This window comes from Leuciscus leuciscus (assembly GCF_965113295.1).
Source record: "Leuciscus leuciscus genome assembly, chromosome: 19".
NCBI lineage: Eukaryota > Metazoa > Chordata > Actinopteri > Cypriniformes > Leuciscidae > Leuciscus > Leuciscus leuciscus.
The window spans coordinates 5,147,015-5,435,372 of record NC_138743.1 but is presented as its reverse complement, the minus strand read 5'-3'; the positions used below and the strand labels follow the sequence as shown (position 1 = coordinate 5,435,372).

Genomic DNA, 288,358 nt, shown 5'->3' with positions numbered 1-288,358 from the left:
GTGTGTTTGCTGTCAGGAACAGCATGGCAGCGTGTCGTAGAGCATGTTGGAATGGCGTGTGAGGACATGTTGGTGAAGAAGGCAGCTGGAGGAGAAACCTGTGCGTGTGTGTGTGTGTGTGTGTGGCCCTGACTCGCTGGAGGATGAACCTGTGTGTGTGTGTGGCTCTGACTCGCTGGCACCTTCAGCCACAGGAATCCCCTCATGTGAACAACTCATTATTCACTTTTGTCCTGTCTTTGTTCTCTGTGGCTGAAGCTGTCAAACTTGTCATTGCCAGTGGAGCGCTGTTATTCCTCTGGGATTCTCTCTCTCTCTCTCTCTCTCTCTCTCTCTCTCTCTCTTCTCTCTCTCTCTCTCTCTCTCTCTTCTCTCTCTCTCTCTCTCTCTCTGTGTTGGAAATGAAATCACAGCCATGTGAAATGGATTCGCTGTCGTCCGTTCCTGGTTCACTGAAGGAGATGCTCGTACTCCAGTAATTTTTAATCAGCACAAAAGCCTGTGAGAGGTTATATTCAGATGATGCTTTGCAAATGCTTTGTGTTTCTTCCGCTTCTTCATTTTGTGTGACTAACATCAGATTTGTGGTTGCTAGCAGCATTTATTCATTTTGGTTGACGTTAGTTTATACACGTACATTTAATAATTAAAATAAATTAAAATAAATTATTTTATTCAAGCAAGATGCATTTAATTGTATCAAAAGTGACAAAGAAAGAAATCCTATTTAAAATTAAAGCTGCTCTTGTGAACTTTTTATTCATCAAATAATCCACAGTAAAAGCAGCACATCAATAATAATAATAATAATAAATGTTTCTTGAGCAGCAAATCATCATATTAGAGTGATTTCTGAAAGGGTCATGTGACACTGAAGACTGGAGTAATGATGCTGAAAATTCAGCTTTGATCACAGGAATATATTGCATTTTAAAATATATTCACATAGAAAACGGTTATTTTAAATTGAAATAATATTTCACAGTATTATTATTTTACTGTATTTTTGATTAAATAAATGCAGCATTGGTGAGCACGAGACTTCTTTCAAAAACAAAACTTTGAATATATGTTTATTGATTAGCATTGACCTTAGCATTACATTTAGTTTGTCATCTATAGTATTTTAAAGTATTTGGAGAAAAAAATTGGTCTTCATTGCTAGTTCATGATACCTAATGCATTAACTAATGTTAACAAATGATGTCAAGGAGGCTCAGATTTTGTCAGTGATCATATTTTTTACATGCATTAGCAAAGATGGTTTTGGGCTGAAGAATTGAATATATAATCTTCTAATCTGGTGAATGCTGCTTATCTGTTGTGGTATAAATCAATAACTCTGTGTTTCCAGCCTTTTTATTTTGACCTTATCTGTCTTCTGTCTCCTCTCTTCACAGGCGGTTCTGTTCTGTGACTATCACTGAGACCCTGAGTGCTTTTTTCTCCTGGTTTGATGGAATTGTCTTGTCTTTCTTCTAGCGAGAGCTTCAGCACAGCTGATCGCAGAGGTCTCCACACACTCCTGTTCTGGGAGAAAGTTGGAGGAGCTTCATCTGAGGTCATCACACATCTGAGGTCACACTGAAGGTCTTTCTTCATCCACGACTGATATTCAAAAGCCTTTTTCTGTGTGTCAAAATGAATGACTGTTTTCATATAGGTTTCCTGAGCACTTTCCCCATGGCCCAATCTCACACCATTGGTTGAGGTAATGTTACTATGGTTTGGCTGCTATTTATTTATTTAATTAATTAATTTGGTTACACTTTATTTTAAGGTGGCGTAGTTACATACTTAGATGAGTAATATTCATTAATTTTCTTAATATAGAGTTAGGTTTAGGGTTAGTAACTTGTAATTATGCAAAATTCACTGTTATTACTATAGTAAGTACATGTAGTAACATTTATTCACTGTAATATTCTGTAATTTTGATCCTTTGTTTCTGCATCTAATCACTTTTTTTTTTTAAATGTGGTATTTATTTATTCTTTCTTTTAATTCAATTTATTTTATTTAACGTTATTTATTATAATGTTCTGTCATGATCTATAATGTTCAATTGATGTTTTTTTCTCAGCATCTAATAACATTTTTAACAATTAAGCATTTTTATTTATTTATTTAAATAAACATTAATTGAACATTTTTATATATTTTTAAAAAAAAAATTTATTTATTTAACATTTATTTATTGTAAAGTTCTGTTGTGATCTATCATGTTTATTTTTTGTTACTTTTGAACAAATTAACAAATTAATAAATTAATAAATTAATTAATTATTATTATTATTATTATTATTACTTTTATTATTATTATTTTACTTAAGGTAAATATTACGTCCCTTTCTTTTTCCTTTCCTTCCTTCCTTCCTTCCTTCCTTCCTTCCTTCCTTCCTTCCTTCCTTCCTTCCTTCCTTCCTTCCTTCCTTCCTTCCTTCCTTCCTTCCTTCCTTCCTTCCTTCCTTCCTTCCTTCCTCCCTACCTCCTCCCTCTTTCTTTCTTTCTTTCTTTCTTTCTTTCTTTCCTTCTTTCCTTCCTTCCTTCCTTCTCCCTCCGTTCGTTCGTTCCTTCCTTCCTTCCTTCCTTCCTTCCTTCCTTCCTTCCTTCCTCTTTCTTTCTTTCTTTCTTTCTTTCTTTCTTTCTTTCTTTCTTTCTTTCTTTCTTTCTTTCTTTCTTTCTTTCTTTCTTTCTTTCTTTCTTCCTTCCTTCCTTCCTTCCTTCCTTCCTTCCTTCCTTCCTCCCTCCCTCCGTTCCTTCCTTCCTCCTCTTTCTTTCTTTCTTTCTTTCTTTCTTTCTTTCTTTCCTTCCTTCCTTCCTTCCTTCCTTCCTTCCTTCCTTCCTTCCTTCCTTCCTTCCTTCCTTCCTTCCTTCCTTCCTTCCTTCCTTCCTTCCTTCCTTCCTCCCACCCTCCATTCCTCCCTTCCTTCCTTCCTTCCTCCCTCTTTCTTTCTCTTTCTTTCCTTCCTTCCTCCCTCCCTCCCTCCCTCCGTTCCTTCCTCCCTCCCTCCATTCGTTCGTTACTTCCTTCCTCCACCCTCTTTCTTTCTTTCTTTCTTTCTTTCTTTCTTTCTTTCTTTCTTTCCTTCCTTCCTTCCTTCCTTCCTTCCTTCCTCCATTCCTCCCTTCCTTCCTTCCTTCCTTCCTTCCTTCCTTCCTTCCTTCCTTCCTTCCTTCCTCCCTCTTTCTTTCTCTTTCTTTCCTTCCTTCCTCCCTCCCTCCCTCCGTTCCTTCCTCCCTCCCTCCATTTGTTCGTTACTTCCTTCCTCCACCCTCTTTCTTTCTTTCTTTCTTTCTTTCTTTCTTTCTTTCTTTCTTTCTTTCTTTCTTTCTTTCTTTCTTTCTTTTTCTTTTTTTCCTTCCTTCCTTCCTCCACCCTCTTTCTTTCTTTCTTTCTTTCTTTCTTTCTTTCTTTTCTTTCTTTCTTTCTTTCTTTCTTTTTCTCTTTTCCTTCCTTCCTTCCTTCCTTCCTTCCTTCCTTCCTTCCTTCCTTCCTTCCTTCCTTCCTCCCTCCCTCTTTCTTTCTTTTTCTTTCTTTCCTTCCTCCTCTCTCCCTCTCTCCCTCCCTTCCTTCCTTCCTCCCTCCCTCCCTCCCTCCCTCCATTCCTTCCTTCCATCCATCATACATGGTCTCTCTGTCTTGACAAGCCAAAAGCGAATGTTTATTTTGAACCAGAACTGATTAATCATTAATAGGATGTGCATTATGCCTCTTTCCATAGTTCAAAGGCTCGTGAAACGACTGTGTGTGTGTGTGTGTGTGTGTGTGTGTGTGTGTGTGTTGAGCGTTCCTCACCTCTTGCACCTTAGCATGTTTACTCTGAGTGGAATTTGTTAGTCTCTGTCTCTCTCCCTGTCTCTCTCTCCACACGTGGCTGGGTAAAGAGGATTAAAGTGATGCAGCGCTGCATCTGTCTGTCCTCCAGCTTGCAGCTTTCAGTCCCCAAGCTTTGATGTGTTAAATGGCGCGTCTTCAGTGAGTGTGTGTGTGTGTGTGTGTGTGTCAACCTGAAAGGCAGGGGAGAGCAGAGAGGATGTAGAAATGCATGTGAAGAAATGAATCATGGGTCTAATGGAGCGCACAGCCTGTGTAAACCATTAAAGTTCCCTCAGCGTTTGACAAATGTAGAATATCATCAGCCTGGCAGATAGAAGGATTAGCCGTGTTTTTTTCCCGTTCGTTTGTGTTTCCATTTGAATTCATCAGCATTCAGGAGAGGTTCGTTTGCTCAATTAATCTTTCTGTATGTCTGTTTACTCATTCATTGGCTCTGTGGCGTCTTACTGCAACACAAAGCAACAGGCGTTCTGATCGCCGATAGCATTCAGCTCAAGCCGAGGCTGCTTAATTCGCACTTGTAATTTGTGTTCACAAATCGCCGTTGATCACGACCCTAGCGTATAAATCTACAGGTATTGTTATTAAAATGAGCGCTGTTCTCTCTGCTCTCATTGCAATGACAAGAAACAAAAGAAAGCAAACAAAAACTAAGGGAAACAAAAGGTCAAACAAAAGGTTGTGGGCTTATTCTTTTAACATTTCTATGTAATTATTGTCCAACGGCCGTGTCACTAAGTAGTCTACTGGGGAATTACAATGTTTTTGACATATACTAAAATATGCTTTGAAGTACCTCGGAATGCCATGTAAATATCGTGTTACATGAAGTTAAATTAGTAAGGTATCTCTCAAAGTATGGTATATTGATAGTACCTCATTATTTTTATGACTTTTGCCCAACAGATAAACACACAGATATACAACAAAAGAGGGTCTCAAGCCATAGTCTAGAATTATCAGAGAGATTTGGATCAGTAATAATCCACATCACCCTAACAACCACCCAACAATGGCCTAGAAACCATTTAGAACACATTAGCAACTGCCTAGCAACACCCTAAACACCACCCAGAATAACGTAGCGACAACACAGAACAGCATCCAGAAATCTGTAGAATCGCCCTATCAGAACACATTAACATCTACTTAACATCCAAGCAACACCCTAGAAACACCTTAGCGACCACCTAGCATCATCCAAACAACAACCCATAATGCCCTTGCAACAGCCAAACCACTCAGAACATCTTAGCATTTGCTTAGCAACTGCCCAGAAAAGAGTAGCCTGACTACGTCAGACTTCCTACTTCCGCTAATTTCATTTCGCTCCTGTAGTCAGTCTGAGATAGCAGCCTATCTTTCAGTTTTCCACCGGCCTGAAAACAGCCGGGCCAATCAACGAACAGAGGGCGGGCTGAGAGGCGTGACGTAGACGCTGATTGTACCGTGGATGCGTAGATTTACTTCACATAATCTGCAAAAGTCATTCACAGCCATGTTCACTCCGGTATTTCGCTCGATGGTTTAGTTTTTGCATCATACATGCGTTTACAGTGGAAGTTAGATGCGGCTGAGCATGCGCATAACACACGGCATAACCAAACGTTATGTGATTGGCTTACGGGTAACCAATGATTTTAAACTTCAGACAAGCGCCCCCCCCGCGAGAGAGAAAACACTTCTCTATTATGCTATTCCAGACTCTGTATACGAAGCAAAGTGAAGTAGCAGAGTCTGGTATTACCAGGCTAAGAAAAGAGACCACTCAGAATGACTTAGAAACTGCCTAGCAACCAGTTAAAGCACCTTAGCAACACCCTAGCAACCTACCAGAAATTCAGAGGAATGCCCAATCAGAAAACTCTTGCAGCCACTCAGAACCCCTTCGCAAACCCTTTTGCAAACCGCCCAGTAAACAATAGTAATGCCTTAGAAACCACTCAGAATACCTTGGTAACTCTTTAGTAGTACCCTAGCAACACCAAAGTAACCACTCAGAATTATTAGCGATGGATTTAACGAATGCTGGGGAAATTATTAGTCAGATTTCACCAGTGGGTTTTTAACGGCAAGCTTTTCTTCTGAAAATGTAAAAATGTAGTGTTTTAGGTTTTGTTGTTCCTGTAAAGGCCCCATTGTTATACAGTATACTTGGCATAAATAGACCTGAAGAAACCACAGAGGCCCCTTAAACATTCGACCCGGCCCTCCTCGCAAGGTTTCAGCTCCTCAACCGGGTTTAAACAACATTGTTTCTGGGCCTGTAAAGAATACATAGTGTCTGCCCTGGGGTGAAAAGGCTGGGCGGCAGGCAGATCAGGGAGGGGGCCGAGTCTTTATTAACCCTACAGTGGCCAGCTAATGTGATTGAAGAGGTGCCACCTGGCTGTGTGTGTGTGTGTGTGTGTGTGTACAGTCAGCTGCCGTAGATTGGGGAGGACCAGGTGCTGAGATTCGGCTCTCCTAATTGTTGCCATGTAACAGCGCGCTTGACTGCACAGTGAGGCTTGGGGCGAGAGGATTAGAGCAAAGAAAGACGCTGTTGCTGACACAGAAGTCCATTTTCTTTCTTTCTTTCAAGATCCCCCGCCCCACCCCCTATCCTCCACAATCCCGGCACTCCTCCCAAGAAAGACCTAGGGATGAGGGCGGACAGACAGAGGGAGAGAACCCGGCCGTATTGTTTAATACACTGGAGGTGGAGACCTGGAGTGGATTTTGAGAAAGCGAGATATTGGCTCCATCTGTTTACGAGCTTGATGACTCTGAAACTCATCGGAGACTGAGACACTCCTACAACCTCATTAAAATACAGTCGACTGTAAATCTCTGAACCTCGAGACGAATGAAAAAACGCTCAATTGGAGATATTGATGGGTTACTCTTGCTCCAAAAAGTCTGGAATAAAAACTTGAATATTTCAATATGAACTCAAACATTTCTCATTAAGTTCTCTCAAAACCAGATTATTATATACAAAATGTATAGCTTTATATACACTTAACTTATTACTGCATTTCAAGAATTGTCTCATTTGTGTTTTCATTTCTCCTAAATCATTTTTGTAGAAACTCTGAGGCAAATTTGATACTCATGAACAATATAAAATAACATTTAACTCTTTCCCCACCAGTGTTTTTTTTTAAAACTTGGCAGTCGCCGCCTGCATTTTTGATAATTTTCACAAAATGTTCGTGGCCCCAGGAATATTTCATTGTATGACTATCTGAACATGCAATGTGTCAAAATAAAGAACAAAGCCTCTGCTTTAAAACAACAACAACAAAATGTTTTATTCTAGCTTCATGCATTCTTTTTTCATAAATACTTGAATGTGGGTAAGTTTAAAAAAAACGCAAATTTTTTTTTTTTGCACTCAGAAATCGCATTTCTTTTATATTGACTACAACGTGCATAGGCAAAGCTTTTATCTTGTTTTTTTTGCTTCTTCTTCACCTGTGTTTTGATCAGAGATTCTGTACTCTTTCAGAATATGCGTAATAGCACCCTCTACTGTATAACAGTGGAAACACGGAAAGTCGGAAAATTCCGTCAATGGCAGGGAAGCATTGTCTCATAAGTGACTCAAAAATTCTGTCAATGGCGGGGAAAGAGTTAATAGCACTTTTTTTTTTTTTTTTACCCCAACCAACATAAGTTATATAATGCATTTTTTGTGTGTGTTGTATTGTGAATGCACTTAAAGGCCATCTGCATCCATGTGTGTAAGTGGTGTGAACACCATACTCAGTGCTGTAATGTCTGCGGTCCTCTGGAGATCTCTGTCTAAAGCTGAATGTGAGAATGACAACCCCTGTCTCAGCAAACACGCAGCGCTTTTACTAGTTAGCCCACCCTTTCCCCCCCTGGCCTCGGGAGACTCCGTCAAAGCCCGTGGAGAGACGCGAGTCAACCTCTCCTCTGTCCTTTCAAGCTCGTTACAACTTGTGTTTAATGCAACGCTGCTCTTAGAACCGTTCGTCTAATTGTTCGCCATTGTGTTTAACCCATCTGAGCCTCTGACAGCACTCAACAATTGGAAACGCAGTCGCAGGGTAGCAGTTGTCAGCGCGAGCGTGCTAATTTGAATATGCAGCGAACGGGGGGCTTTCAGAGCGAGACAGAGAGGGAGGCCATATTGAGAGCCGCCATCTGTGTCCGTGTCGCTCCGTGCGGCCAAAGCAGGGACATCCCATATGTCACAAGAAGCCCCGCTGGGGATAGCACTCTTGTTGCTGTTTGTTGTTGTTATTTATTTACAAAAGGCCCTAGGAATGAAAAAATCGAGCTGGGTTTACGGTGCCAGGTCCGAAGGGGCGATAATCTGGCATAGTTAGGTCCATCTAACGAGCAGACTCCATGTCAATTGGCCTCTGTGTGTGTGTGTGTTTACCATCTGCAAGATGGTATGCGCACATCTGCTGAATCACTGTGGTCCATTGGGCGTTGGGCCGACGTGGGACCATGTGGTGCGGTGGCAGAGACGGTCCCCTGAGCTTTCAGCGACAGGCCTGGCCTACTGACATCACAGACACACCTCTTCATCCACTGACATCATGGGTAGGCACTCAACTAGAAATAAAGGTGACAAGTTAGCCTCAGGCTGATTTCACACTAGAGATTTTGAAGTCAGAGTTCGGTTTGTCTGGTTGGTGTGCAAGCTGTTTTACAAACTCAAATGCACATCACCCTTTGAGCTGTATCAGGAGCAGGTTTTCCTCCACCTTTTCAGTCTTATCTATCACATGTTTCCTTGGTTCTGGGGGACAACCATAGAGAAACTAGACCTAAAAATAAATATTAAGACATTATATAGGCTACTATTAAGGGATAGTTCATACAAATTCTGACATCATTGAATCACAGTCATGTTGAACACAAAAGATGTCTGTTTTATTGTTTTGGTCCATATACTGAACTTCAATGGGATCCAATGTTTTGTGACTTTTCCGAAAAAGAAAAGGTCATGCAGGTTTGGATCTACATAAATCAGTGGTGTCCAATCCTGCTCCTGACTTGACCTGAATAATGACACAATTGTCTTTTTAGAGCTGCGTTACAGCAGAATTTGCATCATTCATTCTATTATTACGTTTATTACTGTGAAGCACCTTTGAAACAATCTATATTGCATAAAGTGACTCGACTCCTGGAGGGCCTCAAGCCGAGTTTCCATTACCCTTAAAATTGCGAATTGGAAACATGTCGATTTCGCAAAAAACCTCCCATATATCGCAAAAAAGTTTTTGCGCTCCCATGAGGTGTTTTTTCAGGCAGTTCAAAAAGAAATATTCCGCAAAACTGCAATGGAAACAGTTTTTGCGCATTTACAGGTCACCTGACTTAGATGGCGCCGTATGTTTGAACAGAAGACGAGACAGAGTTCTTTATCAAACTCATAAAAGATAACAGAATTATGGGAATACTGGATTCTAAACCACAAAGAAATGCCACTATCAAGACCTTTAAGCAGATAAGAGGGAGAAACACCTCATATGTGCCGCTCCCAAGTATAAGGGTCTTTCCTTGCCATTAATGCTTGGATAACAAGCCTACGTCTCCTTTGATTAAAAATAATGGCTAGTGTGGTGGCTGCGTTATTCGTAAACCTACCAAATCCGTCGCCATGATTTTTGGAATGACTTATCGCTAGAGGATTTTTTTTTTTTTTTTTTGCAAAACAGCTTTTTATCGACAAAAAAAATAATAGTTTTGTTTAAATCTGTAATGGAAACGCGGCCACTGTCCTGCAGACTTCAGCTCCATCCCCAATTAACCACACCTGAACCTGCTAATCAAGGTCTTCAGGCATACTGGAAGCTTCCAGGCAGGTGTGTTGAATCAAGTCAGAGCTAAACTCTGTAGGACAGTGGCCCTTGAATACCCCTGGCTGACATAAATAATGAGAGAATTTTCACTTTGGTCACTTAAACTATCCCTTTAAGTTGTACTCTTGGTTTTACAGGTTTAAACAATACCAAAATCTTACCTGGAACCTGCTTAAGTACCTCCTGGTTAGGAATCACTGGTCAAAGGTTGGATTAATGTGGACTCTTGAAATGGTATGCAAGACATTTGTGTTTTAGTACAATGCATTTGTTGCATCTATTTCAGGATGCTTGTTTTGATAGTTAAACCAAGAGACAAAACCATGGGATTCTGTTGTCTTCCCCCTCTGAGTTGTTACCTAGTTACAGTGGTAAATAGCTGCTGCTGGTGCTCAACAATGGCACTCACACACCTTGATGACACAAGGGTACCGTGATGACCAAATAATATAGTGGAGAAAAACACCTGTAGTGACCTAAAATGGTGGAATTGGTCCCGAGATTCAGACCAAGCATCTCCACCATAACCACCTCTTTTTCCTCACTTCTTTTCCACATTGCGGAGTGAACATTCTGGGAAATTGACTCAGCCCTTACTGTAAGAGAATGCCCCATAGGCTCAATTAACCTGCCAGCACAGCGCTCTCTTCCCCCTGTGTTAATTAGATGGCTCCAGTGCCTGCCAGAACAGCGCTGAGACGTCGCTGCGCAAGAACTGGGCCGCGGGACACTCCCCTCCCACAGATGCCCACTGAGGTCATCTCTAAAGCAGGAATGGTAACTAACTCCTGATTCCAGCTCAATTCCGGATGCACCCCATTTCAAGGTAATGAGACAAAGACAAAACCTTCCTAGACTGTAGACATCCCACGCTCTCAGAAAAAAATGGTTCAAAAGGTACTAATATGCACACTTTCGATAGTAATATGTACCTTTGAGGAACTAATATGCACTCTTTATTGACATTTATGCATTTGGCAGACGCTTTTATCCAAAGCGACTTACATTGCATTTCAAGGTTCACATTTACATTCTTATCTTGCTTTCCCTGAGAATTGAACCCATGACCTTGGTGTTGCAAGCGCCAACGCTCTACTGTTTGAGCTACAGGAAAGCTATTTATGGGGTAAATAAGGTACAAAGGTGTTTTCTAAGAGTGCACTGGAATTCCTATGGGTCTTCTGCAACTTTTTGGACAAACACGGTAACACTTTCTCCTCGTCATTCATGAGAGAGAAAATGAGTCATACAGTTTTGAGGTGTCATGTTTTAAGGTACATGCACAAAACATCTTTCCCTGACTAATGCGGTGTCCATGTCAGATTTATTTAGCCCAAATGTGATTACTCACGAGTGTAATTACTTTAACAGCATTCATTTTCCTCGACACACTCACCCTCGTGCTGACGCATAGTGGACTTCTTCCTGAAAAAAAGAAAACGCTTGCTGCATAATCAAGCTGTGCCTGTTGGTGCTGGCCGTAAACTGATCTATACCGGCCCTTAAATGCATATTAAAATGTAATTAGTGCGCTTATTTTGAGTAATGGAGATGAGATTGGATTAGCAGGCTCTGATTCCTTCCTCATCATGACAGCGGACGCATTTTCTTGTCCGCTTTTAGCACCTTGTTAAGAAGCGGGAGCTGATGAGGTTAATTGGAGTCTTTCAGCGTGGCTTTAATGACTCGAAGGGGCAAATCTCGCGACTGGCAGAACGCGTGGCACGTCCGCACAGACCCAATTCTCATAGGCTTGGATCTTGTGATTGGCTGAATGTCAACAAGGCAATTATCCGCAGGGATTCAGGTCGACCCAGTTGAGGAGCGCCAAGGAAGGGCATCTTGATCCGTAGAGGTTAATTAGCTGACCTCATCCAATGGAGGATAACTTGTGAAGGTAGCCGCCGTTTTTTCCATGTGCTGGGATGTTGTACTCCTTTTCTCTGAGCCCTGACCTTCCTTGCTAAAATTGTGTCTGTTTTTTGTTAATAGCTGCGTCTTTGTATTCTGAATGCTGTCCCTCTTAAACTATCACGCATCTATAATAGATTTGTAGGGTCTTCTGTCTTGGGCTTGTGCCTTGCGTCTGGTCAACACACCCACTCTAGACCACATTGAATGTCAGAGTAGACCGTTGCTGACCCTTCATGACCCTCACTAACGTTAAGTCATCCATCTCCAAAAGGACAAACAATATGAAGTGAACAATGAATTCAAAGGGCTTTCCTTCACTTAAATATGTTCAATAGTAATGGTAAATGGATGCATTGATTTACGCTGTCCATGGTACTTTGAAACGTTACATGCATGCTTAGTATATTTCACTCAAAGAACTAATGATGAAACTAATGTTTGGATTTAGGTACTGGTCTGTGTAAGATAATTAATTTTGTTTAGTCCTTAGCCTTAAGCCTTAGTCCTTAATGTTCTTTTCACAAAATTAGCAATTACGCATTTTGAGAGAGCTGGTTTGGTTTTTGTTCTAAGCAAATTAGAGATGAAATTGCTAAATTGCTTGTAGCTAATATTGCTTGTAATTCATTTTTGTGCTTTACTTCAGTACCTGAAGTCGATACCCAAGTTTACATGATGTGTTGATATTCAGGTAGCCAGATGTAAACATGTCAACAGTTTAACAAACCATTGCTCTGCCATGACAATAGTTGACCTAAAGGATAAAACTGACTAATGGCCACTATAGCGCCCCTTGTGACCATGCTGAGCATTTTACAACACATTTCAGATGCTTTAAAGTCACACTGAAATGCACAGCTTTATTTAGTGTGTTGACATAATATCCACTGAAATAGGAAGACAGGGCGGGGCATATTGAGTAGCCCCTCCCCCTTTTAATATAGCCAATAGCGTTTAGTTTATATCACAGCTCGACCAGAGCCGTTGAGCTCGGTAAAGCCGCAGTTTCCTCCTAATCTCCTCCATATCACTTTAAAATAAAGTTCAAATTCAAATGGGACCGATACGTTTTGTGGTCTGTGCTGACTCGCACATATGATCCGCTCTGTGTTATTGTGTCTCTGGACCGGTGCAGACTGTGCGCGTTACGGCGGTTCGCGTGACACTAACGTGAAACTAGACTTTATTCGCCCCAATGGAAAGCATATTTACACTGTCTGAATCATTCCCTATCCCCTATATAGTGCACTATGGGCCCTTCACCATGAAGAAAATAGTAAATGTGTGAATAAGTGACCAATTTCACCTGCAGTCTTTTTATAGTGTAAGGGGCGGAGCTTCAGATTCTAGAGCATTTGATTGGACAGAAAATCTGATGAGATCCATATTGGTGGAAGTGATAGACTATAAGTTTTGAACGCTTATCTTCTAAATGCGAATTTTGTCATTGTTTTAGAGCACTCTAGCTTATAGATAACAGTAAGGCTAACATATTCATACTAAAAGCCATTTTGATTTCATGGGGACTTTAATGTTTGGTGATAACATAGTAATTGTATCAGATATTACTTTGATTAAAAGCTAAGTTACTGAATGATTACCATATTCATAAACTATTGCATTTGAAAGGTTCTAAAACAAAATTTGTTTTCTTTCTCAAGCACAATATAATTGAATCAGATGTTACACAAATTCGCTAAAACCGAGGCACTTAATCAACAATGAACTTCCATATAGCTTTGATGCTTTCAATCTGTTGCACCACAAGTCATTAATACATTGACTAAATGCATAAATAAATATATAAAACTCAAAACAAAGACACAATCAGCAAATGAGCATTGCTTTTTGTTTGTGAGTGTGAGAGCCCTTTCAGCTGTCCTCACATTGTATTCTGTGCTGAATACCACGGTACTCAGGAAATGACCCTTTATGACATGGTCCTTGTTGCTATGGCAGCGTGGATAGTGATACACTTCCCATTCCCAACAGAACGCAACATATTTTTAATGAAATTGCTTTAGGTGGGAGGTCCGTCGTGAACCTTTGGTCTGCTGTCTTCAATGGATGGCAGCTATTCTGTTCTCCCCCAGCTAATAAAGAAGAAAGGTTTGTGTGGAAATGTGTTCAGGACACACCGCTGAGTCTGTCTGTGCATGTCTGCAGGAAAGACAGGTCACAAGTGAGATCTCTTTACAATTTCTGTTATTTATCCTAGTTGGCGAGCAAATGGAAACATTCGGAGACTGTTGATGTGTCTCGGACAGGGTTTCAGACTTGTCTCAAACTGCTCGGGTTTGCCAAGATACCAACGTCTAAAATAATGTTCTTTATTTGTCACGAACACGTGATGCAAGTGAAATGTTTTGGTTACACTTTATTTGGTGACACTTTATTTTACAGTGTCACTGTGACATATTTTACATGTGGTTGGTGTAGTAATAGCTATAAATGATGCATAATTACATGCAACTAACCCTAAACAAAACCAAACCCTAATCCTAACCCTATAGTAAATACATGTACTTCTTCAATATTACTCAGTACTTAAATGTATAGTATAGTTAAATGTATTTGTTACAGTGTAACAAAAACACCTTAAGGTGACATACATTTTACTTAAGTCAAGTCAAGTCAAGTCACCTTCATTTATATAGCGCTTTTAACAATATGGATTGTTTCAAAGCAGCTTCACATTGATAATAGGAAATTAAAGTAACAGAGATTGTTTTGGCTTTACGTACTAAGTGATATTAATTAACTACATGTACTAACGGTTAAGGTTTGTTTAAGGGTTAGTATGCATAATATTATGCATAATACTCTATATGTAGTAATGTGTAACTTTAAAAATAAATGGTTACACTTTATTTTACAATGTCCTTGTTACATTATGTTACATGCACTTACCATAGAAATAACAGTAAATGATGCATAATTACATGCAACTAACCCTCAACCAAACCCTAATCCTACCCTAACCCTATAGTAAGCACATGTAGTTGCTTAATATTACTCAATACTTAAATATACAATTACACTGTAACAATGACACCTTAAAATAAAGGGTTACACTTTATTTTAAGGTGTCATTGTTACAGTGTAATTATATATTTAAGTACTGAGTAATATTAATTAACTACATGCACTTACTATTGGGTTAGGGTTTGGTTGAGGGTTGCATGCAATTATGCGTAATTTACTGCTATTACTATGGTAAATATGTATCAAGGACACTGTAAAATAAAGTTTAACCAAATAAACCAATGTTTTTTTTCTCTTAGTTCTTTGTCCCACAGTGCAATTACATACAGAACCAACAAGGAATTATGGACTATCTAAGAGCAGTCTCTGAGCTGTAAAATATGAATGAAAAATGCATGGCAAGTTTTAGGCTGGTTTGTGTTTTTGAACAGGATGCATGTGTTTTTAATGATGCTGGAATTCTGACGTGTGTGTGTGTGTGTGTGTGTCTCCTCTGACAGCGTCCTCAGGTGCATGGTGTTGCGCTCTTGAATCGGGCTCTTTCAGCGATTTGTCACGGTTCTGTTGGGCCCTGCTGCGACGGCACGTGCCAGATCTCCACCACAGCGCTCTGCTCCCTGTGTGCCAGACGGCCCAGCACTGCTGTCACCCGGGCACCGGCTCCAGCCCTGCCAACGCAAGCACACACAACCCCTACCCAGAATAGATGCAGGCACAGGGGCCAGACAGAAACCCCCACAGGACACACACACACACACACACGCACGCTGTACCCTGCAGCTCTGCAGACTGTTCATTTGCTCGAGTCGGGATGAGACAAGGTCAGATTCAGACACAGCTTCCAACTTTATGGTTTCATCAATGTTCCATAATAATTAAAAGTCATAATTCTGATTCTAGATTGTGATTGGATGAGACTCTCTTAAAGCCATTGTAAAATTTACAAAGGCAAGGCAAGTAGCACATATAACACACAATGGTACAAACACTAATTCTATTGGCCTATTATTGCATGAAGGCATTGGGAACTATAAATAGTCTGCACGTAATGTCAGAACAGTGGTTTATTGTGATTATTATTAACAATGTAACTAGTATTTATTTATTGTTTAATCATATTTCGGTTGCTGCTATTTTCTAAGAGCATTGTGCCTATAAACCAGTGTTGTTGTTGTTGTGTCTAAAACTGAAACCATTAAAAAACATTTTTGGTCATTAAAATAAAGTGAAAATAAAATAAAAAATAGATATTAGATTTAAAAAACGTATTTATTTCAGTAAGACAACGTTTCTTATTTTCTCGTAACTGAAACTAAAACTGAAATAAAATAAAGTTAAATAGAAATAAAAAGAAATTACTTAAATGTGAACTAAATTAAGATTAAAAAAATCTATAATAGTATATATAAATAATACTACAATAATGTTCAAAACACACAGCCTCTTGCATTTTAAAACAATTTAAGCATTTAAAAAAAAAAAAGTGTTTTAAAGCAGTTTCAATATTTCCTTATTTTTCTCTTTCTTTCTTTCTTTCTTGTACAGTAAATGAGTAATGAATTCTTTGTTGCTGGTGAAGAGGAGGGGTGACGGGTGGGTGTTTGTTTCCATGCATTCATTAAACAGCAGCTGAAACTCAACTGGAGAAAAGAACACACACACACACACACACACACACACACACACACACACACACACACACACACACACACACACACACACACACACACACACACACACACACACACACACACACACACACACACACACACACACACACACACACACACACACACACACACACACACACACACACACGCGTTTACAGAGGTATGTAAATGAGGAAATACCAAACACTTCTCAGCCAACAATCCTAAACCCCAAAGTTTACAAAGGCAAGAAAAAGCATGATATGCTTTTATTTATGAATAATAAAGACCTCTGAGGATTTATCAACATTTTATCCTCAAGCTAGTGGAAATATGTCTCACTTTCCTCTATATTTTTGTGTTTTTTCACCAAGATGCATTTCAGCCTCGGTTGCATGTTCAACCAAACCAAACCGAACACATGAAACACACACAGGTTGATGTCATAGATCACATAGTCTGATGTAATCTCTCCAAGCACTTTGGGGAGAGACCTCATCTGTGTGTGTGTGTGTGTGTGTGTGTGTGTGTGTGCAGTCTGACAGTGACTGGAGGAGGCGGGAGCTCCAGGTTCATCTGCATAATTATGGTTTCGCTTCCTGAAACACAGGCCACGCCCACCGGCGACCTTTCATCAACCCGAATACTGAACAGCTCAGAAACACACAGCAGTGAGTGAGTGTGTGTGTGTGTGTGTGTGTGTGTGTGTGTGTGTGTGTGTGTGTGTGTTGATGCTTGTAGATTCTTCTGAGATTGTTCTCAGTTCTAGGGTACATTAGTTTTATCTACTATTAGTATCATTTAATTTGTTAAATTTAACTTAAAGGTGGCTCAGAAGTGCTTCTGAAGTGGCAATTCAATGTCTTTACACAGACATAAACACATTTACACAGCAGTTTTAATAGTGTACTTTAGTACTATAGGGCCTGAGATGTATCAGAGCATGTTTTAGTCTGGCTTTTATGCAGCATTATGTCTTTACACAGAATTGTGAGCCGGCACAGAGCAGCCTTAAATCAATGCCTTACATCAGTTAACATGAACTAGCAATGAACAATACTTTAATTTCAACATTTACTAATACATTTTTGAATAATTTGTTGGCATTTGTTAACACAGTGAACTTTTTTTTTACTAATGTTAACAAAGAACAATAAACGCTTTAAAAAATATAGTGTTAATTGTAAGTTGACGTTAGCTATATGAGACCTCACTGTAAAGTGCTATCTAGTTTTGTTTGTCGCTTTCTGAAACTACACACTTTCACACTTGAAATGTGTGTCCTGTTGAAAGTGTCCGATGTGGTCGTTCTGGGCTCCTGCGGTCTGGTTTGGTGAATGCATCGGGACCGGCGTGCTGCCATGCGCTCTGATCAGTGAATAGATTTACAAGCATTAGGGTCGGGGTATTGTGTGCTGCTTGTGAACAGGAGGTCCCAGTCTTTTGTGTGGATCAGCTGTTCCCCCCCCACAGAAAGCTGTCTGCAAACCTCCTGCTGGACTGTGCCGAGGGTCCGGGGTCCCAAAACACAATAGACATGTGCCACGTTTAACTGACACTCCAAACCGGCCAACACTTAACACACACACACACACACACACACACACACACACACACACACACACACACACACACACACACACACACACACACACACACACACACACACACACGCACACACACACACACATATACATAAGGTCTGTTTATCCATCATCCATCCATCTCTCTATCTGTTTATCCATCCATCCCTCTATCTGTTCATCCATCCATCCCTCTATCTGTTTATCCATCCATCCATCTGTTTATCCATCCATCCATCCATCTGTTCGTCCATCCATCCCTCTATCTGTTCATCCATCCATCCCTCTATCTGTTCATCCATCCATCCCTCTATCTGTTCATCCATCCATCTGTTCATCCATCCATCCATCTGTTCATCCATCCATCCATCTGTTCATCCATCCCTCTATCTGTTCATCCATCCATCTGTTCATCCATCCATCTGTTCATCCATCCATCCATCTGTTCATCCATCCATCCATCTGTTCATCCATCCCTCTATCTGTTCATCCATCCATCTGTTCATCCATCCATCCATCTGTTCATCCATCCCTCCGTTCATCCATCCCTCTATCTGTTCATCCATCCATCTGTTCATCCATCCCTCTATCTGTTCATCCATCCATCCATCCATCTGTTCATCCATCCATCCATCTGTTCATCCATCCCTCTATCTGTTCATCCATCCCTCCATCTGTTCATCCATCCATCCATCTGTTCATCCATCCATCCATCCATCCATCCATCTGTTCATCCATCCCTCTATCTGTTCATCCATCCATCTGTTCATCCATCCATCTGTTCATCCATCCATCCATCCATCTGTTCATCCATCCATCCATCTGTTCATCCATCCCTCTATCTGTTCATCCATCCATCCATCTGTTCATCCATCCATCCATCCATCCATCTGTTCATCCATCCCTCTATCTGTTCATCCATCCATCCATCTGTTCATCCATCCATCCATCCATCCATCCATCCATCCATCCATCCATCCATCCATCCATCCATCCATTCATCCATCCATCCATCTGTTCATCCATCCATCCATCCATCCATCCATCCATCCGTTCATCCATCCATCCATCTGTTCATCAATCCCTCTATCTGTTCATCCATCCCTCTATCTGTTCATCCATCCATCCATCCATCTGTTCATCCATCCATCCATCCATCTGTTCATCCATCCATCCATCCATCTGTTCATCCATCCCTCTATCTGTTCATCCATCCATCCATCCATCTGTTCATCCATCCATCCATCTGTTCATCCATCTGTTCATCCATCCCTCTATCTGTTCATCCATCCCTCTATCTGTTCATCCATCCCTCCATCTGTTCATCCATCCATCCATCTGTTCATCCATCCATCCATCTGTTCATCCATCCATCCATCCATCCATCTGTTCATCCATCATCCCTCTATCTGTTCATCAATCCATCCCTCTATCTGTTCATCCATCATCCCTCTATCTGTTCATTCATCCATCCCTCTCTCTGTTCATCCATCCCTCTATCTGTTCATCTATCCATCCCTCTCTCTGTTCATCCATCCCTCTATCTGTTCATCCATCCATCCCTCTCTCTGTTCATCCATCCCTCTATCTGTTCATCCATCCATCCCTCTCTCTGTTCATCCATCCCTCTATCTGTTCATCCATCCATCCATCCATCCATCCATCCATCCATCCATCCGTCCTTCCGTCTGTCTGTTTATCCATCCCTCTATCTGTTCATCCATCCATCCCTCTATCTGTTCATCCATCCATCCGTCCTTCCGTCTGTCTGTTTATCCATCCCTCTATCTGTTCATCCATCCATCCATCCCTCTCTCTGTTCATCCATCCCTCTATCTGTTCATCCATCCATCCCTCTATCTGTTTATCCATCCATCCACATTTTTAAGAATCTCTGAGCTACAGCACTGTGAATTACACCTTTATCTGCATGTTGAATCGGATGGAAAGTTTAAATACCATGTCTAAAAAAGCCTTGATTCTCTTTCACAGCCACACCATGCGGTGTATTTTCACCCTACTGTAAGTTTTTGTTGCCTGTGTGTGTGTGTGTGTGTGTGTGTTAGTTCACAACAGCAACACCTGCCATACTGGAAAATGCCTTGAGGTTTGTGTGCTTTTACTGTGAGCCTGAAAGTGCAAGTGTTTACTTTCCTCTCCGTGTCTTTGTCTGAGCGCAGGCCAGATAAGAGCAGACCAGTGTTTACTTCTGAGGAGGAGAGAGGGAGGACAAACAGACGAGTGTGACCTGCAGCCGGCAGGTGTGACCTGCACAAGACACGCTTACACACACGACACCGCCTCAGATGAACAGACTCATTTCTTTTCATAATGACACATTGTTGTGACACACCAATCACAAACGCATGCATTGTAATGCTCTTTCATCTGAGGATGCTAATTGCTGATCTCAGTTATGTTTCATTGTCGTATCACTTTTGTACTTGTGGGCATAAAAAATAGACCGAAATGAGATATTTGTTGACACACAATAACAGTATCGAGCTGTAAAGTGAATGTGGAAAGCTGTTTGCTCTTGTTATTGTTCACAGGTTTGGGGTTTTGGAAAGAAGTCTCTTCTGCTCACCAAGGCTGCTTTTATTTGATCACATATACAGTAAATATTGTAATATTGTAAAAATATTATTACAATCTAAATAGTTGTTTTTTATTGTTATATATTTTAAAATGCAATTTATTCCTGTGATCAAAGCTGAATTTTCAGCATCATTACTCCAGTCTTCAGAGTCACACGATCCTTCAGAAAACATTCTAATATGATGATTTGATGCTCAAGAAACATTTTTTAATTATTATTATTATAATCAATGTTGAAAAACGTTGTGCTGCTTAATAGTTTTGTGGAAACTACTTTTTCGGGATTCTTTGATTAATAGAAAGTTCAAAAGAACAGCATTTATTTGAAATAGAAATATTTTATAACAAATATATTTACTGTCACTTTTGATCAATTTAATGCATCCTTGCTGAATAAAATTAATTTCTTTCAAAAAATAAAAAAAATTACTGACCCCAAACTTGTGGTACACATCCAAATGGAAAAAGAAAGATACTACCGTGGTGGTTGTTGGTATTTTATTGTTAGTGAAGGAAGTGTAATTAATCAGTCTCATTCTCTCTCCCAGCATGCACCAGCTCCCTGGATCCGGCCTCAGATGATGGATACCAGCTGAAATGTGTCCAGTTAAATCATTAGGACACACACTACAGGCCAGTCATTCAGAGAGGCAAGTAAAGTCAACATCCAGCCCTCTCAATGATGCTGAACTAACGCTGATTGATCACTGCCACACTCTGTGTGTGTGTGTGTGTGTGTGTGTGTGTGATCGGTTTCAGCTGTAAATCATACCAGCTTGTTGTTTGCTGTATCTTCAGATGCCTTTACCTTGTTTTGTTCTGGTTTGTAAATGTCGGCCTCAGTGTGTGTGTGTGTGTGTGAAAGGCTTTATCTGCTGTTATCTCCGCCGGCCCGCTCTGCAGCTGCTCTCCACCTGTCACTCACACAGGGAGTGGTGCTCGTGGTGCTCGTGGTCTGAGCTGTGTGTGTGTGTGTGTGTGTGTGTGCATGCGCATACATGCGCGTCTGTGAGTTCGTGATTACAGGGTCGCAGAGGGTTGCATTCTGTAATAAAATACACTGATGGAATGCATGCAAACATTAATTAATACTGAAGACGAGTATTGCATGTGTAATTTCAAGCAGTGATATGATTATATTTAATTTAAAGCAATTTTTTCAGCATTTTTCTAATTCTTGTGCATATGATTAATATGAGTTTTTGTATGAGTTCATGCTACTTAAGAGACTGCATTGAATATTTCTACTTAACTTTTGTATACATTTTTTGTGCTGATTATATTATATATATATATATATATATATATATATATGCTGTTTACACTAACAGGTTTTCTACAAGATGTAAATGTAAACGAGACATAGGCCTACTATATAATTAACATATTGAATAGTAGACGAGAACATTTATCATAAATATGAGGCCGGGTCGAGATGTCACTTGTGTATTATATGTGTACATATATTTTTGTTTTACGGTTTACATTTTATTGAAAGGCTATTAAATAACAGGCAGCACAATTAAACACATAGAGATTTGTTTTACACTCTAGATAGCATTTCATTTTTCAAACTAGAAAATTCTTCTCCAATCCGTGTCAATTAACAGCATGCTCCTGTTGTGACGACTTGCCCCAGTATAAGGCTCAACATGTGATCAATCACCATATCCTGCCCTGTAACAGTGGAAAAGTCAGTCATTGGGAAACAAAATGTGACAACTAGCCCCGGGCTCTCATATAACGTTATTTTTGTATGAGTTTCTGTCAGATCTGTAAGGCTCTATTTCTCATCTGTGAAGTGAGGAGGTTTGTGGCCGTGTGTGTGTGTGTGTGTGTGTGAAGACTCATGACCTTTGGGAGGCGTCTGCATAACAGCAGTGTGTCTGAGGTGCTGCATTGTGGGATTTGGTGTCTATGGTGAACTCTCTCTTCAGATCTGCTGAAAGTCCCCTGCATGCCGACACCAAGCAAGGCTATTTTCTGTTTTCATTACAGTATTTTCAAAGAATTTCAACCATAATTTCCCTTCTTCCAACCGACCAACCCAGAGACTCCCAGTGTAAATTCTTTTTTATATTTTCTCTGCATCCCCATTTATTAACTTTCATTAGTACATTAACATTATTACAGTGCATTATATAGTTTAACTGATCATTAATTAATTAAAATACTTAAATGTATCATTTTAATTATTCAATCAAAATATATATGCTAGTAATTTTTGGATAGTTTATTAACATAGAAATACTGTACCTGCTCACCGTTGAGTTTTTCACCATTTCTATTCACCTTTTAGCTTTTTAAAGTATCATTTAAAAAGTTCCATTTAGTCTCCGTATGATGTCACGAATTCTATTGAAATTAGAAAAATGTTTCAAATAGTTTTAGATGAAGAATTGCATCAATAACATCTTTAATATAACTATTTCCTGCCCTATACCAGTGGAAAAGTAAAACATCTGACCATTTTAATCACCTTTTAGCTTTTTAACTGGCTATTTAAAAAGTACAAATATTCCATTTGTTCTCCATATGATGTCATACATTCTATTGGAATTATATATTTTTTTAAAACTGTTTTCAAAAGTTATGATGCGGTTCATTGCTGATGATGGTTAATAATCAGTTGTGATGAGGATGTCATTAATCATGGACACACAGACTGTTTTAGGTTGATGTGTTTTATTAAGTGCAGACGTATCTTGGTACAGAATCCAGTTGGACACATTTCATTGTATAAGATGATGATGATGATGATGTATTTCTCTGTGTTCACAGTGTCTGGGTTTCCACATGACAACACGCACTGGAATGTCACATCAAAAGTGGATCCCATTTTGACTTTTTGGACTGTTTATTATTATTATTATTATTTTAAGCATTTTTGGACAAATAGCAACTGCAGAAACACACAAGCGCCGAACATGAAAAACGTAACAAATAAATTAATAAACGATTGTATCTAATGCAAGGTGAAGTTCAGACTTTCAGCAGACGAAGATCGATCTTTAGATCAATGAATGAAACATTTGGCTGTCGAGACAAATTTAAAAATCAATCACAAATGAATTAGGCAAGCAAATAATTTAAATAAAACATTTGAAATAAATAAATAATAATGATAAGATAAATAATCACAAACATTTACACACACAATAATAATAATAACAATATAAAAATTAATATCAGCAACTGCAATCACTCCAACATTTACATGATTAAGGCAGTTTTACAGCATGTCGAGATCTAACTCAAGGCATTTCTGGCTACACTAAAGGGAGAAACCCTTGTCAGTAGGTTGTGTTGAAAGCTACAGTCAAAGTCCACAGATTCACAAGCTCTATTAAAGCTAGAAACGATGGAAACGTATGTACAGCCTGTGAATTCAAGGCATGTTCTAGGATTCTTAGGTCTAAAAGCTAAAAGCACTTGTGCGGAGATCCTAGAAAAATAAGCAAACAGTCTAACCTGTTGTACCTCCTCCAGATAAACTACCTTACACTGTTCAAAATCAAGGTTCTGCATTGACATCGATGCTTCCATGGAGAACTTTAAAATGTTCTTCACACTAGGAAAAAAACTGGTTCCTTTTTTTCTTTCTTTTTTTCTTTTTTTCTGGAACCAAAAATGGTGGTTGCTGCGAAAACCTCCTTTCGGAACCTTTGTTTTTAAGAGTGTGGATTTGAAACCATCAGGATTCGCATCCAGGTGCTCATCCAGGAGGATTCTGTGGGTTAAGGCAGTGCTTCCAGACCCGTTTTGGACGTCTTCTTCCTCCTATAATCAAACAGTTGTGTCAGATCCTAAATGTGCACTGTTCTGGGACTGGGAAGCACTGGTTTAAGGCACAGCTTCAGCAGGCTGGACGCACCGGCATCTGAAGCAGGATGACCTGCCTGTTCTCCGACGGGTGGCATTTGTTGATGTGTCTCGTAAGTCCCGGTGAGCTGTAAAACATGGCGGGACAGTATTTGCACGGGTACACCTGCGCCGAGTGCTGCAGTCGGATGTGCCTCTCCTGGCTCATTCTGCTCGGGAAGTTTTCCCCGCACACCGGGCACAGGTGGCACTCGGACGCGCTGAGATTCAGAGGCGCTTGGCTTTGGGGTTTATCGCACGCTTCGTGAAGCGCCGTCACGTGCTTTTTCAGGTACGCTTGACGTTTGAACTTCTTCCCACAGTGCGGGCAATCATACAGACCGTCTTCCGATCCAGACTCGGAAAGTCCAGGACTAGGAGTGTCCCTGTCGCTGGAGGTCTCGTGCTCTTTTTCAGGCGCGGGCGTCTTATTGCTTTCCGGGTTCCCCGGTTTGGGTTTGTGCCAGCGCCGGTGCGAGGCCAGGTTTGCCGGGCAGCTGAAGAGCTTGTCGCATTCGGGGCATCTGTACTCGATCCGGACGATCCTGGAGCACTTGTGCTGGGCCAGAGAGAAGGGATCAGCGTACGCCTCTCTACACAGCTGACACACGAACTCTCCGAGCGGCTTGTCTCCTCCTGCGCACTGAGATCTGGGCTTCTGCTCCAGTGGACCTTCTTTAATCTTCAAGCCCAGCACTGGAGAAGTGGTCATCTCGTCCTCAAACTGCAGTTTCCGCATAGCTTTGGCTCTCTTGGACGCGGCTTTGCTTTTGCGCTCTGCGTCTGGTGCGGGTCTTTTCGTGGTTGTTGTGGTGCCGGTTCGGTTGCTGTTGCTGGTGCCGATTTTAAGATCCACGGGCGCGAACGGCGCGAGATCGGAGCTGTTGGGCGCCGCCGGGAAGGACTCCGCTGAAATAGGCGAGCCGAGATTGAAGCGCCTTTCCAAACATGCCCTCTCGTGCTCTCTGCTCACGGGTCGGGTCGGGCTGTACATGGATCGGTAGACTGTCTCGGGGTTCCCGAACTGCACCGGTGATACCGGGCGGCGCGCGCACAGCGCTTCCTGCTGCGCGGCTGGAAACGCGCCCTGCTCATCCTCATCCGAGCGGACGCGGTAGGAAACAGGTGTCGCTTTCTTATTTCTTTTGACTAAAAATCCTCTGGGCATCTTCGCCAGCTGAAAGGGCCTTCAGACGGGTTGAAATCAGAGGCACACCTGGTACTATATTTGGCCGCGTGCGGTGATCTTTCCATCACGGAGGCATAGCAGCAGTCTTTTTAAGCAGGAATGATGACATTGTTCTCGCCCCTCGCTGCCTCGTCCAATCAGAGGGAGCTGGAATCCCTATGGATTTGGAGATGGGAGGGTCTGCAGATTGCTCGGGCAGATGTACCTGAGGTTTATTATATTAGGATGCTTTAGGCACACGCTGGTTCCTCCTCTTTTCACGCTTTGATGCGTCCCGTCAATGCGCACGTGCCCTGCCTTTGTCAGCATCCTTTAGGGGCTCCTTCACTCTTAGAGCATCAGAATTTCAAATTAAAAAGGGGGAAATGGCAACAAAGAAGTCGTGCTATGTTCAATTTTTAATAGGCCCATACTCGCGTTTGCAAAGCAGCGCGGTTTAACAAAAATGTCTTGAAATCAGTTTGTGCGGCGAAAGGGCTGCAAGGTGCATGCGTAATTTGTCTCGAAACTAATTAAATGTATAAATCAGACGCCTGCAGGCTTAGGACATGTGCGACAGTTGAATGCGGGACGTATTAATCACTCTTTGCGCGCATACATAATTCATAAAAGAGGCTCCTCTCGTTTGCATCACAAAAGACACGCTTGCGCGAGCTGCCGGGACAGACGCACATCATCCTTCTGTTCAAACGGACTCATTCCGGTCTCAGACTCACCCGTGCCATCATCAGCAGCAGCATCATCATTGTGCTCGTGCATGTGATGATGTCATTCCAATGCAACGGTCTCGTAATAGCGGAATTTCGCGTAATCTCCGGCGTTATTGTAGCTCCAGACTAGCACATTTGTTGTATGTGATTTCATAACTCGTTGTGAGCGTTTTAGAGGAACATATTGCCTTTTTTAAATTTCCACATACAAGATCTTTTTGTGGGGCCAGATGGTTTACTTGCCTAACTTAGACAAGCACATTTGTTGCACTTGATGTCTGATGTGCAAACCTTTTATTTTATGTTACTATTTCACTTGATTTGCATTTTAGAGAAACCTGTGTAGTTTTTTTTATTGCCTTTTTACATTTTTTGTTGTTTCCGAATTCCAGACCCAGCTTTTAGAAAAACACATTTGTTGCATTTGAAATAGTTTTTGCATCTGAAATAGTTTCATTTTATTATAATTTTTTTAATATCTGATCTGGTTGCATTACTACCCATACATGAGCTATATGACGGTGGACTGTTGGATCATGCGCCTGTGATTTTCTGCCCCACATTCATTATCATACAGCTGCTGCTGCGCTCTCATTCTGCTGCTCTTATCTCTGCTGCCTTCAGATCTCCACTTAATATACAACCCTATACTGGATAGCACATACACAGAGTATTCAAACCAGCAAAGTCAGTTATTTTTAATGAATTGTCACTCAGTACACACCAAATATTTGCATTTGACAAAACCAGAAGCTTTATTTATTTGCTCAACTTCTTTGACCCCAACCCCCCACAATGTGCTTCCCCCCACCCCACAAACATATGGTGCAGCAAATGTAAAGAAATAAAGAAACAAAAGATAAAGTACTGAATAAATGCCCCTAAATGTAAAATGGATATTGATTAGAGCAGGCCCGGCCGTGCGTACATAGTCAGATGGTATCTGTTGTACCTCAGATAATCCAGAACACTCTTTCTCAGAGCAGAATAAGCCTCGCTTTTCTGAAACCCCTCGCTGAGACCCGTCAGCTGATCGGACTCTGCTTTATCGTCCACTATCTTCTGAAGAGCCTCTTGAATTGACACCGAACCACTCTCACCCTATCAGGACAAAACACAATACAAGTCTTGTTTTTAAAATATGCAAATCTTGTGTTCCTTCTAAAAAAACAAACATTTTTGGGTGACAAGTGAGATGTTCTTTAATTGTATCTTATAATCGCTTTATGCACCTTTAGAAGAACCTGTGTAGTTTTCCCCCCACATTTATTTCCACATTCAAGACCCAATTTTTTGCAAGATGGTTTGCCAGACGTGGACAAACACATTTTTTATTCTGCAGTTTGTTTTATTTTTTGCATCCGATCTGGTTGCATTTCTGCCCACCAGAGCTAAATGTATAAAATACATTGCATTAAAATGATCGGTGCATGACGTGTACATGTGCAACCATGTTACGTATTTGCATTACCGTGTTTATCTGACTTCAACAGATGTTTTGGAAAGAGGGTAAATGCTTTAAACACAGATAACATAGATGTAAAGCAAACCGACCTCTAGTTTGGCCGAGTCCATGATTTGGCGCACCTCCTGTTCAAAGTCAGCAAAGCGGTCGTGATAAAGAGCCAAGCACCAGTTCTCTTTAAAATAACTGGGGAAAGAGGAAATAAAAAAGTTACTTTTGGAACAAAGAGACTAGTTTGAGGTCAGTATGATTTTTGATTTGAAAGAAATTAATACTTTTATTCAACAAGGATGAATTAAATTTAAAGTGACAGTAAAGACCATGTAATGTCATGTTTGAAATGGTCTGGAGAAGATCTGTATAAAGATAATTGTTCCTTTTGCATTCCATGGAAAACTGCCGGCAGGTGTGGAACGACACGAGGGTGAGTAAATAATTACAGAACTTAAATTTTTGGGTGAACTGTCACTTTAATGTTCACAATGTTCATCTAACATCCTCCATATAGCAGCACAGTTGATCAATTATGTTCATGATCGTCTTTAAGATCGACCGTTCTCCGTAATGACATTGAGCGCCGACCGCATTCAGTCACGACAAAAGACCAGTGAAGAATCCCATTTTAATAAGTGTGATCAGCACTGATGGGTGGGTGGCTTAACTATTGTCTCCTGGTGGTGTGGTGAAGCGGATTGCACACCTGCATAAACAGATTACTAATGCAGGACAAAGGCTCTGGTGGTGAGGGGTCAGTGGTGGGAAAGTTTTGGAGCAGAGGTCACACTGTTGGAAATGAATCTTCATATAAAGTGTGACCAGATGAGGACAGATATGATTACGGGTTGGAGTGTCATAAATTATCCTGTGCATTAATTCAAGTTGTTAGATTTGCTGTTTCGGTATTGAAATGAACAATCAAAACTGGTTCTAGGGAGAATCTAACAAGAACATGTGTAGGCCAAATATCTCCACAAAAAAAGGGGGGAAAACTACACACACACACACACACACATATATATATAAAATAACTTATCAGTAAAACATCCAGATCTATTACAAATTTGTAATGCAACTTTATACAAAATATTGTCCCCTTTTGTTTTTAGGGTGAAATTGGACTCCTTGTGGATTCCTTGTTTTTCCAGCATGAATAAGGTGAGTATCATGTTAAATTGGTTTTAAGAATGTTTTTTCATTGTAGAATTTTGCTTCATTTGTAGATTTGAAATAAGTCTTTGATTTGAAAGCTGTACTTTGTAATTTAGGATCAGCCCTGATTTAGACTGTAACAGAAAAATGAATTTTTGTTGCAAGATTTATGTGACAAGGCTGGACCTGTACATGTCATGGACCAAACCCTCGTGGTAGCGTGAGCAGAGGTGATTCAGCAGCAGCTGGTGTTTCCTGTAGAGACACAGGAGGTTGGAGACAGGAAGTGCATTCTTCGAGAGGCATGTGATGCTCTCCACCACATCATCCTGGCTGAGATGCAGATGAAAGTAGTTCCCCGTTTCAGTGCGGCCCGTCACCATGTCACGACCCTGCAGGACAGATAATAAAGATGGATGTTTTTGCAACTCTAAGGCTATGTTCACACTTGTCATGTTTGGTTCGATTAAAGCGGACTCTGGTGCGATTGCTCTGTTAGTGCGGTTCATTTGAAGAAGTGTGAACACTGCCATCTGAACCCTGGTGCACCAAAGAAGCGAACCGAGACCGCTGTAAAGATGGTTCCAAACTAACTCTGGTGCGGTTTGACTGAAATATGAGCACTACAGACCAAAGACATGTAAACAAACCAAAAACGGGACACCATGTCACAAGATGCGATTCGGTACAGGCAACAGAACCGCGTCTCCTCGCAGCAGATTCCTGTCGCTGTTTTGACTCCTTTACACATTTTATAAGCTCTTCATGAATTCTCAGCTCCATCATATGTACACACAGCATTGTCTTTAAATTAGAATTTTTATATCTTTGGGTTCGGTGTTTAAAAAGACATTGTGAATGCTTAGTAAACCAGGCCTAAATGTATCATTTTCTTTTTTGGTCTGGACCAAAAGAATCAAGAGAACCGAACTACAAGTGTGAACACACCCATGTAATCTACTAGGATTGTTCTCTGATATGATGCAAAATAATATTTGATGTTGACCTGCAGAATTTAAACGTACTTTCTGAGCTGATGGAGCTTCGAGGCCTCTGGATGTCGGTTTTGCGACATGGAGATAATTGTAGCCGCCTGGTAATCTTCCCCCTGTGAATTCAGAGTATTTTGTACAAGTTATTCCTAATAACTCTTGTTTTTACAAACACAAAATTAATAGCATTTCCCCACCGAACACCACAAATATGATTATAAAGCAGTTTATCTCATATCAGACACTGTGTTTCTGTGTAACAGATGGTCCATTATGCTTTAATCACTTAGCCTGTGATTAGATTATGCAAATTAACTGTCAATAGTGTGGTGTCGGTCAGAATTAGATGAAATGGTGGGGAAACTGGGTGACACAACACATGCTAAACATCTTAAACTCCTGCTTGAATGTACAGGGCTTGTGATTCAGAAATTCAGAAGGAGAATAGTGACCTTGGATCTTGGCTTGAGTGTAGAGAGGAATGAGCTGTTCCTCATCAGACGGTGGGTCGGCGGGACGCTCCAGGGTCGGGTCACATAAGGGCAGGAGAACAGATGCCAAACTCTGCCCCACCTCTTTGGAATTAAAGCAGGAATCGCTCCATTGGTCAGCATGGTAACGGCGGGAGTATTTGGTCAAAGGGCCAGCGGCGTATATGGAGGGGTCGTTGGTATGAAAGGTGGTATCTACCACCAAACGGCCATCGAACACTAAACAGGCATCATTGACAGCCTTGAAGGCGTCGCGGTCGACAGTTTTACAAGAGAAGCTGAAGAACACCTGTAAAAAAATTAATGCAAGTGACAAACATGCAGCATTTAAAGTGTTTTCCACATCATGATGGACTAAACATCCCACAACCATTACACAAAGATTTGATGGACGCATGTCAACGGCTCATATCATGAAGAGCGCAAATGTCCTTGATCTTTTAAAATACTTTGAAGGTGTATGAAATCATTCTGTTCAAATCTAAATGTCCATTTTTGGGTGAAAGAATGTTTTAAAGGCACAGCAGGAAGATAAAGGAAATGTTTAATAAAAATAAATTTTGTCTTAAAACTAAAATATGTACATGTTTGGGGTCAGTCAGATTTTTTTATTTTTTAACTTTTATTCAGCAAGGATGCATTAAATTGATAAAAAATGACAGTAAAAACATTTATAATGTTACAGATTTCTATTTCAAATAAATGCTGTTTTTAATAACTTTAATTCATCCCGGTTTAATTTCATCCCGGTTTCCACGGAAATATGAAGCAGCAACATCAATAATAATAAGAAATGTTTCTTGAGCATCAAATCATCATATTAGAATGATTTCTGAAGGATCATGTGACACTGAAGACTGGAGTAATGATGCTGAAAATTCAACTTCTCACAGGAATAAATTACATTTGACAATATATTCAAATAGAAAACAATCACTTGAAATTGTAATAATATGTCACAATATTACTGTTTTTACTGTATTTTTTATCAAATAAATGCCTTTTGGTGAGCAGAAGAGACTTCTTTTAAAAACATTTTAAAGAAAAATCTTACTAACCCCAAACTTTTGAATGGTACTGTGTTTTTTGGCACCAAATCCTTTACTAACATTATAAGCATGTGTAATACGACTCTTTTATACATGTGAACTGATGTTTAAGAATGTTTTCTGTTCCTAACCGCACACTCCAGCTGTAGGGTCGGACCATCAGTGGTGAAGGACACCGATGTCACAGGATCTGTGTGTTGTCCATCGTTGAGTTGCTTCAACAGGCAGTCATGATGAACTTGGACTTCCTCCTTTTCCAGAGCCTGTTTCACCGCGTGATCCACTAAGCCATCATGGAAGCAGGAAGATGTGTCGTCTTTGGGAGGATGAACTACGTGAATCCGGCGGCCGCTGACACCGAGGCGCATGAGCGTCTCCACACAGGTGAACACGTCTATGGTGTTTCCATATACCACAGCATCACCTGCGGACAGACACGCGCAGGTCCGTTTGGTGGTGCTTCACTTACACACTTCGCATTTAATAAAGTGGCCTGATTTGACAACATAATTGTAAAAAGACACTAGACTTCCTCCACATCCACACCAAAGGTAATTCATCAAGTTACATTCCCTCCAATAGAAAGATGGTTTACTTAACAGTAAAATAAACTTAAGGCCATTTACTCTCCACAAGGGGGAAGGGGAAGCAATTTATTACGGACGTTTGGAGAGATAATATCAGTGGCTATGAAACAGAGAAGGGTCACTTAGCAACCTGGAGAAGGTCCCATTAGGTTTGAGGATAGGAAAGAAAGAAGGAAGAGAAGATGAAGGAAGTGATGTCCTTTCACTGCTGCATCTAAACAGTGTCAGAAACCCTCTTAGTGCTGGATTGATTTAATTGACATCTTTTGTGAAGGATGGCCTTTGATGTTAATGTTAGAGTCCTCAAGTATAAAAACTAATCAGTCGGAGCTCACATAACAAAATGACACAGAGCGCACATGCATGATCCTGTATAATGACAGATGGTTGGTTTGTGAAATCATTTTATACATGAGTATTAGTTTGGCTGTGTTTAAAATAAAGCATAATATTGCTGTTACCATTATCAGAATAAAACATTAATGTATACAAAATAATATTGAATTTGCATCAAAACAGTCACATGTGTGTGTGTGTGTGTGGCTTTGAACGTGGCACATCCAATTACATTTGAGAGCCAGAACTGTCTGTTTTATAAACGTGGCGTTGTCTTCTACACATCTCTCACACATGCAGTCCTGTAGCTTCTGTCTGCAATGCCATATTGATGCCAGTATATGTTAAATAGGATGTTGTAATGGTGGTCATTTACATATCATCTGTGTGGTGAATGAATGCAGCGCTCAATGCCCTGTCCATGGTGCTGAACCACAGCCACATCGCACAGCACTCAACCTCAGAGCACAGGGATGTTTTCAACCACAACAGGATTTCTGCCAAAACTATTGTCAGCTCATTTCTGTTGACAACTTATTCGGAGCCAGGCCCAGCGATGCCTCTCTGGTTGACCCAAATACAAATTCTCATGCTACTAAATTGATATCTTTCATATGCAGACGGTATAATTAGCATTCACTGATAATTGCGCTACTTCCCGGATTATTAAAGGATGCTGTAATTAGTAAATATAATAGGCTTAATCAGACAGATAGCGGTGGCTCATCTCGGCCTGTGGAGATTAATTCTTAGCTCACCCTGCTAATATTAATATTCCCCTGTAAATGGATGGAAGGAGATTAGATTTCACTCACGCTAATTAGCTACTTGTTATGCTCTGACAGTTGGATGCAGCTTTAAAATAACAGTGGCTTGGTGAATGAGATTATGCATGAGAGAGGTCTGCCATGTCACACTGATCTAGACTCGGCTCTAGAGAAGCTAATAAAATCTGTTTAAATTTGCAATAAATGCACCTGTCAGTTCCACGAAGTTGTCCATGAGCCACAGGTGGAGGTTTGAGCAGTCGTGCTGGTCGTTGAGGGTGAAGAGGTTAGACGGAACGGGCCACGTGGATCTGTGCCTGGGATGATGTCGGTTCAGACTGCTGGGGGTCTGGTCAATGACGTCCATACTGGTGAGACTGGGCATCTGAAGTGTCATTAGAAAAAATGAAATGAAATATATATATATATATATATATATATATATATATACACATCTATACAGGGCTTGACATGAACTTTTTTGCTCACCAGCCACTGTGGCTAGTGGTTTTCTAGAGTTACTAGCCAGTCAGCATTTGAACTGGCCATAATTTTGACATTGATACCATGGGGAAAAACTGCCATTTAGATATTTTTAATATAATACGGCATCAGGTATTTTAGGCTGCTGTCACTTTAAGAGAAGGCGCACGGATCCATTCTACTGTTACATATGCGTTTTCTTTCTCAATCTCAACTGTTTATGCTCACTTTAAACAATGACTGTGTTTGCGTGAATACTCGCCAAGATCTGCATTTTGTCATTATTTTGTGTGTTTGACAGATGAATCGTAATAAGCAATGAAAAAGAACTCAATATAGTACTGAGAGGTGGCTTTATGTTCACGCACTTTGGGTGTGAGCACAAAGTCTGCGGGAATGAGTAAAATTATGCACAATCCCACGCTGAAATTCAAGCCAAGTGAGGGTATGTGTGTCAACTCGCTGTCAGAGATATATAAACATAAATAATAAATAAATACTTATTGTATTTAAATGATTTACCTATATTTAAAAATTGATTTCAATTAATTAATTGATTATATATTTCCAGCTTCTCTCTGCAAATGTATTGTCAGACTCAAATACAGCAGCATCCACACAAGCTGATTTATCATGTACTAATTATTGTGCTCGGCATGGATAACAAATTAGCATTGCATTAATTTGCAAACACTGAGCTAAGCTGGCACATAATACATATTTCATAATTCATAGCAACATCTTGGTTCATTTGAATTGTTAATGTTGTGTCGCTTGTCTCTGACCTGATACTGCAGGCCGGTGCAGAGGATCAGATAGTCATAGTTCACTCTACCATTTGCCATCAGCTCCACGTGTTTGTCCTCGCGGTCGATGGCCTTCATCTTACCCGTCACCACACTGATCCAGGAGCGCAAAGACAGCTGGGCTTGATCCTGATCGCTGTAGCAGTGACTGTAGAGGAACAGATCCAGCATCCGTGAAAAGAGCAGTCTTCAAGAGCGGCCAGAAGGACATCAGGAAATCTTTCAGTGTAAGCGCTTTAGATTCTCAATGCTCAAGGTTAACTGACTCATTCACTGTTTCACGCTATAATTGAGATGCTGAGAATCAAGGTTTCATGTCTAAGCTCTTCCTCCAGAGCTCTGATACAGTGTGTCTTATCAGATGTTTGGATCGGTGGATTGGATTTGATGTGGCAGTCATGCAGAACCACTAACAGAAGTGATGATAAACAGCTCAGTTCCTGCTTTTCATCACGAGCACCAGGAAGTGAAACCACACTAATGTCAAATTTAAGGTAAGACCTCTTGGTCAGAATCTCCTGAGAGACCAAAGCATTTTTAAAGTAATACTTCACCCAATTTTATCTTGATTTATTCGTTCCAGCCAAGTATTATTTGTTCCTCTTTGAAGAAAAACATAAGATGTTCTGCCAAAAATGATGATTATGTTTTCCAGTAGAAATATCTAAACATTCTTTAGTCAAGATACACTTAAGAAGTCAAATGACATAGTCTTAAGTGTTGTTTTCTGGAAAAAAAAAAATGGTCAAAATTAAGTTTATACTTAAAGGGATACTTCACCTCTGGAAAGATGAATGTGTATTTAAAATAGGTCATTTATGTAGAAGAAATGTGAAATTATTTTTGAATTTGGAGCTTTCTAGACTGAGAAAAGCCAGAAAATGTATTTTTGGCTTATGTGGATGAAAGACAACAACTCCCAGAATGCACTTGCTTCGCTGCCCTAGGAGGCCACTCCCAAGCCGCGCCTACCAGTTAGAGAGCGCAGTTGAAAACAACAAGGCTACTAGTGAGACTCTGACGCATATGAATCACTCATCCGTCCATAAGGCTAGCTACCACCGGAGCTTGAAATTCATTTCACACAAAATGTCTAACGTTAGTTAGTTGGCGAACTCATTAATGAATTACTCCTCATTTGTATTTCTTTCGAAGTGGTGAATTATTGCATGGTTACGTTACCGGGATGTTCAGTCAGATGCGGTGCGAAACTAGGATGGTTCACAACACAAACGTCCGTGTCCTCGTGTGATTCAGAGATTTCGTCCAGGAGAAATTGGCATCGTTTAAATGCTTTGCAGCAGACGGACTCTATCTCTGTGTTCGTAGCGGTTCGTAGTTGCATAGTGAGATCACCGGCGCCACCAGTCCGCCCCCAGCTCGAGCCAGTCTGGGCTTCTCGTCCGCGACAGGCAGGTCTTCTGCCTCGGCTGCTCTTCGCTATGCGGCTTGTAAAGGTAGCCACAAACACCTGATTCGAGCATCAGACTTCCGAAATCCTCTTCTTCTACATCATATTGAGTAACGTTACCCTCCGCTATTGTCATATCTTCACAGCTTGCTCCACAGTGCCTGTTAGCTTAGCTTCCAAACAAGATGGAGGATATTGCTTTTAGTTTCAGAAAGTGAAGTCCCACCCACTGATCTGTAATAGGCCTGTAGCGTGAGCGGGTCCCGCCCCCTGGAATAATGAGGAGCTAGTGTTTGTAGTCTCTACACTTTTCAATGAAATGTGACTTCCTGCTTATTATGACGCAAAATGATGATTTTTACGTCATAATAAGCAGGAAGTAAAACACTTAAATCCTTATTTCTCCCATCTCAGGGAAAAATTAATGAAAAATCCACGTTTATTATAATATATGACTGGGTTTCTAACAATACAAAGCTTAATGCAAATGGGTGAAGTGTCCCTTTAAGACTGATTTTTTTCTTCTTGTTTTAGGCATAACATGTTTTACACTGTATAAAAGTGTCATGAAAGCAGTCCAAAACTATAAATCTCAAATCTCATTTGCAGTCATCATTTTCAAACTTTCTGCATTTTGATCATTCAACAAATTGTATAAATTTTTGCAATTTTCCACTGACTTCTTTATGGTACTTTTTTTTTTTTTTTTGGAGCTATGCAATTCTGCCTTCTAAACTGGTCTCCTAAGAAAATAATAATAATGTTTATTATAATTAATTGACTTTCTGGATTGCAATATTAAAATATAAGTCAATGTTTCAAGTTTGGACTTCAATGAGAGGCCAGAACAGCTTTAATGCTTTAGCACTTCACATCTGTATGATAGAATGGAAATAACGCATTTTCCCCCCTCTCTAGTGGAGTGGAAATATGCCGCTCGGAGTCTAAATGCCTCTCGTTTGTAATGCATCGCTCACCTTGTAGCCAGAAATCTCGTGTTATCATCAGAGCAGCGATCTGGAAGACCGTGAGTGGAGATGAGAGTGAGATTGTTGAATCGAAGATGAGGACTGGTCAAATACAAGCACGAGAGAGAAATGTGTTACAGTAGACAAGTGAGAATCAAACATCTTTTTTGATCAACTTTCTACATTTTGACATTATATAAACGAGTAACACAGATGCTCATACTCTTTCAGGTATAGAAAATGTGTCCGGCTATATTTGATTTGTGCTCTTTTGAAGAACAGACCCTGTGTAGAACAGATCTTGTCCATTTTGGATAATGAGGCTATTTTTGTCCAGTTTTTTGTTCTTTTTTTCGGTCCAGAAATGAATACCATTGAATGAAGAGAGGACAGTGACGACGTCTGAACAAAAGCATGCGGGGTGTGTGAGGTTATTCTGCAAACACTCGACGGACAGATGCTGAAATCCCTTAATTTCCAGCGCAGCGCTGGCCTGCATTAAAGCGCTTTCTTCTCCAACCATCACAGTAAAAGCCTTTCCTTTTGTTTTGTCTTTTTTCCCCCTCTTGTTTTGTTTCCTGTGTGTAGAGGTCTCCCCCCGTCACCCTCCTCCCGTCCCCTCAGGAGTGTAAAAAGGTCTCTTGTCATGTAAATGACCTGTTTTGTATGTGCAAGAAAGACATGATCTCTATCAGTGGCGGGAGAGGAAATCAGGGTAGCGTGTGTAGAAAGAGGAGTGTGTGAGGCCTGCGGACCGTCACGATTGATCAGACGGGAGACGCTGGACACACACCCGCAGGTCTGCGTTCTAGCACTCTAAGCCATGCAGACAGACAGAGCTGCTACTGTCATCTACAGATATCTGTCTTTTATTCACTTAACTCCTTCCTGCATGTTTGATTTTTTGCACAAACATTTATATGCAAATGTTTCAGAGAAATGGCCATTTTATAACAGCACCTCGAGCAAGTGTACAAAATAGGGTTTAAAACTTAAATGAAGTCAATTTATTTATTTTCAACAAAGGGATTAATTCTGTTATGCATTTTATTTTCTATTTATTTTCTATGGGGTTGAAATAAAATAGTTAATACAATTTGGGGCATGCCTAAAAATAATAAAAGAAATAAAACAATTAAGAATAAATTGATTTGTGTTTTATTAAATTGTTTAATTAATGTTTATTGCTAAAATAACATTAACATTTTAAAATATGTATCTAAATATGTATAACATTTAAAATATTTCAATACATAATCAATAACACATAATCAATAACATTAAAATAAAGTTTAAGACCATGTATACATTAAAATATTTAATTTGGGACATGTCTAAATACACTTAATAATAAATAGAAATACAGTACATTGATGTTAAATTAATGTTTATTGCTAAAATAACCTTAAAGTAATGTTAATTATTTTATTTAATCATTTAATGTTAATATTTTTTTTTTTTTTTTTTTTTTTTTTTACATTTACAAATATATGAAAATATTACTAACACAAATAAAATGAAAATTGCACATTTAGCCTAAATTATGTATTCAGTAGAAGTTAGCTAGTTTGGGACCAGATGTTGTAGTTATTGATAAACACAATTTAAAGAAACATTTGTTTGATCATACAATTTTTCATACAATAAGTGTTTTTGTTTTGTTTGTTTTAAGCTTGAAAAATGCAGTACACACTACCGTTTGTGAAAAATTGAGAAAATGTGATTATTTACTAACTTTTATTAATATTCTCTCAGTAATAAATTATAAAATTACTTGAAGAACAAAATTTTTCCATCTTTTATATTAGAAAAAAAGAAATCCAGAATGTGTGTCAATGTGAAATGTTAATCTTGTGTGTGTGTTTTCTCTCCACAGGCTGTTCTTGACCACCAGCTCACAGCGTTCTGGCCTTATCAGCAGCTGACAGGCCTCTATTGTGGCCAGTGTCTGACTGCTAAGTTTAGGGGCCAAGCAGGGGCCAAGCATCTTTATCGGTCCTCTATGGTCCCGCGTTTCACCCCATCCTCAGGGGTGATAAAGGACAAGTGAGCGAGCGTGAGGGGGGCCAACGGTTTTGGCTTGACAGATAAGCGCTGTCGGCCATGGCCTCCACATTCTCCATTAGTCAGGCGGCCTCTACAGGGGCTGACCGGCCATAAGTTTAGTGGACACTAACTGCCTCATTAGTCAAGTCATTAGCGACAGCAAACACCAATTGCAGCCTAGAGAACAGTGGCAGGGCTAATTAAAGGGCCAGCGCGTGACCTCCGCACACTGCCAGCTCTAGACAGCTGCGTGCCCACAGTGCCTGCCAAAGCAGCAGGAGTTAACACACACACACACACACACACAACCGCAGAGCGACCCCTGGTTGCCAGGCAGTTATCAGCTTTCAGGAAACAAGACCAGCCTTAAATCACAGCTTTGTTTGGTCAAGCGCTCTGCGAGAAGCTGCATTCGAACTCCTGACATCTCCTGATATCCTCTCGATAAAATTACATTCTCAAAAGTTAAACGTGTGTCTTGTGTACACTAATAGTTAGATTTTTTCTAAAAGAAATGAATACTTTTATTCTGCAAGGATGCATGAAATTGATCAAAAGTGACAGTAAAGACATTTCTAATGAGACAAAATATTTATAATTTTAAATAAATGATGTACTTTTGAACTTCCTATTAAATCCGTAAAGGCCGTATCCAGATCTGATGAAGGACCTGAGCCTGGACACGACCACAACGCAGTCCTGAAGTGTCAACTAGTCTCTCCCCTGTGAAGGCCTCCCTCCCTTCCCTTTACCTCTGTACAGATAAAACGTTGTCGGGATAATTCCGGTTCACGTGGCTACGCGGAAGCGATACAAATTCTGTATTATAAAATTTAAGGCCAGACAAGTAGTTTGTTGAGGGTTGGTTTGTAAAGAAGGACTAACACCTGCGCACATATATATTCAAACGCGCACCTATAGACTAAACATGTAATACGCATGTGCACGCCATCAGTGTTCTCACAGGTTCGTGTTTTTAAAGTTTGTGCAGAGAGAACTTAAGGGTGTCTTGTTAGCGGCCCCTAAGTTAATAACTAATGATCCTTGCGACGGAAGTGAATCAATCAAAACTAACTTTAGCTGGACAATAACTTTATCCTAGAGCTGCTGTAGAGCCAAGACGGTCTCTGTTACTTTAATTTCCTATTATCACTGTAAAGCTGCTTTGAAAAGGTGACTTGACTAAATCCTGAAAAAATGCATCAGTTTCCACAAAAATATAAAGCAGCACAACTGTTTTCAACCTTGATAATAAATGCTTCTTGAGCATCAGATCAGCATATTAGAATGATTCTGAAAGATCACGTGACACTGGAGTAATGATGCTGAAAATTCAGCTTTGATCACCGGAAGAAATTACATTTTACAATATATTCAAATAGAAAACAGTTCTTTTAAATTGTAATATTATTTCACAATGTTACTGTTTTTACTGTATTTAAATCACATAAATGCAGCCTTGGAAAGCAGAAGAGACTTCTTTCAATAAAAAAATTACAAATCTTAACAACCCCAAACTTTTGAATAGTAGTGTAGGCTACATCACATTTTCAAGAAAGACTTAACGGCACATTTGTTTTAAATTAACTCAAGATGTGGTAATTTACGTTTTTTTTCTAAAATGACATTTAAATATCTGTTTTCTCTCAATCTAGAATCTTTTTTTTTTTTTAGAATGTGGACCTGATATTTGAGTCAAATTTTTCCCTGTCTTTCCCCTCGGAACCAACACTTGGTTGGGAATCATCTTTTAATAAAGATAATCAATATTTTATTTGAAGAATCTATAAATGGCTGTTTTTCAAATTCAATGCATTGTCTTTCTTTAGAACACAAAGAGATCTCTGTCCAGAGGCAGAAGGATCCAGAATACAGGTATTAATTGGCGTGTGTTGGGCTGAGTGTTATTATATAAAGCCCTAAGCTCAGATTTCATGCAATCATTGTTTCGCTCAAATCCCTGAGGGTCACTCTCACTAATTATAACTGCACTTGAGACGATGTTCCCCCACCCCCCCCCTGGAAAAAAACCCTGTTTCAGACAGAAATGTCTTGCTGTGTCTTCAAAAAGAAATCATAAACGCTATTTCGGGCTTCTTTACCTGTGTCGACCATTTGATTGAAGTAGCGTTTCAAAAACGGCATGCTTACCTGAATGTCAGTGCTTCAAGAAAAGCTAAACCAGTGTCGGATGCTCCCACTACCACGATTCTGGCATTGATGGTGACCTTCGGCTCCATGGTGAGTTTTCTGTTTGTGTGGTACAGGGCAAAATGAGCCTGCGAGGAACAAATGAGAAAACAATATCTTTAGTGTCATCTAACCCATATTAATGCTCACCGGTGGTTAACTGGAACGGGTTTTTCAGTGGCTAATGCTGATATTGACACTTAGAGAGTGGGGCGGTCAATTACTAATATATATATATAAAGGACAATTCGATTTAATTACAGCAAATGGGATGTTAATTAATCATTTAATTCAGCAAGGATGCATTATATTGATCAAACGTGACAGTAAAGTTTGAAAATATATGTTCTTTTGAACTTTCTATTCAAAGAATCCTGAAAAATGTAGGTATCCCAGTTTCCACAAAAATATGAAGCAGCACAACTGTTTTCAACATGGATAATAATAAGCAGAAAATCATCATATTAGAATGATTTCTGAAGGATCATGTGACTCTGGAGTAATGATGCTGAAAATGCAGCTTTGATCACAGGAATAAATTACATTTTACAATATATTCACATAGAAAACAGTTCTTTTAAATTGTAATATTTCACATTCACAATATTACTGCTTTTACTGTATTTTAATCACATAAATGCAGCCTTGGTGAGCAGAAGAGACAAAAAATATAATGAAAACTACACATTTGTTTTCCTAACACACGGTTTATCATATTTGTGGTCATTTGAACTAGCAGCTCAACCGGGCCTTATTGTTGAACCCTGGATAATCTCATAAGCCTTTGCTTGTCAATGCAGCGAAATGGTCGTGTGTTGGATTTCAGGTGTATGTTTGTCCTCTAACCAGTGAGTTAACAGCTAACAGCTAATCTTACTTAGCGGCTAACAGTAATTGCAGTTTTCCTAAAAGCACTGCTGATGTCCTACACACAGACTAGTCCATTTGGAAGGGTTTCCCTGCATGACAATAGTTTAATCAGCGCGAGAGTGACAGTATGTTTCACTGAGCACTTATTGAGCTAGAAAGATACCAGCAAACAGGAAAAAGCATTGCATTAGCGAACACTATAACTCGTCTAAAATATTGAAATGTGCCGAGTTCCATTGAAAGAATGGAAACCCACTCTATAAAAAACAGTGCAGACCACTTCAATAGGCTCTGCACCTAATATGAAGCATTGAAATGGTCAATTCTTCGAGCAGATTTACAGAGAGGGACATGTTTGGCCGTCTCTGAATCAATTGAAAGCGAACAGCTGCCGTGTTCTCCTAATCATTCTCTCTCTGCTTCTCTAATTGGCCCTTGAGCATGAATAATTTGAGGGATTTGTTCTGTGGTACACCTTATCTGATTTAACATGAAAGAATAGAGACGCGGTGGACTCTGGGAAGGGAGAGGCCCAAATTGTCATTGTAATTTAAGGAAACGTAGCTGATTACACGGCCATCAATGATTGGCTCTTCAAAGTCATTCATTAATTGCTGTAATCAATGGCTGGGACTCAAGGAGGTTTAAATTCTGGACATGTTGGGCCACTTGAAGGCAGAAATCAGAAAACGCACAACAGGAAATCATGTGCACGAATATCACACGGGCGTCGTTTTCTGAAGTTTTGAATGTCATAAAGAATTTTACAAAAAATAAAATAAAAAAGTATTTATTAAAAAGTATTGTTACTGACCATGTCCATCCTTAATGACCACAGTGGACCATCTACTGATAACTTTGTGATGCTATCATGACAATATGGAGCAAAATCTCTGAGGAATGTTTCCATCACCTTGTTGAATCAATGACATGAAGAATTAAGGCAGTTCGGAAGGCAAAAGCGGGTCCAACCGGGTACTAGCAAGGTGTACCTAATAAAGTGGCCGGTGAGTGTGTGTGTGTATATATATATATTTATATATATATATATATATATATACCGTACTCTACCTTTAAAAATTTGGAGTTTTGTAATGTTTTTGAATGAAGTCTCTTCTGCTCACCAAGGCATGCATTTATTTGATCAAATTTTTTTATTGTGAAATATATTACAATTTAAAAGAACTGTTTTCTGTGTAATTGTATCTGTAGTGTAATTTATTCCTGTGATCAAAGCTGAATTTTCAGCATCATTACTCCAGTCTTCAGTGTCACATGATTCTTCAGAAATCCTTCTAATATTTTTTTATTTTTTTTGTGGAAATGTGATACATTTTTTAATAGAAAGTTCAAAAGAACAACATTTATTTGAAATCTTTGCTTATAATGTTAAAATCTTTACTGCAACTTTTGATGAATTAAATGTATTCTTACTGAATTAAAGTTTTTTTAAAGCTCTCACTAACCTAAACTTTTGAATACATATATTGATTTTGCTATCTGTTTTTGTTCTTTCTATTTTGTTCTTTTCTTTTTTATAATAATAATTTAAAAAAAGAGATTAAAGACTAACATTTGAAAATCACCCACTGATATCGATAGAATGCTCAGCATTCAAAATTTAAATGATGATATTTGATGATTCATCATATTCAAACAAGTAAAAGATGATGTCATTGTAATAGTTTACATACTGAATTGTGATGTGTCTTTCTCTCTTGTACATCTTTAACCCATATACTGTACAGCTGCTGTGAAGATGGCACAGAAGATGTGTGGTAAACAATACAGACTGTGAAAGTGTTTGAAAACGGCCCGTATTTTTGTGATTCTGTTCATTTCTTCAAAACTACAAAACTGTTCTTAGGTGGTGTTCATCTGCTCCTGATAATGATATGACAGTAACAGGATGTCAAGCCGGAGCTGACCCTGTCCTCTCTGCTCAGGTAAGGCCAGCACAGGTGCGTCCGTATCAAACACTGGTGGACGTGCAGGACTTCTATATGCAGACATAATGCCCTTCGTAACACAACACTCTATTGACCAAGACCGAACAGGTGCTTTAACTCTGATTAATTCATCTGAACCAGACGGAGGATTAACGCAGTCATTGCGCTCTTATCTGCAGGGCTGCCTGGACACCGGTGTTGCTGCGCTACCAAATGGAGCTTTCCAAAGTGGACTGAAGGGTGACAGCTTGTGTTTCTTGCTAATGCACTACACACACACACACACACACAAAACTGCATATGACACAGCAGCTCAGTTCCAAAATCTTGTCGTTATTAAATGTAAATCATTGTCGTATTTGTAATGTTTTTGAAAGAAGTCTCTTATGCTCAATAAGGCTGCATATAGCCTATTTGATAAAAAATACAGTCAAACTGTTTTGTATTTAAGTATATTTTAAAATTTAATTTATTTGCGATGGCAAAGCTGATATTTCAGGAGCCAGAACTATTTTTTAATAATAAATTGCTTTTATGATAAGCATTTCATTAATGTTGTCTACCATCTTGGATTGACTTCATAGCAGTGCATGCAGCGATTGGCTTTGTGAAGAATGAATAAGATGCAACTTTAGCATCTGACTGACTACAAGAAAATACCTTTTGCTCAGTTAATAACTGTTGTGTGACCTCTCAATAAGTAATAAGTGGGTCGTTCATCTTTTACCTGTGAAAGCTGTCCCCTCCCTCTATCTCATGCTGAGAGGAGATGCATGTGTATATGTGTGATCTGTGTCAGCAGAGAAAAAGTCTTTCTCCTTGTGTTACATAAATAAACGCAACGCATGAAACGCATAACCCACCTATACAAGCTCTTTTAGACTTGTTTGTGTTTCGCCAGTGGGATAGACAGCACCTCAAATGCTCTATTCATGCTCTACTGAGGTGTTTTATTGAAGAAAACTGTGAATTAATGTGGGCTGAATGTGCTTTTATAACGCCTCATGATTAATTTAGCTCATTTAGATTGTATTGATGAAGAAACATTGTGAGAAGTGAAATCCCCCTCTGGCTAGGGGTGTGTGGAATCTCACTCAGGAGTACACACACACACACACACACACACACACACACACACACACACACAAGCACGTCTACAGCAGATGTTGCTTGTTCTGATGATGGCTGGATAAGAACGCTGCTGCTTTACCTGTTAGAAACCAGCGTAAACATTCACCGCCATCTGCCACCATCCATCCATCTGTTTCTTTACAACTAGATGTTCAATAACCTCAGGCAACAACGGCCCTGTGGTCTGCTCATATGCGGCTAACGATTCTGATACACAAAACGCATAATGAGTGGAATAATGCAGACAGCTATAACATTAATTATTGATAAATGTAAGTGTGAGAAACAAAGATGTCATGCTGTCCCTTGACAGTTTAGGGATGGAGAGTTACAAGTGTGTCAAATTACAAGTGTGATCATGGCACATTCATTTACTGCACAGCACCCTCTTGTGGCACATCACTTCCTACTCAATGTGCATTGTTATTATTATTTGAAATATTGAGGGTTAGGGATTTAAACAAACCCCTAGCCTCTGTAAGTAGTACAGTTCAGCATGTAACTAGTCCAAAACTGGGGCCAGTTGCATAAACACAGCCACTATGTTAAGACTGTGTCTTAAAGAGGGCCTATTATGCTTTTTTCCATGTCTTTCTTTCTTGTGTAATGTTGCTGTTTGAGAATGAAAAAGTTCTGCAAAGTTCCAAAGCACAAAGTCCCTCCAGCGGGAGTTATTCTCTATATCAGTGTGACTGTTTCTGAACTCCCTGAAACGCCTCCATTGTAGTTTTGAGTTTCTTCCGGGAACGAACACGTCACAATATTCCTCATTTAAATAATTCATACGCAGAATAAAGGGGCGGGGCCTGGTTGAGTTAGTTCGTAGTGTATTGAAACTCAATTTATGTTGAGGGGTGGGACATTTCCCAAATGCGCTTGAAGCACTTGACCAATCACAACACACTGATCCAGTCGACCAATCAGAGCACAGTGTACTTTTCAGAAGGAGGGGCTTCATAGAGACAGGAACTAAACAGAGCGTTACTGACAGACTGGGAAGAGAGGAGCAGCAACAATGGAGAATATGGGGGAAATAATGTGTTTTTTTAACATTCAAGCATGAAAACCTAGTAGACCCCAAAAACAAAATCAAGACTTTGTAAAGGGGCATAATAGACTTTTGACCAGTCAGTCTTACTTTTCGGATACAAATTAGACCAATCTTTATGTAACTGACTTAAAAAAGTTATGACCAGTCTTAAAGACAAAAATTTGATGACTAACATGTCTATTCAATCTACCACTGTTTGTGCTACATATACATATACAAATACAACAGCCAAGCATTATGGTGGTGAGTTGCATGGAATAGTTTGAACTAGATGCTACACTCAAAAAAATGCTGGGTTGTTTCTGTAAACAAATTGTTGGGTTGATTGTGCTGGGTCAAAATGTTGGGTTGTTTGGGGTACTGTAAACACATTATTGGGTTGCTCATGCTGGGTCAAATGAGTTGTAAGGGGGTTATTCACAAATAAACAGCTGGTTGGGTTATTTTGACCCAGCAACTGGTTTATTCTTTGGAACTTTCTGGATCTTCACTTCAGACTCGAGCACGCCACTCGGAGCAGGCAGCGTTTTATGGTAAGTTAATATTAATGTTACCTATATTTTAAAAAAGTTGTGGTAACAGCAAGCTAATTTCACTGTTCAACATACAGTCTTTGATATGGAAGTGTGAGGGTAACGTATTTATTCTGTGAAACTTAAATAGCCACAGCTAGCCGGTTAGATTTTTTGACAAAATGCCGCATCGTTAAACCAGCTAGGCCTATATCAGCAGCCTTTTTGAAATATGCAGTTTAAATAGTAAATTCATCACGTAATTATCGTATTCATTGTGGACGTTGTGTACTTAAAAGCGAGGAAAGCGTTTTGAATGAAATCTGTAAGCGCAGTATGTTTTTAGTCCCTCACAGGGCTCGCACGTAAAATCTGCGGGAAATTAGTCTCGAGGCTAATGTAACGTTTGTGTGTGGAAAGTCTGCTGGCATATTGTAGAAATACTCGCAAGAAGAAGCGACTGGGGTAAGTTCCAATATAGTCTCCTCCTGCGTACGTGTGACTTCTGTAATGTCTCTGTCGGAACCAGGATTGTTCCGAAAAAAATTAACTGAGGAATAACATCACGCGCCGTCACATTCTGGTTAGTGTAACGGAATTATACCGCCTGGAATATTGTCAAATTGACAGGCGCCAGTTTTGAGAAGAAAATTATTAAGAATGATCGTCAATAGGCCTATTTAAAACTTAAAAGATGTAGACTTACATGATACCCTACCATGCATGTCATCTTTCATTTTATTGTGTAACATTATCTAAGCGTGGCGATCATCAGCGCTGCCAGTCAGGAGATTAACGAGCAGCTTTGCTGGTTTGTGAGTTTTAATGTTAAATACACTATCAACATTACAGTAATATTTTGACTTTTATTGCCTAAATGTTGACAATATTAGTCCAAAGTACTCTTTTATTACTATAATTCAGTTTGCAAATACTGAATTTAAATAGACATTTTGTTTGTTTGCCACATTTAGTCATATTTGATAATGTTTGCAATAAAAAAAATGGATACTTCCACAAAAAAAGCTTAACTTGCATGTTAGTTATATTGCAACACTCTAATTGATTGTGTGTAATCAACAGGTGGGGACCAACCATTGCTGCATATTCTGTGCCTCAAGGATGAGATGAGGGGGACATGTCAGACCTTTGCCATTGTTCCAGGCCACACCATCGAGACTGAGTTTCAAAGCTATTTTTTTTATTTTGATGTTAAATACACAAAGCAGTGTTTCCCCGCCTGGGAGTTTCTCCAGCATGCTTTGTATCAAATTAATGGAAAAGAGTCCTCTGTAAAATTTGAGGACAACAGTTGTTTTTTCAGGCCCACGTGATATTTAGTCGCATTTTAAATGTTTGTTGCTGTTCTTAATAAATCAACATATCTTAATAAATGAAATCGTAATCGTATAAGTTCAAATGAGTTGCTTAATGACTTTTAAAGGTGCATTGTGTAATATTTACGAGGATCTGTTGACAGAAATGCAATATCATATACATAACTATGTTTTCAGTGGTGTATAAAGACCTTACTTAATGAACATTATGTTTTTATTACAGAAGTATATACATTGTATAAATGTAATAATTGTATTCAAAAAATTATTAAAGACATGTATTAAATGTTTTTTTTTAAATAATTAAACGAGATTTAAATCAAATTTACAGTGGCCTCTCTGGTTTATTGTATTACAGAGACAATAATTATTTTACATTCGTAATATAACAAATATTTGTTACTAATTTTAAGGCAATGAGACACGAAATAACCCAGCATATAAGTAGGACTTAACCCAGCAAGAGGGTTAATTCCACCCACTGGTTGGGTCAAATGAATGACCCAGAAATATGGGTTAAATGGTAAAACCCAGCACTTGGGTCAAACCAACCCAGCACGTGTTCTGTCCAATAGTGACCCAGCGGTGTGGTTAAGGTTGGGTTATTTTTTAACCCAGCAGTTTTTAGAGTGTACCATTGTTTACATTGTTTCAGTATTTAATTGTCAAATTGTTTTAAATGCACAATTATGTTCATATTTCAGGAATCTGGTTTCGGTCTGACCTGTTGTTTGGTGATCTGCTGGGACGGCGCGTTGATACCCAGCTCTTCCAGCGGGTAGATTATCTGTCGTCTCGGGCTCACCGGCACCATGTAATTCAGCACTGTTGTCAGAGAGTGATAACTGACATTCTGAGAGCAAAGAAGGACAAATTAAGAAATGTTTGAGCAGATAACGTGATATGAAAAGGTTGCTGGTTTAAACTCTGAACCAGGAATAAAGACTTTTGATTGCAAACTTCTGAAACTCTAGAGCAAGGGTCCCAAAAGTTGTTTGTCAGATGAACCCCTTAGACATTAAATATTTACTTGAAGTACGCCCTGAGATTTTAAGTTATTATTTCAGAAATAAAATAAGGCATTTGTGGTTCTCTGATTTTGGTTAATGGTCACATGACATGCAAGTAAACAGATAAAATATTTAAGCGTTTTATTTTATTTTATTTTATTTTAAAATAGCACTGTTTTTATATAAGGTTTATTATTATTATTAGACATAAATGTATTATTGCTGCAAATCACAATTGTCCTGAGAAAAAAAAATCTATATTTGATCATTATAATAACAATTTTATTTGACACTACAAGTTACAACAATAATATATACTATAACATTCAAACCCTCAAACTTTTATTTTGGACGGAATACTGCTGATGCTGGAAATTATTAAGTCAAATTTTATATACAATTGTATTATTTAGTAGCTTTTCATCAACACACGAACTCCCATTTGGGAAACCTCTGCTCTAGAGGACACACATGTGAGATTACTGTGGTATTTTTTACAGGAGAAAAATCTTTTGCCCACCTTATGGCTGTAATGGGGTGGATGGAGGAGGTAATAGAGGCAGGACTTGTGTGCCAAGCGCAGCACCTCTTTTAAGATATATTTAGTGTGATGCTGGAAAACAGGGTTGAGGAGAAAGTGAGACAGTCGACCGTGTTCCTCTCGCTGCTGATGGCTAAAGTACATGAACCTCTCGACGTCAAAGGTGGCTCGGATGAACTCGATGTCCTGGGAGAACGAAACACACGGCAAACGATTGATGGTAAGAAACAGCAAACACCATGACACGTCATTAAATATTTACCTCTTCATCTCTGATGATTATCAAACCAATAACTCGCCCCTCGACCTGCGGCACAAATGCCCGGAGAGCAGTTCCATCCTGAGAATGAGAGACAATGCTCAGACATCACAAACACGGCTCTGTCCACGGACTGAGACAGTCTAGTGTGTGGTTGGTGGCAGACCTGGTCTTTTCGGCCCTGCAGGAACAGATCCAGATCTTCACTGATGGACTCCCGTTGGCTGAGACTCTCAGTCAAACTCTGGATTGCTGGGATATCTGATGACACTGCCACACGCACCTCCAATGTCCTGATGGACAGAAAAATATTAGTCTGACACATGAATCCAAACAGCATGCCTGTCAGTATTTTGTAGAATACTTATTTTGGTAGCAATTTACAATAAGGTTCCATTTACATTAGTTAATATGAACTAACAATGAAAAAGTCTTCTAAGCATTCATTCAGTAGTTAATGTTAATTTCAACATTTACTAATACATTAATAAAATCAAAAGTTGTATCTGTAAATATTATCTAATGGACCCGTGTTAACATGAACTAACAATAAACAGTTGTATTTTTATTAACTAACATTAATAGATATATTGCTCATGTATATATGTATATATATATATATATATATATATATATATATATAGTGCTCATTAACTAATGGGATCTTATTGTAAAGTCTTACCTTTATTTAGCATTATTTCTTTAAAAGTAATGAATTAATTTCTTAATGAATGTAGAAATGTTGCCCCGTGATTAAAAAACGATTTTGATATATGTTAGAATATGTTAGAACACACAGAATAATTGATTTATCTTCAGTAGATGATCTTTTGAATCTGGTTTTCAAGGCCACAGTATTGTTCTTTTAGTACATCATGGTTTCAACACTGCTTCATTTTACAATTCATCTCCAAGAAAAGGAACAATGGATGCCTCCTTTGGAGATTGCTTTAGATGATTGAGAGTGTGTGTACCTGAGCAGAGCCCAGCGGTGACACAGGTAGAGTTCCTGCGGGAAGATGCTGGTGTCACGAGGGGCGACTCTGATGAAGGACTGCAGCAGTGGGAAATCTGGAGACAGTTTAGGCACTGAGATCACACAGAAGTCCCGATCCTGTGGAACACATGAACACCATTACAATTAATATCAGATTTATTAGATTTATTATGTTACATGTGAGATGTAAAATATGTAAAGCACACATGGACACATGGTTGTGTAGAAAAGCAACTGGGTTTGACTTGGGTTTGAAGGGACTGTTCACTAACGTTCGAAAGTTTGTTCACTTTTTTTTATGTTTTTGAAAGAAGTCTATTCTGCTCACCAAGGCTGCATTTATTTCTATCAAAAATACAGTAAAAACAGTAATATTGTGAAATCTGAGAATTTAAAATAACTATTTTCTATTATAATATGTTAAAATGTAATTTATTCCTGTGATCAAAGCTGAATTTTCAGCATCATTACTCCAGTCTTCAGTGTCACATGATCCTCCAGAAATCATTATAATATGCTGATTTATAATAACATATCTTATTATTATCAATATTGAAAACAGTTGTGGTGCTTAATATTTTTGTGGAAACAGCATTCTTTCATAAATGAATAAAAAAGACATTTATTTTGAAAAATAAGTATTTTGTAACTTTATAAATGTCACTTTTGTCCAATATAATGCATTCTTGCTGAATAAAATAATTGTTTCTTGCAAAAAAAATCTCATTGACAAGATGTTGTCTTAAACCGGTATGACTTTTTCTTTCACAGTACTCAAAAGGAGATATTTTAAAGAATGTCACTCTGCTATTTTCCAGATACAACAAAAACTTAATATTCTTAATAATCTATGAACTACCTTTGGTACTTTTTGTAGAAAAAAAAAAAAGTCATAGAGCAGCTGGAGCAACATAAGGGGGAGTAAATGATGCCAATTTAAATCTTTGGCCGAATTAATGCTTCAGTGTATTGAGTATTTGGGTGATTCCTTTAATAAGCTGATTTATGTACTTACCGGAAACAGTTTAAACAGGTACGGCAAGAAATCGGCTGATCTTTGAGGAAAGAAGACGACAACAGAAATGATCATTTATGAGCATCATCTGTCCTGTAAGAGCAATGAAAAAGGCTGCCATGTTGGGCACTAGAAAGCGAGTGTGGCCTAGTTGGTCCCGCTGTCACTTTAAGCATTCTACTCATTAATTACATGTTCATGCTCTGTGGGTGGGACAGGCCTCCATATTCCACAACAGCTGGCCAATAAGGTGGCACACAGACCAGCTCAGCAGGAGCCAAATAACACTCAGACTGATTTTTACAACAGCTCTTCACTGAAAGCCACTGGAGCTCGGCCAGACAGTTTTCATTTAGCCAAATTTCATTTAACCAGTACAAATTCTACTGACTTTTGGTAGCTTACATACTTTAGAGGAGCTATATTTTTTTTTTACACTTTTATAGCTTTTTCCCATTAAAGGGATAGTTCACTTTGAAATTAAATTTTGGTATGTTTTAGCTTACCTCAAGGGCATCCAAGATGTAGGTGTCTTTTTTTCCGCTGTAGTTTCAATTTTGATATTTTTAGGTCAAATCGTTCTTGTCTGTCAGTCATATAATGCAGGTCTATGGTCACTGTCTCAAAGAGCATGCACAGAGTCCAAATTAAAATAATTCCCCGTCGTCCAAATTAAACAATTCCCCATCGTAAGTACACATTGATGGCCTAAGACACGAAACGAGCGGTTTGTGTGAGAAAACGAACAGTATTTATATCGTTTTTACCTCTTATACGCAGACATGTCCGAGTGATCTGATCTGACGTGTACGCAGACTGGTGCATAGATATATACACTAGATGTCGCCTTAAAGACATTCGTTCCAATGAACTGCCGTAACAAGGCGTCATCTAGTGTGTATATATCTATGCACCAGTCTGCGTACACGTCAGATCAGATCACTCGGACATGGCTGTGTATAAGAGGTAAAAACTATATAAATACTGTTCGTTTTCTCACACAAACCGCTCGTTTCGTGTCTTAGGCCATCAATGTGAACTTACGATGGGGAATTGTTTAATTTGGACGACGGGGAATTGTTTTAATTTGGACAATTTAATTTGGACAACTGGCTGGTGCATGCTCTTTGAGATAATGACCATAGACCTGCATTATATGACTGACAGACAAGAACGGTTTGACCTAAAAATATCAAAATTGAAACTACTGCGTAAAAAAAGACACCTACATCTTGGATGCCCTTGAGGTAAGCTAAAACATACCAAAAATTAATTTCAAAGTGAACTATCCCTTTAAAGTCATGGTTTCTTGCACCAAAAGCAGTCATAATAGAGTTTTTTCATGAAACCTGTTCACCCTCTCTGACACCTTGAATTAAACTGGCTGTTCTGGTTGTTGCTAGAATGTTCTGGCAGGCTTTACAATGTTTTGAGTGGTTTTACACTGTAAAAAATTATATCTAAAAGTTGTAAATGAAACAAAGATTATTAGAGTAGGTTTTACAAGAAAATAAAATTTGTAGCCTTCCTACTTCAAATTTTCAAGTTTAATTCAATGTGTTACCATTTCTTTGTCATTATTTGTGGAATTTACTAACATTTCCCCCCCTCTGTTCTAGTCTAAGACGTCCTTACCTCATTTCAAACTTCTTTTCCATGGTGAAGAGCTGGATGCAGAATGCATTAGGAGGCCCGTCTGGATTAGAGTCCACTGAGTCTTTAATGCTTGACTCAACATACTCTAGCTAGTTCGAAAAATCAATACAGAGACAAAAATAGGCATTTTACACGAGATACTTGACATGAACTACACTTGGAGTGGTTCCTAAATATGGTAACCATTATTAAAATGCAAAAGAAGTGAGAAATGTCTCAAAGATGATGTTTAGCTCTGACCTGAGATATACCAGTAGGCTCGTCTTTACTCTCTATTTCTGCCGTCAGTTCACCCTGTGAATTTCATTTGGATTAGTAAAGGAGCTGGAAATCCTACATAAATGATCCCTAATGAGCACCATTAAACATGCTGAACGTGTCTTTTGAAACTCACTTGCACAGGTTCTTTGGCTTCAGAAGATTCCTGGGCGTCAGTGACATGGTTTTCCTCCTCCAGTGGTTGCGGTTCTTCTGGTGGTTCCTCTTGATGTGCTGAATTTGTCTTTCTCAGTCCTTCAAATGCTCCAAGTTCAAAGCACTGATTGAGAAGCTTCAAATCCATTTGACCACTTACAGTGACAAAGCCTATGACAGCTCCTTCACTCTGTGTAAGAACACACACACACAAAAAAACAGTTTAATTTGAATGATATTGCATTTTTTGCATTACAGTAAAAATTACAGTTTTTTAATCATATGATAATCATTATTTGGGGTCATTATTTTTCTTAAAGAAACATATAATTCCTTTCTATTTATTTTTTATTTTTGGGGTGAAATATGACTTGGACATGCTCCTGGCAGATTTCATGAAATTCGCCCATATATAATTTAAAACTCTCATAAAAGACCTAGAAAAACAACACCTCTGTAATAATTTATGAATTTTCTCTGGAAAAAAATGTTTTTTGTAATCCTCCTGGGCAATGTAGTACAGTTGTCCTGCTGAATAGACGGGACATTCAGACAAAAGGCAAAACCGCTACAGATGTCTGGACACAATATGTTCAGTGTGAGTATGTCTTGGCAGGGCATGAGCTCTCATCTGCCATATGTTGCATGAACACATGTCAGCATGCGCCGCAGGGGAGAGAGTGGGGCGATCTGTCGCCCTGTCATTCCTGAGAAAACACCAACTAACACAATTTCTGCCCCACTTTTTTTTCAATATATAGATGCAAGAGGCATGCAAAATTCTCTAGTTGCTCTCCATTTTGTTGTCTAAGAGAAAAACCTGATAGATAAGTAAAAAAATATGTTTTTTTCATATGTGCACATAGGAAAAATGACCTTCTTCTTAAACCAAATGATCTGAGCTTTATTATCCACATTCATTGTTTAGCTCTAAAGATGCTATAAGCTCCCAATTGTAAAAAAACCCCAACAACAACCGTGACTAACTTCACAGACGACTGAATGGTTCTCCTCATCTTCAGCCTCGATGAGCTCAGACAGGAAGTACGGCCCGTGGGACTCCACCAGTGGCGCGATCTGCTCCGCAAATATGTGCATGATGTCATCGAGATCCTCTACTCTGGGGAATTTGAAGTTATTGCATCGGGAATTTAATTCATCGCTGTGCTGCAAATGTCCTGTATAAACTCTATATTGATAGAAACTGTGTGCAGCAGGACAGAAACAGTCTAGACATGGATTATGATCGGCTTTACACCAGATGAAATACACAAATGTCTGAGTGAATTTCACAGAAACATGGCTATGTCATATTTCACCCCAATTACAAGTGAAGAAAACTAGAGAAATTATATTTTGCACAGAGAAAATGAATATTTTAGGACCATCACGATTTCTTTCAATTGTGACATAATTTGTTATGTCAATTAAGCACATTTCCCCTATTATTGTACGGTTTATGGATGTTTTACTTTGTAGTTCTTTGTTATTTTAATTGTTCTTATTGATGATTCTCATTAGTTTTGCATTAATACAAATATTTGTCACTAATACAGAAAACATTAACAATTTTCAATTTAAATCAGCATAACAGTAGCATGATACTAAAATGCTTTACAATTAAAAAAGATTACATATATATATAAATATAAATTGCAATTAAATATTTTAACATTTATTATAAAAAAATACACAAAATATATATATAAATAAAATATTAAATAAAAAATTATTTTAAAAATGTGCTTAATTCTTATGAACAAAATGTCACAATGCAGTGAAATATGACCCAGCCATGTTCTTCTCCATTTCCATGAGATTCACCAGTCCATGAGTGAGTGAGAAGTGTTTGTAAACCTGGCTCCGCGGATGTGAAGTCGAGGGCAGTGACTGTGTCGATGACAGACGTAGGCCGAATACTGAACTTCCTCCTTAACAGGAGTCAGGGGTTCAAAGATTTTCTCCAGTGCTGCCTCTGATATGAAAAGCATGACAGAAACATGCCTTAACACGTTGAACAATGTTACTGTCAATGCCAGCAAACAAAACATATCCAAAGTGATATTAATTCTTACCAAGTGAGCCTCTGTAGGGAGTCAGAAGGCAGATGTATTCCAGCTCCACAATGGCATTGAAAACTGTTCTAGAAGTTGCATCGGAAGGAAATAAAAATCTTTGATCATGAAATTTGATATAACATGATTGAGTGGATACAGGAAGGCATTGCTATACAGTCAATACAATAAGTGCTGCCTAAGGTCATATTCACTCTAACCTAATAACAATAGAAAAATCTGTCTTGTTTTATTAAGTTAAATATAAACCAATGAGCAGACTGTGTGTATTCATGTAATAGGGCCGAACTGTAATTCTTATAGGTGAACTTCAAAAGGCCTGTTCACCTTTACAAAGGAGTTTGCTTTTACCTCACTATCTCTTTAGCGCCCCCTATGGAGAAACCAGGCTGAGCCACAAAAAGACGCAGGAAAAGAGTGTTCATGGGCTGGAACAAAGAGAAAGAAGATTATCAGGGGGCGTTCAAAAATATATGTTAAATATTAATGGACACCTTGGCATATTTGCTTTGCTTACAGTGAATTTCTGGCCATCTACATGATTCTGAAGTAAATTCTCCCAGCATGCCTGATCCACTAGCTCTTCAATGGGGTGATCTGAGAAAGATGCATGGGCGAGCACTTCACTCTTAGTGGTGCTCAGGGTCACGGGTAAATTTGCTTTCTCACTGCAATGAGAAATGAAAACAAAAATATTCTTTATAATGGTCCAATTTACACTTTAAATATGGCACAGAAGTGCTTCTGAACTGGCAATTCGGTGTCTTTACACAGACTGTGGCATAAATGCATTTACACAGCAATTTTAATAGTGTACTTTTGTACTACAAAAGCTGAGGTGTGTCATTTAGTCTGGCTTTTATGCAGAATTATGTCTTGTGAGCCGGCACAGAGCAGCCTTAAATCAGCAGTGTAAAGAAGCCTAAAGAAACAAGTCTGAGCAATAACCTACTTCTGATTTTGACTGTGACCTGAGAATGTTTATAACGTTTCCTGATTTTATATCATCTATGGGTAAATCTCACAATATCCATCTCAGAAAAGATCATATTTCATACCAAAATCATATAGCACATTTTACAATACAGATTGTTTCAAAGTAGCTTTACAGTAATAAACAGGAAAATAACAAACAATGATGCAAGCTTAATCAAATATAAGAACTATATATATATATATATAATTATTATAAAAAAATATATATAACAAAGCTCATAAAATTATTATAAAAACATATTAATAACAAAGTAAAAAAAAATTATATAAATGAAGAATTCAGATGCAAAGTGCCATCTGAAATTTTCATATAGAATGATCATTTTTATCAAGCTCGTATATTTAAGTTCAGTAATTTCACTTAAATGACAATTAATAGGTAATTTTCATTGCCATTTAAGTGAAATTACTGAACTTAAATATACGAGCTTGATAAAAATGGTCATTCTATAAGAAAATTTCAGATGGCAGTTTGCATCTGAACTCTTCATATATATATATATATATATATATATATATATATATATATATATATATATATATATATATATATATACATATACAGTATAATGTATGTGTGTGTGTGTGTATATATATATATATATATATATATATAGATGCTGTCAAATCGATGAAACACGATTAATCACATCTAAAAGATGTTTGTGTTTATATAATATAGGTGTGTGACATATATATATACGATATATACACACACAAGTTAAGTTCACACATGTTAAGTGTGTATGTATGTTTGTATGTATATAGAGGTTTCATTTTGATTTAGTTTTTTTTTACTTTTAACGAACTAATTTGAACTGACTGACTCTTAACACTTACAGAAGATGGATGACATTGAGTCTCCCAAACACAGCAACAGCTGCAGGCCTGATTAGAAGATCTATCTCTTCAGCATCTGACCATTCTGTCCTCCTCACAGTCACACTTTCAGCTTTACCAGTGGATGAAGTGATGGTGCTCATTTTAAATCTAATACAATAAACAAATATGATTACATACAGACACAAACTATGTTGTAACTGTAAAAAAAAATACAATATTTTATTATTTTATTTTCATGTCTACACGACCAGTCAAACGTTTAGACACACACTGAGTTGGATCAATTACGTATGTTTAGTTTGAGCTTCGTCACTCGTACACAATAAATAAGAAAAACAATGTTCATTCACTTAAACTGAAGAAAAGTATAATATAAAGACAATATAGACAGACCTTTCGTTTGAGGATACTAAAAACCAGTGTTTTAAAAGCAGTAAATTGCACGTAATATTTAATCTGGAGTTCGCTAACCGTTAGCAAGCGTCTGTAACCATGGTGACGAGAGCCTATGACGTAGCTGAGGTCAAAGTTTACAGCGCGCGTCACAACGGACGCGACTCGCGACACACGGAATTGAAACGTCGCTAATGCTTTAGCGGGTTATCGAAGTTTAAAAACTTACATAAACTCGTAAAGGTTCCTTATACCAAAGTGACAGGAGCGTGATAATCATGGCGTCCACCGCGGCGGGTAAACAGAGGATCCCGAAAGTGGCGAAGGTAACAAATAATGTTTGATGAGTTAGCATTAGCATTAAAACAACGTGAAGTTGTTGTGTTGTGTTCCTCTGTAAACAACTGCTATATTATATTTTGAGTTGTAATTAAACGTGTTAAACATTGTTTACATGTGTATTTATTGCACGTTGTGTGTTCAGGTGAAGAATAAAGCCCCTGCGGAGGTGCAAATCACCGCAGAGCAGCTGCTCAGAGAGGCGAAGGAGAGAGAACTAGAGCTGCTGCCTCCTCCACCCAAACAGAAGATCACAGACAAGGAAGAGCTCAACGACTATAAGCTGAGGAAGAGAAAGGTATGAGCGCCATATCTCTATGATCACGACATTATTTGCAAAAATACAACATGGTATCAAAATATAGTACCATGGTACTTGATGTATACCAGCTGTATGTTTACTATTAGCATGTACCATGATATTAGCACATCAGGATATTGGTCAAAATATGGTATTACCATAGAACATATCCTGTTGTTATGGTATGTGCCCCAAAAACATAATGTTAGCAAGGTACTTCCGATAAAACTTGTTTTTAAAGCATGTAAGATGGCAACACCATGACATTACCATGGTACATGCCCGGAAAACAAGGTGTTGCCATGGTATGTGCCCCAAAAAGCATAGCATTAGCAAGGTACATGGCATAAAACATGATATTGTTATGGTTCATGTTTTAAAAACATGACATTCCCATGGTACATGTCCAGAAAACATGGTTTTGTCATGGTGTGTGCCTCATAAACATCATATTAGCAAGGTGCATGCACCATGGCAATACTATGACATTACCATGGTACATGCACAGAAAACATGGTGTTTTCATAGATTGTGCCTGACATGACGTCCAGAAAAATATGGTATTACCATAGTGCATGTCCAAAACATGGTGTTACCTTATTAAATGTCCAGAAAACATTGTTTTGTCATGGTATATGCCTAAAAAAGCATAGCATTAGCAATGTGCATGCAATAAAACATATTATCGTAGTTCATGGTTTAAAAACTTGACCCATGGTACATGTCCAAAACATGGTATTGCCATATTACATGTCTAGAAAACATTTTGTAATGGCATATGCCTCAAAAAGCATAGCATTAGCAATGTACATGCAATAAAACATATTATAGTCATGGTTCATAGTTTAAAAACATGACTTTACCATGGAACATGTCCAGAAAAATATGGTATTACCAAAGTACGTGTCCAGAAACCATGGTTTTGTCAAAACCATCATAGTATATAAACCAAAGAAATCAAAAAAGTTTATTTTTTTCTCTCATCTCAGGCGTTTGAGGACAACATCAGGAAGAACAGAACTGTCATCAGCAACTGGATCAAGTACGCACAATGGGAGGAGAGTCTGCAAGAGGTCCAGAGGTGAGTTTCTGTTCAGCGCCTGCTGGTTGAATTGTGGACTGGAGTTGATTTCCTTAACTTTTTTCTTTTCGTTGTCTTCAGAGCTCGCTCCATCTACGAGCGTGCGCTCGATGTGGATCACCGCAATATCACACTGTGGCTGAAGTATGCAGAGATGGAGATGAAGAACCGGCAGGTGAACCACTCTCGCAACATCTGGGACCGAGCCATCACCATCCTGCCCCGTGTGAATCAGTTCTGGTACGCTTTCTCCTCATGATTATATTAGGGTTGTCACGGTACCAAAATTCCAGATTCTCAGCACTAATTTTGGTACCATAGCAAAAGCTGTCGGAACTATTTTCTTGAACTACTTGAAAATAAAAATGTTAAATTAAATGATTTTATTATTTATAATGCATGTAGCCTTGAAATGTTTATAAATAAACATTGTTTATAAAAAGATCAAGTGAAAAATTAGTAATAGAATGGACAAGAAACGCATACACATTTCTTAGAAAGTCTATTAGTTTGCATTTACACTCTAAGATTTAATGCACATATTTGTTTTGACGTACAGTATCAGATTGTTTTGTCCCGTCTGTAGCTGTGGTTATATCACTGTCAATCACTGCAGTTTTGGATTCAATCGCACATTTAAATACAGTTGAGTTGTTAATCCAGACCTTTGATGCTCTTCACAGAGCGCTTACACAGATACACACAGAAGTGTTTGAAAGTACAGAACATACCCGGTACTCAGAAATCCTGGAATCATCACATTTTTTAAATCTCAGTCGCGACTTATTAATATGGACAATAATGTATTCAGACAAAGATACTCTGTTTTTTCTTCTTGTGACTGGTATGTTTATGCATCAGGTACAAGTACACCTATATGGAGGAGATGCTGGGGAACGTTGCCGGCTGCAGGCAGGTGTTTGAGCGCTGGATGGAGTGGGAGCCGGAGGAACAGGCCTGGCATTCTTACATCAACTTTGAGCTGCGCTATAAGGAGGTGGACAAGGCCCGGAGCATCTATGAGAATTATATCCTTTCATTAATGATCTATTTTACTCTGAAATATTATGCCCAACTTTCATTACATTCACGTTAAGCAATATATATATATATATATATACTAAATAGTAAATCCCAGTGGCTTCTGGCTTGATTTATTTTCTTCCAAAATGTAACTATATTATCATCCAGCTCTGTATAAAGTTGGATATGTAAGTTTGTCCAGCTTTATCCACATACATACAGTAATCTCATGTAGTGCAAATATACACTATATTCTATATAACACACCTAAACTGTTTGATTGCTTGTATCGTTACCAGGTTTATACTAGATGTAGAATTGAGTCTTATGATATTTAGAGACTCGCTCATTCATATTTATTGAAAGGGGAAGAGAAGCTGGTTTGGGATTTGTGTAAGAATTTCTTGAGTGTAAAACATTTTAATAGAATGTAATTTTTTTATAAATGATATTAGACAACGTTTTTTATTCAGAAAATATATTAATAGACATTTTTAAAAAGGTTTCTCTTGGAATAATTTGAGAATTTCTATCATAATATTAAATTGAAAGATTCTATGTAATTGTTATTATTACTATTGTTGTTTTATATATGTATGTTTTTGTATATCGATTGTTTTTTTTAAAGACTAAATTGTTAAATTATTGTAAACAATGTATTGAAATGATATTGTAATCCAAATTGAAATACTGTTGATGTTGCCATGAATATAGCCATTGCTGCTGATATGGCGTTAAATCATAAATAAATAAGATTGCCCAGTTCTAATCTGCTAAATGCGACTGTAAGTCATGAAGATATTAAGATATTATAGACGATAACATGAAAAAGCTGCTTTGAAACAGTGCGTATTGTGAAAAGCGCTATACAAAAACATTTGACGACTTGAAACGTGTAAAAAAAGAAAAGAAAAATGCATTTAAATCATGTTTATTAAATAATTTCTCATTTGAGATTGAATGGCTGTTGGGTAAAAAATGTAGATACATTCCTTAACAGCAGAGCACTCGTGATGGTCCATCCTGAAGTGAAGAACTGGATTAAGTACGCTAACTTTGAAGATAAGCACGGCTACATCGCTCTCGGGAGGAAAGTGTTTGAGAGAGCCGTGGAGTTTTTTGGTGAGGATCACATCAGCGAGAGCCTCTACGTGGCTTTTGCCAGATTTGAGGAGAAGCAGAAAGAGGTATGACATCCTGTGTTCGTGTCATCCAATAAACTAGATGTTTCCTTTTCATGCGTGACCATTGGCTTTGTGTCTTTCAGTTCGAGAGAGTTCGCATCATCTATAAATACGCTTTGGACCGAATCCCCAAGCAACAGGCCCAGGAGCTGTTTAAGAACTACACCGTGTTTGAGAAGAGGTTTGGAGACAGGAGAGGAATCGAAGACGTGATCGTCAGCAAAAGGAGGTTTCAGTATGAAGAGGAAGTCAAGGTGGGTAAAGCATGGTTATATTTATTATTATTATATAATCACCTGATCAAGACTCACATTTGAAGTGAATATCCAAATGCCCTGAAGTTATATATATGCCTCAGACTCTCCAGACAACTTCAGATCATCTTTGAGGGTTTTCTGAATATTGTTAGAGTTTAATCTGTGGTGTTTCTGTCATTCTTTGAGGATGGGAAACTATTTGGTCTTTGCTAAACCAGTTTGTAGTTTTACACAAATGCAAAGCATCAGTTTCTTTCTTAATGACTCAGTGTTGCTTATTAACATAATTTCCTCCATTATAGGCCAGCCCACATAATTATGATGCTTGGTTTGATTACCTGCGCCTGGTGGAGAGTGACGCAGATGCGGACACAGTTAGAGAAGTGTATGAGAGAGCGATAGCCAACATACCCCCCATCCAAGAGAAGAGACACTGGAGACGCTACATCTACCTGTGGATTAACTACGCTCTCTATGAGGAGCTGGAGGTCAAGGTATGATAGACAGCTGAAGTATTCAGCATTCAGTCAAGTCTTGTAATTACACGAGGCAGAGTTTGATGTGATACGTTTTGTTTAGGACCCTGAGAGAACGAGGCAGGTGTACCAGGCATGTCTGGAGGTTATTCCACACAAAAAGGTAAACTTATCATCGTCTCAATGGTTAAAAACATTATTTACACAACCTCATGTCATTTGGGGTGAAATAATCATAATGTTGTATTCTGCAATTTGCAACCATGTCAAGAGCTGAAAAAATGACAGTGTTGTGCTTGACTGTATTATATTTTACATTATGCTGTAGCTACAATGTCTAAGTTGAATTCTTTTTTAAATAGCTTTCTAATTATACATGTTTTTTATTCTCAGTTTACATTTGCCAAGATTTGGCTCTTATATGGGCAGTTTGAAATCCGACAAAAGAACCTCCAGAATGCTAGACGAGGCCTGGTAAGTGTTTCATATATCGTAACCGATTTATATACTTTTACACTACTGTTCAAAAGTGAACTAAATATTTAAATGAATATTTTATTCAGCAAGTACGCATGAATTTATCAAAAGTGACATTTATAATATTAGAAAAGTTTTCTGTTTCAAATAAATGCTGTTCTTTTCATAGAATCCTGAAAAAATATTTATCATATTCCCCACAAAAGTTTTAAGCAGCACAACTGTTTTAAACATTGATAATAATCAGACATGTTTCTTGTGCAGCAAATCATCATATTAGAATGATTTCTGAAGGATCATGTGACACTGAAGAAATGATGCTGAAAATTCAGCTTTGATCACAGGAATAAATTACATTTTAAAGTATATTCACACGGAAAACATTAATTTTAAATAAAATAATATTATTTCACAATATTACTGTTTTTATTGTATTTTTGATCAAATAAATACAGCCTTGGCGAACAGAAGAGACTTCTTTCAAAAACAATAAAAAATTGTACCGATCCTTAAACTTCTGAACGGTAGTGAACATGACTTACGGGTAATTTCAATTGTCTGATGTCAGATGATCACATCCAGGTTTGTATTGGTGTTTCTAAGGCAAGCATCATGTTGAAAGACTTCATTCAAAAATGTTCTCCAAACTTTTTAATGGTTTAAGTTTATTATAAGGTAGTGTATATAACCTCTGACCTCTGTCCTATCAGGGCACATCCATTGGAAAATGTCCCAAAAACAAACTGTTTAAAGGCTACATTGAGCTGGAGCTGCAGTTGAGGGAGTTTGACCGCTGCAGGAAGCTCTACGAGAAGTACCTGGAGTTCAGTCCAGAGAACTGCACCACCTGGATCAAGTTTTCTGAGCTGGAGACAATCCTGGGAGACACGGAACGGGCCAGAGCTATATTTGAACTGGCCATTGGACAACCACGATTGGACATGCCAGAGGTCAGAACGTCAAGTCATGTTAAAGTTTAAAGCCATTTTCCCATTTAATTTTGATCAAAGTTTGATTCAGACCATGTTAAAATGTGAGTATATAATACCATCCATCAGGCTTTTGAGGAACGTTTATTTTTTCATGTCTCAATCAAAATTTTAATTATTGCAATATGTTTTGAAACTGCAGAGCTTCGATCATAAAACTAAGCATTTAAATATCATCTTACTAAGACGTATAATTGGGAAATATAGAGCGAAGACCGATATTTATGTGATTTTATGCAAGTAGTCTGTTATAAAGATCTCATTAATTTATAAGCTATCAGAATTGTATCTTTTTGGCCATATAAATATCAGCAAGTCCACCAAATTGCATATTCTCCAAATACTTCTTCAAATATATTCTTGCAAATACTCCATATTCTCACTATATCGGACTGTATGAGCCATAAAATCCTGATGTATCAAATAGGGTACTCAACATAAAACAAGTTTTTTACCTTTTATTTGTAGTATTTTTAAAGGTTCAATTAAAAAAATAAATCTGACTATTATTTCATTTGTCAGGCTTTACTGGGTTAAAGTGATTCTTAACTGTTTCTCCTCTGTATTGTTCATATCAGGTGCTGTGGAAGTCATACATCGACTTTGAGATCGAGCAAGAAGAATACGACAACACACGAGGACTGTACAAGAGACTGTTACAGCGGACTCAACATGTCAAAGTAAGCAATCAAAATTATGGCAACACAACATGCTCATTTAAAATAAATATCTGACTCATTTGATCCCAATCTCGTCGTATTATAGGTCTGGATCAGTTATGCCCAGTTTGAGATGTCGATTGACAGCGACGACCGCATTCAGCGATGCAGACAAATCTACGAGGAGGCCAATAAGAGTATGCAGGGCTGTGAGGAGAAGGAGGAACGTCTGATGCTCCTGGAGTCCTGGAGAGACTATGAGGAGGAGTTTGGATCGTTGGCCAACAAGGACAGAGTCCAGAAACTCCTGCCGGAGAAGGTGAAGAAGAGGAGGAAGATCACAGCGGAGGATGGGGTGAGAGTCTTTTCGTGTCTGTTTTGTGGGTGTTTTTTCTTGCGTCGACTAGTCATACCTAACACAATGTCATTGGTTTATTTAGTCGGATGCAGGTTGGGAAGAATATTACGACTACATCTTCCCAGAGGATGCTGCCAATCAGCCCAACCTCAAACTGCTGGCCATGGCCAAGATGTGGAAGAAACAGCAGCAGGTTGAGGAAGAGCAGGAGGAAGAGGAAGAAGAAGAAGAAGAAGAAGAACAGCAGGTTCCTCAAGGGAAGGAACCACAGGAGAGCTCAGAACCAGAAGAGGAGGAACCGGTGGCCCACAGAGAACAGAAGGAAAAGGAAAATGACGATGATGACGAGAGTAGCAGCAGCAGCAACAGCAGCGACAGCGAGAGTGATAGCAACCACGAAGACGACAAAGAGAAGAGCGAACAAACAAAGGCGGACGCAGAAAAACAGTGAACTGGTGAACTTTACATATTATTTGACTCTTTGTCTGTTTTCTTTTGTAACAAAATAAAGGTGCGAACCAAATATTCTTGTGCCGGTCATTATTTTCAATGTTCGCTTTAAAGTCATGAAATGAAAATTCACCCTATCTATTTTCTGAGTGCATATTATAGATCTTATTGTAAACAATTAATCCCTGCATGTTTAATTTTTAAATGTTTGACCTGTTTAATGTTTAATCGAAATGTCATAAATGGATCTTCCTGGGGGAAAAAGACGAACCATTTTTCTAATATCTGTTGCACTTGGACGTACATCACAATACGGAAGATCTGTCGCTACTTCCGTTTCATCGTGACTTTAAAAATGGCATCCTCGAGCTGATTCGCAATCTTGCTATCCATGATAATGTGAAAAGTATTTTGCTGTGGATCTACACTATAATTAATACAAGAAGAATGCAGAGGCAGAATCCTGCTTATTGAATTTATTTACTGCATTATGTACTGAAGCTGTGAATGGACACATTTACAGGATAAAGTTTATTATAATTTTTTTTAATGTCTAGTCTTCCCTTGTTTTAATTTGACTGCTTTTACAGTGTTACGGTGAAAATGAGAGAAATTTCAGTGGCAATCAGAGGTAAAAATAGTACATGACCCCGATTGTTAATGTTTCCAGTATGCTAATTAGGTGTCAACCTGAACAAAAGTTTAATAAGACAAATCAGTAAAGTTTTCACTTTAACATTTTTATTTCATGTAACTACATTTCCAATGTCCTTTAGTTTCAGCTTTATTAACCCAATAGAAAACAACAATTCAAAGAATCCATTCAAAGCAGTGACTCTCTGACATTTCACATCAATATTGTGACACAAAAAGCAAAATGTCGGTTTTCCCAGTTGGATGTTGATCATTTCAGAGAGCCACTTATTAGTGTTATTCAATATCTTCTGGTCGGACAGGATGCGGAAGCGGAATTATGGATTTCTTCTCTGTGTCTCTGGATAAAGCCTTCCTCATATCTGTCAAAATGAAAGAACAGTTAAAATCAGTATTTTACATAAACATGGGTTTAGCTTTGCAGTGATGCTACAATTCTCGGTGGGTTTTATTACATTAACCCACATTAAATATGTTTTTCCCCTGCCTTTTATTGTTTGCCAGGTGAAAAGTCTGATTGCTTAGTAAAGTTTACAAGCAGCACAAATGTTGCAAGACAGGTTATGCGTTGTCCTTGAGTTCAATATTTAAGGTCATGGGTTTATTCAAATCTCTAATCTTAAATATGACCAACAATAAACATGATGCTTGCCTTAGAAACACCAATAATGACCTGAATGTGATCATCTGACATCAGACAATTGAAATTACCCGTAAGTCATGTTCACTACAGTTCAGAAGTTTAGGGTCGGTAATTTGATCAAAAACACAGTAAAAAAGTACTATTGTGAAATATTATTATAATTTAAAATAAATGTTTGAATATATTTAAAAATCTAATTTATTGCTGTGATCAAAGCTGAATTTTCAGCATCATTACTCCAGACTTCCTTCAGCAATCATTCTAATATGCTCAATTATTATTATTATCAATTCTGAAAACAGTTGTGCTGCTTCTGTTGAAAACATGATACATTTTTTTATTATTATTTGACAAATAGAAAGTTCATTTATTTGAAATAGAATATTTTGTCACATTACAAACGTATTTACTGTCACTTTTGATCAATTGAATGCTTCCTTGCTGAATAAAAGTATTAATTTCTTTAAAGGGGTCATGAACTGGCTTTTTAAATTTTTTTATATTGTTGTCTGAGGTCAACTTTTGACGTTTGCTTGGTTTTTACATTCAAAAACATCAAAACGAATAAGTAATAGGCTTTTTTCTACCCTGGTTTTTATGGGCGTGCCGCATTGAAGACTTGGAAGTAAACGCCCACTGCTATGATTGGATGACAGTTTTGCATATTATAATGAGTTTCATGTAATGTGCGAATCAGTGGGCGGGGCTAAACAGGCAGTGTTGAAGTAGGCGTTGATCATCTTCTGCGGAGGCGGTGTTTGATACCCTTTGACCTCATAGATCCCCACTTTGAAAAACCTGTCGTTCGCTGTGCCTGGTGTCAATAAAAGCTTTTATTGGACTAACAAGGACTAACTATTTTATTGGACTAACTATTCTTATAGTATGATGACCTCTAATATGTCTAAAGCTCAAGCAAAATTTGATTTCTCAGTTCATCACCCCTTTAAAAACAACAACTTACTGACCCCAAACTTTTGAACAGTAGTGCAATTAGCAAGCAAGTGAACAGCTCACCATAAGCATCTTCGTCAGGTTCACCGTTACTGGCAGAGTAATACTCTATAACCGTTCTGTACACGCTGTAGCCGAGCTGTTTGTACATATTCACAGCAACTTGGTTGGAAACCCGCACAAAGAGATCCACAAAGAATCCGCCCTTCCTAAATAGAGGAGAACCACAAAATAACTCGTTTAAAACCAGGACACAGATTTATTGTTATGTTACAGCTAGTAAACAATATGATTTCAGTTTTTTACTATCCTTCCTGCTTTTTATCTTTACATGCATTATAGATGCTTTTGTACAGTTGGTTGTACCTTTCTGAGATCTCCTCTAACATCTCCATGAGTTTAGCAGCCAGACCCAGTCGCCTGAACTCTGGGGCCACAGAGAGAGCCGTGACGTGCCCGTGCCATTCCTCCCTGGCCACGGACCCTTCTGCCTTTCCCATGACTACAGGAGGACCATTGACACACAGGTTATATATACACACACACTCCAATCTGACCGGTAAAGGGATAGTTCACTCAAAAATGAAAATTCGGTCATTAATTACTCACTCTCATGTCGTTCCAAACCCGTAAGACTTTCGTTCATCTTCAGGAACGCATATGAAGATCTTTTTGATGAAATCTGAGAGCTTTCTGTCCCTCCATTGACAGCTACGCAACTACCACTTTGACTCTTCAAAAAGTTCATAAAGAGATCGTAAAACTAATTCATATGAATTAAGCGGTTTAGTCCAAATTTTCCAAAGAGACACGATAGTTTTATATGATGAACAGATCGAATTTATGCTTTTATTCTCATTTAAACATTGATCAGCGCACATAAACAGAAGCTGCTTGACGTGCGAGAACAAACCTCATTGGTTCTTGCTGAAGCTCAAACCTGCTGCGTGACAGAAAGCTCTCAGATTTCATCAAAAATATCTTAATTTGTGTTCTGAAGATTAACAAAAGTCTTGCTGGTTTGGAACGACATGAGGGTGAGTAATTACTAACAGAATTTTCATTTTTGGGTGAACTATCCCTTTAAAAGTAGACATGAAATCAAAATCGACACTAGTTGCGGGTCTTATTGTGAATGATTCATCAGTGCATGTTTTTCCAAAGAAAAAATGTTTGTCTTCATAATTTTAAATAAAAAAGAAATGATATGCTTTCCTTTTCAGATGACATCATCATTTTCAGTCCCTCATTCTGGTACGTAACATCCATAATTCACAATCTAATCTTGTTGCATATTTTGTTTCTCTTTCAGGAACAAGTCAGATTTAGAAAGAAAAATGGATAGCTTTACGTTGACTTGAGTTAGCCAAATTTCTGTCTGTTCCTCAATGCTTTCGATGTATAGAGAAGAGCAGCATGAGCGTTCTTCTAAACATGTCTCTTTTATATTCCACAGAAGAGAGAGGTTTGGAATGACATGTGAGTAAATAATGTCTGAATGTTCAGCCTTTACATGTTCTCTCAACTAAAATGTTCAACTAAAAACACATCTGACTCACTGTAGCCCATCAGTTCCCCTCCTGGAGCCTCTGCTACTATGAAATACTCCGGCCAGTGAGCCAAATATTGAAGATAGAAGGGAATTCCATACTGTACAATGAATGAAAGTTAAGAAGAAAAAAACAGAAAAAAAAGCTACTCTGTAAGAGTCATGACAGGCTGATTAATCAAACAATACTTGGTTATTTTGAGATAATCAGCTCGTAATTGTTTTAAAGGATACAGTTTCTGTCAAGGGGTCCAGATTACTGTGGGATACAAATACAATACAAATATTAAAATTGTAATATTAATAAGTAAAACTCGGATATCACTGCATGTTATACAACAGGAACATAACAATAATCAATAGAAATATAATATAATATAATACAATATAAATCAATAGCCTACTAACAGAAATTTCTGTAGCATGTTTTTGAACGTATTTCTTACAAATAATATGATACGTTTAAGAAACATTTTGAATATGAACTTAATGAACATTTAACAATAGTGCAATGAAGCTGCTTACTGGTAATACCATGGTATTGAATTGATGGTCTCATAGTATTAACTACCTTCACTACACGATGGTAAAACGCTACAGTACTTTTTTGAAATGGTAATTACCAGCGCTATTATATTATGTGTAATTAAATAACTCACATATTGTTGAATTTAAACAGATCATCGCACGTGAAAGCTCGTAATGTTGTCATTCTCCCGTGTGTGTGTGCAGGACGACGCTCCGACCTCTCACCTCTACGTCACACGCGTGACGTTCCATTGTGTTTTTAAACAGCGACATCTGTCGGCATGAGGGAAACATACACATGCAGTTTGTGTTCAATACAACGCTTTTATTTGATTTTACTCCATATTTCGTTTGCTCTGTTAGTTCTTCACTGGTAAAGAACAAAAAATCCATTGTTTTTACAAAATAAAATTGGCAGCTGTGGTTGCTCGAATAATTATGTAAAAAATACAGTAAAAATTATTACAAAAAATTACTACAGCCTGTAAATTCTACTATTTAAATAAGTAAATAAAATAAAATTTAAACCAACAGCCCTTTTCTGCTGAACAAGGCCAAGCTGCTACTAAGATCTGTTTTGTACTTTTTACAAGGTTAGATCTATTACAGTTTTTCTCTGCATATAGTACGGGAACTTACTGTTAACAAATTACTGGCATGTTTTTTTTTACAGTTAAAATTACAATATATATATATATATATATAATTTTTTATTATTATAATTTTTTATGTTTTTTTTTTTTTTCAGTGCTTTCAAACATGTTATGCAAGTCTTTGTATAGGTCCCTTCATTGTCCAGTGAATGGGCTGTTATTCCCTCAGGTGTGTAGGTGGAGTGATGAAGGATCAGGTGTTGGATCGCTCTATAAAAGGATCTGTTAGTCTTAGTTCAGTAAGTGCTTTCACTGGAGTGTCACACCTGCAAATGGAGTGGATTCAAGTCTTTGGAGTTCTGGAATGTTTACTATTCTGCAGTGGAACTCTAGTCACACCAAGGTTTGTCAAATGTCCAATTCTATTATAGTAACATGCTAGTCATTTAAAAGGTGATTAAAATGGTTAAAAACTGAAGAAAAAAATGCATTAGGCCTACTTAAAATTACCACAGAATAGAATAGAATTGCTTTTGATGTTGATGATTTAGGGATGAACTGATTTTTAGAAAATAATGATTTTTATAATGCTCAATATTCTTAATCTGTATCTTTTGTCTCTTGACAAGTTTCTGGATTTTTTTCATGCTTCGTTATTTTAATACACAGTGCCGTTCACAAGTTTGGGGTCGGTAAGATTTTTTTAAATATTTTTGAAACAAGTCTCTTATTCTAACCAAGGCTGTATTTATTTGATCAAAAATACAGTAAAAATAGTAATATTGTTAAATCAATTTAAAATAACTTTTCTATTTAAATACATTTTAGAAATGAAACAAGAAACATTTATTATCAGTGTTGAAAACTGCTTCATACTTTCGTGGAAACCATGATAATTTTTTTCAGGATTCTTTGATGAATATAGAAAGTTCAGAAGAACAGCATTAAAAAAATAATAATAAAAAAAACAGAAATCTTTTGCTGCATTATAAATGTCTTTACTTTTGATCAATTTAATGCATCCTTGCTGAATAAAAGTATTAATTTCTTAAAACAAATTGTACAGAACTCAAACTTTTAAACGGTATAGTGAAAGATAGAAAAGTATAGCTGTTTAGAGTTTAATGTTTCTAATGTTAAGTAAAAAAAAAAAAAAAAAAGTTCTGTTATTTGTTATCTACATCCAATTTCAGACAATTCATGCTAATATTCATAATTAAAAACTCTAATAATTGAGAGAAATATATATAATATGGAATATTATTACAAATATATGATGTATCTCTGTCATAATCCCATGAAAATAAGAATTTTTTTAGTTTCAGCCCAGCAAAGAATCCCTCATATCTCATATCCGTCTCGGAAGTTCTGCGCTGTGGCGTTCCCACCACAATATCAGTCAGCATTCTGTCAGATTATCCCATCAAAGTCACTGCTGAACTCATTCATGGAAACACCAGTGTGGCCAAAACACAGAGCACTGTTCCAGCAGGTAAAATTTACAAATATACTGTATATATATAACTTGTCTGAAGACACAATTATATAACAACATTATATTCAGATGTATTAATTTAGTCTGAACTCTTTAAATTTACATTGAAAATCGCATTGTCAAACTCAAAACCTTTTTAGAATGACCTATACAATGTACATATAGTATTATATAATATACAACTCCACCCTGTTCAAACAAGTATTCGTGTCTGTTCTGCTTTGATTTCAAAGGCTCTACCAGACTACTGTCTCTCCCGCCTGTGAGTATCAGAACTGTAGTTTCTATGATTGAATCTCCAAATAAAATAAATGAATTGATTTAAACCAGAAGCATCAGTAGCTGTTTGTCTGTGACCTACATACAGAGTATACTGTGTTATTTTCCCTCTTCAGGTCTTTTATGATGAATTGAGTTACTGGTATCCATATCAGCTGTACGTTAAGGGGTTTGTTGGAGCTGCTCAAGTGTTTTCAAACTCCACCGCGATGGTCTTCAGCCCCAAGTGCATGTCCATCTTTATCCAGACTGACAAGAACAATTACCAACCAGGGGAGACGGTAAAATTTCGGGTTGTATCAGTTACACCCGATGGAAAGCCGTACAAGGGCCAGATCAACATTTATATCAGGGTGGGTGTCTCAAGTGATTAGTGATGGTTATTTTAGCCCTATTCTGGCAGAATGTGAACAGATACATCAGCAGTGTCATCATAAGAGTAGTGATGGAAGAAACAAAGCTTTTTGAAACTTTGAAAACTTTGAACCAATTGTTTCTCAAAATGATGACACATGCTGATCAGAAAAAACTGCAAAGCAAAAACCCAGCTTAAACATGCACAAAAAAAAAAAAAAAAAAAAACTTTTACAATCTAATTGCAATTGTATTATTGAAGGTGTAATCTATTGAATGCAATTAACAAATCATCTAATTAGGGCCCGAGCACCGATGGTGTGAGGACCCTCTTGGAATTGCTCTGTTTATTATACCATTATGCTATCATTACAAAGTCTCTTCATAATATGATATTTATATTAAATTGTATAGTGTTTTGTTAGTTTTATAGAGTGCTTAATCTATAGAAGCAATCAAAGCAACACTATGTAAGTGCTGTGAATAGTCCCAGTTAGTTTAGCTAGCACAGAACACGTAGCATGGTGTTTTTTGTTTTTTAAATAGATGTGTAGAATAGTAAGTGTTAGTATTAATGGGTCAAGTGTTGAAAAATATATTGAAAATGGCTAAGGCAATGGCTGAGTTAGGCTAAACCTTCCACCAGCAGGGAACAGTCCATGTGAAGGTCTGAGAAAGTGATTTTGTGCCTCTTTGAGATGATGGTACCATAATGTGCCTTTCACTTGCAGAATGCAAGCTTCTGGAGGACACATAGGTCTGAAGTAGTAAGTTTAGGTATAGGGGTCCAAAGCTATGGGTTGTTCTATTTATGGGTTTCATCAGGTCCCTTTCCACAGGTGTATTAATCAAGCACAATGCAGTCTGCATTCATAATCTAGGTGCTTGATTTTATACACCTGTGGAAAGGGACCTGATGAAACCCATGAATAGGCAAACATCAGCGCCTTGAATTTGATGCGAGCGGCAATTGGCAACCAGTGCAAGTTTATGAAGAGAGGTGTGATAAGCGCTCTCTTCGGCTCCTTAAAGACCACTCTTGCTGAAGAGGTTTGACAGTGCATGCTGGATGGCCTGCAAAAGAGCATTACAATAGTCCAGTCTGGATAGAACAAGAGCTTGGACAAGGAGTTGGATAGGAAGGGCCTAATCTTCCTAATGTTGTTTAGCAAATTTGCAGGAATGGGCAGTTCTTGCAATGTGGTCTGTGAAGTTTAACTTTTCATTAATCACAACTCCAAGGTTTCTGGCTGTCCTGGATGGAGTTATGGTTGACAAATCTAGCTGAATGGAGAAGTTGTGATGAACTGTTTGGTTGGCTGAGACCACAAGCAGTTCTGTCTCGGTTCTCGGTTGAGTTAAAGGTGGTGGTCCTTCATCCAGCAAGAAATGTCTGTCAGGCAGGCTGAGATGCGAGTAGCTACTGTCAGATAATCTGGCTGGAATGAGAGGTAGAGTTGTGTGTCATCAGCTCAGCAGTGATAGGAAAAACCATGTTTCTGAATGTCAGATCCTAGTGATGGCATGTAGATGGAGAAGAGAAGTGGTCCCAGCACTGAGCCCTGAGGCACACCAGTAGCTAGATGTTACGGTGTTATTAAACCAGTTTCTTTCCAGCCACGGTCAGACTGATGACTGAGGATATGGCAGAAGGAACAAATATGTCCGTCTCATTTTTATAAGATGACAAGTGTTATCTCCTTTTATATAGAGATGTTAGAAAGGGTAGTTTATGCCTGTGATGTGTTTATGTGTCTGTCTCTGTTAAACAGAGAATGTTTTATTACAGTATTTTTTGTAAAATTGTACATTATGTATTATCTCAGGACAGTGCAATACTCCCTCCTATATGGAGGTAATCATCTTTATTGTGCTTGTTTGTTGTGGACCTATACTGTTCTTCGTTTACTGTACCTTCTCAAAGTCTATTTATTGTGTGTAGTTTTGTTAGGTTCTTCTTTTATGTTGACTTTTTAATGTTGACTCAATGAGCTTTAAAAGAAAAATTCCAATGTACGTGTACTAGCTGTACTGGTACAAATGGCAAATACAACTTCAACTTCAAGACTTGAACCATTGGAGTGCAGTTCCTGAGTTGCCCTTGATCAGGTGGTTAACTGTGTCAAAAGCAGCAGACTGATCTAGCAAGATGAGAACTGAGGATTTTGAAGGTGCTCCCGCCAGTCTCAGAGTTTTAATAACCATGAGTAGGGGCAGTCTCAGTTGAGTGTCCACTTTTGAAACCAGACTGATTGTTGTCCAGGATGTTCTGTGGAAGAAAGGCAGAGATTTGGTTGAACATGACTCATTCAAGTGTCTAAGCAATGTATGGAAAAGTGGATACCGGTCTGTAGTTTTCTAGATTTAGAGTGGGTTACTTAAGCAGTGGGGTTATCCAAACATGCTGAAATGCTGTGGGAAAGGTACCAGTGTGAAGAGAGGTGTTGATGATGTGAGTAAGTGCAGGTGCAACTGAAGAAGAAATGACTTGAACGAGATGAGTGGGGATAGGATCAAGCGGTCAGGTAGTAGGATTATTGGAAAGGACGAGTTTGGAGACTTCTGCCTCCGAGAGGGGAGATGGGGAGGGCAGGGGAGAATGTGTGTGTTTTAAGATGTTTTAAGATGCGTTTTCAAGTTTGAGGTATGGAAAATTGGCCGCTGATGGTTGTTGTTTTATTTATGAAGAATGTGGAAAGTTGTCAGCTGATGAAGGAGGGGGAGGAGAAAATCTAAGACGAGAAGAAAAGGTTTTTGAAAAACTTACGAGAGTCAAAATAATTGTATTTCTTTACTCTTCCCTTTTATTATACAAATGTAACATTAAATGTCTACAAATTTATAAAGTCAGGGCGATGATCTCTGTGAACCCATGAACCAGTGTAGCGGTGAACCATTGAAAATTCGAAACATTTCAAACCTGTTACGACGTCACAAACACTCTTTTACTAAAAATCATGTGACTTTGGCAATTTGATGCGTGCTCTGAATCACTGGTTTGAATCAAATGATTCGCAAAGGTTTCGAAGCATCACGGAGCAGTGTTTTGAATACACCCATCACTACGGTCTGGAGTACTGAGGGATGGATAGAACAAACCTTATTCCATTGTTTTTGTGTGTTTTTAATGTGAGCAGGATCCCAAGGGGAATATGATTCGACAGTGGCTGTCTGTGGACGGTGTTCTAGGTGTCATTTCAAAAGAGCTGAAACTCTCTCAGAACCCACCGCTTGGCCCATGGAAAATTGTAGCTGGAATCCACGTGAGTTGTGTGAAAACTTGAGTGGAAAGTCACCACCTGGTGAACGACAAAACAGCTGAAAAAATCCCACTGAATTACAATTAAGGAATGACCAGTGACCTTAACAACAACTTAAAGCCATATATAACCTTAGCAATTGCATCGCAACACACAACACTAAAAACACTAAGAGCACCTAAGCAACTGCTTAGCAACACTCTAAAAACCACTTGAAAAAGCATTGAATTGTCCTGTCAACCACCCACAACACCCTAGAATTGTTCAGCAAGTTTTGTGCAGACATTCATCGTGCACACCCAGAAAATGCAAAAAGCTTTATTTTGATTTAGAATTAAAGGATTAGGTCATACAAAAGTGAAAATTCTCCCATCATTTACTCTCCCTCAAGCCATCCTAGGTATATATGACTTTCTTCTCTCAGCCAAACACAATCGGAGTTATATTAAAAAATATCCTGTCTCTTCCAAGCTTTATAATGGGAGTGAATGGTACCTTAGAGTTTGAAGCCCCAAAAAGCACATGCATCCATTATAAAAGTAATCCATATGGCTCCAGGGGTTAATAAAGGCCTTCTGAAGCAAAGCGATGCGTTTTTGTAAGAAAAATATACATAAGTGAAGTTATTAAAGGTAATTTCGGAGGAGTACAGCCATCTAATATTCTAATAATTACCAAGGCATAAAAACCAGCCTCTTACCTCTTCCCGTTGTTAGTTCTTTCGGCATTCCTCCTCCTCCCCTTCTCCTCCTTTTTGTAATTTGTTTTGTCTTGTTATAAGGGGGCAATCGGATCTTGAGTAGAATATCCTCTCTGAGCCCCTCTGTAGCAGACAGCAAGCCAAATCTGTTTACCACTTATACACTAAGATTATATGGGCACATTAACTCATTAATTATAACTTTATAAACTGTAATCACTTCAGGTAACGTCGGTACGTGCGTTCACAATCGAGTCGAGTTGGAGTAGCGTAATCTTAGGTGAGAGTAGATACCTCTTGCGGTTCAAACAAATAGGGCTGGGCAACAAACTTCCTCTCCTCTGACATTTTTCTTTAAAAATCCTAATTTTAGACTTCTAATTCATGACTGGTGTTTTGTTTTGCTCTTTCCTCTGGGCTTCAGTGTTCATCAATACGTCATGCGTCGGGTCAGAGGTCACTCTTCCGCCGGAACTAGACTCGCATACGGCCGTTACAAGAAATCGGTCGTTATAGTTTATAAAGTTATAAATATGGATATATTTCTTACAAAAACGCATCGCATCGCTTCGCTTCAGAAGGCCTTTACTAACCCCTGGAGTCGTATGGATTACTTTTATGATGGATCATGGATGCGCTTTTTTGGGCTTCAAAATCTAAGGAACCATTCACTCCCATCGCTTGGAAGACCCAGGATATTGTTTTTATATAACTCTGATTGTGTTTGACTGAAAGAAGAATGGCACATAGGCCTACACCTAGGATGGCTTGAGGGTGAGTAAATAATGGGATAATTTTCATTTTTGGTTGAACTAACCCTTTAAGGTCTGTTCACACCAAGAACCATAACTACACTGAACAAAAGTATAAACGCAACACTTTTGTTTTTGCCCCCATTTTGAGTGGAACTCAAAGATCTAAGATTTTTTTCTATGTACACAAAAGGCCTATTTCTCTCAAATATTGTTCACAAATCTGTCTAAATCTGTGTTAGTGAGCACTTCTCCTTTGCTGAGATAATCCATCCACCTCACAGGTGTGGCATATCAAAATGCTGATTAGACAGCATGATTATTGCACAGGTGTGCCTTAGGCTGGCCACAATAAAAGGCCACTCTAAAATGTGCAGTTTTATCACACAGCACAATGCCACAGAAGTCGCAAGTTTTGAGAGAGCGTGCAATTGGCATGCTGACTGCAGGAATGTTCACTAGAACTATATCTTTATCGTTATCGTTATCTTTATCGCCTTTGGTGTGAACCGGCCTAGTGATTTAATTTAATGCTCTTTATTCTAACACTATTATTTTGGACATGCAGGATGTTGTACAGGAGAGATCGTTCATTGTGGACTACTATGGTGAGATTTCACATATGATACTTAGCGTTTATGATCAATGTTTTTATTCCCCCCAGATATTAATCTTAAATGTATGTTTACAGTGCTTCCTAGATTTGAGGTGAAGGTGAACGTCCCCTCCATCCTGCATTATGAAGACACACTGACAGGGACGGTCACAGCAAAGTGAGCGTTTGTCCTGAACAATACTTGTATTTTTCATTAGAAACACAAAAATAATACTTTTTCTTTTTTTCTCAGATATTTTTATGGGAAGCCCGTCAGTGGGCTGATGTCTGTGACATATATGCACATATTCAATGGCCTCGATAGACGTTATGAACACAATGAAATGGTGAGTAGCCCACAAACGCTTCAAATTCAAACGTGTGAATATTATACGATTGAATATTGAAGTTTATGTTTGTTTAACTGTTAATCTGACTTCTATTTCCGGTGTAGATTGACGGATCGGCTGATATCACATTTGATGCGTCATTGTACAAACTCTCTTCTGATTACACATATTCATATTATGATGGATATGGGACAGAATATATCGACATTACCGTGAACGTCACAGAGGGCGTTACAGGTATGTCCCGTGACCGTCCTGTTGATATGTATCCAGCTGTCAAATAACTTTAACCAATCTGCATGCATATTAATAAACAAATTAAGAGGTCCTTTCGTATTTGATTTGAGCTGTTTTTCATTTCTCTGCCTGTAGGTTTAACATGCAACAGCAGTGTGAGGGTTTCTATTGTGGATAATAAATATAATCTAGAGTTTCTGCAACATCCACAAATCATTAAACCCTCCATGACCTTCACTGCTCAGGTAAAGACAGAAGAAAAATCATTAGCATTACATTTCGGTCCATATTTTGAGTGAATTTGGTGAATTGTGTGAACATGTCCAGGACCAGTCTTGAAGAAACAATCTAGATGACTAACTTTTAAGACTAGTCTAAGCTTTCACCCTAAAAATCAGAGGAAAATAAGAATTTATACTGTACATAAAAAATAAAGCCTATTTTTCGAAACGTTAAGATTTATTGTATTGTAAAATCACAGTTTCATTACTGTGTAGATATGTTTTACTTATGCTTACTTATAATGATTTATTTATTAAAATTAGCATAAATTAAAGGCAGTACAAAAAACTACAATGATTCATAAATATCTATAATGATGTATAAATATATATATATATCTTTTTTTTTCATTAATGAAAGTATTTATGTAAGATATAAGTATTTTCACATTAATGACAGTATTTAAATAAATTATAATTATTTTCGCATTAATGGCAGTATTTAAATAATATATTTATATATTAAATATATATATATATATATATATATATATATATATATATATATATATATATATATAAATTTCATTATGTCAAATGAACAATAATGTCATTTATGCAAAAAAAATTAATTTGGTAAATTATCTTTGTGCAATATTTATTTATTTATTTAGTTAGAATTAGATAGTTAGTTAGTGAAATATGAGCCGGACATGACCAACAGGATTTATGAGATTCATTCTTTCAAGGTGAAGTTAACCAGCTATGACCAGCGGGCCCTGAGTGCTGAAGAACAGAGCAGAAGTGTCCAGCTGACGGTGACCCAGCACAAGTTCAGCCCCTGGACGTGGACGTGGAACGAGAATGGTGCCATGGTGCCTCGCATGATGAACAGCACAACGACGTCAAGCTTCTCTCCCATGTACGATATTCCAGTCCAAGATATCCAGCTTCCAGTTGCTGCTGATGGGGTGATGTCATTTCAGGTCCAGCTCTCTGACAGCATTGCCACACTGGATATAGAGGTGCGAACACTTCATCCATATTTTACATGGCCTTGATATGCTAGAAGTATGTAAATTGGGATGCAGCCAAGCACTAAGCAGTGCTTCCTCCTGATGTTGGTTTCAGGCCCGGTTTGAAGACACAGTCCAGCGTCTTCAGCTCTACAGGAGTTATTCTTCACCCAGTAGATCCTACATACAGCTTCACAGAGACAGCGAACCTCAGGTACTCAAGCTGTCTGTGTATATATCCAGCTGTTATGTTTGCTTTCACTGAGTTTGCACTGACAGGGTGACTTTTGCAGGTCGGACAGCCGCTGTTCTTGACTTTGGAGAGCAATTTTAACCTGACCAAATTCCACTACCTTGTAAGTATTTTCTATCAAGGGATAATCCATTTTATGTGGAAGCCCATTTCCACCACATAAGAAAGAAAGTGCTTTGGTAAATCTTAATTATGACATACTGTCTGTAAGTCAAATAATTATGACATACTAAATCATAATTTTGAGTTTTTGATGAAAAAAGAAGAAGATAAAAAGTCATAATTTTGACTTTTTGACAGAATTGCTTTGGTAAATTTGAAATTAAGACATAAAATGTCAAAAATCACAAAGTCTTTGTATGTCATGATGACAGAAAGGGGAAATTATGACAAAGTCCAAATTATGAAATACTAAATCATAATTATGAAATAAAATGTTGAAATGATGATTTCACAATTTTGATTTAATATGTCATAATTTCAACTTTTTTTGTCAAATTATTTAATTATATTAGTTGTTGCATATTTCAAATTATGCAGTTATAATTCATTACATTTGAAATATATTAACTTTAAATGTAATATTGAATAACACTATAATCAAGTACTTTCATGTGCTTTAGGATGTTAGTCAACACATCAAAATAAGTTTACTTAAAGCACAACAAAAGATTATTAAAACATGATTACCGATGTACTTTTTGAAAGTGTACGTCTTAAAGTGTGTTAAGAAACACATAGTCATGAAAGTGTCCGAAGTACACTAAAGTGACCTTTTATTTCAGTGATATTATACTATCTGCAAGTACGGTACACTTTTTAGATTTGAAGTACACTATAATACGATTAAGCACAATTCTTTTTCACACGGGTATCCTGTTAATGATATCTGCAGTAAGTCATCTGGGCATTTGTGAGAATGAGCCTGTGTTTGTGTAGGTGATGTCCCGCGGTCGGGTGGTGGATGCTGGAACGGTAAATTCCTCTTCCTTCAGTCTGAACACAGATCAGTCTTGGACTCCATTGGCTTGTGTGATGGTGTACTACACGCTTCCAGACGGAGAGATCGTCAATGATGCTCTACAAGTTTCTTTCACACAAGTCCTGAGAAACACAGTAAGAGTTCAGGACAACAGAAACATCACGGCATTACATAGTTAGGAAATACAACCTTAGAAAAGGTCAGGGTGGATATTCATAAATGTGATTTATTTTAATCTTCAATGAATTAAATAGTCATTGTTTTAAGCTACTACTGTAGGTTATCTTTCCTACCTATAATTTAATGCTGGTTAATGTTGATATAATCAAAATTACAGTAAGAAAATCAAATAACAAAAGATTTCTTTTTAAAGCGTTTCATGCTTAATTTCCAGATGGATTTTCTTGTTGAATATCCTGAAATATGTTGATTTTAAGACAAAAATGTAACGGCTGAGCTTGACAAAGTCAGTACTGATAAAGACTGCATTAGAAAGAAATGACGTCAGTACATTAAATATGATGTCAGAAAGATCAAACAATTATTATATGAGGGACAAAATACCATGATGGGGTTAAACAGAAAAAAAAATCAGCAATTCTGAAATTTCAGTCGAATTTATTTTACTCAAATTATATTTGATTAATTTATTGAATTACATGTAACCCATTAAATGCAATTGTGCAGAATGTGGACATGCAAATATACTATTTTGCATATTATTTAATATATTTATAACATTATGTATTATTTTCTGATATTTTGATGAAACATTTAACAATGAAATAAATTTGTGAAATAATTTGACTAAGTTGAGTACGCTTTTGCACGCTTTTAATTACAGAAATAATATACGTTCATATAATTAAGTGCAAACTGAATGTAATGTTTTTGGACACTTCATTTAATGTTAGTTGCAATTAAATGAAAATGAATTATAATTAAATGCAGTTATTTGAATATTTAATTATTCTTGTTGAATGTCCTTTTCCACTCTGAAATGTGTCACATTACAGAAGTAAAATGGGTTGTTATGTCATTAAAATCATGAATTTGACTTGATCTCAATTGCAGGTATCTCTGAGCTGGAGTCAGGATCGAGCCGGGCCAGCAGAATCTGTATCTCTCTCCGTTTCTGTGTCCGAGCCTGGATCTCTGGTGGGAATTCTGGTTGTGGACAAAGCAACAATGGACTCCAACAAAGACAATGGCATTACAGAGACAAAGGTAATATGGTCTAGTAGAGATTATAGATAATTTACGCTCACAGAATAACCTGAGACATCAACACTGGGGAAATATGGAGATCCATTGTTTTCCAACTCTCTCTCCTGATGTCTTGTCTTGTTCAGTGTATTGAGGTTTAAAGTGTGGGAAATCAACTTTGGGATTTCACACGATTGTTTGTTCCCACAAAGAGATCTCATGATAAGCAAAGCTGGTCATCCTATGTAACCAAATGCCAACACCACTCCCGAATTTCACTTGTTGACAAAAGGAAGAAACTGAGAGTAATTGTATTTATCAGAACTAGGTGAACGGGTTTGATAGTGCAGACACCATTGTGTAGTTCAGTTTGTTGTTCTGGATGTGATTTATAACAATAGCTGGTTTGTGATCAGCAAACACTGACTCCAGAGCAATTTGTCCTGATCTAAGATCAGCAAAATGAGCTTTTGTGTGTGTGTGTGTGTGTGTTTTGCAGGTGCTTGAAGAATTTCTGTCATATAGCGGAGAGATGACCCATACAGATTACAGCAGCATGAAAATGGGAGATCCGTATTCCATATTCATGGTAGATCAGACACATGAATGTCATATGATGTTTGATTGTTATCTCAGGAACAGAAATGTATCACTTATATTCCCACATGGTTTATGGACACTGTTTCATTCTGCAGATGTGCGGTGTCACGGTTCTGACAGATGCCAGGCTGAATCAGGAAAAGAGTCAGTTGTTCCCTGCATTTCGTAAGTCTTAAGACTAAACCTCCCCAAGCAACCCCTCAGAACACCCTAGCAACCACATAGTTACACCCTGGCAACCACCTAAAACACAGATTTGCACCACTCACATTTTCTTAAGGCAAGACATATTGATCTCAATATGCACTCAATCATTTCTTAAGTTTTTCCAAGACCAAATTATGCTATCTACATTAATATTCCAGCTCAATTGTTGCTCAAATGTAAGGGCACGAGCAGCAGAATATTGTACCAATTGCAGGTGATTAAGGAATTTAGCTGGTAGGCCACTTAACAAGGAGTTACAATAGCCCAGACTAGAGGTTATGAAAGCTTGGATAACAGTTTCAGTATCTTTATGGTTAAGTGAAGGACTTATGCGAACAATATTGTGAAGGTGCAGAAAACAAGATTTAACAAGCTGGCAGATATGGTTCAAAACATAATTTAGAATCAAACAGTTCTCCCAGATTGAAAAGACTGAACTGGGTTGGTTAGGAAAATAAATTAGTGTTTGAAAATTAGGTCCATGATGGTTAATGATCTGGCCGAATTAGTAGTGGACCAAGAACCGATCCTTGAGGCACACCACTTAAATATGTATTTTGGATGTTTTCTTTCCACTAGTCTGAAAGAAGACATGTTATTGAAGCAGAAAAGCTCAAAATTGACCAGTGCCTGAAAAAAAAACAATGGTTTCCCTGTAGTGTCTTCTGGTTCAATCATTTTCTCACTAATGCTCATGGGTTCCACAGCAGGGGAGGGACTCTATCTGAATCAGATGGCTGATGTGGGTTTTCGAAAAGACTTTCCTGAAACCTGGATCTGGCTGGATGCTAATATGAGGTACACGAGGAGAAATATGTCTGTCATTGAGCTGATTTTCACTAGGCTAATACCTAAATGTATTAAAAATACTTTCTGAGCTATGAACAAGCAACTTCTGATGTAATAACTTTGATTGTTTACACCAGCCATTCTCAAACTGTGGTCCGCGGACCACTAGTGGTCCGTGAGGGTACTGCAGGTGGTCCGTGGAAAGGCTAAATAAAATATAAAATAATATTTTTTTTACCTTCATTTTACCAGGAAATTCCCATAAAAAAGAAAAGTAAAAAGAATATGTAGGCCTATATTGATATAACATTTTAATTAAATTGTCAAGTTATTGTGTGATTACTAAAATAGCCTAGTGGTGTTCGGCCGTGACATTCAAGTTCAGTGCCGTTAGAACCACAACATTGGTTCGGTGGATAGCAACAGGTTCTCTGAAGAGAAAAGGGCAGAGGCAAATATGTTCTCATTATCACATCACACGCATAGCCTTTAATGGTGCGTTCACACCGGACGAAATTTCGCTTCAAACTTTTGTTTTTACGCGCGTCAATTTAGCTCTTGACGCGCGAATTGATACAAAGTGGTCAAGCGTATCACTAGACGCGGTAGGCGCGAATTTCACATAATCCCTTTTTGAATTTGACGCGCTATTCGCGTCCGGTGTGTGAACGCACAGTTAGGCATAGGCAGTTTATATGAAACGAAATGTTTATAAATGGAATGAATAAGGCCTGTTATTATTTAATTTCCAGTTAGTTTCTTGATCTCGCGTTTCTGAAATGTTTTGCAGATGTGCTGTTAAGTGGACAAACTTTTTGAGGACTTGTAAAACTCTGAAGATTAATAATAATAATCCCCTAAAATCGCCAAAGGTTTTGAAATGTTGACTATATTCCAGTGTGCTTTCATACTACATTGCTATGGAAATAAGCCTGTTGTTCAAATGAACCTGATTATGCCCTGGGCGCTTGAGTAGCCTAAATAAATAAATTAAATATGTGGCAGCCGTTGTGTGCAGTAAACTTTCCTTTAACAAGCCTGTGATGTGATGACCAGTTATAGTTTTAGTGCTAGTAAGCCTATTTAGAGGTGCAGATTAATTCAGGTAGGACTGTGTGTAGACATATTTTATTATGTGTATTATGAGGTGGTCCGCGAAAATTCTTGATTACAAATAGTGGTCCACACACTCAAAAAGTTTGAGAACCCCTGGTTTACACTATGCAATCACTTTGGAATGAAAAATCACAAATCTCTGAGATCTCTATATAGACAGCATTGAGACGGAATGGAGAGCAAATGGAGACTTTTGAAGACTGCAAATATTTTCCCTAAAAAAAAATAAAAGAGTGTAGGACTATCAGTCATCGTATAGAGTTTCAGAAGACACCTCAACAATGTCTCAAACTGTGCTCATATTTTCCAAGATACAAGAAAACGTTAGATATCACAATATGAATTTAATTGTTTCCCATCAAATTCTCAAAAGGTCTCTATTCACATTAATCTGCAAGCAACTGACTCATTTATGTCTGTTTTTATTTCTTACGTTGCAGTAATTCTGCCTCGGCTTCCTTCCCGGTGACCGTGCCGGACAGCTTGACCTCTTGGGTGGCCTTTGCCATCGTGATGTCAGAGAATCTGGGTTTGGGCATCAGCGCTCCTGCAGAGGTGAGGCATTGTGTACAGTTTACCTATCACTGAATATTAGTATGTATAACTGATTTTTAAAAAGGAGTTTGTTTCCCAGCTCACCGTGTTTAAAGATTTCTTCCTGTCACTGAATCTCCCGGCGTTCCTGATCCGTGGGGAACTGCTACTGCTGGAAGTCAATCTATTTAACTATAAGGATGAGGATTTAGAGGTGAGATTTGTGTTTGTAAACCCAGCTAACAGGGAATGTTCTCTCAAAGTTATGAACAAACAATCTTCCAGTAACATTAATAGAACAATCGTTCATAGTTATCTGGTCTAATGTTTTCAAAACGTTAACACAAAAATGTTATTTTATACATCGTTAATGGAACGTTTTTAGTTGAACAATCTTCTAACATTTTTTGAATATAACTACTTGTTTTAGAATGTTCAGGGAACAAAAAAAAAGTAACGTTTCCATAATTTTTGTCAAATTATAACATTCGTATAACCAATTTTTTTTTTTTTTTTTTTTTTTACATTCAGCGAACATTCATTAATAATGTTTTTACAACTTAATGAAAACTTTATCAAAATGTTGCTAGAACATATTTTTGTTAGCTTGGACTGTGCATTCAAGTATTTGCTCAGCATTATTATTATTGTTGCTCAAGTTATTTGAACCAACCTCACAAAATTAAACTCTGGCACACAGCTAAATGAAAGTAAAATAGTTTGTGAATACTGTTCTATTATGTTGACTTTAACACAGGTTACTGTAGGCTTGTTCTGTTGTAAGTTTGTTTGTTTGTTTTATTTGTATATGTCCCCGAAGGGCAATTGGTTTTACAGCAAGACAGCATACAAAAGGACAATTTACAATACATAAAAAATTTTCGTAAAAGTTAAATTACATTTAAAAATTTTAATTAACACGAAAATAAGTACACACACGAAGTACACACACGAAACCCAAACAACTACTTCCTTCCACCTACTCCCCCCATGACCGAATTTAACAGAGAAATGGAAGTAGGAATAAATGAATGTTTATACCTGTTACTTCTAATAGAGGGAAATCTCAACCGAGATCCTGAGGGTAGAAACTGAAACTCAGAATAGAGAGGATGTGAAGTAACCATTAAAATGGATCGGGCTTTTCTAACTACCTGCCGGTTGTACAGGTCGATAGGGTGACTCTGCTGAACTCCTAAGATCTTACTGCTAGTATTTACTATTTTCACCAAAGCAGTCTTTGCCTTCACACCAATAATTCCATACCAGCATAACATAGTAAATGTTAGAACCGACTCAATATAAGATTTGTAAAACAAAATCATCAAGGACCTATCAACTTTAAATTTGGACAGTCTCCGTAGACAGTACAGACGTTGCTGGCCCCTTTTACAAATCGTCTCCACATTTACATTAAAATTCAGCTTGTTGTCAATCACACACCCCAGATACTTATATGATTCCACAACATCAACCTCCTGCTCTTCGATAGTTGTTCTCTTAAAATCAATTTGATTACGCCTAAAGTCAATAAGCAAGTCTTTAGTTTTTAACACATTTATTTGCAGGAATGCGTCGTTGCACCACTGAACAAAATCATCTACCACAGGGCCATGGTCGCATTCACCAACACCAAGAAGGCTGACAATCGCGGAATCATCTGCAAATTTTACAATAAATCTATTGTCATGCCTGCTTCTGCAATCATCAGTGTATAGAATATACAGGAGTGGAGAAGGGACACATCCCTGAGGGGACCCTGTGGATGAAGACAATACCTCTGACAAGCAACCATTAACCCTTACTCTCTGAATGCGATCAGTTAGAAAGTCAAGGATCCAACCAACAATACTAAAATCAAAGCCAAAACTTAAAAGCTTCTCTACTAAAATATGAGGTTGTATCGTGTTAAAAGCGGATGAGAAATCAACAAATAAAATCCTAGCATGAGTCTTAATTCCCTCTAGATGCTTAAGTACCAAATTTAACAAAGTGGCCGTAGCATCCTCTACCCCACGCCTGGCCCTATAAGCAAACTGAAGAGGGTCAAGGGAATCTTCCACCTTTGTAAGAAGCTTTTTTTTAAGGAATCTTTCAAAACTCTTCGTAACTAATGAGGTCAAAGCAATTGGCCTAAAATCATTTAGTACTACTGGATGATTATTTTTCACCACTGGAATGACTGTGGAAGTTTTCCATAATCTCGGCACCTTCTGTTGAGTAAGGGACAGTTGAAAAATATAATAAAAAATAGGTCCCAATTGCTCTGCACAGGAAATAAGCAGCCGACCCTCAATATTATCAGGGCCTGCGCTTTTTCCTCTAATAAGTGAATTATAGTCTGCTGAAAACTGCTCTCTTCATGTCTTTTTCCGTCACAGGTGATGGTTGTTGTTGCAGAGAGTTTGGAGTTTGAATTTGTGTCACCAGACAATAGAGAATTTTCTATGAACAATGTGAGGAAAGTCACAGTGTTGAGTCAGAACATTACGACGCTCCTGTTCCCCATCAGAGTCACAGCGCTGGGAGAGATTCCCATCTCTGTCAAAGCCACGTCCATCTACTCTTCAGACTGGGTCTACAAGACTGTTCTTGTCAAGGTGATTCATGCCAGCATGATATAAAAAAATTATTTAGACATTATTTTCGTGACAGTTAAGCCCATTTTTGCCTCATAGGTTCATGACTATCTGGACATTCTTGAAACATTTGTGATGATTTTATATTTCTTGGAGCAAAGCAATATTTTTAATGCATTTAAGTTTTTATTTAAACAAATTGAAGACAGTAAAACTATTTAGTTTTGCATTTTGACATTATTTTCTTGACAATTAAGCAAATTTTCTCCTCATTTGGTTATGACTGTAATGACATTTTTAGATTTTTTCCTCAATATTTTGCTGATTCTATATTTATTACAGCAAAGCAATTTTTTTTAATAAAAAGTTGGTATTTTTAGTTTAAATAAATAAAGATAATACAACAATTTATTTTAGTATTTCAAAAAAAATGTTCATCATATGTTCATGACTGTAAAGCATCTGGACATGTTTTTCTCATTATTTTTGATGATTCTATATTTATTACAGCAAAGCAAAATGTTCAATGCATTCATATTAGTGCAACAATTAATTTCTGCATTATTAAAAAAAATCATGATAATAAAAATGAAAAAATGAAAAAAACATAATTTTTGATGATTCTATATTTAACGTACAACAAATACTATCATAGTGTGTAGCAGCTGGGAAAGTGGAAAATCCTAAACTCTTTTTGTGTTGAATGATTTCTCTCTAGCCAGAGGGACTGGAGCAGTCGTCAACTCAAACATTGTTTCTGGAGTTTCCCCTGAACCAGAACACGGTTTCTAGGACCATGGCCTTTAGTTTTCCTGCAGATGTGGTTTCTGACAGTCAGAGGGCCACTGTATCTGCTGTGGGTATGTGTCCTCACCCTGTGTTTCTATTGTAAGAGGTTTTCTGGCTGTTATCAGGCTTCTTTTGAGTGCAAACATCTTATCTGACCCTCTTCTATATGTGTCTATGTTGAAGGTGACGTTCTGGGCCCATCCATTGGAAATCTGGACTCTCTCATTGAGATGCCTTACGGTTGTGGTGAGCAGAACATGATCCATTTTGCGCCAAATATTTATGTTCTGGAGTATCTGAGAAATACCAAGCAAGCTGAGGAACAGACCAGGAGCAAGGCTATGAGCTACATGATGGAAGGTGAGTGTTGTGAAGTCTTATAGTCCTGAGAAACACAGCAGAAGTCCTTGAGTTAACACGTCTGTTCTGTTTGATTGCAGCGTATGAACGTGAGCTTTCCTACCAAAGGCTTGATGGCTCCTTCAGTGCTTTTGGAGACAGTGATTATTCTGGCAGCACATGGTATACATAAATAAATACAGCAGCTTAAACTGTACCCCAAAAACGTAGGGCCCTATGATACACCCGCCGCAATGCGGCACCAGGCGCGACGCAAGTATTTTTTGCTAGTTTCAGTCCAACGCAGTTATCTTTTTTACGTCCTGCGCCACGTTGTTTAAAGGTGCATTAAGCAACTTTTTCATGTTAAAAATACCCGTTTTCTAACCCATACATGCTTAAACAATTGCCTGATGGGCTGAATGAGCCCTTCTCTGATCACTGAGATTGTCTCTATAATCCTGTAAAGTAAAATAAATAAGAGGGATTCGGGCTGGAATTTTAGACTGGGCGTGACGTCATGCGCGTTCACGGCACGCTCACCTGGCTGTCTGGCAGGTTTGTGTATTCGCCGCTATTCTCCGTAGAAGATGGATTCTAAGAGACCGGCTTGTAGTTCATTTCAAACACCAACGCAAACTCCACGTAAGATAAAAAAAAAGAAAACTTTTGTCCGTGAGCGTGCACACTTCTGGCGGCAGTTTCGCTTGCCGCCAGAGGGGGCATAGTTCTGCAAAAACTCAGAGACTTGCGCAATGCACCTTTAAATAGCAAATGCATGGGCTGCTAGTCTGAAAACGAGGTGTGTTCAGGCGCATTGTTGGCGCGTTGCTATTTTTTGTTTGTTATTTAAAGGGTCCATTAGTAATGCCTATAGACGGGTCCACTCTGCTTATTACACACACAGGGATGCGCTGCAGCACACAAACTAGACAAATATAAAAAATAAAAGGATTACAATGTAAAAGATTAATATTGTGTTCATAAAGATATGGTGGAATCCGGCTTGTCCCGTAGATGGTCTGCTCGCGCGCATTAACCTCACGCACACACACACACACACACACACACACACACACACACACACACACACACACACACACACACACACACACACAGCTTTAATCTCGTGCACGAGCAGAACAGTTTCCTCTCTGGAGAAGCGTTCAGTCTTACCACTTGCAAATTGCGCCATGTAAATAGCGAATCCGCCATGGCGCGAGCACAACTGGCTTTTAAAGGGAATGGGAGATGAGACTCTGATTGGTTTAACGCACGTTACGCCCAAAACACACCCATTACTCATTAAGAGAATAGGGACGACCCTTTTAGACCATGCGCCGGGCGCACCGACCATTTTTCCCGTCGTTAAACTAGCAAAAGTGGATTCGGAAACGCCCTAAGTGCACTAGCGCCGTTCGCTTTAGACCATGCGCTTAGATCGTTAAAATAGGGCCCATAGTCTTTCCAGTTCAGTACTGACTTCAGAACCAATGGGTGAAAATGAAATCAAACACAAATCAAGTGTATGAGTGATTGATGGTTTGCTTTGTGATATTCAGGCTGTCAGCGTTCGTGCTCAGGTGTTTCCTCCAGGCTCAGGCCTTCATCTCCATTGACCCGGTGGTGATGCAGAGGACAGCATATTGGCTGTCTGTCCATCAGGACCCTGACGGGTCGTTCAGAGAGCCGGGTCAGGTCATACACACAGAGCTCCAGGGCGGTCTGGATGGACCTGTGTCTCTCACAGCGTACGTCCTCATTGCACTTCTGGAGGACGCTGAATACAAGGTGAGTTCAGATAGTTAGATGGATGGATGGATGGATGGATGGATGGATGGATGGACTGATAGATTATCACAGATAGATATACAGATAGAGATAGATAGATGGACGGATAGATAGATAGTTAGATAGATTATCACAGACAGATAGATTATCACAGACAGACAGATAGACAGATAGATAGATAGATAGATAGATAGATAGATAGATAGATAGACGGACGGATAGATAGACATACAGACAGATAGATATATTATCAGAGATAGATAGTTAGACAGACAGACAGACAGACAGACAGATAGATAGACAGATAGATAGATGGATGGATGGATGGATGGATGGATGGATGGATGGATGGATGGACGGACGGATAGACATACAGACAGATATATTATCAGAGATAGATAGATAGACAGACAGACAGACAGATAGATAGATAGATAGATAGATAGATAGATAGATAGATAGATAGATAGATAGATAGATAGACATATTGATTGATTGATGATTGATGATTAATGATTGATTGATGATTGATTGATTGATTGATTGATTGATTGATTGATTGATTGAAGACTGTTTTGTGTCTCCTGCTAGAGTACGTATGAAGGCAGTGTGTCTTCTGCCTTGAGTTTCCTGAAGTCTCGACTGGCTCAGGGAATCTCCAGTAACTACAGCCTGTCTTTAGTCACCTACGCTCTGTCACTGGCCAACAGCACCAGCGCTCCATCTGTCCTCACACAGCTGCTGAACAGAGCACTAGTTGTCGGTAAATATACCCTATACTCTCTGAGGAGTGAAACTATTGTCTGTGGTAATCAACAGCATGCCACAGATGTGAAACATACATAACCCATAAGAAAATAACCGATACATTTCCTTTAATTCCACACAGTGTGGCGACCAGCTGTACTGTTATGGATGAGTGTCGTACCTGGCACAGTAAAATGTGTTAAACGCTAATGTGTTTATAATAGTTGGATGGTGACGCTGCATTCTGGGTCTTTCAGATGGAGTGCCAACTTGGAGATCTCCAGGCGACATCTTGTACAATTCCTGGCAGCCGCGTTCAGCCGACATAGAGATATCTGCGTATGTACTGCTCTCCATGTACAGACTGAAACTAATAGATGAAGGATTCAGTCTGATGAAGTGGCTCAGTCAGCAAAGAAACCATCTCGGGGGATACGGATCCACTCAGGTGTGTTAAACAGACGTTCAACTCATGAAAGACAATAGAAAGGCATTCAGGCTCGTGAAATGAATGTTGACATTTTAGAAAGACTGGGTTACAATGGAAGTCACATGGCCAATGTTTTTGAAGATTTAAAAGCAGAAATGTGTTGCTTATTTTATAAAAGTACTTACATTAGTTTTTCTCTGAAAACTCTTATTTGAACTTTAAACAGAAGATATTAGTAAGCATTTTTTTCCATACTAAAATCATATTAACACTTATCCTACATCTATTGCTGTACTATTGAAACAGTGAGTATTTGAATGTTTGTGGATTCACTCATTCACCATTGAATGCCTCAGGTTTTTGCTTTTTTTTAAAGAAATGGAGGGACAAGTTGAAATCACACCACAAATGAACTTGGAAATATTCCTTTAAGAAAGTAAACAGGCTTTAACATCTATTGAGGTATTAATTAGTGTCCCAGTGTTTATGATTACACACATCTTTGATCTAACAAAACCCACTGATTCAGGGAGATTAATTTGTTGGCAGGCGAATGTTTCAACTGGAAATCAAGATCTGTGAGAGGCCATCGAGGTGAGAAAAGAAAATGTACTTTTAATTTTAAAAAGAGCCTCATGATATTAACCCGGATGTCTGGCTGCGAGTGGCCTGTGTTCTGTCAGGAACACTAACCTCAATGAGGACTAGCAGTTTCCGGGACGGGAGCTTTGATAAAGCGCTGCAATCATGCTGAAGCGCCTTGCTTTGACACAACAACTTGAATCCAACAGGAGAACATCTGACTGCGCTTGCCAAAAGAGTTTGTTTGAGCATGTAAAGATTAAAGGATGTGTGGCTGTTTTTGTGCTCTGCTCTGCACATGTGCAGTGTTATTTACCAGGTGGCAGGAGATTGAAAGCTAGGTTTCTGTGACACAGATGCACCTGAAACCATGTTTACTCCTGGTATTAATATGTGTTGTGGTCGATCAGATCACAAGTGGACGACGCTAAATACAGGTGTAAACGAGGTCTAAAACAGTTTGAGCTTGTCCACTTCTGACCACTTCCAGAGGTAGTGGAAAACAGACCGGATTGCTTTTGCAATGTAAACGCTCATGAGGTCGAATGTGTTCAAACAGCCACAAAAGATCGTCTGCTCTCCGTCTACTGACCTGATGCGTAAACATTATGAGAAGAGCTCTAGCTAGAAGGGATTTAAACTTTGTCGCCTAAAGACCCACGTTTGGTTGGAAGATAAAAAACGTGCCAAACACAATGTTCTCTCTCCACTCCTGATTTCTAACACACACTCACAGCGTTCGGCTGTCAGAGCAGAAACTAAAGCTGATGCTCTCTGTGTGTTTTTCTGTTTTCTCCGGTCGTGTTCATATGTAAAGTGCGTGAGCTTATTTTGTCCATTAGATCGAAAGATCTGAAAAAGTCCATACATTCACCCGCCCATAGACCCTCCCCTCGAAGAAATCAGGACAGAAGTGGATGAAAGTGGACAAAAGAGACGGATTAAAACACCAGGAGTAAATGGGAATGTGTTTCCCTCGTCTACTTGTGATCTGATCAACCAAAAAGCATCTTAATACCAGCTGTAAACAGGGCCTGAGAGATGAACACATCTGCCATTTACACATGAAATCAAAATGGACATGCTTATCCCATTTTTCCCTTGTTGAATGCCGTTTTTGTTGTTTTGATCAGTTCTGAAGCTTTATTGTAATATCTGTGCTCTGTGTTTTTCTTCATTGTCAGGATACGGTGATGGCGTTGCACGCACTGTCAGTCTACGCCACCATCAACAACGGCGAGTTCGTGGATCTCACCATCACAGTGAACGGAGCTGCCATGTTCAACATAGACCGATCCAATTACCTGCTGCAACAGAGCCAAGACCTTCCCGTATGTATAATACACAGATATAGATCTGTGCTGACACCAGCTACCACTCAAAATATATTTTTTTAAAGAAATAAACACTTTTATTCAGCAAGGATGCATTAAATTGGTCAAAAGTGACGGTAAAGACATTTAGGCCTAATGATACAAAAGATCTCTGTTTCAAATAAATGCTGTTCTTTTGAACTTTCTATTCATCAAGGAATCTTGAAAAAGTTAGCATGGTTTGACAAGATTGTTAATTATCAGAAATAATTATTGAGTAGCAAATCAGCATATTATAATGATTTCTGAAGGATCATGCGTCACTGAAGACTGGAGTAATAATGGTGTTCCATGCACAAAAGATAGATATTGAAAATTCAGCTTTGATGACAGGAATAAATTACATTTTAAAATATATTCAAATAGAACACAAATATTTTAAATTGTTATAATATTTCACAATATGACTGTTTTTGCTGTATTTCTTATGGTGAACAAAAGAGACTTCTTTTAAAAAACATTAAAAAATCTTACCGACCCCAACAGTAGTGTATAACTCACAAGAATTCCAAAGTTATCATTGCAAATAACTAGCTAACTGTTTGCGACCAGTAATTTGTCAAGATCTGCTAAGCGAATTATGCTAATGTTTGGTTTGCCTCCACAGATTGATCCAAGTGAGGGGATTGACGTTGAAGTGGTGGCAGAGGGTAAAGGCATTGCTCTGTTTCAGGTATGTCTAAACTCGTAGTTAACATCTGCCAGTACGTTATGATCAAAACAGACGTCATTGCACAGCAGATGCAGTGTGTGCGAAACAGGCCTTAATTACTGTATACATACGGCAGGCCTTTTAATACGGAAACTTCTGTTAGCACACTAAAACCCCGGTTGAGAATTTGGTCTGGTACAAAAGCAAATATTATAGCTACAAAAAAGCTAAAAGTAAAACAAGTTGCTTGTTGAACAACACGTGGACCGTCCTGACAATTTAGCAGGATCAAGCTATCACCTGCCAAACAGCAGGTTATGAAGGTTCAGCAGCTGTGGATAATAACTGGAATCCCCATAAAGATAAATAGAGACGTAATGGCTTCCTCAGTCCAGTGTGTATTTATACCTTTGATTGCTGGCCATGGAGCACGTAAACGGCCCAGGCGCTGAGACACCAACAACATCTTGAGCTGCTTTGAGAAGCAGTGAAACAGTAAAACTGTGTCCAGATCTCTGTTCTTCAGAAGATTCACGAAAGCAGACTTGACCTGATGTTTGTTCATTTGTGCTTCAGACGTGAATGATCCCTCAAATCATCTGACCTGTTGAGGAGAGATGTGCTGTCACTTTACAAAGCGATAAAATGGGAAAACAACTCCCAAAGACTTTTATCATTAATTTTCTCTTAATGTTTCAGCTTACTGTGTTCTACAACGTGATGAACCAGAGAAGGTCTCTTAGACGGCGTGATACACACACAGATGAGGCCTTTTATTTGTATATAGACGTAATGGACAATGAGGAGTTTCATGTAAACCTTCACATATGTTTCAGGTGAGCGGTTGGACTGAACACACACGCACGGCTCGCTTTTTGCCAAAATGATTTCATCAGCACCAAAAAATGTGATAAAAAATTAACAAAACAATAGGGCTGCTCGATTATGGAAAATCATAATCATGATTATTTTGGTCAATATTCAGATCATGATTATTTAACAAGATTACTCATTGACTTTGGAAACCTCACACATATATATATATATATATATATATATATATATATATATATATATATATATATATATATAAAAAAAAGATTTCTTGTAAAAAAATAATTGTATGTATATATATATATATATATATATATATATATATATACAGTATACACACACACACACACACACACACACACACACACACACACACACACACACACACACACACACACACACACACACACACACACACACACACACACGTGTTTGTGAGTGTATACACACACATTTACATAAATAATATAAAAAATAAATTAGATCAACAATTATTGTTTAATCTTGATTGTTTTCAAAATATCAAAATCGTAAATCATGAAAATTAATTTTAATTAATTGCCCAGCTCGAAAAAACAATATGCAGCAGCCCTAAACAAGTATTTACATTTGAGCTGCAATTAAAAATGTATTTGAATTTACATAACAAACTATCAAAAAATATGGCATTTATTTATATTAAAATAATATTTTAAAAAGGGACACTGCACATTATAAACATTGAAATAAATGTACGATTTTTATCTGATGTTATCAGGAAGAAAAGAAAAAAAAACATGCAGCTCAATTAAATACAAATAAGCATGTTTACCATTAAGATAATAAAAAGTATAATATTTTTTACAAACAGTTACAGTAGTGTCGTTATAGATGTAAAAAGAAACATCCGTGTCGACATCAAAGCAGCACACTTGAATAATAAGATGTATATTCTACATCATCAAAATTTACATTTATGGATTTAGCAGATGCTCTTATCCAAAGAGAAAAGAGGAACAAAAGCCATTCATCAATGAGCCATCAATAATCATAATATACAATGTCAGGTTTATTAGACAACTAGCAATATTCTATATATAATGCAAATCATAAAATTTGAAGTATTTATGTCCAAATACTTTTTGGGGGCTGCTGTAGATATTTATGGAATCACTTTTGAGTAGAAATCTGTCTGAAAGCATAATTTTGTCCATTTCTTTAAGTCTGAGGGAAGGCCAGGGCCTGAGTCAGACGGGTATGGCCATACTGGACGTGGGTTTACTCACGGGCTTCAGTTTGGCCCAAGATGGTGTCCAGATAGATGATCTAGTCAGAAGAGTAGAGACGCCTTCAGGACGAGTTATACTTTACTTAGACACGGTAAGTTCCTCTTAGCAACTTAATTACTTAAGGCTGGCCCACATTAACAGATTTTTTTAATTGTATCAAATTTTCTAAATGTGAGAGATCACAAACATGACATTCTCACAATATCTCTCGTGGTCAAACGTGACTTTAGTTTAGAGTAAACAAACATGGCGAACGACGACGAGCAAGAAGAAATGGCCATAATAGTGTTTGGACAGGAGTTCTGATATTAAATTACCATTTTAATTTAATATTCAACATGTTGGATATTTACGGTCACTCTTAACACACCTCACACTACAGGATAAAATAACATGTAAAAACCATCAAGATAATGGGGACTTTACCTAGGATTGGAAGGGGAGAATTGGGCCTAAAATTGGCCCTAATATCTTGTAGTGTGGGCCAGCCTTTACTTATATTCATACAATATTTTATTATAAGGGTGCTAAGTCTGCACTGCAAAAATAACTTAATTATAATCTTATTTTCCCTATGAATTAAGTTTATTTTTCTGACCCCATTGGCAGATATATTTTTATTGTTTTAAGCAAAAACTCAATTTTGATACATTTTTCAGAAAACAAGACTTAATTTCTCCTGTCATTTTGCTTCTCAAGTAAATGTATCTTGATTTAAGAATGTTTATATATTTGTACTGGAAAACAAGACACATACTAAGCAAGAAAATCCATTTTTGTGGTGTGATTTTGTTCTTATGATGGTTTATTTGGTTATTTTTTTTGTGTGCATTATGCATCAGATGGTTCGTGGCTGTATCTCCAATTTTATCATCTTTCCTCTCATCACAGGTGACCATATTCGAAAAGTGCATTGAAATATCCACCATAATGGACTTTAAGGTGGCCAATGTCCAAGATGCTGTGATGATGATCTACGACTACTATGAGCCGCGTAAGACTCTTTAAATAATTGCTCCAAACAATCTAATTCATGGTCCTTCATATGATGTTCTGCTCCAGTATGTTTTTCAAGTTCCTTGTTTCATTCTCTTATCCTCTGCAGAACGGAGGACAGTGCGGTCCTACACATCTGAGATAAGACAGCACATGTCTGTGTGTTCTCTGTGTGGGTCGGATTGCTCCCAGTGTGGGGCTCAAGACATCAGGGTGACTGATGGGACGTCCTCCATCAGCCAACATCCACTTCTGGCTCTGAGCTTGACCACAGCACTCATTATCCTCCTGTCAATCTACAACTAATCAGTGTATTCCCTACACCGCAACCATTATAATCAATAACACTCTACCACAAGCAAAGTTTGTGTAAATTATTTAAAAAAGTTCTGTAAATGTGATTTTTTTTATTTATTTTTTTATGAAAATTGACAGATTTAATTTAGTGCAACAATGAATGATTTTACAAACAGTTTAGACAGAACTTTGTTTTTTTTAAATGACTTTACTGACAACTTAATGAAAAATAAGTGATTCATTAATTAATTATGAGTGAATAAGGGATGCTTTTTAAATTTTTTTAATTAAAAAATATATATATTTTTTTTTTTTTGAGCATAATTGAAATGGTAATGCAGGGTCAGGTGCAAAACTGATCAATGAACTTTTTAAATGTGAAAACTGCAATTATTAAATCCCTTGTCACCATTATAATAATCCACTGTGTTAAATATGCATCATGTTGTAAATTACCACAATTACAAATTTCCCAGTATTAAATGTGTTCATGTCTTTTTTTGATCTTGTAAGTTGAAACCTCTTTAATTCATAAATTGGAAATCTTTTTAAAAGTTTTGACTTCTACCAGACTAACGCCGGTATCACCTTAAAAACTAAATATCAGAGGCTAAATGGCTATTTCAATCACATGTTTTAGATAATTTTACCTGGGGTACTTTATTTGTTATGTTTTTTTCTTAACAATTCTCTATTATCCTTTTATGTGGCATTATAAGTGATGGCATAGAAATGATTAATTTAGCTGCTCTGTGTACATATGGTTGTTGTATCATTATTGCAGCAATTTCACCAACATGAACTCATACATTTCTTATTTTGCAAATGTTAAAGTTTGAATCCATCATGCAAGATTACACCGTGATACGATAAACACACTGATGGCTGATTTCTCTAGTTTTGTGTTTTCAGTTATGTGGCTAGCCTTTTTATTGTGCGGCCTAAAGGCCATTGCACACTGAATCCGAAATTCGCATCCGAAATTTTCGCACGTTAAAAAAAAAATTCGACCTCACGTTGTCAATCACGCTTGCACACTGTCTACGAAACTTTCGTCCGTAATAAAAAAATTCGGATCGGGTTCGATTTTCTGCGTTTTTCGCATCCACAGCCAGTATTTTGAGAGGTTTTTTTGACAATTCAAAGCCACCGTACAAGCGAACGACAAAATCCAGAGTGGCGTCTGACCATAGACAGTATATAAACGCGTCTGACAAGCAGACAAGTGTCTGTCACACGCCAGCCGTGTGTGTGTGTGTCCGTGTGTCCATACCAAGCGGCTACATTCTAATCTGAAAAATGAAGCCTACCCGGAAGTGCGAAAAACTGCAATACATCGAAAATCCGCTAGGGGCAGGTCCCAAAAGGGAGCAAATGTCCATACACCCCCATGTTAAAATGTCCGTTTTCACAGCATAAATTCATGTTTTTACAGGTTGGTCCCATGGACTTTTATTGTATTTTTCGATAGGTTCCGAGTGCTTGACAACTGTGAGGGGGGTGAATTTTTTTCTAACTCGTTAGTTTAGATCGTATTTAGATATAAAATGTATGACAAATAAGGGCGCGATTGACAGCTTGATTGACAGCTGACAACGAGCATAGGCTGCGCCGAGTGGAATTCCTGAAATTTGACGTCTCGGCCATGATCTGACACAACAAATCATACCTGTAAGTTATCCTTTCTGAACATTTGTATTGAAATATGGCGCCGCCCATACCCCCCATAAACGGCCTCAAAACCGTTCTTCAGAAGTCTATGGGTGACGTCACAGACGCTTTGTCCATATTTTTTACAGTCTATGGTCCATACCTTAGACATACTGCCAGTCTGTTCAGGATCGATTGGTTCACGGAAATTGGTGGTCTTCTTTTTAATATGTGGAGTATCGCTAGCAAAGCATCAAACTGTTCCACTGACATTCTGAGGTAAATTTTTAATCGCTCGGGATAATTTCGCAACTTCTTGATAAGGAGGTGAAACCCTCCTTCCTCTCGGCGCAATCTCAGGATTGGATGGACCCAATATTTCCTCTTTCTTTTTCTCTTTTTAAGAAGAAAGAGGGCAACAAAATCATCCTCACTGCTTGACGAATCCAATTTGAATTTTTTGCGTTTTTTTCCGCAAAGGTTTAATAAATACGCATCGGACTCAGTTTGCAAGGTTTCTGTGCGTGACAAATTTTAAGGCTGACGAACACGAAAAAACGCATACGAAAATTTCGGACTCGGTGTGCAATGGCCTTAACAAACGAATCATCACAATATTGTACACAAACTGTATAGACACCATAATATCAATTTACACAATCTGACGTCATATCTTTGCTGAAATACTCAGCTTATTAAGTAATGTGCTGGTCTTAAAGATGGTCTCCCAGCCTGACCATGAGACGAGACTCTTCTGAATCCACCCAATCAGACCAGTTAAGTTGGGAGACTAGCTAACCACTTTAGATTTGTGTAAGCTGTTTTTTTCCCTGCATTGCCACAATATTAATGCAAAGGAATTACAATTTGCCTAACTGATTCTGGGCTTGTAAAAAGGCTCTTGTGGAATAAATAGCAGACCCAATGAGCATAGCATTTAACCAGCAGGAAACGTTAACTGCAAACTTTGACTCTACGTCCTGCTTGTTTTCGTTTAGTGATAAACGTCTTTGGCCCAAGAGTTAAAAACGAGACAAATGTGCTCCATAGTCAGAGCCAATCAAACACAACACCGCAATTCAAGATGGCAAAACCACAGACTTAGTTGATCTTGTGACGAGAGCAGAAGCTGTTGTAGTCACCCTGTGTGAGTGTTTACGACAAAGTATCGTAATGAGCCCAAGATGTGTTTGGATTCATTAGAAATCCATGAGTCTGTTTTACTGAGCATGGTGATGTTCAATCTCTTCGTTTCTCCATGTTCACATGATTGAGCCGTACGGGATGTTTTTCCTGCCACCTCATTAGTGCGGCCCACATGGAGAGCTTTATCTAACAGGAAACGCATCATAACACGGTTCCATCCTGACCCGCAGGCATGTGTTTCCTTTTGAAGTCAAATCCTCCACCTTCACATTGACAGTGTGATTTACGCATCTTTGTAAACAACGGATTACTGATTCAGTGTAAACACATGGATGCTGTGGTGTAAGAGGAACTTATCTCTGTGTTATAATTTTCTATATTTAAGCCCCGTCTGTCCAGCAAGAGATTCATTTAAAAGTATGTTTCAAAATGTATATCAGTCGGTTTGGAGTTACATACTGACAAATAGTTGCTGTAATACAGTAATGAATTTTTTTTTGTAGTTGTTAAATAAATGCACAAATTAACTAAAACCGATGCTATTTAAATAATATATCATTTTTATTTTTATTTATTAATTTATTGCACTGCAGTAATGAAATGCAAAAAAAAATAGGCTTCATGTTCTTTATCCAAAATAAAAAAAAAATGTATTTGCTGCAAAATATAACTGTAATGTTCAGTGCAGTTTTGCTTTCATGGACTTTTAGTTTGTAACTTTGTTTCCTGTGTTTTCTTTTTTGTTTCCATGGAATGGAATGTTTTACAATGGTTTAATTGGTTGTCATAGCGACACATTGTTTGATTGATTTGATTCACCTGTTCCTCATTTAGCCCTTCAGGTAGTTCTCTGGCTGTTATTCTCCTGCTGGTTTTGATGTGCTCCCTCATATTTGTATTTTTTTTTGCCAAGTATTATTTATAAACATGACTGCTGAGTTTATTGTAGATCCTGCCTCTCCTCTTCCTTTGACACAACCAACCTTGACAGATGAACAGACCCAGAAGAGATTATAATGGATCTACCAGCAGTCCAGCTTGTCTGCCTCACACAAGAGATCGTTCCTTCGAGGACCACCTTACCCGTGAGTTTTTAGATCTGGCTCCCTCCTCTTTTGACAATGCCATTCAGTTCCTTGCCCCTCTTCCGCTGGCTCCGTTCAGTCCCTCGGCTCTTCTTTTGGTGGCCCCGGTCAGCTGCTCAGATCCTCGTTGGGCTTTCCGGTCTCTAGCTCCATCTTGGTGTGTTGATCCCCTGGCTTCACCTCGGCCCGTCGACCTCGCTCCCTCTGCTCCACCTGGGACGGCATCTACCTCAGTCCTCCAGCACTTTGGCTCCACCGCGGCCGCTCCTCACCATGGCTCTGCCTTGGCCTCCTGGTCCTTCGACGTCACCCGTTCTCTTCGTCTCCTTGGTGTTGCCAGGGTCTCACCTTTCCCGACTCCATCTCTGTCCATCGGGTTTCTGGCTCCTTCCTCCATCAGTTTCGTCGGGGGCCTTCATCCTGGTGGCCTTTTGCTGGGTCGCTCTCTGGCTTCTCCCTCTGTTGGCTCCACTTTGGTGTCTCCCTCTGCTGGCTCCTCCAGGGTCTGTTCTGACAGACCATAGTTCTTTGGTTCTTTGCCCGCCACCATAGCCCCCTCCCTCCATCCATCCTCTGTTGGACATTTACAGAGCGAGGGGGGAGTTATGTAACGTTCAGTTTGGATTCTGTTTCAAATTTCATGGAACCATAGCCCCATCCCTCCATCCTCTGTTGGACATTTACAGAGCGAGGGGGGAGTCTTTCGGGAGGGGGGAGTTATGTAATGTTCAGTTTGGATTCTGTTTCAAATTTCATGGACTTTTAGTTTGTAACGCTTTGTTTTCTGTGTTTCCTTTTTGTTTCATTGGTTGTCATAGCGACTCATTGTTTGATTTGTTCACCTGTTCCTCGTTTAGCCCTTTAGTTACTGTGTATTTATAGCCCTTAGTTTGAGTCATTCCTTGTCCATTCTCATCTGTTTATTTGGCTGTTATTCTTACTTAGTAACTTTACACTTTGCTAAAGCAAATAGCAACAGATAAACATTACATCCCATGCTATAACATTATCATTCTGCTGACCCGTTGTCTATTTTTCCTCAGAATACCATAAGCGCACATGCATCCCTTTCACATTCACATCCACAGTCACAAGGTAAACAAATACAACCTAAGAAAACATAAAAAAATTATTACTGACCCCAAAACTTTGAACGATATACAGCCTACCAGTCAAAACTTTGGAATAATTACCATTCAATGTTTTTGAATTCAGTCTATTCTGCTTACCAAAGATGCATTTATTTGATCAAAAATAAAAAATTTAACAATTTAAAGGTATAGCGGAGGATTTTTTTACTTCCGGGTGGAATGCCTATACTATTGGTCCTCCTAATTGTCAATCATTCTGGTGAATCAATCAAACTTTTCAAAAAGTGGAGAGGGCGGGTCTTATCTAAAATTCGGAAAGATCCTCCGCTATACCTTTAAAATGTGTTTTCTATTCGAATATATTTAAAAATTTATTCCTGTGATCAAAGCTGAATTTCAGCATCATTACTCCAGTCTTCAGAGTCCTTCAGAAATCATTCTAATATGATGATTTATGCTCAAGAAACATTTCTTATTATCAGTGTTGAAAACAGTTGTGCTGCTTCATATTTCTGTTTAATCTGCAATTCACTAACATTCAAATACATTTTATTCAACAGTGAAAAATCTAACAAAATATCTATCTATCTATCTATCTATCTATCTATCTATCTATCTATCTATCTATCTATCTATCTATCTATCTATCTATCTATCTATCTATCTATCTATCTATCTATCTATCTATCTATCTATCTATCTATCTATCATTTTGTCTTATAAAGCCTAATGAATAATTCAGGAAGTATTGTTAAGGATTTCCACTCATTTCCCATAAGCGAATCCAGCATTTGCTACTCCCCATTCCCACTGTGTTTTCCAAAGGAATAAACGTCAGATGATTTCACATTACATCAAGTTTTACTTTAGCTCATTGTAACTCTAAACGTAAGTGTATTAATCCACAGAGGCAGCGCGTGGGAGTGATAAATGACAGAGGAGCGTTCAACACTTCCTCCCCAGCGTCTCAGAAGAAATGATTCAACGGCCTGTATATCCACTTAATTCAGACATTATAGATGCTAACAGACTCAGCCTGAATGGATTTAGGGTCCCACTAGGTGGCAGACATGGCTAAGAAATGCTAGACATGATTACCTTGGAGCGTCCGGACTTGAAGAAGCCTCATATGGTGCTAAATAAGCTTAAAAGGATAGTTCACCCCAAAATGAAACATTTTGACATTACTTACTCATCCTCATGTTGTTCCAAAGCTGTATGATTTTCTTTCTTCTGTTGAACACACAATAGATATTTTAAAGAAGGTGACCAGACAGGTGACCAGACGTCCCAGTTTTCCGGGGACTCTCCCGGTTTTTGGTGTTCTGGCCCCTGAAATGTCCCTGTTTTCCCGCTCGTTCAAAACAACCTGCAAATAAATTGTGTACAAAAAGTGTACTGTTAAAACATATGCATTGGTTGTTATAATTCACACAAAATGGTTTATTTTCATATATCTGGTATACCTGCCTGAATGAGCGTTTTCCCCCTTTAATTGCTGTGATGTCACCATGAGCCTACATCATTTCTTGTTTTGTCTCCTCTTCTTCCTCTTGGCATTGTAAATGCACTGAAGAGGTGAGTTATTTTTGGCTCCTGTTAATCTTAATTAATCTTTATTTTAATTGTTGCTTTTATGTCTATATCTTCACTGCAATTTATATTGTTTTATTTTACTTAACTGTGTGGTTATTTTTGTAAATTTGCCCCATTTAAGTTATATTTTTGTCTTTGGCCTATATGTGGAGATGAAAGCACATGGTGATTAAATGTACAACACATTTGTTTTATAGAGCAAAATAAGGGCGATATACTCAGAGGCTGCTTTTATTTGTTTTGTAAATCCAGTGAAACTGTTTTCCCGTGTCTGTCTCCACAACGCCACACAACGCAGACAAGTGTTTATATAATGTCGCGAGCCACCTGTTACAATTGCAAAAAAGCTCGACCAACATATAGCAACTTGCTGGTTATGGGAATAGTGTAGTAATTATTTAACAGATACTTCATGAAGAACTTAAACCTGGACGCGAACAGAATGCCATTATCGTCAAATATCAAAATAATCATTGTTATTGCTTTCGAGGTAGTAACATATAATAACTATTCATGTTAAATTAAAGAAATATTGTTTGTATGTGCGTGCTTTATAACAGTGCCTTAGGGTGAAGGATTGTTTTGCACAATTTTAAAAGTCCACAAAAGTTCCATTCACAAAACCCAGTAACGTTAATTCCCCCCAAAACTAAACAACTACACTCGCAACAAATACATTTGAAGAATGCACATACTTTCTGCTTATTTTTATTATGAGTTTTTGTAAAGTCGTAATTTTGTTATAAATATTGTTTTGAACTGCTTCTATTTACAATGGTTATTAACTTTTCATTGTGTAATTTTTTGTTTTTTTGTTTTGTTTTTGCGGGTGCGGTGAATTGAACTAAAACCAGATCTAATAAAATAATCCATCCATCCATCCATCCATCCATCCATCCATCCATCCATCCATCCATCTTCTTCCGCTTATCCGGGGCCGGGTCACGGGGGCAGCCGTCTAAGCAGGGATGCCCAGACCTCCCTCTCCCTAGACACTTCCTCCAGCTCTTCCAGGGGGACACCGAGGCGTTCCCAGGCCAGCTGGGAGACATAGTCCCTCCAGCGTGTCCTAGGTCTTCCCCGGGGCCTCCTCTCGGTGGGACATGCCCAAAACACCTTCCCGGGAAGGCGACCAGGAGGCATCCGGAAAAGATGCCCGAGCCACCTCAGCTGGCCCCTCTCGATGTGGAGGAGCAGCGGCTCTACTCTGTGCTCCTCCCGAGTGACCGAGCTTCTCACCCTATCTCTAAGGGATCACCCAGCCACCCTGCGGGAAAGCTCATTTCGGCCGCCTGTATCCGGGATCTTGTCCTTTCGGTCATGACCCACAGCTCATGACCATAGGTGAGAGTAGGAACGTAGATTGACCGGTAAATCGAGAGCTGAGCCGCACGACAGACCGGTACATCGACTGTTTACTGCAGAAGCTGCACCGATCCGTCTGTCAATCTCCCGTTCCATCCTTCCCTCACTCGTGAACAAGACCCCAAGATACTTGAACTCCTCCACTTGAGGCAGGAACTCTCCACCAACCTGAAGTGGGCAAGCCACCCTTTTCCGACTGAGAACCATGGCCTCGGATTTGGAGGCGCTGATTCTCATCCCAGCCGCTTCACACTCGGCTGCAAACCGTCCCAGTGCATGCTGAAGGTCCTGGTCTGATGGGGACAGCATGACAACATCATCCGCAAAGAGCAGAGATGAAATCATGTGGTCCCCAAACCTGACACCCTCCGGCCCCTGGCTGCGCCTAGAAACCCTTAGCAAAGGGCCCCGGACCCCATACTCCCAGAGCACCCTCCACAGGATGCCGCGAGGGACACAGTCGAATGCCTTCTCCAAGTCCACAAAGCACATGTGGATTGGTTGGGCAAACTCCCATGAACCCTCCAGCACCCAGCAGGAGTTTCTTGACTACCTCTGTGACTTCAGATGGACGAGTCCGCCTCCGAGCCCTCAGCCTCTGCTTCCTCAATGGCTTCCTCAGTAGATTCCTCAGCTTTACGGCATCCCTTTCTTCCGGTGTCCACCACCGGGTTTGGGGATTGCCGCCTCGACAGGCACCGGAGACCTTACGGCCACAGCTCTGAGTGGCCGCGTCGACAATGGAGGTGGAGAACATGGTCCACTCGGACTCCATATCTCCAGACTCCCTCGGGATCCGGTCGAAGCTCTGCCGGAGGTGGAAGTTAAAGATCTCTCTGACAGGGGATTCGGCCAAACGTTCCCAGTACGTTTGGGTCTGCCAAGTCTGTCCAGCTTCCTCCCCCGCCATCGGATCCAACTCACCACACCAGGTGGTGATCAGTTGACAGCGCCGCCCCTCTCTTCACCCGAGTGTCCAAGACATATGGCCGGAGGTCAGATGAAATGATCACAAAGTCGATCATTGACCTCAGACCTAGGGTGTCCTGGTGCCATGTGCACTGATGGACACCCTTATGCTTGAACATGGTGTTCGTTATGGACAAGCTGTAACTAGCACAGAAGTCCAATAATAGAACACCACTCGGGTTCAGATCAGGGGGGCTGTTCCTCCCAATCATGCCCCCTCCAGGTGTCACTGTCGCTGCCCACGTGGGCGTTGAAATCCCCCAGTAGAACGACGGAGTCCCCAGTCAGAGCACTTTCCAGCACCCCTCCCAGAGACCCCAAGAAGGCTGGGTACTCTAGACTGCCGTTTGGCCCATAGGCGCACACGACAGTGAGAGACCTATCCCCGACCCGAAGGCGCAGGGAAGCGACCCTCTCGTTCACTGGGGTGAACTCCAACACATGGCGGCTGAGCTGGGGGGCTATAAGCAAACCAACATCAGCCCGCCACCTCTCACCATGGGCAACTCCAGAGTGGTAAAGAGTCCATCCTCTCTCAAGGAGTGTGGTTCCAGAGCCCAAGTCGTGCGTGGAGGTGATCCCGACTATCTCTAGTCGGTACCTCTCAACCTCCCACACAATCTCAGGCTCCTTCCCCACCAGAGAGGTGACGTTCCACGTCCCTAGAGCTAGTTTCTGTGTCCAGGGATCGGGTTGTCGAGGCCCCCGCCTTCGATTGCCGCCCGATCCACTACGCACTGGCCCCTTACGGTCCCTCCTATAGGTGGTGAGCCCGCAGGGGGCGGCCCCACGTCGCTCCTACGGGCTGAGCCCGGCCGGACCCCGTGGGGGTGGGGCCCCGGCGGCGCCATGCCGGGCGACGTCACGGTCCTTGAATTTATCATCATCATAAGGGGTTTCTGAACCGCTCTTAGTCTGACCCGTCACCTAGGACCTGTTTGCCTTGGGAGACCCTACCAGGGGCATATAGCCCCAGACAACATAGCTCCTAGGGTCCTTCGGGTACTCAAACCCCTCCACCACGGTAAGGTGGCAGTTCAAGGAGGGGAATAAAAGAATAATCAAACTAAATTGTTATAATTGTTAATGTTGGTAATAATATATGGAACCCACAACAATAATAATAATAATAAAAAACATAAACATTCAGATTTAGGTATTGTCCCCGTTTTTTAATTATAACAAATGTGATTTTTGTGATATTTTGACCACTCAAATAGGAAATGTCCCTGGTTTCCATTTAAGAAATCTGGTCACCTTATTGACTTAAAAAAAAAATTTCTACCTACAATGTAAGCCAATGGCTACCGTCAACTGCCTGGTTACAAACATTCTTCAAAATATCTTATTTTGTGTTCAACAGACGAAAGAAACTCATGAGGGTGAGTAATGACAGAATTTTCATTTTTGGGTGATCTATCCCTTTAAGACAGCGGTTCCCAAACCTGTCCTGGAGTACCCCCAGCACTGCACGTTCTCTTTGTCTCCCTAATCAAACACACCTGATTCAACTCATCAGCTCATATCACATGGGTTAATGAGGTTTGGGAACCACTGCTTTAAGGCATGTTCACACCAAAATCGATAACTATTATATATTAGCGTCAACTTTCTTGTGCTGTATCAACAGGTAGATATGTATGATTGTTGAATTATGCCATAATTGTTTGCACTTTAATTGTTTAATAATAATTTTAAGAAATGGCGTCATTACTAGCGCCTTTTTATTTTTTTACAATCTATGTAGTACTACTAGCCTGACGTCATCATACTCAGATTCTAGTCAGAATATGAGTCTGATACTGCTCCACTGGGCTGTGATTAAGGGGCGTGTTTCAACCGAATCAGGGAAGAAAATCCCGACCTAAAAATGTTAGGTCCCGACTTTAAAATGTTGTGGGCGGGGCTAAGTTCGGCTGACAGGCTACTACACCAACAGACGGTAATGTTGCTGTTGTCTGTCGCTTTCGCTCAAGCTCTTTAAAGCAGCAATAATGATTGGCTGTCAATCGTTCATCGGCAGGGAAAAATTGATCTAAAAATGATTCCAATGATATTGTTCCACTATGTCGTTATCGTTATAGTTGTGGTGTGGACTTAGGTGATTGTATTGTGTCCCTATACAATGACTGACTCACGCACACACACTGTAAAAAAGAAAAAGTTAGTTCAACTCAAATTTTCAAGGCAACCGACTGCACAGAATTTTTTAGTTGAAGATATCAACTTAATTTTTTACGTTTTGAAGAACTACAATTATTAAGTTGCGTCAGCTAAGTTTTTCAAGTTCTGACAACTAAGTTTTTTTAATTCAAGTTACTGGAACTTTCAAGTCTGTAAAAGCTTACTATTTTGAGTTCAGATTACTATCCCCTGTAATAACTTACTATTTTGAGTTTAAATTCCTCCCCTCCCCTCCCTCCCTCCCTCCCTTTAAATCATCCACTGACAGTAAACCAGTTCATTTATGCATGTTTATTTGAACGACTTTGGCACAAACAGCTTTACAATTCCACAATGTAAACAAGTAATCTTATGCACAAAGCAAATACATCAGGTTTCGGTACCATAATATGGGCAATGTAAACAAGTAATCTTATACCCAAAGCAAATACATCAGGTTTCAGAACCTTAATATGGGCAGTTTATTTTTTATTTTTTTTACTCTTGTTGAGACCTTACAAATAATGCAATATTGCCAAAGATGACCGATAAACAGTTGTATAGTGCCTGCCTAAGTATTAATTCAGAAATGTGTAAATCCCCACCTGAAAAAGCCAAATTATCTGAACTTTGAAATTAGCCAAAAATGCAAACATGCAGGCTATAACAGTAATGGTGAAACACAGCTTGCTTCTACTGAACAATCAATACCGTAGTCTCTTGACAGTAATATGACAGCTACACATACAGTGCTATGCATAAGTTTAGACACCCATGCTAAAGTTGACTAAAAAGAGGAATAAAAAATCATCTTTTGGAAATTGAACTTAATGCCTTAATAAAAATTTTTGGGAAAAATCCAACCTTTAAGGACACCAATTTTCTTCGTGAATGAATAATGTATCGTAAATAAATAAATGTTCTTCCTTAAAATACAGTGTGCATAAGTTTGGACACCCCTATGTTAAATTCCCATAGAGGCAGGCAGATTTTTATTTTTAAAGGCCAGTTACTTCATGGATCCAGGATACTATGCATCCTGATAAAGTTCCCTTGGCCTTTGGAATTAAAATAGCCCCACATCATCACATAGCCTTCACCATACCTAGAGATTGGCATGGTTTTATTTCAGTTAGCCTAATAGCTAGTTTCATTTGCATTGAGAGATGATCTTATGGAAAGTACTCCATGCCAATCTCTAGGTATGGTGAAGGCTATGTGATGATGTGGGGCTATTTTAATTCCAAAGGCCAAGGGAACTTTATCAGGATGCATAGTATCCTGGATCCATGAAGTAACTGGCCTTTAAAAATAAAAATCTGCCTGCCTCTATGGGAATTTAACATAGGGGTGTCCAAACTTATGCACCCTGTATTTTGAGGAAGAACATTTATTTATTTACGATACATTATTCATTCACAAAGAAAATTGGTGTCCTTAAAGGTTGGATTTTTCCAAATTTTTTTAATTAAGGCATTAAGTTCAATTTCCAAAAGATGATTTTTTTTTTTTATTCCTCTTTTTAGTCAACTTTAGTATGGGTGTCTAAACTTATGCATAGCACTGTAAAAGATTCGTTTTTAGTTTAAAGGGTTAGTTCACCCAAAAATGAAAATTCTGTCAGTAATTACTCACCCTCATGTTGTTCCAACCCCGTAAGACCTTCGTTCATCTTCGGAACACAAATTAAGATATTTTTGATTAAATCTGAGAGCTGTCTCACTCCTCCATAGTCTTCTATAGACGTTATAACTTGCTGACCCAGAAAATGTATTAAAGACATCGTTAATATAGTCCAAGTGACTAAAGTGGCTCAATCTTAAGTTTATAAAGCGACGAGAATACTTTTTAGTACTAATTTACTAATACTAATTTACTTTTTCAATAATTTTAGCAGTGTTCATCGCAATGGTAACTCACAGCAGGTTTCATACTGGGTTAGAGATCGCATTCGCAAACCAAAACTGGACCAATCAGCTGTGTGCAAAATGACATATGTAATGAAGCCACTCCCACTTAGTTATTCACTTGCATTGAAATAGTCAGATATTTTTGGTCAGCTCTCTTTCTCAAACTTTCGCTGCAGCAGCAGTGTTTATTCCTGCCCTGTAAATGTGTTTAAATTCATGATATATTTCATAACGATCTCATCTTCAGTAGAGAAGTGAACTGATGCTCTGGATCAAATCCTGAGTTGACAAGGAACGTTTATATCGAGCATTGTGAGCCGACTAAACCTGATCTAAACCAGGTTAGAGTTATATTTTTTTGTCAACTCTAAATCTACCGTCTTCATTCTATAAACTGAATTTATACTTTGATTGATTATTTATATAGATCATCCAGTCATCATTTAGTCAACGTCACGTTATCCTCACGATCAAATTCAAATCATTCAAATATCAGTTCATTTCCACCCGTAAACTGACACTTTACACAATAAGTTATGTCTAAGAAAAAAAAAAGGGGACACAAGATTCTGCCTGATTTCTTTTATTTATAGTTTTTCATTTGAAGTAATTGACCATTTTGAGTATCCAGAGTTTTGTTTAAAGCAGACATTGCAAGCAAATAATTTTTAAATGAAGATGCATGCAATATTGTACTGTATTTTAATATGACAGATCACACTGTTGTACAGTCTGCTCTACTCTAAGGTTCAGATTCAGGTCATGGGGAGATGAAGCGGCTCCAGAAGATGATGCTCTTGGTGGGATTGTGCCGGATGAAGAAAAGGAAGGGATGGTCTGCCACGAAACTCTCTTCAGTTTCTCTTTTCTTACGGAGAAAAACACCCTGGACATCTACACCACTGCCTCCAGCTGCCTCTGTGCCTTCCACGTTCACCTCCACAAAGGACTCATGCACCACTTTGGACAGCTTCATCTTTCCAGGTGCCATGCCAGATAAGTCACACTTATCACTAAACACATCAGTTATGCCCAGAGTCTTCAGGACCTTCTCCAGATCATATTTCTCCTGCAGCTTAAAGCGGGGTATTTCAACAGCCACCTTTGTAGGAATCATATTGTCCGGCTCAGTCCACTCCTGAAACTTCTCATAAGTGATTGATTCTACCAACTTAGAGGAAGGGGAGAAAAATAAGAGACAGACAGGGATTTAATTGTTTCCCATTTCATGTAATACCAAACCTACACAACAATCCAAATTTTCATGTAGACTTTATCTTAATGCAGTTCCAAGTGAAGTAAAGCAGTGAGGGAGGTTCAGTTGCTGTTCATATGACTGCCTGTTTTACCTTCGGTAGCCCATCGCTCTGGTTTGGGAGTATAATGAGCATGCTCAGATCTTTATTCGCATAAGGGATCTCCAGAATCCGAGCTTCAGTGGGAAGTTGGTATTGTCTGTGTGGGATGTTACCCAGAGGAAATGTATTCGTCTGACCCATCATTGGCCAATTTACTCCTTTGTCCTGACATTTAAAACACAGACAGATTGGACATTAGTGATGCTGATGTGTTATCTGTGCTGATGTCTCACTTCCTTTACAAAAAATAAGTGTAATTCAAGTTCATTTTTATTAAGTATACTCAAGTATATTTAAGTAAACAGTAGTTTATATGGGGGTTGCAATGTCTACAAAAATGGATTTATGACCCCTAATTTATGGTTTTATGACAGGATATGACCATTTATGGGGTTTTTATGACACCAGGTGGTATGTGACCTTTGACCATGTGTGCTTCCAGTGTGTTTATGGATGTGTGTTTATGACTGCAGTCTGCTTGGTGTGACAAGGAGGTGAATGTTTTTCAGGGGGTGTTTTTATTATTGCAGGATAATGTCCACAGAATGATGAAATTATGAACATGAAGAGATCTGTCATGGATTTGGTTTTCATAATGTCTGTGGGGTGAAAATGAAAATGAGATTAAGAAATAGCATTGACGACAAATAAATAATATAAAATAACAGATATATGAAATAAGATGTTAATTTTATTAAGTATAAGTATTTTAAAGTAAGTTTTAAACGTGTTGAACTCACCATAATGAGGTGAACCTTATGCGTCTATCTGCTGAAGTCCACAGCTCATTGAATCTTTCTGAGAGAATGAAACGGGTTTAAGAAATAGCAATGACGACAAATAAAAACGTAAAATAACAGATATATGAGATAAGAATACAATGAAGCATTTTAAAGTTAGTTTTAATCTTTTAAACACCATGTTGAAATGAACTTTATCCTCTAGGTTTAAGAAATAAATCCATTAGGCTATTGTTAAATAAAATAAAAACATAGGCCTATAAAATATATATGAGATAAGAATACAAATATTATTTAAAAGTTAGGTTTAAGTATTTTAAACCGGACTCGAAGTGAACTCCACAGCTCAAACTGACAACCCAGCAAGCAATAGCCGTCATTTCACCGTCTCGGTTAAATAGACCCGATATAGTCCGGCTATGTGCTTTTAGCCAAAATAACACTGAATCTGGTTACATGTCATTTTTTGCAAAATAACTTGCGAGATGTATGATATTCCATTTCACGCTTTCTCCAAGAAAAACAGGATGGGGGACAGCTCCCCCAGGAAGTAAGGATGATTTAACTTATCATAACAATCAGTGGATAAGAGCAGAGCCGTTGAAAAACAACGGCTCTGGATAAGAGTAGGCAATATAAAATGTGACTTCCTGGCCATTTTGTTTTGACCCCTGACTTTTTCCTGAAGACACAGGTATAAACATCTAATTATATTGATCTTACAGCCTCGTCCCTGTGAAGTGTCAAAATGGTCACATTTCGGGCATCTCTTAATCTGTTACATCACAGCGAGATCTCATCTCACAGACCATGCTTCGGAGTTCGGATCGTGCCGTGAACGAGCCTAACAGACAGACCCGTGAGTTCGGATTGCTGCGTGAACAGAGTTGACACACGCGAACTGTTGACTTCGCTCTACAGTACACCGGTCTACAGTAATTTGATTCCTTTAATTTGATTCGGTTCCTTTAAAAATAGCCTAATGGATTTATTTCTTAAACTCATCGAGGAAAAAGTTCATTTCAACATGGTGTTTAAAAGATTAAAACTAACTTAGAAACAGTTATACTTAAATTTCATTGTATTTCATTTAATTTTTTTACTTATTTGTAATATTTCATCTACTCAGAAAGATTCAAGAGCGGTGGACGTCAAAAGTTAGAGACAAAAAAGACAGTCTCATTTCATCTCAGGTAAGTTCAACACATGTTTAAAAGCTTAACCTAACTTTTAAATAATTAATAATTGTGTGACTGTGTAATCTGAAAACAATTCACTCTGACATATTTCTTCTGCTCAGAACAAAAATCCACGATCGGCAGCGCGCACCGCGCTCGCTTGTCAGTGTAACCGAGCTTTTGTATTGGGTTCGCCTAAACACTTTTGGATAATAAAATAATGAAAACGAGACACAGAAGTTCCATGAACGGTGCACACTCTTTAATCTTTCCCGCGTCAACCCCTGGTCATCTTATGCGCATGCCCATCTCTCTTGCCTACGGCAAGTCCCAAAGGACAGAATGTGTTACACACACATAAACGCAAAATTCATATAGCCTTAACTTCTATTCAGACTTTAATCTGTTACATACATCCCATCCCCCTAAAATAAAAGTCCCCGTTTATCTACCAACCAACAAGGGATAGAACAGAAAACAGAAACAGGAATAATACACATCAACATGTATAATACTCAAACCCATGTTCAACCATAACAGACTTTGTTCACTATGAAATTACAATTATCACTTATACAGTTTTCACTTTGTTCAATTTTTTCCCCACAACAATGAACAGGTACAATACAACAATGAACCTCAGTACAGTACAAAATCTTTCAAGCAACCAGGAGATTTCAACCTTCTCCCAGCCCTACTCATAACAGGAATGAGCTTATCAGGCCCCTCAAGTACCTCTCCTAAATCCTTTTGAGGTGAACTGTATGTGTGAACCGATGATCCGTAATGATGGTGAATGAGGAGAGTCCAAGATAGTGTCTAAATTCACTGCCCACACGAACTTCCGGTCAAAAGTGGACCAACGTCTTTGTGTGGCATTCAAAGCACGGCTGGCATAGGCCACCACATACTCGAGTCCCTCTTTTTCCTGCGCGAGCACAGCACCAACAGCCCACTTAGAGGCGTCAGTATAAACTTTTAAAGGCATTTTGAACTCTGGCATTGTCACAATGGGAGCTGAAGACAGCACTCCCTTTAAATAGTTAAATGAGTTGTCACAATCGGTACTCCACACAAAAGGCACGTTTTTGCCAACCAGCTGGTTCAGTGGAGCTGCATGTTTTGAAAAGTCCTTGACAAAACGTCGATAGTATGAACATAGTCCCACAAATGCTCTAACCTCGGAGGGAGACTGTGGAACTGGCCAATTTCTCACCTTCTCTGTGTTTCTCGGGTCAGGCTGAAGACCTTTCTCTGAGACGACATGACCCAAGAACACCACATGATCCCTGGCCAGGTGGCATTTTCCGGGGTTCAATTTCAAACCTGCCGATTTTATTCTAGAAAACACCTCTTTCAGATGAGTTAAATGCTCTTCAAATGTTCCACTATAAATCAAAATATCGTCCAGGTACACCATGCGAATGTGCCATGGAAGTCCTCTTAGAACTAGCTCCATCATCCGTTGAAAAGTGGCGGGAGAGTTGGAAAGTCCCATCGGCATGGTGCGCCACTGATACAGACCCTGACCCGTGGTAAAGGCTGTTTTTTCTGTCTTGCTCGGCCACCTCCACCTGCCAGTAGCCAATAGAAAAATCCAACGTGCTGAACCATCTGGAGCCCGCTAATGCGTCCAGTGTATCATCCACGTGTGGCAGAGGGTGAGAGTCCTGGATAGTGACACTGTTCAAACATCTGTAGTCCACACAGAAACGCCAGGCACCACATTTCTTTTTTACAAGCACGACTGGCGACGCCCAGGGACTACAGCTTTCCTCGATGATGCCATCAGCTAGCAGGCTCGCCACCTGTCTCTCGATTTCAGCTCGCTTTTCAGGCGATGTACGGTTTGCTCGATGCTTAATAGGGGCCTGTTCACCTGTTCTGATATAATGCTGCACTAACGTGCATTTTCCCGTATTCTGCCCTGCTGAGTTGAAAATGTCGCTGTACTCCAGCAACAATGACGAGAGATTTTCTTTGTCTGGTGCTGAAATCGGCGACTCACTTACAGAAATGGGAGGAGCTGTGTTACGGGGGTTAGGAACGGCCCTTTCCCCTGAGTCCTGCTTAATATGCTGAACATCAGAATCAGCTACAGAATAAAACTCGCCCAGGTGCGTCCCCTGTCTTATAGAAATGTCCTGTCCAGTAGGATTAAAAATCCGAGCCTTAGTTAGTCCATTGTGCACGTTAGTGAGTGTGTGCGCAATAACCAAGCCGGCTGAATCAGACACATTAGGTTCCAAATACCCCACAAAGTCACTAGACACCTGGGCCGCGCTAGGCAAACCAATCTTAACAGGCACAATTGACTCACTGAGGGGTGAAAATGTCATATTTGTGGCCAGAGACACATTGCAGCATGCTGGGACAAAGTCTTTGCCGGCAAGAAGCGGAATGGAAACGTCCCACAACAGCAGTTTAGCATGACTAACGTCCAGCAGGGCATGATTTTTTACTAAAAAATCCCATCCCAACAATATGGACTGCGTCGCTTCTCTCACCACATGAAAAACGTGTTGCCATGTTTCAGAACCCAGCTGTAGTGTCACAGTAAGCGTGCTCAGCGTATCCAACATCTGCCCGTTTACAGCACGGGTCGCAATATAGTCTTTCTTCATAGGTCGACTGCGAAGTGCTGGGATTGACATTCGAAAATCAGAGCTCATTAGTGATACACTAGAACCGGAGTCTATTAAAATAGGAAGTTCAATGCCCTCAATAGTTCCTTTCACATATGATACCAGTGGCCCCTTGTTAGTGTTTGTGTTTGTGTACGCCTCCGAGTCCAACAATACATAGGAACTGTCATCATGCTTAAGGCCCCTGGGTAGTACAGCTGGTGTTTGGGCCGCGACATCAGCTACAGTCCATTTCCCGGCTCGTAGTTCCTCTCCTCACCGCTAGGGGTCATGAAGCGCACTCCCTGCTCCCTCGTTTCCTCCTCATAACTGCCTCGTCTCTGCATGCTAGGGTTGGGGGAGGGGCTGGCGGTGCGTCTCATAGGGCTAGGAGTCGCATTGTATTCCTTACGACCATTGAACTCCATAAATGGTTTTCTTTCAGATGAGCGGCCTCTCTGCCTCTCATAAGTCTGCATACGGCATGCACGCCCCTGACAGCAGCACTGACTTGACTCACGTGACGGGGAGCGCGCTCTACTCCACTCTGTGCCGCTACGGCTAACTCTCTCTTTCAGTCTTTGATTTTCGTCCTCCAAACGGTTAAGAGATACTTTCATGCCCCTCACCTCGTCAGTTAATCTATCAATCACTCTGTACAGTCCACTAATTTCCGACACAGAGTTCACATTAGCAACAGTCCCGTCGGCAGTCTGACTATGACTGACATTAGCAGTCATGTCCAATATCAACCGCATTTCTCGCGTTCTCACACTGACCTGCAATTATTACAGCCTCCTCCATGTCCGTCGCCCCCTGCTCATAACATTTCGTCCTCAGCACCGGGTCCAGACCTGACACGAAACGGTGAAACTTCTCTTCCCTCTGGGCTCTGTTGCTGTATTCAGGAAAAGCCTCATCCACAAGCCTGCTGATTTCTGCTGCGTACACTTCCAAACTCTCCCGCGCTGCGTGGGGGCGGGCAGACAGGCTGGCTCTGAATCGCTCCATGAACTGTCTCCTTCCAAAAGCCTCTTTTAGCTTCTCCTTCACCACGTCATAGTCCGACTTAACAGCATCAGAGAGACTGTCCCATAGAGAAAAGGCTGCATTGCACAGACGTGTAGGTAAAATCCTTGTCAGTTCATAGTTGTATGAAGCGGCTCCACTCCCTTCCGTGAGCGCTTTGACCGATACTTCAAACTGTCTGGCCCAGCACACAAAGCTTTGCCTCTCCTCCCCGGAGAACGGCGAAGGCAAATAAATTTGCACGCTTCTATGGCCTCTGTCACGGTCCCGCGACATAGTACTAAAACTGTCCTCCTCTTCCTTGCACCACATAATGACAATCCGTTGACCGCGTGTGCTACCTTAACTACCTGTATACACTTTAGAAGTTACGATAACTAAAATGGTTTAACACCCGCCGAAACACTTTTGAAACACTAATTCAACCTACAAAAAAAATTAAATAAAACCGCTGCCACCAATGTAACCAAGCTTTTGTATTGGGTTTGCCTAAATACTTTTGGATAATAAAATAATGAAAACGAGACACAGAAGTTCCATGAATGGTGCACACTCTTTAATCTTTCCCGCGTAATCTTTTATGCGCATGCCCATCTCTCTTGCCTACGGCAAGTCCCAAAGGACAGAATGTGTTACACACACATAAACGCAACATTCCTATAGCCTTAAAGGGTTAGTTCACCCAAAAATGAAAATTATGTCATTATTGACTCACCCTCATGTCGTTCCAAGCCCGTAAGACCTCCGTTCATCTTCGGAACACAGTTTAAGATATTTTAGATTTAGTCGGAGAGCTTTCTGTCCCTCCATTGAAAATGTATGTACGGTATACTGTCCGTGTCCAGAAAGGTAATAACGACATCATCAAAGTAGTCCATGTGACATCAGTGGGTTAGTTAGAATTTTTTGAAGCATCGAAAATACAATTTGGTCCAAAAATAACAAAAACTATGACTTTATTCAGCATTGTATTCTCTTCCGGGTCTGTTACTGTCTGCTGACGTAAGACGCTGCTGACGTGTTCTGGTGCGCCCGAGCTTCGTTTACAGTCTGAGGGAGACGCACGCTGTAAACAAAACAATCTTCGCAAACATGTCTAAGGATTTCGACACAGAGGAAGACTTGCATTTTTTTGCCCAGCCATATTTATTTGAACCCGAATACACGGACGAAGAACTAAGCAGCGTCTTACGTCAGCAGCGTCACTGCGGAGTCGTGAACGCGGATTGACAACAGACCCGGAAGAGAATACAATGCTGAATAAAGCAACTTATAATTTAAATATTATTTAAATAAAAGTATTTTTTTTAAATAACAATTTTGTTATTTTTGGATCAAAATGTATTTTCGATGCTTCAAAAAATTCTAACTAACCCACTGATGTCACATGGACTACTTTGATGATGTTGTTATTACCTTTCTGGACATGGACAGTATACTGTACATACATTTTCAATGGAGGGACCGAAAGCTCTCCGACTAAATCTAAAATATCTTTCTTGCACCGCATCTTGTCCTTAAACTGTGTTCCGAAGATGAACAGAGGTCTTACGGGCTTGGAACGACATGAGGGTGAGTCATTAATGACATCATTTTCATTTTTGGGTGAACTAACCCTTTAACTTCTATTCAGACTTTAATCTGTTACATCAGTTTGAGCTGTAGAGTTCACTTCGATTCCGTTTAAAAAGCTTAAACCTAACTTTTAAATAATTAATAATTGTATTCTTATCTCATATATATTTTAAATGTTTTATTTTATTTACAGGAATTTTATTTTATAGCCTAATGGATTTATTTCTTAAACTCATCGAGGATAAAGTTCATTTCAACATGGTGTTTAAATGATTAAAACTAACTTTAAAATGCTTCATTGTATTCTTATCTCATATATCTGTTATTTTACGTTTTTATTTGTCATCATTGCTATTTCTTAAACCGTTTCATTCTCTCAGAAAGATTCAATAAACTGTGGACTTCAGCAGATAGACGCATAAGGATCACCTCATTATGGTAAGTTCAACACGTTTAAAACTTACTTTAAAATACTTATACTTAATAAAATTAACATCTTATTTCATATATCTGTTGTTTTATATGATTTATATGTAGTCAATGCTATTTCTTAATCTCATTTTCATTTTCGCCCCACAGACATTATGAAAACCAAATCCATGACAGATCTCTTCATGTTCATAATTTCATCATTCTGTGGACATTATCCTGCAATAATAAAAACACCCCCTGAAAAACTTTCACCTCCTTGTCACACCAAGCAGACTGCAGTCATAAACACATTCATAAACACACTGGAAGCACACATGGTCAAAGGTCACATACCACCACCTGGTGTCATAAAACCCCCATAAATGGTCATATCCTGTCATAAAACCATAAATTAGGGGTCATAAATATTTTTTTTTAGACATTGTAACCCCCATATAAACTACTGTAAACGATATGAGGTAAGTATCCTAATATCAATGTAATAGTAGTAAACTTGTAGGTGTATTTTTTCAATTACTAAATTGGCTCACTTTTTAGTGTATAAAAGTATACTTTTAAGTACAATTTAAGTGTAACAGTAGTAACTTTGAGAACACAACTAGTTTACATCTAGGTTTTTGTTTGTACTGCATATATACTACAAGTAAAAGTTTACTAGTCAAATACTTGTAGCACATTTTTTAGCTTATGAAAGGACACTTTGAGGTATACTCAGTAAACTACTAGTTTAGTAGTTTTATAATGCAAGTATGTGTACGTTTTCTTTAAAATGAACTTAACATCATACTTAAAGTTTACTATTTATATATAATTGTTGCACTTTAAGTATACTACTATGTTCTACTATTATTCTATAGTATTATTTTTTATACTTGAAATATACAAATGCAAAAAAGGTCTGCACTCTAAAAATTGTTTTATTAAGTTCAAGCCGGAGATAAAAACAATTGAATGTGGGAAAGTGTAATAAAAAAAAGCTGAGAAAATCAAGTTTTTGTCAAAGACTACAAATCTGGATCGGATTTAGAACGATGATCAAAACAAGCGAGTAGATCACTTCCATCGTCCTATACCTCGTTCTGGCTCGACATTTTAATCGGTAATGCTTACACGTAACAGGTAAGGTTAGGCAGTTTTGATTTATTTGCTGAATTCTTATTTTTAGTTTAAAAGAAGTATACTAATAGCACATTTTTTGTAAGGGTTAGACGGAGAGAGGCCAGATGAGCTGATAAAAACACTAGCACTAAAGCAAGACACAAGAGATCATGCTTTACAGTGATACGCCACTGGTTGCACAGCGGTTTAGATGTAGATCATCTAGTTTAAGCGTTTTACCATTTTTAGCAGACAAAGCTGAATTGTTTTGACAAAGTTACCTTGATGGCGGGAACAAGTATGAAGGACTTGTCCCACTTATCATTGAAGTGCACTGCGCTGATTAGAACAAGACTCATGTCCTTAGACACATCTCCTTCATCCAACAAATTCTTAATTTGATCTAAAAAATAAAGATAAAAAAATCCATCAGAAGAGTGAGAAATTATGAGAAAGTGGTCTAGACTATAGTCTAATAGTTAAAAAACAAATAAACAAAAATTAATTGAATTACTCCCGGTCTTGTCCTGCACCCAGTTGTTGATTTTTTGTCTTGCAGCATCAGGATTTGTCTTGAAGTCAATATTCCTCACGCTGGCGTAACACCACTCCTCACACATGTCAAGGAAATCCTAACATCATCAATAGGAAGAGAGGGAATATGGCAGCATGGGATTAAAATAACATCAGTGTTCTGATCCAGGCATCTCACTGAATGACGCATTACTTTACTGTCATTTTCAGGAAGTAAATTAACCATTTGCTGTGCTTTCTCAACCAACTCACGTCATAAAAATTTAGTGTGCTTTCTCCAAACATGCGGTTCACCAGCTGCAGGCTTCTGTTCTTCCCTCCTTTGTAGAGCTCCTCATACAGATCGTGGTACATAATTTTCATATTGCCAAAGTGGAGGGTCTTAATAGAAACATAACAGGATATTGTTTAATATTAAGTGACATTTATTCAGAGAATTTGATACTGTGAAGTTAGAAGTGTTTTGTAGAAAGCATTGTAAGCATTAAAGGGGACCTATTATACAAAATTCACATTTACATGGTGTTTGAACATACTTGTGTCCGCTGTGTGTTACACAACTACCCTATAATGGTAAACATCCACCCACTTCTTTTTTATATTTCCCATAAATCATAAACAGTGTCTCAACATTAGTTGTTTGTATTTTCTAGCCCCATCCACGACTGGTGACGGAATCTGCCCTGTTAGCTTAAATCCTCGCTAGAGCAGCTAGTGGAAACACAAGAATGTCTCAGCTATGTGATGAACAATATCAAGCTTAGCGTCAGTTCTGGCAGGTCACGTTAGTCAAGCTCGCATCGGCTTTCTCTCAGGGGTGAAGCCCAAAACTAGGTTGTAAACCCAACAAGTGTGTGCGGAAAGGAACATCCCACCGCATCACTCACCTCTTATAGGGATACCCCTAATACAAGGCTACAAAGCCGCCATACTCCTCCTGCTCCAACGCACCACAGAGGAAACCGGATTGTTTCCTCTACAGGGAGCTCTAGAGTGGTCGTGGCCTCAACAACCTCAGTTGAGAGACCTGAGTCTATGAGTTGGGCCCCCTCAGAGGCCAAACCCACAGTTCCATAACTCTGTTCTCCAGAACTCACGGGAGTAGAAAAATCAGGGAAACCATGTACAAACGCAGCACAGCCATGTCTGCAACTCCATATGAGCTCCACCACCTCGGGTTGGAGTCTCCCTTCCCTGGGCCTCAGCCCCTGCCTCGACAGGATGTCTGCTCCCTGAATCTGGCGCCCAGGGATTTAGAGCCTGAGCCATCATCACCAAGTGATTAAGTGCCAGGTGAGATGGTGACCCATCCACCGAGCGACCATCCTTGATCGCTCCTCAGCCCATGAGGGAAGCATCAGTTGTAAGCGTTACGCGATGACAAGGAGCTCCCAGCACAGGACCCTGAGACAAGAACCAAGGCTTCTTCCACATAACTAGGGCACGTAAGCATCGCCATGTGACCCTGATCATGCAAAAAGGGGTTGCCCCTCAGGGAAAACCCTTTGGTCCTGTGCCACCACTGCAAGGGCCTAATCTACAACAGGCCAAAAGGTATCACGTTGGACGCTGCTGCCATCAGACCCAACAGTCTCTGAAAGAGGCTGTTTCACAGTGAGTGACTGGCCTAGCTTTATTCTTTTCACAGTCGACAGGATGGACTCTATGCGTGCCGGTGAGAGGCATGCCTGCATCAACATGGAGTCCCAAACCACGCCTAGAAAAGTGGTCCTCTGTATTGGAGAAAGCACACTCTTTCATGTGGGCGAGAACGACATCTCGATGCCGAACCGCCAAATGATGCGACTGAGCCAGAATCAACCAATCATCGATGTAGTTCATGAATACCCTGCAGGCACAGAGGCACCAGAGCTGCATCTACGTATTTCGTGAAAGTGTGGGGTGATAGTGCTTGGCCGGATGGAAGAACTCGATATTGGTATGCTTTGCCCCTAAAAGCAAACCTCAGGAACTTCCTGTGATATGGAAGGATGGATATATGATAGTATGCGTCCTCGGATCTGATTTGTGGCACGAATTGTCTCAAGGTTAACATTTTGAATTTTATCTGCATGACTGACTCGTTCAGAACTCACAGATCCAAAATGGGAAGCATGGGAAGCGATATCATCGTCCATCGTCATGGCTGACCGACATCACGTTGGAGAGCCATCGTGATGCTACGCCCCCCAAACTTTTGCCGGTGTTGTAACTGGAGAGAAAGGAGAGGATGCCAAAACGAGCGAACAATACTCGCTGGAAAGAGAAGTTGTCCAGTTCTTTCAAAGTAAAAATATGGAAATACAAACCAACGCGATCTCCACCTGTCATAAACTTCCCACAAAGGACAGGAAAACCAAGCCGGTAATTGTCATACGTTTCGCCAACAGAAAAGCCAAAACAGAATTACTGAGACAAGGAAGGAAGCTGCGTGGGTCAGATGTGTACTTGAACGAACACCTAACGAAAAAAAACCCCGCCGATATAGCAAGGCAGGCACGGATCCTAAAAAAACAGAATTCAGACACAATTATTTGGCATATGTACCAAAAAATCTTTAAACGTCACTCTGGGATCTGTGGTCCCATCCCCCAAACAGGGCAAGACGGTCTTAGTTACCATGACCACGATCAGATAAGTTGGTTTTATTACTCTTAGCAATGTGAACAAGGCCCCTGCTACAAACCTACAGATATTAGAACAGACTCTCCTGCATTCATTTATCGATGAACTGATTAACATGAAATTAACGTGCATTCCAGAACATTTTGTGAATGATTTACTGTCTTGTGTTGTGTCTTTTAATACTATTATCTGTTGATACTATTATCTCTTGATACTATGTATTTTATTATAGAACCAACAGTTAACGTAACCTCACGTATACCATGTTTGGTCTCTATATATGGGTACTTTGAAGATCGAAATGATTGTGTACATGATATGCCGATAGCTATGCAACATATTAATATTACAAGAATCTTTCTTAGTTTCGTCATCAGAAACCAATCCAGCGTGCCATTGCAAATGAGCACGCTAAGAACAAAGAACAAAAATCAACCACAGTAGAATCTCCCGCTTGGGAAATTCCACCCTTCTCATTGGTCAAGCAAACCCGGAGGGGTGGGGCCTTTCTCAGGCTTTATTAGAGACAATCTACAGTAACCAGCTCCCTCTCTTAGCTCTTCCCCTCTGGCCTCAACTGCTGCTCCTTCAATTTGATACTGTGTGGGGGGACACTCACTTGAGACTGTTCGGGAAAACACATCAACGAACTAAAGACCCACTGCACAGACCATGCAAGTATCAATTTAATGAGGTGCTCTGAAAAAGATAAGCTGATGGTTCCTTTCATAGTTAAATTGATATTTTCTTAGTTCCATTTCCTGCTTCCGGTTCCATATCACTCACCATTTTACCTATGCATGTATGTATGTATGTATGAATGTATGTATGTTTGTTTAGTTTAGTAATGTTTGTGATTTAGTTAATAAAACTTGTGCACAACATGTACTTGGTTCTGATTCTCTGCTTGCAACAAAGTCCCTTTTACGATCTTGATCTTGTTACATGCTCTAAGCGCTGTACATGCTAAGAAATAATTATTTTTCGGTGGCTATGAAAGATATGCTTTTCTTAGAATAAATGAATAATCAAAAGAGTTCGTTGGAACTGATTAATTGATTGTAATATTAATTGAGCTACCTCAAGTTAATCCAATTAACTGACCAAAATATTAATAACTAATCTTAATTGATAATTATGAGTTATTATTAATATTTCCCCTTTCGGCTAAATTGTTACACTATACTGATGAACAATTCAATGTAAAGGTAAAAATGGATGTAAGTTAAAAATAAGTCGCTTGTTAAAGACAAAGTTATGGAGTATGTTACTGTAGAAATAGAGATAGAGAGAGCAAAAAATATAATTATAAGCTGTGTGTATAGAACTCCGGGTTCTTATATTGAAACGTTTACAGAAGCATTAATGGGGTTGTATGACAGTATAAACAATAAGAAAATGTGCTTTGTTTGTGGAGATTTTAATATAGATCTATTGAACCCACTCCACCAGAATACAATAATAGAATTTATTAATGCAATGTATAGTATGAGCTTATACCCCTCCATTATACGTCCAAGTAGAATCACGACACATAGTGCAACTTTAATAGACAATATATTTACCAGTGTTATTGATAAAAAAATAACAAGTGGACTTCTAATTAATTACTTAAGTGACCATCTGCCAGTTTTTGCAACCATACCATGCTGTAAGGGGACCAATAAAGACATACAAGTTAAATTAACAAGACATAAAACGCCTCGGTTACGACTGTAACCTCGGTTCCCTGAAGAGGGAACGAGCGTTGCGTCGAATTGACGCTATGGGGAACGCTTTGCGTGATGACGTCTTGAAGCACATGTAAAATCAGTCCAATGGTGTGGCGGAACGTCAGAGGCGGGTGACGTCACGTACCAGGAAGCTATAAAAGCCGGCCCGAAACAGAAAACGAAAGCTTCGTAGAGTCTGAAGTCGTGCTGACAGGCATGAAGGAGATATGGCAAGGTGACGCAACGCTCGTCTATACCAACGCCACCATAGCTACAAATGTCTGTCCTGTGTGAAATCAATTGCGCAGCACTAGGAAGACAAAACCTGAGACCCTGGAGTAGAGTCTAGGTCTAAAGAGTAGAACCTGACGAAGGTGTGCGGTGAGGACCAGCCTGCCGCATCACAAACGTCCTGTAAAGATACTCCTGATATAAGGGCCTTAGAGGCCGCCATACTCCTAGTAGAGTGCGACCGGACAGCCCAAGGAGAAGGCTGCCAGCCGCCTCATAAACAAGTGAGATAGTCTCAACCACCCACTTGCTCATCCTTTGCTTAGACACTGGACCTCCCTTGTTAGGGGACCCAAAGCATACAAACAATTGATCACTTTTCCGCCACAGGGCAGCTCTGTGGACATATGCGTCTAACGCCCGAACAGGGCAAAGCAAATTATTCGCCTCCTGGTCCGATTTCGAAAGGGAGGAGGACCGAAGGCCTCCAAGTGCCACAAGGGAAACGAGATACCAAAGGGTCTTTCCCCACAGACATTCCACCCAAAGGACTGTGGTAAGCACCTACGGCCGCCACATAAACCTTTAAAGTGGACGGGGTCAGACCTGCAGTGAACCGGTCCTGCAGGAACTCCAGAACTGTACCAATTGGGCAGTTGACTGGATCCAACCGACGGTCACTACACAAAGAGGTGAATACTCTCCAGTTCAGGGCATAAAGTTTCCTCGTGGAGGGAGCTCTGGACTGTAGAATGGTCTCAACAACCTCAGTTGAGAGACCTGACTCTATGAGCTGGGCCCCCTCAGAGGCCAAGCCCACAGGTTCCACAGTTCCGGTCGGGGGTGAAAATCAAGCCTTCTGCTTGGGACAGAAGGTCCGTCCTGACGGGTAGCTCCAGAGGATGCCCGTCGAGGAGGGACACAAGATCGGGAAACCATACTCTGCCCGGCCAACGCGGGGCTATAAGAAGCAGGCAAACCCGGTCCCTGCGAACTCTCTCCAGAACTCCCGGGAGCAGAGCAACTGGGGGAAAGGCGTACAGACGTAGCCTCGGCCACGTCTGTACCATAGCATCCAAACCCAGAGGAGCTGGATGCGTGAGGGAGAACCAAAGTGGACAGTGAGACGTCTCTCGAGACGCAAACAGATCCACTTATACTTGGCCAAACTCCATCCATATCAGCTCCACCACCTCGGGGGTGGAGCCTCCATTCCCCGGGCCTCGGCCCCTGTCTCGACAGAGTGTCTGCTCCTATATTCTGAACCCCGGGGATGTAGGCTGCTCTGAGTGACAGCAACTTCCCCTGGGACCACAAGAGGATATGGCGTGCCAGATTGGATAATGGGCGCGAGCGCAAACCCCCTTGGTGGTTGATATAGGCGACTACCAACGCGTTGTCCGTATGCACTAACACATGGTGTCCCCTGAGACCTGTGATAAAGCTCCTCAGAGCCCGGAAGACAGCTAACATCTCTAGGCGATAGATATGCCAGGAACGATGATGGTCTTCCCACAGACCTTGAGATGAGCGACCCTCTAGGATCGCTCCCCAACCCGTGGGGGAAGCATCCGTCGTTAGCAGTTTGCGACGACAAGGAGCTCCCAGCACTGGGCCCTGGGACAGGAACCAAGGTTTCTTCCACATAACCAAGGCACGTAGGCATCGCCGCGTGACCTTGATTGTGCGAAATGGGTTGCCCCTCGGGGAAACCCCCTGGTCCTGAGCCACCACTGCAGGGGCCTCGTGTGCAACAGTCCAAAAGGTATCCCGTTGGAAGCTGCTGCCATGAAACCCAACAGTCTCTGGAACTGTTTGACAGTGAGTAGCTGGCCTAGCTTTACACTTTTTACAGCTGCCAGGATGGAATCTATGCGTGGCGGTGACAGGCGCGCCTGCATCAACACTGAATCCCAAACCACGCCTAAAAAAGTGGTCCTCTAAATGGAGAAAGCACACTCTTCTTGCCGTTCAGCCGTAACCCCAACTCTTTCATATGGGCGAGAACAACATCTCGATGTTGAACCGCCATCTGATGCGACTGAGCTAAAATCAACCAATCGTCGATGTAGTTCGTGATGCGAATACCCCGGAGGCGCAGAGGCGCCAGAGCTGCATCCACGCATTTGGTGAAAATGCGGGGTGATAAAGCCAGGCCGAATGGAAGAACTCGATATTGGTATGCTTTGCCCCCGAAAGTAAACCTCAGGAACTTCCAATGACACGGACGGATGGAAATATGCGTCCTTGAGGTCTATCGTGACAAACCAGTCCTCAGACCTGATCTGTGGCACGATTATCTCAATGTTAACATTTTGAACTTGAGCTGCATGACTGACTCATACAGAACTCGAAGATCTAAAATGGGACGCAATCCCCCGTCCTTCTTTGGAACTAGGAAGTACCGGCTGTAAAACCCGGTTTCCCTGTTGGAGGGAGGTACATATTCCATGGCCCCTTTCTCTAACAGAGTGTTTACTTCCTGTTCCATAACCAGAACCTGCTCGGGGCCCACCACTGTGGGCAGGACCCCCATAAACCGCGGTGGGCGTTACTTGAATTGTATCTGATACCCTTTTTCCACGGTCTGCAGGACCCAACGAGAAACATTTGACAGTAGCTTCCACGCTGTCAAAGATTCTACTAGTGGTACCAGCCTCTCGAGACTGGTTTCTGGATTTTGTTACTGTTGAGTAGTCGGTTCGTCGCCCTGTAACGGCGCACCGGCAGGGAACGACCGAACAGACTGCTCTAGCACCCTCCTCAGAGGGGGCGGGCATCCCGAGGCCACTACGTTTCCGGGTGGACCTTGAGATATGTGCTCGCCGGAGACCGCTGCGCCCTGTAACACCGGAGGCGGCAGGGTTGGCAGAACGGTCCCCTGAGGGCACCGACGAGAGACGGGCACCGTATTTTTCTCCTGCTGTTGAGTAGTCGGTTCGTCGCCCTGTAACGGCGCACCGGCAGGGAACGACTGAACAGACTGCTCTAACACCCTCCTCAGAGGGGGCGGGCATCCCGAGGCCACTACGTTTCCGGGTGGACCTTGAGATATGTGCTCGCCGGAGACCGCTGCGCCCTGTAACACCGGAGGCGGCAGGGTTGGCAGAACGGTCCCCTGAGGGCACCGAAGAGAGACGGGCACCGTGAAAAGAGGTGTTAACCGCTCTGCTTCGGGGGGGACTACCCTCATTTGTCCTGAGCCCTCAGACATCAGGACTTTTTCCCAGCAGTCTTCTTGGCGGTAATAACGGTCCGCAGATCCGTTTTACCCCTCGAAGACTGCTGGGTTTGAGAGCGCCCTCCGTGTCCCCGAGATTTTTGTGGGGGAGCACGGGAGGAAACGCTCTGTTTCTGAGTGGCACGGTGCTCAGCGCTCTTTTTAGATGAGTGAGGCTGCTCCCGCTCAGCAGCCTCAATGAAAGAACGGCGGGGGAGAAGTTTCTGAAGTGCAGCTGCCTGTTTTGAAGCTTTTTGTGATTTAGCTACAGCACTGTTAACTGCATCTCCAAATAACCCTTGAGTGGATACTGGTGCATCTAAAAGAACATGTTTTTCTTTGTCCTTTATGTCACTTAAGTTGAGCCACATATGCCTCTCAGTGGCCACCAGGGCTGCCATAGAGCGGCCGATGGATTTAGCCGTCTCCTTGGTGGCCCTGAGAGACAAATCTGTGGCTCCACGCAGTTCAGACACAGTATCAGCACTAATACCCCCGCCCTCTTCAGAATCACCCAATAATTCAGCCTGGTAAGCTTGCATTATAGACATTGTATGTAAACACGCTGCAGCTTGGCCGGCGGCGGCATAAGCTTTATGAACCAGAGAAGATGTAAATTTTACTGGCTTGGATGGAAGTGCAGGAGCCTTCAGAGAAGATGCCGTTGCTGGAGAGAGATAGCTCGCAAGCGTCTCTTCCACCTTCGGCATTTCCCCATAACCATGCTCTTTATAATTGTGAATGGATGAATAGTGTGATGTTTGTGCAGTATACACTCGATATGACACTGGTTTCCCCCACGATCTCGACACCTCGGTGTGGAGATCGGGGAAAAACGGAAGGCTTCTGCGCTGAGGCTGTGCACGAGATGGCAGGAAACGCTCGTCGAGCTTGCTTTTCAAACGAGCGCCCTGCCTATCTTCTGGCCACTCAATAGATAATCGCTCGACCGCTCTAGTGATAACGTCAAGCAATTCCTCAAACGCATGAGACTGAGGTGGCGAATCCTCAGACTCAGCGTCAATACTAACAACGTCCAACTCCTCAGAGCTGGACAATTGCAGTATTGGTGCCTCCATCGGGGGGGGAGAAACCGCAACGCGTGCTTCCACACCCTGATGAGAGGCACTGGATCTATCAGAAGGAGGCTGAGATAAGGCAGAGCCCGTCTCAACATCCACTGATAAATCCATTTGTGAACCCCAGGTCTGAGATCGACGCCGTGCCTCGGCAGCGGCGGGACCCAAGCCCTGGGGAACGTGATCGGGATTGAACCGAGCCAAGCGGGATCGGAGCGTATGCAATGGAAGCGCCTCGCAATGCACACAGTCACCACCCTCGAGTGCTGACTGGGCATGCTCCTCACCCAAACAAACAACACAAAGAGTGTGAGTATCACCTCCCGTTAAATAACGCGGGCAGGGATGGACACACACTCTAAACTGCTGTTTGCTCGCCATACTGAATATATATATATATGATATAGACAGACAACACCAAATATACAGACAGATTTCACACAGAGCGCAACTGAAGACTCAGAAAGCTTTCGTTTTCTGTTTCGGGCCGGCTTTTATAGCTTCCTGGTACGTGACGTCACCCGCCTCTGACGTTCCGCCACACCATTGGACTGATTTTACATGTGCTTCAAGACGTCATCACGCAAAGCGTTCCCCATAGCGTCAATTCAACGCAACGCGAGTTCCCTTGAAAGGGAACCAAGGGTGCAATTAACTATTTCAAAGAAGATCTTATAAAACAAGACTGGAAGGAAGTTTATGTTGAAGATGTAGATGAGGCCTATGATACATTTATATCTATATTAACAGCTTTTTATGACAAAAACTGTCCTTTAGTAAAGAAAATGGGGAAACAGAAATTTGCTGAAAAATCGTGGTTAACAAAGGGAATCCAAAAATTTACTTTTTTTATTAAAAATATATATTTTTATAAAAAAAAAAACTAAAGAAGCAGAGCAAGTATATAAGTTATATAAAAAATAAACTGACTAATATTATTAGAAACAGTAAGAGAGAATACTATAGTAAACCATTGGATAATAACAGAAATAACATAAAAAAAACATGGAAAATATTGATTCACTTCCGTCGCAACGATCATTAGTTATTAACTTAGGGGCCGCTAACATGACACCATTTTAACAGGAAACTCTAAACAGACTTTAAACGCGAAACCTGTGAGAACGCTGATGGCGTGCACATGCGTATTACGAGTTCAGTCTATTGGTATGCGCGTTTGAATATATGTGCGCTGCTTTGTAATTCCCTACAAACCAAGCCTTAAAAAAATACTTGTCTGGCCTTAACATTTTGATACAGAATTTTATCACTTCGGGGTAGATACGCGAACCGAATTTTCCCAACAACGCTTTATCTGTAGAGTGGTAAAGGGATCCTCCATAAGGAGAAACTAGTTGGCACTTTAGCACCCCGCTATGACATCGGGTCCAGGCGCAGGTCCTTCATCAGATCTGGATACAGCCTGGATCCGGCATGCGGGAAAACCTCGGGATAAACAAAAACACTAAAATTAGCGTAGATGCCATTCTTCTTATGATGTAACGAGTACATCAGGATTTATGGGAAGTGTTCCCGATTCCAGCTGACCTGATCTATGCAGCCTAACATTGAATTATAGAAGTCTATAATGTGTTATGTGTATGCTAGGTCAAAGAGATGTGTTTTTAGTCTTTAACTGACAGAGTGTGTCTGCTTCCCGGACAATGGTAGGAAGACTGTTCCAAAGTTTTGGTGCTAAATAGGAGAAGGATCTACCGCCAGCAGTCGATTTTGATATTCTAGGTATTATCAACTGGCCGGAATTTTGAGATCGCAATAGATGAGAAGGACTATAATGCGCTCAAGTACTGCAGAGCTAAACCATTTAGTGCTTTGTAAGTAATCAGCAATATTTAAAAATGTATACAATGTTTAATAGGGAGCCAATGCAGTGTTGACAGAGCAGGGCTAATATGGTCATACTTCCTGGTTCTGGTAAGAACTCGAGCTGCTGCATTTTGGACCAGCTGTAGTTTGTTTATTAAGCGTGCAGGGCAACCACCCAGTAGAGCATTACAATAATCTAGCCTTGAGGTCATGAACACATGAACTAATTGTTCTGCATTTGTCAATGAGAGCATATGGCGTAATTTAGATATATTTTTAAGATGGAAAAATGCGGTTTTACAGATATTAGACACGTGATTTTTAAATGAAAGATTGGTATCAAAGAGCACACCCAGGTTCCTAACCGACGACGAAGAATTAACAGAGCAGCCATCAAGTGTTAGACAGTATTCTAGGTTATTACGTGAGGAAGTTTTTTGTCCAATAATTAGAATCTCTGTTTTTTCAGAATTTAGTAGTAGGAAATTACTAGTCATCCAATTTTTTATATCAGCTATGCATTCCGTTAATTTTGTGAATTGGTAGTTTTCGTTAGGTTGTGAAGAAATAAAGACTTGAGTATCATCGGCATAACAGTGAAAGCTAATTCCATGCTCCCTAATGATATCTCCTAATGGTAGCATGTACAGAGTGAACAGCAGTGGTCCTAGTACTGAGCCTTGTGGTACGCCATACTGAACTTGTGATCGATAAGACATCTCTTTACTGCTACAAACTGATAACGGGCAGATAAGTATGATTTAAACCATGCTAATGCATTTCCACTAATGCCAACATAGTTTTCTAGTCTATTTAAAAGAATGTTGTGGTCAATAGTGTCAAATGCAGCACTAAGATCGAGTAACACCAATAGAGAGATACAACCACGATCGGATGATAAGAGCAAATCATTTGTGACTCTAATGAGAGCTGTCTCGGTACTATGGTACGGTCTAAATCCTGACTGAAAATCCTCGCAGATATCATTTCTTTCTAAAAAGGAACATAGTTGTGAAGATACTGACTTTTCTAGTATCTTTGACAGAAAGGGTCGATTCGAGATCGGCCTGTAATTGACAAATTTTGAGGGATCAAGTTGCGTTTTTTTAACAAGCGGTTTAATCATAGACAGCTTAAAGGTTTTTGGTACGTATTCTAGAGACAAAGATGAATTAATGATAGTAAGAAGAGGATCTATGACCTCTGGAAGCATCTCTTTCAGTAGCTTAGTCGGAATAGGGTCTAACATACATGTTGTCGGTTTAGATGATTTAATGAGTTTAGCGAATTCTTCCTCTCCTATAGCAATAAATGAATCAAATTTTTCCTTAGGGAGACTACAATGCACTCCCTGATGCGATACTGTAGTAGACGGTTGCATAGTTATAATTTTCTCCCTGATGTTATCAATCTTATTTGTGAAGAAGTTCATAAAGTCATTACTGCTGTGTTGCTTGGAAATTTCTGGGCTTGAAGCTTTCTTTTTCATTAATTTAGCCACTGTTTCAAATAAATACCTAAGGTTTTGTTTATTTTCTTCTAATAGGGTTGACAAATAAGCAGATCTAGCAGCTTTTAAGGCCTCTCTGTACGCAATCGAACTCTCTTTCCATGAAATGCGAAATACCTCTAGTTTTGTTTTCTTCCAGTTGCGCTCCATTTTTCTGGCTGCTCTCTTAAGTGCCTGAGTGTGCTCGTTGTACCACGGCATTGGACTATTTTCTTTAATCTTCTTTAAGCGCAACGGACCAACTGTGTCTAAAGTGCTGAAAAAGAGAGAGTTAAAAGTTTCTGTTGCAATATCGAGTTCTTCTAAGCTATCCGGGATGCTGAGATGATGAAACTGATTAGGACGATTATTAATAAAGCAATCTTTAGACAGAAGTGGCAGTGGCAGAAGTGATAGGTCTAACATATTTGTAACACGGAGTTGGCTTTGCAGCCTTGGCTAAATGTAATTTACACGAGACTAGATAATGATCTGAGATGTCATCGCTCTGCTGCAGAATTTCAACGGCATCAACATTTATTCCGTGTGATAATATTAGATCTAGAGTATGATTACGACAATGCTACTCATTGTCGTAATCATACTCTAGATCTGATATTATCACACGGAATAAATGTTTTTATACCGTGTGATAATATCACGTGACACGTGTTGTCTAACTCCAATAGAGTTCAGAATGTTTTTAAATGCCATACCCAATGCATCTTTTTCATTATCTAAATGTATATTAAAATCGACAACAATTAGTACTTTATCTGCAGCCAATACCAACTCTGATAGAAAGTCAGCAAATTCCTTGATAAAATCTTTATGGTGCCCTGGTGGCCTATATACAGTAGCCAGCACAAATCTCAAACGTGATTTGTCATTTACACTATATATTTTTACATTAAGCATCAACACTTCAAAATAAGTATATTTAAAACTAAATTTCTTAGTGATTTTGAAAATATTACTATAAATTTCAGCGACACCTCCCCCTTTGCGTTTCAGACGAGGTTTATGTTTATAACAGTAATCTTGCGGGGTGGACTCATTTAAAGTAATGTAATCGTTTGGTTTTAGCCAGGTTTCTGTCAAACACAGCACATCTAGATTATAGTCGGTAAACATATCATTAACAATAAGTGCTTTTGAAGTAAGGGATGGAATATTCAGCAACCCAAGCTTTAGCATTTACTCATCTGTATTATAGCTGTTTTTTATTTGTTGAACATCAATTAAATTTTTAACCTTAGATAGGTTGAAACGTTTTTTTGGGGGGATTTCCAAATTCGGGGAACAGACACAGTCTTTATGTGATAATAGCTAGGTGAAAGAGTCTCTATGTGATGGGATTTATCTGACCTTGGTGACGTGAGACAGCCAGCAGATGGTCGGTTTAGCCAGTCTGTCTGCTTCCTGACCTGAGCCCCAGATTGTCATGTTTTATCTCTAAGACTATGAGCCAAATTACTAGAGAAAAGAGCAGCACCATCCCAGGAGGGATGAATACCATTTCTTTTCAACAGGTCAGGTCTGCCCCAAAAACTTTTCCAATTGTCTACGAATTCTATATTATTTTGCGGACACCACTTCGACAGCCAGCCATTGAGTGAACACAATCTACTGACTATCTCATCACTCCTGCGAACAGGAAGGGGGCCAGTGCAAATTACAGTGCCTGACATCATAGTTCACACACCTCTTTAATATTAATTTTGGTGAAATTAATTTTGCCCTTTTATCTCCATGTGTGAAACCATTAGTGAAGAATTTGGGCGTGTTTTTCGATAGTGCTCTCAAATTTGACAAACAGATAGTTTTTTTTTTATCTCAGAGTCCAGGCTAAAGTTAGACCATTTCTTTCTTTTAAGGACTTTAAAAAGAATGATTCATGCTTTTATTTCAACAAGGCATGACTATTGTAATTCCCTGTATTCGGGCATTAACCAAGCAACTCTGAACCGTCTGCAAATGGTGAAGAATGCAGCTGCTAGGCTCCTTACTGGTGTGCGTAAAAGAGAGCATATTACTCCAGTTCTGAAATCTCTGCACTGGCTCCCAATCCGTTACAGAATTGATTTTAAAGTCTTGATGCTGGTTTTTAAATCCTTGAATGGATTGGCTCCTGTATAACATTACTGATTTATTATCCATTCACAATCCTGGAAGGTCTCTTAGGTCATCCAACCAGAGACTGTTAAATGTTCCTCGGGTTAGATTGAAAATGAGAGGAGGTCGAGCTTTTGCCATTGTTGCTCCAAAACTTTGGAACAGCCTACCTGTTTTTATTAGAACTGCCTCTACACTGCACGAGTTCAAAGCAAAACTCAAAACCTATCATTTTTCTTTGCCTTATAATTGTAGCTGATTTGTGCTGTGTCTGTTCGGTGTTCTGTTTTGTAATCTATGTTGTACATGGTGTTAAATGCTGATGATATCTGATATAGTGTACAGCACCTTGGTCAACAATTGTTGTTTTTAGTGGTGCTATATAAATTGACTCGCTGAATTTAGTCCGACTCGCTGAATTTAGTCCTAATTTGTAAGTCGCTTTGGATAAGGGCGTCTGCTAAATGACTAAATGTAAATATAAATAAAGTTTAGTTGAGTTGAGTTGAGTTGAGTGTTATTCATTTCCCCCAAGGAATTTCACCATTTATTTCCTCAGAATTAAATGCAGCCGAAGATCAACCGGCCTAGATGAAAGGCTGAATAGTATATTAATACAGACATCTAACTCCTCAAAGATCAGGGCCCGTATTCATAAAGATTCTAAGAATCCTCTAAGAAAACTCTTAATTTAGCTTAAAAACTTTTACGTAGGAGTCTTAGCTTAAAAGCGATTCGGGACCGATCTGAGAGCAACTCTGAGTAAGGAAAAGACAAAAACTTTCATCTTAGTAAGGAGGCGGGAGTTGACCCCGTTGCTATGTATGACACAATCTTTTGAAGACTGTGATTGGTTGGTTGTCCAAGAAGAAAAAAAAAAAAAAGTGATTTTAAGTATAGGGTCTATTCTAAGCCTTCACTTTGAAATTACATGCGTAATTTTTCCTATTTGACCGTTCTCACACACACACACACACACATTTTTATATGTGTATATAAATCCTTTTTTTTTTTTTTTTTTCCATGCTGTTAATTTCCTATAAGGTATTTGATTGGCTTAGAATGATAAAAATTGTTCCACTCTTTCCAATTACACTGATTGCTGGCATGTCTATTTAAGTGGTGGTTTGAATGTTGGTTTTAATGTATCAAACATGGAATTTTCCCAGTTGCCAAATATCGTAATGTAGTGATTACTTTCATTTCTGGCGCTGTGCTGTATCAGAGATGTTAGCGTGTCTCCAATAAGATCAGTCACAAACATGATCCCTGCATGATCTAATCTATAGCGTCTTATTAACTCACTGTTATTCATTGTCTGCAACACATTTCTTCTCCCTCTTCGTCTTTCTGCCATTTTCTCCTCTGCTAAAGAAACTCTTAAGCCTCTTAAAAGTCCTCGTCCGTGCTCCTAACAATTTTGAGCTTAAGACCTCTTTTAAGGGTTAAGATGCTTTCTGAATTACTTTTTTCTTTACTAGGATTTTTTCTTTAATTTTAAGAGTAAACGCCCACATTTCTAAGAATTTTCTTAGAATTTTGTCACTAGGAGCTACTCTTTGCGTTAAGATTCTTTATGAATACGGGCCCTGATATTTAATTTTCTCAAAAATCAAATGCAGCTAGATATCAACTAGACAAGTAGAAATGGTCTAGGTGAAAGGCTGAATATAGTGTATTAATACAGACATCAACTCAGACGAGTATTAACATTTAATTTCATCAAAATTAAATGCAGCAGATATTAATCAGATAGAAAACTTGGTCTGGATGAAAGGATGAATTTATTATTTGAATACATCTATTTTCAAAGCTAGACAAACATTTCATTTAATTTCTCAAAATTAAATATTATAATCAACACAAAAAGAACCATAATCGCCCGCAAACACACATAACTAGTTTTCACACAATCATAAGAGAGAAAGGGAAATTCCCGTCTGCTCAGTTCCCTGCGCATATATTGCGGACCCATAATCTACACGTTGTGATGTTATCTAGTGATCTGAGCCATTCGATTCTTATTGCAGAGATGCAGACCTATAATCTACGCGCTGCCTCGGCAAACGCACAATCTGAGCATAGGCTGTAAAAAAATGGACGTAGTGTCCATGATGTCACCCGTAGGTTTCTGAAGAGCATTTTTAGCATAGCCAGTAAAAGAAATGGACACAGCGACCCCATTGGATTCAACGGAGAAAAGTGAAGTCAATTAGGGCTGCGTTCCAGTCCACTTTTAGACACGTACTTGCGAACTTCCCTAAGCACTTCCCCTCGGGAGAATCCCTGCCGCCATTTTGAAGTGCGTTCCACTTCGTGAAGTGGATGAGGGAAGTTTATATGGACAGACCCTCATTCCCTCGATTTTGACCGAGGGAGCGAGTCTACTTCATATGTACACTTCAGGCACCTATATGTCCCACAATGCAGTACGATTGTGATGTCCCCACAGATCTCATCTAATCACCACCACAACAAACAACTCTATGATACATTAATTCTATATATATATATATATATATATATATATATATATATATATATATATATTAAACAACCCAAACACACCTATAAACATTTGGATGCTGCATTAAACAAATTCTTAAAGGGAAAAAAAAATAAAAAAATAAAGAAAATAAACTCCACAGCTGATTCCAAGTGATCAATGGCTTAGTACGTTCCAATTCAGCCCATTGCAGTTTCCGCCAGTAGTGGGCACTCGTGCAATGTAAGCAATGACGTACATCCGAGTGAACGAGACGGAGGAAAGTTAGCGAGTGAAGGGCATGACAATTTTGGACTGGAACGCAGCATAGAAGCACTCACTTCCTGATGGCTGAGCGTACTGCGCAGACTCAAACTGAGCTTGACGACATAGATGTGACATGAGCAACCTGCAGAGGTGTCAAAAGTATTCACATTCATTACTCAGGTAGAAGTATAGATACTAGGGTTTAAAAAGACTTTTGTAGAAGTTGAAGTATCAACTCAAGCTTTTTACTCAAGTAAAAGTATAAAAGTACTTGTTTCAAAACTACTTAAAGTATAAAAGTAAAAGTAATGTAAGGAAAAAAATGCAATTAAGGACAAAAGCTTACACCGCGTCACAGGGGCCTATAGTGCACTATCCCACCTCCTCAAAAAAACACATTTTTCTAAAGGCCATAATGACTATAATGTTATATTAAAATGTTAATGTTGAAAAATTTGTGATGCACTAGGCTACCTGTTTCAGCCGCATATATGCCCATAGAAAATGAATTTCAATTTCAATTTTAGTACAATGAAAATACATTAAATAACCATAAGCGGAAGATAGGATCACTAGTTGCCTATAAGTATTGTAATGGTGCAAAAAGTCAAACTTCAGAGGCATGTTATCTCAGAATGGTATATGTTTATACTTCTCTTCAAGGGTGTAGGTTTGATTTTGAGATTGGTGGGGACTGGGGACACGACACAGCAATACTGTCAAGTGTCACTTGTGTGACCATTGCTCTGAGCCATGTTTTCAGTGTCCTAAGAGCACTGAAATTTCTTTCCGTCCAGCTGATGAGACTGGGATGAAAAGGGTTTCAACTTGATCAAACAGGCCTCTCATTTCAACAAGACCAAGCCTTCAACAGACCAAGCAATGTTATTTTTTCATGTTTTATGGGGACTTTCCATAGACATAATGATTTTTATACTGTACAAATTGTGTATTCTTACCCCCTAGAATAACCCTACCTATCACAGAAAACCTTCTGTATTTTTACATTTTCAAAAAACATCACTTAGTCTGATTTACAAGCTGTTTTCCAAAAAAAAAAAAAAAAAAATCCCCACAACTTTGCCCCGATTTCTCCCTCGCTTACCGCATCTAGGTTTCCTTCGGAGGAGTTTTGGCGCTTCGCACAACCAAATGTGACTACAGCCTCTCACAAGTTAGAAAGAAAACACAACGCCAATCAGTTTAGCGATGTGTATTCAGGAGGCGGGACTCAGATCTAACCCGTTTGTGTAATTGGCCAATTTTTTTTTGAACGACGACAAGCCGGAATGAAAACAAGCCGAAATGAAATAGGAGTAATGAGGCTATTTTTAAAATGTAAGGAGTAGAAAGTACAGATAATTACGTGAAAATGTAAGGAGTAGAAGTAAAAAGTCGTCTGAAAAATAATTACTCCAGTAAAGTATAGATACCCCAAATTTCTACTTGAGTAAGGTAACGAAGTATTTGTACTTCGTTACTTGACACCTCTGGCAACCTGTCTGTCTTCTAGTAGCTGTGCCAAGAGAAATCTGAATCATTCCCTTCCGAAACTTGCAGAGACGGAGAGCGTGAGTAGGAGGTGTCCATGAGCTAGGAGCAGGAGCAACTTTTGCTAATTATTTTGATTAATTATTTTGTCATTTTGCCTCCACGTCCCCCCGATTGCCCGCAAGCTTCTCCTCCTGTCTATACGGTAATTTCTCTACTGTGCGACAGAGAGACGCGTGGTTATGACGCAATCGTTAGCCTATTTTTACAAAACTCCTTCTATGGGGCCATAACGTAAGATACAAGGTAATGGAGCATTTTATAAATGTTTGTGTTTCTTTAGAAATAAATAATGGACAAATGGAGTCTTTAAACGCCTCAGATGTAAAGTTATTAGCTGTCAAAGTGACGCCAAAATGAATGGGAGTCAATGGAATGCTAACAGCAGGTGATGGTCTGCTAATCAATGGCGGCCCCCGGGGAAGCTTCAGTTTCCGGCTGATGGATTACCCCCTTGATTTTTAGAGCTAAAAGTGGGCGGAGCCAGCCTTCGCCATCTTGGCAGCGCGTCACTCCTGGATAACAGAAAATGGGCAAAGAGGTGGGACATGGGTGGAGATGAGGTGCCTGGTTGCTGAAACCACGCCCGCCTAGCTCGACGTGATCGAGTTTGCTCAGGATAAGGAGCTCATGCTATATGCTACTGGCAGTACCGTTGAGTATAGAGCTTTATTCAGTCCATTTTAAATTCTGATTTTGGCCACCTCTCAAATGGGTCAAACTATAGATATTACCTAAGAAGTTCAAGTAAATGTGCTAGAAATCCGTGCTCATTCAAGGACGTGCATTTATTGCATGGACGGAGAGAAAGCACTGACACCTGCAGGATTTCATCTGACCGTACTTTTTATTTAACACTAAAAAGTTAAATAAGCGTATGGGACATTCTACCAGAAACGTACATTATCTGTCCTTGAATTGTTACAGAATAAAAAGTATTTCATCCAAAAATTTCTAAAACTGGTTCATAGTTGATTTCTGTGAGTTGTTCTATAAAGGAATATGTCATTCATTAGGTTCTCAGATATTTTTTTCTTTATTAAAAACACTTTTGAAAATTACAAATCCTGTCCATGTCCTTGTCCTCAACCAAATTGGAGCTACAGCTTTCATAGTTTTGTTATGCTAAAAACTGTTATTTAGAGAGAAAAAAACTCCAAGTTTAAGCTGTTATCATTCACATCAATTGATCAAAAACATGAAATTATATATAAATTCTACAAATAAATACTATTTTACAACTGTCCCCATGTTTTCGGTCAGTCCTGTCACGTTTACATAAAACTCTACATAAAATGTGTGAAATAAGCCTTTAAGGGTATCACTCTAGGAAGTGACATAATTTTACCCAGGTGAAGCTGACATTGATCAAGGCTGATCAAAGATTGAATTGTATGATTTTAAGCTTGTTTTTGTATGTTTTTTTTTTAGGAAGACGAGCTAAAGGGTCAGGCCCTGTCACGGTAAAACATAATGAAAATGTTATAAATCCAAAACATGTCTAAAAAGGTTACTGAAATTCCTTGCTTGCATGTTAACAGTTTTTATGCTAGCATGCTCTTTATGCATACAAGGCTCCATTACCTTGTATCTTACGTTATGGCCCCGTAGAAGCAGTTTTTGTAATAATAGGCTAACGATTGCGTCATAACCACGCGACTCTCTGGAAATTACCGTATAGAAAGGAGGAGAAGCTTGCAGTCAATCGGGGGGATGTGGAGGCATAAAGTCCAATAAAGTCAAGGGAGAAGCCCATAGAGAGTCATAAAGTTTCTCCTGCTCCTAGCTCATGGACAGCTCCAACTCACGCTCTCCATCTCTGCGAGATTCGGAAGGGAATGATTCAGATTTCTCTTGGCACAGCTACTAGAAGACTTACAACTGTTAGAAAGGTTGCTTACGTCACATCTACGTCATCAAGCTCAGTTTGAGTCTGCGCAGTACGCTCAGCCATTAGGAAGTGAGTGCTTCTAATTTGCTTCACTTTTCTCCGTTGAAGTCTATGGGGTCGCTGTGTCCATTTCTTTTACTGTCTATGGTCAGGCCCTGTCACATCAGGCCCTGTCACATTCCTGTGTGACACGGCCTTACAAATAAAAGTTATTGTTCTTTTTTATTACATTTATTGCACATATTATGTATTTAACACATGCAATAGTAAAATGTTATTTGAAAATAGACGTTACACTATAAATATATTCTAATGAATTAGGTCCTTATTATAGACTATATTGCCAAAAGTTTGGGGACGTCTGCCTTTACATGCACATTAACTTTAATTACATCCCATTCTTAATCCATGGGGTTTAATATGGAGTTGGCCCACCCTTTGCAGCTATAACAGCTCCAACTCTTCTAGGAATCCAAGATGGCGCCGCGGATGGCTGCCTCGGTGTGGAGCTCTCCAGTTATTGTGTTGTTTTTGTTGGTTTGTTCTGCGTTTAGTCATTCTTTTCCTATCAGTTTCACCAAAGACGAACTACTGGACATTAGGAAACACACACCAGACAACTTTTTCACAGATTTTGATTACTCAGACGTTTTACTGGACATTCTCGTCGGAGGGGCAGCGGTGTTGTTCAAACGCGCGGTCAGACGCAAACGCGGGAAGCGCGCTGGCGCGCTGGTTAAACTCCGCGAGCGCGGCCTCCGCACTGCACTCCCTAGTATTCATCTTGCGAATCTCCGATCTCTTCCTAACAAAATGGACGAACTTCTTCTCCTCACCCGCACTAACAAGGACTTTTTAAACTCCGCTGCTCTGTGCTTCACTGAAACCTGGCTGAGTGAAGCCATACCGGACAACGCACTACATCTGCCGGGCTTTCAGCTGTTCCGAGCGGATCGCATCGCGGAACTAACGGGGAAAACGAGAGGTGGTGGATTGTGTTTCTACATTAACGAAAGTTGGTGTTCAGATGTAACAACACTGAAGAAGATGTGCTCTCCTAATTTAGAGGCACATTTCATAAACTGTAAACCTTTCTACTCGCCGCGGGAGTTTTCCTCATTCATTCTCGCGAATGTTTACATTCCTCCAGACGCGTGTGTGAGCGCGGCGATAAAACAGCTGGCTGAACATATAGCTGAAATGGAACAAAGGTACCCAGACTCTCTTTTAATCATTCTTGGGGATTTTAACAAAGCAAATCTCTCCCGTGAACTGCCAAAATACAGACAGCATGTTACATGTCCTACCAGAGACAGTAATATATTGGACCACTGTTACACCACGATAAAGAATGCGTATCACTCCGTCCCACGGGCAGCTTTGGGGCTCTCTGATCATTGTTTGGTTCATCTTATACCGACCTACAGGCAGAAACTGAAATCAGCTAAACCTGTAATAAGGACTGTAAAAAGATGGACCAACGAAGCAGAGCAGGATCTACAGGCCTGCTTCGATTGCACTGATTGGACTGTTTTTGAAGCTGCAGCCACCGATCTGGATGAGCTCACAGATACTGTAACATCATATATCAGTTTCTGTGAGGATACATGCATTCCTACCAGGACATTCTTATCATTCACTAATGATAAACCATGGTTTACTGGGAAACTCAAACAGCTTCGTCATGCCAAAGAGGATGCTTACAGAAGTGGGGATAAAATCTTGTATAACCAGGCCAGAAACAGACTGACAAAGGAGATCAGAGTTGCTAAAAGAAGCTACTCTGAAAAGCTGAAAACCCAGTTTTCAGCCAACGACCCGGCATCAGTCTGGAGAGGCCTGAGGAACATCACCAACTACAAATCACCATCCCCCCGATCTGTGGAGAATCAACAACTGGCTGACACTCTCAATGCATTCTATTGCAGGTTTGAGAAGCCCAGACTCACACCTCACACCCGCTCTGATGTGCACTTCACACATCCACCATCACCTCCTGCAACCCCTCTCCTCCCCCCTTCTGCCATCCAACCTGAGCTTAAGGTCTGTGTGGAGGACGTGAGCCGAGTCTTCAAAAAACAGAAGACTAGGAAAGCTTCAGGCCCAGACGGCATCTCATCTGCTTGTCTAAAAGCCTGCGCTGACCAACTGGCCCCAGTCTTCACGCAGATCTTCAACAGATCATTGGAGCAGTGTGAAGTTCCCTGCTGCTTCAAACGCTCCACTATCATTCCGGTTCCCAAAAAACCTAAAATCACTGGACTTAATGACTACAGACCTGTCGCTCTCACGTCTGTGGTCATGAAGTCGTTTGAAAGACTGGTGTTGGCCTATCTGAAGGACATCACTGGACCCCTTCTGGATCCCTTTCAGTTTGCTTACAGAGCAAACAGGTCTGTGGATGATGCAGTCAACATGGGACTGCACTATATCCTGCAACATCTTGACAGACCTGGGACTTATGCACGGATCTTATTTGTGGACTTCAGTTCGGCCTTCAATACCATCATCCCTGATCTTCTCACAGCCAAACTGACTCAGCTCTCCATGCCATCCTCAATCTGTCAGTGGATCTCCAGCTTCCTGACCGACCGGCAGCAGCGAGTGAGACTGGGGAAGCTCACATCCAGGACCCTCACCATCAGCACTGGCGCCCCCCAAGGGTGCGTTCTCTCCCCACTGCTCTTCTCCCTGTACACTAATGACTGCACTTCTAAAGACCCCTCTGTCAAGCTCCTGAAATTTGCAGACGACACCACCGTCATCGGTCTCATCCAAAATGGTGACGAGTCTGCTTACAGACTGGGGGTTGAACAGCTGGCTGTCTGGTGCAGCTATAACAACCTTGAGCTGAACACGCTCAAAACAGTGGAGATGATTGTGGATTTCAGGAGAAAATCCCCAGCACTCCCCCCTCTCACCATCATGAACAGCACTGTGGAAGCAGTGGAGTCATTCAGGTTCCTGGGCTCTACCATCTCTCAGGACCTGAAGTGGGCAAATCACATTGACTCCATTGTGAAAAAGGCCCAGCAGAGACTGTACTTCCTTCGCCAGCTGAAGAAGTTCAATCTGCCACAGGAGCTGCTGATCCAGTTCTACTCAGCCGTCATTGAGTCTGTTTTAAGCACTTCCATCACTGTCTGGTTTGGTTCAGCTACCAAATCGGACATCAGGAGACTACAACGGACAGTCCGGACAGCAGAGAGGATTATTGGTGCCCCCCTGCCAACCCCCCAGGACCTGTACTCTTCCAGAGTGAGGAAGAGAGCAGGTAAAATCATCACAGACTCCACTCACCCTGGACACCCCCTGTTTGAACTGTTACCGTCAGGACGGCGACACAGATCACTGGCCACAAGAACATCCAGGCACAGGAACAGTTTCTTTCCACAGGCCATTTCCCTTCTGAACACTTAACATGCCCCCCAAGGCATATGCCTGTAAGTGCAATACTCCCACTGTCTAGTGCAATATTCTCTTAACTCAGGTGATATTTATATTTATATTATTCATACTACTCAAAATACTGTAAATATGTTCATAATCTGTAACATGCACTAGACTCCCACTGTCTAGTGTAATATTCTTTAACTCAGGTGATATTTATATTTATATTATTCATACTTCTCAAAATACTGTAAATATGTTCATAATCTGTAAATGTTTATTCAGACTAAACCCAACTGTGACCCCTTTTTTTTTTTTTTTTTTACTTTTTATACTATTTTTATTTTATTTTTTTTAAATATATTTTATTCTTAGAATTTGTATTACTATGTTTCTTGTTGTATTTGTATTTGTATTTGTATTTGTATATGTGCACTGGAAGCTTCAGTACCAAGAAAAATTCCTTGTGGGTGCAAGCACACTTGGCAATAAAGCTCTTTCTGATTCTGATTCTGATTCTGAGGAAGGCTTTTCTTTATGGGAATTTTTTACCATTCTTCTAGAAGCGCATTTGTGAGGTCAGACACTGATGTTGGACGAGAAGGTCTGGCTCGCAGTCTCTCCTCTAATTTATCCCAAAGGTCGAGGTCAAGACTCTGTGCCGGTCGAGGTCAAGACTCTGTGCCAGTCAAGTTCCTCCACACCAAACTCCTCAACAATGTCGCAGTCATGTTGAAACAGGAACATCCCCAAACTGTTCCCATAAAGCTGGGAGCATTAAATTGTCCAAAATGTCTTGGTATGCTGTAGGGCTTGCATAGACTAGTCGAGTAGTCGATAGATCGACTACTTCAACCACTAGTTGACGCTGTCGGAAACAATCGACTACTCGAGCGTCCATTAACCATAAATGAATTAAAAATGGTGAACGTCACCAACAGACACCACACGTCAGATGTGTGGAAGTATTTCATCAAGGATGCCAAAAATATTGTAATTGGCCAACTCTGCAAGAGGCCGTTCACATGTTGCGTCTAAAAACGTGTGGAAAGCGCGGCTCCTAAGTGCTTGATCTCCCGTGGCGTCTGTCGTTGCTATGCACCCATGAACTGCCGCGCTGTACATCTACGATCAGCTGTTAGGCCGAGCTTTTGATGATGTTACGGAAAGGCCGAAGCTGATTGGTTTTTGTCACATGACCTGCGGTGCGCTTGAGGCATTCTGAAAAGTTGAGATGTTTTCATCTCGCCGCGGCATCGGCGCGCCTGGAAAAACTAGCGCACCAAGTTGCTTCCATTATGAGCGCGCTCGCCGCGCGCCTACATTTGAAATAACGACCTTGAGCGCGAAAAAGACGCGATATGTGAACGGCCCCTAGAAGCAGACGTCTGACATGAAAGGCAAGAACGGCTATTTATTTGGCTTTAGACCGTTACATGAAAATTTAAAAATGAAATGTCATAATTATAATGTTTTGAGAGTTTACTTATGTAATTGTTGCATTAGGCTATGAATTAATAAATGTTTATTGATAAGATCTAGCTATTTCATGTCTTTTCATTTACAGTAGCATGAACCACGAGTAGTCGAGTAACTCGAGTATTGTTTTGATAAGAAATCGACTAGCAGAAATTAGTAGTCGTGCAACCCCTAGTATGCTGAAGCATTACGAGTTCCTTTCACTGGAACTAAGGGGTCAAGCCCAACCCCTGAAAAACAACCCCACACCATAATCCCCCCTCCACCAAACTTTACACTTGCCACAATGCAGTCAGGCAAGTACCGTTCTCCTGACAACCACCAAACACAGACTCATCCATCGGATCGCCAGACAGAGAAGCATGATTCGTCATGCCAGAGAATACGTCTCCACTCCTCCGTGGAATATTTAGTAGTGAGGAAATTTCACGAATGGACTTATTGCACAGGTGGCAACCTATCACGATACCATGGTTTAATTCACTGAGCTCCTAAGAGCGACCCATTCTTTTACATTTTTTACAGTTTACATTCTTTTACATTTACAGTTTATAGAAGCAGTCTGGAGGCCCAAGTGCTTGATTTTTATACAACTGTGGCCATGGAAGTGATTGGAACATCTGAATTCAATTATTTGGAGGGCTGTCCCAATACTTTCAGCAATATTGTGTATGTCCTTGGCTGAATTTTACCATAGTCTAATATTACATTAACATTCAAATTATAATATTAATTTAAAAAAGAAATGCCAATCAAAACTTAAATAAAGAACACAAACATAACTTTTTCTGCATCTTCAAAATCCATAAAGTCAGTCCTGTCACAGCACCGTCAGTCACACAGGAAATTATGACATAAAAGTGTACTATTTGAGGAAATATTGATGAATTAATCTCTTTAACTGTGTAGATGAAGGTGGGGGTATATATCCACAACTATGTTTTTGTAAAAATCTCCTATGCAAAGGTAGTTATTTTACAACTATATGAATGCCTGGTGGGTATTTTGTGATTTTGTGTACTACCGTTGACCGAAAAGTTACTTATATTTCTTAAAGGAATTACAAAACAATGTTAGATACAATCAGGGACATGTGATCAATAAGAAAATGCTATTTGTATCAAAGAAATTCATTAGGAAACCATTCTAACATATACAAATTTGTCTGTGACAGGGCCTGACATTTTAGGGGTGAAATGCGTATAAAAATGTATTTTATTCAATCATAGAAACATGCTGAGATGGCATGATATGTGTTTCTCATAGTTTAACATGTGACTCAACGTTCAGATTTAAGAAAAAATAAAATAATTCCCCCAAGATTATTTATATGTGGAAATGAATGTCCCATATATGGTCCATTTGTTCCGTGAGAGCAACGGTACCGCAGAACGAGTGTAGTGTAGCCTCTATATCTATAGATGGTTTTAAATCTGAACTCCAAAAAGCACCAAAATTGTCAGACATCCATGAGTGCATGTTCCCAGAGGAAAACAACTGAAAAACAGTGCTGGTTGTTCTCTGGATACTCGACAACGACGGAATCCTACAGCGTGGGCGAAGGTATAACGCATGTATTTATGAAATAATCCTGAAAAAAGTTAAAAACACGGCAGAGATACCAAGTTCAGCAGCTGGAATTAGCTGAGGTAGTAACGTGACGGCTAACAGACAGCAGACAAACGGCTAGTAGTGACAGCAGCGGCAATCCACCTGTCACTCAAGTGGCCACGCCCTTAATTATGCAGAACTTTAAGGCTTAATATAATTTAAGTTAAGTGAGTTATAAAAAAAAATAAAATATATATTATAGAGCATTCATAAAGCATTCATGAACATGAGAAGACAGTTTATAGAGCTATTTGTAGGCTTGAGCTCACCGTATACATCTGTTCGGCAGTTTCGCCACTGGCACCCAGGACGACCAGGCCCAATGCAGAGGAGATGCTCAGGGGTGAGAATAACACATTGTCTGTGTTGGCCTTACAGAGCACTTTTAACAGGTCAATGGAGAATTTTGAGTTTGCCACAATCAGAGGTTCCATCGTTTAAAGCCTAGAATGAAGGAAATTCACTTTAAACATAATGTTAGACCAGCACAGAAAACAGTATAGAAGTAGAGGAATTAAAAAAGTTTACATCCTGTTCAAGCCACGGACAAGCAACATTAATATTACCTGATGTGCTCTCCTAATATGTGAAAAGTCAAATAAAATTAATATATAGGCTATATATATATATATATATATATATATATTTTTTTTTTTTTATAAAATCAGAACAACAGAACATCCCACAACTCTTTAGCTTTAAAAAATCACTGAAAGGAACCCTCTTTCCCTCTTAATGAAAAGGTTTTTCAGTTTTTATCCTTGTCTATAATGCATATGAGCAGCCATTTTACATCCAAACTCTTTAGAAGTTATAGTCATCTGGTGGAAAAAATGTAGCGAAAATGTTTTCAGTAATACTGCCTTGAATAGTTCTATTTTATTTTAGCAGTTAACCTCAAACGAAGTGCAGTAATCTGTTTTTATCATTGATCAAAAATCTCATTGGATTATTACACTGTTTGCAAAATGAATGTTAAAATTAAACAGGTGAACCTGAAATTCATATATAGCCTACAAAGACACAGTAAAGCAGAAGATATAAAATTATCATCTTAAGTGAAATGTTTTTGTGAAGCATTTTGTGCTGTACATGTAGGCTATGTTATTACAACTAGGCCTACTGTTGTAGTTAAAATTCATGAGCTTCTGAAATAGGCTACTTACTGATAAAGAAAGCAATGATTCGATCTCTCCTTGATACGAGGTGCGTCTTCACAACTGCCCTGCTGACACAAGTCTCATTGCTCCCAGTTAGAAATATATGACATAGTTCGAATGACTAATTCGAGGGGGTAAATGGCTGATTTTGCCAGGGCTTCAGCCGTCAGCCTATTTTGCCGGGACTTCAGCCAGACGCGGCGTCAGCCTTTTTTGCAGGGACTTCTATTTTTATTCAAAGATCAACAGTCTGTCATTATTCTTTAGTCTGCCACAACCCCCCCCCCCCCCCCCCCCCCCCCAAAAAAACCCCCATTAAAATCATGAACTCAAATGTCATTGTGAAAAAAAAAAAAAACAATGACTGTTGTAAGTGAATCAGACCTTTCAGTATAGCCTAACGCTAATAAGCTTAAACGAAAATAACGAGATAATTGTGTAGTGAAGTCTTTTTTTGCAGTGCCGCGAACAATCAATCACAATCACTCCTTTACGCGTGCAGCAGTGACTGTCCTCGCGGCTGCAGCAACTTGCGCTCTAATAATAGGCAAAATAGGCTACAGAATAAGAATATTTCGTTCTGTATTGACAGGTGCAATATTTGAAAATCGATCATATATTTTTTTTTATTACATTTATATCTGCATTTATGTAAAAGCTTAAACTTTCAAACATCAAAATGTCATTTATTAATATGTTTTCATGTCAAAATGACATACAAACATCTTTTCCTATTCTATTTTGCCTGGAAACGCTTCCAACACGCTTGCGTGTCGCGTGAAAAATAGGCGTCGGTTCTATTTCTAGCATGCACGCGTTTTCCGCGCGGCTCGAGGCGCGCCTGAGACGCGCGTGTCACGCAGGCAGTGTGCAAGCTCTAACCTGTTAACAGGGGAGCCGAAATAAAAACGGACACGCCACGCAGCCAGTGTGTCGCCGGCCTCAACCTCCGCAGACAGTTTTTAATGTTTATCAGGCAATAACTACTCAAGATTTTCAAAATGTTTTTTTTTTGTATTTATCTATATCTATTTATCGATCTATCTATACACACACACACACACACACACACACACACACACACACACACACACACACACACACACACACACACACACACACACACACACACACACACACACACACACACACACACACACACACACACACACACACAAATCACTCCAACAGTCTGCTTGTATTTAAGTCTGGAAAAGGAACTATAGACAGTGCAGGTCCATTAAAGAGCCCATTCAACAGACAGTAAACACAGGCACTCTGTATAGGTTTAAGTTTGTAAAGAGAACTATATACATTTAAATAACATAGCTATACACATAAATAATAGGGAAGAGGGGCACTGTATCCAGCGTCCATTCCTCTGGGAGTAGGGAACTGGGGTTTTGAGGAGAGCGGCACTGTGTCCAGGGTCCATTCCTCAGGGGTTGGGGGAGCTGGGGTTTCGGGGAGAGGGGCACTGTGTCCAGCGTCCATTCCTCAGGGGGTGGGTGAGCGGGGCACTATGTCCAGCGTCCATTCCTCAGGGGGTGGGAGCTGGGGTTTCGGGAAGAGGGGCACTGTGTCCAGCGTCCATTCCTCTTCCACTTCCACTTCAATTTTTCTGGGGAGGAAGCATAAGGGTGTGGCGTCTTGATTTCAGTTGGCCGAATGTGTCAATCACTTTGTCATCATCAAGGCCTCCAATCAACTCTCTCTCAATGGACAACACTGCCAGATCATTGATTCTCTGCTGGTCCATGGTGCGCCTCAACCAAGTATGTAGTCGGCGAAGAGCACTAAACGATCTCTCACAGCTGCAGCTACTGACTGGAATGGTAATGGCCACCTGTAAGATCACCTTCAATGATGGGAACATCATGGGATCAAGGATCTTGAACACACTCAGAATGTCTGGGATGGCTTCTGGCCCTTTCCTGCTCAAATAGCTTTTTGCCACCAAGACCTCTTCTGGGACTAGTTGGATGTTGTAATGTGAGGCCAGTTTCTTTAGAGACTGCATGCACAGGAAGGTATCAGAGGCTGGGTGACATGCTTGAATGCCAATCATGACCTCTTTCCCAACACTGGAAAAACGATTTCCCAGCTCATATGTCATCCGATCGATGCAAGGATAGAAAAGCCTCTGCTTGAGATGTTCTGAATTACTGAGCAGGTCTGAGCTGGATCCACAGGAGACTTCCACAACAAAGTCTTCCATCCTCTTCTGTTTCCTTCTTGGACCGAAAGAGGGCTCCTGGATGTTGTTCTCCTCACATGTTGTCTTTGTCATGGCATAGATGTCTTCAGCCACTTGTGTAGTTCGTTGGCTGACCAGGGTGTCATGGACAGCATTTTTGTAGTGCACTGCCTGTGCCAAGTCAATGGTTTCTTTCTGAAGAACCTTGTGAAACCCTTCAGTGATGCCAAGCAACTTTTTGAACACAACCAACAGGTAGACCACAGGGAGTTTAGATATTTTTGAAAGCAGACCCAGTGTTGTTGGTGTTTTGATCATCTGGAGGGATTTCATGACGGCAGGAAAATTCTTCAGGAGTGCATTAACAGAGCGCAACTGACATGACCATCGGGTGTTTGATATTTGTGCAAGCTCTCCCTGCTCAATGTGGAGCTCTTTCTGAATGGCAGCAAACTGATCATGGTTGACTATAGACACACTGTAAAAAGAGTAGAGGTTCTCAAGCAGATCAAAAAAATCACTGGCTTCAGGAATGGCCTTGCAAGTATGGCAAAGGACCAGGTTTAGGTCATGTGCATAGCAATGCACATAGACAGCCTTTGGATGCTTTTCCCGGAAACGAGCTTGCACTCCTCGAACAGATCCACTCATCACTGCTGCACCGTCATATGTTTGGGCCACCACTTTCAGTTCAGCAATGTCGTTTGAGACAAGAACTTGCTCGACAGCATTTGTGATTGCTTCTGCACCATAGGCAAGGCAAGGCAAATTTATTTGTATAGCGCATTTCATACACAGCAGCAATGCAATGCGCTTCACACAAAAATGTAAAAAATAAATAAAAATAACAATATGAAACTACATACAATTTTACAATATATAAGACACCAACCAAATAAATAAATAAATAAATATATTTATTTATTCACACATTAACTGTAAAAAGCATCTGAAAAAAAGTTTGGTCTTTAATCTAGTTTTAAAAATTGTGATAGTTGGAGCGTTTTTAATGTTTTCTGGAAGCTGGTTCCAGAGATGAACGCCAAAATAGTTAAAAGCAGATTCCCCTTGTTTTGTTTTAACAATAGGTTTTAGTAGAAGCTGTTTATGTTGTGATCTAAGGGGTCTTGGTTGAGTATACTGTTGAAACATATCACAAAGATATTTTGGTCCCAACCCCTTTATTGACTTAAAAACTAATAAGAGTGCCTTAAAATTAATCCTATATCTAATTGGTAGCCAGTGTAAGGACTTTAAGATTGGAGTAATATGATCTATTCTTTTGGTTTTAGTAAGGATTCTGGCTGCACTATTCTGTACCATTTGAAGCGGTTTTAAATTATTTTTAGGGAGTCCTGTTAAAGGGTTAGTTCACCCAAAAATGAAAATTCTGTCAGTAATTACTCACCCTCATGTTGTTCAACCCCGTAAGACTTCTGTTCATCTTCGGAACACAAATTAAGATATTTATGATGAAATCTGAGAGCTGGATCACTCCTCCATAGTCTTCTCTGTTATTGAAACTTGCCAGCCCAGAAAGTTAGTAAAGACATTGTTAAAATAGTCCAAGAATACAGTGGCTCAACCTTAAGTTTATCAAGTGTCGAGAATACTTTTTGTGCGCAAGACAAGCAAAAATAATGACTTTATTCAACTCTTCATTTTCCTCTAAGTGAGTTGACATAGTGTAACAGCACAGCGCTTCTGTGTTGTACGTCAGAACTAGGGATGGGACGATTACCAGTTTCACTATAAACCACGATAAAATGTACTGACAGTTAGTATTATCGTTTAAAATTTAATTAGCATTAAAACCGTGTTTGATTATCGCGATTTTAATAACTCACTGTAAATCCTGTCCAGCCAGCAACAGTCTGGCGCAGGCGCAGCGCACAATATTGTTGTTTTTTTATTCGAGAGGGAATGGCGGAAGAGAGTGACCGGGCCGGGAGATTTTTCAGCCTTTTAAGAGGACCAAATCTGAGGTGTGGTCACATTTTAGCTTTTACAAAAGTCCTGAGTGAAACTTAATCGAGGATGGTCACTACAATGGGGGGAAACACTTTAAATCTGCCGAGTCATCTTGTGTGACCATCACCCACTGTTTATAGCGAACGCAAGGCAGGTTAACTTTGACCTCCTCAATACCAAAACTACGTCTGGGAAATAATTGGGCACAAAATGTTGTTTTGAGTTAAAATATTTTATCTCACTCACTTGAAATAAACGTGAAGCTTCCGCGAAGGAAAGTTCGCAGCAAGTGGCTTTGAGCCAAAGACGAACGAACAAGTTCAAACAAGATAATAATGTATATCACTGTACACTTATTACACTTTTTTTTTTTTTTTTTTTTTTTACCACATAATTACGGGGACATATTGAATTGAGATTAATGTTTTAAATCTTACCTGTTAATAAATCCATTTTGTACAGCGTACAAAACAATCGTCCAGACAAGATGATCACAACAATATTATCAAACTCTGTAAACAATAAATCAACTCTGATTTCATTTTCAATGCAATCAAAAACGGAGACGCAATACGGCAAGTTGTATTTGAATGAAACGAGAGAGCGCGTCCGTTGTCACACATGGATGTGCGCCATTATAATGCGTTGCTATTGACGACAGTCATTATAAGGAAGGAAATGCCACAAAATAGAATCTTGCTTAAAAAAGTGCATAGAGCTGCTGGTTTTAGTTGTTGTTTGTTGATTTTCAAATATAAAACTGTCTTCAGTGTGAGCACCAGTTCTTTTTGAACACTTTCATCTCGTTTTAACAAAACCGTGATAATATTGATTATCACGATAATTTTGGTCACTATAATCGTGATATGAAATTTTCATACCGTCCCATCCCTAGTCAGAACGTAGGCTCACGATTGGCCAGCATCCCACACATGACCAGCGTCTGCCAATAGTGAGTCTACGCTCTGACGTACAACCCAGAAGTTGGAAAAACTTGAGGGTAATTACAGACAGAATTTTCGTTTTTGGGTGAACTAATCCTTTATGTTCCTCCTTGCATTCAGTACTTGGCCCATTATTGTTTGTGTGTTTCTGCTTCCAAATTGTCTCGCATCATTGCGGATTATCTTGAGTTTATTTTGTGTTAGTAAAGACTCTGTCTTTGGACTAAAACATGACATTAATGCTATCTGTGTTGGTGTGTTTTTACATTAGTCTTACATTAGTGTTTTAGCATGTCTTTAAAAAAACAAAAACAAAAAAAAACAGAATACATGCAGTGCTGTAAATTTTAACCGGTTGGTGCAAAAGTATTCTAAAAATCTAAATAATTTGTCATAAGGAATTATGGTATAATTCTGGCCCACATATTGAAAAATACAATTTGCAATTCCTTTTGAAAATTTACTGGAAAAAAACGTTCATACAGTGGTAATTCAGAGGTGTTTCATTTTTTAATAATTGCAATTAAAATATTAAAGGAAATTTACATTAATGATTTTCTTTTTTCATTATCCTGCAGCTCTAGCTTCCAGGTTGTATTGCTGCTAACATTATTTAAATTCTTCTTTATTGCAGGTGCAGTCAGGCAGAATCCCCTTACTGGAAAAGGTCAACACATTGCCGACCCTCATTGGAGACTTCTCTGCACATCAACACACTTCTCAACTCTTTACCTTTCAAGTTTGCTTTAACTTTCTCAGTTTCTCTTTAAAGTTCTCTTTACCAAGTTACTGTGATTTATTTGTATTACTCTCATTAGACTAATTGAACATAACATTAATACACGCTGTAGCAACAATGACAATGACATCCTGCCAGATGGGTTCTGCATCAAGGGAATCATGGGGTTATCAAACAGACCCCCTTCTCAAAATCAACAAACCGCACCACGCGGTGAGCTTCAAACAAATACAAATCACACATCGGCTCCAGCTAGTCGCAACAAATGGTCGTTTCGCGACACTTTATGGCCCTTTTGAGGATAACCAGATACATGACACCACATCCCCCAGCCTTGCAAAGTTTCTGCATTCCAAACCCCCATTTCTCTCTATGCACCAAAGAGATAACGAAACTCTATGCGACATTCCAGACTGAGAAGTCACCACACATACACGCACAAATGTCCTTTGTATGTAACTCAGATGTTCTGAATTAGCGAATCATGATTTTCATACAGAACCTCTTTTGTCAGAGGAGAAGACAAGAGCTTCTGTTTTGACCGCCTTAGGGTTAATTCCCTAGTGCTGAAACCTCCCGCAGCACCGCGTGACTTTACACCACACACACACACACACACACACACACACACACACACACACACACACACACACACACACACACACACACACACACACACAAACTTTGAATATTAAACTTAGAATATAAGCATGTCATTTTCCCTATACTCCTGTGTGTTTTCCTAGGTTATATTCACTTCGTTTATGACGTTTATCTGAAGGAACGAACCTTAAATGTGTGTAATTCTGCATATCTCATGTAACGTTGTATTACTATAATCTCCAAATGACGTGTTTCATATCTCTGTAATCCTCTCTACCTGAGGGAGGTGAATTTCGATAACCAATTGCAGTAATTTGTATCGTTTGACACATTTCATGACTTAAAATCGATCTCAATCATGACTCATTCGAGTGGGCGTGTCTAACCGGACAAAGGAAAACCTTCCGCTCGAAATGCGCTAAGATGATTCGTCCTCCACGCAAAAGGAGGCGTACACGGGACACTGTTAAAAGTCCGAACCTTCAGTTTACACACTCTCTCAACTCTCAACTCTCTTCTCCCTCCTTCGGAAACTCTGGAAACCCAAGTCCGGACCGGCTTCGGCCTGCTTCTCTTCTCTTTTATTTCTTTGTATGTTTTCTATAGTCTAGTTTCGTTTTCCTATTCGCCTCTGTTCATTCACGAGCTGAATGAACTTAGCCTGAATCATTCTCGGTAACGTACGCTCAAGTGAACCTTCAAATCTTCCCGCTACACAACTCCGGAAGAAGACCAGGACACGCATTTCAGCCCTAAAAGGAACACACACATATTCCTTTTTCTCAGCTGAAAAAGAGTCGATGGTGTCTCTCAAGAGGGTTCTTTGTTTGTAATAAGTTGCCAGGCTCTTCTTCAATTCTCTGACTCTCTCACTTTACTTCTCTCTCTCTCTCTCTCTCTCTCTCTCTCTCTCTCTCTCTCTCTCTCTCTCTCTCTCTCTCTCTCTCTCACTTTATTTTCTCCCTTTCATTTCATTCACTCTAATCACGTTATGTTTTTATGTTCTTGTTTGGTTAAATGTTTGTTTGTTTTATTGTTTGCATTTTTACGTACGTTTATATTTGTAGCTCATATAATCTCTCTAGTTTACATCTATTAAAATCCATTTATACTTTAACTGTCTCTGTGTGTGAAAACCCACTTTATAAGGTCAATGAAATAAAAGATATAATTAAGCTACAAGCTCGATATTATAGACTACCTTGAGTAGTTTTAATTCATAAACTCAGAAAGTTTTATGTTCGTGGCCAGAAGATAAACTTTCTTGGAGTTTGTAAACGGGATACCCCTTCTTAACTGTGATAATCTTACATTTATTCGCTGGACGAATGACTGATGACCAAACCAGTTACAGAACAAGGTAATCTCGAAAATTAATAAAGTAAATATATATGCGATTTATTCATTATGACCATGAGTTATGATTAGTAATATTTCCAAAATTCCCTATATTCTTGAGCTAATTCGCATTGACCCAGAGTCAGATGTATTTACGTTACAACGCTTTGATCGAGTGTTTTGAACTTTGGTGTAAAAAATTAACTTTGAATGCTATTTATATTATTAATTTGTATTCTTAAATGTTTTCAACTGAATTCTACTTAAAATAAGTACCAATGAGTAGCTGTAATTCTATGTATTCTTAAATGTTTTCAACTGAATACTACTGTAATTATTAAATTCAACTCTGTTGCTGTAATTATATTTATTTTTGTGAAATGTTTTCAACTGAATACTACTGTAATTATTATTCAACTCTTGCTGTAATTATATTTATTTTTATGAAATGTTTTCAATTGAATACTACTGTAATTAAGTACAACACTTTAGCTGTAATTATTTAAATGCTTGTCAAAATAAATAGTTTTGAGTACATTTGTTGTTGAGTGTTTAATTTACCTGTGAGTTAATAAGACTTTAAATACTGTCAGCTGCATGTGGGCCACATAAGGGCCGTTAGATTTGAACAGAACTCAACCATACTAAAGTTGCATACCAGGCTCACATATGGGCCACATGAAATTGTAGTGTATGAAATTTTCTATACCGTCATACCGCCCAGCCCTTGTATATCCACTTAATTCAGACATTATAGATGCTAACAGATAGCCTGGATGCCAGCCGAACTTAGCCCCGCCCACCAATTTTTTAGGTTGGGAAGTTCAGTCTGGACTTGATCCGTTGATGAGCTATAATCAGTAAAAGAAATGGACACAGCGACCCCAAGTCAATTAGAAGCACTCACTTCCGGATGGCTGAGCGTACTGCGCAGACTCAAACTGAGCTTGATGACGTAGATGTGACGTGAGCAACCTGTCTGTCTTCTAGTAGCTGTGCTAAGAGAAATCTGAATCATTCCCTTCCAAAACTTGCAGAGATGGAGAGTGTGAGTAGGAGGTGTCCATGAGCTAGGAGCAGGAGAAACCTTTGCTAAGTATTCTGATTAATTATTTTGTAATTTTGCCTCCACGTCCCCCCGATTGCCCGCGAGCTTCTCCTCCTGTCCATACGGTAATTTCTCTAATGTGCGACATAGAGTCGCGTGGTTATGACGCAATTGTTAGCCTATTTTTACAAAAACTGCTTCTACGGGTCCATAACATAAGATACAAGGTAATGGAGCCTTTTATACATTTTCGTGTTTCTTTAGAAATAAATAATGGACAAATGGAGTCTTTAAACACCTCAGATATAAAGTTATTCGCTGTCAAAGTGACGCCAAAATGAATGGGATTCAATGGAATGCTAACAGCAGGTGATGGTCCGCTAATCAATGGCGGCCCCTGGGGAAGCTTCAGTTTTTTCTGAAAGATTACCCCCTTGCCTATTATGCCCGAACAAAAGTTGTTCGGACCAATCAAATTGTCAGGGCGGGCTTTATACGATGATGGACAGATGATCAACAGTAACGTAATCATCCACGTCACCAAAGAGTGCTTGGGTTGAATTTGTTGACAACAAAGATGACTTCTGCTGGAGAATTGAGATTTCACGTGTTCACACTTACAAATAAATCAGATAGAATAAATGCATATTTGGCGTGCTGTCCGAGGAGAGGCTCCGGTCCTGGTATTCGGCCCGAACCCAGAGTACTCCCCCCGTATTCCAGGCTGTGGAAGAACAGGCCAAGAGTGAGTGGAGGGATGCTGAAAACTGTCAAGGAATGTTAGGTGAGTTGACAGAGTGAATAACTTCCTCTCATGCTGATAGGGTAGACATGGTAATTGTTTGATGACAAGTTGATTGGATTGATTATTTGAACGTGCTCCTCCCGAACTTTGTTCATGAAACATCATGTGTAGATTCTGCCATCGCGTCTGTTATAGAAGATATCGAACGCGATCAAGGCATTTGTCGATCGGAAAGATGAATGAAGAACATACGTCACTTACTCGGTTGCTCTGATTGATTGTAGGTCTATCCAATTGAGTGCAGAGGCATTTTCTTTCCTGGTTCAGTTGAAACACGCCTTATAATCACCATAGACAGTATAAGAAATGGACACAGCAACCCCATAGATTTCAACAGAGAAAAGTGAAGCAAATTAGAAGCACTCACTTCCTGATGGCTGAGCGTACTGCGCAGACTCAAACTGAGCTTGACGACGTAGATGTGACATGAGCAACCTGTCTGACAGTTGTAAGTCTTCTAGTAGCTGTGCCAAGAGAAATCTGAATCATTCCCTTCCGAAACTTGCTGAGATGGAGAGCGTGAGTTGGAGCTGTCCATGAGCTAGCCAGCTAGGAGCAGGAGCAACTTTATGACTCTCTATGGGCTTCTCCCTTGACTTTATCGGACTTTATGCCTCCACGTCCCCCCGATTGACTGCAAGCTTCTCCTCCTGTCTATACGGTAATTTCCAGAGAGTCGCGTGGTTATGACGCAATCGTTAGCCTATTATTACAAAAACTGCTTTTACGGGGCCATAACGTAAGATACAAGGTAATGGAGCCTTTTATACATTGTTGTGTTTCTTTAGAAATAAATGATGGACAAATGGAGTCTTTAAACACCTCGGATGTAAAGTTATTCGCTGTCAAGGTGACGCCAAAATGAATGGGAGTCAATGGAATGCTAACAGCAGGTGATGGCTTGTTAGCCAATGGCGGCCCTCGGGGGTGGTACGCTTTTTGAATGCTGGATTACCCCCCTGATAATCACAGCCCAATGGAGCAGATCAGACTCACATTCTGAATAGAATCTTGAGTATGACGACGTCAGGCTAACAGACTCAGCCTGAATGGATTTAGGTTCCCACTAGGTGGCAGACATGGCTAAGCAATGCTAGACATGATTACTTTGGAGCGTCTGGACTTGAAGAAGCCTCATATGGTGCTAAATAAGCTTAAAAGGTTAGTTCACCCCAAAATGAAAACATGACATTACTTGCTCACCCTCATGTTGTTTTAAAGCTGTATGATTTTCTTTCTTCTGTTGAACACACAATAGATACTTTAAAGAAGGTGACCAGACAGGTGACCAGACGTCCCAGTTTTCCGGGGAATAACAGATAATAAAAACTGAGATTTCAGTGATATTTTGACCACTAAAATAGGAAGTGTCTCCGGTTTCCATTTCAGAAATCTGGTTACCAGACAATTGACCGCACCTATTGGCTTCCAAAGTATTTTTTTTTCCTACAATGGAAGCCAATGGCTACCGTCAACTGTCTGGTTACAAACATTCTTCAAAATATCTTATTTTGTGTTCAACAGAAGAAAGAAACTCATACAGGTTTGAAACAAACATGAGGGTGAGTAACGTTTAATGAAGACAGCATTTTCATTTTGGGGTGAAATATCCCTTTAAGGCCTGTCCACACCAAAATCGGTAACTAACTACACTAGCGTTGCTGTATCAACACGAAAACATATATGATTGTTGAATTATGCCATTATAATTTGTACTTGAATTCTGTTTAACAATAATAATAATAACTAGAATGTACATTTCCTGAAGAAAATGTGAAGTGGTGCTTGCAGTGGCAAAATTCGCCACCCGGTTGCTAGGGTGTTGTACATGATTGCTTACGAGCCAACAACCATGTCTGTACGATGTTGTGGAGCTGAAATATGGCTTCTATATGTTGCAATATGGTTGCTAGGTAGCTCTAAATGGTTGCCAAGGTGTGGTTGCACAGTTACCATAATGATATTTACAGACTGGTTTCCCAACCGAAACAAACAAACACACCCCCATGTCTATACGATGTTCTGGTGCTGAGATATAGCCAATTCTTGTGTTTGTACGGTTGCTAGGGTACTCCAAATGGTTGTTAAGGTTTGTTTATACAGTTTATGGGGTAATATTTAAAGAGTATTTGCAAGTCTGGGTCAAAAAATGCCCAACTCTGTGTTTTTACAATGTTTTGTTGCTGAGATATGGCTTGTAAATGTTGTTCAATGGTTGCTAGGGGCCTGTAAATGGTTGCTAGGACGTGACTATGAAGTTGTTATGTCACTACTTATTGGCTGCTTGATAGGACGAATCAAAAGAGCCCAACCCCAAGCCTCTGAGACCTTCTGAGCCAAAGATATGATTTTACAAATTTTGTGCCAATGTTAAGTCTATGGGACATTTTTCGGCTAATTTTTTGCCCGCCAGACGAACATCGTAGACCCGATCGCTTACAAAAGTCATAGCACACCTCTCCTCAATAAACTGGTCGATTTGACACCTCATTCATGGGTCTACGAGAAACGGTGCGGGAGGAGTAACGTGCCGAAGTTTTGTCTTGGTGAATAGTAATCAACACTAGAATGTACATTTCCTTAAGAAAATGTGAAGTGGTGCTTGCAGTGGCAAAATTCACCACTGGGCAGATGCTAACACAAGTACCATGTTGTGATACCATGATATACCACGTTTTAGCATTATTTACCACGATTTACCATGTTTCTAAGATGATTTACTACGATTTACCACATTCCAGCATGATTTACTATGATTAACATGTTGTTAGAATAATGCTAGCATGATTAGCATGTTGTTAGCATGATGCTAGCATGATTAGCATGTTGCTAGCATGCTTTTAACAAGATGCTAGCATGATTAACATTTTGCTAGCATGTTTTTAGCTAGATGCTAACATGATTAGCATGTTGTTAACATTATGCTAGCTTGATTAGCATGTTGCTAGTATTATGTTAGCTTGATTAGCATGTTGGTAGCATGATGCTAGCATTATTAGCATGATGTTAGCTTGATTAGCATGATGCTAGCATGATGTTAGCTTGATTAGCATGTTGTTAGCATGATGCTAGCTTGATTAGCATGATGCTAGCATGATGCTAGCTTGATTAGCATGTTGCTAGCATGATGCTAGCTTGATTAGCATGTTGCTAGCATGATTAACATGTTGCTAGCATGTTTTTAACAAGATGCTGTTGCCAGGTGGTTGCTAGGGTGTTCTGGGTGGTTGCTATGGTGTTGCTAGGCAGTTGCTAAGGTGTTCTGGGTGGTTGCTAGGCAGTTGCTAGGGTATTATTGGTGGTTGCTAGGCAGTTGCTAGGGTATTCTTGGGGGTTGCTAGGGCGTTTGCTAGGTGGTTGCTAGGGTGTTCTGGGTGGTTGCTATGGTGTTGCTAGGCAGTTGCTATGGTATTCTGGGTGGATGCTAGGGCGTTGCTAAGCAGTTGCTATGGTGTTCTGGGTGGTTGCTAGGCAGTTGCTAGGTGTTCTGGGTGGTTGCTAGGCAGTTGCTAGGGTGTTCTGGGTGGTTGCTAGGGTATTTTTGGTGGTTACTAGAGCGTTTCTAGACGTTGCTAGGGTGTTCAGGGTGGTTGCTAAGGTATTTTTGTTAGTTGCTATGGTGTTACTAGGTGGTTGGTAGTTGTCAAAGATGGTTTCTATGGCGTTTTTATAGAGTTCTTAAAATCTTTAATAACGAGTGCCTTCAGTACGGCCTATGGCCCGAATAGGCACAAGCATGGAGCGATATCGCAAGGCTACGAGTGTGATATTGCTTTAAAAATGAGAAAAATACAAATAAATGTTTTTTATTGGTTTAGGGTGGTTGCTAGGGAGCTCTTAGTGGTTGCTAGGGGGCTGTAACTGGTTGCTAGGGTGTGGCTATGAAGATTTTAGGCCATTACTTATTGGTTGCTTGATAATATAAATCCTCTGAGGGAGAGAGAGAGGGAGAGACGCAGGGGTGTCAGGCCCTTTTGGAGTCTGTAGCCGTTTCTCAATGTCAAGGAAGGATCCTCGGAAGCCAGAATTTCGAGGATGCTACGTCATCGACATCCGTCGAAGGACTGTTCCAATGTCGAGGATCCTCGGAATTTCAACCAAGGACTGAGTCCTTCGTTCGAAAAATACCCATATACAGGAAAGGATGCATATGTGTAGCCTTCGCGCTCTTCGCGCTCTCAAATCACCCACAATCCTATGCGCGCAGCTTTGATATTTTTTTCAAAAAAATTCTAAATGTCGGACGTTAACGGAGTCGGAGCGTTAACGGCGCAATATGCTTTCAAATGTAAGTATATTTACGTTACCAAACATTTGTTTAAAAAAAACAAAACATCCATTATGTTATGGGTCAAATTGATCCGCACTGTTTAAACATACTTGACAGTCAAAGAATCAATATGATTAAAAAGGGGTTTATTGATTTAAAACCGATTATATTGCCTGAGTGAACAGAACTGCGTCCATAGCAACGCTCTGTTTTTCATTTTCACTGACGTAATGACGCAATGACGTGCACTTGCTAGCCTGTTCCAGAGCCGTTGAAAAACGTGTTCTCCGAATGCTAAAGAGGAGCCTCGCCTAGCCTCTGAAGGAAGTGACTTGGAAGGACCAGTCCTGCCAAGGAAGTATCCTTGACATTGAGAAACACCTTAGCTGTGTCTGAAACCGCTCACTCGTTCACTCATTCACTAATCCCTACATAGTGAATGGCAGTTGAGTGCACTACATCAACAAAGAGTGAACGAAAATGAGTGAGCGAATTCGGACGCTGACATAATTATCACGCGCCAGAGAGCTCGGACAATTTCGTCATAAACATTACTTACCCATCTTTGATATTTCCTTTTTTGGCTGTATGAATTGTATGTAACAACTATGTATTGGTCACGTTTATTGCGTTATTTGATTTAAAAAAAAAAACTTGCTTGTCATATTTATTTACTTTTTACATTTATATGTGAAAATAAAAGAGAACAAAACACTACACAACACATTTGTTTATTCAAATATAGATATAACGTTAAATAAATAAATAAATAAATAAATAAATAAATAAATAAATAAATACATACATACATACATACATACATACATACATACATAAATACATAACACTGTCCCAAAAAAAAAACCTCCGTTATTTAAACATTACTTTCATTACTTTCGCGGGGTTTCCAGTCAGTCAAATGATTGTTAAGTGTCCTTCAAATGATTGTTTTATATCTCGCGTGCGCCGTTGCCATGGTGACATTGTTGCCGTCCATCATATTTATTTTTCATTCGCGCTCTATCGCCTTATCGTGTTGGATTGTGGGTAATAGTGTCTCAGCAAGTGTACATCGGATGTACACTCGAATTCAGAGAGGATTGTGGGTAAAAGTAGTGAACGAATGTAGGGAATGATGTCGTTCACTCAGAATTCGGACACCACTACAAAATGGCCGACACCCTAAATAGTGCACTATATAGTGGATAGGGAGCGATTTCAGACACAGCTCTTGTGTGTGTGAAAACGTCGGTTTGGATTTGAATATTTTTAGAATGCCCAATGTTAAGTCAATGGGACTTTTTTGGCCGCTTTTTCGTCTGCTGTGCGAACATCGTACACCCGATCGCTTAGAAAAGTCATAGCATACCTCTCCTTAATGAGCCGGTCGATTTGACACCTCACTCAGGGGTCTGAGACAAACGGTGCTGGGCGAGTTACGCGCCAAACTTTGTGTGGAATAAGTATGAGCAATAACAATAGTGTTGCTTTGAAAAAGCACCACTAATAATAAAATGGCCTCACTACTAGCTCTTTATGCAAATAGAAGCAGACTGAACAGCTCATCTCCAGTGGATGAAGCACCATCTCACAAATAGAGAGACTCATCTGAGGCATGTTGTTTCAGTTTGAGATTAGTTTGAGCAAACTGTTTTTTGGGCTAAGGAAGGTGTAGGCTATGTGGTTTTTAGCAGTGTTCATCGCAATGGTAACTTGTGCTACATGGATAACCTGCTCCAGATCAGGCTTAGAGATCGCAAACCAAAACTGGACCAATCAGCTGTGTGCAAAATGGCATATGCAATAAAGCCACTCCCACTTAGTTATTCACTTGCATTGAAATGGTCAGATATTTTCTGTCAGCTGCCTTCTCAAGTTTTCGCTGCAGCAGCAGTGTTTATTCCTGCCCTGTAAATGTGTTTAAATTCATGACATTTTTGTAATGATCTCATCTTCAGTAGAGAAGTGAACTGATGCTCTGGATCAAACCCTGAGTTGACAAGGAACGTTTATATAGAGCATTGTGAGCCGACTAAACCTGATCTAAACCAGGTTAGAGTTGTGTTTACTCTAAACCTACTCTGAAACTCAGCAGGTGTTTCATTCTCCCTCTTCATTCTATAAACTGAATTTATACTTTGAGCTGAGCTTAATTATTTAAATAGTTCGTTGAGTCATCATTTACATTAGTTCATTTCCAACCTTTAACTGACACTTTACACAATAAGTTATGTATAAGAAAAAAAGGACACAAGATTCTGCCTGATTTCTTTTATTTATAGTTTTTCAGTTAACGACCATTTTGAGTTTTCAGAGTTTTGTTTAAAGCAGACATTTCCAAGCAAATTATTTTAAATGAAGGTACATGCAATATAATCACTGCGTACTGTATTTTAATATGACAGATCACACTGTTGTACAGTCTGCTTTACTCTGTGGTTCAGATTCAGGTCATGGGGAGATGAAGCGGCTCCAGAAGATGATGCTCTTGGTGGGGTTGTGCCGGATGAAGAAAAGGAAGGGATGGTCTGCAACGAAACTCTCTTCAATTTCTCTTTTCTTACGGAGAAAAACACCCTGGACATCTACATCACTGCCTCCAGCTGCCTCTGTGCCTTCCACGTTCACCTCCACAGAAGACTCATGCACCACTTTGGACAGCTTCATCTTTCCAGGTGCCATGCCAGATAAGTCACATTTATCACCAAACACATCAGTCATGCCCAGAGTCTTCAGGACCTTCTCTAGATCATATTTCTCCTGCAGCTTAAAGAGGGGTATTTCAACAGCCACCTTTGTAGGAATCATATTGTCCGGCTCAGTCCACTCCTGAAACTTCTCATAAGTGATTGAATCTACCAACTTAGAGGAAGGGGAGGAAAATAAGAGACAGACAGGGAGAGACTTTTAATTGTTTCCCATTTCATGTAATACCAAACCTACACAGCAATCCAAATTTTCATGTAGACTTTATCTTAATTATGACATTCCAAGTGAAGTAAAAGCAGTAAGGGAGGTTCAGTTGCTGTTCATATGACTGCCTGTTTTACCTTCGGTAGCCCATCGCTCTGGTTTGGGAGTATAATGAGCATGCTCAGAGCTTTATTCGTATAAGGGATCTCCAGAATCCGAGCTTCAGTGGGAAGTTGGTATTGTCTGTGTGGGATGTTACCCAGAGGAAATGTATTCTTCTGACCCATCATTGGCCAATTTACTCCTTTGTTCTGACATTTAAAACACAGACAGATTGGACATTAGTGATGCTGATGTGTTATCTGTGCTGATGTCTCACTTCCTTTACAAAAAATAAGTGTACTTCAAGATTGTTTTTTTTTTTAAGTATACTAAAGTATATTTTTAAGTAAACTATATAAGTATCCTAATATCAATGTAATAGTAGTAAACTTGTAGGTGTACTATTTCAATGCTACTTGGGAATAAATTGGCTCACTTTTTAGTGTATAAAAGTATACTTTTAAGTACACTTTAAGTGTAACAGTAGTAACTTTGAGAACACAACTAGTTTACATCCAGGTTTTTTGTTTGTACTGCAACTATACTACAAGTAAAATTAGAGGTGTACAGAGTTTACTAGTCAAATACTTGTAGCACATTTTTTTAGCTTATGAAAGGACACTTTGAGGTATACTCTCAGTAAACTACTAGTTTAGTAGTTTTATACTGCAAGTATATGTGTACGTTTTCTTTAAATTAACTTAACATCATACTTAAAGTTGACTATTTATATATAATTTTTGCTGTACTATTGTTGTACTATTATTCTATACTATTATTTTTTATACTTGAAATATAAAAATGCAAAAAAGGTCTGGACTCTAAAAATTGTTTTAAGTTCAAGACGGAGATAAAAACGATTAGAAAAAAATTCTAACATCATGCATTTATTTTATTTTTTTAAACACTTGAATGAGGGAAAGTTTAATACTTAAAAAAAGCAACAAAAAGCTGAGAAAATCACGTTTTTGTCAAAGATTACACATCTGGATCAGATTTAGAACGATGATCAAAACAAGCGAGTAGATTGCTTCCATCGTCCTATACCTCATTCTGGGTCGACATTTTAAACGGTAATGCTTACACGTAACAGGTAAGGTTAGGCAGTTTTGATTTATTTGCTGAATTCAAATTTTTAGTTTAAAAGAAGTATACTAATAGCACATTTTTTGTAAGGGTTACACAGAGAGAGGCCAGATGAGCTGATAAAAACACTAGCACTAAAGCAAGGCACAAGAGATCATGCTTTACAGTGATTCGCCACTGGTTGCACAGCAGTTTAGATGTGGATCATCTAGTTTTAGCGTTTTTCTATTTTTAGCAGACAAAGCTGAATTGTCTTGATAAAGCTACCTTGTTCGTGGAAACAAGTGTGAAGGACTTGTCCCACTTATCCTTGAAGTGCACTGCGCTGATTAGAACAAGACTCGTGTCATTAGACACATCTCCTTGATCCAACAAATTCTTGATTTGATCTAAAAAAGAAAGAAAAAAAAATCCATCAGAAGAGTGAGAAATTATGAGAAAGTGGTCTAGACTATAGTCTAATAGTTAAAAAAACAAATAAACAAAAATTGAATTACTCCCGGTCTTTTTCTCCACCCAGTTGTTGATTTTTTGTCTCGCAGCATCAGGATTTGTCTTGAAGTCAGCATTCCTCACGCTGGCGAAACACCACTCCTCACACATGTCAAGGAAATCCTAACATCATCAATAGGAAGAGAGGGAACATGGCAGCATAGAATTAAAATAACATCAGTGTTCTGATCCAGGCATCTCACTGAATGACGCATTACTTTACTGTAGATTTCAGGAAGTAAATTAACCATTTGCTGTGCTTTCTCAACCAACTCACGTCATAAAAATCTAGTGTGCTTTCTCCAAACATGCGGTTCACCAGCTGCAGGCTTCTGTTCTTCCCTCCTTTGTAGAGCTCCTCATACAGATCGTGGTACATAATTTTCATTTTGCCAAAGTGGAGGGTCTTAATAGAAACATAACAGGATATTGTTTAAAATTAAGTGAAATGTATTCAGAGAATTTGATACTGTGAAGTTAGAAGTGTTTTGAAGAAAGCATTGCAAGCATTAAAGGGGACCTATTATACAAAATTCACTTTTACATGGTGTTTGAACATACTTGTGTCCGCTGTGTGTTACACAACCACCCTATAATTGTAAAAATCCACCCACTCCTTTGTTATATTTCCCATAAATCATAAACAGTGTCTCAACATTAGTTGTTTGTATTTTCTAGCCCCATCCACGACTGGTGACGGAATCTGCCCTGTTAGCTTAAATTCTCGCTAGAGCAGCTAGTGGAAACACAAGAATGTCTCAGCTATGTGATGAACAATATCAAGCGTAGCATCAGTTCTGGCAGGTCACGTTAGTCAAGCTCGCATCAGCTTTCTCTCAGCTGATCCACGTCTATTTTTAGGAATACAACGCCTATCACTGTATTCATATACAAGCTCTTTCAGTATTATCAACAGCTATCGCGTTTCTCAGGAGCTAATTACCCTCCTCCATTCCCAGCTCCTCCTCTTGTCCAGTCCGGTTTTGGCATTCTGATTCCCCTTTGAATCAGATTAAATTTCGAATTGTGTTGTACATTAAAATCTCGAATTAATGATATCTGCAATACATTCATGTTGGTTCTGTTGTTTACCCTGAGGGGGGTTATTGCTGCTCTCCCTGCTCTTATCTATGATAGGCTGCATGGATGCGCAGGGAGTTCTTGCCCAGAACAGAACCATACTGAGTAGAACAATCAGGGAACAGCCACGTCTGCAACTCCATATGAGCTCCACCACCTCGGGGTGGAGTCTCCCTTCCCTGGGCTTCAGCCCCTGCCTCGACAGGATGTCTGCTCCCTGAATCTGGTGTCCAGGGATGTAGAGCCTGAGTCATCATCACCAAGTGATTAAGTGCCAGGTGAGATGGTGACCCGTCCACCGAGTGACCATTAATGATCGCTCCCCAGCCCGTGAGGGAAGGATCCGTCGTAAGCTCAGGACCCTGAGACAAGAACCAAGGCTTCTTCCACATAACTAGGGCACGTAAACATCACCACGTGACCCTGATTATGCGAAAGGGGTTGCCCCTCAGGGAAAACCCTTTTGTCCTGAGCCACCACTGCAAGGGCCTCATGTACAACAGCCCAAAAAGGTATCACATTGGACGCTGCTGCCATCAGACCCAACAGTCTCTGAAACTGTGTCACAGTGAGTGACTGGCCTAGCTTTATTCTTTTCACAGTCGATAGGACAGACTCTATGCGTGCCGGTGAGAGGCATGCCTGCATCGACATGGAGTCCAAAACCACGCCTAGAAAAGTGGTCCTCTGTAGTGGAAAAAGCACACTCTTTTTGGGGTTTAGTTGTAACCCCAACTCTTTCATGTGGACGAAATGACATCTCGATGCCGAACCGCCAACTGATGCGACTGAGCCAGAATCAACCAATCATCGATGTAGTCCATGATGCGAATACCCTGCAGGCGCAGAGGCAGAGCTGCATCTACAATACGCATTTCGTGAAAATGTGGGGTGACAGTACTAGGCCGAATGGAAGAACTCGATATTGGTATGCTTTGCCCCTAAAAGAAAACCTTAAGAACTTCCTGTGACATGGAAGGATGGATATATGGAAGTATGCGTCCTCGGATCTGATCTGTGGCACGATTTGTCTCAAGGTTAACATTTTGAATTTTAGCTGCATGACTGACTCGTTCAGAATTCGCAGATCCAAAATGGGACGCAACCCCCCATCCTTCTTTGGAACTATGAAATACCAACTGTAGAACCCGGTTTCCCTGCTGGAGGGCTGTACATGTTCTATGGCCCCTTTCTCCAACAGGATTTTCACTTCTTGTTCCATTACCAGAACCTGCTTGGGGCCCACAACGGGGTATAGGACCCCCATAAACCTAGGCGGGCGAGACCCAAAGTACCCTTTTCTATGGTCTGCAGGACCCAATGAGAAAATTTGGCAGTAGCTTCCACGCTGCCAAAAATTCTACTAGTGGTGCCAGCCTCTCGAGACTGGCTTCTGGTTTTTGTTGTGCAATCAGCCTGACGCCCTGTAACTACGAACTGGCAGGGAACGATCTAACTGACTGCTCTAGGACCCTACTTGGAGGGGGCGGGCATCCCAGGACCACTACATTTCCGGGTGGATCCTGAGATATGTGCTCGCAAAACACCAAAACACACGAGGTGGCGGGGTTGGCAAAACTGTTCACTGAGGGCAGCGAAGGGAAGCGGGCACTGTATAATGAGGTGTTAACCGCTTTACTTCCGAAGAGTCAGGCCAAAGAGGGCAGTCCACAGCCTACTTGGAAATAATGACCATCCTCAGATCCGTCTTACCCCTTGTAGGCTGCGATTGAGAGCGCCAGCCCGACCCTCAGTCTTTTAGTGGAGCTCGGGAGCAGATGATCTGCTTCTGCTTCAAAAAAATCTACTAAAAGAATCAGTCTCTCAAGACTGGTCTAGGTGTTACTCGAGCGACCAATTCGGTGCCCTGAAGCGGCAAACCGGCAGGGAACAGCCGAACTGATTGGTCTGAGACCCTCCTCAGAGGGGGCAAGCATCCCAGTGCCACTACGTTTCCAGGCGGACACTGAGATATGGGCTCACCGGAGACCACTGCGTCCCGAAGCACACAAGGTGGCGAGGTTGGCAGAACAGCCCCCTGAGGGCACCGAAGGGAAATGGGCACCGTATAATGAGGTTTTAACCACTTCCCCCCAGAGGGGACTGCCCTCTCTTCGCTGAAGCCTGTTTTCGAGATAATGACTGTCCTCAGATCTGTCTTATCCCAAGACGACTATGGCTGAGACTATTAAAGGAACCAGCCTCTTGAGACTGGTCTCTAGTATAGCTTGAGAAGCCAATCCAGTGTCCTGAAACGAATGACCGGCAGGAAACAACCGAACTGACGGTTAATTTTTGATTTCATCCAAATTAAATGCAGCAGATATCAATCATATAGAAAACTTGGTCTGAATGAAAGGATGAATTTATTATTTGAATACATCTATTTTCAAAGCTAGAAAACCATTTCATTTAATTTCTCAAAATTAAATATGATAATCCACACAAAAAGAACCATAAATAATAGTTTGCAAACAAACATAATTAGTTTGCACACAATCATAAGAGAAAGAGAAAAAGGGAAATTCCCGTCTGCTCAGTTTCCTGTGCAAATATTGCAGACCCATAATCTACACATCTAGTGATCTGAGCCATTAGATTCTTATTGCAGAGATGCAGACCTATAATCTACGTGCTGCCTCAGCAAACGCGCAATCTGAGCAGAGACTGTAAAAAAAATGGACGTAGTGTCCGTGACGTCACCCGTAGGTTTCTGAAGAGCATTTTTAGAGCTAAAAGTGGGCGGAGCCAGCCTTCGCCATCTTGGCAGTGCGTCACTCCTGGATAACAGAAAATGGGCAAAGAGGTGGGACGTGGGTGGAGCTGAAGTGCCTGGTTGCTGAAACCACGCCCGCCTAGCTCGATGTGATCGAGTTTGCTCAGGATAAGGAGCTAATGCTATATGCTACTGGCCTCTCAAATCGGTCAAACTATAGATATTACCTAAGAAGTTCAAGTAAATGTGCTAGAAATCCGTGCTCATTCAAGGACGTGCATCTATTGCATTGGACGGAGAGAAAGCACTGACACCTGCAGGATTTCATCTGACCGTACTTTTTATTTAACACAAAAAATTTAAATAAGCATATATAGTCTATTTGTTCCGTGAGAGCAACGGTCCCGCAGAACGAGTGTAGTATAGCCTACAGACGTTTTTAAATCTGTACTCCAAAAAGCAACTTAATTGTCAGACATCCATGAGTGCATGATCCCAGTGGGAAACAACTGAAAAACAGCGCTGGTTGTTCTCTCGATACTCAACAACGACGGAATCCAACGGCGTGGGCGAAGGTATAATGCGTGTAGGTATTACATTTTATGAAATAATCCCGAAAAAAGTTAAAAACACAGCAGAGATACCAAGTTCAGCAGCTGGGATTAGCTGAGGTAGTAATGTGACGGCTAACAGACAGCAGACAAACGGCTTGTAGTGACAGCAGCGGCAATCCACCTGTCACTCAAGTGGCCACGCCCTTAATTATGCAGAAATTTAAGGCTTAATATAATTTAAAGGGATGAGTTATACCCATTATATGAGATATATAATATGCTTATGGACAAACAACAATAAATAGACAGAGACAGTTTCACACAGAGCGCTTGCTGAAGACACAGAAGCTGACAATGTTTGGTCTGGGTGCGCTTTAGCTTCCTGCCATGACGTCACCTGCCTGTACGCAAATGGACTGATTTCACAAGTGCTTTGATGCAATACCAGTAGGCTTTTTGAGACTTTTGGGAGGCAGTAATGAACCTCATAATCAATCACTGTTTAAAAAACAGGTATTGTTAAATGGTGTTGATATTAAAGACAGTAGATGTAATAATACATTTTTTCAGATGCCTGATTCATTGCCCTGCAACACTTTGAAAATGAACATTTTGAAAATTTTAATTGGAGATTGATTTGGACTTATAATAACAAATATTGTATCAATAATAAAGTTTATAAAATATACTTTAAAATTATACATAACATGTATCCAACAAACCAGTTCCTAAAAAGGTATAAGAATGACCTTTCTGAATCTTGTGTATTTTGTAAAAAGGATACTGAAACTATTTTGCATTTTTTCTTTGAATGTATGTATGTGAAATTTTTTTTGGATTGATGTGGAATATTTATTTAATATGTTAAGTGGAATCAAAATTCACATAGAGAAAAAGGATGTTTTTTTTATTTTTTATTATGACAAAAAAGATATAGACAAGAATCACGTTTTTATGTTAAATCTGATTATATTATTTTATATACACAAATGTAAATGGTCTGAAAGGATTCCTAACATTTACCATTTTAAGGCTGATATGAAGATTTACTTTGAAACATTGCAAGGACTCTCAAACCGCAAAGCAACCAGAACTATGGTCATCTATAAAAAATAAAAAAAATCCTTATTTTAATTATATATATACCTCCTCTCCGATATGTCTTATTTTTTTCTTTTCTTATTTTCCTTAATGTGTGAGTTGACTGTTTAGCATCTTTGATATAAATGTTACCTGTAATGTTCCTCATATCTTATGATGCTCTGGATTCATTTTGAACCTTATATGTGAAATATGTGTATACTGTATTATTCAATGTATAATTTTTGAAACAATAATACAATATATATATAAAAAAAATATTTCACAAGTGCTTCACGACGCAATCACGCAGTGCGTTCCCACAACGTCGATCAACGCAACTCGAGTTCCCTTGAAAGGGAATAAAATGTTCTGTTGTTAGCAGTGTCAATGAACACAGTGTTATTCCGATCCACTGTGCTACTTTTCCATTGCTTTCACAGCCTCTTGCACAGGAAATGGTGTTCTAAAAATGCAGCACTCAAGTTAAAAGAAGTTTAAACTTTTTAAAAAATGCATCTCGACATCTTGTGTTTTCAACTGCCCATGCGTTTTTAGAGCATTCATAAAGCATTCATAAACATGAGATGAGAGTTTATAGAGCTATTTGGAGGCTTGAGCTCCCCTTATACATCTGTTCGGCAGTTTCGCCACTGGCACCCAGGACGACCAGGCCCAATGCAGAGGAGATGCTCAGGGGTGAGAATAACTAACACATTGTCTGTGTTGCCCTTACAGAGCACTTTTAACATGTCAATGGAGAATTTTGAGTTTGCCAAAATCACAGGTTCAATTACTTGATCCATTTCGTTTACAGCCTAGAATGAAGGAAGACCAGCACAGAAAACAGTATAGAAGTAGAGGAAAGAAAATATCAGAAAACAAAGTGTACATCCTGTTCAAGCCACGGACAAGCAATGTTAATATTACCTGATGTGCTCTCCTTATATGTGAAAAGTCAGATTCTGAATTTTTTTTATAAAATCAGAACAACAGAACAGCCCAAAACTCTTTAGCTTTAAAAAAGCACTGACATTTTTTCCTGGTGAAAAAAATTTAGTGAAAATGTTTTCAATAATACTGCCTTGAATATATATATTTTTTTATCAGTTAACCTCAAACGTTGTGAAGACGCCCCTCGTATCAAGGAGAGATCGAATCATCGCTTTCTTTATCGGTAAGTATTTCAGAAGCTCATGAATTTTAACTACAACAGTAGTTGTAATAACATATGATATACATGTATGGTGCAAAATGCTTCACAAAAACATTTGACTTAAGATGGTAATTTTATATCTTCTGCTTTACTATGTCAGTAGGAAATTATGAATTTAAGGTTCACCTGATCAATTTTAACATTCCTTTTGCAAACAGTGTAATAATCCAATGAGATTTTTATTCAATGATAAAAACAGATTACTGCACTTCGTTTGTATGGAGGGATTACACTGTTTGCAAAATGAATGTTAAAATTTATCAGGTGAACCTTAAATTCACATGAACACCCAAATGTTCAAATGTTTCTAGAAAAATTCCTGTCCTCAGCTCTCTCTACATTCATTGAATCTTGCCAGGGCTGGACTGGGACCAAAAATCAGCCCTAGCATTTTGGCCCAGACTGGCCCAATACATATCATCATAAACACCACCCATCTTTACTCGCCCTTGAATATGTATACCAACTCCTACTCCTCTTAAAACCACTAAGGCCATGTAATGAGTAAGCAGGTATGAGTGAGAGTTGACTATTAAAAACTTCAAAAAAATTACACTGTATACTCCACAGTGATGAATCCTAAAACAAGCTATAAGTTGCATTGGCATAATAGCACATATGAAATGGATGGAATAAATAATGAACTAAACAAGAATACTGCCAGTTGACTCACTGTTATTGTTGATGAATGGTGGTTAACAAAATAATGTTCTCAATTTCAACAAGACAAAGTATCAGAGACATAAAAAAAAAGTTTTAGCTCAGCAGGGTAGACATAAAAGAACAAGCTTAAAGATCTGGTAATTGTCTTAGACAGTTGTGCACAATTTGTAAACTAGCCGCTCTGACGAAATACTGAGACGTTACAGCGTGCAATTATTTTATTGTAGTGTTATCACCATAATACATAATGTAATTCCAAACAGCTAGTTTGTCCACCACTTGTGTTTTTGGCTCAGTTTTATCAAGAGATAATGGGTTCCTACACTCATGTTTTGATGCAGTTCTGCTTATTGCAGGCTCTACACTCCCTCCCTAATCTCTCTCCCTCTCGTTATCCTGCTCACTGTGCTGCCACAACCAACACTATCATCATCAGGAGGGGTGGCAAAGCTTTTACTTAGAATTTTTCCGATAGATCCGCCCCTGCATGTCTGATGATGATAGTGTTGGTTGTGGCAGCACCGGCACAAATATTTGCATGTATATACTGTATTTATATTTATACATCATTTATATTATGTATAAATATAAATATTTTGTATATAAATAACAAATTTTTCTTAAATATATACATGTGTGTATTTATATATACAAAATAATTATATACAGTACACACATCGCGATTAATTGTTGCCCAGCGCTAAATATAGTATTCTAATATTGAAATAAAATATTATTATTATATTATTATCATATTATTACATTTAGTTGACTACATCTTTGCATTTTTAACTAGATATTTTCTTGCAGAGTTTCACACAGCTCATTTTATGGTAGAACATGGGTGTCCAATCCTGCTCCTGGAGGGCTACCGTCCTGCAGAGTTTAGCTCCAACCCTGATCAAACACACCTGAAAAGTCTACCTAAAGTCTTAAGGGTTACTTAGAAAATTATAAGTTGTGTCATAAATCACATTACATGATTGACTCTACGTCCTGCTTGTTTTCGTTTAGTGATGAAAGTCTTTGACCCAAGAGTTGAAAACGAGACAAATGTGCTCCATAGTCAGAGCCAATCAAACACAACACCGCAATTCAAGATGGCAAAACCACAGACTAAGTTGATCTTGTGACGAGAGCAGAAGCTGTTGTAGTCACCCTGTGTGAGTGTTTACGACAAAATAACGTAATGAGCCCAAGATGTGTTTGGATTCATTAGAGATCCATGAGTCTGTTTTACTGAGCATGGTGAGGTTCAATCTCTTCGTTTCTCCATGTTCACATGATTGAGCCGTACGGGATGTTTTTCCTGCCACCTCATTAGTGTGGCCCACATGGAGAGCTTTATCTAACAGGGAACGCATCATAACATGGTTCCATCCTGACCCGCAGGCATGTGTTTCCTTTTGAAGTCCAAATCCTCCACCTTCACATTGACAGTGTGATCTACGCATCTTTGTAAACAACGGATTACTGATTCAGTGTAAACACATGGATGCTGTGGTGTAAGAGGAACTTATTGTTGAGAGGAACTCATGATTTTCTATATTTAAGCCCCGTCTGTCCAGCTAGAGATTTATTTAAAAGGATGTGTTCCAAAATGTATATCAGTCGGTTTGATCTACTTCCCATTATGTGTGAGCAGTTATTTACTGACAAATAGGTGCTGTAATACAGTAATGATCATTTTTGTAGTTGTCAAATAAATAAATGCACAAAATTAAACTAAAACAGATGCTATTTAAATAATTTATAAATGTTTTGCACTGCAGTAATGAAATGCAAAAAATAGGCTTCATGTTCTTTATCCAACTTTTTTTTTTTTTTTGCTCTAAAATATAACTGCAACGTTCAGTTCAGTTGGTATCTGTTTTGTTTTCATGGACTTTTAGTTTGTAACTTTTGTTTCCTGTGTTTCCTTTTTGTTTTCATGGAATGGAATGGTTTAGAATGGTTTAATTGTTAAATGCGACTCATTGTTTGATTGAGTTGATTCACCTGTTCCTCATTTAGCCATTTAGTTAGTTCTCTGTCTGTTCTCATCTGTTTAGTTGTCTGTTATTCTCCTGCTGTTTTTGATGTGGTCTGGCTTTTTTTTTTTTTTTTTTTTTGCCAAGTATTATTAATGTGGCCGCAGGAAAATGACACAAGACCAACAAATATAAGTGGGGTTTGTATTTAATTCCATATAATTAGTTTGGAGTTTCTGTTTCTTTTCTTGTAGGTACGTAGGGCAGAAGACCCACAATAAAACAAAATAGAGTGCCAGTATATCTTTGGATCACACAGCAAATTGTTCACCCCAAAATAAAGGAAATATAAAAGTACAACTTGTCGCCTCTTATTGTGTGCAATAATAAAGAACAATGCAAATAATGAAATAACAATAATATGGTAGTGGTACTTCTAGAAAGAAAACATAACATCTTAGAACTGCATGAACAGTTAGACTGAAATAACACTCACAAAATACACCTGAAATGACATAGTGTGGATATTACTCACTTTTTCCTGTGTTTCTTATGTTACACACTAATAAATCACTTCTTCCATGCGAACAGGCCTCGTCTGTACATTAGCTCAGCCACACTCACACATTCACGCAATCCAACTGCGTAAACATCCAACTCCCTGAATGATGACAATTTGCACTCGAACAGAAATGCAATTGTCAATTACAAGTCACACACACATGCAGCATAACTCTGTGACTTCCTCATCGCGCGTTCACGCTCATTTGTTCGTTCGCATACGCCATAACGTCACCCGGTGCCTCTTAAAGGACCCTTCAGTACATTCTCTGCAGATTTGTCTCTTATTCACATTAAAAGCATTAAGGCCCCTAACCATCACCTGGTTACATTAATAAACATGACTGCTGTGTTTATTGTAGATCCTGCCTCTCCTCTTCCTTTAACGCAACCAACCGTGACAGATGAACAGACCCAGAAGAGATTATATTGGATCTACCAGCAGTTCAGCTTCTCTGCCTCACACAAGAGATTGTTCCTTCGAGGACCACCTTAACCGTGAGTTTTAAGATCTCGCTCAACTGCCTATGCACGTTTTATTATGTTGGATTCAACACCCAGACTAAGGCCAAGCTGTCGGGTTGGTCCTCGAAGGAGTTTTGCAGAATATGTAGAGTGGGTGTTGGTGTTGGTTCCCCTCTCACCATCAGCATCGGAAAGGAGAACAATGCCAGTTCTGCAACAGACCCAGAGACCAGCCAGTCTTCAGCCACGTCCACCACTGACTTTGAGCCAGAGCCCACCACAGATTTAGAGCCAGAGCCTGCCATGAAAACAGTGCCAGAGCCAACGCCCAAGGCCATTTTCATTCCGGAGCCTGAGCCAAAAACAGAGTCTGACTAGGTGCGTGAGCCGGCACCTAAGTGTCTATCATTGAAGGCATTTTAGTGGAGTATGACGGCATGAAATGGAGCCTCACAAATATTCCAGCTGCTGAGGATGTGTTGTGCTCAGTCCCCATAAAATGGTATGATAAATGGGATTACGTCATATCTCAAGGTCTCCAGTCTCCACTGGTCCCGCCCAGCCTCAAGTCTCCTTCGTTGCCTCTGGTCCCGCCCAGCCCCCCACTCCCTCCTCTTTTGACAACGCCATTAAGTTCCTCGCCCCACCTCCGCTGGCTCCCTTCAGGCCCTCGGCTCCTCCTTTGGTGGCTCCGGCCAGCTCCTCGGATCCGCCTTGGGCTTTGCAGTCTCCAGCTCCACCTTGGTGTGTTGATCCCCTGGCTTCACCTCGGCCCGTCGACCAGTTGGCTCCTCACTCCCTCTGCTCCACCTGGGACCGTCATCAACCTCAGTCCTCCAGCACCTTGGCTCCACCGCGGCCGCTCGTCACCATGGCTCTGCCTTGGCCTCCTGGTCCTTCGATGTCACCCGGTCTCTTTGTCTCCTTGGTTTTGCCTGGGTCTCATTTTTCCCGACCCCATCTCTGGTGGTCAGGTTTCTGGCTCCACCCTGGCTCCTCCCTCCATCAGTTTCGCCGGGGGCCTTCATCCTGGTGGCCGTTTGCTGGGTCACTCTCTGGCTCCTCCCTCCGTTGGCTCCACTTTGGTGTCTCCCTCTGCTGGCTCCTCCAGGGTCGGTTCTGTCTCTGTTTCCTTGTCCACCTCCATAGCCGCGTCCATCCTCTGTTGGACATTTACAGAGCGAGAACGCATATTTTGCGAGGGGGGAGTTATGTAACAAAAAATAAGCTGCATGTTCATCTAAAATAAAAACAGGAAGAAAAACTTCTGCCAGGAAGACTCAATTGTTACGTCACTTATTACTTTCTCATCTAACCAATCGTGCTCTAATACTTATCTAACCAATCGTGCTCTAATACTTATAGTATAAAAGATCGGTACTTACACATGTCTGAGTTCGCAGGTGCTGACGCCAACATTCACCTCCATTCTCCCCACCACCACCAGGATGGTCCCTTCCCAAACCTCCCAGGGGGTCGGCTGCGCCCCTGCCTTCGTCTTCAGGCAGGAAATGCAGAATCCGTTACCCTCGGATTGCGAGTTACGGATGGGGCCTACACCAAAGAACTTTATATCACAATACTCGCTTGCTGGGCTGTTTATAAATGTATGCTTTGTTACGTCATTTTGCCTCCCGAGTCTTTCTGGTAGAACTTTTAGTTTGTAACTCTGTTTCCTGTGTTTCCTTTTTGTTTCATTGGTATGCGACAAGTTGTTTAATTTGATTCACCTGTTCTTTGTTTATCCCTTTAGTTACTCTGTGTATTTATAGCCCTTAGTTTGAGTCATTCTTTGTCCATTGTCATCTGTTTATTTGGCTGTTATTCTCCTGTGTCTATAACCTAGTCTTATTCCATACAGTTTTTCTGAGATTCACGTTTACTGTTTTCTTACACATAGTTATCTCTGCACATTAAACCTGTATCTCTGCACACTTTACCTTTAAATTAAGTGATGTTACTGCATGTTTTGTTCACACCAAAAGTTACGGCTAGTTACCTAGCCGACAGCTAATTTGGTGAAAAAACTTCTAAATATTTTTTTAACAACATATAATGACCAGTGTCTGCTATAGACTTAAAATGTAAAATTGACTCATTCTTCCTTTTCTGCTTGACCTCACTTTGACATCAGCCAGTTAGTGTTGTCATGATGTCATTTTCCTGGAGTTTCAAAGTGATTAGTCACATGACATTTACAGTTTAGGTGATTGGCTCAAATAAACTGTGTTAAATTAGTAAAAATGTCTGATCACATATTCCCAGAGCTGTATGCGATAGCCAAGAAAGTGCCTTTAAGATGAATGGGTATGGTAACAGATAGCTCTCTAGGTATCATAGACCTCATTAGTTCACATTGATTCACAAATTGTTAAAACATCAATATCAGTTCATCATTTAGCTCAGGGAATATCTCTCAGCGTCAAAATGAATGGTAGCCATGTTTCTCCTCAGATGATAGATGTCAAAGACTCACAAATATAAATGATCTTACTTAGTAACTTAACACTTAGGTAAAGCAAATAGCAACAGATAAACATTACATCCCACAATATAACAGTATCATTCTGCTGACCCATTGTCTGTTTTTATCTCAGAATACCATAAGCGCACCTGCATCCCTTTCACATAAATACATTCACATCCACAGCCCGTCACAAGGTAAACAAATACAACCTAAGAAAACATTAAATAATTCTTACTGACCCCAAAACTTTGAATGGTATAGCCTACCGGTCAAAACCTTTGGAATAATTACGATTTCATGTTTTTGAAAGAAGTCTATTCTGCTGACCAAATATGCATTTATTTGATCAAAAATAGTGAAATATTATTACAATTTAAAATGTGTTTTCTATTTGAATATTGTAAACTGTAATTTATTCCTGTGATCAAAGCTGAATTTTCAGCATCATTACTCAGTCTTCAGTGTCACATGATCCTTCAGAAATCATTCCATTCCGCTATGGTCACTATCTATCGACCTCCTAAACTGAATAAGGACTTTCTGTCTGAGTTTACTGATCTTCTTTCTATATTGTCCGTCAGATTTAAGAGAATTTTGATTCTGGGTGATTTTAACATACATGTAGATCAGAAAGCCTGTCTCTTGGCCAAGGATTTCCTATCACTCTTGGACTGTTTTAATTTTTCTCAGTTTGTAAATGTCCCCACTCACTGTAAAGGACACACGTTAGATTTAATTATTGCAAATGACTCATCTCTTTTTAATCTCTCGTGGATGCTGGACTTTCTGATCATCTAGCTATCTTCTTTAATATTGAGACATTTCATTCTAGTAGAGAGACTTCACGAACTATTTCATTCCGTAAATGGCAATCAATTGATCATCTATGGAAGAAATATAATGTCAAATGTTTTTGAAATAAAAAGCCTGTTGAATTGCACTACTTGAAAAAAAATAGGCCTTACATTAACCATGCTTGCATTTTAATGCATTGTATTTTTAGGGCTTGCACTTTTATGGGCTGAAATTCAACATGGTTGAATATTTAAGCTGTGAATATTTCAATTAAAAACATTTCAAACACATTTTCATTATTAAAAATTCAATAATCCATATTCACCTTTCATATTTCATATTTCATAATATTCAACAGGCATTTTTCGGTCCATTTTATTTCGCTTTGCAAATTCGCTTCCACAAATTCAGTGGTTCAAATTCGACAGTAAATTCAACATTGACATCCAGGAACTGCAGGAAAAGCAGTAGATTACCGAGCATACTCTCCATCTGCTGTTAGTCGACCTCACCAGCAGGGGGTGCAAAAGCGCGTGTTGTTGACGAAGACCAGCAACAGTTAGAACAAGCCATTCATTCATAAAACTCATTTACAGCAATGTAAGTGTATTTGTGATTATTATGACGGCTGTTAAATTCAGTGTCTTCACGGTTACTTTTCCTGTGTAGCCTCTTTCTCTACCGTGAACAAGATTATAATGTTATTCCCCGATGCGGATATACAGATCCAATGTTACATTTTTGAGGTTGACATATATTTCTCTTGGTTGTAGTTGCCTTAACTTTATATTGTGGTGATGTGCTGCATGCAGGCTAGGGTTTCCCTCAATACTTAAGGATTCCCCTGCTGGACATACAAAACTCTTAACGTAGCTAATATAACTAATACAGTGATATTAAAAACCAAACGCAAGTCCAGCTCCAGAATAACGCGCAAAGTTTAATGCTGAGCGTTTCCCAGTGATAGACTGGCATAAAGTTGGCTTGACGTTGGACATTCGCACATTTAGGGACCGTCTCTAAAGTGTATACGACTTTGGTGTACACGTTTCTAACTTCAATAGCATTTGATTAGAACGACTTACAGTCATAAAACCAACTGTAAAGTGTTCATGTAGTGTCAGGCATAATGCGCACCCTTAGATTTTTGATTCAAATAAATTAAAGTTTGCTATTGAAGTTAAAAACGTGTATAATGTTGTATGCAACTTTGGAGACGGTCCCTAAATGTGCGAATGTCCAATGTCAAGCCAATTTTACATTTATTAGGCTACATTTAGTCATTTAGCAGACGCTTTTATCCAAAGCGATTTACAGTTCAACTAACAATAGGAGGACAACAATATGCAAGTGCTATGACCCTTCCCAGAAGCTGGGATCGAGATGGGTCTTGTGCATGTTGCCCACTTAGGTCCCACCTAGTACCAAGTGCAATCCTACATGAAATCCATCTGGGCAATTAACATGGGGCCATTATGGAACCCGCGGACAATCCCATACAGAGCCCATTTTTCAGCCCATTTCAAACCCACATGGGCCCCACATATAAATGTCGACTGGGTTAAAGCTGGGACAGAGATGGGTCTTGTTCATTTTGCCCACTTGGGTCCTCCCTAGTATCAAGTGCAATCCTACATGAAATCCATCTGGGCAGTTAACATGGGGCCATTATGGAACCCGCGGACAATCCTACATGGGGCCCATTTTTCAGCCCATTTCATACCCATATGGGTCCCTGTTACGACCCTATGGTTTGTATTTTGCTGCCTCTCTGTTGTTTTGTCAGTCTCTCAGTGTGTCTGTCTAGGAACGTCACCTGATGGATTCCTGCAGGATGATTGGATCATCATCTGATTGGTTCCTGCACGATGATTGCTGCTCGATCCTGATTGGTGCAGCGCGTTTTAAAAAGACACGTCATCACTTCCTCGGGAGGAAGGAGTGGGTTTTGTGTTTGAGCAGAGAGTTTGTTATCTGAGCGTTAAGAGTGTTATCTGAGTATTATCTGAATGTTAAGAGTATGTGAGTGTTAAGAGTTTTGAGACTGTGAGTACCGTTTGTTTGTTTGTTTGTTTGATTTGAAAGCTGTTTGTACCTAACAATCTCATTGGCCCAGTTGGCACATTTGACCCCTTTGCCTGTTTACTGACACTGATTTGGACTGCCCTTTTCAGTTTGTTTGCCTGGTTGTACATATTGTAAATACTGATTTATATTTGGGAAAGTAGGGAGTTTGACGCCATTGTTTTCTTTATTGTAAACTGTTTAATCTCTGTTTTTGGTTAGGGAGATAGGTTTACCGATTGTATTTTCATTTTCTTTTCTTTTGGGTTAAGGTTTAGGAAAGAGGTTTAAATTTAAGGTTGTTTTGTTTGTTATTTTGGCTTTGTCAGCTCCTGAATCATATGTCCCAAATTAAGACAATAAATAACTTTTGTTCTAATTCCTCGCACATCGTTGACTCTTTCATGTTGCCCCTTTTTCCCTAGACGGGGTGTAACATGAAATTGGGGGCTCGTCCGGGATAAATGACTGTGCAGCACCCGTATCTCGCAAAATACGTACTGGTTTGGGTTCTGAGTCCAATTCAGAAAATGACACTGTTCCTTCACATACAAAAGGTTCAAACGTGGGATCAATAGATAGCAGAGAATCAGAAGAGTGAGTACGCACAAAAGCTACGCTTTTTCTCTGATTTTTCCGCTGTAGGACAGGACAAGCAGCAATCAAATGACCCTTCTCATGACAATAAAAACATTCCCGCAACATCATTGAAGAATCAGAAGTCTAATCGCTTTGAGCAGTCACTGCAATTTTAGAATTGTGACGGCGATCTACAGTAGGGTAATGTGAAGAACGTGGGGGTGGAAAATAAACTTTGTGCGTGAGCACAAACTCATCAGCAAAAACAGCCGCCTCTGACAGTGACAAAACTTTCTGTTCATTCAAATAAACTACAATCTTTTCCGAAATGCAGTTTTTGAATTCTTCCATTAAAATTAGCTCTTTCAATTGCTCAAAAGTTGTAACTTTACAGACAGTACACCATTTTTCAAAAAGTGTGGTTTTATCACGTGCAAATTCAACAAATGTTTGACTGGGGGTTTTCACATGTTTTCTAAACTTCTGTCGATAAGCCTCCGGAACTAATTCATACGCTCTTAACACGGCCGATTTAACCACACCATAGTCTAAACTTTGCTCAAGGGTCAATGCGGAACATACTTCTTGCGCCTTACCAACAAGTTTGCATTGTAACAATAAAGGCCAGATATTTCTAGGCCACTTTAATGTGGCTGCGATGCGCTCAAAAACAGTGAAATATGTATCAACTTCACTTTCTCTAAATATAGGAACTAGCGAAATTTGCCTACTAACATCGAATTCAGGACTTACCGGCGACGCATGTGACGCTGTAGGGAGAGGAGAGGAGGTGCCTGCTGGACTCTGCACAGGAGTATTTCCCCGAAACTCAGGTGGATGCCGAGCCTGCTCGAACTTTAGTTCAAGCTCCAGCTCTTTCAGCCGGATGTCTCGTTTTGTCTCGAGCTCAACAGCTCGGACATGTAACAACTGACTTTGATATTGCTGTCGGCATAATTCCACTTCCAGTTCTTTCAACCGGACTGCCAACAATCGATCCTTCGGTGCAGGAGGATTAATGGGATCCATGCGAGCCTTATCGTCAAATTTGAACTCCGTCTCGACAGTATCCAAATCCTCAGACAGTGCTGGAGATGCAACACCCGTAACCTCACTTTCAACACCAGGCAAGATCTTTTGTTTTACAAGCTCCATGTGCAGTACTTCCTTAATCTCTCTCTTAAGCGCATTTCGCGGTACTACTATATCAAAAAAATCCGCGATCAACAACAAATCATCCTTACAACATTTTTCAAATTTCTCCTCTGTAGGAGCGAGCGTGAAATTATCAAGTTCAAATTTTGATGCCATGCCAATCTCTATATTTCCTCCCACACAAAAAGAAAATCCCCAGGCAAACACTAGCAAAACAAATTCGGCTAATATAACATATCCAGCCAAGGGACGAGCCCTCAATTTCAATTTTTCAATTTATCCTGGCAAATGTGCTCCCGTTTTCTTCACACTCTAGCTGTAATTCGGATGTTTTAGTTCAGGGAATTGAACTTGGTGTGGTTAGAGTTCCCTTGCATTCTGTGTATTTAAATTCTGACATTGTGACTGGTTTAGTAAAAGTGGCCGTACGTACTCAGTTACCACTGAAAGGAATCTCTCTTATTCTTGGGAATGATTTAGCCGGAAGTAAAGTTTCTTGTCTCCCCGAGGTTACTGATGTACCTTGTGCATCAGAAGACGATGTGTTGGCTCAGGAATTTCCTAGTGTATTCCACTCCTGTGTTGTGACTCGAGCACAAGCTCGCAAGTTTGAAAATGAAATTGATCTCTCTAACTCGTTTATGAGTTCAGATTTCCCAGGTGTTGAGGATTCAACTGTAGATGTTTGTTCAGAGAATTTGAGCTTTGGACCTAGATTTGACTTTCCTTTTGACAGAAAACAGTTAGTAGAGGCACAAAAAGCTGATGATACTTTGACTTCACTTATTTCTGCTGTGATTGATAAATCCAAACTACAAGATCACGCTGTTGCTTATTTTTTAGATGACGGTGTGCTCATGCGTAAATGGAGTCCTGAGATCTTGAAGCATGACTGGAGTGCTGTTTTTCAGGTAGTCCTTCCAAAGTCTTACAGAGACTATGTGCTAAGTGTGGCTCATGATCATGAACTTTCTGGTCATCTAGGTATTAAGAAAACTTACACTAATCTTCTGAAACATTTTTTCTGGCCCGGAATGAAGTCTACTGTGTCCCAGTATTGTCGTTCTTGCCATGATTGTCAAGTTGCTGGAAAACCGAATCAGGTTATTTCACCAGCCCCCTTAAAGCCTATTCCAGTGATGAATGAACCGTTTGAGAAGCTTGTGATTGATTGTGTCGGTCCTTTACCAAGGACTAAATCTGGTCACTCGTACTTATTAACTTTGATGTGCTCTGCTACTAGGTTCCCAGAAGCCATTCCACTGCGTTCATTGAAGGCCCCTACAATTGTAAAAGCAATTGTAAAATTCTGTGCAACATTTGGTCTACCCAAGTTTATTCAGTCTGATCAAGGATCTAATTTCATGTCTAGAGTATTCCGTAAGGTAATGAAAGAGCTGCACATTCAACATTGCGTATCCAGTGCCTATCATCCCCAGTCTCAAGGCGTGCTTGAAAGATTTCATCAGACTCTTAAGACCATGATTAGAACTTACTGTCTCCAGCATAAGAAAGAGTGGGACGAGGAGGTTCCTCTTCTGTTGTTTGCTGTTCGCAATACGGTACAAGAATCACTTGGATTTAGTCCAGCCGAGTTGGTTTTTGGACATTGTCTGCGCGGACCATTAAAGGTGTTACAAGAACAGTTACTCTCTGAAAATCAGTCGGTTACCCCTTCTAAAAATGTGCTAGATCATGTGAGTTCATTTCGTGAACGTTTACATTCAGTGTGGCAACTAGCACAGCAGTCACTAGCAACCTCTCAGTCCCGTATGAAGGGCAGATATGACAGAAAGTCGGTTCAACGCTCATTCAAGGTTGGTGATCAAGTTCTTGTATTGCTGCCTTTGCCTGGCTCAGCTCTACAAGCAAAGTTTGCGGGGCCGTATGTGATTGAGGAAAAGTTAAGTAATACTGACTATGTAGTACGAACTCCCGAAAGAAAGCGAAAGACTCGCATATGCCACATAAACATGCTTAAACTGTATGTCTCCCGACCTAACTCTAAAGATTCTGCCGACTCTTCATTGTCTACCCCTGCTGTTGTTACTTCTGTGGATGTGGTTCCTTCTGAATATTCTCCTTCTATGGATGATCTTCACTCAGGAAGTGCTTGCCTTTCTGGTGCTCGTTTGCAGAATTCGGAATCTCTTGTAAGTCTCAGTTCTAAACTTTCACATCTATCCAGATCTTCCCAAAGTGAACTGATACAGTTAACTGATAGGTACTCTACACTTTTCTCAGATGTACCTACTATGACTAATGTGTTGAAACATGACATTGACGTTGGTGATCATCGTCCTGTTAAGCAGAACGCTTATCGTGTTAATCCTGTAAAGCGTGAGGTAATGAAACAAGAAACCCAGTATCTTATTGAAAATGGTCTGGCTGCGCCAAGCTCTAGTCCATGGTGTTCCCCATGTTTGTTAGTTCCAAAACCTGATGGGACATCACGTTTTTGCACTGATTACCGGAAAATTAATCAGTTAACGAAGTCAGATTCTTACCCTCTTCCCAGAATGGAGGATTGTATTGATCGCATTGGACGCGCTAAGTTTGTAACTAAGTTAGACTTGCTAAAAGGGTATTGGCAGGTCCCGCTTACCGAGCGTGCTTCTGAGATCTCAGCCTTTGCCACCCCAGACGCCTTTCTGCAATATAACGTTTTAGCTTTCGGCCTCAAAAATGCTCCAGCTACCTTCCAACGTTTAATGCATAAAGTTTTAGCCAATGTGAACAATTGTGAAGCTTACCTCGATGATATAGTGTGTTACTCTGATACATGGAGTAGTCATTTACAAACCCTAGAAGAAGTGTTCTTAAGGTTGCAAGCTGCTAATCTTACACTTAATTTGGCAAAATGTGAATTCTGTCATGCCACTGTCACATACTTGGGTAAAAAGGTTGGTCATGGTTCCGTCCGCCCGTTAGAAGCTAAAGTTCAGTCCATTGTTGAGTTTCCTGTGCCCAAATCTAAGAGAGAACTCAGACGGTTCCTTGGAATGGCTGGCTACTACAGAAATTTCTGTAAAAACTTTTCTGACGTTGTAAAACCTCTCACAGACAACCTTCGTAAAGCTGTGTCTTTTAACTGGAATTCTAAATGTGAACTTGCCTTTGAGTCTTTGAAAAAATTGTTGTGCAATGCTCCTGTTTTGGCTGCCCCAGACTTCTCTAGACCTTTTAAACTTGAAGTAGATGCTAGTGGCACGGGTGCCGGTGCTGTCCTACTGCAGGAAGATGACAAAAAAATTGACCATCCGATATGTTTCTATTCAAAGAAATTTAATCGCCATCAACTCAATTACAGTACCATAGAAAAAGAAGCATTAGCTCTTTTGTTAGCTCTACAGCATTTTGAAGTTTATGTTGGTTCCAGTTCGCAACCCGTTGATGTGTTCACGGATCATAATCCACTAGTTTTTTTGCAGCGTATGTGTAACAAAAACCAGAGACTTATGCGTTGGGCACTCATTTGTCAGGGTTTTAATTTGCACATTAGGTACAAGAAAGGTGTTGACAATGTTATTGCAGACTCTTTGTCCAGATGTCATTTGTAAACTGGTAACCATGTTTACTCATATGTGTGGGGGTGTTACGACCCTATGGTTTGTATTTTGCTGCCTCTCTGTTGTTTTGTCAGTCTCTCAGTGTGTCTGTCTAGGAACGTCACCTGATGGATTCCTGCAGGATGATTGGATCATCATCTGATTGGTTCCTGCACGATGATTGCTGCTCGATCCTGATTGGTGCAGCGCGTTTTAAAAAGACACGTCATCACTTCCTCGGGAGGAAGGAGTGGGTTTTGTGTTTGAGCAGAGAGTTTGTTATCTGAGCGTTAAGAGTGTTATCTGAGTATTATCTGAATGTTAAGAGTATGTGAGTGTTAAGAGTTTTGAGACTGTGAGTACCGTTTGTTTGTTTGTTTGTTTGATTTGAAAGCTGTTTGTACCTAAAAATCTCATTGGCCCAGTTGGCACATTTGACCCCTTTGCCTGTTTACTGACACTGATTTGGACTGCCCTTTTCAGTTTGTTTGCCTGGTTGTACATATTGTAAATACTGATTTATATTTGGGAAAGTAGGGAGTTTGACGCCATTGTTTTCTTTATTGTAAACTGTTTAATCTCTGTTTTTGGTTAGGGAGATAGGTTTACCGATTGTATTTTCATTTTCTTTTCTTTTGGGTTAAGGTTTAGGAAAGAGGTTTAAATTTAAGGTTGTTTTGTTTGTTATTTTGGCTTTGTCAGCTCCTGAATCATATGTCCCAAATTAAGACAATAAATAACTTTTGTTCTAATTCCTCGCACATCGTTGACTCTTTCATGTTGCCCCTTTTTCCCTAGACGGGGTGTAACAGTCCCACATACAAATGTTGGCTGGGAACTAATGCAATACACGTAGGCATAGCCTACTATACTATATACTATATACTATACTATACTATACTATACTATATATATATATATATATATATATATATAGAGAGAGAGAGAGAGAGAGAGAGAGAAGAGAAGAGAAGATAAAAGATAGTGTTAGTATTAATTGATCAAGTGTTGATTTTGTGCCAGTATATCACGAAACGCTCTGCATGAAACTTTGCGTGTAAGTTCATTTTCTGAGTCCATCTGCTTGCCTGTAGCCTATAGTAGCCTACAGCCTACATCCCCAATATGGTGCGAGTTTGGTCTTTTATATCACTGTAGTCCATAAAGCTACATTAAGCGTTTTGTCCGGACGGAAGGGGAATCCTTGAGTATGAGGTATTGAGGGAAACCGATCATAGAGAAAGCTGATAACATGTAGGCTACACAGGGAAAGTAACAATGAAGTTATTGAATGAAACATAAACACAGCTTTTGTATCTTTATCATCTTTTCCGCACATATACTGACACGGATAATCATTTTCATGTTATGAATGAATGGCTTGTTCTAACTGTTGCTGGTCTTCGTCAACAACATGCGCTTTTGCACACCCTGCTGGTGAGGTCGACAAACAGCAGATGGAGAGTATGCTCGGTAATCTACTGCTTTTCCTGCAGTTCCTGGATGTCAATGTTGAATTTACTGTCGAATTTGAACCACTGAATTTGTGGAAGCGAATTTGCAAAGCGAAATAAAATGGACTGAAAAATGCCTGTTGAATATTATAGGTTGTATTTTTAAACAGTTTGAATATTTTGGAAGTGAAAAATGAAAGGTGAATATGGATTATTGAATTTTTAATAATGAAAATGTGTTTGAAATGTTTTTAATTGAAATATTCACAGCTTAAATATTCAACCATGTTGAATTTCAGCCCATAAAAGTGCAAGCCCTAAAAATACAATGCATTAAAATGCAAGCATGGTTAATGTAAGGCCTATTTTTTTTCAAGTAGTGCAATTCAACAGGCTTTTTATTTAAAAAACATTTGACATTATTTTTCTTCCATAATCATGCTACCTTTGCAAACTCGATTGTCTCTTCTTTAGATGGCATGTCTTCTGCTCCTCTTGAGGATACAATTTCAGTATTTAATAATGTCCTTACAGCCAACTCGGACATCTTTGCACCCATAAAAACACGTAATGTTTCATTTGCACAGTCAGCCCCCTGGTATAATGGTGATTTGCGTATACAGAAGGCTGTGTGTCGGAAATTAGAGCGAAAATGGCGTCACTCTGGTTTAAATGTGTTCCACCAGGCCTGGAAAGATTGCTTGTCAAACTATAGAGTAGCCATTGAAACTGCAAGATCTGCCTATTTCTCAAACATTATTGATAATAATCAAAGCAATCCCAGGAAGCTCTTTCATACAATTAACAGTCTGCTTAAAGCAGATAGTGTCAGTTCTCTGACTTCATCTGACTGGCTGTGTAATGAGTTTCTCAAATCTTTCAGTGAACAAATGTACAATATTCGCACAAATATCCATACCTTGCAGTCTGCCGATCTTACAGTTAATACTTCTAGGTTCTCTGGCACTCCTTTATCCAAATATACTTTATTACAACCTGAGATGCTCTGTAAAGGTTTCTAGTATGAAAGCTACCACTTGCATACTTGATCCCATGCCTGGTAGCCTGTTTAAATCCTGCTTTGGTCCTTTATGTCCCTCAGTTCTTGCTATAATAAATGACTCTTTGTCATTTGGGGAGGTGCCAGCAGCACTTAAAACTGCTGCGGTTACTCCCGTTTTAAAAAAGCAAAATTCTGATGTGAAAAATCTGTCAAATTATCGCCCAATCTCAAATCTCTCATTTCTGTCTAAAATCTTGGAGGGTGTAGTTGCAGCCCAATTAAACAAACACTTAATTGAAAATAAACAGTTTGAGCCTCATCAATCAGGATTTCGAAAATTACACAGCACTGAGACTGCGTTGGTGAAAGTCGCTAATGACTTACTAATTGCCTCCGACTCCGGCTCCACGTCCATTCTCATTCTCTTGGATCTCAGTTCAGCCTTTGACACTATTGACCATGCCCTATTACTCAATCGCCTCGAACATGTATTTGGCTTGTCAGAGACTGTTCTTGACTGGTTCAAGTTCTATTTCACTGACCGCAGTCAATTTGTTTTTATGGGTGGTTATAGGTCCAAAGTTGGTTCTGTTCATACGGGTGTTCCACAAGGGTCAGTCTTGGGTCCCCTACTCTTTAGTATGTACATCTATCCACTTGGTCAATTACTACAATCTCTCAACCTTAACTATCACTTTTATGCTGATGATACACAGATTTATATACATACTAGACCGGGTCAGCAAGTGAACGTTGGGCATCTTTCTAACTGTATTGCTGAGATAAAAATTTGGATGTCCAATAATTTTCTGTCTCTAAACGGCTCAAAAACAGAAGTTATGCTCCTTGGATCTCCACATCAACTGCGAAAGGTTGGGTCTCCTACTCTGTCTGTTGATGGCATTGCACTGGAGTTCAAGACCAAATAAAAAAATCTGGGTGTCATATTTGACGCCACTAGGGCTGGGCATCGTTCAGAATTTTTCGATCCGGTGCCAATTTCGATACCTCAGTTTCGATACCGATTCCTAACGATACTTTTTTCGATACCATATGTTTTAAAATTAATTTCAACATCAACAAAAATACATTAAACACAAAGCTTTTATTTTCCACCTTAATTGTGAATCAAAACAGTTATCAAAATAAAATAAAAAATCTGGTAAAACTACTCACTTAGCATGTCCACAAAACGTATATTTTTCTCTCCGTTTTGGCCTTCCGTCCACACGGAGACGGCGTTTTTATTAATGAAAATGAAGCTTTTTTGAAAACGCACTCCATAGTGGATACATTTGAAAACGCGGCAATACATGAGAGCAGTTGCGTTTTAGACCAAACATACGGTGACTGCGTGCGACCTGGACCGCATCAGTGAATGGTGAGATATTTTACTAAATAAAATTATCCTGTCAGACGAATTGCGCGATAACTTCATTATTTATTTTTCCATCTGAATCATATCAGTGATCTTTGGTGGGGATTAACACATGCGCAGTAAGGTGAATTAAGCGTTTTCAGGCGTTTCTCAAAAGTTTCTCATCCACACTGAAACGTCCGAAAACGCCTGAAAACGCTAGTGTGGACGGAGAGCGTTTATAAACGAAAACGCCGTTTTCAAATGTATCCGGATTAATGTAGACATAGCCTAACATTAATAAAATGACTGCCTGTCAGTCAGTCATCAGGGGAGAGAAAACACCATTGTGGCTGCTTGTTTAGTAAGAGGAAGTGTAACGTCAACAGCACCGCGACCGCTTTCTGCTCGCCATTAAATTAATATCATATCGCAGCAAACGCTGTCTGCGTGAAGTTTTAAAAAACTGTTACCACACTTGAGACCAACCGTGACTCTCTGTGACTTCAGCAAAACTGCAAACAGTTTAATCCGTCCGCACCTCTCCGTGTGTGTGTGGGTCGGAGCTCCGCTCTTTGTCAATATGCAGAGAGGACAGATAAGCTTGCGCTTACGCGCTCAGATGGAACCGAAATTTGGCACCGAAAGATAAAGAATTTTTCGATACTCATAGAATTGGAGTATTTTTTTCGATACCATAAAAGTATCGAAGTTCGGTACCCAGCCCTAGACGCCACACTGTCATTTGAGCCTTTTGTCCAGAATGCAGTTAAGACATCATTTTATCACCTCAGAAATATAGCCTGGCTACGTCCTATGTTGTCCTTTTCGGTAGCTGAGAAGTTGATAAACTCTTTTGTCTTTTCGCGCATTGACTACTGTAATGGTCTTCTAGCTGGGGTATCTAAATCATCATTGGATAAATTGCAATATCTTCAAAATTCAGCTGCTAGAGTACTGTCTGGGGTCAGGGCCAGGGACCATATAACCCTGGTCTTGGAGTCCCTGCACTGGCTACCTGTTAGGTACCGTATTGATTTTAAAATCCTTATGCTGGCCTATAAATCTCTGCACAATCTGGCACCTCAGTATTTGACTGATTTATTAATCCCTTACACACCACGTCGCAATCTGCGCTCCTCTCAGAGTGGTCTCTTGGTTGTTCCGAAGACACGGCTTCATACGTGGGGTGACCGAGCATTTTCTGTCTATGCTCCTAAGCTCTGGAATTCTCTCCCGGCCGACATCAGGGAAGCAAACACATTAGTGACTTTTAAATCTCTTCTTAAAACATTTTATTTTAGGATTGCTTTTACATGATCTTAACTTTATGTGTTTATTTTTTGTATTTACATTGTGTTATTCCTCTGCTGTTATGCTTGTCTGTAAAGCGATTTGAGAAAGCTACTTTTAAAGGCGCTATACAAAATAAATATATTATTATTATTATGCTGATTTGATGCTCAAGATCTATCTATCTATCTATCTATCTATCTATCTATCTATCTATCTATCTATCTATCTATCTATCTATCTATCTATCTATCTATCTATCTATCTATCATTTTGTCTTATATAGCCTAATGAATAATTCAGGAAGTACTGTTAAGGATTTCCACTAATTTCCCATAATCGAATCCAGCATTGCAACTCCCCATTCCCACTGTGTTTCCCAAAGGAATAAACGTCAGATGATTTCACATTACATCAAGTTTTACTTTATCTCATTGTAACTCTAAACGGAAGTGTATTAATCCACAGAGGCAGCGCGTGGGAGTGATGAGCTTCAACACTTCCTCCCCAGCGGCTCAGAAGAAATGATTCAACGGCCTGTATATCCACTTACTGTAATTACGGAGTCAGCCTGTCCATAGATGCCAGGTGAATGGATTTAGGTTCCCACTAGGTGGCAGACATGGTTAAGCAATGCTAGCCATGGTTACCTTGGAGCATTCGTAGGCTACTTGAAGAAGCCTCATAAGGTAAATAAGCTTAAAAGGATAGTTCACCCAAAAATGAAAATGTTTGACATTACTTACTCACCCTCATGTTGTTCCAAAGCCATGAGTTTCTTTCTTATGTTGAACACACAATAGATAGGCCTACTTTACTGTAAGAATGTAATTAACCCAACAGGTGACCAGATGTCCCCGTTTTCCATTTCCATTTGCAGAATACACATACTTTCTGCTTAAAATAAGCCAAATAATGCAAAATAACAAGCCCAATTAAGGATGGTAAAAGTAATTTTCAAGCACAAACGTAACAAAACATTTGAAGTTAAAAAAGTTGTATTCCATAGGCCTACAAAAGGCTATAGGCTAAACAGCTTGTGAAAACGAAAATATTAAATACAATTATAAAATGTTAAAGTATTTGTTAGTTTTATTTATCATATCATATTTATGTTGTTTTATTTTTGTAATGTGTTTTTGAGCAGCAACATTTTTCAGAGCTCTTCAATCAATCCCTCAAAAATCTTTTCCAAAAGCACGTTAAGTCTCATTTAAATTAAACATAGGAGTTTCGAAAGAAATAGACAGACAGTTATTTTAGTTTGATGAACAACTTGGACCACATTAAGCAACAACCCTATCAACATGAACAAACGCAGTGCCTCACCAGCCACGCCGGACAAATTACAGTGCAGGAAAAAAAAACAGCAGTGGAAGAAAAAGAGCCTCCAGAAGATATCGCTACTAATACAAAAATACTGGAAGTTGTTAACAAGCTAGCGGACAGATTTGACATCCAAAAGAAAAGGATGGAAGATCTCTCCCGGAAAATGGAGGAAAATTCCAGCCTGGTTGCTGTGATGAGAGAAGAGGTAACCGATTACAAAAATAAAACTGTGGAATTTGATCGAAAAGTCGGCAAACTGCATCACGAAATGAAGGCACTGACAGAAAGTGTAATGAGCAGGAAAAGTACAAAAGGAGAAGGAACTTGCGTATCAAAGGCCTAAAAGAAATAGCCCCGTCATTTTAAGCCAAAATGGGGGTCAACCTTGACCAAAGTGCAATAGAAGTAAACTCAACTGATTTTGTATCCTCAATATGTCCCGAGTAAAAAAAAAAAAAAAAAAGCCCAGAAGAATCCCATTAGGGGAAAAAAGACCCACATATAGCCTATTCATACGCCTATTCATTCTTTTTCTTACTTGAATAGGGTAAAAATTTTAACCTTTAGATATCACCATGAAAATTACTGAGTTGATTACTTACATCAAGACAAAAAATAAGTAAAAATGTATTACAATATTTTTGAAATTGTTTGTTAACATGGACAAACGGTGCATAATCTAATTACGTATGTGCTAATTTGCATAAATACCACAACAGTTCTAAACATTGGGTATAGCCAGGTGAAAATGTCTTGTTGAATCTTGTTGACATATAACAGTAAAATACTTAATGTTAAGGTCTGAATGGAACCCATTTAGGCTACCCATGAGCATTAATACATAGAGGCAGTAAGAAGTACTTTAGAAACCAGCCTTTATTAATTTTTAAAGGGGTCATATAATGGTACATGCACTTTTACAAGTTGATTGTACTGAAATGTGTGTTGGCAGTGCCTATACACAACCATCGTGAATGATAAAAATCCATCCAGTGTTTTTTTTTTGTCTTCTTATATGTTTTCCCCCATCTCAAATCAAGCCGTTCGATTTTGTGAAGTCACAAAATCGACGCCCCTCCCACGATTGTTGATTGACAGCAGCGTTTCAACACAGACCCGCCCTCGCTCGTGAGCGAGCTTTCAATAGTCCGCGCGGACCGGCGCGGTCATTGTTGATATGCTGGGGCACTGTCTATGAGCAAAATGGCGTCTAAGCGATTGTGGTGTTCTGTTCTTGGGTGTAATAAGGAACACAGCAGTCATTTTGATGTTCCTAAATCCGAACCGCTGAAGATGCAGTGGCTGAGTTTGTTTTCAAAGGGAATATTCCCCACGATCAACAGCATGCTTTCATGTTTGCGCGAATCATTTCACCAGACTGCTTTACAAACGAGGGTCAGTAACGTTATAAAGCTGGTTTTGCTAAGAAGCTGCTCCTGAAAAAAGGATCAGTACCAATTATTCGTGTTCCTGCTGCACCTCCAGAATAACTGAAGTGAGTGTAACGTTTTATTAACCTTTATATTAATATTAATATTTATATTAATCTTTGCAAATCACTTACACGCAGGCCAGCTGACAGTCTTGCCTGGGCCCGGGACGAGATAATCTTAGATGACGTGAGTGCGTGCGCGCGGCCGGGGCTCTCTCTGCTCGTTATGCGGCATTCTATTCTACATCACTCGCCGATCAAATAAGGCTTTGACGGGACAAAAATTTGCTTTGGCGGCCACCAAAAATGTTCAATGCAGGAAAACCGCTGACAAGGCTGACGAAGGCAGGGGCGCAGCCGACACCCCCGGGAGGTATGGACAGGACCATCCTGGTGGTGGTGGGGAGGATGGGGGTAATCGTCGCTTCAGTATCTGCGAACTCAAACATATGTAAGTACCGAGCTTTTATACAGTGAGCATAAGAATATGATTGGGGGGGGGGGGGCGCCACTGAGCGATGACGGAGTAAGACGCGTCTTTAAGAGCTCCCTTAGCCAAATCCTCTAAAAAATACTTTCAAGGGCCAACAACTATGTAAATTCTATGCTTTCAGAGCGCATTTACTTTTAAAACAATAAGACTTCAAGTTCGACTGGATATCTCAACATGAACAAACAAGAAGAACCCAAGAAACCGAAATCGACACAACTAGACCTCAACCAACCACCGACCTTGCCTGGCACGCAGCCCAATGAGTCCAGCGGTGATGAGGAGGATCCTCCTAATCGAGCTCTACTAGCTGCCATCACAGCACTCAGAGGTGAAATGACTAAGATAAAAGATGACATCTGTGAGAATTTGGAAAGACGCATTGAGCGTGTGTATAACGATTTGAGAGCGGAGATTGTTACGACTAACAACATCGCCCAAGTGTCTATTACTAATCTTGAAGCAAAATCAGACGCTACAAGCTAAAATCACTGACATAGAAGAGGCCGCCACTACACACTCTGATAGCAGCCGAAGTTGTCAGTCTTAAACAAAAGAATGAAGATTTAGAAGGAAGATCCCGTAGAAACAATATCAGAATTACAGGTGTACGAGAGGGCTCGGAAGCGACGAAACCGAGGGACTTTATTGCCAACTTGCTGAAAGATGTACTCTCGTTGGACGAAGCCCCGCTTATTGACAGAGCCCACAGGACCCTTCGCCAACGTCCGAACCCCTCTGACCCGCCGCGCCCATTCGTAATACGCCTCCATTACTATCACGTCCTGGAAGATATCCTCCGCAAAGCTGCCGCTATGAGAAACCTTCAATATCAAGGTAAACCCATAAGCATCTTCACCGACTACCCTCCATCAGTGGCAAAGCGAAGGGCGCAATTCAACAGAGCCAGGCAACTATTGCGCAATCAACCCGGCGTCAAATATGGCTTGCTTTACCCAGCGAGATTCCTAGTGACCCACAACGGCTCCCAGTCATCCTTTACAGACCCGCAGAAGGCCGAGGAGTATGCTGTGCGTCTCATAGCAATACCATCGGGATCAACTGGAAGAAGTTAAAAGACTGATAATACATTCGACAGGAATCCTTACAAAATGTGGTAAGATAACACGACAAGAAATGCAAGTGGAGAGAGACTTTTATATCAGACTTTTACTGTCAATATGCTACGAATGTTTATTCAAGTTAATATCCTTATTCCTTTTATGAGGTGCTTCTCCACCGTTTCTTAAGCGTTGTTCTGGAGGTATCCAATAAGATGTATAAAAATTTATTCTCAAGTTTACAAACTGTTCACAATGTATGATTACTATACAGGTTTTACTTATTTTTTCATTTTCTTATTTTTAAATTGAACCTACAAATATTTTGTTCTGTGTTACAAATGGCCATGACTTTATATTTTGGCTTGAGGGGCTTTCCCCAAAAGGAGTAACAGTCTTAGTAAGTTAGGTTACTCATACAGGGAGGTTTTTTATTTATTTATTTATTTATTTATTTATTAGCCTTTTCCCGCGAACGGTTTTCCTGCGGCTACATTAGGTTAGCCTAAGGTATTTAAGTTTATTGTTCACTTATTTGTTGTTCACTGTGTTTATGCTCGCGAATATGCGGAATTACAATTTTTGTGCAGCAATAGAAGCAAGTCTCATTCAATATAATTCATATAGATACTTGATTTCCCATCTCATTCATATGCCAACTTTCCTTCTTATTACATATGACGAACGCATTGAATGTTAAAAAGGGACTGACATTTACAAGCTGGAATATACGCGGCGCAAACAACCCGGTGAAGAGAGGTAAAGTTTTGAATCACTTAAAATCATTACACTCAGACATAACCTTTTTGCAAGAGACACATTTATAAAACAATTGTCATAATATCTGAAAGCTAAATGGGTAAAAGAGATATATCACACGTCCTTCTCCACAAAAGCAAAAGGCGCTGCCATTATAATAAAGAAAGGCATACCCTTTATTCATAATTCCACTATAGCAGATAAGGATGGTCGTTATATCATTGTCTCAGGAGAGATATACAACACATCTCTAACCCTCGTCAATATATATGCTCCTAATATGGATAACCCTAAATTTTTTAAGAAAGTCTTCAGTTTACTTCCCAATCTATCGCAGACTATGTTAATAATAGGAGGAGATTTTAACACACCTTTAGACCCATTTCTTGATCGATCAGCATCTCGTAAAATACCCAAAAATAATTCAAGTGTTCTTATAAATTCATTCCTTAAAAGTATGAACTTAATAGATTTATGGCGTTTTACCAACCCATCTGGCAGAGATTATTCCTTTTTTTTTTCGGCAGTTCATAACTCTTATAGTAGAATTGATTATTTCCTAATTGACGCTCGACTAGTTCCATTCACAACTAATGTGAAATATCATACCATATCAATCTCAGACCACAGCCCATTAACATTTAATTTATACTTGGAAGGTATGGACCCACCCAGTAGATCTTGGAGATTAAACCCTTATTTACTGACAAACAAGAAGTTTTGTAAATTCATTGAAGCTCAAATAAAACTATATTTTGAAACGAATGATACCCCAGAAGTCACATCATGCACTTTATGGGAGGCTTTCAAAGCCTATTTGAGAGGATGTGTAATCTCATATGAAGCTGCCAAAAAGAAAAAAAGAAGTAACTCAATGTAAACATCTTGAAGAACAGATACAACAATTAGACCGACAGAATGCTTTAAACCCCACTCCCGACTTGCATAGAGAAATAACTAATCTGAAATATCAACTCAATCGGCTTCTCTCTGGGAAAATTTCATCAGCTTTTTTATTCATTAAACAAAAACATTTTGAATTTGGAGAGAAACCTCACAAATTATTAGCTCGTCAACTTAAAACAATAGAAGCCGATCGAGCTATTCACAAGATTAGAGATGACAGGGGACATATACTACTTAAGCCAAAGGAGATAAATATGCGTTTCTTACAGTTTTACTCTGACTTGTACACTTCAAAATGTAATAGTGATCCCAATACTATGAATACATTTCTAGACGAATGTAACTTATCAAGAATCTCACCTGAAGACTCGGAAATACTTAATACAGATATTCAAGCCACAGAAATACAAAAGGCAATAGCCTCCCTTAAAAGCGGAAAAATCAGGCCCTGATGGTATCCCGGTTGAACTTTATAAAAAATGTATTAATATTCTTACACCATTTCTCCATAGAATGTACAACCAAGCCCAACTAGACGGCACCCTGCCACCAACATTAACTCAGGCTACAATCACTGTTATTCATAAAAAAGGTAAAGATGAGCTAAATGTTGGCTCATATCGTCCAATTTCTCTATTAAACATAGATTATAAAATATATGCAAAAATCCTGGCCAATAGACTAACTCCTTTAATGAATACAATAGTTCACAACGATCAAACTGGCTTTATATCAAATAGATCCTCAACGTCTAATTTACGACGTCTGTTTGATATCTTATACACTGACAGGAAAATTCACAACGATCTAGCCATATTGACTCTCGACGCTGAGAAGGCGTTTGATCAGATAGAGTGGGAATATCTGTTCGAAGTACTTAAACGACTTAATTTAGGTGAGAGGTTCATTAAATGGATAAGACTTTTATATACAAATCCTAAAGCACAAATTCATACAAATCGCAATTTATCTTCCTCATTTCATCTGTTCAGAGGAACACGGCAAGGGTGTCCCCTGTCATCTCTAATTTTCGCTCTTGCTATTGAACCACTTGCACAAAGTATCCGTTTAGACCCCCAAATATATGGTTATCAGACAAAGACCACAACAAATAAAATTTCGCTATATGCAGATGATATTTCGTTATATGTGACCAAACCTCTCCTCTCCATACCTTCCATTCTTGAAAAAATTGAAACGTTTGGGAAATTTTCAGGATATCGGATAAATTGGACAAAGAGTTTACTAATGCCAGTTCATGACATTCCTCAAACAACGTTGGCAAGGTTCCCCTTTAAGGTTACCACTGATAAATTCACATATTTGGGTATAGAGGTTACAAAGAAACTTTCCTCTCTCATGCAATCTAATTTTCCACCTTTATTGGAAAAACTTAAAAATAAAATTCAGTTTTGGAAAACCTTGTCAATATCACTACTTGGGAGGATAAATGCCATCAAGATGATCTTTTTACCACAAATATTATTTGTTTCAAAATATTCCTGTTTTCTTAACAAAATCCTTTTTCAAGAAAATTGATTCAATTATTCAACCCTTTCTATGGGATTATAGCCTGACGTCGTCATACTCAGATTCTAGTCAGAATGTGAGTCTGATACTGCTCCATTGAGCTTTGATTATGGGGCGTGTTTCAACCGAACCAGGAAGGAAAATGCCTCTGCACTCAATTGGATAGACCTATAACCAATCAGAGCAACGGAGTAAGTGATGTATGTTTTTCATTCATGTTTCCGATCGACAAATGCCTTGATCGTGGTTCTCTGTTCCTCTTTTAAAATGAATGCGCTGTCGATATCTTCTATAACAGACGCGATGGCGGAATCTACACATAATGTTTTATAAACAAAGTTCGAGAGGAGCACGTTCAAATAATCAATCCAATCAACTTGTCATCAAACAATGACCGTCTGGTCTACACTATCAGCATGAGAGGAAGCATATATTTATTCACTTTGTCAACTCACCTAACGTTAACATTCCTTGACAGTTTTCAGCATCCCTCCACTCACTCTCGGCCTGTTCTTCCACAGCCTGGAATACGGGGGGAGCACTTTGGGTTCGGGCCGAATACCGAGCCCTGAGCCTCTCCTCGGACAACATACCAAATATGCATTTATTCTATCTGACTTATTTGTAAGTGTGAACTCGTGAAATAACAATTCTCCAGCGGCAGTCATCTGTGTTGTAAACGAATTCAACCCAAGCGCTCGTTGGTGACGTTGATGATTACGTTACGTTGCTCATCTGTCCATCATCGTATAAAGCCCGCCCTGACAATTTGATTGGTCCGAACATTTTTTGTTCGGGCATAATAGCTCCTCAACGGAACGAGTCCAGACCGAACTTCCCGACCAAAAAATGTTGTGGGCGGGGCTAAATTCGGCTGGCATCCAGGCTAATGGGATTATAAAACTCCAAGAATTAACAAAAAACATTTAACCAAATCTAAAACGAACGGAGGTCTATCCCTCCCAAATTTTATGATGTATTATTGGGCGTGTGCTTTTAAAAATATTAACTCCTTCAACATCACTTCTAACACACTCCCCACTTGGTTAGCTATTGAGGTGGAAGACTGTGATCCATATTTACCTGCAGCCCTAGTACTTTCACCATTGCCACTTGACAAAGCAAAGGACGTTCAAAATCCGATCATACATAATTTGTCTCGTATATGGAAACACATTAAATCACACTTTACCCACAAAACGTTGCCTCTTTCTTTACCAATTGCTAAAAATCCATCCTTTGCCCCTTCTAATTTAGATCTGACGTTTTCTAATTGGAGGAAATTAGGATTATGTTGTATCCGTGACCTGTATACTGAGGGTAAATTTGCGTCCTTTACACAACTATAAACAAAGTTCAAACTACATAACAATAATTTCTTTAGATACCTGCAGGTTAGAGATTACATCCGAAAATTCATGCCAGGTTTCGAGACACAACCACAATCTATGCTAGATGAATGTTTCACTATACCCCCATATAAAGATAAATTTATCTCTAATATATATAACAAATTACAAACAATGTCTTCCCCCTCGTCCAATAAATATAAAGATAGTTGGGAGAAGGACATGGGTATCCATATTCCTGATGACATCTGGGAAGAATCTCTGGAATACATACACTCCTGCTCCAATAATACGAGACATCGTCTTATACAGTTCAAAATTGTACATAGGCTTCACTTTTCAAAAGTAAAGATCCACAACATTTTTCCGAACGCTTTATCGAATTGTGATAAATGTCAGTCCCTCAATGCAACACTTTCTCATGCTTTTTTTTCTTGCCCGAAGGTCGCCAGTTATTGGTCTGATGTATTTAATGTACTGTCAAGAATTTTTAAGACTACATTGTCACCTGAACCATTGTTGATTATTCTTGGCACATCAGCTAGAAAATTGACTTCAGCCCAGCAGCGGTTCATTTCCTACTCTCTTATTACTGCAAAAAAGTGACTTCTGATGTCATGGAAAGGACCAGCGATACCTACTGACAAAATGTGGCTTCGAGATTTGTCCAATACTTTACATTTAGAAATAATTAGATATCTATTGAAGGACAATCTCTCAGGTTTTTATAATATTTGGCAACCCTTCATAGACTTCTTACAATCAGTATCTGTATAAACACTTATTTTCCTTCATTTTATTTATATAAACTCTTATTGTACTTCTTGCTACAAAATTGTATTCTACTTGCGCGCTGTTTGTCTTTTTTTTTTCTGTTTTGTTTTGTATGTACACTTATACAAAAATATTTGAGCCTCTTTTATATTGTTGATTGAAATTGTATAATATATATATGCTCAATAAAAAAATTAAAATAAAAAAAATGTAAAGCTTTCATTTCCAGCTTCACCGTCACCACCTTTTAAAAAAATATTTGTTTAGAAAATCTCCCAGGCCTCTATTTTCTTCTTCTCTTCTTCTCTTTTCTTTCCTTTTCTGAGCACCGGACTTGTGCTGACCGGACATTTTGAGTGTACTGAACTTCAAATCAAATGACAACATAACATTTTTATCAGTGGCCAAACCATTTTTGTGTTGGGGGTGTTTTTTTGTTTTTTTTACCACTATTTCAAGGACAATTAGGAAGAAAATAAATAAAAAGCTTTTATGTAACTCAAATATTACACATTTTTCCCACAAATAGGCCTATTTTAAAATGTAAAAAAAAAAAAAATTCCATAATTTAATGAGGGCCCAGTCCTGGGCCCCCCCCTACCCTGGGCCCGGGACAACAGACCCGTTTGTCCCCCCCTGTCGGCGGACGTGCTTACACGCTTCACGATGAATGCGGCTGTTTACACTCAGGGTACATTAAGGCATGTTTTCTATATACGACGTTCTCAATATAATTCATAATCCCACGTTTATAATGAACAACGCGTTATGGTTATTGTGTTATTGTGTTACGGTGTACGCACAGAACAGAGGGGCGGGGTGAGCAAAGCTCATTATCATTTAAAAACACATGCACTTAAACAGCATGCTGAAAACAGAGCTGTTTTTGACCAGGTAAAATGAGTGTTTCGACGAATCGTGCCTAGAGTTCGGGCCGGGTGACAACCATGTTGTACTGAGACCCCGGCCTGGCTATGAGCCCAAGGTTCCTGCCACTCCCTTTAGAGACCAGGTAGTGAACCTGCAAGCTCTGCCCCTGGAGGAGGCAGACCCAGCCCTGGCTTTGCTCTGTCACGTTCGCGCTCTGCGTATATACGTGGACAGAACTCAAAGCGTCAGGACCTCAGACCAGCTCTTTGTCTGTCACGGAGGCCAGCAGAAGGGAAAGGCTGTCTCCAAGCAGAGGATGGCCCACTGGATAGTGGATGCCATCGCCTTGGCTTACCAAGCTCAAGGCGTGCCCTTCCCGCTCAGGTTGCATGCACACTCCACGAGAGGCGTTGCATCCTCCTGGGCGCTGGCACGTGACACCTCGCTAACAGATATCTGTAGAGCTGCGGGCTGGGCAACACCTAACACGTTCGCTAGATACTATAGCCCACGTGTAGAGCCCGTGTCCTCCTGTGTTCTCACCCTAAACGGGTAGAAGCACTGTGAGTACCGGCTCTGTTGGCTTGCTGCACCCTACTGTCCATCCTTATTGCTCCAGAGTCAAACCTGTTGAGTCCTCCAACACCCTCGGCCCGGACATGGCGGAGCGTCCGGTGCCAGGCCTTTATCCACTGAATCCTTGAGAACCGGGTCTAGGCTAGGTCCCATATGTTTGACCCTATGGGGATCCATGTGTGTATATTCTCCACGGCTGCTCCTAAACGGAAGCCCGTGTTGTTCCCTTGGGCTAGGTCACCCACTATTGTATTTCAGTTAGACGCGTTGGCACTTTAGAGAAATAGCCGCGAGTGAAACAAATTTAAATTTTTATAGCAATCTAATTTGCACGTAAGCCCTTGCTCCTAGCACTTTCGATTTGACACATTTTCGCGTTATTGACTTAATTGCCCGAACGAAACAGCTGTACTCCCTCAAGCGGTGATAGCATTATCTGTATATCTGTGTAATTTGCACGCTGTTGCGGAAGCGTCAGCGGAAGCGTTCAGCTCTCGTGTTCAGCCTCCTCATGTGAAGACCGACTCGGGTAAAGACCGACTCTACCTGCGCGACTCCACCGAGCAAGGACACCAGAAAGGCACTTAAGTATCTCCTCTTCACTTTTTTTTTTTTTTTTTTCTACTTATCTTATTACTCACCTTAATCAACATGTGCTTTCAAACCATTCCTGTTATCTCTCGGCACCGCCCTTTCATCACGCGTAAAAGGCAGCGCAATACTGCCAATCTGCGTCCCATTCTCTCATCCTCACATACTCCTCTCTCTCTTTCCGTGGGTCTATGGAATTGTCAGTCAGCAGTCAATAAAGCTGACTTCATTCCAGCCTTTGCATCTCATTCTACTCTTAGTATCTTGGGCCTGACTGAGACCTGGATTCGTCCAGAAGACTCAGCAACCCCCGCTGCTCTCTCTAGCAATTTCTCCTTCTCTCACTCCCCTCGCCAGTCTGGGAGAGGTGGGGGTACAGGGCTTCTCGTTTCTAACAATTACAAATACTCCGCGCTCTCTTCTCTATGCAACAACAACTCATTTGAATATCATGCTATTACACTTACAACTCCCATTAAGATCCATATTGTAGTCATTTATCGCCCCCCAGGTCAGCTGGGTAACTTTGTAGATGAGCTGGATGTGCTGCTGTCCACTTTCCCTGAGGACGGCACCCCACTTCTAGTCTTCGGTGACTTCAACATTCATCTCGAAAAGCCACATGCAACAGACTTCACCTCTCTCCTAGCCTCTTTCGATCTCAAACGACTCATCACCACAGGTACTCACAAAACAGGCAACCAACTGGACCTGGTTTACACACGCAACTGCACCACAGAGAACATATTGGTGAGACCTCTCCATGTTTCAGATCATTTCCTCATTACTTTCAGTCTACAACTCTCTACCCCTGCACCACCACCCCCACCACCAGTCACTTTCAGACGAAACCTGCGCTCACTTTCCCCCTCCCATCTTTCCTCTGCCGTGTCATCCTCTCTTCCCCCACCCTCACAATTCTCATCTCTGGATGTGAATACTGCAACGGACACCTTATGCTCCACTCTAACCTCTTCTCTAGACATTATCTGCCCTCTCTCCTCCAGGCCAGCACGCGCTACTCCCTCTAACCCCTGGTTATCTGAGGTTCTTCGGGAACACCGGACCGATCTCAGGGCAGCGGAGAGGAAATGGCACAAATCAAAAGACGCATCTGACCTGAGTATGTATCAATCTCTCCTCTCTTCCTTTTCTGTTGATGTTCATGCTGCAAAATCGTCATACTTCCACAACAAGATCAACAGCTCCTCCAACACACGATTACTCTTCAAGACATTCAACTCTCTCCTCTGTCCACCATCCACCACCACCCGCCTCCTCCTTAACTGCTGACGATTTTGCGAACTTCTTCACCAACAAAACAACAGCTATCAGCAGTCAGTTCTCAGCTCCACACACACAGGAACCCAGACCGACCCCTTCCACAGCCAATATCCCTCTGTCCTCCTTTTCTTCGCTAACCGAGGAAGAAGTATCTACACTTCTCCTCTCCAGTCACCCTACCACCTGCCCTCTTGACCCCATCCCCTCACACCTTCTACAAGCCATCTCTCCCACACTTCTACCATCACTCACACACATCATCAACTCATCCCTCCATACTGGCACTTTCCCTACAGCATTCAAGCAGGCTCGGGTTACTCCACTGCTCAAAAAACCAACACTAAACACATAATTTGTAGAGAATTACAGACCTATCTCTCTCCTACCATTCATTGCGAAGACACTTGAAAGAGCTGTTTTCAACCAAGTAACATCCTTCTTGTCTCAAAACAACCAGCTGGATGTCAACCAATCTGGCTTCAAGAAAGGGCATTCAACTGAGACTGCACTACTGTCAGTCACAGAAGCCCTACGGATCGCAAAAGCTGCTTCCAAATCTTCAGTCCTCATTCTCCTGGATCTGTCTGCAGCCTTCGACACTGTGAATCATCAGATCCTTCTGTCCACCCTCTCATCACTGGGCATCACAGGAACTTCACTCCACTGGTTTGAGTCCTATCTCACAGGTAGGTCCTTCAAGGTCACATGGAGAGGCAAGGTATCCAGAGCACATCAGCTGACCACAGGGGTTCCCCAGGGTTCAGTTCTTGGTCCCCTCCTCTTCTCCATCTACACCACATCACTGGGACACATCATACAGGCACACGGTTTTTCCTACCACTGCTATGCTGATGACACGCAGCTCTTCCTCTCATTTCAACCAGATGATCACACAGTAGCTGCACGGGTCTCAAGCTGTCTGGCGGACATCTCCACATGGATGAAGGAACATCACCTGCAGCTCAACCTGGCAAAGACTGAGCTTCTCGTCCTCCCTGCCAATCCGTCTCTACAGCACGACTTCACCATCCAGCTAGAGTCATCATTAATCACCCCATCAAGGTCGGTCAGAAATCTTGGAGTAACATTTGATGACCAGCTGACCTTCACAGATCACATTTCAAAGACAGCTCGATCATGCAGGTTTGCACTACACAACATCAGGAAGATCAGGCCCTTCCTAACTGAGCATGCAACACAACTTCTCGTCCAGGCCCTGGTCATCTCTAGGCTTGACTACTGCAATGCTCTTCTGGCTGGACTTCCAGCATGTGCAACCAAACCCCTACAAATGATCCAGAATGCTGCAGCTCGTCTTGTCTTCAACGAGCCCAAGAGGGCCCACGTCACTCCTCTGTTCATCTCTCTACACTGGCTACCTCTCGCTGCTCGCATCAAGTTCAAGGCATTGACGCTTGCTTACAGATCTATCACAGGCTCAGCTCCCTCCTACTTTCACTCACTCCTACGAGTCTACATCCCTACCAGACACCTACGATCGGTCAACGAGCGACGTCTCGTGGTTCCATCACAGAAAGCCACAAAATCACTTTCCAGAACATTCTCATTCACAGTTCCATGCTGGTGGAACGCTCTCCCCACCCTCATCCGGAATGCAGAATCCCTGACAACATTCAAAAGACAGCTGAAAACCCATCTCTTCCGTGAGCACTTAACCTTATAAAAAATAAAAATAAAAAATAGAAAACAATAAAAAATCCTTTCCCTTTGAAACATCACTTATCAGGCTTATGCTACTCTGAATAATTCCTGAACTTCGTATTTTGAGCACTTCTTGCGTTGTTGTTGTTTTTGCCTCTTCATGATGACTCGCTTAATTTAGTCCTAATTTGTAAGTCGCTTTGGATAAAAGCGTCTGCTAAATGACTAAATGTAAATGTAAATGTATTTATATGCAGTACAACCCTCGGGTTAGTCCATATGTGTATTCCCACATAACTCTCCTTAAGAATGTGGCTCCCGCAGCGTTCCCCTCCCTCAGATCGGGCACGCTTTCCCAGTGTTATCCAATAATCTCACTGTATGGGTTATCACGGAACAACAGTGACAGATACACTCGGTGTAAGCCCTCTCCTGTCGTCCTTCCAGGCAAGAAGGTGTAGAGGCTTACACAGGGCGCTGGATGGGGTGCAGCAGCTGTGGCCCTTTAGTTGGGATTCCTATTCGTCGGTTTCAAGGTGTCGTCGACTGACTGACCGAAAGGGAACGTCTCGGTTACATATGGTAACCCTCGTTCCCCGAGGGAGGGAACGGAGACACCACGTCCCTTTGCCACATCTGCTGCTGCCCGCCGGGGCGACCAGCTTTTCAGGCATGGCTCCTCAGCAAAAAACTGAAATGCAATCACACCAGCTGCTTATTATACCCGCGCTGCAAGGCTGCACAGCTGATGCAAATGATTGCACGCCAATGTGTATTGGCTTGTTTTAGTTTCACTCGAAGTAGATTGGCCTCTCTAGCGAGATTCCTATTCGTCTGTCTCGACGTGGTGTCTTTGTTCCCTCCCTCAGGGAACGAGGGTTACCATATGTAACCAAGACGTTATTCACTTGCATTGAAATTTTCTTTGCTGCTGAAGCGAAAGTTTGAGAAGGCAGCTGAGTGTTTATTCCTGCCCTGTAAATGTGTTTAAATTCATGATATTTTTCATAACGATCTCATCTTTAGTAGGGAAGTGAACTGATGCTCTGGATCAAACCCTGAGTTGACAAGGAACATTTATATTGAGCATTGTGAGCCGGCTGAACCTGATCTAAACCAGGTTAGAGTTGTATTGTCAATTTTTTTGTCAACTCTAAACCTACTGTACTCTGAAACTCAGCAGGTGTTTCATTCTCCCTCTTCATTCTATAAACTGAACTGTTAATTTCCACCCGTTAACTGACACTTTACACAATAAGTTATGTCTAAGAAAAAAAAGGACACAAAATTCTGCCTGATTTCTTTTATTTATAGTTTTTCAGTTGAAGTACTCGACCATTTTTAGTATTAAGAGTTTTGTTTAAAGCAGACATTGCAAGCAAATCATTTTTAAATGAAGATACATGCAATATTGTACTGTGTACTGTATTTTAGTAAGACAGATCACACTGTTGTTCAGTCTTCTCTACTCTGAGGTTCAGATTCAGGTCATGGGGAGATGAAGCAGCTCCAGAAGATGATGCTCTTGGTGGGGTTGTGCCGGATGAAGAAAAGGAAGGGATGGTCTGCCACGAATCTCTCTTCAATTTCTCTTTTCTTACGGAGAAAAACACCCTGGACATCTACATCACTGCCTCCAGCTGCCTCTGTGCCTTCCACGTTCACCTCCACAGAAGACTTATGCACAACTTTGGGCACCTTTAACGGTCCAGGTGCCATGCCAGATAAGTCACACTTATCATCATCAAACAGATCAGTCATGCCCAGAGTCTTCAGGACCTCCTTCAGATCATATTTCTCCTGCAGCTTAAAGCGGGGCATTATAAGAGTCACATCTGTGGGAATCATATTTTCCGGCTTAGTCCACTCCAGAAGATTCTCATAAGAGATTGATTCTACCAACTTAGAGGAAGGGGAGAAAAATAAGAGACAGACAGGGAGAGACTTTTAATTGTTTCCCATTTGATGTAATACTAAACCTACACAACAATCCAAATTTTCGTGTAGACTTTATCTTAATTATGCAGTTCCAACTGAAGTAAAGCAGTGAGGGAGGTTCATTTGCTGTTCATGTGACTGCCTGTTTTACCTTCGGTAGCCCATCCCTCTGGTTTGGGAGTATAATGAGCATGCTCAGATCTTTATTCGCATAAGGGATCTCCAGAATCCGAGCTTCAGTGGGAAGGGGGATGTTACCCAGAGGAAATGTATCCATCCGACTCATCATTGGCCAATTGAATCCTTTTTGTCCTGACATTTAAAACACAGACAGATTGGACATTAGTGATGCTGATGTGTTATCTGTGCTGATGTCTCACTTCCTTTACAAAAAATAAGTGTACTTCAAGTTCATTTTTATTAAGTATACTTTAGTCCAAGTATATTTTTAAGTACACTATATGTAGTAAGTCTACTAATATCAATGTAATAATCAATGTTACTTGGGACTAAATTGGCTTACTTTTTAGTGGATAAAAGTATACTTTTAAGTACACCTTGTTTAACAGTAGTAACATTGAGAACACAACTAGTTTACATCTAGGTTTTTTGTTTGTACTGCAACTATATTGCAAGTAAACTTATACTTACCAGATATACTGATAGTTTACTAGTCATATACTTGTAGCACATTTTAGTTTACAAAAGCACAATTTGTACTCTCTATAAACTACTAAATGAGTAGTTTTATACTGCAAGTATATGTTTTATTTTAATGAACTTCATCATACTTATAGTTTGCTATTAATATGTTATTTTTGCACTTTAAGTATACTAGGTACTTTCTAGGTATTCATTTTTTATACTTGAAATATAAAAATGCAAAAAAGGTCTGCACTCTAATAATAGTTTAATTAGGTTCAAGCAGGAGATAAAGACAGCCTAAACGTTTGCACTGTTTGCCTTCGTTTTTAAATATACCAAACTGTACTTTAACTTTTCCCCGCCAACTCTTTTTTTTTTTTTTTTTTTTCAGCCAGCCAGCACCCAGCATTTTTGATAATTTTCACAAAAATGTCATGGTCCCCACAATATTTTGTTGTATGAATATGTGAAAACGCAATATATCAAAAGAAAAATACAGAGATCTGCTTAAAAAAAAAAAAAATCTAACTTCATGCTTTCTTTTAAATTTTTTATTTTTTTACCAACACTTGAATATGAGAGTTTAATAAAAAAAAAGTGACACAAGCTAAGAAAATCGTGTTTTTGTCAAAGGCTACATCTGGATCGGATTCAGAACGATGCTCAAAACACAGATGGAGTATCGAGTCCATCAACACCCGAAAGCTTCATATACCTCGTCCTGGGTCGACATTTTATTCGGTAAGGTTAGGCAGTTTTGATTTATGCTGTTTAAATTTCTGTCAATGGCGGGGAAAGGGTTAAGTAGATTTGAAGTAAATTCCTATGTACACTACCAGTCTACTAACCTACACAAAAATTCACATACTCAGAATTACAAATCAGTATTTTCCCAAATTTTTTTATTTTTTTTTTGCAATCTATGTAGTAGGCCTACACACCAACTGACGATGTCGTAATGTTGTTGTTTTCTGTCTTTTTTTTTTTTTGCTCGAGCTCTTTAAAGCAGCAATAATGATCGGCTGTCAATCATTCATTGGCAGAAAAAAAAAAATCTAAAAGTGATGACATTGATATTGTTCCACTATGTCGTTATCATTATAGTTGTGGTGTGAACTTAGGCGATAGTATTGTGTCTCACATCATCCACACACGAACGCAAGCACGGCACAAACAATATCATAAATTTAAACACATCTCATCTTCAGTAGAGAAGTGAACTGATGCTCTGGATCAAACCCTGAGTTGACAGGCAACGTTTATATCAGGCATTGTGATCCGACTAAACCTGATCTAAACCAGGTTAGAGTTGTGTTTTTTGTCAACTCTAAACCTACTCTGAAACTCAGCAGGTGTTTCATTCTTCAAAAGTGTTAAGTAGATTTGTAGTGAATTCCTATGTACACTACCAGTGGACTATCCTAGTCTGGCTATCACCAGACCAAGCTCAATCTTTTAAGATTGAACATTAGTCTGGGGAGTCTGCTCTGTATGTTCTACTGCACAAGAGGCGTGATCAGCGGGCATAGCTCAAATGACTCTGTACGCAATTGGATAGTCCTTCAACCAACCGTTTTCTGCCTGGAAAACTCAATCGAAATCAAATCGCCGGCAGATCAGGCTGGGTTTACCCAGTCCACTAACCTACACAAAAATTCACATACTCAGAATTACAAATCTATATTTTCCAACAATGTAAGTTTATAAGTCACTATGTAAAACTATGTGAAAAACTGATTTAATAGGCTATTCAATTAAAAGTGTAAACAACTATAAGCCAAGTTTACTTGGAATACTTAAGTATATTTTTAAACACAGAACTTGATCAAAAGTAGAAGAATAGGCCAAATAACAGACTTTTCTGTCAGTAGTAGTCAAGTATCTTTAAGTGTAATTTTAAGTATATGTCTGAGAAGTATATAACAAGTAGACTGAAAGTACTGTATACTTTCTTATTTTAGTTTAAAAGAAGTAAACTAATAGCACATTTGAAACAGCACATTTATGTAAGGGTTAGACGAAGAGAGGCCAGATGAGCTGATAAAAATACTAGCACCAAAGCAATAAGGCACAAGAGATCATGCTTTACAGTGATTCGCCACTAGTTGCACAGTGGTTTAGATGTAGATCATCTAGTTTTAGCGTTTTACCATTTTTAGCAGACAAAGCTGAATTGTCTTGACAAAGTTACCTTGTTGGTTAAAATAGGTGCGAAGGACTTGTCCCACTTATCCTTGAAGTGCACTGCGCTGATTAGAACAAGAGTCGTGTCCTTAGTCACATCTCCTTTATCCAACAAATTCTTAATTTCATCTAAAATAGAAAGATAAGAACATCCATCAGAAGAGTGAGAAATTATGAGAATATGGTCTAGAGACTCTAGACTAGTCTAATAGTTAAACAAATTAGCTAAATTAAATTGAATTACTCTCGGTCTTGTCCTGCACCCAGTAGTTGATCAGTGCTCTTGCAACCACAGGATTTGTCTTGAAGTCAATATTCCTCACGCTGGCGTAACACCACTCCTCACACATGTCAAGGAAATCCTAACATCATCAATAGGAAGAGAGGGAACATGGCAGGGATTAAAATAACATCAGTGTTCTGATCCAGGCATCTCACTGAATGACGCATTACTTTACTGTAGATTTCAGGAAGTAAATTAACCATTTGCTGGGCTTTCTCAACCAACTCACGTCATAAAAATTGAGTGTGCTTTCTCCAAACATGCGGTTCACCAGCTTCAGGCTTCTGTACTTCCCTCCTTTGTAGAGCTCCTCATACAGATCGTGGTACATAATTTTCTCATGGTAAAATCGCAGGGTCTTAATAGAAACATAGCAGGATGTTGTTTAATACTGAGTGAAATGTATTCAGAGAATTTGAGACTGTGAAGTTAGAAGTGTTTTGAAGAAAGCATTGTAAAAATGAACATGTATTTCGCGATGTAGAATAGCAGCCACTAATGCATTAAAGGGGACATGTTATGCAAAATTCACTTTTACAAGTTATTTGACAATAAATGTGTCACACAACCACCCTATAATGGCAAAAAATCCACCCACTCTTTTGTTAGATTTCCCATAAATCATAAACAGATCCTCATGGAAACACAATAATGTCTCAGCTACGTGATAAACAATCTAATGTTGTTGGCTGTATCAATAAACACAGTGTTTTTCCGATCCGGTACTACTTTTCCAACTTTTCACAGCCTCTCGCACAGGAAACAGTGTTTTAATAATGCAGTGCTCAAGTTAAAAGAATTTAAACTTTTAAGAAACGCATTTCGACACCTTGTGTTTTCAACTCCCTATGCATTTTTAGAGCATTCATGAACATGAGATGAGAGTTTATAGAGCTATTTGGAGGCTTGAGCTCACCGTATACATCTGTTCGGCAGTTTCGCCACTCGCACCCAGGAGGACCAGGCCCAATGCAGAGGAGATGCTCAGGGGTGAGAATAACACATTGTCCTTGTTGTCCTTACAGAGCACTTTTAACAGGTCAATGGAGAATTTTGTGTTTGCCTCAATCACAGGTTCCATCGTTTAAAGCCTAGAATGAAGAAAATTAACTTTAAACATCATGTTAGACCAGCACAGAAAACAGAAAGGAATGAAAAGATCAGAAAACAAAGTGTACATCCTGTTGAAACCATGTTTTACCTGATGTGCTCTCCTAATATGTGAAATATTATTTATGTGAATTATATTATTATAATATGTGAAATTTTTATATAAAATCAAAACAACAGAACAGCCCAAAACTCGTTAGCTTTAAGAAAGCACTGAAAGGAAGCGTCTTTCCCTCTTAATGAAAAAGAGTTTTCAGTTTTTATCCTGGTCTAATATGCATATGTGCGTTTTACATCCAAACTTTAGAAGTAAAAGTCATCTGGTGGAAATAATGCTGTATAGAGACAATGTTTTCAATAATACTGCCATGAATAGTTTTTATTTTTATCATTTAACCTCAAACAAAGTGCAGTAACTAAAAATAAAGAAAATCAATGATTGTTGGGCCTAATACCCTTTGCCATCAGAGCACCAATTGCTTGATCTGGAAAGTGTCTCAAAAGTGTACAAAAATCTCACTGTAATATTACACTGTTTGGTGAATCTGAAATTAATATTTCTTACTGACACAGTAAAGCAGAAGATAAAAAATTACCATCTTTTTGCGCCATACATGTATATCATATATTTCAACTACTGTTGTAGTTAAAATTCATGAGCTTCTGAAATACTTACCGATAAAGAAAGCGATGATTCGATCTCTCCTTGATACGAGGTGCGTCTTCACAACTGCCCTACTGACACAAGTCTCATTGCTCCCAGTTAGAAATATATATAGAGACACACACACACGCGCGCACACGCACACGCACACGCACACAAACACGCACACAAACAAACAAACACACACACACACACACACACACACACACACACACACACACACACACACACACACACACACACACACACACACACACACACACACACACACACACGTATGTGTGAAAATGTGAGAAATCACCCCATAGGCAACTTATTGTGAAATCTAAATTATCTAAGTACTGTATTTCTGTGAAAATGATTATGTGATTTCCTGTAAATACCTGTGTAACAAGACATAACTCTTTCCAGATAATCTGAAAGATTACCTTGAGCTGGCTTGGGCTCAAGAACATGTATTGATACAAAAAGAAAGCATTTAATGATACAAAAATAAAGCAACAAAATGAATCTGCAGATTGTCCACATCATGCAACATATCTTGGTGCTCCTTTACAAATACAACTTCACATCAATGCTGAATAATATCAGTTGAGACAAGATAAGACACATATTTCTGTATGCTGTTAGAAACTTTCCATAGAGCAAGCATATCTTGGAGAATTGGTGCTGTTCTGTAGGCCCAACAATCATTGAAATGATTTTTATTTGGTTACTTCGCTTCATTTGAGGTTAAATGATAACAAAAAAAATATTCAAGGCAGTATTATTGAAAACTTTATCACTTTACAGAAGTTTTCCACCGGTGGCCATAACTTCTTTAGAGTATGGATGTAAAATGGAAATATATAAAAATATGGAATATATAAAAATATGGAAATTACAGTAGTGGTAGACCGGGATGAAAACTGAAAACCCTTTTCATTGAGAGGGAAAGATGATTATTTATTTTTTTTTTAAGCTAAAGCACTGTCTTTGGACTGTTCTGTTGTTTTGATTGTGATAAAATTCTGCATTTGACTTTTCACATATTAGGACAGCACATTAATGTTGCTTGTCCGTGGCCTGGAACAGGATGTACAGGTTGTTTTCCGATCTGGTCATTCTTGTATTTCTTTACTGTTTTCTGCGCTGGTCTGTTTTTTAGGCTGTAAATGATGGAACCTCTGATTGTGACAAACACAAAATTCTCCATTGACCTGTTCAAACTGTAAAGGCAACACAGTCAATGTGACCCAGATGAAAGCCTGCTTGAGCCGATATGTGTTTGTTTTCTTTTCTTTTATATGTATTCCTGCGCTGCAAATAAAGTTTTAAAAAATATAAAAAAAATCTATGTGAGTGCCTGGATGTTGAATTTTGTCTCTTCTATGCAAAAGGATCTACTTTTAGATAATCTTTTTAGGTAAAGGTAATCTTTTTAGATCCTTTAAAGGCTGTCATGGCCTAGTGGTTAGGGAGTTGAACTGGTAATCCGAAGGTAATCCAGAACCGGTGGGAAATGACTGAGGTGCCCTTGAACAAGGCACCTAACCCCTAATCGCTCCCCGGGCGCCACACAAAGGCTGCCCGCTGCTCTGGGTGTGTGCATCCACGTTTGCAGTGCGTGTGTGTTAGCTACTCACTACTCTGCTCCTAATGTGTGTGCATTAACTTGGATGGGTTAAATGCAGAGGTCAAATTCCAAGTATGGGTTACCATACTTGGCCGTCACGTTTCACTTTCACTTTTCACTTTTACCAAATGCGCTGTTGGTTAATATTTTTTTCTATTACAGACAATGTGTTATTCTCACCCCTGAGCATCTCCTCTGCATTGGGCCTGGTCCTCCTGGTCAAGGGCAAAACTGCCGAACAGATGTATAAGGTGAGCTCAAGCTCAAATAGCATACTCTCTATAAACTGTCATCTCATGCTTATGGATGCTTTAATGCACCGATTGCTGCGATTTTACATTGCAAAATGCACATTTGTTTTTAAAATGCATTCCTCAAAACACTCCTTGCTTCACAGTCTCAAAGAGAGAGAACAGAAACCTGAAGCTGGGTAATTGCATGTTTGGAGAAAGGACACTCGATTTTTATGACGCGAGTTGTTTGAGAAAGCACAGCAAATGGTTAATTTACTTCTTGAAAAGGATAGTATATTGAAGCATCATTCCTGAAGAGTACAATGAGATGCCTGATCAGAACACTAATGTTATTTTAATCCCATGCTGCCATGTTTCCTCTCTTTCTATGGATGATGTTAGGATTTCCATGTGTGACAGGGTGGGTAAGTTCCCTGAACATTTGCGAACCACATGATGTCAGCCGCCGGGACAGTGGGGAACTGGGGTCAGGGAGGAACACACGATTTTTTTGCTCGCCTTATGTCTTGTGCTTTTTGTATTTTTAGGACAAACAACAGTAGATAAGGCAAACAATTTCACACAGAGCACTTGCTGAGGCACAGGTCATAGCAAGGTGAGTCTTGCACAGGCACAGGTCATAGCAAGGTGAGTGAGTCACCCCACCTGTGACGTTCCATCAAGCCATTGGACTGATTTCACACACGTGCTTCAGACACAATCATGAAGAGACGCACTTAGAAAAAACCACTAAGTGGACCCATCCACTTGGTTTTCCTATAACTGTATCTCTAGCTTTAACATAGTCACTATTAACTGTATTTTGAAATTAGTGAAGCAATGAATACAATCACATGTACTCTCGACCCAATCCCAATATCTGTTCTTAAGGGATGTCTCTCGTCAACTAGTCCCCTCATTTTGAACACCTCTCTACTGGTTTTGTTTCCGAAAGCCCTTAAGGTTGCAGCTGTTGCACCAGTCCTTAAAAAGCCTGGATGTGATAAGTCTGACCTACGTGTCATTGTGGCACAACTCCACACACAAGAGGTTCACCTTATTGGCACACCAGCGGCTATTCACAAAAGCACATTATAAATAAAAATGTATTATTATCATCTTAGACAAGTGAATTTATTGAAAGCTACCAGGAAAGCTATAGGCAACTAAGTAACTTATTAAATTCATTCACAATGTGTGCACAAATCTTATGCCTATTAAGTTAATGTCTTCTCACACTGACAGCTTATATTACATGAACCACGTAAATGATATAGCCTATGAAATATATTTGACTGCTGCATGAGGCAGCTCAGATGAGAAGGTTGTGATTATCAGCATTGTGCAATAAACTTGCAGCACCAAATTTGTTAATACTAGTCGGTTATTTCACAGCCTTAACCATACTTCTCGTAAAAAGGGTGGGTAGAGATAAGAGATGATATTCATATTACACATTCTCAGTCATCCCCTTTTCTTTCCTGGAAGAAAGCAGCCACATATGACCATTCCTTGTTGCATGTAACATTAAAAAAGAAAAAAAAATTCAACATTGTATTAATGATTTCGGTGTTTTCCTTTTCATTATTTATCACAAGAATTGTTGTTCATTAGTTACATTTACAAATAAACAACTCAAAATGTATAATGAGCACATCTTCATGATTTCTTAACATTTGCTTTAGGAAAACTGCATCCTGTATTCACTTTACTTAAAGAGATGGTTCGGGGGTAAAATCAACCTAGGGTTCTTTGCACCATGACCTCGAGCCAAACAGGCTTAGAGCAGGCACTAATTGATCCAAGGTTGTATCTCATAATTTACCCCACTAATAATGCCCAGAATGGTACCAAACTTCTACAGTAGTACAAATAGGTTCTGTACTCATAAAACGAGGCATTGGAAAGTTTGTAAGTACATCAGGGCTCGTATTCATAAAGAATCTTAATGCAAAAAGTAGCTCCTAGTGACACAATTCTAAGAAAATTCTTAGAAATGTGGGCGTTTACTCTTAAAATTAAAGAAAAATCCTAGTAAAGAAAAAAGTAATTCAGAAAGCATCTTAACCCTTAAAAGAGGTCTTAAGGTCAAAATTGTTAGGAGCACGGACGAGGACTTTTAAGAGGCTTAAGAGTTTCTTTAGCAGAGGAGAAAATGGCAGAAAGACGAAGAGGGAGAAGAAATGTGTTGCAGACAATGGATGACAGTGAGTTAATAAGACGCTATAGATTAGATCGTGCAGGGATCATGTTTGTGACAGATCTTATTAGAGACACGCTAACATCTCCGACACAGCACAGAAATGCCATAGCGCCAGAAATGAAAGTAATCACTACATTACGATATTTGACAACTGGGAAAATTCCATGTTTGATACATTAAAACCAACATTCAAACCACCACTTAAATAGACATGCCAGCAATCAGTGTAATTGGAAAGAGTGGAACAATTTAAGCCAATCAAATACCTTATAGGAAATTAACAGCATGGTAAATAAAAAAAAAGGATTTATATACACATATATAATGTGTGTGTGTGTGTGTGTGTGTGTGTGTGTGTGTGTGTGTGTGTGTGTGTGTGTGTGTGTGTGTGTGTGTGTGTGTGTGTGTGTGTGTGTGTGTGTGTGTGTGTGAACGGTAAAATAGGAAAAATTACGCATGTAATTTCAAAGTGAAGGCTTAGAATAGACCCTATACTTAAAATCACTTTTTTTTTTTTCCTTCTTGGACAACCAACCAATCACAGTCTTCAAAAGATTGTGTCATACATAGCAATGGGGTCAACCCCGCCTCCTTACTAAGATGAAAGTTTTTGTCTTTTCCTTACTCAGAGTTGCTCTCAGATCGGTCCCGAATCGCTTTTAAGCTAAGACTCCTACATAAAAGTTTTTAAGCTAAATTAAGAGTTTTCTTAGAGGATTCTTAGAATCTTTATGAATACGGGCCCAGAATCTTAATGCAAAGAGTAGCTCCTAGTGACAAAATTCTATGAAAATTCTTAGAAATGTGGGCGTTTACTCTTAAAATTAAAGAAAAAATCCTAGTAAGGAAAAAAAGTAATTCAGAAAGCATCTTAACCCTTAAAAGAGGCCTTAAGGTCAAAATTGTTAGGAGCACGGACGAGGACTTTTAAGAGGCTTAAGAGTTTCTTTAGCAGAGGAGAAAATGGCAGAAAGACGAAGAGGGAGAAGAAATGTGTTGCAGACAATGGATGACAGTGAGTTAATAAGACGCTATATATTAGATCGTGCAGGGATCGTGTTTGTGACAGATCTTATTAGAGACACGCTAACATCTCCAGCACAGAAATGCCATAGCGCCAGAAATGAAAGTAATCACTACATAACGATATTTGGCAGCTGGGAAAATTCCATGTTTGATACATTAAAACCAACATTCAAACCACCACTTAAATAGACATGCCAGCAATCAGTGTAATTGGAAAGAGTGGAACAATTTTTATCATTCTAAGCCAAGCAAATACCTTATAGGAAATTAACAGCATGGTAAATAAAAATAAAAAGGATTTATATACACATATATAGTGTGTGTGTGTGTGTGTGTGTGTGTGTGTGTGTGTGTGTGTGTGTGTGTGTGTGTGTGTGTGTGTGTGTGTGTGTGTGTGTGTGAACAGTCAAATAGGAAAAATTACGCATGTAATTTCAAAGTGAAGGCTTAGAATAGACCCTATACTTAAAATCACTTTTTTCCCCCTTTTTGGACAACCAACCAATCACAGTCTTCAAAAGATTGTGTCATACATAGCAACAGGGTACCCGCCTCCTTACTAAGATGAAAGTTTTTGTCTTTTCCTTACTCAGAGTTGCTCTCAGATCAGTCCCGAATCGCTTTTAAGCTAAGACTCCTACATAAAAGTTTATAAGCTAAATTAACAGTTTTCTGAGAGGATTCTTGGAATCTTTATGAATACGGGCCCTGATGTACTTACAAACTGTCCAATGCCTCGTTTTATGAGTACAGAACCTATTTGTACTACTGTAGAAGTTTGGTACCATTCTGGGCTGGGTTTCCCGATAACGTTGTCTCTTAGCGCGCTACGAAGACTCTTAAGGTATAACTTAACTGAAGGTATACCATTGCTAGGCGTGTTCCCCGAACTATACCTTAGGAAGCCGCTTAAGATATACCTTCTTACGTGCGACGTTACCCGGTGCTGTCCGTGGCGATGGCGCTGAATTGGTTGATATCGATGGCTCGAGAATCAATTATTCTCTCTTGCAGGGGCTGTTTATGTGAGAAAGCTGTGTTCTTTATAAAAGAAGCACTTCAGAAATAGTTGAAATTGCATTTATTAGGAGGACTCATGGGATATTATAAAAAAAATAATCCAAACTATAATAGCCTATAATAGCCTAGCCTACATATTTTTAAATTGTATCATATATTGCTGCCATAATAACCATTTCAAATGTTTACGTGCTTTCTTCTCTTTCCCATTTTTGTTCGCTGAGGTGGAGCTGCGATGAAATATTGTTATTGTAAATACTTTCCAGCATTTCAGTAATAAAAGTGTACATCTCTAACGTATGGTGTTCGGCAGTGATCAAAAAGGATTTAAACAGTGCATTTTGAATCTCTTCTTGTAAACTCAGAGATGTGGATTCAGACGGCAATTAAATTACCACACGACCTGTTTGTCAAAAAACAGTAGGTACTAATTTGGCCAGGGATTTTTACACGGGTTTGGTGAGAAAAAACACTGATATTATGGATTTGGACGGCACTAAAATCACAGACTTACCCCTGTAAATGTTTAAAATACCGTACAAGCCCATGAGAAACAATATTAGCGTCCGAATAGGACTTAACTGACAGTAGCCTATGCTTTCACTGGCCTTTAAAAGCGCTCTTTAATTAAATTGATAATATTGTATAATAATATAATAACAAAATCTAACAACAATCAGTGTAATGACAATTTTATTCTTTGCATGACAACACTTGAATTAGCCTAATTGAACACTGTCTGGGTGTATTAAAACTTCAGAATTATATTCGTATAGCCCTGCAACAGTGATAAGGTAAAGCTAAGAGTGGTCCAGACCAAACTTCCGAACGTTTGACTTACAGAAGGTATACTTAACTAAGAACGTTTCGGGAAACACGTATTAACGATAAGGTACAGCTTAAGGTGTAACTTAAGAACGACGTAGCGTTAAGGAGGTTTCCCAGCCCTGGGCATTATTAATGGGGTAATTTACGAGATACAGCTTTGGATCCATTAGCGCCTGCACTAAAACATCCGTCCGATTTCTCTAAATAAGCTCTAACTTTAATAATGTTCAACCAAGGTAAAAAAGGCTTCTGGGGGGGTTGTTTGGCTCGAGGTCATGGTGCAAAGGACCCTAGGTTGATTTTACTCCGAACCATCCCTTTAAAGCCATCAATGATGCATTTATAGAGGTTAGTAACTGTTTTAACTAAGTTACTAACTTAGTTTTAGTAAACTGTTTTAACCTGTAATATTTATAAGAACACAATGTGGCTATTAATAACAATATATTCACTTATCTTTATAAATACATTCATGGAACCATACAACTGACTAATTAATACTGTGTATAATGGATTATGAGCATTTAAATATATTTGACTGCTGCATGAGGCAGCTCAGATGAGAAGGTTGTGATTATCAGCATTGTGCAATAAACTTGCAGCACCAAATTTGTTAATACTAGTCGGTTATTTCACAGCCTTAACCATACTTCTCGTAAAAAGGGTGGGTAGAGATGAGAGATGATATTCATATTACACATTCTCAGTCATCCCCTCTTCTTTCCTGGAAGAAAGCAGCCACATGTGACCATTCCTTCTGCAAAAAATAAATGGTAACAGTTTCTATGAAGCCCATGCTCATAATGAATTATAGCCCCATTTTATTCTTACTTGTAAGCATTACTATTCTAAAAAAATATATTAATAAAGACTCATTAAGACATATACTGCATTATAAGAACAGTTATAGTTACATTACTATATTTTTTTATAATAAGTCATGCATTTGCTTTTTCAATGTGCATGCTCATAATCATTTATACACTGATTTATAAATGATCAAATATAAAATAGTTCCAGAAACACTTGTTTGCTGTACCAATTAGTTATCAATTATGTCTTCAATGGCTAATGTTTGCATTAGAGGTCATGAATGGTCATTTTGATTAAAATCTAAATCTCCTCAGCCATATAGCAGTTTGAAATTATACTTTAAAAAAATATTGTTGCATGTAACAGTAGTATATACCCTACACCATGTGTCAAAATTTGATTGATGGCTTCCGGTTGTCATTGACCTTTCCGGTCGCCCTTCCGGTCACTATTGTTATTGATTGACCTATTGACCCTTCCTATCCCTTCGATCATGTGTTTTGACAGGTTGACCTTCCGGTGTCTATCCGGCATATGTTGTTATGGTTTGCCCTATTGACCTTGCTATTCTTTGATCATGTGGTTCTGACAGAAGCGTTTGCCCTATTTGAACCTTTTTAGCCCTAGATCATGTGATTTTGACAGAAGCTTTTGCCATTTAACCTTTTTAGCCCTAGATCATGTGTATGACAGAAAATGTGAAGGCGCTGTTAGGATATGTGTCAGCATCTCCACTATGGAGCTTATAATATGACAAAATGATTTGAATTTGAATTGTGTAAATTTGAATTATTTGCAAGTGTAATCTAACTAAATAGAATTTTAGGTGGTAGTTTAAATAGTTCTGAATTTGATTTTTTTTAAACGAATATTGAACGTTTGAAATTTAACAAATTGAAATGTTTTTATGGCTTAATTTTATAGACATGTATTTTCAAACAGCTAGTTTTTTTGTTCTGAATTCGTATAGTGCAAATATTCAGTTTAAAAAAATACAGATTCAAGTTTTCAAGATGAAGAAATTTGGAACTTCAAATTCAGTTTTCTAAAATTCAAGTTCAAAAATTCAAGTTCAAAAATTCAGATCTTACAGAAAGTAGGTCACAGGTCATCCACAGGGAAGAGTAAAGGATCTCAGATAAGTCGAACAGAGCATTTTGGCTGCACTGCAGTAGTTTTCTGCCGCAAACGCGGTGGTGGTTCAAGAGAATCTGTGTATCTTTCGTTCAGTCGTTTTTTTATTTAATATTAAGAGTAGAAAAATGAGAAAACAGCTTGAGTATTAGATTTCTTCTAATATTCTAGTAATAATAGTCCGCTGCAGCAGTTGCACGGAGCTTACAAAACGCGTGTAATGCAACTATAGGCTACATTTAATTTTCTCATCAAACAACTAGACTAACGAATGGCTCGGCACAACAGAAGAGCCTAGACAGGGCCTTCTCTCTGTGTAGACCAGCAGTTGGTCTGAATTTGCTATAACCTATAGCCTATTTTCTCGACTGTATAGGCTAAGTCACGTTTTATCATGAAACACGCTGTGATTTATTCCAAAGTGACTCAGGCATATATAATGCATTTAACGTTAAATAATCTAAATGTTGACTTTCAAAAGTAGGCGCGCCAAGAAGGCTATTCTCTGTATTTTGGTTCATTTTTGGTGAGCGCCAGAAAGATCTAAAGAGCTAAAGCAGCGCATCATGTTGTTTTATTTATTTTTCAATGGCATGATATTTTGTAGTCATTTTTAATGTACACAAATAAAAATATACATTTTACTGTTTCAGATGATGTCATATCATCTGTATGACTAAATAACAGAGTATTAAGTTATTTCCCAGCAGTGGAACAAATCCAAGTGATGGCGCTCGCGCATCGCGCTCTCACACAACGTAGTAGGCTATCAGTTCTGGCGTTGCTTCATATCGCAGACTGCTCATTATCAAAATGAAACACAGTCAACCAAACATATAAAAAGTTATTCTGCATAATTTAATTGGTCTGTTGTACAATATGAAGGGCAAGCTGTGCCGCACACAGTCCTACTCCAAACATTTCCCTTGCTGTGAAGACGCTGATTTAGCCTATACGTGTATTTTGGGACTCGACTGAAGTATGACGCCTTTTTATTTGTATTATAATATAATATATTAAAATACATAATCTTCTGAGTTTTATGATGTAGGCCTTGTGTGTTTTATTAAAATGTATTATAATTTACATCTCAAAAGGATGCGCTTTGTGCATTCTCTGACATTATATTTATTTATTTAATTAAAGGTAGGGTAGGTAATCCTGTTCAGAAACACTTTTTTTTATACTGGGTGAAATGGTCCTTCCATCCTGATAGTAGTCAATACATTATGTGTTTAGAAAAAGGAATGAAAAAAATCAGACCTCTGTAGCAGCTGCAGGACAGTAAAAACTCTGACCAATCACTGCCATTCGGTGCGAATGTAAAGAACCAATCAGATGCCTTCATGTCTCGTGCCCGCCCCGAGCCCCACTGCGCGCGCTGCCCGGCGTGCACTCATCACATGTCACCGTTCCCGGAAATATTCAGCTCAAAGCACCTGCATATGCAGTCAGCGAAGGCAAACAAGGCAAAAACTACTTCCTCGGACCCTGCCCGCGCTCTTGAACGACCTCCTCTGCTTCGCCCTCGACCCCGGACCTGTCCTCGAGCCGACGATGCGGTACTTTTCTCCGGACTCGGAGTGTACGTTAGTCTTCATTAGAGTCAACAATGTTTTCATCATGGAAACTCTTACATGCAAAACACCGTATATGTTATGAATCTTACACGAAATTCATCTTCATCACAGTGTAACTGATGGTAATGGAAAAACGTGTATCAATGCAACCTGTTTTTAGTTTTGCCTTATAAATATAGCTCGTTACCGAATGAAACTTTACCATTATCGATATGCTAGCTTGATAGTGAGTACTAAAAGAAATCTTATTTGTTTATATTCATAGTGATAAAGTTAGGTATTTTATTACATGTGATTCTGACATGATGTCACTGTATGTACTGCGCTCCTTCCTCTCCACTCGTCTCAGGTAATAAATGCGTCTTGTTCCAGCCTGAGCGTTTGGCGTCGCGCGTTCATGTGTTTTGGGGGCGTGGCTTTGGAAGGAGCTCAGAAGGGAGGGGGTGGAGTGAATGGAAATAATGAGCTGTGTTTATTGCAGATTAAAATGTCTACAGTCACTCGATTTTTATATTTTCTTTTTCAGAGTACTTACATTTTAATTATGTATTGGTATATAAAGACAGTTTAAACAAATTTGGAATGTTTTTTTTTTAGAAAAATGATTACCTACCCTACCTTTAATATTGAGTATCAATTGATGTTAAACAAAACGGTGTGTTATTTTCTCTGGCAACTAAACTTTCAAAAAACAAACAAACAAAAAAAAAACTTCCAAAGCAAAGCCATTGTGCGTTCTCTCCTCGCTCCGCAGCTTTTCCACACAGATTTTGAGAACTGGCCAGCTAAAAAAAATAGGCCAAAGAAGTAGACTAACGGCTAGTGTCCGGGAAATGCGAGGTACGTTCATATTTATAAATAAACATAACTGATTTTGTCTACACCTAAATACATTTCCTAATAATAACAGTGATTAAGCCCAAATGTGGGTGGGTTTTTTGCCCAAATGGTCTCCACTCTATGCATTTTGTAATAATACAGCAACATTTTTTAACTGACCGTATTTGCCAGAAAATAAGTCGCATGCACATGAGTGCAAGTCACACCGGATCATGTTGAGAGAGAAAGGCGTCATCATTTTTTTTATATTTTTTTTATATTAGCCTATTCAGCAATAGTGTAAAAGACCTGTAAATAAAATACAACATTTACATGATAAACACTATTAACATGTAGGCTATGTGTTGCCTATTTTACTTTCCCTTATGACAAATGAATGCAGAAAACAACAAGAATGAAAAATAAGTATGTAGGCTAGGCTATAATAAAATAATATATAGGCTACAGACTATAAAAATAGCCTATATTGTGCCCTTTATAAACGCCAAGCCTAAACAAATTTATTTAAATCGAAACGGTCGCGCATCTCTCATTCAGTCAAAAGTTTTCATTGCAATGTAACATGTGGATGCTAACTATTAATATAAAGAAGACTTCATACTTCAGTCGAGTCCCAAAATACACGTAGGCCTATAGGCTAAATAAGCGTCTTCACAGCAAGGGAAATGTTTGGAGTAGGACTGTGTGCGGCACAGCTTGCCCTTTATATTGTACAACAGACCAATTAAATTATGCAGAATAACTTTTTATATGTTTGGTTGACTGTGTTTCATTTTGATAATGAACAGTCTGCGATATGAAGCAATGCCAGAACTGATAGCCTACTACGTTGTGTGAGAGCGCGATGCGCGAGCGCCATCACTTGGATTTGTTCCACTGCTGGGAAATAACTTAATACTCTGTTATTTAGTCATACAGATGATATGACATCATCTGAAACAGTAAAATGTATATTTTTATTTGTGTACATTAAAAATGACTACAAAATATCATGTCATTGAAAAATAAATAAAACAACATGATGCGCTGCTTTAGCTCTTTAGATCTTTCTGGCACACACCAAAAATGAACCAAAATACAGAGAATAGCCTTCTTGGCGCGCCTACTTTTGAAAGTCAACATTTAGATTATTTAACGTTAAATGCATTATATATGCCTGAGTCACTTTGGAATAAATCACAGCGTGTTTCATGATAAAACGTGACTTAGCCTATACAGTCGAGAAAATAGGCTATAGGTTATAGCAAATTCAGACCAACTGCTGGTCTACACAGAGAGAAGGCCCTGTCTAGGCTCTTCTGTTGTGCCGAGCCATTCGTTAGTCTAGTTGTTTGATGAGAAAATTAAATGTAGCCTATAGTTGCATTACACGCGTTTTGTAAGCTCCGTGCAACTGCTGCAGCGGACTATTATTACTAGAATATTAGAAGAAATCTAATACTCAAGCTGTTTTCTCATTTTTCTACTCTTAATATTAAATAAAAAAACGACTGAACGAAAGATACACAGATTCTCTTGAACCACCACCGCGTTTGCGGCAGAAAACTACTGCAGTGCAGCCAAAATGCTCTGTTCGACTTATCTGAGATCCTTTACTCTTCCCTGTGGATGACCTGTGACCTACTTTCTGTAAGATCTGAATTTTTGAACTTGAATTTTTGAACTTGAATTTTAGAAAACTGAATTTGAAGTTCCGAATTTCTTCATCTTGAAAACTTGAATCTGTATTTTTTTTTACTGAATATTTGCACTATACGAATTCAGAACAAAAAAACTAGCTGTTTGAAAATACATGTCTATAAAATTCAGCCATAAAAACATTTCAATTTGTTAAATTTCAAACGTTCAATATTCGTTTAAAAAAAATCAAATTCAGAACTATTTAAACTACCACCTAAAATTCAATTTAGTTAGATTACACTTGCAAATAATTCAAATTTACACAATTCAAATTCAAATCATTTTGTCATATTATAAGCTCCATACTCCTCCGCATTCCAGAGCACATTGTGTCCCCCTTTGGAATGAGAGAAGAAAAAAGACTGTAAGTGTGTCACACAACCATTGAAAAAAATAAAAATAATTATACAAGCAGTTAAATGTTTATAGAGCGCTGAAGAAAAAACAGTTTATGAAAATCAGTATGGTGTCTATCGCACAAAAGAATAAATGAATAAGGATAAAAGAATACATCATACAATATATAATATCATACTAAAACCTACCACAAAAAAGTTGAAAAACATTCTGTTCTTTAAAAGTATATAAATAAATTGCTTATAATATAAAATCACAGAGTGGTTCTCTCTCTCTCTCTCTCTCTCTCTCTCTCTCTCTCTCTCTCTCTGACTCAGAGGGGCCTCTGTGCATCATGTCAGAGCGTATGTAATGTTAGTCTGCTAACGCATTTCCAGAGACAAAGTTTTGTTCATACTAAATTTATTTCAAAATATAATCGTAAAAGTTTAAATATTATCTTTTAAAATGAAAGACTGTTTAAATTAAATCTTTAAAGTTTGAATACATACGCATCTTCTATTTATCTTTTAGAAGATTACTGTAATGATTTTGTTTAACGGTAACCTAAAGTATAATTGTTATTAAACAATGTCTGTTCAAAAACTTTAGATGGTTGAAAAACTGTACTTAGTCAATCATAATTTTTTGTCCATGCGGGGGTTTCAATTTTTATGTTGGGGGCTTTCCATAGAATCCATAGAATATTGCATATTCTATCCCGTACACCTAAACACGACCATCGCAGAAAACTATAAAATAAATAATTTAATATCATTTCTAAGCTGTGTTGTGTGCGCACACACGCGGTTCTAAAAAATCTCTATTTTAAATTAAATTATTAATAAATATATAACCAATGAATAATAACATACAGTATGTTACTAAAATGTATTTAAGAAATGTAAACAAAGTTTTAGCTAAATAAATATATAAATAAAAACACCTTACATTTCCAGAGAGGCGAAGTAGTTCTTTATGCAACGATAAAAAACAATCCAAAAAGCAAATAGTTGACCAGATGAGCCTCGGGGGGGCAATGTCACAGTAAATCTAGTCTGCGTTCCAGAGTACATCCAGAGTTTTATACTAAATTCATTTAAAAGCATAGCCTTATAAATTAGATATTTTAAAATTAAAAGACTGTTTAAATCAAATCTTTAAAGTTTTATCTTCTATTTATCTTCTTAGAAGACTTATGTTTTTTTTTTTACTAAACAGCGTCTGTTCAAAACTTTAGATTTAAATAAAAGCAAAAATTATGCTTAGATCTTATTTATACAAAAATATTTCAAACAGTATTTTTGTCAATACAACATGAAACATGTTGTCAAAGTTTGTCACAATGTTTTTGTTGTTGTTGTTGTTATGTTGTTTTTAAGAAATCCGAGGACTCCACGTTGCTCTTATTTAGACTAAGTTTGTATCATTTGGAAAATCACCACACAATTTCAGAGATGCGATGTGTGATAAGTAAAGTGTCACGGTTTTGGTCTGGTTTTGTTCTTGTCATGTTTGCTTCCTTGTCTGTCGTGTGATCCCTTGTAGTCATGTGATCCTGCCATGTGTCTTGTCATGAGTTTATTGTCTGATTGTTTGATCATTGTTCACAGGTGTCCCTTGTCTAGTCATTAGTCTTGTGTGTATTTAAGCCCTCATGTTTGCCATGTGTCGGGGTCTTGTATTGCTGATGTAACCACTTAGTAGGTTCATGTTCCTGAGATTGTTTTCGCCATGCCTTGCCATGTTTTTTGTTTCTATGTCTGATTATCATTAAACTGCAGTAGGGTCCTTGATGGGACCATGGAGGCCGCGCCGCCATGGCCACCTGAACTGTCTGGTCCACCTTGGCCACCTGAACTGTCTGGTCCACCTTGGCCACCTGAACTGTCTGGTCCACCTTGGCCACCTGAACTGCCTGGTCCACCCTGGCCACCTGAACTGCCTGGTCCACCCTGGCCACCTGAACTGCCTGGTCCACCCTGGCCACCTGAACTGCCTGGTCCACCCTGGCCTCCTGCACTGCCGGATCCGCCCTGGCCTCCTGCACTGCCGGATCCGCTCTGGCCTCCTGCACTGCCGGATCCGCCCTGGCTTCCTGCACTGCCGGATCCGCCCTGGCTTCCTGCACTGCCGGATCCGCCCTGGCTTCCTGCACTGCCGGATCCGCCCTGGCTTCCTGCACTGCCGGATCCGCCCTGGCTTCCTGCACTGCCGGATCCGCCCTGGCTTCCTGCACTGCCGGATCCGCCCACGCCTTGCCACGGCCCAGGTCCGCCCACGCCATGCCACGGCCCAGGTCCGCCCACGCCATGCCACGACCCAGGCCCGTCCACGCCATGCCACGTCCCATGTCCTGTCCCCCTGCACGGGCCTGGCCCACCATCCCTCCCCCATGACCTCCTCCACTCCACCACCCTCCTGGAATTATGTTGTGTTTTGATTTTGTTGGGCGTCGGGAGACGCCCTTAGAGGGGGGGATTCTGTCACGGTTTTGGTCTGGTTTTGTTCTTGTCATGTTTGCTTCCTTGTCTGTCGTGTGATCCCTTGTAGTCATGTGATCCTGCCATGTGTCTTGTCATGAGTTTATTGTCTGATTGTTTGATCATTGTTCACAGGTGTCCCTTGTCTAGTCATTAGTCTTGTGTGTATTTAAGCCCTCATGTTTGCCATGTGTCGGGGTCTTGTATTGCTGATGTAACCACTTAGTAAGTTCATGTTCCTGAGATTGTTTTCGCCATGCCTTGCCATGTTTTTTGTTTCTATGTCTGATTATCATTAAACTGCATTTGGGTTCTACATACGCTTGCTTCAGTGGACTTAGTTACATAAAGTTTGTCTTGAGCGAATATTTAATTTTACTCGTCTTGATTCAAAGCATGATCTTACTGGTAGCTATGATCAATTACATGTATAAGATCATTTTTACTTGTATCTCCCGAACTATCCTTAATCAGTGTGGAAACACACAAGGTGAAACCCTTTACTGAGAATATACTATCGGTTATCTACTCAAAATATATGTAGAAGTTTAAATCCGGTGTTTAAAATCTGTCTGGTGGCCGCATGAACAGACTTTGGGTAGAGCTATAGCAGGAAGCATGCCCTTTGACCTCCTCAATTGTGGAGTTTTTTTTTTGTTAAAGACCCTACTACAAGTTAGTTCTCCCAAAAGAATTTCTCCCATCTAGCGGTGAAATTGTATTCTGCATTTAAACAAATAGTGCTCTCTAGCGCCTCGCTTTTTGCAACTGCATGTTGCAACTGCGGTAGCCGTTATGTGTCAAGAATCTATGACAACATGTCTTCCAATAGCACTTCATCGAGTTTAATTGTACATGTTCTACTGTTATGCTGCCTATATAATGATTTACACAAGCAAGCAATGAAAAAAGCTTGTAATTTAGACCGTAACTTTGACTCACCCGTCGAGAAGAAAGCAGACAACTTCCCTTTCAAAGTCTTTCTCCTTCATTAGCTCTTTCCACCTGGGAGAAGCTATCCCGATATTTATTTACATCCCGATAAATTAAATTTTTGCTTTTTGGCCACGAGGATTCCTTCTCCTGTGGCTCGGCATAAGTATGATCCAGCATTATATTGTACCGTGCAGTGCAGCATTTTCAAATTTGCCGGGGGCAGTATCAACGCCTCTCATAAGGGTTAGGATTCCTGGTTTTCACCCAGGTGGCCCGGGTTTGACTCCCGGTGTGGGAAGATAATTTTTTTATATTGCCAACAAAATTCAAGTTATTCAAGTTCATCAATAATCATTTTTAGTTATTCATAGTCTTAGAGGCCTACACGAACTGCAGAAACAAGAAGAAGATATGTAAAAACTCATAAATGCTGTTTCAGTACTATGAATCATTTTCACAAATACAATTATATTGAATTCAGAAAATTTCACTATGGAATATTTACTTTATCTATCATAATTTCAATTTAGTATGTCATCATTTAAATTTTTCATCTCATAATTATGGCGCATAGTCATAATTTAAATTTAAACTTTTTAAGTCATAATTTCGACTTTTTGTCATAATTATTACTTAATTCAGAATTACAATTTTTGTCAATTACGCCTTTTTTTTTATGTAATACTTAAAACGTTTTTTAAGTCATAATTTGGTAGCACTATTTTGATGGTCCTTTTGAACGTGCTGTTGACTATAGTAGTGTTGCACCTGCATGTCCACTAACTCGCTTGTGAGAGTCAGACTGTGTAAAGTAAACTCTCATTAGTGTTAGTAGAGTATTAGTGGACTTGGTAGGGTTAGAACAAGTTGAGATATAGTTGAGTTACTTATAGTCAGTACTAGAATATCTGTTGGGGAGCATCACAATAAAGAGTTAGCAGATATTGAGCACAGTCTATTTTTTCAGATATTTAAATGACAAAATACCATTTTTCAACCGATTGATTCTAGGCCTTGCATCACTCTGGTGTCTAAAAATACACCCAAAGATACTAAGTAGGAGATATCTAACTGTATATTGTGAACATTCCATTATCTGTTTATTTGGGGTCAGAGAACATCCTCAGCTCATACATCTCTTTAATTTTGTGCTGGATGTTAGTTAAAAGATGAAGGTATTAGTTAATAACAAACAAACAAAAACTTTAAATCAACATAATATTAATAAAATATGGTAGAATTACAATTACAGTTTGGAAATGACTTCCATAATATTTTATTTTATTTACAAAGTTGTGCGTTGTGAGTGAGACATCGCAGTGTTAGAGAAATCTAACATTGCGTGGTTGCGCTACGTCTGAAGCTTAGTAATCAACATGCATTTATGTAGGACTGTCAACATTTTTAGGGCCCGAGCACCGATGGTGTGAGGACCCTCTTGGAATTGCTCTGTTTATTATTAAAATATTTTAATTTTGTATTTTTGATTGTATTTTACAATTTTTTCTTAAAAATGTTGTGTCAGACGAATTGGGTAGCATGATTATCTTGTTTAATCATGTAAGTCCATATTTATCAGGTTGATGTTTGTAGAAATAAGCAAAATACATTTATAAAACAAAAAGAACCAGTTAATGGCCTTGTGTCAGACTTTGTGACACTTAACTTTTTATTCTAACTAGATTATCCTTTGAAAAGTGTAATACAGTATTTGATTTTTACACACACAGTGTTTTCGCCAACTGGCCTACCCCTGAAGTTATGACTTCTGAAGGCCTAGAATCAATCGGTTGAAAAATGGTATTTTGTCATTTAAATATCTGAAAAAATAGACTGTGCTCAATATCTGCTAACTCTTTATTGTGATGCTCCCCAACAGATATTCTAGTACTGACTATAAGTAACTCAACTATATCTCAACTTGTTCCAACCCTACCAAGTCCACTAATACTCTACTAACACTAATGAGAGTTTACTTTACACAGTCTGACTCTCACAAGCGAGTTAGTGGACATGCAGGTGCAACACTACTATAGTCAACAGCACGTTCAAAAGGACTATCAAAATAGTGCTACCAAATTATGACTTAAAAAACGTTTTAAGTATTACATTAAAAAAAAGGCGTAATTGACAAAAATTGTAATTCTGAATTAAGTAATAATTATGACAAAAAGTCGAAATTATGACTTAAAAAGTTTAAATTTAAATTATGACTATGCGCCATAATTATGAGATGAAAATTTTTTAATGATGACATACTAAATTGAAATTATGATAGATAAAGTAAATATTCCATAGTGAAATTTTCTGAATTCAATATAATTGTATTTGTGAAAATGATTCATAGTACTGAAACAGCATTTATGAGTTTTTACATATCTTCTTCTTGTTTCTGCAGTTCGTGTAGGCCTCTAAGACTATGAATAACTAAAAATGATTATTGATGAACTTGAATAACTTGAATTTTGTTGGCAATATAAAACAATTGTCTTCCCATACCGGGAGTCAAACCCGGGCCACCTGGGTGAAAACCAGGAATCCTAACCCTTATGAGAGGCGTTGATACTGCCCCCGGCAAATTTGAAAATGCTGCACTGCACGGTACAATATAATGCTGGATCATACTTATGCCGAGCCACAGGAGAAGGAATCCTCGTAGCCAAAAAGCAAAAATTTTATTTATCGGGATGTAAATAAATATCGGGATAGCTTCTCCCAGGTGGAAAGAGCTAATGAAGGAGAAAGACTTTGAAAGGGAAGTTGTCTGCTTTCTTCTCGACGGGTGAGTCAAAGTTACGGTCTAAATTACAAGCTTTTTTCATTGCTTGCTTGTGTAAATCATTATATAGGCAGCATAACAGTAGAACATGTACAATTAAACTCGATGAAGTGCTATTGGAAGACATGTTGTCATAGATTCTTGACACATAACGGCTACCGCAGTTGCAACACGCAGTTGCAAAAAGCGAGGCGCTAGAGAGCACTATTTGTTTAAATGCAGAATACAATTTCACCGCTAGATGGGAGAAATTCTTTTGGGAGAACTAACTTGTAGTAGGGTCTTTAACAAAAAAAAACAAAAAAAAAACTCCACAATTGAGGAGGTCAAAGGGCATGCTTCCTGCTATAGCTCTACCCAAAGTCTGTTCATGCGGCCACCAGACAGATTTTAAACACCGGATTTAAACTTCTACATATATTTTGAGTAGATAACCGATAGTATATTCTCAGTAAAGGGTTTCACCTTGTGTGTTTCCACACTGATTAAGGATAGTTCGGGAGATACAAGTAAAAATGATCTTATACATGTAATTGACCTTTCGCCGAGCCCCGCCCCCCTTAGTTACTGTTGCTACGTCCGACAAACAAATGGTCAAACACGACCAGCGCGACAGATTGCCATGACGGGAAGAGGTATACCCGTGCGTGTCAGTGACCTTTTTTTGGAGTAATACCTCCGCGATATCCTCCAGATCGAGGCAAAAGGGGTTACAGTATGCCGTGGAGGGATATATTCGAAATATAAAAATACACAATGAAGGAGACACGACTACTATCGAGGCTAATGCTTACCGGTCTCAAGCGAAATCTGAGAAACCCCGTGACAATCGCAGAAAAATCTCTAATACCCACGCAATCGACATAAACACTTGCAGACGGTACCTTGGAAGTTTGTGATCAACCAGCATCCCCAGGCATCGTAGACCTCTTCTTCTGTCTTGAGTTTCTCCGATTTGTTGCAGACAATCGCAGTTATCTGAGCTGTTAGCTATATTTTGCTCATTTTTATTAGCAAATTAGATTTTTATTGTTTTGTTCCAGTTCAGCCCTGCTAACGTTATGTGCTTTGTTATTGGGGAAGGGAAAAAAACTAACGTTAGGGTTGCCAAATGTCGCGTATTTTGGGCATCATTTATTTGTCATAATTAATAATGCATAATTTATATCTCCCTTGTCCTGTTTTTTTTTTTACTGCAAAGCTGATCTAACCACTGACTGATACAGCAGCAGTGCTGATCACGACACCTGTTATCATCCTATCAATAATAATAATAATATAATATATTATGATTTAATATATCATTATTTAGGGACAAATCATTGTTTGATTTACCGCTCCGAGCGGGACTTTCAATGTCAGCATTTTGATTTCGGCAAATCATAGGCGAATGCAAACAACGTGATTATTGATTCCAACATCCACCCACGCAAGAAAACGTGCAACCTAACGTTACCTGAGGGAATAATACGCTGATTTACTGATCAATAAATATTTCTGATTGTTATCAATGTAGAAAACTGTTTTTTGTTTTGTTTTGTTTTTCAGGATTCTTTGGTTAATAGAAAGTTTCAGAGTTTTCTGAAATAGAAAGCTTTTCTAACGTTATAAATGTCTATACTGTCACTTTTGATAAATTGAATGCATCCTTGCCAATTACTTTTCTTAATTTCTTAAAAAATCTTACTGACCCCAAATTACTTTTACTGGTTCTTTGTGGCAAGCTTTATGCGCGCGATCGTGCGCTTGAGTGCGGCTATATTACGTAAACGCTCATTATCCTGTAGGCTAATGCTATATAGCCTATTTAAATAATTCAATCAATATAAAGGGGCGATTTGTCCACTAATGGCTTAAATGAATAACTATAGTCGATTAGAAAATGTTTTTTGTCGGAGGCAGCCCTTATTCCACATATTTACAAACGCCGTGGGCGCACCGCTTCACCATCTTGCTTGGAGAATGTTTGTCGGACATGCTCACATAGTAACGGTTGCTATGATGTGTGATTGGACAATGGCCGTTTTGGGGGAGGGGCCGGCGAAAGGTCAATTGATCATAGCTACCAGTAAGATCATGCTTTGAATCAAGACGAGTAAAATTAAATATTCGCTCAAGACAAACTTTACTTATCACACATCGCGTCTCTGAAATTGTGTGGTGATTTTCCAAATGATACAAACTTAGTCTAAATAAGAGCAACGTGGAGTCCTCGGATTTCTTAAAAACAACATAACAACAACAACAACAACAAAAACATTGTGACAAACTTTGACAACATGTTTCATGTTGTATTGACAAAAATACTGTTTGAAATATTTTTGTATAAATAAGATCTAAGCATAATTTTTGCTTTTATTTAAATCTAAAGTTTTGAACAGACGCTGTTTAGTAAAAAAAAATACATAAGTCTTCTAAGAAGATAAATAGAAGATAAAACTTTAAAGATTTGATTTAAACAGTCTTTTAATTTTAAAATATCTAATTTATAAGGCTATGCTTTTAAATGAATTTAGTATAAAACTCTGGATGTACTCTGGAACGCAGACTAGATTTACTGTGACATTGCCCCCCCGAGGCTCATCTGGTCAACTATTTGCTTTTTGGATTGTTTTTTATCGTTGCATAAAGAACTACTTCGCCTCTCTGGAAATGTAAGGTGTTTTTATTTATATATTTATTTAGCTAAAACTTTGTTTACATTTTTTAAATACATTTTAGTAACATACTGTATGTTATTATTCATTGGTTATATATTTATTAATAATTTAATTTAAAATAGAGATTTTTTAGAACCGCGTGTGTGCGCACACAACACAGCTTAGAAATGATATTAAATTATTTATTTTATAGTTTTCTGCGATGGTCGTGTTTAGGTGTACGGGATAGAATATGCAATATTCTATGGATTCTATGGAAAGCCCCCAACATAAAAATTGAAACCCCCGCATGGACAAAAAATTATGATTGACTAAGTACAGTTTTTCAACCATCTAAAGTTTTTGAACAGACATTGTTTAATAACAATTATACTTTAGGTTACCGTTAAACAAAATCATTACAGTAATCTTCTAAAAGATAAATAGAAGATGCGTATGTATTCAAACTTTAAAGATTTAATTTAAACAGTCTTTCATTTTAAAAGATAATATTTAAACTTTTACGATTATATTTTGAAATAAATTTAGTATGAACAAAACTTTGTCTCTGTAAATGCGTTAGCAGACTAACATTACATACTGTACGCTCTGACATGATGCACAGAGGCCCCTCTGAGTCAGAGAACGACAGACGGAGCTGAGAGAGAGAGAGAGAGAGAGAGAGAGAGAGAGAGAGAGAGAGAGAGAGAGAGAACCACTCTGTGATTTTATATTATAAGCAATTTATTTATATACTTTTAAAGAACAGAATGTTTTTCAACTTTTTTGTGGTAGGTTTTAGTATGATATTATATATTGTATGATGTATTCTTTTATCCTTATTCATTTATTATTTTGTGCGATAGACACCATACTGATTTTCATAAACTTTTTTTCTTCAGCGCTCTATAAACATTTAACTGCTTGTATAATTATTTATTTTTTTTTCAATGGTTGTGTGACACACTTACACAGTCTTTTTTCTTCTCTCATTCCAAAGGGGGACACAATGTGCTCTGGAATGCGGAGGAGATGCTGACACATATCCTAACAGCGCCTTCAAACTTTCTGTCATACACATGATCTAGGGCTAAAAAGGTTAAATGGCAAAAGCTTCTGTCAAAATCACATGATCTAGGGCTAAAAAGGTTCAAATAGGGCAAACGCTTCTGTCAGAACCACATGATCAAAGAATAGCAAGGTCAATAGGGCAAACCATAACAACATATGCCGGATAGACACCGGAAGGTCAACCTGTCAAAACACATGATCGAAGGGATAGGAAGGGGCAATAGGTCAAAACGAACTGTCAAAACCACATGATCGACGGATAGGAAGGGTCAATAGGTCAATCCATAACAATAGTGACCGGAAGGGCGACCGGAAAGGTCAATGACAACCGGAAGCCATCAAATCTTGACACATGGTGTAGGGTATATACTACTTGTAACATTAAAAAAAAGTTTTCAACATTGTATTAATGACTTATGTATTTTTTTTCCCCATTACTTTATCAAAATAATTATTTTGTCATTAGTTACATTTACAAATGAACAACTTAAAATGTAAAATGAGTACATCTTCATGATTTAACATTTGCTTTAGGAACGTCCTGGAGTCTTCTTCTGGAGGGTCAACAGGGACTGATGACTCCAGGACGGTACCGGCAGCAGGCGGCCAGGGCGGAGCTGGCAGCTCGGGGGACCAGGGCGGGGCCAACCCTTTGGGAGGCCATGGCGGATCGACCTTCGTGGCCCTTCCGTGGGAGCCTGGTCTGGCAACTATGGCCGAGGATATTCTCCTCTTCATGCTGGAGAAGCCACGCTCACAGCAAGAGGAGCTCATGGGGAGGACAAGGCTGATCTCTGCTACCACCTGCATGTGCTGAAACTGGCCATCCCTTCCAATGGCACCTTGAATCAGCCGCTGCCACAGCACCTGGGAATTGAGGTGCCTGTAGTGACGGGAAACAAGAATCTTAAGGTCAAGCCACTCTCACCTAGCTGCCTCCACGGATTCTAAGTCCTCACATGTCAGATGGAAATGCTCCATGAAGGCATTCATCTCAGCTGTGCCAAATGTTGCCAGATCAGTAGTGTCTTCTGGCCAGTTGGACAGGTCAAATAGTGTGGAGGTTGCCTTCAGAACGTCGGTCTCCAGTCTTTTGAAACGCTCTGACACAAACACACAGAAGCTGTTGGTGAGGCGAAGCTTGAGGTTTTAGAAGTTGTCGTCATCAGCATTGGTCCTGCTGATCTGTACACCCTGCCAGGTACTTCCAGCCCCATCCTCATCCATGAACTGGTGTAGCCTTGGGCCTGGGTTTGTCTACAGTTTAAAAAGAAGAAAAGAGGTAAAGAACATTTTAGTCATTTGAATTACTAAAAGGGCCCATACAAATGTTGAGCTGTGACAATATTAAAGAGAATTATGTAATTATAAAATAGTTAAATATGTATATGGGTCAATGACAAATAAGGTTTTCCACCAGACATTTAGCACCTAATAATGCCAAATCAAAAAAAAAAAAAATTCTCACCTGCGTGGCCACGATAGCCAGGGATGTTGTCTGCAGTTCATCCGAGACCATCTGCAACGTGAGGCCTTCTTGCTGGAACAGGAGGCTGAGGTGCTTCAGTTCTTGCAAGACATCCAGCATGAGGTGGATGAATAGCAGCATATTGTACTGTTTCAGGGTGTGCTGCACAAGCTTTGCTCTCCCCTTCATGGCTGCATTTGCTTCCCTGTCATTAGGGTCACTGGCATGGTTCTCAAAGTGTACCAAGATGGGCCTGTAGTTCCTCATCAATGCCTCCAATGCATGTGACATGTGTGGTAGCCAGCGAGTACCTTCAGTGTTGCCTGGCCTCACAATGGAGATCTCCATCGCCTTGCTGATCTCCTGAAGCTCCCGTGAGGCCTTCGCAGAGCAGGTGTAGTGCTTGTGGATGGCACGTAGTGTTTGCTTAATGTCTTGCAGCTGAGGAACCTGTTTGACACAGTCTAGAGCAGCTAGCTCTAGACGATGAGCCACACACCAGATTGAGACAAGGGATGAGCACAAACGCTGAAGTCTGGCGGTCACTCCGTTGTTCACACCCAGCATAACGGCAGCACCATCACACCCAAAGCCAACCAGATGTTTTTTTCAGGTCCTCCTCACCCACTCCATCCTTCAACAGTCCAGCCAGAATGACATCCAAAACAGTGGCGGCTACTGAGGGGAAGCTCGTCTGTCAAAGAGGGGAAGCTCATTTTCGACCTACATCATAAAATTGTCCATTTATTTAAAAGTAAATTCTGCCCTACGTTCCTTTTCAAGAAAATGGTCTGTGACCCTGTGAACAATGACAGAGAGTTGGGCACGGCAGGATATACAAACGCTGAAGTCTGGCGGTCACTCCGTTGTTCACACCCAGCATAACGGCAGCACCATCACACCCAAAGCCATCCAGATGTTTTTTTCAGGTCCTCCTCACCCACTCCAACCTTCAACAGTCCAGCCAGAATGGCATCCAAAACAGTGGCGGCTACTGAGGGGAAGCTCGTCTGTCAAAGAGGGGAAGCTCATTTTCGACCTACATCATAAAATTGTCCATTTATTTAAAAGTAAATTCTGCCCTACGTTCCTTTTCAAGAAAATGGTCTGTGACCCTGTGAACAATAACAGAGAGTTGGGCACGGCAGGATATATCAGCTGTTTCATCCACCTGCCATCCAAAAAAGGGAGCATCCTGAATTTCATCTCTGATCTGATCAGAAACGGTGGCTGCAAGAACAGAGATCAAATCATTTTGAATAGTATGGGACATACCAGAAAACACAGCTGAGGACTCGAATTGTGTGGACAGGACAGAGTCATATTTAGCTAATGTTTCTGTGAACTCCCAGTAATTCCCCTTGTTGGATGATTCACTACTCTCATCATGTCCCCTAAATGACAGCTCCTGCCGGCCAAGCAAGGATGTCACATCAATAAGGCGGTTTAGGAAGGAAGGTTTCATTATGTTTAGCCACTTGAATGCAAGCACCTTCATTGATTGCATGCTCAACCCTGATCCTGCCCATGCAACTTAATCTTGCACACTCACTCACATGTTCATTGCTCTTTTCATGCCTTTTATATGCCCCGTCAAAGTTATTCAGATCTCCAAACCCCACCTTTGACCAAACAACACATCCGTGAGATGGTTTCATCAAGAGGCATGGCCAGCAGTACATTTTCTTTGTCACAGCACTTCCAGTCAGCCAGCTAACTTTGTCATACCAGGAGAGCTGAAAAGACCTGTTACTTGTCCCTATCTTTTGCACTAAATCAATCTTAGGTGTTGATCTGCCCTACTGTTTAATTCTAAGTTTTTCCTCGTAAGGAAGACGTTCAAATGGCTTCACCAAAATCAGGTCGACAATATTAGCACTGTCTGCCATCGTGTGCAGTTTCACCCCTACGACGCTAGCCTAGCCTACTATATGAATGAATGAATGAACGAACGATCTAAAAAAAAAATTATTAAACTCTGTAAAACTGAAACAAGGAATGTGGTGTATAATTGTGTGAAATGTATGATGAAAATTGGCTAGCAATTTCGCCAAGCAAATATCAAGAAATAGGTTGCAGCAGTTTGTATTTCGACTGTACTTGAGAAATCCGCGATGGGACTGAGCGCGAATAGCTTCAGCGATTTCTTATAGTACAAAATCACTGTCAGTCAAAAGGAGATGCAGTCTTTTGACAGACCCTCCAATCATCACGCTGAAGCCCGGAGTTCAGGCCAGCCCACTCCTCATTCACCCCCAGAGAAACTGAGCTTCCGTGGGCGGGACATAACCGCAGTATTTATCTAGTTTCGAAGCACTGAAAAAAACTGTTCAAAGCAGCCCCATTGAAGTCAATGGACGCTAGGCTTCAACAGGGAAATGGACTGTGACGCTACGGGAATGTATGAGAAGGAAATCGAGTCAGCCGACCTGCTGTATGTAACTGATTCTGAACGAACTCGTCTTTGAGATGAAAGTTTTCGAACGCATTTTTAGTCAATAAAATGTTAATACAATAGTACATGTTTGACCATTCATTTTTGACATTATAGGGGAAGCCGAGCTTCCCTTGCAGTCTTAAAGAAATCTCCACTGATCCAAAATGCTCTGGCTATGGGCATGGTCCAGGGCAACAATCTGGATTATGTATTGTATTGTATATATTGTAGATATTGTATTACTATATGTATTGCCGAGGTCCAGGCCGTTGGTGTGATGAAGACCCACCAGCTTGGGGAACATGGTGAACACGTGGTGCCTCCTCTTTGGCAATGAAGTAGGCTATGTTGAAGAGTTTCACCATCTTTTCCTGTATTGCTGCATCCATTCTGTCAAACTGATCATCAGCTGATTTGTGTGCAATCGTGGCTGCATGCTCTTTGATGCTCCTCAATCTGACTTTCTGTCCAGTTACCCCATGGAACAGGGCGTTCCCCATGGCCTGAGCTGGGCAGCTCCTGCATGTTTTGCAGTACATCAGTTGTGCAGGTTCATCATATTCAATGAACGAATAGCACTTTTTCCATTCAGGAAGAAATTTTCTTTTCTGTTTTGTTGCATAACCAGAGTTTCCTTGTTTCTGTAAAGAAGAAGAAAATTTATTGATTTGCCTCAGCCCCCCCTAACTATGCATGGCTTCAGGCCAATTTTCACGTCATAGCTCATGCAGGCAGGCTTCAGGCCTATAATGGGTTTAGTTAAATTGTAATGCATTAATTAAGAATTTCTCTAAAATTTCCAAACCCACATACTTCCGGAGAAAACATCTATTAACCTGTTAATATGAATCATTTTAAAGTTTGAACATGCAATACAGATACAGATTTAACTACTGTGACTTAAAAAAAAAATCTTAAACTTAAATAAAACCACTTTTCCTAAAGTAGAACAGTCTTCTTTTCAATGAATGATATATGCATTCTTTATAACTACTTGCATACATCATTCTTTATTCTTTCAAGCAGCAGACATATTTATTTGTATGAATTAAATAAATAATCCTTATTAAAGCTATTAACGAGCAGTGAATGCTTTTCTCTTTTTCTTTTGTTGCTTGATCAATATTAATTAATACTAACCAGCATTAGGTTTATTACCCACTGTCACTTTAAGACATCGGATCATGTCCAATGACATGCGGATCCAATTGCACTGATGCACATCCAATACACTCAAAACTGTTTAAGACATAACCAACATAGTTTACGTGAATACTCTCCAAAACGGACATATCGACATAATGTTGTGTGTATTTGTCCATTCAGACACGAAAGAGAGCTCAATTCAGTACTCGCGCGCTGTATAGGTGTCTATGTGCATGGCTGCACGCTTCGGGTCGGGTGTGTGCGCACAGAAAACCGTACCGAATATAGCTCTTTTTTTGCGTTGTCACTCTTATTCAGATCTATATGTCTGCTCTACTCATTCTCCCAGACGTTTACATTCAGCAGCTAACGTTTTATGAGACATGCAGCGCATGTCAAACCGCGTGCCGCTGCCTGGGTAGATCAGCACGTTACAGTACAAATGTGCGCATCTACCACAAACGCAGGACATCAGTTCTGACTGGATCGCTTCCCAAATCGTCACTATCTAACATTTTTGTCTAGTTTTTATTCGGTGACGAAAATGTCAATAGATTTTCGTCATAGTTTTCTCATTCAAAACGAGTTTTTATTTAGTTATCGTCTCGTTTTCGTCTGTGAAAAAGTGAAAAATTATTCGTCAACGAAATTAACACTGCACCAATAACGGGGACTGTCCCCAGAAAACGTGAAAGTCTGGTCACCCTAAATTAGACTGACTAATATAACTATATATATGACTAATAAAAAAGACAACAAATATATTGAAATGTAAATGTATGCTTTAGCTAATATACACACACATAGCTGGGGTAGCGCCAGTTAGCTAGCAAACGTTAGTAGGTTAGTAGCAAGCAGTTAGCAGACTGTTTCAATCCAATGACTAATACAAATAAAATAATCAATTTAAAATGTACTCACATCAAACTCGGGGATTGTAGTCCTACTGTGGTTCAATGGAGGAGATGCAGGGCCGTCTTGGTGCTCAATCTGTTTGGCCTCGTCCTCACCGTTGTTTAACCAGCGCAACATATTTGCGATGTCATTAAGCCATGTGATAGATGTACCGCGAAACAAGTCTCCGGGTGAGTAGCCGGCCAGTATAGTAACTATAGTAACAGCATGAGAAGACGTGCTCCGTTGTAGTCAGCGCGTGGTCGGTTAATTTTGGCATTTTCTAAGTTACCCTAATAGGCTATTGATAAATGAACACACATACAAAAATGTCTTTCGTCCTGTAGGCGTCCTGAAGAATATTTCTGTTCATCCTTAACACATTTTCTATCGTCCCCAGGACGATAGGACGCCGTTAGTGTCGAGCCGGTACATCAGTGTCGAAGTCTATTAAGTCCATTTCCTTTGGACTCTGGACGAGGACAGGAACAGGGGACTCAGGAAGGGTGATCTCGATGGGACGAGACTCAGGAAGGGAGGTCTCGGCGGAACAAGACTCTGGAAGGGACATGGGTTACTGTCGTTGAATGGTGGTGTCTTCATCCGCTCTGCCAACAACAAATGAGGACCCATCTATCCAGAGCGCAAAGTTATATATATACACTCACCTAAAGGATTATTAGGAACACCATACTAATACTGTGTTTGACCCCCTTTCGCCTTCAGAACTGCCTTAATTCTACGTGGCATTGATTCAACAAGGTGCTGAAAGCATTCTTTAGAAATGTTGGCCCATATTGATAGGATAGCATATTGCAGTTGATGGAGATTTGTGGGATGCACATCCAGGGCACGAAGCTCCCGTTCCACCACATCCCAAAGATGCTCTATTGGGTTGAGATCTGGTGACTGTGGGGGTCATTTTAGTACAGTGAACTCATTGTCATGTTCAAGAAACCAATTTGAAATGATTCGAGCTTTGTGACATGGTGCATTATCCTGCTGGAAGTAGCCATCAGAGGATGGGTACATGGTGGTCATAAAGCGATGGACATGGTCAGAAACAATGCTCAGGTAGGCCGTGGCATTTAAACGATGCCCAATTGGCACTAAGGGGCCTAAAGTGTGCCAAGAAAACATCCCCCACACCATTACACCACCACCACCAGCCTGCACAGTGGTAACAAGGCATGATGGATCCATGTTCTCATTCTGTTTACGCCAAATTCTGACTCTACCATCTGAATGTCTCAACAGAAATCGAGACTCATCAGACCAGGCAACATTTTTCCAGTCTTCAACTGTCCAATTTTGGTGAGCTTGTGCAAATTGTAGCCTCTTTTTCCTATTTGTAGTGGAGATGAGTGGTACCCGGTGGGGTCTTCTGCTGTTGTAGCCCATCCGCCTCAAGGTTGTGCGTGTTGTGGCTTCACAAATACTTTGCTGCATACCTCGGTTGTAACGAGTGGTTATTTCAGTCAAAGTTGCTCTTCTATCAGCTTGAATCAGTCGGCCCATTCTCCTCTGACCTCTAGATTCAACAAGGCATTTTCGCCCACAGGACTGCCGCATACTGGATGTTTTTCCCTTTTCACACCATTCTTTGTAAACCCTAGAAATGGTTGTGCGTGAAAATCCCAGTAACTGAGCAGATTGTGAAATACTCAGACCGGCCCGTCTGGCACCAACAACCATGCCACGCTCAAAATTGCTTAAATCACCTTTCTTTCCCATTCTGACATTCAGTTTGGAGTTCAGGAGATTGTCTTGACCAGGACCACACCCCTAAATGCATTGAAGCAACTGCCATGTGATTGGTTGATTAGATAATTGAATTAATAAGAAATTGAACAGGTGTTCCTAATAATCCTTTAGGTGAGTGTATATATATATATATATATATATATATATATATATATATCTCCATCTCTCAAGCGTCCATACTGGGTCTCCTCGCAGCATCACATAGCGGATCTCATCATCCAGCCTGCACCAAAATCCCTCCATAAGGGTGAGGTCACTGCAAGTGGCTTGGTGACGAACTCTGTGACATAATCCACCAGGCTTCTGCCATTCTGAAAAATAAAAACTGTTGTTCCTTCCATCATCCTTCCATTATTCAAATGGCTTCTCATTTTTAAGGTCTGGTCTTTGGTCACAATCAGAAGAAGGCAGACAAGGTTGGGGTGAATAACAACAAGTTTATTATAAGTGCAGAGGGTGAGCGATGCAGGGAATTGCACTGAAATGATGAATGTCTTTGCAGGAAGATGATGAAGAGAAGAAACAAGATGATGATCAGTGAAGACGGGAAGAACGGGACTTCAGGTCAGTAGATAGGAATTCTCAGGTGAGTAGTCAGTAGTGCTTGTCATAGATGAGGAAAGTAAACAGGCACGGCGGAAACTCAAGTGAGTAGTCTGTATCGCTTGTCAAAGACGAGACCAGACACCAGTGAACTGCTGAGGGAAGTGTTAAATAGTGCTGGATGATTATCAGTGATGATTGGTGACAGGTGACGGTGATCTGTGATTGGGAAGTGCATGCAGGTGAGGGCCAGGGAGGATGATGGGAAATGTAGTGAGGAGGTGGTGATTAACCGGAAACCGTGACAAAGCCATCAATGATGCATTTATAGAGGCTAGTAACTGTTATCACTCACAATAAATATTTATAAGAACACAACGTGGCTATTAATAACATGTATTTACTTGTCTTTATAAATACATTCATGGAACCATACAATTAATACTGTGTATAATGGATTATGAGCATGTGGTATCAATATCAACATAATCAATCACAATTTTAATCTGTGTTTTCTTAGCTTCTAAAAGGCAAAGCTATCATGTGCCAAAGGTATTGTGGCCCTGTCCCAAATGGCGCACTTCATGTGGACTTTCGGTCTCGTGGACTTAAATTGCGCGTGCTCGCCGAGTCTACGAGTCCGTAGGCCGTCCCATTCAGCATTTTAACGCTCTGAAGTGTGCTCAGCAGCGCCCCCTTTGTACCCTTGAAGCGGTCTTCCGCGAAGCCCGCATAGAAGCAGGCTCCACGCACTTTAACTACCCAGGAATCCTTGCGAAAGGCCAATCAGACAACGGATGGGAGGAGATTTCGCTCACGGACAATTGTTGACATGGCTGAGAAGAAAATATTACGTTTTTTAAACCTAGATGTACATTTTACCAGTTGTTACCTACAGTTTATACAAACATTATGGTCATCGACCAGTGGTTGATGTCTCAAACATAATAATAGTGCGTTGAATAATACGATCACATTATGATTCATTAAATAAATAGAACCGAATGGCAGAGCTTTACTGAGTCATATGTAAACATAGTATGAATATTGAAACCTGTAAATTCATCTGAAACTCATGCACATTTTCATTGTGTTAAAATTGTAATCTTAGTTCAAATGGAACATTATGTATTATTATGTACAACTGTATACATCATTTAAATAAGCATGATATATCTATTGTCTAATGCCCAGGTGGCAGGCACAATATCAAAATATAGAACTGTAAAATTAGGCTGTGTAGTTGACATGGATATAAGACTTCGGAGCGCTAAAATGTGATTTCTCCTGTCCAACAACAACCAGACCGTTATTTCCGGCTTGACAATCGAGTCTGTCCCAAAAATACCTCTCAATGTGCCCTCGTGGACTCGCGCCAAGGGCCCTATAGGTCTACATGACGTCACCAAAGTGTGGACTCTGAGGAAGTCCACAAGTCCGGAGTGTGCCATTTGGGACAGGGCCTGTGTCAAGCTAACATAGCAAGTTTTATCATGACTGTCAGTCTAGGGACAGTTGCTACATGCTGTTTTAATGAATGTTGCTAAATGCTGTTTTAATGAATGTCATTAAATGCTGATTTAATGAATGTTGCAACTGCCCTGTGGACCGTTGCAAACGTACCCTGTCATTGTGCTCAGTTGCAACATGTGTTGCAATATGTACACTTTTTGCAGAAGTGTGGGTGGGTAGCTGACAGATGTGGTTATATTGTATTAAATTTATTTGTATAGTGCTTTTCACAATACACATTGTTTCAAAGCAGCTTTACAGAAAATCTCTGTCACTGAGAAACTCAAGGAAATGCAAAAAGTGTTGCAACCGTCCTCAGTCTCCCCCTACGGCCCTGTTCTCAGCACGGTGGTTTATTTAATAAAGGTAGTTTCAGCGTTGCATTAACTTATGCCTAAACTACAAATGTTTACCTTTTTGAAACAGTTTATGCTTTCATTAGCGTGTTTTGTGCAGTAGTCCATGATTGAATGACAGGCATTTCGTGTAACGTTAGAATGATACAGCAGAGCAGCCTTCCAGGCTTCTACCATCGTCTACATTGACGTCAGTTCATCACGGCAGTACCAGTACAAAATGCTAGCGTTAATGTAGTTTTGGAGGCAATCTCTCCACACCAATCAACCAACTTCCTTTTTCCTGGAAAGCAGTTTGGAAAAGAGACGTTTTCGGTTACACTTTATTTTAAGGCGTCATTGTTACAGTGTAATTAAATATTTAAGAACTGAGTAATATTAAGCAACTACATGTACTTACTATAGGGTTAGGGTAAGATTAGGATTTGGTCGAGGGTTAGTTGTTATGCATGTAGTTATGCATAATTTACCTGTTATTACTATGGTAAGTAGCCTACATATAACATATGTGACAAGGACACTGTAAAATAAAGTGTTACCACGTTTTCTTGTTCATTCAATGCAAACTGGTTAAAATAATGGACAGGGCTGCATTATATTAAGGAAGGGGATCGTGTTGTATGTTTCAGCTGTGTGAAAGCAGTGAAGAAATGTCTCATCAATGAATATAGTGTAAGGTTTGACAGCAGTTTTGTCAAGGGATGCTTTACAAACTGGTGGAAAGCCACAGAAAAATGTAATGAGCATGAAAAGTCTAAACCAGGGGTCAGCAATAGGCGGCCCGCGGGCCAAAACTGGCCCGCCAGCAATATTTTCTGGCCCGCCGGATTATTTTGGAAGTCGTTTTTTTTTTTTTTTTTTTTTTTTTATATTTTTATTTTACAATAACGGTTTCGTTCAATCGTTTTTTCAAAAAAAAAAAAAAAAAAAAAAAAAGAAAGACGACTTGTTTTTCCATTATTTATTTCCTGAACTAAAATGAAACTTGAGAAAAGCCGTAGCCGCGCGGCGATTTCACCGCCGCATGCTGTGTGAAACGCCCATAAGGAATCATGCGGCGCGGGATTCAATTTTAAAGTATAAAGATGGTAGCGGTCGGAACTGTGGTGTACCTATACTTTGGACGGAGCGGGCGGTCTGACTGACAATAGCCCACTCCCGACATCTTTTGACAGCGTATCCGCACTTCATTCTGACCACTGTACACCTAGCTCTGAGGAGCTGTTTGGTACTGAAACCATTGTCAGTCAACAACATTCTTTTTTTGCAAGGATGTTTGAAATAGTTTGGCAGAAAATAGCCTGGCTACTTCATTTGTCAGTAGGGCAATATGGTTTTCGTTTATGTTGCTTAGAAATTTGAGTGATAGGCTTTGTCCTATTTAATTTATTTAATTTATATTTCATTAATTTTTTCTGTGACATTTTTTTTCTCTGCTGACAGTAGGCTACAATGTTAAAATAATATTTATATTGACACGAACACAATTTTTGTTCATTTATAATTGTTATAGGCTACTTAATCTCTCTCTCTCAAAAAAAAAAAAAACAGTCCCGCGCAGACCTCCTTAAGCCTTAGGTGTGTATGTGTGTGTCCCGATCCCGAATAAATAATAATAATAAAAAGGAATAAAGTTCAAAAGTCGGACTGTAAGCGAATGAGGCATGATTGCTATTCACACCTTTATTAAAATGGCTTAAATCTGTTTTTAATTAGTTCTATTTACTATTTAGTAGTTAAATAGAGTATTTAATTTGTATCCAAAGGCCTACTCCGTGTAGCTGGCCCGCCATCTACTGACTAAAAAACATATTGGCCCGCGGCCAAAGTTACTTGCCGACTCCTGGTCTAAACCAGTTATACTGCCCTTTTATCTGACGCTGCCCGCCAAACTCAAGACACAACTAGGCATGTTGTGGAGCTAATATTCAGGTCAGTGTCCTTCCTAGGAAAGAAGGGGGTGGCTTTTCGGGGTGACAGCACCCGTGATGGCATTTTGAACTGATGCTTGATGGTACCTACAACCTCCCAAGAGAGAGAAAGTGGATTCAGAAGAGAGATATCTGGCTCTCGGACACCATCCAGAATGAAGTCATTCAACAGTATGCCTGCGCTATTCAACGTGAGATTGTATCCCGTGCCATAAATAGTCCGTACTATGGACTCACAGCTGATGGTACCACAGAGTCCAGTACAATAGAGCAGTTCTCATTGATGCTGCAGTATGTGGACGAGAACTTGGATATTCACTCTTAATACCTTGGATTTTAAAAGTGTTCCTGACAGCAGCAGAGAGAACCTGTTCATGTGCATCAAAGATGAATTTCTCATACTGCACATCCCAATTGAGCATCTCCATGGATATTGTTTTGATGGAGCTTCTAACGTGTCAGGAAGGTTTTGGGTGTTCATGCATGGCTTAAAAAAACATGCCCAGATTCCCTTTTCATCCCCTGTGCCAACCATTCACTTGTAGCGTAAACGACTCGGGGTAAATGTGAATTAGCTCAAGAATATAGGGAATATTAATATTTATGACTCATAGTCATAATTCATAAGTCGCATGTACATTTATTTTATCAATTATCGAGATTACCTTGTTCTGTACTGTCTGATCATGACAGTTAAGAAGGGAGTATCCCTTTTTAAACTCCAAGAAAGCTTTGTCTTCTGGCCACGAATATCAAACTTTCTGAGTTTATGAATTAAAACTACTCAAGGTAGTCAATATCGAGCTTGTAGCTTAGATCTTTAATTTCATTGACTTTATAAAGTGGGTTTTCAAACACAGAGACAATTAAAAGTATAAATGGGTTTATTAATAAAATGGCACACACTAGAGATTATATAAACTACAAACATAAACGTACGTAAAAATGCAAACAAACCAATAAACATTTAACCGAACAAAAACATAAACATAGCGTGATCAGAATGAAAATGGAATGAAAGAAAGAAAGATATAGAGGGAAGATAGAGGGTAACTTAAATCACAGACCTAAGACCTAGACACCTGGAACAGCTTTTATAGGAATCAATATACTTGCGAGATGTGGTACTCTTTCAGTGTGATGCTGAAAAGGGGACGCGCGTGCGCGTGTCCGGCTGGTTTGCGTCTAGCTTCTTCTTCTGGGTCGTTTCGAAAAACGATGTAAAGGCTCACTTGAATTTAACGTTACCGAGAAAGTTCAGATTCGTCTCCCGGGATGGGAGAGGCTGGAAATCTTAGTTGCAAAGACCGGCTGTTACGACTCGAACATGTGCTCGCTCGATGGAGAAGGCCAGGGCCTCCTCCAGATGTTCCTTTGGAGAAGCGCTGCGCCGAGGAAGAGGGTCCAGAGAAGTTGGATGAGTTGAGAGTGGGAAGAAGAGAAGAGAGAGCGAGCGTCTGCTTGTGTTTTGGTTTTAAAGCAGCGCGGGGTAACGCCCTGTTTGATGACGGGACCCAATGGAATCTTTCGGTTCTGAGGCGGGAGCGTTTCATTGTTTGTGAAGGAACGCCTCTTCTGATCGTACCCAGAAAAATGCATTAAAACTTTAATACCACATTATGTATAGAAATATAAACATTTGTGCGGAATATAGTTTATATTTCTGTATAAAGAAGCTCAGTACGATCCGTAGGATATCATACCCGACATTAATATCAGTTAATGAAACAGATACATCTCAAATGTATCAACACACGTGTCCATTACATCTGCAGAGGTGCATAAATATCTCAATTTATCCCATCACAACCCATAGACAAGAAAACTACATAAAAACATTTCATGCGTGTGTGTAACTTGTATTTTAGGAGTTTCAGAGTGGTTTGTGTGTGTGTGATTCAGAGCGGGTTTTCTGTTGAGATCTGAATGTCAGTAATGTCTTTGAAGCTCACACTGTCGAGAGGGGGGAAGCGAGTCGTAAACGGGGGTTCAGTTACAGAGTTTGCCAAGTCTGTGGGACTTAGAAAGTGTTTTCACTTTTAATTAGTATATAAATTAAAAGCTCAATTTTTACCCATCGAGCCATAGTCGTTACACACTTGACCTAGTTCTTCGTGAGGTGGGTCTCATGGCAGATTTACTTAATTTTGTTCAGGGCGTAGCTGTGGTAATCTGTGAATCAGTGACCTCTATGAGTCCATGTTTGGCTGCGATGAGATGGTTACCTGTCACAGTTTGCAGGTTTGCTTGCTCATTCTGTGTGTACTGCGCTGATCTGATTGCCTATCAGCGCCAGCTGCGCTGACGCGCGATCAGATCAGTCGCAGGTGTGTCTCGTTATTAGTCCTATATGTAGAGCAGTGTTACTCATGTTCAGTGTCAGATCGTTTTGGGTTGCTGGTCCTTGTGCTGATCTCTGTTCTGTGCAGTTCTGGTCCTGCTCCCGGTTTGCACAGATCTCCTGTTGTCGTTCTGCCTGAGCTGTGGTCTGCCTGTGTTGAAGTTTCACGGCGCGTCATCTCTCCTCTACCCTGCTTGGATTCTACTCTGCTTTTCTCGTGTTTCCTAGGACCTGCTGGGTGCCGTTATTTGCCAGCTGTTCGGTTTGTTCTACTGACTGTTTACAATAAACTTTATTTCGACTCGCTACTGGATCCGTCGTATGCTTCCTGACATAACGATCTGACCGCGTTATGGATCCAGCGAGTATAAACGAACTGAGAGAAGCCCTGCACGAGATTAATGCTCGATTCGATCGACAGGACGAACAAATCACGACTTCTGGTCGAGCAATCCAGGCCTTAGTGACGCAAGTATCTGACTTAACCGCGCAACAGCAACTTCTTAGAGTCGAGCCTGCCCACGCGCCCACTGCGCCTAATCCACCACCCGCTGTTCCGCCCACGGATCGCCCCGCCTACAATCCAGAGCCTCGTCTGCCTCCTCCTGCTGCCTATGCTGGTGAGCCACATCTATGTCGGTAATTTTTTACTAAATGCTCATTGTTTTTTGCCCTACAGCACTCATCATTTCCCACTGAGAAATCTAAAGTGGCTTTTGTCATTACCCTACTATCTGGACGAGCGGCGTTGTGGGGAACCACCGTTTGGGAGCAGGGATTGTTTGGAGTCTTTCCAGACCTTCAGCACTGAACTCAAGAAGGTTTTTGATCGGGCAGTTGCAGGCAAGGAGGCAGCAGGAGTTTTAGCAGATCTACGTCAGGACCACAGATCAGTTACGGACTACTCCATTGAATTCCGGACACTGGCTGCGGAGTGTAAGTGGAACAGCGAGGCGCAGTGGGACATGTTTTTGCATGGGTTGGCCGACCGCATACAAAATGAGATATACACTCTGGAGTTACCTGCAACATTGGATGGATTAATTGATCTAGCTATCCGAGTAGACGCGAGATTACAATGTCGAGGTCTTCTGGTGCAGAGAGGTCGAGTTCCAGACATGGAGGTCCATCCGGTCTTCCCTTCAGGTGATGCGGTCGGTCCCTCATCCGATCCGGAACCCATGCAGGTGGGCAGAGCTCGTCTCTCTAGGGAGGAGAAGGAGCGCAGAAGAGCGCAAGGACTGTGCTTGTACTGCGGAGCCGGGGGTCACTTTGCGTCCAAGTCCACAACACCCGTCAGTAGAACGGAGGTTACTGACGGGTGGCATTTCCTGGGATGAATCGTCTCGAAAAAGCAACGCTCCTTCCGGTAAGACTGCAGTGGGCCGCCTCTTATCATCAGTGTGAGGCTCTTGTGGACTCCGGTGCGGAGGGGAGTTTTATGGACCGTGACCTGGCACGTCGTCTGGGAGTTCCTATAATTCCCGTCATTCACCCCATCTCGGTTAACGCTCTGGGCGGACAACTCCTGTCATCGGTCACCCACTCCACCGGACCGGTGAGTCTGATCACGTCGGGTAACCACGTCGAGGAGATTCACTTTCTCCTCATTGACTCGACATTGGCTCCTGTGGTGTTGGGACACCCCTGGCTCATCCTGCACAATCCTCACATAAACTGGCGTCAGAACTCTGTCATGTCTTGGAGTGAGAGCTGTCATGCGTCTTGTTTGGTGTCTGCGTGTTCTTCTGTGTCTTGTTCTGTGTTGCAGGATGAGCAGGCAGATCTGTCTAACGTGCCTGGGGAGTACCTCGACCTGAAGGAAGTGTTCAGTAAGTCCCGGGCTGCTTCTCTTCCTCCGCACCGTCCCTATGACTGTGCTATAGACTTATTGCCAGGTACGTCTCCGCCTAAGGGCAGATTATACTCTCTTTCCACTCTGGAGAGGGAGGCCATGGAGAAATATATTTCTGATTCTCTGGCAGCCAAACTCATCCGTCCTTCCTCTTCTCCTGCAGGGGCGGGATTCTTCTTTGTGGGCAAGAAGGACGGTTCCCTGCGTCCTTGTATTGATTACCGAGGGCTGAACAGCATCACGGTAAAGAATACATATCCTTTGCCGCTGATGTCTTCAGCCTTCGAGAGGCTGCAGGGCGCTTCTTTGTTCACAAAGTTGGATCTACGTAACGCCTATCATTTGGTCCGTATCAGGAAGGGGGATGAGTGGAAAACCGCGTTTAATACCCCCAGGGGGCACTTTGAATACTTGGTTATGCCTTTCGGCCTTTCCAACTCCCCCGCGGTTTTCCAGGCACTCGTCAACGACGTGCTGAGAGACATGGTCGATCAGTTCATATATGTTTACCTGGATGACATATTGATTTTTTCTTCGTCTCTCCAGGAACACGTTCAGCACGTCAGACGAGTGCTTCAGAGGCTGTTGGAGAATGGGCTTTTTGTCAAGGCGGAGAAATGCGCTTTTCATGCACAGTCTGTTCCTTTTTTAGGATACATCGTGTCGTCTGAGGGGGTGCGCATGGATCCCGACAAGATTGGCCAACTCCAGATTCCCGCAAGGCCCTGCAGAGGTTTCTGGGCTTTGCCAATTTTTACCAGCGTTTTATTCGCAACTATAGCCAACTAGCCGCGCCTCTGACAGCCTTGACCTCCACCATGACGACTTTCAGGTGGTCTAGTGCAGCTGAAGTTGCATTCTCCAAACTCAAGGATTGCTTTGTTTCAGCCCCCATTCTTGTCGCCCCTGATTCCTCTCGTCAGTTTGTGGTGGAGGTCGATGCGTCAGAGGTGGGGGTAGGTGCGGTTCTCTCTCAGCGCTCCTCCGTGGACGGCAAGGTTCATCCGTGTGCTTATTATTCTCATCGTTTATCTTCCGCCGAACGTAATTATGACATTGGTAATAGAGAATTGTTGGCAGTCAAGTTAGCCTTGGAAGAGTGGCGTCATTGGTTGGAGGGTTCGGGGGTACCTTTCATTGTTTGGACCGACCACAAGAATCTTGAATACATCAGATCCGCCAAACGACTTAACTCTAGGCAGGCTCGGTGGGCACTTTTTTTCGGTCGGTTCGATTTTTCCATTTCCTATCGTCCAGGTTCCAAGAACATCAAACCTGACGCATTGTCTCGCATTTTTGACCAATCTGAACGCCCGGTTTCTCCCGAGTCCATCGTTCCACGTAATTGTTTGGTTTCAATGTTGACCTGGGAGATCGAGTCGAAGGTCCGCATGGCCTTAGATGGGGTAGTGCCTCCGCCCGGATGTCCACCAGGTCGTTTATTTGTGCCAGAGAAATTGCGGTCCAACGTCATCCGGTGGGGTCATTGTTCCAAGGTGGCTTGTCATCCAGGAGTCAATCGTACCATTTTTCTCATTAAGCAACGATTCTGGTGGCAAACTATGGCTCGCGACACTCGTCGTTTTGTATTGGCCTGCTCGGTCTGTGCCAGTTGTAAGTCTTCCACTCGTCCTCCTGCTGGGCTCCTTCAACCGTTGTCAGTTTCTTCGAGACCCTGGTCACATATTGCGCTAGATTTCGTGACAGGTCTCCCTGCCTCACAGGGTAACACGGTGGTTTTAACTGTGGTGGACAGGTTCTCGAAGGCTACGCATTTCATCCCTCTGCCCAAATTACCATCAGCCAGAGAGACAGCGGTTGCTGTCATAGACCACGTGTTTCGTATCCATGGCCTCCCGACAGATGTGGTCTCTGACAGGGGTCCCCAGTTTATACCCAAATTTTGGAGAGAGTTTTGTCGGTTGCTGGGGGCGAATGTCAGTCTTTCTTCTGGGTTTCATCCCCAGAGCAACGGTCAGACGGAGAGGGCCAACCAAGATTTGGAACGAGGTTTGCGATGTTTAGCGTCACAGAATCCGTCCTCTTGGAGTCAGCATATCTCATGGGTTGAGTACGCGCATAACTCATTAACAGTGTCGTCCACGGGCCTATCTCCGTTTGAGTGTAGTTTAGGGTACCAGCCACCAATTTTTCCTAGTCTGGAATCTGAGATCGCGGTCCCCTCTGCCCACGAATTCGTCCAGGGGTGCAGAGACATCTGGAGAACGGCCAGGGAGACCCTTCTCCGGGTGGGTTTGCGCACTAAGGTCCAGGCCGATCGCCACCGGTCAAGACCTCCCGTCTACGTCGCTGGTCAAAAAGTGTGGCTTTCATCTGCTGATATTCCTCTCCGCTCCGTTTGTAGAAAATTAGCTCCTAAATTCATCGGCCCGTTTACCATCACCAAGATCCTTAGTCCGGTGACGGTCCGCCTCAAACTTCCTCCGGCGTACCGGAGGATTCACCCCGCCTTCCATGTATCTAGAATCAAGCCAGTTTTTCGTTCAGCTATTAATCCGCCTGTCCCGGTTCCCCCACCACCGCGAATCGTAGATGGGGAACCAACCTATTCGGTTAATCGTATCCTGGACTCAAGGCGGAGGGGACGTGGATTCCAGTACTTGGTGGACTGGGAAGGTTATGGTCCGGAGGAGAGGAGTTGGGTTCCTGCCCGGGACATATTGGATCATTCCCTTATCGATGATTACCAAAAGTCCAAATCATAGTCTCTGCTGCACCAATTCAACTGATATAAATACTAGTGTAGAACTTTGCATAGAAACCGTGTCTATTCCTCGTTTAGTGAGATCAAATAATAAATTTAATGCAGGATCTAGGAAAAATCTAATTGTTATTAAAACAGAAAATGTTGCTATTAGTAAACAAAAACTATTTCTAAAGCTAGGTCTTCTAAACATTAGATCACTCACACCTAAGGCAGTTATTGTAAATGAAATAGTCACAGATGATAGCTTCGATGTACTTTGCCTTACTGAAACTTGGCTTAAACCAAATGATTATTTCGGTATTAATGAGTCTACTCCTCCTGGATACTGTTATAAGCATGAGCCCCGTCTGATTGGTCGTGGCGGAGGTGTTGCAACCATTTATAGAGATATTCTAAATGTTACTCAGAAAACGGGTTATAAGTTTATTTCATTTGAAGTACTTGTACTAAATGTTACGCTCTTAGATGTTAGAAAAACATCCCTATTCTCTCTAGCCTTGGCTACCGTATATAGACCGCCAGGGCCTTACGCTGATTTCCTAAAAGAGTTTGCAGATTTTCTCTCAGACCTATTAGTCAATGTCGATAAAGCATTAATTGTTGGAGATTTTAACATACACGTAGATAATCCAAATGATGCGTTAGGAGCTGCATTTACAGATTTATTAAATTCATTTGGGGTCAAGCAAAACGTCACCGGACCAACACATCGTCTTAATCATACACTCGATTTAATTATATCACATGGAACCGATCCAACCGATATAGATATCATTCCACAAAGTGATGAAGTCACTGATCACTACATGGTAACTTGCATATTACGTACTGCTGTAATATGTCATGCGGCGTCGCGTTATCAACCAGGCAGAACAATCCTCCCATCCACCATAGATAATTTCTCAAATTGCTTATCTAATCTGTCTCAGCTGCCGCCTGAACCCAAACAAACAGATGAACTAGAAGAACTAACTAGCACTATGAGCACCATTCTCTCTAGAACATTGGATGTGGTTGCACCTATTAAATTAAAAAAGGTCAGAGAGAAAAATAAAGCACCATGGTATAACAATACTACGCATGTTTTAAAGAGAGAAACCCGTATTTTAGAGCGTAAATGGAAACAAACTAATTTAGAGGTCTTTAGAATCGCGTGGAAAGACAGTATGTCACGTTATAAAAAGGCCCTAAAAGCGGCCAGGGCTGAGCACCTCCGCGAACTAATAGAAAACAACCAAAACAATCCAAGGTTTTTATTTAACACCGTGGCTAGACTAACAAATAAACAGACGTCACCCGAACAAAATATCCCGTTACAGTTCAGTAGTAATGATTTCATGAACTTCTTCACTGAGAAAATAGAAAGCATCAGAACCACAATTGTAAACGTTCAATCTTCAATCGCGCCTTATAATTCAGCTTCAATTATCACCCCGCAAGAACAATTACAGTGCTTTAAAACTATAGAACAAAAAGAGTTAAATAAACGTATCACTTCTTCTAAAACAACAACATGTTTATTAGATCCTATACCAACTAAACTACTGAAAGAAGTGTTACCTGTAGTGGAAGAGCCTCTCCTCAATATTATTAACTCGTCTTTATCTTTAGGTCATGTTCCAAGAACATTTAAACTGGCAGTTATAAAACCTCTCATTAAGAAACCACAATTAGATCATAATAATCTAGCAAATTATAGACCCATTTCAAATCTTCCATTTATGTCTAAAATATTAGAAAAAGTGGTGTCCGCTCAACTGGGCTCTTTCTTGCAACAAAATGATATCTATGAAAAGTTTCAGTCTGGATTCAGACCGCATCATAGCACTGAAACTGCGCTCGTTAAAATCACAAATGATTTACTTTTAGCTTCTGACCAAGGCTGTATCTCAATACTAGTTTTACTTGATCTTAGTGCTGCGTTCGATACTATAGATCATACATTACTCTTAGATCGACTACAAAATTATACTGGTGTTCAAGGACAAGCACTAAGCTGGTTCAAATCATACCTATCTGACCGCAACCATTTTGTCTATTTAAATGGAGAAAAATCGATCATAACTCCAGTAAACTATGGAGTGCCGCAGGGATCTGTATTAGGCCCTCTGTTATTTTCAATATATATGATGCCACTTGGAAATATTATAAGGAAACATGGAATTAGTTTCCATTGTTATGCTGATGACACTCAAATATATATTTCATCACGGCCAGATGAAAACGCTAAATTTGCCAAATTGACAGAGTGTGTTAAAGATATAAAAGATTGGATGACGCGTAATTTTCTTTTATTAAATCCAGACAAGACAGAGGTAATACTTATCGGTTCAAAAAACCGCCCACAAAACCTCGCACAATACAACTTTAACATCATAGGATGTCCTGTTACTTTATCCTCTACAGTAAAAGACCTGGGTGTTATACTCGATTGCAACCTGTCTTTTGAAAATCATATTTCATATGTTACAAAAACAGCCTTTTTCCACCTTAGAAACATTGCTAAGCTACGTAATATGCTATCAGTTTCTGATGCAGAAAAGTTAGTTCATGCATTCATGACCTCGAGACTGGATTACTGTAATGCTTTATTAGCTGGTTGTCCTGCATCCTCAATAAACAAGCTACAGTTAGTCCAAAATGCCGCCGCTAGAGTTCTTACGAGATCAAGAAAATATGATCATATAACACCGATTTTATCATCACTGCATTGGTTACCTATAAAGTTCCGTATTAATTACAAGGTATTGCTACTGACTTATAAAGCCCTAAACGGCTTAGCTCCAGTCTATTTAACGGATCTTCTATCGCCCTATAATCCATCGCGCTCTTTAAGATCACTAAATTCAAGGCTTTTGGTCATACCTAGGATATCCAGAACCACCAAAGGAGGGAGAGCATTTTCACATTTGGCTCCAAAACTCTGGAATAGTCTTCCTGATACTGTTCGTTGCTCAGACTCGCTCTCCCAGTTTAAAACTAGATTAAAGTCGCATCTCTTCAGCCAGGCATTCATATAATCCTACAGTTCAAACTACAATCCGGCCTCTAGCTCATAAATGCCAGAGGAGAACTGGCCCCCGACTGAGCCTGGGTTCTCCCAAGGTTTTTTTTCTCCATTAGGTCACCTGATGGAGTTTTAGGACACCATTAGGTCACTTGATGGAGTTTTTTGGTTCCTTGCCACTGTTGCCTTTGGCTTGCTCAGTTGGGGATATTTTGGGGATATTTAATTTAATTTGATCAATCAATAAATTCCTCTTGAAACAAACTTTGTTGTATTATTTTAATTTAATACTGTGAAGCTGCTTTGATACAATCTGTATTGTGAAAAGCGCTATACAAATAAACTTGACTTGACTTGATTACAATCGCTAGGTAGGACCCTCTGAGAGCGTCAGGTGACGCTCCTAGGGGGTGGGGTAATGTCACGGTTTGCGGGTTTGCTTGCTCATTCTGTGTGTACTGCGCTGATCTGATTGCCTATCAGCGCCAGCTGCGCTGACGCGCGATCAGATCAGTCGCAGGTGTGTCTCGTTATTAGTCCTATATGTAGAGCAGTGTTACTCATGTTCAGTGTCAGATCGTTTTGGGTTGCTGGTCCTTGTGCTGATCTCTGTTCTGTGCAGTTCTGGTCCTGCTCCCGGTTTGCACGGATCTCCTGTTGTCGTTCTGCCTGAGCTGTGGTCTGCCTGTGTTGAAGTTTCACGGCGCGTCATCTCTCCTCTACCCTGCTTGGATTCTACTCTGCTTTTCTCGTGTTTCCTAGGACCTGCTGGGTGCCGTTATTTGCCAGCTGTTCAGTTTGTTCTACTGACTGTTTACAATAAACTTTATTTCGACTCGCTACTGGATCCGTTGTATGCTTCCTGACATTACCTTACTGGCCATATGTCCAACAAGATGGTGCATATGAACAATAGCTATCAAACGTGTGTGCAGTGCCAACAGAAATCATCAAAGCACTGGAGCAGCTAAAGGCCCTGTCCCATTTCTCCCCCCTTAAAACTTCCACTTGGTTTTGAGTGCCCTCGAAAGTAAAGTCTCCTCAACGAAGGAAGTGGAGTTGAAGATCTTTCCCTACGAAATGGGACACCACTACTATGTGAATACATGCACATAACTATCCCAGTTATGATCAGGATATATAAGTATCCATAATAATATGCTAGAAATCTAATAAAGTAATCAAATGTAAAATGACACAACATAGTTTAATATAGATAGATTAATGCTTATTAAAGCTAAAGTTATTCATTCAAGAGCTGGGAGTAATTTTCTCTTTGCCTTTAGTCGTTTTATTCACATTAAAGGTGTAATCATTAGCAGGTTTATTAGACGCTGCCACTTTAAGACCGAATGCAGATCTAATAATACACATTTTCTCCCAACTATTCCAAAACTAACTCCCATTTAAGACATAAACTGTGTTAAAGTGAATCTCCAAACCGGTCATTTAGCCATATTTTTGTCTGTATTGATCGTTTAGACGCATGGAACCCAAAGTATAGTTTGCTTGTCTAGTTGCAGTCCGTTTCCGAACGCGCGCCACCATGGGAACAGGGTCAACGTCTATTGCGCGGATCATTGTGCTTATAATAGCTCTTTTTACAATCAAACACCTCCTGCAATTAAGAATCAGCAGACACTGCATTTAACAACAATCACTGATTGTGCTCAGTGCTGTTTGGGTTTAACGTTAAGGAGAAGTGACAGCGCGCTGTAAAGAAAAAGATGAAACACTAGACGAACGCGGCTAGTTTTTAATAGTTTTACCTCACATCTTTTTATAATCCTTGGCAGCCAAAATCAAAAATAAAATTAGATGAACTACTCAGATCAGATGTATATGTGGCATGAGGCGGTGAGGGCTCTCAATAAAGAATCTAGCTTACGGTGATAATTGTCGACTACGCCACCCTGAATAAATCAGGGAATATCTAAATAACCCAGCAATTTGCATTAGGTCTCACAGGTTCGTATGTGTGTCAGGGAGGTTAGAGACAGGAGTACAACTAAATTACAAAAAAAGGTATTTTATTGACATACAAAAATAGTTAAAAACAGTACATCTTCTTAAAACAAGGGCGCTCAGCGCTCAATGCACAAATATCAAAGGACAAAAACAGGTGCTCGCAGGGGACAATATGAATGGCACACACCAACATAGTCCTCTACCCACGAGGGTAGGAGGAGTTTCAGCCAAACACAAAAAAATAAAACAACCAGGCTGAGTCGACCAGCGGAAGGACCACTTAATGGCTTTTTCAAAAGCGCAATCCTACTCACACACACACACACACACACACACACGTCACCGTGCACTTGGATCACACATGCAAGCACTTCAAAAGTGTCACCCACTGCAACACCATCACTACAACACTGCAAGAGAAGGTCCTTCCGCCTGGCCACCTCAGTTCCTGGAAGAAACAAAATGAATAGACAAAAAAGAAAGTAATTGAGTTTAGTAAAACCCCAAAATAATAACCAGAGAAAATATCACAGCCAAATTACACATACAATAATCAAGATAAACAATGACACACGCACTTAGATAACAAAATAAATCTAAACAAAATACACGAAGTTGAACTAAAGAAATGAATAACAAAAGAATAGAGCTGGTGCAGCACACACACACATACATGCACTCGCGCGTGCACACACACTGGTTCTCGTACAAATAACAGGCAATTATTATTAATCACAACATTTCTATCACACTAAAAGAGGGAAAGGAAGTAGACGATACAAATCCTGTGCCCTTATGAACTCCCGCCGGCGCGATCAGCGCGACACGGGGGGCAGCGCAAGCACCGTGGTTATCCGGGTGAACTCAAGTTCATAGAAACACGGAAGAACGAAAAGGAAATTTTGCAGGGAACCAGCAAAATGGTCCCGAGGACGAAAGGGAGGACCCGCGCCTCACGAACGCCTTAAAGAGAAGCAGCGAGATGTTAGTGCCTCTTTCCACTACAATCTTCCAGACATCTTACATGACACTTACCAAAAGATGACATCACCCCACATATAATCCCCACAGGCTACTGTTTACCGCGATCATCATAACCACCGATTAACTGGGGTACAGGAAGCAACGCATTAACAGTGATATAGCGACTCCGTATACTGCACGCCATCATAACCACCACTCAATACAGGGACAGTTTACATACCTGAAGGGTGCGCAGACACCCATTCTGAGCTGATGAAATGCACCGTCGGAAAAGCGCTTAAATGAAACGCTACAATTTGAAGAGAACACATCAGTAGCGTTCTAAACAAACAATTTAAAACACTCGCTACCAGCACATACCTGAAGCCCTCATTATGCTTCTGCGTCAACTCCACGGCGTAGCTACGCCGTCACTCCAACGGCGTCGTGACCGTTTTATGGTTCTGCGTCGGGTTGCGTTGCATCGCGGTGCATTTCACCGCCAGAACGCTAGGGGGGTGGTGTGGTTCGCGAATCTCTTTCCTAGTTTGTTTTGGTTCCATGCGCCGGTTCCGCTTTTTCATTTCCGACAATGGCGAGCGAAAGAGAGAGAGTGTTGTTGCAGCTGGAGCTAATCAACGTTGAACAACAAATGATTTTATTGCAAATGTTTAATCGTAGAAGAAAAAGAAGACGTCAGCGAAGGTGGTCTGTACGACCAGTGCACGAAGACAGGGGAAGGATTGGCGAATTTGTTACGGTTGTTCGACCGCTGAGGGACTTGGACGAAGAAATGCACTTTAAGTATTTTCGGATGTCGAAAGGTCGATTTGACGATCTTGTTCATCGTTTAAAGCCGTTAATACAGCATCAGACTACACACAGTATGCCTATTGACCTCGCTCAGAGACTGGCAGTGACTTTAAAGATTTTATCTTCGGGTGCAAACCAACAGATCACCGGGTTGGGCTACAAAATGGGTGCGACCACGGTGTCCCGCATAGTATCGGAGGTCTGCAAAGCGCTGTGGACTGCGCTGCAGCCCGAATTTTTGCCCTGCCCTTCAACCAGCCAGTGGGAAGCTATTGCTTCAGATTTCTGGCGACTTTGGAACTTCCCAAACTGCGTTGGAAGCCTCGACGGGAAACATGTTAACTTGGTTAATTACTTGATATCCATGATGTACCCGTGAACATTGTATTGTAAATAAACAACAAACTTTTTTTCAAAACAAACATTGATTTGATTGATTGAAGTTTATTTCTAGCAACAACAAAAAAAAGAAAAGAATATATATAAATATATACATATACACTACCGGTCAAAAGTTTTAGATCGGTAAGATTTTTAATGTTTTTAAAAGAAGTCTCTTCTGCTCACCAAGGCTGTGTTTATTTGATTAAAAATACAAAGCAAAAACAGTATAATTGTGAAATATTATTACAATTTAAAACAGCTGTTTTCTATGTGACTATACAGTAAAGTGTAATTTATTCCTGTGATCAAAACTGAATTTTCAGAATCATTTCTCCAGTCTTCAGTGTCACAATGATGTATAATCTGACCAATCACAGCCCCTGCGGTCTGCGTCACCGCGACGCGTAGTTACAATTTTTTGGAGGTGCACGTCAAGCTACGGCGGAGGGGTCGCGTCGAGGTTCGCGTCGACGCAGAGGGGTCCGCGGGGGTACGCCGTCGATTCGACGCAGAAGCATAAAACAGGCTTGAGGCGCTAGTGGATGACGCACGAGGGGGCGGAGCAAAGACGTGACGCATCTCAGGATACAGCCAACCCGCATTAAATAGACCATACTCTCCCCTGATAGGACACCACAACTGTCAATCACTTAACTAATACTGTCACATATATTTGATGGGCAGACTCTCTCGAAGCACTCGGCAGATATCATGAACATCGTCAGATAGATAGCTTCGTGAAATATTTTCTAACATTAGTGTTCAAAACTTAACAGTCCATTGGATGTGCATCAAACTAACATATTCCAACATATTTAGAAATTTTAACATGCTTATTTGCGAAAATATACTTAAAATTCAATTGTTCCTTTCCAGCGGTATCCGCCATCTTGTTTAAATAAATTTACAGGCTTGCTGAGTCCACAAGGTATCCTGGGTAATTTCATCTTCCACTTCGTTTTAAGCCTGCATCGGACCGCACTATGTTTTGAGGGTTGATTTTAAGGGGAGAATAGCACTCCCCCTTGCTCTTTAGAGTATTGGGACACCCTACCCCTACACGAGAACGCGCAAAAACAAGGGTTAGGGCAGAAATCTAGGGTAAGGGGAGGTATTGGGACAGGCCCTTAGTATAATAGAAGTGTGGAGAGAGACCAGATCTAAGATCGGAGGCCTGATCAAGCAAGCAATGAAAGCTAAACCTACTATGGCCTCCTCTGTTGTGAAGCAATATTCGAGATGGGCGAGTCAGTGCCCAGGAGTTTGCAGCATACCAAAGCCAGCGTACTGAGCTCCCTTGAGTGTGCCGAATTGCTTGGAAAGGTGCGTGGAGGTCCTTCGGGGTGATGCAGTGGTGGATAACATGCTACAAACTGTATCCACAGCGGGACTTAAAATGTCAGGTGAGCACAGAGTGACAAAAACCCCAGCCTGTTATCGACACACAGCAGAACCAGCGGCGGATGCACAAGTTGCGCACCACTCATCATGGAGACGAGATTTCAATGAAGCTGTAAAGAAGTATAGAAGAGATTTGATTAAGATGAACCCACAAAACAAAATTTGTTCATATTTACAAAATACAATTATGTTGGTCAATGAAAACATTGGAAAACTTTTCTTTGTACTTGTCAGTTAAATAAAGGTTAAAAAATATTTACAAATCACAGATTCTTGATTTTATTGTGGTTTACAAAATGTCCCAACTTTTCTGGAATTGGGGTTGTAAAACCAGACCAAAAATCCTAATAATCAAACTAAATCAATCATTATTAATGTTGATAATAATATAGGAAACCCCCCCCCCAAAAAAAAACAAAAAAACAACGGTTTTTAATTAATAGATAATAACAAATGAGATTTCAGTGATATTTTGATCACTCATATAGGAAATGTCCCTAGGATTTCATTTCAGAAATCTTGTCACCAGACAATTGACCTCCAAAGTATTTTTTTTCCTACAGTGGAAGCCAATGGCTACTGTCAACTGATTTCTTCAGTAAATTCTCTATCCCTTTAAGGCCTATTCACACCAAAATCGGTAACTATTATACACTAGCATCAACTTTCTTCTAAGTGCTGTATAAACAACTTATGATTGTTGAATTATGGCATAATTGTTTGCACTTGAATTCTGTTTAATAATAATAATAAAAATGGCGTTACTACTAGCGCCTTTTTTTTTTTTTTTTTTACAATACTACACCAACAGACGATAATGTTGTTGTTGTCTGCAGATTGTCATTTCACAGATTCTCACATCATGCAACATATCTTGGTGCTCCTTTACAAATCCAACTTCACATCAATGCTGAATAATATCGGACAGAGATAAGACAGAGATTTTATTGGCGAGAACACGCCCGCCAATGACGTTCAAGCGCGTGAAATAGAGACAGGCTCCCCCGCACTTTAGGGCAGCGCTGAGTGCCTTTGCCTCAGAATCTTTTCCTTCAGATACAAGAAGCCAGCTCGCCGTTGATGTACGCATTCCTCAGGCTCGGATCCCAAAAGGAGTGCCACTCCCTTGTAGCGTTCTGGTGAGTATGACATATTTTCTTCCAGATGCCTCCTGGACCACGTCGCTTCTGCCTGGACGATGCCCTTCAGGAGCAGTGCTGCGCGAGTCCGTCTGAACAAACGACAGGAAACCTTCAGGACGATACTGCGTTGCTTGCCCTGCCTTGGAGCAGCGCTGAGCTGTGGTCTGTACCTGGTGTAAAGACCACCCATCGGCCCAACGACGGAATCCAATGGTGTGGGTGAAGGTATAATGTGTGTATGTCTTTTCAGCGCTCCAGTGAAGTTCACCTAATTTATTAGAATTTAGTTTCAATATTACTTTAGCTCTACGCTAGCCTGGTTAAAACCAGACCATTCTCAGTAGTAACTGAGTTATGGTCTGGCAAAGCTTCATTAATAACTCATTTCCAAAGGGGCGTCACCAACGGACGTCGCTCAAATGCCTCTGGGCACAATTGGATAGACCTAAAACCAATCAGAGCAGTCGTCATCATGTAAAGCCATATGCTGCGTCCCAATTCGCCTAAGTTACACTACGCCATAAAAGTATGTACTCTTTTTGTGAAGAAAAGGTATTTACTTTTGAATGTGTAGCAAAAAAGTAGGCAAGCTTTGGGACATATTACTTCGTCATCTTTATCGGACGGATCTGTCGCGTGCATCCTGTCACGTAAACTGCCCTGTCAATCATCTTGTCACAGTTAAAATCCTCTATTAAAGGGCACCTATTATGACCCTTTTCACAAGATGTAAAATAAGTCTCTGATGTCCCCAGAGTATGTATGTGAAGTTTTAGCTCAAAATACCCAACAGATATTTTTTTACAGCATATTTAAATTGTCATTTTTGGGGGCTCAGAAAAACGCGCTGTTTTAGTGTGTATCCCTTTAAATGCAAATTAACTGCTGCTGCCGGCCCAGGGGGCGGAGCCTCACGAGCTCGCGCTTCAGTCAGGACAATCTCATTTGATAATATCAAAACAGAAACTCTCAGTAGCGTGTTCATTTTGACTCTCGGACAATAATGCCCACAACACCAGAGAATATAGGGGAGCGCGGGGCACAACCTAACGCGGGGCTAGTTGTAACACGCTTGTTTTAAATACTTCCGCACATGCTTGGATGACGAAACTTTGTGTATTTACTAGTTGCCATATCAACACTATATATAAAAAAATATAAAAATCCGCCAAAATTATATATTTTTTTGGAAGATATCCAGAGACATTTATTAAACCATAGCAAAAGTAAATTTCTTACTTAAGTTAATTTTTCATCTCTATTTTTTGTGTTTATTTAAAATAAGACAAATCTGATATTATTTTAATCTCCAAGATGTTATTTAACAGTTGAGATAGTTATTTAATGCTTCGCTAACTAGCAGAAGACACTAGCAGGGTTTAAATCCCAGTTGTGCAGGCGGGGGCATGTTGTAACACTGCGTTACAATGTGCCCCTATTCGAAATATGCTATTATATTCTATACTTTTATTAATTTTATTGGGAAAACGTGAGAAAAAGGTGAATAAAGACTGAGAGTCAATGTTCAGAAATGACTAATTATTTATTTGTTTTGAACTATGTATTATAGCTGTGTTTTCATGTGCTCGTAGTCAAAACTCAAAAATTTGTTTATATTTAATTATTAAAAATTGCCATTATTTTATATGAAAAAGTTTTTTAATTGTATTTTATTTAGAAAATATTTTAGTTTGTTTTGTATATATTTTTTATTAGATCAGATAACATTTTAAGCTGTCATATGTTATGTTACAATGTACCCCACCTATGGGGCATGTTGTCACATTTCACTTCCATTCTTTTGGGGTATGTCAAGAAAAAAGTATATACTGTATTAATAAAACAAAACCACATAATTGTACTAGACATGTGGGAAATTAATGTGAAAAAAATACCATAAGTAGATTTACACAAACTGAGAAAGTCAAAAAGTGTTAGGTTGTGCCCCGCTCTCCCCTATACTGTATGGAGATTAAACAGGTATAGTTTAGCTTAATTATGGTTATAACTTATTTGTCATCTGCTTTTATCCACTATTAATACAAGCCTGCTGTAGCAGACCTCGTCCGAATGATGACCAAAATATACTGATGAGTTCAATGAAGTTTATTGTACATCACACAAAAGATGAAGCATTAGATTTACTCCAGAGAATCACTGTAAGAACAGCTAAATAAACACAGTATAAGATGTGAGCATTAAAGTCTTATCCATAAACTCTCTCTCTCTCTCCCTTTCATTATCATGGAACATACACAGCGAAGTACACAAAACACTCGTTACAACTAACAGCAAACAAATATATACACACCTTTTCAGTCTGTGCTTAATAAACTGGTACACTGTAAATCCGTAAAACTATTCGATGAGCTGTCATAAAGTGTGCGCTCTCACTTTCATTTCTGCCGTGGTCAGTAACGTTAGTCCTGTCGCTCCGGAGAGTGTAATCTGGATCATGAACAGTTGGTAAATGAAGACTGATATGTTCATTCTGACATCCAACAACAAAACACCTCAATCGCTTAGGAGACATTCTTGTCTACAGCTGCTCAAGCGTCGAACAATGGCGGACTGTGTCCAGCTCACTCAGGGCGGGTCTATGCTCAAACTGAAGTGTCACTCAACAGTCATGGGAGGGGCCTACGCAATTCTACATCACATTGCGCTGAATCTGAGAACAGCTCATTCTGAGACAGTGCTTATGATTTATTGAGATTGTAAAAAAAACACTTGGTGTTTTTTTTTATCATTCTAGGGTGGTTTTGCTCACACACTGCCAACACACATTTATGTTCAAACACCATGTAAAAGTGAATTTTGCATAATAGGTGCCCTTTAAATCTAATTTCATTTCCTACCGTTTCGGAGAAAAATGTAGTAGCACGTTCATCTGCCAGTGGGTCTTTCATGGAGACTGTCCTCATGTGTTTGCAATTTTAATATGCATTTAAAAGTTGCTGCGCTTCACCAACGGACGTCGCTCAAATGCCTCTGGGCGCAATTGGATAGACCTAAAACCAATCAGAGCGATCGTCATCGTGTAAAGCCCGCCCCAACGTTTCTGATTGGTGCCGCGATTTCGAGGGATTAGAAATGGGCTTGAATGAGCTCTTTGCCAGACTACTTGCAGAGCAAATCTAAATTTGCCGGAAGTTGTCTGGGTTTTCCCAGGCTAGCTCTACCCTTAATCTGACTCCAATTTCAAATGATTATCAAATTTAGATTGTGTTTCTTATTAGAAAATAATCATCAATATTGATTGACTTCATTTAGATCTTTGATTATTCTGAGTATCCATACTTTAAATTATTAATTCATTAAAGGACCCGGTATCGCTTTGAGACGTCACGTCGCGAATGTGCGCTCACGATCACAAACTAGCCAGTTCTGAAATAGAGGATGCAGTGCAAACTATTTTACTCTTAAGCGGTCGCTCTCTGCTTTTAACACATCTTTTTTCAAAAGTGTGTTAAACAGTTTAGAAGCAGATCTCCTAGAAGTGGTAAATGCCTCACTTCTTTCTGGGAGTTTTCCAAACTCCCTGAAAACTGCAGTTGTCAAGCCCCTCCTGAAAAAGAGCAATCTGGATAAGACCATATTAAGCAACTATAGACCGATCTCGAATCTTACTTTCATAGGCAAGATCATTGAAAAAGTTATCTTCAATCAGCTGAACAAATTCTTAAGCTCGAATGGATACTTTGACAATTTTCAATCTGGTTTCCGACCGCATCACAGCACAGAGACAGCGCTCATAAAGATAATAAATGATATTCGCTTAAATACTGATTCAGGCAAATTATCAGTGCTGGTACTACTCGACCTCAGTGCTGCATTTGACACTGTCGATCACAACATACTTCTTGACAGGCTGGAAAACTGGGTGGGGCTTTCTGGGATAGTCCTAAAATGGTTCAGGTCATACTTAGATGGGAGAGGTTATTATGTGAGTATAGGAGACCATAAGTCTGAGTGGACATCCATGACATGCGGAGTCCCTCAAGGCTCAATTCTTGCGCCACTCTTGTTCAACCTGTATATGCTCCCAATGAGCCAAATAATGAGAAAGAACCAAATTGCTTACCACAGCTATGCAGACGACACACAGCTCTACTTAGCCCTATCGCCTAACGATTACAGCCCCATTGACTCCCTGTGCCGATGCATTGATGAAGTCAACAGTTGGATGTGCCAAAACTTTCTTCAGTTAAACAAAGATAAAACTGAAGTCATTGCATTTGGAAACAAAGATGAAGTTCTCAAGGTGAACGCATACCTTCACTCTAGGGGTCAAACAACTAAAAATCAAGTCAGGAATCTTGGTGTGACACTAGAGTCAGACCTTAGTTTCAGTAGTCATGTCAAAGCAATAACTAAATCAGCATACTATCATCTAAAAAATATTGCAAGAATTAGATGCTTTGTTTCCAGACAAGACTTAGAGAAACTTGTGCATGCTTTCATCACCAGCAGGGTGGATTATTGTAATGGACTCCTCACTGGCCTTCCCAAAAGACCATAAGACAGTTGCAGCTCATACAGAACGCTGCCGCCAGGATTCTGAGCAGAACCAGAAAATATGAACATATCACACCAGTCCTCAGGTCTTTACACTGGCTCCCAGTTAGATTTAGGATTGATTTCAAAGTATTATTACTGGTATATAAGTCATTCAATGGCCTAGGACCTCAATACATTGCAGATATGCTCACTGAATATAAACCCAACAGATCACTCAGATCATTAGGATCATATCAGCTAGAAATACCAAGGGTTCACTCTAAGCATGGTGATTCTGCTTTTAGCTATTATGCCAGCCGCAGCTGGAACCAGCTTCCAGAAGAGATCAGATGTGCTCCTACAGTGGTGACATTCAAATCCCAGCCCGTTCTCATCCCAAGGCGTCATATACTGACGCTTTTGACATTTCGTCTACATCGAACGCACATGGCACCCTTTAGCGTCAATATGAGACGCAGATAGATATGGGCCAGAAGGCGCCTCCTAGCGGTCTAACCCTACCCCAAACCTAAACCTACCCATAACCGAACAAAGCTCTGTGCGTCTCATATTGACGCTAAAGGGTGCCATGTGCGTTCGATGTAGACGAAATGTCAAAAGCGTCAGTATATGACGCTCTAGGAGGAGAATGCGTTGCAAATCCAGACTCAAAACACTTCTGTTTAGCTGTGCATTTACTGAATGAGCACTGTGCCACTGTTCGTCCGACTGTACTGTACTGTATTTCATTTTATTTTTCTAAACTGTTTTAATTATTCTTATTTCTTTTTATTATTTTAATTTCTTCTATGTAAAGCACTTTGAATTGCCATTGTGTATGAAATGTGCTATATAAATAAACTTGCCTTGCCTTGCCTTGCCTTGCTTATTCTGCAGGATTCTCCTAAGTTTTCAGTCTTTCTCATAAGAGGAGACTGCAATGACTGCAATGAAATTAAGACCATTTTACCAATCGCACTGAGACATTTAAAATGATAACAATAGATTCACAAGATACATCATATGTGATACTGTATATAGACATTCTCAGTGAACTTTTAGTGACTTGAATCAGGGGGAAGGGAGGAGGGAGAGGGGGATGCAGAGATAAGGAAGGAGAAAAGTTTGGACAAGACAATGCCCTGTGCTCTTTCTTTGAGATTTTCTGTCCAGGGTGCGTTTTATTGCTTCATTGCAGGGTGAGTTTTATCTCAGCTTTTGTCTTAGCTGGAAAATTGAGTCTTACACTGGTATGGCATGCCAGTATCATGCTTTCCCCGCTGCCCACGACGCTGAGCGGCAGCAACGAAAGAATCTTCAAAAGTCTGGCTTATGAACACATAAGTACGACATTTGCCTTTCAGATGTAGTGAAGTTAAAGTAAAAAGTTTCCAGAAAAAAAAATACTCAAGTACAGATACTCAAAAAGTGTACTTAAGTACAGTACTCAAGTAAATGTACTTTACCGTCCACCTCTGAAATCACTGAATTCTCAGAATTTAGATTTCACAATAAGTTGCCGATGGGGTGATTTCCAATATTGTGTGTGTGTGTGTGTGTGTGTGTGTGTGTGTGTGTGTGTGTGTGTGTGTGTGTGTGTGTGTGTGTGTGTGTGTGTGTCTCTATATATATCTATAACTGGAAGCAATGAGACTTGTGTTAGTAGGGCAGTTGTGAAGACGCACCTCGTATCAAGGAGAGATTGAATCATCGCTTTCTTTATCAGTAAGTATTTCAGAAATACAAAAAGAAGATAATTTTATATTTTCTGCTTTACTGTGTCAGTAAGAAATATTAATTTCAGATTCACCAAACAGTGTAATATTCCAGTGAGATTTTTGTACACTGATAAAAACAGATAGTACACTGACACTTTCCAGATCAAGCAATTGGTGTTCTGATGGCAAAGGGGATTAGGACCAACAATCATTGATTTAATTAATTTATTTATTTTTAGTTACTGCTCTTCGTTTGAGGTTAACTGATTAAAAAAAAAAAAAAAAACTATTCAAGGCAATATTATTGAAAACATTGACACTGTACAGCATTATTTCCACCAGATGACTATAACTTCTAAAGAGTTTGGATGTAAAACGCACATATGCATATTAGACCAGGATAATCACTGAAAACCCTTTTCACTAAGAGGGAAAGAGGGTTCCTTTCAGTGCTTTCTTAAAGCTAAAGAGTTTTGGCCTGTTCTGTTGTTTTGATTTTATATAAAAATTCCGTATTCGACTTTTCACATAATAGGAGAGCACATCAGGTAATATTACCATTGCTTGTCCGTGGCTTGAACAGGATGTACAGTTTGTTTTCTGATATTTTCATTCCTCTACTTCTATACTGTTTTCTGTGCTGGTCTAACATGATGTTTAAAGTGAATTTCCTTCATTCTAGGCTTTAAACAAAATGGAACAAGTAATTGAACCTGTGATTTTGGCAAACTCAAAATTCTCCATTGACATGTTAAAAGTGCTCTGTAAGGACAACAAGGGCAATGTGTTATTCTCACCCCTGAGCATCTCCTCTGCATTGGGCCCGGTCGTCCTGGGTGCCAGTGGCGAAACTGCCGAACAGATGTATACGGTGAGCTCAAGCCTCCAAATAGCTCTATAAACTCATCTCATGTTCATGAATGCTCTTAAAACGCATGGGCAGTTGAAAACACATGGTGTCAAGACGCGTTTTTTCAAAGTTTAAACTTCTTTTAACTTGAGCACTGCATTATTAAAACACTGTTCCCTGCGCGAGAGGCTGTGAAATCAATGGATGTTCATTGATACAGCCAACAACAGAACATTTAGATTGTTTATCACGTAGCCGAGACATTCTTGTGTTTCCACAAGCTGCTCTAGCGAGGCTCTAAGCTAACAGGGCAGATTCTGTCACCAGTCGTGAACCAGGCTGTTACATGAATGTATAGAAAATGCCAATGACTCATTTTGAGACTCTGTTTATGGTTTATGGGAAATATAACAAAGGAGTGGGTGGATTTTTACCATTATAGGGTGGTTGTGTGGTATGTTCAAACACCATGTAAAAGTGAATTTTGCATAACATGTCCCCTTTAATGCATTAGTGGCTGCTATTCTACATCGCGAAATACATGTTCATTTTTACAATGCTTTCTTCAAAACACTTCTAACTTCACAGTATCAAATTATCTGAATACATTTCACTTAATTTTAAACAATATCCTGTTATGTTTCTATTAAGACCCTCCACTTTGGCAATATGAAAATTATGTACCACGATCTGCATGAGGAGCTCTACAAAGGAGGGAAGAACAGAAGCCTGCAGCTGGTGAACCGCATGTATGGAGAAAGGACACTCAATTTTTATGACGTGAGTTGGTTGAGAAAGCCCAGCAAATGGTTAATTTACTTCCTGAAAATGACAGTAAGGAAATACGTCATTCAGTGAGATGCCTGGGTCAGAACAGTGATGTTATTTTAATCCCATGCTGCCATGTTCCCTCTCTTCCTATTGATGATGTTAGGATTTCCTTGACATGTGTGAGGAGTGGTGTTTCGCCAGCTTGAGGAATGCAGACTTCAAGACAAATCCTGATGATGCGAGACAAAAAATCAACAACTGGGTGGAGAAAAAGACCGGGAGTAATTCAATTAATTTTTGTTGATTTGTTTTTTAACTATTAGACTATAGTCTAGACCACTTTCTCATAATTTCTCACTCTTCTGATGGATTTGTTTTATCTTTCTATTTTAGATCAAATTAAGAATTTGTTGGATAAAGGAGATGTGTCTAAGGACATGAGTCTTGTTCTAATCAGCGCAGTGCACTTCAAGGATAAGTGGGTCGAGCCATTCACACTTGTTCCCACATTCAAGGTAAAAATGCAAAAAATGCTAAAAATGGATGATGCACATCTAAACCACTGTACAATTCTCAGCTTGTCATCGTGTCAAAGAACACCCCTTACCAGTGGCGAATCACTGTAAAGCATGATCTCGATTCTCTTGTGTCTTATTGCTTTAGTGCTAGTGTTTTGGTCAACTCACTCAGCGTTACCCTTACAAAAAATGTGCTATTAGTATACTTCTTTTAAACTAAAAATAAGAATTCAGCAAATAAATCAAAACGGCCTAACCTTAACGAATAAAATGTCGACCCAGGACGAAGTCTATGGACTGTGAAGCTTTCGGGTGTTGATGGACTCGATCTACTCCATCTATGTTTTGATCATCGTTCGGAATCCGATCCAGATGTGTAGTCTTTGACAAAAACATGATTTTTCTCAGCTTTTTGTTGCTGTTTTTTATTAAACTTTCCCACATTCAAGTGTTGGTAAAAAAAAAGAAAAAAAAAAAGATAATGCATGAAGTTAGATTTTTTTTTTAACTTCTTTTTACTTAATAAACTTAATAAAACTATTTTTAGAGTGCACACTCTAAAAGTTTTGCATTTTTATATTTTAAGTACAAAAACTTCCTAAATAGGAACATAGTAGTATACTTAAAGTGCAAAAATAATATATAAATAGTAAACTATAAGTATGATGTTAAGTTAATTTAAAGAAAACATACTCGTATACATAGTAGTTTACTGAGAGTATACCTCAGTGTCCTTTCATAAACTTTCATAAAGTTTACTTGCAGTATAGTTGCAGTACAAACAAAAAACCTAGATGTAAACTAGTTGTGTTCTCAAAGTTACTACTGTTACTTAAAGTTAAAACTTAAAAGTATACTTTTATACACTAAAAAGTGAGCCAATTTAGTCCCAATTAGTATTTAAATAGTACACTTACAAGTTTACTACTGTTACATTGATATTAGTATACTTATTACATATAGTATACTTAAAAATATACTTGAAATTTACTTAAGTATACTTAAAATGATAAAAATGATCTTGATGTACACTTATTTTTTGTAAAGGGCGTGAGACATCAGCATAGATAACACATCAGCATCACTAATGTCCAATCTGTCTGTGTTTTAAATGTCAGGACAAAGGAGTAAATTGGCCAATGATGGGTAAGACGAATACATGTCCTCTGGGTAACATCCCACACAGACAATACCAACGTCCCACTGAAGCTCGGATTCTGGAGATCCCTTATGCGAATAAAGATCTGAGCATGCTCATTATACTCCCAAACCAGAGAGATGGGCTACCGAAGGTAAAACAGGCAGTCATATGAACAGCAACTGAACCTCCCTTACTGCTTTTACTTCACTTGGAACTGCATAATTAAGATAAAGTCTACACGAAAATTTGGATTGTTGTGTAGGTTTGGTGTTACATGAAATGGGAATTAAAAGTCTCTCCCTGTCTGTCTCTTATTTTTCTCCCCTTCCTCTAAGTTGGTAGACTCAATCACTTATGAGAATCTTCTGGAGTGGACTCAGCCGGACAATATGATTCCTACAAAGGTGGCTGTTGAAATACCCCTCTTTAAGCTGCAGGAGAAATATGATCTGAAGGAGGTCCTGAAGACTCTGGGCATGACTGATGTGTTTAGTGATAAGTGTGACTTCTCTGGCATGGCACCTGGAAAGATGAAGCTGTCCAAAGTGGTGCATGAGTCTTCTGTGGAGGTGAACGTGGAAGGCACAGAGGCAGCTGGAGGCAGTGGTGTAGATGTCCAGGGTGTTTTTCGCCGTAAGAAAAGAGAAATTGAAGAGAGTTTCGTTGCAGACCATCCCTTCCTTTTCTTCATCCGGCACAACCCCACCAAGAGCATCATCTTCTGGAGCCGCTTCATCTCCCCATGACCTGAATCTGAACCTCAGAGTAGAGCAGACTGTACAACAGTGTGATCTGTCATATTAAAATACAGTACACAGTGATTATATTGCATGTATCTTCATTTAAAATTGATTTGCTTGCAATGTCTGCTTCAAACAAAACTCTGAACACTCAAAATGGTCGATTACTTAAACTGAAAAACTATAAATAAAAGAAATCAGGCAGAATCTTGTCCTTTTTTTTTTCTTAGACATAACTTACTGTGTAAAGTGTCAGTTAACGGGTGGAAATGAACAGTTCAGTTTATAGAATGAAGAGGGAGAATTAAACACCAGAGTAGGTTTAGAGTTGACAAAAACAAATCTAACCTGGTTTAGATTAGGTTTAGTCGGCTCACAATGCTCGATATAAACGTTCCTTGTCAACTCAGGGTTTGATCCAGAGCATCAGTTCACTTCTCTACTGAAGATGAGATCGTTACGAAAAATATCATGAATTTAAACACATTTACAGTGCAGGAATAAACACTGCTGCTGCTGTAGTAAGAACGAGGACACAGAAGTGCTGGTGTACTTGACTATTCATGTTGTGAACAAGCGCCCGCCAGCCGGGGCAGTATAAACATGTAGAACTGACCATGAACACTAGATGGAGTATACATCCTATAACATCTTCCTTTTTCTTAAAGGGTTAGTTCACCCAAAAATGAAAATTCTGTCAGTAATTACTCACCCTCATGTTGTTCCAACCGCGTAAGACCTTCGTTCATCTTCGGAACACAAATTAAGATATTTTTTATGAAATCTGAGAGCTGATCACTTCTCCATAGGCTGCTAGGTGGAAAGACAGTATGTCACGTTATAAAAAGGCCCTAAAAGCGGCCAGGGCTGAGCACCTCCGCAAACTAATAGAAAACAACCAAAACAATCCAAGGTTTTTATTTAACACCGTGGCTAGACTAACAAATAAACAGACGTCACCCGAACAAAATATCCCGTTACAGTTCAGTAGTAATGATTTCATGAACTTCTTCACTGAGAAAATAGAAAGCATCAGAACCACAATTGTAAACGTTCAATCTTCAATCGCGCCTTATAATTCAGCTTCAATTATCACCCCGAAAGAACAATTACAGTGCTTTGCAACTATAGAACAAAAAGAGTTAAATAAACTTATCACTTCATCTAAAACAACAACATGTTTATTAGATCAACCACCAACTAAACTACTGAAAGAAGTGTTACCTGTAGTGGAAGAGCCTCTCCTCAATATTATTAACTCGTCTTTATCTTTAGGTCATGTTCCAAGAACATTTAAACTGGCAGTTATAAAACCTCTCATTAAGAAACCACAATTAGATCATAATAATCTAGCAAATTATAGACCCATTTCAAATCTTCCATTTATGTCTAAAATATTAGAAAAAGTGGTGTCCGCTCAACTGGGCTCTTTCTTGCAACAAAATGAGATCTATGAAAAGTTTCAGTCTGGATTCAGACCGCATCATAGCACTGAAACTGCGCTCGTTAAAATCACAAATGATTTACTTTTAGCTTCTGACCAAGGCTGTATCTCAATACTAGTTTTACTTGATCTTAGTGCTGCGTTCGATACTATAGATCATACATTACTCTTAGATCGACTACAAAATTATACTGGTGTTCAAGGACAAGCACTAAGCTGGTTCAAATCATACCTATCTGACCGCTACCATTTTGTCTATTTAAATGGAGAAAAATCGATCATAACTCCAGTAAACTATGGAGTGCCGCAGGGATCTGTATTAGGCCCTCTGTTATTTTCAATATATATGATGCCACTTGGAAATATTATAAGGAAACATGGAATTAGTTTCCATTGTTATGCTGATGACACTCAAATATATATTTCATCACGGCCGGATGAAAACGCAAAATTTTCCAAATTGACAGAGTGTGTTAAAGATATGAAAGATTGGATGACCCGTAATTTTCTTTTATTAAATCCAGACAAGACAGAGGTAATACTTATCGGTTCAAAAAACCGCCCACAAAACCTCGCACAATACAACTTTAACATCATAGGATGTCCTGTTACTTTATCCTCTACAGTAAAAGACCTGGGTGTCATACTCGATTGCAACCTGTCTTTTGAAAATCATATTTCATATGTTACAAAAACAGCATTTTTCCACCTTAGAAACATTGCTAAGCTACGTAATATGCTATCAGTTTCTGATGCAGAAAAGTTAGTTCATGCATTCATGACCTCGAGACTGGATTACTGTAATGCTTTACTAGCTGGTTGTCCTGCATCCTCAATAAACAAGCTACAGTTAGTCCAAAATGCCGCCGCTAGAGTTCTTACTAGATCAAGAAAATATGATCATATAACACCGATTTTATCATCACTGCATTGGTTACCTATAAAGCTCCGTATTAATTACAAGGTATTGCTACTGACCTATAAAGCCCTAAACGGCTTAGCTCCAGTCTATTTAACGGATCTTTTATCACCCTATAATCCATCGCGCTCTTTAAAATCACTAAATTCAAGGCTTTTGGTCATACCTAGGATATCCAGAACCACCAAAGGAGGGAGAGCATTCTCACATTTGGCTCCAAAACTCTGGAATAGTCTTCCTGATACTGTTCGTTGCTCAGACTCGCTCTCCCAGTTTAAAACTAGATTAAAGTCGCATCTCTTCAGCCAGGCATTCATATAATCCTACAGTTCAAACTACAATCCGGCCTCTAGCTCATAAATGCCAGAGGAGAACTGGCCCCCGACTGAGCCTGGGTTCTCCCAAGGTTTTTTTTTCTCCATTAGGTCACCTGATGGAGTTTTAGGACACCATTAGGTCACTTGATGAAGTTTTTCGGTTCCTTGCCACTGTTGCCTTTGGCTTGCTCAGTTGGGGATATTTTGGGGATATTTAATTTAATTTTATCAATCAATAAATTCCTCTTGAAACAAACTTTGTTGTATTATTTTAATTTAATACTGTGAAGCTGCTTTGATACAATCTGTATTGTGAAAAGCGCTATACAAATAAACTTGACTTGACTTGACTTGACTAGGTGGCCCAAACTTGCTGGCCCAGAAAAGTTATTAAAGAGATCGTTAATATAGTCCAAGTGACTACAGTGGCTCAATCTTAAGTATATCAAGCGACGAGAATACTTTTTGTGCGCAAAAACAAACAAAAATAATGACTTTATTCCACTATTAATTTCCTTCTTTCTGGGCCTCGTAGTGTTTTTGCGCAGCGCGTCTGTGTTACACGTCACCACGTAGGCTCACTATTGGCCAACGCTGGTCATGTGTGTGATGCGTGATGACGTATAACACAGACGCGCAGCGCAAAAACACTACGAGGCCCAGAGAGAAGGAAATGAATAGTGGAATAAAGTCGTTATTTTTGTTTGTTTTTGCGCACAAAAAGTATTCTCGTCGCTTGATATACTTAAGATTGAGCCACTGTAGTCACTTGGACTATATTAACGATCTCTTTAATAACTTTTCTGGGCCAGCAAGTTTGGGCCACCTAGCAGCCTATGGAGAAGTGATCAGCTCTCAGATTTCATCAAAAATATCTTAATTTGTGTTCCGAAGATGAACGAAGGTCTTACGGGGTTGGAACAACATGAGGGTGAGTAATTACTGACAGAATTTTCATTTTTGGGTGAACTAACCCTTTAAAGAAAGTTAGGCTACTTGTCCATACCTAATAATTGAGTTATAGACTGAGGCCTATTGAATATGACAACAAATTAACATGTTCCATCATACCGGCCATAAACAAAATACAGTTGTTGTACGGTTTCTTCTCGTCCTTTTTTTTTTTTTACAAGCAAACAACCCTTACGGCAAACTTTAAACTACAGATTAAGTCTGTTTGGTGCCCTGGTCAGCCGACCATAGTGTGACATAGCTGGGGGCCTTGTTGGTGTGGACATTGGGTCAACAGCTGAATTGTCAGCATGCCTAGGTGGGGTAGCGCATGCTTCGTGACCACCCGGCTCCTCAATCAGTGTCTCTGGCCCCTTCTGGTTTAAGAGGGGCACATCCATCGGCGTGCTGCTCTGCGCCTCACCGTCCGAGTTCTGTGGTGTTTTTGGCTCTGCTGCCCGAAGATCAACTCTGTTTCGGCGGTATAGTGCTCCCTCCACCTCAACCAGGTAGGACCGCGGGGCAACCCTCTGCACGCAGGATCCCCGTCTCCAGATGCCTGTCCGATCACAAGGTAATGGCTTCATTCAGACCCCTTGGCCTACCGTGAGCACAGGTAGGTCCTTTGCTGAGTGGTCATAGCTTGCTTTGGAGACCTGCCTCCTGTGACGTAGCTTTTCCAACACTCCAGTCACCACACACGGTTCCAACAGCTTGTTGGCCACCGGTAGTGCAGTCTTAAGACGCCTTGACATCAAGCGCTGCGCCGGACTGCTGTTCATTCCTTCCGTCGGTGTGTTGCGCCACTGCAGAATTGCTTTCCAGGCATCCTCGCCCTCACGGTGTGCTTTTTTGCATAAGTTCTTTGCTATCTTGACTGCAGCTTCAGCTTTGCCATTGGCCTTGGGATAATGTGGTGATGAGGTGATGTGTTCAAACTCCCACTCTGCTGCAAACCGCTTGAACTGATAAGATGAAAACTGAGGGCCGTTGTCAGAGATAACCCGATCCGGCAGCCCGTGACGAGCGAACTGTGCTTTGCAGCGTTTGATTGTGGTGTCTGCAGAGAGATCTGGGAGGAAGTCAATCTCCCAGAAGTCTGAGTGATGATCAACTATCAGGAGAAAGTCTTTGCCATTCAGTTGGAAAAGGTCAGCACTAACTATCTGCCGTGGGCGTGTTGGCAGCTCGTGGGACATCATCGACTCTTTCTGCTGTTCAATGGCATACTCATTGCAGACTGTGCATTTGCCGACAAAGTCAATGATGTCAGCTCGCATCCCTGGCCAATACAGAGTGTCGCGCGCTTTCCTGTAGCAGGCCTCGCCCCCAATGTGGCTTGAGTGTACCCTTGCTAACATCTCGGTACGCAGTGCTTTAGGAATAACAACCCTGTCTCCTCTGAAGAGCACTCCATTTTGAACGCTGAGCTCCTCCTTGTAGGCCCAATATTCTCTCACCTCCAGTTCAGCATCTTCTCTGAGGTCCGGCCAGCCCCTCAGTGTCACTGACTTCACCGCCCGGAGCTGCTCATCTTTGTCCGTGTGCTGTCGGATTTGTATGAGTCTTTTGTCTGTGACATTAAGATAGTCAGACTGGTTGATGTGCTCTACCTCTCTCTGCTCTGTTTCCAGACTGCAGACTGTGTGCCCACCAAGGCTGGAGTTTGTGTGTGTGTCTGGCACCGTGGCTCTGCTAAGCGTGTCACTCACATACATCTCTGGGCCGGGCTTGTAGACAACTGTGAGATTATAGCCCTGAAGGGACAGCAACATGCTCTGTAGGCGCTTAGGGGCATTCGGCAGTGGCTTGCTGAAAATGGCGACGAGGGGCTTATGATCTGTCTCTGCAGTGACATTGCTGTGCCCGTACAAGTACTGATGAAACCGTTGGCATGCGAAAACAATGCTGAGGCATTCCTTCTCAATCTGGGCATAATTTTGCTCAGTTGGTGTGAGAGCTCTCGAAGCGAATGCCACAGGTTGTCCCTCCTGCAACAGGACGCAGCCCAGGCCATGCTGGCTAGAGTCACTCTGGATTGTCACTGCCTTTGTCACGTCATAGTAACGCAGCACAGGTGTTGTAGTCACCAGCTGCTTCACTTCCTTTACTGCTGCATCATGTTTTGGAAGCCAGTGCCACACCGCATCCTTGTCCATGAGCCTCCTCAGCGGCTCACAGACCTCTGAGAGGCGTGGTAGGAACTTGGCCAGGTACGTCACAAAGCCAACGAACCGCTGCACGGCCTTCACATCCATCGGGAGTGGCATGTCTATGACCGCCTTCACCTTCTCCGGGTCAGCTTTCAGTCCCTTTGCCGATAAAATGTGCCCGTGAAAGTGAACCTCTGGCACTTTAAACTGGAGCTTCTTTATGCTGAGCCTTAGTTTGACCTGCCTACATCTGTCCATGAGGGCCAGCAGCTTGGCATCATGGTCACGCCCAGCCTCTTCGTCAGTATCCCCACAGCCCACGATGAGGATGTCATCTGCTATGGGGTCTACTCCATTGAGTCCCAGCAGGAGCTCGTGCTGCTTTCGTTGGTATACTTCAGGGGCCACTGAAACGCCAAAGGGGAGTTTTAACCAGCGCTTGCGCCCCCAGGGTGTCCAAAAGGTGGTCATGTAGCTGCTTGCTTCGTCCAATCTGCACTGGAGAAAGGCGTCCCTTGCGTCCACCAGGGTGAATACCCTAGCCTTGGGGAGCTTGTAGAGTATGTCTTCAAGAGTTGGCATGATCTAGTGTGACCGCAGCAGAGCCTGGTTGAGGTGCTTTGGATTGATGCATATCCGCAACTTGTCTGGTTTCCTGATGATCACCATATTGCTTATCCAGTCTGTCGGCTCCGTGACCGAGGTGATGTGGCCCTCCGCTTCGTATTTCTCAAGCTGAGCTTTCACTGCTGCCCTCATGGCGACCGGTACGTTGCGGGGGGCACTCTGGACTGGCTGAACCGCTGCATTTAGCTGAAAGTGCACCACCCCTGGAACGGATTCTACTGGTGCAGTGAAGACATCCTGATACCTCTCGATGAGAGCCTCCCTTTTCAAAGGCCCAGGCTGGATACTACTGTCCACCGCATTCAGGTCTGCTGGGATGGTGAACTGCATAAGACCAAGGCGCTCACATGTAGACCCAGAAAGCAGGGGCTGCTGACTGGTTTCGACTATCTCAAACTCTAAGGTGTGTCTGCGATCCCGCACGACACAATCTGTCACAAACATACCCATAGAGGTCATTAGCTGACCAGAGTAGAGCTTGAGCTTGGTGCTGCTTGGCATGAGTTTCTCTCGTGGTGCGATCCGTATCTTGTCTTTCAGGCTCATAACGTCACATGTGGCTCCTGAGTCTAGCTGGCATTTTTGCTTAACACCATTCAGTAGGAGAACGGCAAACCACTTTTTTCCTCTGGCGCCTACGGCCCCAATGCATTCGGTTGAGAAGAGATCATCTCCACTACCATCTGTTTCCTGGGCTAGCACTGGATTTTCCATGGAGTGAATGTGTGCAGATGCCTCTGATCCCCTGGTTTTCATGCAAACACGAGCAAAATGGTTAGCTGTACCACAGGCTTTGCACACCTTTCCGTAAGCAGGACATTGCTCTCGCCCTCTCCCATGATGCACACCACAGTATCTGCATGTAGAGACACTGTCTGTGGCTGGGGTGCTTTTCTTCAGCTGCCTCCCTGCAGCATGGGGAAATTTTTTTGATGGCTGTCTGAATGCTGCATTAACGCTGTCCGTATGTGGCCTTTCTTGCTCCATGGACCTCAGTGTCATGTCCGTCAGCTCTGCAGCTCTGCATATTTCAATGGCTGTAGTCAGTGTCAGTCCTTTCTCTCTCAGCAGCCGTCTACGCGTGGCTTCATTAGTAATGCCAAGTACTACTTTGTCTCTTATCAACTCATCCCTGAGAGCCCCATAATCACAGGTCGCCGCCTTTTCCCTCAAGCGAGTAAGAAAATTGTCAATGGACTCACCATCCTCCTGTTTGCAGCAGCCAAAAACATATCGCTCATATATTACATTCTTGGCCGGTTTGAAGTACTCCTCTAACTTATCCAGAATGTTCGTCACATCTTCACGTTCCGCTTCCGTCAACTGCAGGTTGTGCTTGTACACATGTCGACATTCTGGCCCCATTAACATCCTCAAAGTGGCAGCTTGGACTGCTGAAGATGCGGCTACCAAGTCCACCGCCAAACTGTAATCTTCAAATTCAGCCCTGAAAATGTCCCAGTTAGCGCTCCAGTCTCCGCTGAGCTTCATTGGACCGGGAGGGGGAATCGTGTGGTTGAATGCCATCTTGTAAACCAATCGTTGTCAGTGAGCCACGGAGCTAAAGCTAGGTGGTTAGCTGGTAGCGCTAGCCAGTAATACTGTATTAAACTAGTGAAAACAAAAGAACGAAATATGCATAGTCACTCACTCCATAATTGTGCTGATACACTGTCCATTGGCTGTCATTTTCTCGCTTTAATTAATAGCTAAGCCACTTCTGACACCATGTAGTAAGAACGAGGACACAGAAGTGCTGGTGTACTTGACTATTCATGTTGTGAACAAGAGCCCGCCAGCCGGGGCAGTATAAACATGTAGAACTGACCATGAACACTAGATGGAGTATACATCCTGTAACAGCTGCAGCGAAAATATCGAAATATAAAATATGAAATATCGGACTATTTCAATGCAAGTGAATAACTAAGTGGGAGTGGCTTTATTGCATATGCCATTTTGCACACAGCTGATTGGTCCAGTTTTGGTTTGCGATCTCTAACCCAATATCAAACCTGCTCTGGAGCAGGTTATACATGTAGCGCAAGATAATATTGCGATGAACACTGCTAAAAAGCACATAGCCTACACCTTCTTTAGCCCCAAAAAACTGAGTTTGCTCAAACTAATCTCAACTGAAACAACAGGCCTCAGAGTCTCTCTTTTTGTGAGACGGTGCTTCATCCACTGGAGATGAGCTGTTCAGTCTGCTTCTATTTGCATTCACAGACAGCAGCATAGTGTCGGCCCAGATCCGGCCCACGTCTGGTACATGTGGATTGCATGTACCACACGGTTGCATCTTGCTTAACAGATTTGGTCCAAATTTTGTGTGTGTGTGTGTGTGTGTGTGTGTGTGTGTGTGTGTGTGTGTGTGTGTGTGTGTGTGTGTGTGTGTGTGTGTGTGTGTGTGTGTGTGAATGTGTGTGTCGGTGATTGTGATACACAATACAATCACCTAAGTCCACACCACAACTATAACGATAACGACATAGTGGAACAATATCATTTGAATCACTTTTAGATAGATTTTTCCCTGCCGATGAAAGATTGACAGCCGATCATTATTGCTGCTTTAAAGAGCTTGAGCAAAAGCGACAGAAAACGGCAACATTATCGTCTGTTGGTGTAGTACTACATACATTGTAAAAAAAAAAAAAAAAAAGCTAGTAGTGACGCCATTTTTTAATTATTATTAAACAGAATTCAAGTACAAATTATTATGGCATAATTCAACAAACATATATGTTTTTGTGTTGATACAGCAACGCTAGTGTAGTTAGTTATCTATTTTGGTGTGGACAGGCCTTAAAGGGATATTTAATCCAAAAATTTTAATTCTGTCTTCATTATTCGTTACTCACCCTCATGTTTGTTTCAAACCTGTATGAGTTTCTTTCTTCTGTTGAACACAAAAGAAGATATTTTGAAGAATGTTTGTAACTTCCAAAGTATTATATATTTTTTTCTACAATGGAAGCCAATGGCTACCGTCAACTGTCTAGTAAATCTGTGCGGTCAATTGTCTGGTGACCAGATTTCTGAAATGGAAACTGGAGACATTTCCTATTTTAGTGCTCAAAATATCACTGAAATCTCATTTGTTATTATCTATTAATTAAAAAACAGGGACAATACCTACATTTTTTAGCGTTTCAGAAAGAGCATTTCTCTTATGTCAGTCTAGAAAAAAGAAAGTCCACCTTGACCAGGTGACTTCCCTAAAGCCATTTTCCTTATTGCTGTATCAATTTCTTCAATTTTCAAATTGAAAAAAGACTTTTCAGAGTCACCTGTCGTTTTAAAATGTGGTTACATTTTTTTGGAATAAAAGGATTTCCTACTTTCTACTTTCCTGAAGAAATTCTCAGAGTTTGCCTCAGAAAAAGATGATGAATATAGGTTTTGATAAAATTGAAGTACTTCATGATCTATTTCTTTTGGATCATTTACAATTTTATTATTTATACACTGAACAAAATTATGAACGCAACACTTTTGTTTTTGTCCCCATTTTTCATGAGCTGACCTCAAAGGTCTAAGACTTTTTCTATGTACATAAAAGACCTATTTCTCTCAAATATTGTTCACAAATCTGTCTAAATCTGTGTTAGTGAGCACTTCTCCTTTGCCGAGATAATCCATCCACCTCACAGGTGTGGCATATCACAATGCTGATTAGACAGCATGATTATTGCACAGGTGTGCCTTAGGCTGGCCACAATAAAAGGCCACTCTAAAATGTGCAGTTTTATCACACAGCACGTGTGGGTTCAGGAAGACAGAAGAATCAAGTTCCAACACGACGTTTAATGATAAATATCCACAAGGAAAGCAAACAAGCAGGGTAACACACACATAGGGTAGCGGTGATCGGACAGAGAATGAATGTGAGGGACCAACTTGTATAGCAAACATAAATTAGGATGATTAATAAAACACAGCTGACACATATGAATTAATAATGAGGAGCGGGAAAACTGAACAAAGGAACACGATGAACATGAAAACAAACTAAAAGTCCATGATAACGAAGCTAACTGTCAAGTCAAGTCACCTTTATTTATATAGCGCTTTTTACACTACAGATTGAATCAAAACAGCTTCACAGT

At 39.8% G+C, this 288,358-nt stretch overlaps 10 protein-coding genes and 1 long non-coding RNA gene across 14 annotated transcripts; 3 read left to right on the top strand and 8 right to left on the bottom strand.

Moving 5' to 3' along the window:
- Positions 1-23,069: 23,069 nt before the first annotated feature.
- insm1a (insulinoma-associated 1a) lies at positions 23,070-25,526 on the bottom strand. Its single transcript, XM_082146953.1, has one exon. The coding sequence runs from the start codon at positions 25,428-25,430 to the stop codon at positions 24,258-24,260; it is 1,173 nt and encodes a 390-aa protein (XP_082003079.1). The 5' UTR covers positions 25,431-25,526; the 3' UTR covers positions 23,070-24,257.
- Positions 25,527-26,952: 1,426 nt separating this feature from the next.
- Positions 26,953-58,044, bottom strand: cfap61 (cilia and flagella associated protein 61). 3 transcript variants are annotated; one of them, XM_082146951.1, is made up of 26 exons: positions 58,029-58,044; positions 57,555-57,704; positions 56,236-56,386; positions 56,070-56,146; positions 55,719-55,786; positions 55,501-55,618; positions 54,631-54,763; positions 53,624-53,833; positions 53,470-53,523; positions 53,209-53,318; positions 51,574-51,613; positions 50,536-50,675; positions 49,728-49,854; positions 49,565-49,642; positions 49,282-49,488; positions 48,476-48,604; positions 40,863-40,990; positions 36,675-36,767; positions 34,266-34,434; positions 33,208-33,382; positions 31,439-31,731; positions 30,220-30,547; positions 29,801-29,883; positions 28,962-29,167; positions 27,716-27,812; positions 26,953-27,262 (listed from the first exon to the last, which is right to left on the bottom strand). In XM_082146951.1, the coding sequence occupies exons 2-26, from the start codon at positions 57,695-57,697 to the stop codon at positions 27,065-27,067; spliced, it is 3,555 nt and encodes a 1,184-aa protein (XP_082003077.1). In that variant the 5' UTR covers positions 57,698-57,704; positions 58,029-58,044; the 3' UTR covers positions 26,953-27,064. The 3 variants fall into 3 exon arrangements, with proteins under 3 accessions (XP_082003077.1, XP_082003076.1, XP_082003078.1); XM_082146950.1 differs by having other exon boundaries at positions 57,951-58,040; XM_082146952.1 differs by lacking the exons at positions 55,719-55,786; positions 56,070-56,146; positions 56,236-56,386; positions 57,555-57,704; positions 58,029-58,044 and having other exon boundaries at positions 54,631-54,758; positions 55,501-55,601.
- A 54-nt stretch (positions 58,045-58,098) lies between these two features.
- Positions 58,099-65,617, top strand: crnkl1 (crooked neck pre-mRNA splicing factor 1). Its single transcript, XM_082148055.1, has 14 exons — positions 58,099-58,276; positions 58,435-58,587; positions 59,580-59,671; positions 59,753-59,911; positions 60,533-60,699; positions 61,703-61,881; positions 61,962-62,132; positions 62,438-62,629; positions 62,715-62,774; positions 63,005-63,085; positions 63,799-64,038; positions 64,656-64,757; positions 64,843-65,091; positions 65,177-65,617. The coding sequence occupies exons 1-14, from the start codon at positions 58,229-58,231 to the stop codon at positions 65,543-65,545; spliced, it is 2,262 nt and encodes a 753-aa protein (XP_082004181.1). The 5' UTR covers positions 58,099-58,228; the 3' UTR covers positions 65,546-65,617.
- A 651-nt stretch (positions 65,618-66,268) lies between these two features.
- Positions 66,269-70,131, bottom strand: naa20 (N-alpha-acetyltransferase 20, NatB catalytic subunit). Its single transcript, XM_082148107.1, has 6 exons — positions 70,004-70,131; positions 69,579-69,603; positions 69,355-69,445; positions 68,162-68,297; positions 67,859-68,004; positions 66,269-66,560 (listed from the first exon to the last, which is right to left on the bottom strand). The coding sequence occupies exons 1-6, from the start codon at positions 70,054-70,056 to the stop codon at positions 66,475-66,477; spliced, it is 537 nt and encodes a 178-aa protein (XP_082004233.1). The 5' UTR covers positions 70,057-70,131; the 3' UTR covers positions 66,269-66,474.
- Positions 68,304-98,557, top strand: cd109 (CD109 molecule). The gene is made up of 34 exons (XM_082148040.1): positions 68,304-69,049; positions 70,695-70,868; positions 71,785-71,957; positions 72,194-72,222; positions 72,356-72,592; positions 75,731-75,856; positions 77,874-77,913; positions 77,997-78,078; positions 78,154-78,247; positions 78,355-78,487; positions 78,623-78,732; positions 79,458-79,733; positions 79,840-79,938; positions 80,018-80,080; positions 80,917-81,093; positions 82,034-82,186; positions 82,665-82,754; positions 82,861-82,930; positions 83,680-83,770; positions 85,318-85,432; positions 85,512-85,625; positions 87,793-88,011; positions 88,709-88,850; positions 88,963-89,139; positions 89,220-89,301; positions 90,681-90,909; positions 91,501-91,672; positions 91,914-92,104; positions 93,853-93,999; positions 94,649-94,714; positions 95,393-95,529; positions 96,730-96,886; positions 97,687-97,789; positions 97,901-98,557. Exons 1-34 carry the CDS (start codon positions 69,003-69,005, stop codon positions 98,095-98,097), a joined length of 4,512 nt encoding a protein of 1,503 aa, XP_082004166.1. The 5' UTR covers positions 68,304-69,002; the 3' UTR covers positions 98,098-98,557.
- A 13,073-nt stretch (positions 98,558-111,630) lies between these two features.
- On the bottom strand, positions 111,631-149,896 carry LOC309482629 (leukocyte elastase inhibitor-like). The gene is made up of 7 exons (XM_082148096.1): positions 149,770-149,896; positions 148,873-149,047; positions 121,884-122,012; positions 121,612-121,729; positions 121,379-121,500; positions 112,413-112,586; positions 111,631-112,234 (listed from the first exon to the last, which is right to left on the bottom strand). The coding sequence occupies exons 2-7, from the start codon at positions 149,035-149,037 to the stop codon at positions 111,824-111,826; spliced, it is 1,119 nt and encodes a 372-aa protein (XP_082004222.1). The 5' UTR covers positions 149,038-149,047; positions 149,770-149,896; the 3' UTR covers positions 111,631-111,823.
- Positions 149,897-166,054: 16,158 nt separating this feature from the next.
- LOC309482628 (leukocyte elastase inhibitor-like) lies at positions 166,055-215,892 on the bottom strand. Of its 2 annotated transcripts, none has more exons than XM_082148094.1 (7): positions 215,741-215,892; positions 214,871-215,045; positions 214,184-214,312; positions 213,916-214,033; positions 213,679-213,800; positions 166,729-166,902; positions 166,055-166,540 (listed from the first exon to the last, which is right to left on the bottom strand). In XM_082148094.1, exons 2-7 carry the CDS (start codon positions 215,033-215,035, stop codon positions 166,130-166,132), a joined length of 1,119 nt encoding a protein of 372 aa, XP_082004220.1. In that variant the 5' UTR covers positions 215,036-215,045; positions 215,741-215,892; the 3' UTR covers positions 166,055-166,129. The 2 variants fall into 2 exon arrangements, with proteins under 2 accessions (XP_082004220.1, XP_082004221.1); XM_082148095.1 differs by lacking the exons at positions 213,679-213,800; positions 213,916-214,033; positions 214,184-214,312; positions 214,871-215,045 and adding exons at positions 168,047-168,168; positions 168,277-168,394; positions 168,549-168,681; positions 174,331-174,519 and having other exon boundaries at positions 215,741-215,833.
- LOC309482638 (serpin B4-like) lies at positions 210,193-211,191 on the bottom strand. Its single transcript, XM_082148106.1, has 2 exons — positions 210,994-211,191; positions 210,193-210,806 (listed from the first exon to the last, which is right to left on the bottom strand). The coding sequence occupies exons 1-2, from the start codon at positions 211,159-211,161 to the stop codon at positions 210,393-210,395; spliced, it is 582 nt and encodes a 193-aa protein (XP_082004232.1). The 5' UTR covers positions 211,162-211,191; the 3' UTR covers positions 210,193-210,392.
- A 22,787-nt stretch (positions 215,893-238,679) lies between the features above and the next one.
- On the bottom strand, positions 238,680-249,095 carry LOC309482635 (zinc finger protein 862-like). Its single transcript, XM_082148104.1, has 2 exons — positions 240,413-249,095; positions 238,680-240,201 (listed from the first exon to the last, which is right to left on the bottom strand). Exons 1-2 carry the CDS (start codon positions 240,977-240,979, stop codon positions 240,094-240,096), a joined length of 675 nt encoding a protein of 224 aa, XP_082004230.1. The 5' UTR covers positions 240,980-249,095; the 3' UTR covers positions 238,680-240,093.
- A 24,629-nt stretch (positions 249,096-273,724) lies between these two features.
- On the top strand, positions 273,725-278,042 carry LOC309482626 (leukocyte elastase inhibitor-like). Its single transcript, XM_082148092.1, has 7 exons — positions 273,725-273,822; positions 274,498-274,686; positions 275,317-275,445; positions 275,600-275,717; positions 275,830-275,951; positions 277,073-277,246; positions 277,431-278,042. Exons 2-7 carry the CDS (start codon positions 274,510-274,512, stop codon positions 277,839-277,841), a joined length of 1,131 nt encoding a protein of 376 aa, XP_082004218.1. The 5' UTR covers positions 273,725-273,822; positions 274,498-274,509; the 3' UTR covers positions 277,842-278,042.
- Positions 277,937-282,008, bottom strand: LOC309482642. The gene is made up of 2 exons (XR_014200340.1): positions 281,486-282,008; positions 277,937-278,490 (listed from the first exon to the last, which is right to left on the bottom strand). It is a non-coding gene; the product is annotated as an uncharacterized lncRNA (long non-coding RNA).
- Positions 282,009-288,358: the final 6,350 nt, after the last annotated feature.

What these genes read in the sequence shown, in the direction of transcription:
- insm1a (XM_082146953.1), bottom strand. Translation starts at nt 25,430, where the DNA reads ATGCCCAGAGGATTTTTAGTCAAAAGAAATAAGAAAGCGACACCTGTT.
- cfap61 (XM_082146951.1), bottom strand. Translation starts at nt 57,697, where the DNA reads ATGAGCACCATCACTTCATCCACTGGTAAAGCTGAAAGTGTGACTGTG. An exon ending in TCCCTACAGAGGCTCACTTG is followed by an intron (nt 55,619 to 55,718) that starts GTAAGAATTAAT and finishes TTTTCATATCAG; the next exon opens with AGGCAGCACTGGAGAAAATC. An exon ending in CTTCACATCCGCGGAGCCAG is followed by an intron (nt 54,764 to 55,500) that starts GTTTACAAACAC and finishes CAAATTCCCCAG; the next exon opens with AGTAGAGGATCTCGATGACA.
- crnkl1 (XM_082148055.1), top strand. Translation starts at nt 58,229, where the DNA reads ATGGCGTCCACCGCGGCGGGTAAACAGAGGATCCCGAAAGTGGCGAAG. An exon ending in AGTCTGCAAGAGGTCCAGAG is followed by an intron (nt 59,672 to 59,752) that starts GTGAGTTTCTGT and finishes CGTTGTCTTCAG; the next exon opens with AGCTCGCTCCATCTACGAGC. An exon ending in CCCCGTGTGAATCAGTTCTG is followed by an intron (nt 59,912 to 60,532) that starts GTACGCTTTCTC and finishes TTTATGCATCAG; the next exon opens with GTACAAGTACACCTATATGG.
- cd109 (XM_082148040.1), top strand. Translation starts at nt 69,003, where the DNA reads ATGCTTTCCTTTTCAGATGACATCATCATTTTCAGTCCCTCATTCTG. An exon ending in ACAGAGACAGCGAACCTCAG is followed by an intron (nt 79,939 to 80,017) that starts GTACTCAAGCTG and finishes TGACTTTTGCAG; the next exon opens with GTCGGACAGCCGCTGTTCTT. An exon ending in TGGAGGACGCTGAATACAAG is followed by an intron (nt 90,910 to 91,500) that starts GTGAGTTCAGAT and finishes GTCTCCTGCTAG; the next exon opens with AGTACGTATGAAGGCAGTGT.
- naa20 (XM_082148107.1), bottom strand. Translation starts at nt 70,056, where the DNA reads ATGACAACATTACGAGCTTTCACGTGCGATGATCTGTTTAAATTCAAC. An exon ending in AGGGGAACTGATGGGCTACA is followed by an intron (nt 68,298 to 69,354) that starts GTGAGTCAGATG and finishes GTCCTCCTGTAG; the next exon opens with TCATGGGAAAGGCAGAAGGG. An exon ending in TTAGAGGAGATCTCAGAAAG is followed by an intron (nt 68,005 to 68,161) that starts GTACAACCAACT and finishes TCCTCTATTTAG; the next exon opens with GAAGGGCGGATTCTTTGTGG.
- LOC309482629 (XM_082148096.1), bottom strand. Translation starts at nt 149,037, where the DNA reads ATGGAACCTCTGATTGTGGCAAACTCAAAATTCTCCATTGACCTGTTA. An exon ending in GCACACTAAATTTTTATGAC is followed by an intron (nt 121,730 to 121,883) that starts GTGAGTTGGTTG and finishes TGATGATGTTAG; the next exon opens with GATTTCCTTGACATGTGTGA. An exon ending in TACTTGTTCCCGCCATCAAG is followed by an intron (nt 112,587 to 121,378) that starts GTAACTTTGTCA and finishes TTTAAATGTCAG; the next exon opens with GACAAAGGAGTAAATTGGCC.
- LOC309482638 (XM_082148106.1), bottom strand. Translation starts at nt 211,161, where the DNA reads ATGTCAGGACAAAAAGGATTCAATTGGCCAATGATGAGTCGGATGGAT. An exon ending in AGAGGGATGGGCTACCGAAG is followed by an intron (nt 210,807 to 210,993) that starts GTAAAACAGGCA and finishes CCTTCCTCTAAG; the next exon opens with TTGGTAGAATCAATCTCTTA.
- LOC309482628 (XM_082148094.1), bottom strand. Translation starts at nt 215,035, where the DNA reads ATGGAACCTGTGATTGAGGCAAACACAAAATTCTCCATTGACCTGTTA. An exon ending in CTGCCGAACAGATGTATACG is followed by an intron (nt 214,313 to 214,870) that starts GTGAGCTCAAGC and finishes GTTTCTATTAAG; the next exon opens with ACCCTGCGATTTTACCATGA. An exon ending in GCACACTCAATTTTTATGAC is followed by an intron (nt 214,034 to 214,183) that starts GTGAGTTGGTTG and finishes TGATGATGTTAG; the next exon opens with GATTTCCTTGACATGTGTGA.
- LOC309482635 (XM_082148104.1), bottom strand. Translation starts at nt 240,979, where the DNA reads ATGCTGGGTGTGAACAACGGAGTGACCGCCAGACTTCAGCGTTTGTGC. An exon ending in TGGCTATCGTGGCCACGCAG is followed by an intron (nt 240,202 to 240,412) that starts GTGAGAATTTTT and finishes TTTAAACTGTAG; the next exon opens with ACAAACCCAGGCCCAAGGCT.
- LOC309482626 (XM_082148092.1), top strand. Translation starts at nt 274,510, where the DNA reads ATGGAACAAGTAATTGAACCTGTGATTTTGGCAAACTCAAAATTCTCC. An exon ending in GGTGGAGAAAAAGACCGGGA is followed by an intron (nt 275,718 to 275,829) that starts GTAATTCAATTA and finishes TTTCTATTTTAG; the next exon opens with ATCAAATTAAGAATTTGTTG. An exon ending in AGAGAGATGGGCTACCGAAG is followed by an intron (nt 277,247 to 277,430) that starts GTAAAACAGGCA and finishes CCTTCCTCTAAG; the next exon opens with TTGGTAGACTCAATCACTTA.